The following is a 288,358-nucleotide window of genomic DNA, read 5'->3' as shown; positions in this document are numbered from 1 at the left end:
GTATTTTTAAAATACCTAATATAAGCATAAAAAATTAAGTATGTTCTAAAAATACATAATTTTTTAATTGTAAACTTTCACTTTATAAATAAAAATACACTTTAATTAAATCAATGGCTTTTTATGGATTGGGCAATTTCAATAAATAAAAGTTGTTTGCAAATTTCGTTTCCTATGTTTTTCGATAAACTGTATATGTTGGCATTTCACAGTTATAAAAGGCTGATATCATTTGAGTCTTTTGTTCCAAAATGTAAAGAAGGAATAATGTAAAATATTTATTTTTGTAAGTAATGGAGTTAGAGTTTACTATTTTTATTTTAAATATAAGGACCATTTTTATTACTTTTACATCTTGCTTTAATTTAATTCGGAATTTTTTGTAGTTTAAACTAAGATAAAACTATTTTCCTATCTTTATCTAAATCAATGCTTTTGTTAGAAATAAATTTAAATAGTTTTATAACTTAACAATTTGCGAAATATTTTCTGAGTTGAGGAAATTTGAATAAAAATATTAAACAATTTTTTATTACATTTAAAAATAGCTTAAAATAAAAAATAACCATGAAAAATTCTTTTCAAATTATTCTTAGATTTTTTCCAGCCAAATATCTTTTTGCTATTAATATATTCTTAGAATAAGAATTTATTTCAGACAATAAAATTCTAAATAATACAAACGTCTTTATTATAAGTAAAATTTATTTCTTCTTTTAAAAATGATCTATACATTTCAATTAAGAATAAATTAATTTCAATTAAATAAATATTTCTGGGTTTTTTTAAAATTTGATATATGAAAATCATTCGATAAAATATATCGTCTGTTTGAAAGCATGTGTTCGTTGTTTATTTGACAGAGCGAAAAGAATATTAGATTGTTAAAAATGAGTCATGTTTATGATACACTGTCTAATAATTATTCTTCCACTGGATAAATTTGTTTTTTTCCTACTGTATTTATTATTTTTTTCTGATATTTTTCTCTCTGAATAAATTTAATTTAATTGGAAATTAGTTTTGTTTCATTATAAGGTTTATACTAGAAATAAAATCTTTGCAGATCTTTGTGCAACTTCTATCATTTTCAAATGTGACTGAGCGTCTATAATATGTATTGACATACAGGATGTTAGGGTTTACCCGATGTCTCATCAGAAATTGGCGATGCTCCCTCAAATGCAACAGTCACTTAGGGCGTGCTTGTTTGAAGGGAATGATTCTCATGGCCACGGGCAAACTCGTTAAAATCAAATTAGCTTATCTACCCTGTATTTTATTGTGGATCATAAAAGAATGACTAAATGGAACCTTGGCTGGTTGTTCCAAAAATGATTCTCTTTTTCTGGATTGGCATCAGAGAACAGAGTTTTTTTAAATTGTGAAACTAATCTTTCATCAAATAGAGATACCTTTCAAAGAAAAAGAAAAACTCTCTTTATTAAAAATATGAAAATAAAAAAAAAACACCGATATATTTATTTAAATAAAGTTTAGATATGACGATCTGAATGCCTGACATTCTGAATATTTTTGCTGTAAGAACGAGATTTACTATTTTAAATTTTTATATTTCAAAATATTTTAGAAAAAGGAGCAAGAAAATGTTGTGTCTTCTAGTGTTTTTGTTATTTTTTAAAAAGAAATATGTTGAACCAAATTTAAGAAAATCTTGAAGAGGAAACGCAAATCGATTTTGTTTAAAAAAATTTCTGCATTCGCTAAGTAAACCACAAGAAATATCAAAGATTTCTTATAGAACATACGTTTATATCCTCGTGCAGACAACCATTATGGATACTGAATGGTTGGATGGGTATGGAAACTTTATTAAGGATCGAACACACAATACACACATTACGGATTTGCTTTTTACATGTCTAAGAAATACAAATAAAAAGAAGCCATTTCAATGACTGCTTCGAAACCAGTGGTTATACTGGATCGAAATATAAATCCAAGATTTGTGAAGTTATGAAAGAAAAGAAAAACGAGCCTTAACAACATGAAAAGACACAAGACATTTTTACTATAAAAATAGAATAGATTTAAAATTAAAAAAGATGGATATTGCTTCAAGTATTGAAACAAAGAAAAAATTTATTAAGGAAATAAAAAAATATCAATAATAATACTTAAATACAAAAAATGAAATTAATAATAATTGAAAAATATTTAGATAAAGAGAGAACGAAAACTACAATAAAAATTATTCACAATACACACAAAAACGAGTCACATTTAATTTAAACCCATTATAAAAAAAATTCTTTATTCAGAAATAATAATAGCAAAATAAAAGCTTTTCAATTCTTTGTTGAATATCTAAAATCCAGGAGAATCAAAAAGGATTAGGCATTGATATTCTGAGTTCGTGTTATTATTGGAGTCCAATTAAAAACACACAATAGAAACCTCAGATCGACTGAAGCTGTTGAATTTTTTACGTAATCCTTCTTTTGGAATGAACAAAGATTAAAACTATTGAAGAATTCACCATCATCTTTTGACAAGAACAAATGATTATTTATTGAAAAAGCATTTTGCTTTGGGAAATGGAATTTATTGTTTTTTTTAATAAGAATTATTATAAAAATAAGAGAGAATGAAAGAATATGAATTGTAGCAGTTGCAATACTCTATCTTCTCTTTTGGATAATAGATGGCGATGCCTCATTAGGTACGTATCCCATAGTGTATTGCGATTCTAATTATAATCAGATGTTGATGCTGTTCTGTTACGGTGCGCGTGTGAATCTCTTGTTTTGTCTTTTTGATTTGTGTTTGTTTTGTGTGAAATGTGATCATTAAAGAAATGTTCCTGAAAATAGGTGTCCTCTTGCTCCCACTGCATGGTTCATAATCACAGTGTTCAATAGAATATACCAACTTCGGGAAGTGCCATTTCATTTGTCAATAAAATAGTTCAAATAAAAAGAATCAATTCAAATAATAAAAATAATGAATTTTCAATACTGAGTAAGGTAGCAGGAGAAAATGACATGTCTCTCTTTATTAAGATAGAAAATTATTTTTCAACTCAACACCGGTATATACTGCCAAGCGCAAGCATTAACAAAATACATTTTCTTTTGATACACGGTTTGTGAAAAGAACATGTTAACGGAAATACAGTTCGAAGCGTACCTTAAATGTTATTGCCCTACGAAAATTTTTTCCACAAACAAAAATTTTTTTTAAAAAATGGAGCATAATTAATGATAAATAAAAATCCATGACAAAATTTTTTATTAAAAGTTTTTTTTATCATTAATAAATACGAAAACATTAATCCTACATGTGTATTCATTTCAACCTTATACTTTCATCAGTAAGATCTGCAGGAAATATAGTTTAAAAAATTTATTTTGCATTTCATATTTTAAGCAAAATTAATAATAAAAGGCTTAGTTAAAATGCCTATGTCAAAATTTACCCTCTTAAAACAATATTTATTGCTAATAATTGAATTATTAAAAATTAATGGGAGAAGATAAAAAGTAAGTAATACCGAAAGGCATCACTGGGTAATCTATACTACTAAACAAGATGAAAGTGTGTTTGGCATTCTACAGGCCATAGTGTTTAATTTACATCTGCCAGATTTGGAATATGTAACTTGGAGGTCAAAAATGTAGAGATTAAAAAAAAAAATTTTTAATTAATTAAAAATCAATTTTGGCGTTTTTCCTAGATAACTTCCGAAAATATTACAATACAAAAATACTGTTTACATTATCTTAAAATTCAAAAAATTATTTTTTCAATGAGACCAACTTAATCGTCTTACAAATATGTCCTAAATTTTATCAGTTATGAATTTTTTTGTTTGTTTAATTTTCAACAATAGATTGCATTGTTACCCTGGGATTCAAACCGTTTTCATTGTTTCCTCAAATAATATAATATCACTTGATTTTTTTTCTTTTATTGTTGAGAGCTAAAGAATAATAATATTGTTTAACATCTACATAATTTATAAGACAATAAAAGAGTAAAGTTACAAACTAGAGGAAATGAGATGATTAAAAGATAGATTTACATTTTTAAAGCGCTATGATGCTATGAGACTGGTCACTATAAGAAAAATTCATGCTCATTATAAACAGAATTTATGTAAGACAATTAAAACAACATGGTTTTAATGTCTAACAATTTTGTGGAATGATGGATATGAAGTTATATCTACAAGGTTTTAATAAAATTAAATCGTATCAATATTCCCTGAGAACCACCTGGCCGCTAAAAGAAGGATCCCTTCTATTACGATTAAAACTGAGTGAGTAATGAAAATTTAATTATTACTATCTTATAAAAGTGCCGATTTTAGATCATTCTTTAGATCCAGAATTTCCCAAAGACTGATTAACATAGTAAGATTATGAAAATATTGATATTCGAAACTTCATAATTATGTTCATATGTGATTGCAAACGATAGAAACTTTTTTAAAAATTTAAAATTGGGAATGTCAGGGATATTTCGCAGAATATGATTCTTTAGAACCAAAGGACTGTCTAAAATTTAGACTTCATAAGTATATTTAGTGGTAAAAAAAATATTATTATTTACGTCGTTTAAATCCATTTGAAAGTAAAACTAAAAACTGAATTTTATGTTGAACTAGAGAAATTTTTATTAAGTATTTTTTAAGATATTGCTAAAATAAATGAAAATTAATCTGTAGTGCACTTAAAATTTCAATACCTAACGCTTCTGCTTTCTGTAATCATATTTAAAAATAACCCAGTACTGTTTTAGTAAAAAAGTTTTTTATTAATTAAAGTTTAATCACTTCCACTTTAATTTGAAGCTCAAACTTTACGAAAGCTGACAGAAAATTAAAGAAATACATAGTATAATGAACAGAATAGCTTAAGTCTTTTATAATAGTACGAGTTATATGATTTTCAAAATTTGAAACTTAAAAATATTTTGCTGAAGTAACTATTACGTAAAATATTTAATTAAAAAATATATTACGTTAATATTAAGCAACTTACATAAAATATTTAATTGAAAATTTAAGCGAGCATTAATCTCAGCAAATCATTTAGCCGCCAAAAGTACTTAATACAGAATAAATAATAGTCCACCATCTCCCAAAACAATGCACTAGTCGCAACTGATTTTAACGACTGCATGTTATTTCAGCAGACGATAATAATTTTTAAATAAATATTTCTGCTAGAATAAACTGAAAAACTATTTTGAAACAATGTAACAAAAAGCATAATATTTAATATTTTATTTTGGCAAAATGCCAATTAATCTTTCTAATGAGCAGTTTATTTTAGGTATTATTATCTCTAATTAAATAGATCACACTATTATTTACTAATACCTAATACTTACTTACTATACTAATTAATAGCTTTATTTTTGTTCTTAGTCCCTTAAATCGCCCATATTTAAGATTTAATCAGATAATAATCTATATATATACAACGGTCTTTAAATGTCGTTTGCCCTTTTTTTGTTGTTGTCATAGCAACCCGTTAAATCATATTAACGTGTTTTGAAGCCAATTCTTTTTTACTCATCGTCATTCATCTTATTTGCTCTATTTAATGCTTCCTACTTCCGAAAATAAAAACACTGACATAGTATTTAAACTGGATTAAAGCAAGCAACTATTCATAACAAACTTCGCAAAACACAACGAAGGTTAATCCAGGCTTAAACCATCTCATTCATTCGTCCCAGAATTACGGCTCTGGAAAAAATCACACTAAACTAATGTGACACTGGAACATCCATTCAGCCATTTTATTTTTTTAATTTTTTCATCAAAACACTTAACTGTGACTGTTCCAGTGATCTTCACAGCCATGAAAACATTCTGTCCTTAACAAGCATGACGGTTCAATGGGCCGAACCCTAAATTTCGCCCCACAGGGCGGGGTGTCATGCCCTTTTTTTGATTTTGGTATGCTTTTTTATGGGCCTGCTTTGGGAAGCCTACCAGGAAGCTCGTCATGTTCTGATGAGGGATTGGGTATCATTTTTTTAGTGGAGTTGGCGTCGTTCGGGGAGATGAAGTCATTTATGGTAAATGGAAAAGTGATATCTGGAAAATTCTTCACTGTAACAAATTGGTGACATTTATTACGTTTGCATTTACGTAAAGTAAGCGGTTGTTGTGACAAGCTTATAGCGGATAGTGCATCACAAAACATAATTTTTCTTCTGTTTAAAAATAACTTTTCAAAAAAAAAAAAAAAAAAAAAACTTTCCTTTTCCAACATTATTGTTTTAAGAACACTGTTACTCTCAGAAAATTTTTTAATAATATTGCCATTCGCATTCAACACAAAGTTGTAAAAATAAAGATTTTATGATTTGTAGAGGTTACACTACTCCACTTCCATGCAACATTGTGTGATACAAGGAGAAAAATAATTGGTAATATCACATGAAAACCTACATTGTAATAAAATATTTAAATATTATATACAAAATATTTACAACTATTAAATTAAAAAAATAATATCTAACATTAAATGTACACATAATCTTGATAACGTGCCAGAAAAATAATTGTGTCATTTAAAATTTTGAATTTTCTGACTTTCCTTTTTCATTTCCATTTAATGAGATGTTTTGTTTTCCTTTGTTTGTCATTTTCGAAAATCATCTTCATCTTAGATAAACAAATAAGCTTGTTTCAGTCGATCATTGACGGAAACTTTGATGTTCTTTCCTTTAATTTGTACTGTACTTTGTCATTTCTAGCAATCACAACAAAATATTCTTTATAAGAAGACTTTAATGTTTTCTTGACTCGGTCCACCCTGACAAATATACAATGAACATGAATCTAAATTCTTATGGAAAAATAAAATCTGTTTTCTTGGCTATTTCTAATTTTATTAGGATTTAATTGTACTGCTTTTAAATAAAATGATATGCTATTAATTGTTATATAATGCTCAACATGTTCATTTAAAATAAAGAAACAGCCATTACAAACTATTTGTAATAAAGGTAATTTTGAATACTTGTAGAGGCTCTTTATAGATATTGATTAAGTATTAATGCAAATACCATAGATAAAAATTCTTCACACTTTAGTGCATCATAAAAAAAAACACTGAATTTTAATTACAATAAATGCGATTTTTTTTCTTAATTAAAAAAAATGAAAGATGGATTAAATTAAACAGAATGACGAATATTGAGCATTGTATTCTTAATAAAATCGAATAATTCTTCATACGAATTCATTAAGAAAATCAAATGCTTAAATAAGAATTAAATACAGAATTCTTTTCTAGGTATAATATTAAATAGGAACAAAAATCGTTCATTTTTTTAAAAATCCGTGTTTTACTTTTTTTTCTTATACTGATATATTTAAAAAGAAATAAAAAAAAGACAAGTAAGACAATTTTTTTTGTATAAGAATTTCTGCAAGACTTCTTAAGCAATGGCGAAAGAGTGGCTAAATATTTTTTACCACAAATCAACCGACACGGCACAAAAGTATTGCTGCAGAAAAGCGACTAAGCGGACATCTGCAATTGAGTAACAAAATCGTTTGCAACAATGGAACATTTTCGCGCTCAAATCCGCTTATAAAATAACCGTGTCGTGACAGAAAGCAAAAGGTCTCCCGCCTTCTCTGATGGATGTGGAAATTTCATTTTTATTGTTCGCCCAAAAAAGCCGAGTACGGTTTCTTTCTCACAACAATGGACCGCGTTCGAAATGAAATCCTTGGATTTGATGACCGTTATTTTTCGATTCACTTAAAAACGCTTAGGTTGCGAAACTGATTCTAAATCTTTGTGGCAATAAATTCAGAAATTTCCATTGTTAAGTAATTTTTATTGTTCTTAAAATGCTATCATATAAAAATCTCTTCATGCGCATGGTTAGAAACATGGTTAAATTGTTTTATATCTTGGCGTGCTTTCTATTTCATAAAACTTTAGACGTTTGAGGCACTGTTTCGTATTTATATTGATAAAAATTTTTTAATTCACAATTATTAGCTGATTTTAATTAAAATTTATATAAATATTCAAAATGAATTGAATTAAAAGAGATTATATTTTGGGAAATACTATCATTTGGAAATATAATACTATATTCCAGATTATATTTTGGAAATACTATCGTTTTTTAAAAACGAAATATTAAAATAATTTTAAAGCCTTTCTGCTATTAGAGTGCTGTTTTTAAAATCAATCATTTCCCGTTATTGTGTTTGTGCCACATATAATGCTTGGTTAATAATGAATGCACTGATATGTAATTGATGACCAACTGGTTCGCTGGGGATGTTGATATTTTTATTCTAGTGAAATCGTTTTGATATATTTTCATGTTCATGATACCATCGGACATTAAAGTCGTGTTATTTTAATTGTATTAAGCTTGTTCTCTTCTTTGTGCACATGAACCTTTTTTATAAAGATCAGTTCCACGACATCATAGTACAGTTAAAAACGAAGAAGGTTGCAGTTCATCTATTTTCTAAGTTTCACATCATTGCAATTTTATTCTTTTTTTTTTTAAATTCCTTCTATTAGTTCACATTCTCCCTATATATATTTATATATCTTGTTCAAATTTTCAATCGTTAGTAAAATAATTTTTATTTATTCACTCAAGTTCAAATACATTTTTTTAAACTTGCAGTGGATGACTCCTGATGTTAATACAGTTTTTTTTTCAAATATTAATTAATTAATTAAATTTGTCCAGTACTTTCTATTTGGTCGCCAAATCCATTGCCATGTAGCCAAATGGTCGCCAAGTTTGTAACCAAGCTCTGAGATTACTGACGCGACACCCGATCATAAATAATATAAGATATATATAAATAATATAAAAAAATAAGTAGGAATTCAATTTAAAGATTTTTTTCAATTAATATTGTAATTCTGTCATATGTATATACATATTTATATTAATTGTAATTATTTAATAAAAAGTAATTAAAATAAAAAAAATTTGTTGACCTAAGTAGGAATTGGCTTAAAATATTTTTTTATATATTACTTGTTTATCTTGTAAACTACACAAAATCATTCATCTTTAGTTTTCATCAATGGAAGAAAATCTGGGGATAAAATATTTGATGAAACAATGAAAGTGGTTTGAATTTCAAAGCAACAATGTAACCTGTTGTTGGAAATTAGGAACCAGAGGTGCACATACTCATCCGCCAAATTATATATACGTATGTACCAAACTGGTAGCTGTAGATTAAATAGTCTCGTCTGTTTTAGCACCAACACGCAAACATATATATTCATCTTTATTATTAGTAGGGATACAATCAACCGTTGTTTGTAGATAATGATGAAAATTCTTTACAGTTATTTAAAATTAGTTTTTTCATTTGTGGTCTGTCAGTATTATTTATTTTCTTATTTTTCATTTAGTAATTTTAAGAGTTCTTTTCTTGATAATTATGGAGTACTCTATTCATAAATAAATAAATAAATAAAGAATTTTCAGGACAACTTTAAACTTAACAAAATAATGAAGATAGTTTTATTTTGAGTTATCAGTTCTCTGATTTACCATCAAATTTAAAACAGAATATAATAAAATATAATATATAGAATTTCCCACAATAATGAGATTATACAGAAATGACTTTATCGTTACACAATAGACGAAAATGATTTTAGAAAGATGCAGTATTATAACAATTTTTTTTTTCTATATTGTTAGCCAAAATCAACATTATTGACAAATATGAAGTTTTTACATTTAAAGAAAACAGTAAAGTTGATCCCTCACTTTAAGTTGACTTTAAAATTACGTTTTTGAAAATCTTTATGTTATAGCAAACAGCTGATTGTTAAAGTAATAAAGTTGTTAAAGTAAAGTTGTTTAATCTTTTTAAACCCATTCATCACAAGAGGTGACGTAAAATTTTTATTGCAATTATCTATACTTATAATAAAGCCCAATGTGTGTGTGTGTGTGTGCATTGGAGCTCTATAGGTCAGACCGTTTGACCTACAGCTATCAAATTTGGCACTTGTATACCTAGTAGGCCGGAAATGTGCACCTCAAGCATTTTTTTTTTTTAATTTTTAATCAGAAGTTTAGTTACACTTAACTTCTCTTCTTACGTACTTAGTTCTACTTAAATATTAAGCTAAATTTTGGCTTTTTTTCGCAATAACTTCCGAAAATATTACAGCACAAAATTAATTTGTACCTCATATTGTAATTCAAAAAATAATCTTTTCAATTATACTAATGTTTTAACCTATAAATTAAATTTCTATTTTTAATGAATTTTTTAAAAATAATTTAATTATATTTTTCTACAATTTATTTCGCCCAAAATAAAATTTAACCTGCGCGAGCACGTTACTCGTCAATAGAAAAAAAAGATGTTGCCATCATATTAACAAAAATTCAAATTAAAAAATAAATCATCTATTATTGCAAATTAAACATATAAAAATGTAGTTTTTAGCACGTGTCTGCATGAAATGAAATAAATAAGAAATATAATATTATTTAAAAAATAAATGCAAGAAAGAGTTTTCTATGATCTTTTACATTATTTATATGATTAATTCAATAAATTTTTTTAGGAAAACATGGTTTAATATATGTTAGATATCCACTTTAATCAAGGCTTAATAGTTAATTTGTAAGCCATTAGTGATAGACATACATCTGTTAATAAATGGTCTAAATGTAATAAATAATTATTTTTTTATATAAACTGAGTCAATAAATGCTGCTGAAGTACGAATTTTAATTTTTTTACATAGATTCTTACATGCTCTGCGAATCACATTGAGCAAAATATTTTTGAGACACATATTTTAAATAAAAATAGTTGCATTATATTCAACAAAATCAGTCACTAAAGCTTATTATGAAATCACTGTTCTATAAAAATTGGCGATGTTAAACAACTTTATCAACTATTACTAGGATTGGTGGACCAAGGTTTCTCAAGTCTAATCGGCTTAAGATTATAAAAATTTTGGTAGTTCTAAAATTACAATATTCAAAAGTTAACGAAGTGATCAGATTTGATCGCATAAGATAGAAACGTTTATTTATTGATTTAAGAGTTGAAGTGTCAAGAATATTTAGCAAAATAGGATTTCTTAGGACCAAAGGACTGTGTAAAATTTACCTAAACTTTTTGATTGAAAAGTTTAGCGAACTTTAATACTGGATAACCTGGTGGTCACCAATGACGACTAGTCTTCGATAAATTTTCTTGATTATCATCAAATTCAATGAATTAATTTCTTTGAAATTTAATCCTAGCTGCTTAGTCATATGAAATGAATGACTAAGCAGCCAGAATATGCCAAAGCTGTTCTTATAAGAACGTTCTTATAAGCAGAAATAATAAAATGCAAGAATAATGTAAGAAATCTTATTAATAAATTAATTAATTGTAAATAAGTAAATTATTTATAAACAAGTAAATTCTCTTCTTTCCATTTATATGGTACAATGTAAGGCAAAGGAGCAAATATATATTAGATTGCATGCTTTGTTACGTTTTGCCATTTGAATCGATCAAATAATTGACATCAGTATTTACTACGTATTTTATTCAACTGTAAGAAATGCTAAATTCCAAACATGTTTGATAATTTATTTACACTGAATTCGACTGACATCTTTATTTTCACGCATTTGGCGACAAAATATAGTAAGAACTTCGACTTTCGATTATCGTTTGAAGTTAATTTTCCATTAATTAAAAAAAAACATATTCAAGTGCTACTTAATTTTTATTTTAGCACCTACTTTATAATTTTAAGCAGATACGACTTCACTTGTCAATATAAAAAACAATAATTCTTTGTCTGCTTTTGGAAGCTTTGTTAATTAACTATGACTATAATCCTAAATAAATTATCGCGAGTTTCCTGAGACTCTTTCTATGCATTTGTGGAGACTCCACTTGGCTTATAAAGAGAAAGGCTTAAGAAGAGAAAATTCTGGCGTAGAGAAGTAATCCAAAAATAAATGAATGCACGGAAGAATAACATTCCTTGACTGATGAATATTCTTTTCGGTCGAAAGCCATGAATATTAAACAGATATAAGCGCAAAAGGAAATGGAAAATGATGATTTAATGCCAAACGATATTGCTCCGGCTCTTGCTGGGAGAAATGAGTTTTAAAATAAATCCAGATGATAAATCAAGTTGCCAGATTCAAAATTAAGATAAAAAAAAGTATAGCATTTTGGAGCCAACACTCTTCTAAGCTAAGAAATTTTCAGAATTCGTGTTCTGATTGAGAAAATTTCAGTAAAATATAGAATGAAATCAACTCCAAACAACGTTTTCCGATAGTGTCATTTTTGCAAAGTAGTACTGCAAAAATGTACAAATGATAGATTTTCTCAGAAATGAATTACTGCATTGTTACAACTATTGAACAACTGATTTCTACTGGCCTCGATATTGGATGGAAATTAACGCACAATTAAGAGCGGTTTTCGATAATGAATTCAGAATGCATACATTGAGAGCACACTAATCGTATAATTATGTTCGATTAATCGCATGATGCTCTGAAATTTATTGCAAATTGATAATGTTAATTAATGGCAGATTTCCGGATAGGCAGACTAGACAGTTGTGTAAAGCTGAAAGACTTTAGAGAAGCTGGTAGATAGTTCGATTGAAAAAACGTTAGAGACTACTTACTGAATAATAAATTTATTTGAAATATGATTATTTTGAACTTCACTAAAATATTCAGCAGTTCATATACACAATGAACGTGTTGTGTTCGTGCGTCAACAAAAATAAAATGCAGACAAACTTACTATAAAACTAAATCTTAGTACATTATAGATAATATTATCAAATTTACATCAACTTATTTTCTTTCAAAATTCTAGCATCGTTTTTAATACAACAAATTAAAAGCTCCAAAAATATCACTGTTGCCAATCTGAATTTTACAACTATTTACAAAATAAAATTTATAATTATTAAAATAATCGTTAGCTACTTTTAAATAAAATATTTACGATTTATGTCGCAACAAACGGAACAGATGTTAAAACATTTTTCTTCAGAGAATAATGAACAATAAGTTGCATAAAGAACATTTAATTGAAAGTAAATACAACCAATAATTCTGGCGAGCCATCTAGTAACAAATAAAAAGTTTGCTTTAACACGAAAATCAAAAGAAATGATGATATTTTTTTAAAAAATAAATCAACAAACTCGTAAGTGAAGAAATCTATTGTTTATCAAATAAAACAATTTAAGTTACTTTAATAAAATTTTGTAACTGTAAGTAAATATTATTGAAAATGATTTTCATGCTAATATGTGCAGTCTCTCGACCGTTTTACAGATAACTCACGGAAATTCATAATTTTCACACCACAAAATTCTGTTAATAATCAATAAATTTAATAATAAATAAATATTAATAATAAATAAATATTAATAATAAATAAATACATAAATATTAATAATAAATAAATATTAATAATAAATAAATACATAAATATTAATAATAAATAAATATTTTCATATGTTTCGAATAAAATATTCTTTTTTTTTTTAAGTAAGCTTTCAAGTTATTGACATAAATTCTCTTAAATAAGCTAAATAATCTATTTTGGCATTCCTATAAATAACACCTTGGAAAAATAGACTGTAGGCTCTTCCTATTAATGTTTTGGTCAATTTTATCCTATTCTACTTGAATAATAATTTTTAATTTTTTTTGAAATAATTCTATGTTAACATTCGTTTAAAACAAATTCGTCCTATCACGAATTTGTGAGTTAAATATATATATCTTATTTAAAATTCTAAAATAAATTTCTTCTTTTTTCCATCAAAACGGAAAGTGACAATATTTATCGAAATAACGGAATAAATCATAATGCAACGGACAGTAATAATTTATTTTACAGACATTCATGCTGAGTAACGAATAAATCATTTAGCGTGTGATGCTGCAACAACGTATGAGTTAAAGAATAGAAATATATATATATATATATATATATATATATATATATATATATATATATATCTTTCTAAAAATATTTATAAAAAAATTCGCCTTCATTCTCAGATATTCTTTCCGTTTGTGACAAAATTTCCTTGTTAGAAACTTTTTTAAGATTTGAATCTGTAGATCAAACGATAGGAAATGAAAATAATCGAATCTGGGCTGTCAAGAAATCGTAAAAATGTCGTACAAAACGAACTATCAGGATATGATTATTAAAATGATTTCAAAAATCCATGAACGCGTGAAAATTTCACGCATTTGTCATGAAGAAATTCGAAATTCTGTGACTGTTGGCAAATTGTCACGAAATGTTTATCGTCGAGTGAGCGCGTATTTTTATTTTATTCTGCAATTGAAGCAGACGATTTTTATGAAAGAAAAGAAAAAAACTACTACTTGTTTTTCTTTGGGAATTGTTATTTTTCTTGTATTATGGTAATTGCAGGCAGTCACGAAATCCAACAAATGTTGAATTAAAGAGAACAGAAAGTCGTAAAAATGGTCATTATATTTGAAGTAAGGATGAGTACGTATAGAGTTTTGTTTGTTTCCTTCTTTTTTTTCTTATAAAGGATATTATTTTACTTGCGCAAACATAATGTTGTTTCATTTGAAAATGGAATAATTTTTCTTTTGTCAGACTTACTAGAAAAATCAACTAAATTTTTTAAGATTACTATTTCTATTTTACGTAACAAATTTTGTTAAACAGTATATGTAGTTACTTTTTTTACTTTCGCTTTTGTTCGTCTCGTCTTTTTAAAGAAAAATTATTTCAGTTCCCGAATTATGCTTTTAGTTTATTTTAAACTAGCCGCCTTTAGCGACCAGCCGGTTCGCCAATCTTAATGTTAGTTAAAATTTTAATAATTAAATATTTTATGCAATTCCAACTTTAATAGATTCTTCAGCAAAATATTTTAAAACTTCAAATTTTGATAGTCATATAATTCACTCATAATATTATAAAGGCCTTCAGTCATAACGTGATATGTATCTCTCTCATTTTCTATTACCCCTCATAGAATTTATGCTTTAAATTAAAGTGTAAAGGATTAATCTGCAATTAATATAATAATATTTTTTTACTGAAACAAAGCATTTTTTTTAATAATATGATTACTGATAATAGAGTCACTGAGCGTTTAAACTTTATGGGCACTAAAGAATATCTTTCTTAATTTATGTAATATCTCAAGAATTTGTCAACAAAATTTTCTCAGATTCATCATGAATGGTTCGATTCATTAACAATGTTTCATTTTAAATGCATCAAACACTAAGAAAATAAAATGAATCGTTTAAAATAATCGGTCGAAAACAGGTCTAAAAAAACTACTTAAAAAACGATGTACTTAAAACTATAAGCATATATAAAAAATATATATAACTAACATAAATACAATTTAATTACAAAAGCATGCAACTAACCTAAAAATAATTTAAATCATTGAAAACAGGTTAAAAAAAAACTACTTAAAAAACGACGTACTTAAAACTATAAGCATATATAAAAAATATATATAACTAACATAAATACAATTTAATTACAAAAGCATGCAACTAACCTAAAAATAATTTAAATCATTGTAAACAGGTTAAAAAAAACTACTTAAAAAACGATGTACTTAAAACTATAAGCATATACAAAAAATATATAACTAACATAAATACAATTTACTTACAAAAGCATACAACTAACCTAAAAGTAATTTAAATCGTCCGTTGATAATGGTTGCCATGCCAACAATCAGAACACAGTGCGCATGCGTGAATTTTCTTCGCCTTTTACGGTAACGCAAATGCGTGAATTTTTCTACGCCAGTTGGGGTAACGCTATGCAGATTAGACATTTTTAATTTCCTTTATTCTGTGTTATTTTAATTCAAAAGTACTTCAGAATGAATCTGAAACATGGATTAATTAACAATGTTTAATTTTAAATGCATAAAACATTAAGAAAATAAACAGAATCGTTTGAAATAATCCGTCGAAAAATCTTAACCCTAGCCTCATTACTGTTGGGAGAAAAAAAGAACTAAAGCCTAAATCATTTGGCGTTGGGGAAAATGGAAGATTATTTTGGCGGAAAAGTTGGCGGTGGGGAAAATGGAAGATTTTTTTGGCGGGAAAGTTAGTTTTTAATTAATAATTAAAATTCTAATTAAAATTTCAAAAAAAGGGACCCCAGGTGCACATTCCCGACCTCTAAGGTATACATGTACCAAATTTGGTAGCTTTATGTCAAATGACCTGGCCTGTAGAGCGCCAACACACACACACACACACACACACACATTGAGCTTTATTATAAGTACTAGCCGCCTTTGGCGACCAGCCGGTTCGCCAATCTTAATGTTCGTTAAAATTTTAATAATTAAATATTTTATGCAATTCCAACTTTAATAGATTCTTCAGCAAAATATTTCAAAACTTCAAATTTGGATAGTCATATAATTCACTCTCAATATTATAAAGGCCTTCAGTCATAACGTGATATGTATCTCTCTAATTTTCTGTTACCCCTCGTAGAATTTATGCTTTAAATTAAAGTGTAAATGATTCATCTGCAATTAATATAATAATATTTTTTACTGAAACAAAGAATTTTTTTTAATAGTATGATTACTGATAATAGAGTCACTGAGCGTTTAAACTTTATGGGCACTAAAGAATATCTTTCTTAATTTATGTAATATCTCAAGAATTTGTCAACAAAATTTTCGCAGATTCATCATGAACAGATCGATTAATGAACAATGTTTCATTTTAAATGCATTAAACACTAAGAAAATAAAATGAATCGTTTAAAATAATCGGTCTAAAACAGGTTTAAAAAAACTACTTAAAAAACGATGTACTTAAAACTATAAGCATATACAAAAAAATATATAACTAACATAAATACAATTTACTTACAAAAGCATGTAACTCACCTAAAAATAATTTAAATCGTCTGTTGAAAGTGGTTGTCATGACAACAATCAGAACAATGCGCATGCGTGAATTTTCTTCGGAAACTTCTTTTCCCTTTCCAGCTGTGTTGCCATAGAAACCGGCGCACAGCTGTTTACACGTTTATGTTTATCTATTCAGATTTTATAATATCTAATCAGAGTAACGGTGAATATCAGTGTGTTCGTGTTCGTCAATAAATGTTAATTTTTTTAATAACATGATTAACGAAAACAGAATCACTGAGCATTTAAACCTTATGGGAACTAAAAAATATCTTTCTTAATTTATGTAATATCTCAAGAATTTGTCGACCAACCGGTTCGCCAATCTTAATGCTCGTTAAAAATTTTATATTTAAATATTTTATGCAATTCCTACTTTAATAGCTTCTTCATCAAAATATTTTAAAACTTCAAATTTTAATAGTCATATAATTCACTCATAATATTATAAAGGCCTTCAGTCATAACGTAATATGTATCTCTCTCATTTTCTGTTAGCACCCGTAGAATTTATGTTTTAAATTAAAGTGGAAAGAATTAATCTGCAATTAATATAATAATATTTTTTACTGAAACAAAGAATTTTTTTATAATCTGATTAATGAAAATAGAGTCACTCAGCGTTTAAACTTTATGGGCACTAAAGAATATCCTTTTCAATTTACGTATTATCTCAAGAATCTGCCAACAAAATTTTCTCAGATTCATCATGAGCAGATCGATTCATAAACAATGTTTACTTTTAAATGCATCAAACACTAAGAAAATGAAACGAATCGTTTAAAATAGACGGTTTAAAACAGGTTTTAAAAAAACTACTTAAAAAACGATGCACTTAAAACTATAAGCATATACAAAAAATATATAACTAACATAAATACATTTTAATTACAGAAACATGCAACGAATCTAAAAAAAATTTAAATCCAGTCCGCATCGGTTGATAATAAATAATTCGTCAACACAATGCGGAATTCAGAACACAAAGCGCATGCGTGAATTTTCAACGCCAGTTACGTAACGCAAATACGTGATTTTTTTTCTACGCCAGTTGGGGTAACGCTATGCGGATTAGAAATTTTTAATTTTCTTTATTCTGTTTTATTTTTATTCAAAAGTTCTTCAGAATGAAACTGAAGGATCGATTAATTAACAATGTTTAATTTTAAATGCATCAAACATTAAGAAAATAAACAGAATCGTTTGAAATAATCCGCCGAAAAATACTAACCCTAGCCTCATTACTGTTGGGAAAAAAAAAAACCCGGGAGCCTTACTCATTTGGCGGTGGCGAAAATGGAAGATTTTTTTGGCGGAAAAGTTGGCGGTGGGGAAAATGGAAGATTTTTTTGGCGGGAAAGTTAGTTTTTAATTAATAATTAAAATTCTAATTAAAATTTCAAAAAAAGGGACCCCAGGTGCACATTCCCGACCTCTAAGGTATACATGTACCAAATTTGATAGCTGTATGTCAAATGACCTGGCCTGTAGAGCGCCAACACACACACACACACATTGAGCTTTATTATAAGTATATATAGATAGATATAGATATAGATAGAATTTTTTGGCAAGACTCTGAAACTAAATCTGTTTTTCTTTTAAGAACTATGAGTTATTTTAAAATAGGCAAAAATTGTTTGGCAACATACTTTGGAATTCCATTTTTACTTTTATTTATATTTTATATTTATCTCTTGTGTGTTCGCGTTTTATGGAATGGACCCAAAAAGCTTCCTAATAATATTGTAAGACAATATAAAATAAAAAAAAACCTCGGGTACTTCAGTATCAGATTTTAATATATAATTAAATTAGAGAAAAAAATTTAACAATGATTTAATTAGAAATCTGTATTGGATATATTATATAAATTTTTTTTTAAAAATCTGAAATAATAAGGTTTTAAACACGTTCATTTAACTTGCATAATGCTTATAAAAATGAAATTTCTTATGAGTTTTTTTTTTTTTATTCAGTTCCTGAAGTACTATAGTTCTAATATTTCGTGTGTTTTTGTATATTTCGATGATAAAACACAATTTTAATATTTTAATATCTTAAATAACAATTAATTTATAAAAATGTTATTCAATACGAGTGGGATCACTTAGTATTGAACTCGGTAAAATTAAATTAAAAATTACATGTTATTTATAAAGCTTTAAAATTATAAAAATTTTAAAAAATAAAAAGGTAAACAAATATTAAAACTAAAAAATATTTGAAAAAACTTTTTAGTACACTATTATTAGTGTGTTTTTAAAAACTTCTTTTATTTTATTTATTTACTTTGAATACATAACTTTCATGTCTAATTTATCATAATTACATTAGCTTTACCACACCGGCTTGAATCTGGACCGATCATGTAAAAATCTATCTACTTTTTTTCTCACTTTTTACCTGATTTATTCATAATAAATTAATCTCCTTAGTAAATCCATATATTTTCTAAGCACAACCACTTATTAAGTAATTCCATTATTATGCCATTACTCTATTCACCTGTTATTTCCGGAGGTTAAGAACCGTGAGTTCAAGGTCTCCACGACACTTCCCTGAAATCGGCAGTCCCATTGAATTAGTATTATTAATTTTTATTCACAATTTCTTGGTAAATAAAGTCAGTTCGAAATATTATAATTTTCTTTTGGCATTTTGGCAAAATTGTAAGAAATATTTTTTTATGTTTTCCTTTGTTGCGATTCTGTTGTTTGAATTTTCTTTTTGTAAGAGTAAATGCATCATTTCTTAGCTGCTCATGATCTTCAATTCTAAAATCAATATCCAAGCTAATCTAATTCCTATAAATCTTTTATGCAGGATTTTTTTTATAAAATATTAAAAAGAGATCGACACAACAGGTATTACCCCTCCGTCATCCCCAAACTAATTTTATCTGCAAATTATGCATGAAAATAATTAACTCGCGCCGTCATTCATTAACTCTTTAAATACTCTCTCAATTGCACACCTTAATGAAAATTAATGATTTATCTTTTTATCTCGAGAACAAAGGTGTGCTTTTTAGTAATAAAATATTAATTGACGTTTGATCAAATATTTACATGAAAAATGAAGAGAAAAGAAGAATGCTAGTGAAAGGTATACGTCATCTTAACAACCATTTAGTTGAATGTAAAAAGAATCAATAACTTCGTTGTGAAAATTAATTTTAGAACAAACAGTAAGTGACGTTCTATAAGTGGATTTTAAAATGCTTTTTAACTAACTTTGAACGGTTCATATCTGTAAAGCTGGAGTTTCTAACTGATTTTTTATTTAGTTCTCCGAAGGCTAGACTTTTAAAATTTTATACAGTTATTGGTTCCTAATAATAATGGGATATTTTAATTCTTTTGGAGTTCTTGGCTATCAATTAATATATTAATTTAACTCAAAATTGATTTCATACAGGTGGCGCCATCTAGTAATTCATTTTAAAAACGCTGAATTGTAAATTCCATTGTATATAGAACCATTAATTATGAAATATAAAGACTAAAAAGTGATAACTAAGAAAGATAATAAAGGGTTTAAAATAATTTTTTTTTTTATAAAAAGTAGGAAATGATATCTTTTTAACGAAAATCAAACAAAATTAAAGCTTACTTTTTTAATTTCAATGTAATCATAAGAATTCTTGTTTGTTCATTGAGTTAAAATATAACACACATGATCGAAACTCCAGTTTATATAGAGTAATTCTATCAGAAATCTCACACTTTTATAATTTTGTTTCCATAAAAAATATCCATTGATAAAAAAAAATATTAAAGTAATAAATCAAAAATATTATAAAAAGATAAGAATTAAATAACATTCTAAGAATCGGAATATTGCTAATTCGAACTAAACTTTTATTATTTATTGAATGAAATCCATTCCGAGGAACTGTGACTGTCCAAGGAGCACGGTAACTATAAATATAAAAAGATATATAGATAAAATTTAGTTCACGAGTCTTTAATATCTATAAAGCAAGATTCTTACCGCATTTTTAACTAAATTTCTTCTAAGGCATTCTCCGCACGTTGATCTGTCTTTTCGTGTGTATATAAAGTAGATGATTGAAAAACAAAACAATTTTGGCAAATAAAATTTGGTTCACTATTTTATACGTCTAATATCTAGATTCTAGATACGTCTATATCTAGAATTTTAACCAAATCTTTCACGTTTTTTAGAGGTAGCACGTCTTCCTCGTGATCTGGGCATTCCGGGTTCGATTCCCGGTTCGGGCATGGTTGTTCTTCATCTGTGTTCTATCTGTGAGGTGTGTGAATGTGCCCCCCTGTAAAAAGGGGTTGTGCAAGCGAATGTGTGAGTTTTATCTTCATATGAGCTAGAAGTCAGACCTCTGCCCTCGGGTGCTCAGGGGTCTTTACCCTCAGAAGCTACTGTACCCTCTTTCCGTGGTAACGCGGACACGACATCATCATCATCATCATCGCAAGAATATGAACGTGGCATTTTGTAAACGCAGTGATTTAAATAAATGGAATCTGATATGTCATATTTTGACTACAATTGCAGTGCTATCTTGAATTTTCGGTACAATCGATCGACCAAAATGTGTATTCGATTTCGGTTATGTCTTGGCCATATGCAAGTGACAAATCCTCCCCTCCTCCCCAAAAAATATATCCAAAGATTGCAGGCTAGATTACAATAAAGAACACTAGATTCGCGCCAAAGTTTGTTCTTTCGTAATTTGTTCCTCAATGGCATCCAGTTAATACACAAGTATCAGATTTCTTTATTATGCTATAAAGCACACATTTCATATGTAAAAATCTGAGCACTCGTGGCGTTCATGGCCTTGTCCAATATCCACAATTTTATGTGGAGGAAGGGGAAGAACAGATTTGTATTAATTAAAGAGAGTATGCGAAAAAATTTCGTGTTGATCGTCCCTACAGATTAAATTTAAAAATGGTGTATAAAAATCATTGTTATTAAATAATATTTTCTGGCAGCCTTATCAAGGAAATCCAAAGTATTGCATAAAATTATTTAGATAAAATTCTAATTAAAATTTCAAAAAAAAATTCTCTAAATTACCCATTACCATCTTTGAAAGTTTATTTGGGCCAAATTTGGCAGCTCTGCGCCAAACGGTCTGTTCTGCAGAGCGCCAACACACACACCACATGGTCTTCTTTATTATAAGTAAAGATAAATCAATGATTTTAATAAAGCATACTTACTGTGGTTTATGTCAATGCATACTAATTCCCATAGCGGTCTCTAAAATCAATATGCATCGGTGCAATTCCTAGGCTTCCTTTTATAATGAAATTTTTCTAACAAGAGAGAACAAAAGACATCACCACAACAGGTATCAGCACTTCGTTCCCCTCCTTCCCTCTGAATCAATCTTACCCGAAGATCATACATAAAAATAATTAACTCTCGCCGCCACTCATTAACTCGTTTAAATACTCCGTCAGTTGCACACCTTAATGAATATTAATGGATCCTCATCTCTTTTTATTTTGAGAGCAGAAATGTGCTTTTTAATAATGAAAGATTCATCGACGCCCGACCAAATATTTGCATGAGAAATGGTGTGAGAGGGATCAAGTTTTGGGTTCAAGTATTAGTCCGCTCTTTAGCAGACGATCATTTAAAAATGAATCGATACTTTTGTCGTTAAAGACTTTGATAATGCAGTTGGCAATGTAATGGATTTTTACATTCTGTTATACCAAATTACTTTTTGTATGAACAATCTGTATGAATTTGAATAAATTAGGCAATTTTGAGTTCGAAAAACACTCTTCTGGAATTACATTTTTAATCTATAACACGATTAATTAGAAAGAGAAACAATATGAGTGACTTTTGGTATGTTGGAAAAAAAAAGTTCATGTCTCTATCTCTGCTTATAATAAAGATGAATGAGCGTATTATCTGTGTTGACGCTCTATAAGCCAGACTGTTTGACCGACAGTTACCAAATTTCGCACAAATATACCTTGGAGTGTAGGAATGTGCACCTCTGAGTGGTTCTTTTAAACGTTTAATTAATCTTTCATTCCTGCCCATGCGTTTTTCAGTGGCTTCACTGGTATCAAACACATATAACTGACCATAAGCTGGTTTGTTATAACCACTGTATAAAGGAGAAATCATATGGTATATCTTACTAAGAATCCTATAGCAATATGGCCCTGTTCCATAATTTGAGGTAATTCCTTAATAAGGTTTAATTTGAGCTCCCAAAGAAGCAATAGCTAAAGCAGAATTATATTCTCTTACATGCTTCCGATAGTTTTTCCCTTCGATTGAATCATTGATCAGCAAGACTTTCAATATTTCCACGTGGATTCAACAGATGTGGACAATTTTTTTATCATTATAACATGTCGTGTATTTGCCACTTGAATTTACTTCTTTTTCCCAGTATTGTGCCTGGCAAAAAGAACAGAGTCCTGATATAGTCCCACAACTACGCTCCTGTAGTTCGGAAACTTCGTTATCCCTATTTCGTTCATTACAACTGGATCTTCTTATGAACGATTCTTGAGCATTTTCATTCGACCTGTCTTCTCTTTTTCGACGATTTCGTTTTAAAATCGATATGCCAGGACTTAAATCTGTGTACGAATGTGTAAAAAATTGTGCCTGATTTTTTTTGGCCGTTAATATGTTGTTTAAAAAGTTTTCAAATCCATGCAAGAATAGCGTTTGCTTGAAATCTTATTAAGCCGCGTGTTGATGCTCCCGGGCGAGGACGAAGTGTTGCCAAACGGCGAGTATATAGATGAAAATACAGATGTCAACAATCAGAACACACCGCGCATGCGTGAATTTTCTAAGCCAGTTGGGGTAACTCAAAATGTGTGAATTTTCTACGCCAGTTGGGGTAACGCAATGCAGATTAGAAATTTTTAATTTCCTTTATTCTTTTTTATTTTAATTCAAAAGTACTTCAGAATGAATCCGAAAGACAGATTAATTAACAGTTTAATTTTAAATACATCAAGCATTAAGAAAATAAACATAATCGTTTGAAATAATCGGTCGAGAATATGTTAAGCCTATCCTCGTTAGCGGCTTGGGAAATAGAAACTGAAGCCTTACTCATTTAGCGGTATCAATTGTTGCCAAACGGCGATTAACGAATTCGGCCTCATTTTGCGTCCACGTAAGTGTTTTATATATATAGATACTTCCCAGGAAATTCCCTGATTAATTAATATATACATTTGTGACATTGTTGTTATATATTGTGATTTTATTTAGTGCTTAGCTACTGTTATAATAATATTCGCTAATACTACAGTACATTATATAAATAACATTTTTACGTCCTAAAATTCCAGAAAATTGGAAGACGTTTTTTACTTTCTTCTTTCCATTTATAATTCTGTTTTAAAATCTGACTACTATGACGATAAAACATTTAAATTCACAAGTAAATGTTATAGTGCACCCAATGTGCTTTCTTTTATGATCAAGACAAAACATTCGAAAAGTAAACCTAAAAATCAGCTTTGTAGAAAAATGAAGCTTAAAATGTGAGCGATGTTAAATCAAAAGTTTCTCTTTAATTATAGTGGAAACTTTTTGGGGTAAAAAATATAAATAAAAGCAAAGAGTCATCAGTGCTTTACGACACGACTTACTTATGTCTAATTTACCGTTAAATATCTCTATAAAAAAGCTTTTGACGTTCGCAAGTAAACAAAGAGAGTTACCCGAAGAAAGGAACTAATCATTTATGAATGACACATCCCTCTTTGTTGCCATGACAACCGCGAAAGATCAAAAGATAACGACTCGGTTCGAGTAAAAGAAAACCGGGAAACTTCGGCAATTAAGTTAGAAGTCATTAATAGGGTTTTCTAGCGATTTTTTTTTCTCTAGCTTCTTAATGCAAGTGGAGAAAAACTATCGTGTCTTGAATCTTTTTTCTTTGGCCTTGGAAAAAAAAAAGAAAAAAAAAAAAAAGGAGAGAGGTGGGATTAGGAATGCCGACTTTACTGGAATCAAGAAAATTGATAGAGACTTTCAGTCGTCTGTCGTTTATATCAAGATAGTGGGGGGGAGATGACTTCAGTAAAAATAAAAGAAGATACTTCCTTTCCAATTCTTACTTAAATTCACTGAAAAGAAAGTCTTTGAACTGTATAGAGTTACCGGAATGAACGATCAATATAAAAATCGTCTGCACTTTTGGAACATATGACATCGCATTACTGTAGAAGCTAAATTTAGCTTCTTCAGAGTATTAATTTTACATCAGATACATCCTACCTACTAACTTTTAAAGGAATAGTTTCGAAAATTGACAATTTATGGTATTCTCATAAAATCGAATTCCACTTTTTCGGCCAGCCATGAAATAATTTGGAACATTTTACAGAATTTGGAATATTTATCGGGAACTAGAAGATCGTTTGTCAGGGGGGAAAAGTTTTGCAAAAGTGAAGAATGATGGGAAATCGATACTGACTTCTGGGGCGATTGCGTCGTTTTCTTTTTTTCGGGAGAAAATAGGTCTGTCAATTTGAGCTTTTGAATTTCTTTTTCTGTTGCTTTACGCACATAAAATTAACAAATAAATCTAATCTATTATCATTTGGTAAATGAAGCTTTTTAAAAGAAATCTTTTAAATTATAATCTTTTAAATTGAAATATTTGTTACTTCACACAACCATGTCCTGAAATTTAATTATACTCAGACATGTGTTTGCAGTTTACATGAAGAACGATAGTTAATATGTATTTCATCCATGATTAAAGTCTTTAATGAAAAGAGAATTAAATATGTTACTGTAATAATAAGGTTACTAATTATTTAAATTTGTTTCTTGTTTGTAAAAATGGAATTTTGTAATCATTTTTTTGCTCGTTTTCTTATAAGTTTCTCGTTTTCTTTCACTCCCCCTTAAATTCTAAAATTATGTTCAGTATTTGTGGTCCTCATGTCAATACAAAAGTTTAATATTTTTAGACCATAATTATGAATTAAAGGTTTATTTTCATTTTCTATTCCATACGAAACAACTGCCTAAAGGCCGGGATAGCCTGGTCGGGATAATGGTAGAGCGTTGGATTCGCGTTTCTTCGGTTGCGAGTCCGAACCCCGCGTGCTTGGTAGCTGACACGTGCATAAATCTGTCGTGGTCACAAAGTCCTCCATGTCGAGAGTAATACCACTGGGGGTACTGGATCAGGGGTGATCGTTCTCTGATTCAGGTTTAAATTACGATCTGTGAATGAAATGCGTGAAAGAAGTCCGCCCCATAAAAAGGGTTGTGACCTATGTGTAGCTAAGTCGTTCTCTTGGCCCTAGATGGCGCTACTATAAAAACAAAAGACGCTCCCGCACCGGCTTAAAATCGCTGCCTTCGTAACAGCGGGCTTGTCCACGGGAAGTGCCATAAGAAACAATAACAGCACAACTATCTAACAAAGTAGGTGAGAAATATTTCTAGAAGAATTCTTTAATAGTTATTGTATTGAGTTATTATACAGAAAAAGGATTAAACAGTAGAAAAAAATAAATATAATTTCCAAGAAATCATATTTTTATTAGTATGCAGTAAGTTTACAAAGAAAAGTATAGTATATAGTATAATTGGTTTAATACAATACTGAAAGAAATTTATCTTTTGTTAAAAGAAAAACATAATTTTAATATTAGTAAGTAGTATATTTTTTTAATAAAATTCTGGGAGAATAAAAATGTAAAAGAGTGAGGAGATAAAAACAATAAGACGAATAAATGAAACTACAATGAATCGAATAAAAAATACATGGATATTAAAATTAACATCTTTTGATAGTGATTAAAATTTTCCAATTGATCTGTTGTTGTTGTTGTTTCTTGTGGCACTTGCCACGGACACGCCCGCTGTTACGAAGACAGCGATTTAAGCCGGAGGGGGAGCGTCTCTTGTTTTTATAGTAGCTCCAACTAGGGCCAAGAGTACGACTTTTATTCTACTCACGCATCACTCATTCGCTTGCACAACCCCTTTGTACAGGAGGGCACATTCACGCATCTCACAGATAGAACAACCATGCCCAAACCGGGACTCGAACCCGGGACGCCCAGATCACGTGAAAGACGAGCTACACCTATGCCAGGACGCCGGCCTAAATGATCTAGAATATGTCTATAAATGCTGCATTCAGACAGCAACAACAACAAATTATTATTCCATGATCTTAAAAAGTAGAAATTGCAATAATTAAAAATTTATAGCAAAAATAATGGGTTACGTCTTTATAAATTAGAATGCTATTCGGAAATTGCGTTAAGAAACATATATGATGGAAATAAAATTGTTCTAAGCGTTGAGAGAGATAATCAAAGATATTTTTTTAAACTTTAATCTTTGCTTTTCTCTGAATGTTATTGAGTAAGTCATGAGCTAATATTTATCCTATCATTCGAAAAATAGTACAAGACCGCTTTAAAGTTCCCGCTTTGAAAAAGTTTCGGAAGAATCGTAAGATTATTCAGTTTTTTGTTTTTCTTTTCTGGATTTATTCCATGTTAAATTAATTTTTAGGGTTTTCATATAGTGTTTAATTTTGCATAACAAACATTAAAAATATGACTTCTATTGTCAACATTTTTATATCTAAAAATGTAATATTGTGCAAATGTGCATATATAAGTTAAAATCTAGTAGATTCTCTGTAGAAGTTTAACCAGATGTAAATACATTTTACTGGCTTTACTTAATGAATATTTAGTTACTTTTTCATGAAAAAGCAAAAAGTTTTATGAAATTGAACGCTTCTTCTTATATTCTTTAACGCAATCTTCTTATATTTATGACAAAGCAGAGTCCTCAATGATTTTCTATTCTCAGAGCATGGCATCCCCCCCCCCAGAAATCCTGCAGGAAAAGTGGGCAACTTCTCTGGATCATCCAAACAGGTGGCAGCAATTTGCCTCTGTAGGGCTTATCTGATGAACATGCATGAAAATCAAACGTTTTAACAAGGCAGTGTTAATAGATTCGGCACGCATGTGTGATTCTAAATGCTTCGGGAAAAAAACAACAATCAAAATCTGCTACAGTCAAACCTTTGGATTTACCCGATTCGGCAGATATTAAATATTGGAAGCAGGTGTTCACTAAGAAAGATCATTAAAACTTTCATTAGATTTCAAATTAAAACTGAATCAGATATTTAAAATTTTACCCAAACGTATTCAGCGTACAATATTGCACAAAAATATTTTTCTCATTCCCTTAAAATTTAAAAAATAAGTTTCTCAGTAAAGCAAGTTTTATTTTTGCAAATTGTTTTTAAATTTTAATTGAAATGATTGAGGAAAAACTGAAAATTTATTACCTTCAGTAGTTCAATTCAGTTCAATTATATTAACGTCCCGTTTCAAAGCGACACTTGGGCTATTTGGGACGGACCTAGTAATTTTGAGCCGCTGCTATACGACGAGGACGACACCTGATATGGCACCCCCTCTCCAAGCTTCCACACCACACCAGCAGGAAGACGTTTTGTTCTGACGGATTTTACATGCACCAGACCCGCTTACACGACGGTTCTTTGGTGGAACCTGGTCTCGAGCCTCAATCCCTTCTATCTGAAATCGTGACCTTATCACCAGCCGCCGTTAACTTCTAATTAATTGGATATGTAAATATCTTTTGCACTTTGAAAAGTTGATATTATTCTTTCTCTTTTCTTCAATAATAAGTGTGCGAAATTTGATTGATTCAATTCAAGGAAGGGAAGAGGTTGAACAAACTTAAATAACTACAATGGTTTTTATTAGTATTAAAATAAGTGTCTGCTCCAAATTGAAAAATATTGCAAACGATATTCAAAAATATCTTTGACGATTACAATATTTTCTCTTTGTATACTTTGTACATGAGAAAGTAAAATGACCAACAGATTTCCTTAAATGAACATCCTTGAAGTGTCCAACATGTCGAAATTACAAGAAGAGCACTTAATTCACTTATTCTAAGAATCGCCTTTCATTAAACAGTTATGAATTCTCGCAGATGGCGAACGCTCCACAAGTCTCCCTCGCAGTTTAACGAAGTACTTCTCCTTCATTTAAGCAGTCCATTCATCAACTCGAGTCCACTTTTCCGCGGGAGTTTCTGACATTTAAGTGCATAATAACTTTACGAATTATTTACATATTCAGGCAGAACGCATGAATTAAACATACCCTACTTTGCATTATGTACCTTCATTGTGACCGTCATTATGAAGATTAATCATTCTGCTACGGACACGAGATCTGTTGCTTTGCCAAAGCAGCCATTTAGAGCAGCTGTTGGTTATTTCGACGCCATTTTTTTTTTCTTATCCCCTTGTTCAAGTGATTACAAGTGCTAAATTATAATATCAAAATGTCAAATTTCTACAAAAATGAGACAAACTGATTGATTGAAATCATTCACTTTTCACTAAACTTTTTGACAGATTCCTTGCAATATGTCCTCAGTCAAGTCGATTGAAATGACGTTAATAGCCTATCTGTCGGGCAAAAAAATATGTAAAAAATACAAATTCGATCATTCATAAAATATTGGAATAATATTAATATTTTGTCATGTGCAATTGGTGAGGTTTCTATCGATTTAAGAAAGCTTCTACGTTAAAAAATCGATTAAAATTTTTGAATTTAATATTTGTAATGTTTGAACAATTTTCTATTTAAAACTGTTTGAATTTTATTTCTAAATCCAATTTTTGAAAAGTTATACTGACTTCTATATTTGCATTTATGTACAGTTTAATGCTATTTTGCAACCTTAAATGCAATTTTTCTAATTTTTAGTAAAATTTTCCTGCGAAACACCTCGTAAATTTAAATCTTATGCATATTTTTTTTGTTCAAACTTGGTCTAGCAATTTCTTAATGCGTTTTGCAATTTTTGAACTAGGGAGTAAATAATATATTTATTTAGAAATATTCTATAATTGTTTTAATGCTTCACAGGGAGAAGGGCCGCGGTAGCTTGGTGGTAAAGTTTCGGCTTTAGGTGTGAAGGTTTGGAGGGGAGGGGGTGCCAACTCAGGTGTCGTCCTTGTTATCTCACCACGATTCAAAATTATGAGGTCCGTCCCTAGTGTTGCTTTAAAACGGGACGTTAACATAACTAAACCAAACTAAACTTCATAAGGTGAAAAAAAAAATTGAAAATTTCTTATTTATCAGTCGTTTCTCAATATTTAAAGATTGGATAGAAATACAGCTTATTTCTTAGATAAGGAACAAATTAATAATCATTTTATAAAAGTCTAAACTAAGAGATTTTTGGTTTTAATTTCTTTTTATTCCAAAAAATCCTTTATTCCAATTTTTAAAAACTTTTGATATTTAACTGGTATATTTTTGGTTCCATAGATGTTTTTTTTTTTCAATCTTTTTAAGCAAATAATCAAAAATATAATTGTTTTAGAGCATTTTCCAAGCATTTGAATTGAACGTAATCACATATTCACATATTCACTTAATTACCACAGGTTTTAGAAAGACGGAGAATTTGGTGAAATGTACTTAATACTGTTAAATTATGACTCGTGAACATTATATGTAAGCATATTTCTGAAAAGTAGAAGGCGGGTTTGAAGACATAGAAGACGCTTTGGATTTTTTTAATTCTCTTTAATATCCATCCCGGGAAAACATAATTATTTACAAGTAGAGGCGCGGACAAGTCACGTCCGCCACAGCGTGACACAAAAGCAGAAGTAAAAAAGGGAAGGGGCGAAACAAATGATCACTTGTCTGGATCAAACAAAATATTAAGCAACGTATGGATCACTTTCACTTGATACGTATAACTGATTACGCAGTAATTTTTACACAGCTTCATACGTGGAATGGTATACGGAAACAAGAGAACACTTTCGAATGACCCCGACATGGGCCGAATTAGGCAAAAAATTTAGGAAATTAATTTAGAATAAATTAGATATTAAAATATCATTATATATATATATATATATTGCAAAGTTTCTAAAATAAATTAAATTTATATAATATGAAACATTAATCTATTGATTTTATTTAAAACAAGTTGAGACATAAACCTAAATCGACCAATTTATTTAAAAGAGGTGCTTCATATCATGCAATGTCTAAGGCTGCAACGTGCCTAAATCAGCCATTTCTTTGATAAATTGGGCTTCATTAGCCCATTTGATAAATTGGTCCTTGACTTCCCGATTGGTGTTTGACTTCCCGATCACGTGCATATGAACAAAATAATTTAAAAATATACAGAGCTAGATGGAATACGATATTTCAACATACTAGTAGATGAAAAAGAAAAAAACACATGGAGTATCAAATTTAATCTAAAATTTGCGAATAAATTTTTAACTTTATTTGGCGTAAAATATTACTACGATCAGATAAAAATTTATCAAGCCAATAATTGTGGTATTGAAAACATTGTGATTTGAAAACTACGGATTCTTTTCATCCCGTTACTTCGCCAAATAAATTTTTTGGCGCTCCAATTAATCACTTGGCGCCACTTAGTCATTCCTCTTTGTTTCACTGTCCAAACGTTCAACTGAATGCATGAGCCTTTGAACCCAACTTCCGGCAACAGTTTTGTTAATTGTGTAATAAAAGCTTGGTGTCAGTGACATAGGAGGGCATATTTTTTTTCTTGTAATTGTAATCACTGAATATTCTTTTTTCCTGCTTACACAGTGGTCGTTATGCTTTGGATGATTTGTTTGATATAAGCTCTCGAACGGAAGCTTTTTTTAATGGAAATGGACCAACTGTTTGCACATGGCCACGTGTTGCTATTTTATATTCGTGAGAAAAAAGTTTAAAGTGAGTTACATGTCATTTCTGATAGTGTTAAAGGAGTTAAGAGCAAACACAGGTGCATGGATTGGCAAAAATTTTATTTGTGTAGGTGAGAAAATGGTAAATTAAATGCCAGATGTTTTAAATAGAAAGTTCAGTTTTTATTTGAATAAATTTAGACATATTTAAATGCTCTGTTCGATCTGAGAGTTTGACACTATTACCACAATATAATTTTGCATTCTAAGTTCAAGAATACATTATATATACTTGCAAACGATTTTTAGTAACTTCAAAGCAATATCCTTTTATATACTGTACATGTATTGTTTAATGTACTATAAAGTAGGATTTGTACGTCTTTCAGAGGGATGATATAAAATGACGGGAAAATGGAAAGTTGTATAATCAACATTTTGATAAACAACGTTGATTATTATAAAATAATGCTTCTAACGTAAAATAATTTAAAAATTTTTTTAATTAGTATTAATGTCGACTGCATAGCTCAAAAAGCACCATAACTAAATGTCACATTTAAACATTTATCACAAAAGTGAAAAACCATACTTCCATTTATAATACATTTATTATTTTATGTGATTTATGTCTTGTTGTCCGAGAGTATTTAGTATAGCAAAATAAAATAAATTAAACTTGATGAATTTTTATTTTACGGTGTTTTGGCTCAGTTATATTAATGTCCTATTTTAAGGTATCAGTAGAGCTATTTTGGGAGTATCTTCGTAATTTTGAACCACTGTCAGACGACGAGGTCGACACCTGTGCAGGTACCCCTTCCAAAATTCCCCACCACATCAACGAAAGAATGTTTGATCCAATGGATTTAACGTGCACCAGACCTATTTACACGATAGTTCTTCAGTGGAATTGGGTGTCGAATCTGAAGCTCTCCGGTTCCGAAGTCGAGACCTTGCCAAGAGGCCACCGCGGCCTACATTAGTGTTTTGGTCAACAAATTAAGTTTGAAAAATTTTAGTAGAGTCAATTGCGGCTTTGAAAGAATGTGGAACACTTCTATATCATTTAAACTCGCATCATATAATGTTCTTTCTCTATTTATTTATCAATTATAAATAACTCTGAAGTCATGATATCAGTACTACATTTCACAGATGACTCGAAAGTGACCAGTGCACAAAACGACGTATAAGCGAGGCTTTCCGATTCTTGATTCGTATACATAAAGTATTTTATCATTATGAAGTTTATTAGACAAAGAAATGACATATAATTTGAGAGACGTATAATCGGACGGTGATTTACCGCAATTGTTGAACGGTAAAATATCTTTGGCACGTATTATGAATATTTCAATAGCCAGTGAAATATTTCGTTACTTTTCAATTATTTCGTTGAAAAATCAGTTTTTTTTCCAAAATATCAAATTTTTTAAAAAAATTTATTATCCTTAATTTCAAAACAGTGAATTTTGCTTCTAACATCATTTGCTTCTAACATTGAGGATATTATATTGATTTTTATATTTGCATAATGCACATCTTCATTTTCTTCAAAATCTAAATTTTGGGAAGAATTTTCTTACAAAAAGCCCCAAAAATTAAAATCTAATGCATATTTTTTGCCAAAAATTTGGTACAATAATTTCTCAGTAAAATGTGCAGTTCCTGAACTAGAGAAACATCAACATGTTAGCACCGAAATATTCTTTAGTTGCTTTCATCGTTAAAATGCAAAATGGAGAATGAAAAAAAAATGAAAAATGATATGTTATTTATCAGTTGAATCCCAATTCTCAAAATTTGGATAAAAATGCTTCTTATTGTTTAGTTTAGGAACCAAGTTATATTTTTCTTGAAATATTTTCAACTTTGAACTAGTCGTTTGATAAATTTCTGAACTGGAAATTTTTGGTTTCATATCTCTTTTTTAGTCAGTCTCACACAACCCCACACACATACATACAAATTTGAAAGAAATACGATTTTTAAGTAAATGTTGGCATTTAAATGCCATATTTTGACTTCATAGATATTTTTTTAGTTTATTTCAATAAAAAAATAACAATCTTACTGGATTTTTCAAAAAATTTATCCTATAAATAGTCATATACTTTAATTTTATTGATGATTTCTTCAGATTCCCTCCTTTTTTCTTTTTGACAATCCTCCCAAATGTATGCTTTAATCCAAATCGGCACAATTTTTTCATAGGTTCCGAAGTTTCAAAACGCATTAACTTTCTCGCATCACGTAATCATCATTGAAGCGCTGATCAACTCAAACTAGCCGAATGACCTTCATACACAATAATTAACAGTTCAACCCCTTACTAAAAATTGGCACATAAACATTCACAAGGCATCACCACCGGCCATGACCATAACAGCAAACTTAACACTCGAATGTCAAGAGCCTTTTACAGCAGCGTTTCTTACCGTCAAAAGGCACCCGTCCTTGATCTTGAAACTTTACCACCTCCATTCATCCCCAATTTGCATCCATCATCACATTACTACAGTAGTTAATATTCATTTCCTTCGTCTGGAGTGATGAATTGGGCTGTAGGAAGCGAAAAAATGGGTTCAACGTCTGAGTGGACGTCATGATCGTCATCATCATTCATCAGATGCAGTTCGTGCACCCCGCCAGACGTGATTTTGATCTGGAGCATCTGATTTCTTTTCACCTCCGAGCTTTCGCTCGGCCATTGATTTAACGCGATAAGTGGTTTGTCCACCCTATGATTTACATTTTTTAATTTCGATCCATCTTTTTCCAGAGGAAAGGGTCAATAGGATGTTCGGTCTGGCTGTCGAGAGAGAGTTGACGATTGAGACGGTTAAAATGACCAGATATTCGAGATAAGATTTGAGAATGGAACTGTGGTGTGTACCGTGAAGATCTTGGCTCCGGAATGAGGAGGTATCAAGTTTAAAATCTATTTTACTAGAGATCCGATTTGGATGTGAAGTTGATAAAAATGACATCTGATGTTGAGGATCACACCTCTTCTTACTGATGTGACGCGGAAGTTTGAAGAAGGGATTACCTCCTTATCTTAAAGTCATTTGACCACTATTCAGAATTACGGAAATCGTCTGAAAGTCTTCTTGGTGCTTTAAAATAAAACATCAATGAATTTAAACTTATTTATTGTTTTGGTACAATAAACATTATAGTTTTGTCAAGATTTTGATAAAAGAACTGATTCGCTTTTCACTTGCACAGAAATAATTAAAAAAATATTAAATAGACTGAATTTTAAAGCATTCTATTTCCTAACTTTTCTTATTTAGCCAATATGGTAATCCTGTTTTAACCCTTTGTAGGGCCGTGGGAAGTATGGTTTCCCACCAAATTTATCAATCTTTGTATGAAATTTTGTAGGTTGGCATAAGTTCTGATACATTTTTTTGGAAAGGAAGAAATTTAGATGCTTTAGTTCTTTATCTCAATCAAAATGATGTGTCTTGATTTGTTACTTAATTATTAATGAACCAAATGAATTAATGAATGAAATTAAATTTATCTAATAAGCTAATTAATTCCTTTTCTTATTCTAATTTCAAGCCTAAAAATACTTTAACATAATATGACTAGAAAAAAATGGCTTTTAAAGGGTTAATGAACCAGCGGGAATAGTCTCCCGAAAACTTTCCCGCATACTCTCCAATAAATGTGTTATTCCAATGAATGCTTTGAATGGTATTGGCGTAATATTAACATTTGGAGACATCCTTTTTTTACTGAATCTATCGTGTGATTCTTGGCGAATTTTTTTTGGCGATTAATCTTGGCAAGAGTTAAAAGTATCCGAAAAACGAATTAGGTTTTAAGACTCGTTTTTCCCAACCGATTGAATCCAAAATTTGAAACAGAACTACACTTGTAATAACAAAATCTCATAACAATTTTGATATATTTAAGCCATTGTGTTTTTTGAGCTATTTCGTTTACATTTTTTTGAAAGTATAAACCGATAGATTGTCAGTCTTGAATTTGGCTGAAAATTTTGTAGATGTATATGATATAGATGCGAAATCTATGTATTGAATTGTATCTATTTAGCTCTCTTCGTTTTGTAATCATGGCGTTAAATTATATTCGAATAGTCGGACAGACAGACTTCCTCTGAGTGGATTGTGCTCAAAACTTAATAGAATTCTATAAATTTGGTATAAAGTCCGTATACCAGTTTCCATCCGTACAGTTCAAAGCATCTGTTCTGTTATTAACCATCTAATAACCAACGTAACTCTTTGAGACTAGGTGAGTTAATAATTATTACACCTTTTAATTAGCTTTTTATGCATGACAAGATATAATTCAATCTACTTCGGAAAGTTGTTATTAATAGTAATATAGATTAATATTTAAAGTTCTCCATTTAGTTGACAGTGCTATTAAATGTATAAATAAATGAAAAAAAATTATATAAATCAAAACTCGTGTGTAAATTACTTGTGCTGTTGTGATTACGGTTGGGACATCGTGTGATGCAATGAATTTTTGTTGTTCATAATATATGCGTTGTTTTATTATGAACAAATGGATTATTTTATGATAAAAAATAGGTTATTTGATGTTTTATACTAATTTTAAAGCTGTGAAATAGAGAGAATATATATATGTTCAATTCTGTAAAACCATTGTGAATGGTTTCCGAAAAACTTTCTCGATTATTTTCTAATATATTTGTCATACCAGAAACCGTCTTACATGGCATTGGTGTACACTAGTTACCAAATATTAACTTTTGGCGTGAATTTAGCATTTTTACTGAATCTATCGTGTTCATCTTTAACGAGGTATTTTGGGATTAAGTCTTAGTATGCTTTTTATAGTTTCAAGTGTTTTAGACACGTTTTTCTCAAGCGATTGAAACAAAAATTTGACACAAAGCTGCACATTTAGTCATAAATCTCGTACATTTAAGTCATTGAGTTTTGTTTGCTTGTTTCTGAAAATACAGACCGATAGGCAGTCAACCGGTGACTGGATTTGACACAAAATTTGACAGTTTTTGCAATTATCATGATAATTTATATACGAGCAGCCGAACAAACGAACTATCTCTGAACAGATTTTTCTCAAAATTTGTTAGAAATCTACAAATTTGGTACTAAGACCGTATACCAAATTTCAACCGTCTAGCTGAAAGCGTTTTTGAGTTATCTTTATTACAGACAGACAGGCAGGCGGACGGGCATTTCCCAAAAATTTGTTTTTTGAAATCAAGGAGGTCTAAAACGTGGACTTTGTCAAATTCTCGATTCGAATTTTTTGGTGATTACTATATTTTCTCTATACAACGAATATGAGAAAGTAAAAAAGGATTTATTGAAATGTTTTTATTTTTCGAGTAATGTTTTATTTTAAACAATCGAAATAAATAATTTTTCACACTTGTTTTATAATAAAAAAAATTAGTGCAACAAGTGTTTTTACTTTCTTTAAAATCGTGTGCTTGGTGGAGTTAATTTCAGAAACTATATATATATAAATATATTTAATATAATAACAATTAATATAACATTTTTTAGACTGATCAACACTTGGATCCCGAAATGTTTGTAGATTGCAACACTTTGCCGCTGAAACACCTTGCCACTTCTCAATGTTTCTTTTCAACACTTGATTTTCGCCCTCCCACCATTTCCTTTCGTTTTTTTTTTTTTTTTTTTTTTTTTTTTATTTAACCTGCGAGCTCAATGTCCGCCCATAAAATGACAAAAACGCCCGATTTTGTCACTCCATCAGTTATATTCTTAAGGTACTTTTTTTCGAGTGTATTTCTTAAAAAAGAATGTTTTCTTTCTTTCATTTTTTTTTCATGAGTCACATTGGCTTCTTATGTGCTAAATATTTGTTTTTTAAAGAAACACTGTAGGCTGATTGCATATATTAAGAAAGTTACCAGACATTCTACATTAAAAAATTCCCCGGGTTTTCGTCTTACTTTTGAATTATTTATTCAGAATTGTGTCACTTTCTTTTTAATTTCTCATATGGGAAGTATGCAAACAGAAAAAAATATATATTGTCTCGAGTCCCGAAAAACGTACTTTGGTATTATATCTGCTTGTTTTTCTGCCTGTCTATGAGCGCAATAACTGAAAAGCATCTTGAACTAAATGGATGAAATTTGGTATATGGAATTTTAACCAAATTTGGATTTCTATCAAAGTTTGAAAAAATTGACCTCCGACGATCGACTCTTCAACCACCATATTAACAGCATTAATATGGTGATATCTAATTAGGGTTATCAAAAAAATACACAAAACGAAAGCTGTTTTGAATGATAATTTCACAAAAACAAAGTGAATTCTCATTGGTTAGCTGTGCAAAGAAAATGGAGAAATTAATTGTGAAATCGGTCTCATTGTTGAGGCTGGGAGCTGTGCCAAAGTTTTATTTTGATATATTTCTCAAAAATGCAGGCCGGAGACAGATGTCTGATGACGAATCAAGGTGGCAAGAGCTTTAAATGAAATAAAAATTGAGGAAATAGGTATAGTGATTGCGCCTTAGGAGCAAAGTCGAAATCTTTTTTTTTCTAATTGAGAATACACAGTGATGCAGTGTTTTTAAGATTTCTTTTGAAATTGGAAGATGGCGAGAGACAGGTAATCATAATTAATATATTTAAAGCCATGATATTTCGTAAGAAATAAAAGTTGTCGTAATCGGACCATTTGTTGGGTCTGGTGGTTTGGTCCTTTGATTTTCCTTTATTATAAATATAAACATTGAATATTCAAAATAAAAATCATTCTGTTAAGCTGAATGATGGTAATTTATTATCATAATTCTTTTGACTTTTGGTCATGCTAATATCAATGGATTGATATTGCCATTAGTGTGAGATATTAAGTAACAATATATCCTCAATTAGCTAGAATATGCAGAAATTTAATTTCTTGACATCAAATTGATATATTCCACCTTCTTTTATTTAATACCCTGAGAATTTTGGGTTAAAGTTTTAAAAAATCTGGCCTAGTTAAGAAAATAAATTGTTTTTTTTCGGTGATTAATAAATAATGCATGAAAAAGCAGTGGGGATTACAAAACATCTTTGATACGAATACTTTTATTAATCACGCCTGAGAACCATATTAGAAACAATTGAGAACATAATTAAAAAGCGTGTTTCAGATTAATTAGCTTAACCTCAAGTCCAGATACCTCTTTGTTAACTACGTGATTAATTATTTTACTATCTCTGTGTTGCTACATGATAAATTAAACTTAAGGTCGAATTCCCTTTGCGGTTAAGGAAAAAATTTTTGTTCCAGTGAAGCACGAAAAGTGCAACATATTTTTTTTTCATTGTTTGAAATTAGTTGTGATTTTTTCTGTTATAAATTACTGGAAAAATTATTTCGATATCTCAGACATTTTATTCCCTTCTTTTTCGGAAAAAATAAATCTCTGATAATTGGTCTAAAAAATTGGTTTTATTGTAGCAAAATACGATGCGTTACCGATTAATGATCTTAATCCATTCAAATATCAGAATAATGGTGTTCATTTTCTAAATCAATTGTTAGTCACGACTTTATAGGAATGGAATTAATTTGATTAGAGAGCCATGAAATAAAATAAATATTATATAATTATTTATAATTCGTAATGAACGCAATCCTTAATACACTAGGCCTCGTATTGTTATCAGCTTTTTAAAAAAATAAAAATACCAGAAAAGCATTTATGAAAAAGTAGGAAAAAAAGTAATCACTGAAGCGTATAAAATGATATGGCATGTCTTTGTCATAGTATTGCTCTGACATAAATAATAAATTATCGATTATTTGCGAATGCTAATTCCAAAATCTTGCTAAAAGCCTTAGTCATAAATTAACAAAAAAAGGTGTTTTCCCATAAAGAATTTAAACAAATTATTATTAGTATTATTTTATTTATTTATTTTATATCAAAAAGTTTGCCAACACATTAATAAGCACAGATCTATATTGTTTATTAAATTGTTCAAGGGCATTTTCATGTTGATTTGTATTTTTTTTCGGCCATTTTGAATGTAAAATGCAGAGCCCGAGAGTTTGCTATACAACTTCCCACATTTTCAGATCAAAGTTTTTGATTCTAATTATTCATTTTTTTTAATTTTTGTGTTTCCAATTTCTTTCTTATTAATTCGTTATTGTGCTAGGTAACCTTTTGGCATTCCATTTTTCTCTGCTCATATCTCTAGTATATTACACCAACAAATGACTGTAAACTATATTTCTACAAATCTTGCCCATAGCATTTCCTATCCACCCCTTTAAGAAGCGCTTGTTATTTCATTATCTAATCGATTTATCCAACATATGTTCGGGCCGCGGTGGCCTGGTGGTAAGAAGCGACCGAAGAACCGCCGTGTAAGGGGCTCTGTTGTACGATAAATCCGTCATGACCAAACGTCCTCCCGTTGGTGTGGTATGGTGTGGAGAGCGGGGTGCCAGCTCAGGTGTCGTCCTCGTCATCTAACTGCGGTTCAAAATTACGAGGTCCGTCCCAAAATAGCCCTAGTGTTGCTTCAAACGGGACGTTAATATAACCAAACTAAACCAAACCAACATATGTTCATAAACCCAGCATTTGCTGCAAAAGATAGAAAAATTAGAACAAAAAAAAATTCATTCCTTTTCATGTTAATACGTTAAACTATATACTTAGTTGTTATCAATTCGATAGTTGATTATTAAATCATCATAAACACATTTTTCGAATATTTAAGGATTATTCCTTAATGATTTATTAGTATTATTTAGCTGGATATGAAATTATTCATATCAACAGTAATTGATGATTAATAAAATAATCTTATCAATTTGAAAACATTTACCTATATACCAAGATTACATCAATGCTTAAAGTTTGCTGTTCAAGTAAATTCTATCCATCTTTTTATCCATTTCATTTTATCTTAAAAGCTTTAATTTTATCCGTTAAAATTTGAAGCAAATTTTATTCATCAGGCTCTTTGCGTTTTGAAGCAGTCAGGCTTCCCAGGAACGGATTTCGTTCAAAATTTGATAGAAATCTCAAAGTATGGAAGAAATCACAAAGACCACGCACCAAATTTCATTCGTTTGGCTATATAGCATCAATTATATCTATATAGCTCACATCATTTTGTAGTTATCGTGCTAACTTATATTCGGACAGCCGGGCGGACAGACTGTGGTGAAAGCTTATAAGCCAGTTAACAACTACACTGCACGAGCAATTGCCACTCACCCACACCCGCTCACCATAACGCTTGGCGCTACTCAAATGGGTACAGGCGCATTAGAATCAACAGCTAATACATCACCACTCAACAGCCATATCGTTCGTCTCACCCCCGACTCACTGGAGGGAGAGTCTGTGGTGAAAGCTTATAAGCCAGTTAACAACTACGCTGCACGAGCGATTGCTTTTGTATCATGGTCATGTTACTGGACTGCGAACCACAAAATCCCAGGTTCTATCCTCGCTCATCCCAATCCGCTACAAGGCTTTCTGTCAATGGATTTCGTTCAAAATTTGATAGATTCTACAAATTTGGCGTTAAGCCCAAACACCAAATTTCACCATCTAGCTCAAAACGTTTTCGAGTTCTCTTGCAAACAGACGGACAGCCAGACATAATTCCAAAATTTCTCGGAAAGGTCTAAAATGTGAAGATTCGTCTAAATCTCAAGTTCGAATTGTAATACTACTATCTCCATGTACGCGAGAAAGTAAAAATGCTTTAAATATCATTACGTTTCAAGAACGAGCATCTGCGGACAGTTCTTATTAGAGCAATTTGGAATTCGAATTTAACCTTTCATCACAGACTATTTTCCTGTCGACAAGCGTCCCTTTCCAATCAAATCGAAATCCATGAACAGAGGATAATAACGACAATTATCAAAAGGCCTCCAGGTGCGGAGTGTCTCACATCATTTATTTGGTTCAAGGGGAAATCAAGCATAATGACAAAGTTTCAGCGAATTAATCCTGTGTCTAATGAGGGGTTTGTGAAAAAAGACACGACTCCTTGAAACCTCATGACCCATTTAGAGGATACTTCGGCAAATTTTGATCAAGAAGACTCGAGCATAACTGCCAAAATAAGCCAGAAAAATGCATAAATAAATAAAAAAACATCTGTCATAAATTCATACACACAAAGTCTGAGTCATCTCAACTTAACCTTGGGCTTTATCGTCTGCGGAATAAAATAAAAAATAAATCTCTTTCATGTTTTTTTTTTTTTTTTCGCCGTGAAATTATTCTAAATAGAATTTGGAAACTTAGAAATGATTTATTTTGAGTCCAACTAGAACACACACGGCTAGTATTTTTATATCCTTCGAATGATCCGTTGCGAAATTACGTTGTCGTTGAAATGCAAGTAATTTGGGGGGAAATGTCACTGTGAATTCTCTCATGGTGAAAGGTCACGAGATTTTTTTTTTATAAATGTGTTTTACAGTTTTTTGATTATTATTTATAAGCTTTTGTTGCGACTTTCAGCCAGAGCAACAGCTTGAGAATAACCTTAGTCATTCGTGCTTTGTTGCGCACTTTGAGAACAGGAAGGGCAAATCCATTTGCATTGAATCAAAATTTATTTTATTTTATTTTATTTTCTCCCCAGAGAAATCGTGCATAAATTATCTGGGTTCTTCATTAAGCCTTTTCTGAATTGCTTTTCGTGATTCAGGCCTTTATCGTAAGCTTATTGTTTAACAAATTATGCAAGACACGGTGTTGAATTATTTTCAGTTTAATACTCACGAATGGGCTACTGGGTAATTTGAAAATCCTTTTAAACAAAGAAGAAACTTATTTCCGCGTCTAACTGGAATTTTTGTTTATTTAAGTTTTGATTAATGTAAATGATAATAAGTAAATTTTCACGGTTTTCTTGAAAAACAAGTTCGATTATCTTTTGTATTTTCTTATATTTTTGAATCGCCACGATTACTTTGAGTAAAGAGAGTGATATTACAATAATGTCTATAATTAGCAATTTAGAGAGAGAGAGAGAGAGGAATATAGCTTTATTTTAGTCACGTGATATATAGCAGATGGAAATTTAATAAAATGCTCTTAAAATAGCAATAACACAAGTTTAAGAAATAATTTGGGCAATACTTGTATAGTACACTTTCAAATGCTTCTGTGGAAGTTGAATGGGTAGAATATAATTTGGGACCTTGTGGTTCGCAGCCGAGTAACAAAACCACAAGACAAAAGTATTTACTCGTGTCCCGCAGCTGTTATCTGGCTTATAAGCTTCACCACAGTACTCTCCCTCCAGTAAATCGGAGGTGAGACGAACGATATGGCGATTGAGTGGTAATCTATTAGCTGTTGAGTCTAATGCGCCTGTACCCATTTGAGTAGCACCAAGCGTTATGGCGAGTGTGTGTGAGTGGTTGCTATTGCGTCAAGTGAGTCTGACGACTTTGAGTTGCTGTGGGTAGATGGCGCCACAACAGCTTTACAAAGGTTGAAGGTTGCGTTTTTTTAAATTTAATTTTTATTTATTTATTTATTTTTTCCTAAATCGTCCGAGGTCACCAATGTGGAATTCGACATTGGGTAGAGTAGAACCTGGTACCTTGTGGTTCGCAACAGAGTAACAAGACCTCAAGACAAAAGCAATCACTCGTGCCCTGTAGCTGTTATCTGGTTTATAAGCTTCGCCACACATCTAAAAGAAATTGAGCCGAGCAGACAAACAGAGTGACAAGAAAGGTAGTTAATAACTAGTGGGAGTTGTCTCTCCCAAACTTTCTCGAATGATCTCTAATAAAGGTGTTATCACACAGAACACCTGGCATGGCAATAGCATACAATAGTTACGAAATATTAATTTTTAGCACTAATTTAGCATTTTTGTTGAATCAATCGTATAATCCCTGACGAATTTTTTGGTTGTTAATCCTTGGTATGCCATTAATAGTATCCAAAATTCGAATGTGTGTTTTAGGCATGTTTTCCTCAACCGATTGAAACAAAGACGCAAAATCTATTGTTAAATTTGATATATTAAGCCATTGCGCCTTTGAATTATCGCGTTTACATGTTTCTGAAAGTACAGACCGAAAAACTGTTAATTCTTCCTTGGCTATGGCTCAAATTTGATAGGTCTCTATACAATATATGTTAAATCTGTATGCAAAACTTCATCTATCTAGCTCTCTTCGTTTTGTAGTTATCATTTTAACTTATAATCTAATAAGTGGACAGACTGATTCCTTTAGAACAGATTTTATTCAAAATTTAATAATAATCTGCAAATTTTGTATAAAGATCGTACACCAAATTTCATCCGTCTAGCTCAAAGCGTTTTTGAGTTATCTTTGTCACAGACAGACGGACGTTTTTCCAAAAATGTTCTTTTCGAACTCAGGGAAGGATAAAGCGTGGAGATTTGACAAAATCTAGTATGAATTTTTTGACGATTGCTATTTTTTTCTATACTACGTATAAGAGAAATTAATAAGAAAAATTAAAGTCAGAATATTACCAGATTTTGAAAATAGATAAATTGGACACAATAGCGCTGTGTTGTCGTGTAACTGTTCTCCATAAAGAAGTTCAGATATGCAACCAACAGAACAAATTCAAGACTAATAAAAGAGTACAATTTTAAAAGACAGAAATTAAATCCAAGCAGTTTATCTGAAATTAAATTTAATAAACATTCCTGATGAAACAACTCATCGATAAAGACTACTAGCATAAAATAAAAGTTGTCGAAATCGGTACTTTGCTAGATTTTTATTTCCATTGAGAATATACAGTAAAATAGTGCTTTTGTGGTTCCTCTCGAAAATGGCAGCTATCCACTACCAGCTATTAACGGCCTTTGTTAGATCCCGACGGATGGCATATTTAGGAAGTAGAATTTTTATATGAAACAAAAATTGGGCGAAAGCTGGCCAGTATGTGGAGAGTGGTTTATGGCTCTCTTCTTAAATCTCTACAATGCTGAATGTATTCTTGGAGGACATGGACACTATGGTTCTTAACCTAAGGACACCTGCTATTGTTGGAAACTATGTAGCATAATAATTTAAGTGTTTAATAAATGTGAAATTGTCTTTAAGAATATGGATGAGTGCATAAAAGATTATTTTAAATAGATCGATTTTCCGTTTTCAAAGGTAAAAATGAAATACATTTTAAATTTATTTATTTTTTAGCAGCAAAAGTGAAAAATTGATTCGTTGCTTATTAAATAAAAAGTAATTTAATAAACAAACTAATTTAGTTTATATTAACACGAAATAAATAAATAATTTACTTTGCGATAAAGATTTTAATTGTCTGAATCAAAACCATATTGGGAAAAAGTGGAAGTACACTTTCTTACCTTCCTACATACCTAGTGTATAGAAAGTATAGTAATTATAAAAAAATTCGAACTCGAGATTTTGACAAATCACCAAGTTTTAGACCTTCCTGAATTAAAAAAAAACACATTTTTGAAAAATGTCCGTCTGTCTGTCTGCGACAAAAATAATTAGAAATGCTTTGAACTAAATGGGTGAAATTTGGTATACCGTCTTTATACCAATATGCAGATTTCTATCAATGTTTGAGTAAAATCTGTTCAGAGGAGTTCCGTCTGTGTAGCAATTCGAACAATGAAGCGAAGAGAGCTAGATAGATAAGATTCGGTGCATGGGTTTAATATGTATAGTGTAAACACTTATCAAAACCACTTTGGGCCAAAACCAATAGATTAATTGTCTGTCGGTCTGAACTTTCAGAAATATGTAAACTCGTTAATTACAAAAAAAAGTAGTGACTTAAATATATGAAATTTGGTGCAGGATTCAGTGACTACAAGTGCAGTTTTGTGCCAAATCTTTATTTCATTCGATTGTAAGAAACATGCCTAAAGGACAAATTCGATTCTCGCATGCCATTTACATGCTAAAGATTAATGACCAAATTACTCACCCAGGATAATACAAGGATTCAGCAGAAATTCTAAATTCACACTATAAATTAATAAATATTTCGTAACTATTTACGCTAATGCTATGCAAAACGTTCTTTGGCATGGCAAGTTTATCAGAGATTAAAGAAGAATGTTTGGCGAGCCACTCCCGCTGATTAATACAGTTGGTTAGCCAACAAGCCTAAAACAACAATAAACTTTTTGTTCCTTAAAAAAATAATATTCAATTTAATTTTTTTTTTCAAAATAACACGGCATCTACGCAACAAAAATTTAAACCATTAAAACACGTGTCTTCTGTTTCCTGTACTGTCACGAGTTTCACACAGTCACGTGAGTCAAAGGTTTTTCAAAAATGTGACATGACAAAAGAAATCATAGCACAAACAAAAAATACTTTCAACACGCAACAGCTGAGCCCATCTTTGAAAAAAGAAAGAACTAATAGTTCCTTCCTCGTCCAACTGATGAGATAATATATTCTGTGTGTTTTAGAAATGCCAACTTAGCCAATCGGGAGGGCAATGACTTCGGCAAGCAGCAAAACGCTCATTACTTATTTCAATACGCATTGCGATGCTTTGATGTAATTCATCCAACGATTCCGAAATAGCGAGTGTTGGTTTGATTCATTTATACGGCTCTGTATCTCTTTCTAAGGTGGTCGCCCTGAATTTTTCTCGCACTCCCCGAAGCAAAGATTTTATAATAAATGCATAATAAATGCAATAAGACGTATAAAATTGTGAACCTTGTGCAAAGCTGTGAATGCCACATATTCTTATTTTCAGAATCTCATATGTGAGCCTTTCGTACTTCGTAGTAAAGTGAAGAAAACCTAGTATGTATTTGTGGACACATTTTTGCTGAATAACTGACACCAAAATTTGAAACAGAATTACAAATTTAATAACAGGATGTATACCAAATTTCATTTATCTAACTCGCTGCGCATTTTGAGCTATCGTGTTCCTATACACGCGAATGGAGGGCTTGACAGGCAGTCAGCCTTTGATGGATTGTGTAAAAAATTTGATATAAATATACATTTAAGATGCTGAAACAATATAACATTTTTTAATTTATCACGCTTTTTTTTGCAGTTACTTGACTCACTTCAGACACTAGACAGGCAGACAGACAAATTACATTTGAATAGATTTAACAAACATCTATATATTTGACGTTAAGACTACATAAGCCGGCAATCTATTTGAATAAATTTCCTTTAAAATTTAATAGACTACATTTAAACATTTGATGTTAGAGACCGCATACCAAATTTCATCAGCCTATTTAAATAGATTCCAGATTTCATTCAAATTTAATAGACACACATCTACACATTTGATGTGAGAGAACGCATACCAAATTTCATCAGTCTATTTAAATAGATTTCATTCAAAATTTAATAGACACACACCTACACATTTGATGTGAGAGACCGCATACCAAATTTCATCAGTCTATCTCAACACATTTCTGACTTATCATTTTCACAGACAGACGGACATAATTGTGATTTTTTTTTTTTTTTTTTTAAATTCCGTGAGGTTTGAAACGCAGAAAGATATTCCTCAAAATCTCGAGATCCTATGTTTTGATGGTTAAAATATATTATATGCGAGAAATGGAAAAAGAATTACTAGACCCTTTTTCGTCCAACAGATGAAATAGTGTACGAAATCTCTGTTTATGAAATCTTTGCTAACAAAAGGGCAATGACTTCAGCAAACAACAGATCTTTCATTATTTATTTCCGATTCTAATGACTCCGGATTTGTGCAATTTCCCCAATGGTCCCGAAGTTGCAGAAGTTGGCCTGTTTTATTTAAATGACATCTCTCTCTCTCTCTCAATTGGGAATGTCGAAACTTTATTACACACTTTCCTGGAATTCTGTCTGTTTTATGGTTGCAGTAACAAGGGATGCCATAACAGTTGTCTAAAAGACTCTATTTGCCAATCAGATTTTATTTTCCTAGTTATTTATTTTATTTCCAAAATGAAATTTCAGAGAAAATACTTGATTAAATCCAAAATTTGTAGTACATCTTCCATATTTGTGATAAAACCATGTATTAAATTTCATTTATTGAAATTATTTCGTTTATGAGTTATCATTTTCTGGTCATATGTACACGGATTGACTGACCAACTGATAGCAGCCCCTTCATTCATTTGGTCCCAGATATGATACATATTGCAGATCTGGTGATAAAACTATATGCTTGATTTTAACTTTCTAGCTCGCTGCGTTTTTGCTTTCTCGTATATGTCGTATAGAGAAAGGATAGAAATAGTCAAGAAATTCGAATTCGAGATTAAGGCAAATCTCCTCGTCTTAGAGCTCTCCCAGTTCGAAAAATTCATTTTTAGAAAAAGTTAGTCGGTCTGTTGTTTATCTATACAATGATAGTCAGATACAATAGTACCGAAATGTTTTGAGCTAGATGGATGAGATTTGGTATACGATATTAAACCAAATTAGTAGATTTCTATCAAATTTTTAACAAATTTCGTTAAGAAGAAGTCTGTTTGTCTGTTGTTCGAATGTAAGATAGCTACAAAAAGACAAAAAGCTACATAAATAAAATTTGGTACACAGATTTAACGTTTTTAGCATAGACACGTATCAAAGTTTGAGCTAAGTAAGCAAATTCGATCATAAACCAGGATACAATTGTCGGCGCTGCCGAGCTTTTTTTAATTCTTATTTCTCATCAGAAAAATTAATAAGGCAAAGACTGAACTTTTAGTAAATAAATGTAAACGAAAATAATTGGCATGACACCATATTTAAATTTTTTGACAACATTTAATTGACGTAGGACGAAACATAACATATATGAACACTATTACAAAATTTAGCATGAGAACATCATAGAACTCCGAACATCCATCTCCCTCCTCTCTCAGCACCGTCTTTCCCGCCGTCTTCCTTCTCCACACTCTTCCCTTCAGTTCGTTTTCTGGTTCTAATCATCCGCAGCGCCCTCACAACAATTTTTAAAAAAATAATTTCTGGAGAAGGACTGCCTTTCTGCAGCTCTAATGGAAAAGAAAGTAAAATTCGCTAAGGGTAGAAACTATCTATTCTTCATGTTTCAAAGTGCTTTGCGACTTTGTCGAAGAATCGGTATTTCATATTTTCTAAGCACCACTTTGAAAAGTTAGGTATGTTTTCAGAGGATATATGGTAGCATTATCTTATCAGCAATATGTATCCGAACTGTGAAGCGTTGCAGCTAGTGTTTCAGATGATTTCCTTTTCAAGGACCTACATGAAAGAAAATGAAATTTCAGTCGAATAGAGTGTCGGGTTGTCAGTGGTGAAATCTTTGATCCCGCAGTTGAAGAGAGTAACGAAAAAACAAACAGATATTGGTTCTAAAATAATTTGGAAAATTGTAAAGGTTGGGCAGTCATAGAAAAAAGTCGATTTTAGGATATGGTCACGAATTTGTAATATTGCTTCTCTGCGTGACTGGTCTCGTAGTAAAGAACAATTGATGAACGACAATTACGAAACATAGATCTTTGGCGTGTTTCGTTTCGTTTAGTTATATTAACGTCCCGTTTTAAAGCAACACTAGGGATATTTTGGGGCGGACCTTGTAATTTTGAATTGCGGTCAGATGACGAGGAAGACACCTGAGCTGGCACCCCCCTCTCGACACCATGTCACACCAGCAGGAGGGCTTTTGGCCAAAACGTTTAACGTGTACCAGAGCCGCTTACACAACGGTTCTTCGGTGGAATTAAGTCTCAAACCTGAAGCTCTCCGGCTCAGAACCCGAGACCTTACCACCAGGCCACCGCGGCCTATATCTTTGGCGTGAGTGTAACATTCTTCCTGAATCTATCGCGAGAGTATATTTTGAACACCATTTAGTTGTCCGATTGACATAAAATTCAACTCGAAAGTTGCTGTCATAAAATATAAAATTTTATTGATTTATATCATTGTGTTTATGTTATTGCTTTTTTATGCATGCGAGAGTACAAATCGGCAGACGATCAACCGTTTGATGTCAAACCTGTGTACCACATTTTATCTATCTAGCTCTTTGCATTTAGTAGTATCGAGTTAACTTATATTCGAATGGTCAAACGGGAATGAATGGATTTTGTTCAAAATTTGATAGAAATCTATAAAATTCGCCTTAAATTTATATACCAAATTTCATCTGATTAGCTCAGCTGAAAGCGTTTTTAAATTAACGTGTTCATAATAGACACAAAGATGAGCTGAAAGACAGGCATAATGGCAAAAATGAATTTTTGAATTCTTGGAGGTTTAAAATGTAGAGATTTCTCAAATTATCGTTTTCGAATTTTTTTTTAATGATTACAATACTTTATTTCGTATAAAAGAAAATAAAAATTAATACTCTGCCAGCATAATTGGTAAAATTTCTATATGTTTTACCAAGATTACTTAGTTGTTAGAATGCTTATAAGTGAGCTTCTACTCTTATAATATCGTGTACAAACATGAAAGTCACGCATTCCGGTATTCAAATCATTAGCATGTTTAAAAAGTATTGAAATGGGAAACTAAATGAACTGTCTTGTTAAAAGAGCGGCCTCGTAATGTTCAATGCTTAGGACTACAAAATGCCTAAATCCAACATTGAATCGAGATAAAATGTATTCTTCTTATTGGCTTGGTGAGTTCAAGAGGGTAAGAGGAGGCAGGTTCTGGCTCAGATGTTGCCCTCGTCTTCTGATCACAGTACGAAATTTCTAGGCCCATTCCAAAACAGTCCCGGCTATGTTTCAAAACTGGATATAAACATAATTAAAATTGAAAGTTAATAAGAATTACTTTGTATTGTCTAGTTTGTTGTATCCCTTAAAATCGAACACAAAGAAGGAACGCGAAAAAAGAATCACTGGCCATTTACTTTTAATACTCTCCATCACTTCATACTGCGAGAGTACAGTGGGAAAAAATATTAATTGGTGATAAATAGCAGGCGCTTGTTGATACAGAAAATTTCCTATGTACTTTAAAAAACTGCAACAAAATATTACTTTTCTGTTTAATCAACAGATTATTATTAGATTTGAAATTTTTCTTCAAAAAAAAAAATGTGCCAAAATTGAATGAAATAGAAAACATGTCTACGACTGTTTTACTTGTGGCAGGCATTCAGATCTTATGAAATTACTTTTTTTAGTCTTTCATGAACTATTTTACATGAATCATGTGACATTTCATGGGGAAATGTCGCAGATTCAGTTGTAACTTGCGCACAGAAAATGCATCACAAGGTAGCGAAATGAACTATTACGTGAGAATTGCTTGTGTCATCAAGGCAAGTCATATACGCAGTTGTTATATAATTATATAAAAGTTTAAATTTCCTTATGACTTGTATTAAAATATTTAATCGTTTTCGTTGGTTACTAGAAAGTTATTTTTTTATTAGTTCTGTATATTGTATGTTAAAAAATAAGCACTATTGCAACAGACATGTAATTTCTAATTCGATCTATTCTGCTAGCTGAGATAAAAATATTTTGTTTACTTATCATAATTATTTCTTTGAATTCACACTTTATGCTTTATAACTACAGTGACAAAACTAAATTTATATCTTTTAAAAGAACATATTAGGCTTATGTAATGGTTAAACAATGCATATCGAGTTTCCAAATAATTAAATTTTTTTAAAATCATATTATCATAAATGTAAAAAAAATAAGCAGTCTTCTTATATGAAGAAAACTGGACTATGAACACTTTTGATCCTTTTTTTTTTTTAGTTTGTTGAAAAACACTTTTGTTGGAGAATAAATCGTTTGGCGCCTTTTCAGTAAACAATTCAAGTAGAGAAATAAATCAAAAGTAGTTTCCACATTGAATCTGTCAAATAGATTGCCGAAAAAAAATGGAAAGATACTTTGACATTTCAATCTTACAGCATTGAATAGACATGTCATCTTTCTTTAAAAATTTTATTTGATAAAGCACGTTCCGATTTAAGAGGTGTGAAAAAAAATAACAAATTGTTCAAAACAACGTATTTTTCTTTTAAAATTATTTTTTTTCTTTTTATTTATTTATTTTTCATCTGAAATATGGCAAGTTTTTTTAATAACGCGTAAACATTCAGTATAAATATTTTTCTATTATGGATTGTTTTTGAAATAATTGAACTCGCTAAAATGCTTAATGGGGAAATCACATTTGAATAATTCAGTCACGTGATCACTTACGATCTTGTTGCCATAGTAATGTCAATAAAATGTCAAAAGAGTGAGAGAGAGAGAGAGAGAAAAGAATCCAGTACCGAAATCAAATGCATAAATGTATTTTAATAACTGATTCAAACGAACGACACTAATGGACACCCATTGAGGATATTTTTTTAACTGTCTGTCCATTAAAATAATGCTATTAGTCGTAAACAAATACGGTTGGTGCAATTATTCCCTAAAAATAAAAATATAAATTCGTTTACATGACTTTTTAATAATTAATGATACTTAGAAAAGAATTTATTTGCCAGAATATAACTCAATCAAAGTTTGCTATGCTAAAAAAAAAATATTTTTAAAGCATTCTTTTATTAATGTACTGAGAACTTGGAATCATGTTTTTGTAGAAAAAATACGGAGATAAAAAATAATAAGATCGTAGGATTAACCACATGTACTTAATTAGTTGTGATAATCTTTTTAATAACAAAAGATTTTAACAAAAGGAAAAAGACTTCATTACAGAACAAGAGTTATTTTGAAACAAAAACACCTAAGCGATTTTTTTTTCTTTGTAAAAAAACATATCAATGTAAGAATGGGAATTTTTTATTGAATCGTAATTCCTTGTGTTCACTTTAATGATAATACTTAGAATAAAAGTTCAAAAAAAATTTGTGTCGATGTTTGTTCTCTTATTATTTTTCGGATTATCACAAGAATTCACCTATCCGCTGTTGTCGCGTCTACTGATTCGCAGATAATCAGGAATTTACGCTATCATGCAACCCTGATATCAAGTGTTTCTCAAATTCACTACGATATAGAGGCTATTGCATGAAATCAAAAGTAATTATTATATTTGGACAATAATAAAATATTACACTGACATCGAAATACATACATTTGAGCAAAGTTTCAGAACTTTAGAATATAAACCAACATTAGGGATCTCGAAATTTTCTAGTTTATATTTTAATAAAGGTACTATCTACCTCCCTTCGTAATATATAGAAATGGTGAATCTTGGGTAAGGCAATGAGCAAAATGAATGTTCAGATTTTTATTTTCAGAGTCCTTTCACGTGAACATTTTGTGCCTCGTGATCTTGTAAGAATAAAGTGAGAATGTATTTATGAATTCTGGCAATTGCCAAATAAAAATATGATATAGAGATAAAATTCATTGACAGATTTGATTCAAAATTTGTTAAAATGTACACTTTAGATGTTAAAACTATACCGTTTCATTTAAATAATTAAGCTCATTTTATAATTGCGTTATGTTTACATACATGCGGTAACAATGCAGATTTGTTTTTAGTAATCTAATCTGGAAGACCAAACTTCGCTCGATTTTTTTGTGTGTGTGTGTGTTAAATTTTGTTTTTTCAAGAAAGATATCTATATAAACTTATAAAGTAAAACCGGATCTAAATATAAAATTTAATTTAAATCGTTTGAGCCTTTTCCGAGGTACACAAAATGATTTATATATATATGCAATGATATTTTAAAACTTAACTTAATCCTAACTAATTTCCTATATTTTTTGCCTAATTCAGCCCATGTAAAAGTCATTCTAAAATATTGTCTTATTTCCTGATCTCATTCCAGTTTTAGTTCAACTGAAGCTGTGTAAAAATGACTGCGCAATCAGTTCTACGTATCAAGTGAAAATGATCCCTCCGTTGCCCTTGGCAAAGGTCAACACGTGTATTGAATTGGCGCGTGGCCGGAAATCCGCGCTTTGACGGACGTGCCTTGTCCGCGTCTCTGCTTGTAAAAAATTATACTTTCCAGGAATGGATATTAAAATTAATTTAAAAATATAAATTGTCTCTTCAGTGTCTTCGAACCTGCATTCTGCTTCAATCAAAATAAGCTTACATATATATACACGAATTACTCGTTAAAATCCATGCACACAATTTGTAGTAAGGTTTTTTTATTTATAATATTTTTACAAATGTGTGAACTGTGATGGGAGACAATGAATGACAATTTTAGTCATTCCTTGACTCCAATTTGTTTAGACAAATTAGTCAAGATTATTAATTTACGCATTTAATTAATGGGACAATATCACATATAAACACATAAAAAATATCAGATAAACTTTTTCCACGCTTCGCAATTGCCTTCTCTCAGTCAAACTCCCTAAAGCCGCGGTGGCCTGGTGGTACGGTCTCGACTTCCGAGCCGTAGGGTTTCAGGTTCGAGACCCGATTCCACCAAAGAGGCGTCGTGGAAGGAGGTCTGTTGCACGTTAAATCAGGCAGGGCCAAACGTCCTTCCGCTGGTGTGGTGTGGCGAAGCGGGTGCCAGCTCAGGTCCTCTGACCGCGGTTCAAAATGAGGAGGTCCATTCCAAAGTAGCCCTAGTGTTGCTTTACAACGGGGACGTTAATATAACTAAGCTAAACTAAAGCTCTCATCTAACTTCCATTTTATCTCCATGCTGGAGACTAATTTTTTGCTAAGCTTTCAGAAGCGCCGTCTTACAGAATTATTATTATTTAAATTTTACAATTACTGTGTACTCGAACAGATAGGCAGACAGACTTCCTTCGAATGGATTTCTTTCAAAATTAGATGGTTACTTACAAATTTAGCGTAAAGACAACATATTAAATTATTTCTGTCTGTCTCAAAGCATTCATTTTCACATGAAGATAGGCGTCATTCCAAAAAGTGTGTTTTTCGAACTTGGGGGGGGGGGGTCCGAAACTTGAAGATACCTCAAAAACTCGGTTTCAAATTTTTTGAAGACTACAATGATTTCTTTAAGTATAACTCTATATACGAAAAAGTAAAAAAGTGAATAAAATATCGTTTAAAAAATCTAATCTTGACAAACATGGAATATATATTAACACATATACATATCAAACATACATTACATTAGCATAACATACGTTAGCAAACAAACATTACATTAGATAACATACATTAGCAAACAAACATTACATTAGATAACATACATTAGATAACATACATTAGCAAACAGACATTACCTTAGATAACATACATTAGCAAACAAACATTACATTAGATAACATACATTAGCAAACAGACATTACCTTAGATAACATACATTAGCAAACAGACATTACATTAGCAAACAGACATTAGCAAACAGACATTACATTAGATAACATACATTAGCAAACAGACATTACATTAGATAACATACATTAGCAAACAGACATTACATTAGATAACATACATTAGCAAACAGACATTAGCAAACAGACATTACATTAGATAACATACATTAGCAAACAAACATTACATTAGATAACATACATTAGATAACATACATTACATTAGATAACATACATTACATTAGATAACATACATTACATTAGATAACATACATTAGCAAACAAACATTACATTAGATAACATACATTAGCAAACAGACATTACATTAGATAACATACATTAGTAAACAGACATTACCTTAGATAACATACATTAGCAAACAGACATTACATTAGATAACATACATTAGCAAACAGACATTACATTAGATAACATACATTAGCAAACAGACATTACATTAGATAACATACATTAGCAAACAGACATTACATTAGATAACATACATTAGCAAACAGACATTACATTAGATAACATACATTAGCAAACAAACATTACATTAGATAACATACATTACATTAGATAACATACATTAACAAACAGACATTACATTAGATAACATACATTAGCAAACAAACATTACATTAGATAACATACATTAGCAAACAGACATTAACAAACAGACATTACATTAGATAACATACATTAGCAAACAGACATTACATTAGATAACATACATTAGCAAACAGACATTACATTAGATAACATACATTAGCAAACAGACATTACATTAGATAACATACATTAGCAAACAGACATTACATTAGCATATAAAAAGAATATTATCATCATTAATATTATAAGTATAGCACACTAAAGAAAGGGTTGAACGCTTACAAAAATGAACATTAATTTGATATATATTTTGTCTCTCTTTTGTTGTATAGAAGATATACAAGTATAGTTTAATTATAAAATTTAAATAAAAAAACCGAAATATTTACTTATAATATTGTTATGCGAGATACAATGTTTCATATAATATTGCCTTTCTTTGTGCATTGTTTTACAGTTTCCTTTCATTATGCAAATTTTCTAGAACAGACGAGTTCTTCTTTGCCATTAAATTAAATTAAGCTTTAGAAAAAAAAAAGCGAGCATTCAGATTCGTTTAGCTTGTTTATATCAAAAGAACTACGCTTTAAAATTTAAGCGGAATTCTGCTGCAGTCATTAAATATTCAAAGTAGAAAACGACAAAAAGAAGGAAAAAAAAACTATTATTAGAAGGCAGACGAGAATTTCACCAGTAACAACACATTTGAAGAAGTGCCAAGGGTTGAATGCTGGAAATGTGTTTTCTTTGCTCTTATTTTCCTCTGATGAAAGAGCATAGTAAATACATCTTCTTTGTAAAAGTGCCAACATGTCAATTTTCTTGGCACTGTAATTTTATGCAGAACATGCAGAGAGGAAACTTAAATTGCTTTTGAAATGGGTCGTCGCAGTTTCCGACTTTTAATTCAAAACATTTGGATAGGAGGCTATTTTTAACTGTGTTTTTGAAAGGTGATTTGCATGCTTTAGATTGATGAAGCGCTTAATGTCTTAGGATGCCACGTGATCATTTTCGAAAGTTTAGTAGGCGGATCGAAATTAACATTAAAGAATGGTAATTCTTAGAAAAATGGTCAGTTAATTTAATTGAAATGCATGATTTTGTTACTTCAATATATTTATCTTTTATGAAAAATTTGGAGATGTACTTGGTTCTGATCGGGAATAAGATCCTTTTATTTGAAATATTTTTAAAGTAAAAACTAACTTTTATTGTCTACTTTTAATTGAAAGGAGACAATTACCAGACTAACCCGGCATGAATAGTGTCATCGTGAGAAAGACCGTTGTAAGATCTGTGCTGAGCAGCTGCCGCGTAAATGACCTTAGAGCTTGGCGACCATTTGGCGACGAATTTGGCGAGTTTGGCGACTAAATGGATACTACTGGAAAGTTCGAGAACTTTCACGATCCATCCACTAAGACCCGAGATACAGCCAGGTACGCCCTGATTGGTCTGAAAATTCCAGCTTCGCCTCCCGGAACTATAAAAGACAGGCAATCTGAATCTGCGAAGAAGTTGTGTGGATCGTAAAAAGTTGTGTGTGTGTGAGAGGGGTCGGAGTCGCCGACACGTAGAGATTTTGAAGAGGATTAGACAGCAAGAAAGCTGCTGAACTATAGCAATTAAATGTGCTGCGTCATTACAATTGATTAGCGGTATTTGTTGTAGAAGAAAAATTTTTGTAACAATATATGCATATAATAATTTCGCGGATGCTCTACCATAAAAATAAACTTTTGGAATGAGTTTCAATTTATTTTAACCCAAGAGACATAATATATACATTGGAAACAGCGATAAGACGTATCTATTCACATCGTGATAAAAGAGTAAAAGAGACGGTCATTTTTCTCTTCTGCGATTTTATTATAAGATTTTGATAGTGATTGGAAAAAACACGTCTAAAACACAAATTCGATTTTTCTATATGTTGTTTGTGTTTTCTGAAACACATTTTTGACTTCAAAAAACTCGTTAAGAATCACGCGATAGATTCAGTAAAAATTCTAAATTCATGCTAAAGGTTAATATTTCGTAATTATTGTACGTCAGTGCCATGCAAGGCGTTCTCTGGCTGTAACACCTGTATTAGTGGGAGAAAATTTTGAGCAGACCACTCTGACTGGTTTTATGATAGATTGTCCCTTCAATTTTTTTTCTGCCCAGAAATGATTAAAAAATAGAATAGCAATTTTATAGTATAATGCGTGCGAATATTATAATATAAATTGCACATGAATGATATAGAAATAATTTTATATAAACATGCCTAAATTTGTAGAAAAAAACATTATAAGAAGTAAAAAAATATTATCTTTCCTTCGTAGAATTCTTATTAATTATTGCTTTTAAAATTAATTTATCAACTTTTGATTTCTCAAATCTATATATAGGATAAATTTCCGTCACTTGGAACTTCTCAGCTTTATAAGGCTAAAATTTTTAAAAAATCGATTATTTTTTTCTTATTAATAGATAATTCTTATTAATAGATTTTTCTTATAAAATTTAGTCTTATATAAATTTTATTTATGTTTTTTATCGTTTTCTCACTGTATGCAAGACATTGGTTTTATGGACAAAAAAATTTCAAAGAAAAAAAAACATTACATATATCTAAAAATTTATTCTTAATTTGATTTTCATAAAATTAAACAAAAAAAAGGACCATTACTTGCTTTTTTATAATTTAATCAACCCATCTGTTCGCCTATTAAAACACATGCTCGACAACTTCACAGCTGCTGATAGAACGATAAACAGCTACTTTTCTGAAAAATAAATAAATCTTTATAAAAATAAGAAGAATGTCTTTTGGGATAAAGAAAAATGGATGCCACGCATACACTCATAAACAACAATTTTGCTTATCATAACTAATATATGAAAATAAATTAGAAGCAGGCCTGCATGTCAGGGATTTTTCCAGGAAAGAAGCTTTACGGAAAAATCCTCTCTTCTGCAAAGAACTTTAAAATCACTGTCTGTTTGGGAGAAAATATGGGGTACTGTTTGTCATGCTTGTTAGCGACGTTGTTTGAATCGTTATTTCGGGCAATTTTATGGCCCTCATGACATGTTCTGCGTTATTGTAGCTTGTTAACAATTTGAATTTCGGTAATAAAATAAAGGCACGTCAGTCCATTTGGAAGGATTGTTCGTGATGTTGCAATAAAAAATCATGTTTGGTTTGCGATAATGAGAAACACGAGTTCTGAAAATGAAGAGAATAAATAAATGCGGAAATGCCACTGAAGATTTAAAATGTTACAGCACAAAAATGAACTATATATTACCTCAAAAGTATAAAAAAAAATATCTTTCAGGGGATACTATTTTTTGGGACAATATAGTTTTTTTAAAATTTCAATTTTTCATTTTGAAAATATTTTAACCGCATTTTATAATAATGAATTTAATTTTTGAAGTGAAATTTAATTGTTTTTTAGCTGATATTTTGTAACGACTTCTCTTTTTTTTTTTCCTTTTTCGTACACAGTAAAGAGAAAATATAGTAATAGTAAAAAAATTCGAATTCGAGAATTTAACGAGTCTCCACGTTTTAGACTTTCCCGAGTTAGAGAAACCCATTTTTGATATTATGTCCATCTGTCTATTTGTGACAAAGATAGCTTACACGTATACAAGCTTCGATCTATACGGATGAAATTTGGTATACGTTCGTTATACCAAATTTGTAGACGTCTATCAAATTTTGAGTAAAATCTGTTCGGAGGAAGTCCGTCTGTCTAGCTGTTCGAATGTAAGTTAACACAATAATTGCAAAACGAAGAAAGCTAGATGAATAAAATTCGGCGCACAGATTTAACATCTATAGTGTAGACACCGAGCAAATTTTCAGCCAAATCCAATTACGGTTCGACTGTCTTTCGGTCTGTACATTCATAAACTTGGAAACGCGATAATTCAGAAAGCAATGATTTAAATATATCAAATTTGGCGTGAGATTTTGGGACTACAAGTACAGTTTAGTGTCAAATGTTTGTTTCACTCGTTTGGGAAAAACGTATCTAAAACACAAATTCTATTTTCGGATGTTATTAACTGCATACCAAGGATTAATCGCCAAAAAACTCGCCAAGGATGACACGATAGATTCACTAAAAATGCTAAATTCATGCTAAAGGTTATGATTTCGTAACTATCGTACGCCAAGGCGTTCTTTGGCAAGACAAGTTTATTAGAGTAGGCTGGAAAGTTTTAGGTAGACCATTACAGCTGGTTTCCGTTATTGATGATCAAGATATGAGAATTCGGTTCAATTTTGTATTAGGATTAAATTTCAGAACAATGCAGGCTTTTAATAATATTTTTTAAAATTTTTTTGTATTTATATTTAAAATTTAACTTCAGAAAAATTTTCAGTGGTCAAACATTTTTAAAAGTGCGTCCATTTTTAAGCATCTGACGCACCTTCTTGTAATATGATTATGTATATAAAGATATAGATAGAAAATTGGGGGAATGCATAGCACAATGGAATGGTGTAATGTTTTTAAAATATTATTAGCTATACCTTCTATTAAAATTTGAGGTTTAAATATAATCTACTGACTACATCATGAAGACCATAGGTACACAAAATATATCATTGAACCATTAGTCCTTGTAAATCAACTGGTCACCAAAGGCGACAAGTAAATAAATGAAATGAAAGTTCCTTACACTCAGTTTATCATGTTACACTTCAAGTGCATTGCGTAAATTCTTTTTTTTTTCATGTCTTAATAATAATTTTAAAGTAATTTAACCCTAGATAAATCGATAACATCTCAATCTTCCTTTAAAAACAAGCCTTGAAGTGGCAAACAAACAACAAGCTCGTGTAAAATTATAGACCAGAAGTTTGTTTTTCCTGATGTAGGCCAATGTCCCGGCATAGACCTAAATAGAGCAAGCAGCACTTTCGTAGAGAGAAATAATTATCGAGTCTTCCTCTATCTATCTTCCAAGAATCGTGACCTTCTCTGACCTTTGTTGGAACTGATGATCAGTTTTTAGAGGTCAACTTTCTACTCTTATACTTATTCCTAAATGATGGATTATCAATATTGGGACTTTTTTGTACTGTTATGAGGTCAAACTTTAAGAGACAATTTTCCGTTGGAGAAATGGATCGCTTAACCTAAAACTTTTTTTTCTCAGTTATTGTTTGTTGATCAGACAGATTTATTAAATGTTTCAGTTGGTTTATGAACATCATTATTTATTATTTTGAGCCACATGTACCTTTTCGGAAATTTAGAGGGTCTTAAAAATTTTATTTAATAATATTGGTTGGATTGCTAAAGTTGTATTATTTCGGCAATGACATGAGATATAACTTGAAAAAATTATTTTTTTTCTTGGATCAGTTAAGGTAGATTAATGTCCCGTTTTCAAGCAAGGTCCCGTTTCCAGGTCAATGTCCATATTCTGAGATGGACCTTGTAATTTTGAGCTTTGGTCAGATGATGAGGACGACAACTTTGACCGACACTAATCCTCCTTTTCCACTCCAAGTGGCATTCGGGCCTGCTGGATTTGACATGCATCAGATCCTCTTACACAGCAGTTCATCGGTGGAAATCGTGTATCAAACCTTAAATTATTGTATCGAAACCAATATCTTATCACCAAGTCACTGCAACCCCTATCTCTTACCAGTTTTCTAATTTTTGCTCGAAATTAAAATATTTTCTTAAGCATTTTTGCATTTGAAATGTTGACTGAATTATTAACACAATGGTGTATTGACAACGGTATTTTAGAGGTGAGGGACGCGTTAGGATAGAACCTGGGACCTTTGGGTTAGCAGTCCAGTAACGATCCGATTATGCCAAAACAGCTGTTCGGGCAGAAGCGCTGTTACTGGCTTATATGCAATTTACCACAGTACTCTCCCTCCAGTGAGTCGAAGGGGAGACGAACGATTTGGATTTTGAGTGGTGATGTATTAAGTTATTTGGTAGCTGTTGTCTTAACGGGCCGGTACCCAGTTTGAATAGCGCCAAGCGTTATGGCGAGCGTGTGTGGGTGCTAATGCGCCAAGTGTGTCTGGCGACTTTGGGTTGCTGCGTCACGTGAGTCTGACGACTTTGCTGCGCCAAGTGAGCCTGGCGACTTTAGTTGCGGGTAGCTGGCGCCACAGCAGCTGTACGAAGGTTGAAGGTTCAGCATCCGAAGTCACCAATTTAGAGGTGAGGGATGCGTTAGGATAGAACCTGGGACCTTTGGGTTAGCAGTCCAGTAACGATCCGATTATGCCAAAACAGCTGTTCGGGCAGAAGCGCTGTTACTGGCTTATATGCAATTCACCACAATATACTGCAATAATAGTAATAATAATAATAACAAAAAACTAGCGGAAGTGGTTTCCCAAAACTTTCTTCTGTTTTCTTTAATAAAAGTTACTTCCATCTTCTATGGGCAAGACTACAAATGCCTTGCAGTGTATTTGAGAAGAGTAATTATGAAATACTGATGTTTGACATGAGTTTAGCATTTTTTTCCTGAAATCATCTCATGGTTTCCCTGAAACTTTCTCGGATACTGTCCAGCAAATTTTTAATTTCTCTTCCCATGCTTAAAATAGTGGACCTTGGGTAACGCCACGAATATCTTACAAGGCATGGGTGAATGATAGTTATGAAATATAGACCTTTGGCGTGAGTTGGCGTGATCTTAGGTGTGGCAACATTTATTGAATCTATGATGAGAATTGAGTATTTTGGACTTTTTTTAAACCGATTTAGACTAATATTTTTGTGCAAAATTTCGATTGCAGTCATAAAATGCCGAATTCCATTTATTTAAGTCGTTCCATTTATGAATTATTGTGTTTACATGCATGAGAAAGTGCAGTCAATAGACGGCTTAATTTGTTTCCGTCATCTTCCTGCGATTGTAATATTGGTGGGGAGGAAAATGTTGAACATGTGCTCCTTCTATGTTCCAAGTTTGTCAAAGAAAGACGGATCCTAAGACTGGCTCTCAAGCATATGAATATAAATTGGCCTACAGAGTTTCACCAACTTATTTCCACTAGAAGTGCTTTTCAAAATTTCTGTAAATTTATTGTTGACATCTGTAATCCTTCATGACCGTTAAATTTTCTTCTTTTTCTTTTTGTAATGTGTTACATACTTACTTCTGTAAGCCCCGTGTGATATTTTGTGGTGCAAGGGGGATTTATAACTGTTCAATAAAAAAAAATAGACGGCTTACTACTAGGTTAAATTACTTACTAGACTATTTACTACTAATCTATATTCTAGATACTATGTCAATGCACCAAATTTTGCCTACCTAGCTCTTTGAATTTTGCAGTTATTGAGTTCATTTGAAATTGAACAGACAGTCAGCTAGACTTCTTGTGAATGGATTTCGTTCAAAATTTGAAAGAAATCTACAAACCAAATGCAAGCATACAACAAATGTGAATGTCAAATTTCATCCTTTTGGCACAAAATTTCTTTTTGTTATCGGTTTCAAAGACAGACAAACAGACATAATGTTTTTTTTTTTTTTTTTTTGACGATCACAATACTTTCTATATATTTGGTAAACAAGAAAGTAAAAAAAAACTTTCAATAAACTTTCTTATGAAACATTTATATTCGACCCTACGTCCCATTTGGAAAGTGCTTCTAATAAAGCAGTTGATTTTATTGTTCTAACGAATGATTCAATGTAGAATTGAAATATTAAACCCTAAGTTCTTAAAAAGAAATGTGCAATTATTTTATCTGTATAGAAAATGTGCGATAAAAGTACGAAGTGAAGCTATTATCGAAGTGAAACTTTCGATAACGGCTAAATAAGTGAGGTCGTTAAGTCAAACGATCGTTGCAAGGGACTTCACGAATATAAATGTAATAATTATCTTTGCGTGAATAATCGTTATTAAGAGTGAAAATCACTCGCTCTTTCCCTCATTTCCCTCAAATCTGGAGTAATTATTTCGTCCAAATTATGGTTGTTAATTTATATCGATATGTCAGGCCGAAAACGTAGGGCAATCGATGAATATCATTGTAAGGAAAATCCAGGATTTAAAACCTTTCTCTATTTCCCCGTCGCTGTTGAAATAAAGTGATATGCAACTGCGATTTTTCAGCTCGAAATTCAGTATTATTTCTCAAGAGAATATAGGTAAAAAATAATTTTTAACCACCTAGAGAGGACAACCCAAAACTTTCTCGCCTACTCTCTAATACACTTGTCAGGACAGTGAACGCCTTATGTGCCATTAGCGAATAATAATTATAAAAAAATTAATTTTTAGAATAAATTCAGCATTTTTACTGTATCTGCTGATTCATCCTTGGTGAGTTATTTCGCGATGAATCCCTGGTATGTGGTTAAGAGTATCCAAAAATCGAATTCGTGTTTCAGGCACGTTTTTTTCAACCGATTGAAACAAAAATTTGACACAAAATTAATTGCACATGTAGTCACAAAATCCCATACCAAATTTGATATATTGAGGTCATAGCGTTTTTGAACTATCGCGTTTACATGTTTCTGAAAGCAAAGATCGACAGACAGTCAACTCGTAGTTAGATTTGTCTCAAGATTTGACAGGTGTTTAAACTATAGATGTTAAATCTGTGTACCAAATTTTATCTATCTAGCTCTCTTCATTTCGTAATTACCGTGTTGACTTATATTCGAACAGTTGAACAAATGACTTCCTCTGAGCAGATTTTATACAAAATTTTATAGAAATCTGCAAATTTGGTGTGAAGATCGTATTCCAAATTTCAACCATTTAGCTCAAAGCGTGTTAGAATTATTTTTATCACAGACAGATAGAAATACTACAGACGGACGGACATTACCCAGAGATGTTTTGTTCGAATTTTTTGGCTATTACAATAATTTCTCCATACTTCATTACGAGAAAATAAAAAACAACTTGAACTATAAATAGTCCTAAATCTTTAATTATTTTTAATAAAATTTTAAGCGTTTGGACTTAAATAAAAAAAAGAAACTATTCTCTCTCTTTTCAATTTTAGTTTCATAAAATAGGGAACATTTCATTGCTTTCAGAAATGTGCAGTGTACACAAGTTAAAAAAGTTAAAACTCCATAAACAGACTTTTGAAAATATAGCTAACTGAAATCTCTATGATAGAAAGATGCAGTGGTTGGTCTCTTCACTTTCTAATATGCAAAGTACACGAAGAGATAGGTATTGAAATCGTCAAAAGAAATTTTGAATTCGAGATTTTCAGAAAACTCTAAATCTCAGAACTCTCCTGGTCCATAATTCCAAAAACATATTTTTGGAATTATGTCTATTAATTAATACGATAGCTCAAAAACTCTTTGAGTTAGATAGATAAAATTTGGTACATAGTCTTTAAGCCAAATTTGTAGATTTCTATCAAATTTTGAACGAAATCCCTTAAGAGGAAATCTGTTTGTCCCTTAATTGTGTTATATTTTAGAACATTTTGGAATAACATCTTTTTTTGGATGAGTGATTTTTAATAAATGAAAACGATAGGCAATAAAAAGGCATGACATTTCGCCAAGTAATTATGGAATCGAAACAATAACCAAATAATAGTGAACGAGAAAACGCGAAGAAAAATAAATCAAGAGATTGAAGGCGAACCTTGGGTGGGAGGGAGATGCAAAAAGAACATCGCCAAACTTATACTGTGAGTTCAGTTCACCGCCAAATCGAAAGGAGAAATTTACAGTATTAGTTTTAAGTATTTGCTATAACATAATGAACGAATTTTGATACTTTCGTGAGTTATTCGGAGAACCACACATATTCTGTATTTCCTATTTGTTGATTCGTTTTCTGCAGTCTTTTTATTTTCTTTTATACGTAGTATAAAAAAAGTATAGTAATCAATATATATATATATATATATATATATATATATATATATATATATATATATATATATATATATATATATATATATATATATATATATATATATATATATATATATATATATATATATATATATATATATATATATATATATATATATATATATATATATATATATATATATCGTCGAGATTTTGGCGAATCTCCTCGTTTTAGATCTCCACGAGTTTGAAAAACACTTTTTTGGAAAATGTCTGACTGTTTGTTCGTGACGAAGGTAACTCAAAAACGCTTTGAGCTAGATGGATGAAATTTGGCATGTGGTCTTTACACCAAATTTGCTGATTTAGAAATCAATTTTTCACGATTGAGTAGACATTCTGTACGTTCGATAACGGTACTCTGTACTGAGTACAAAATATCAGGAAAATGAATATATAATGTTACGAATTTGTAATATTGCTTCCCTGCTCGGTTAGTTTCTGCCGGGTCAATGACCCTTGACCTTGGCGATAAAATTGATAGAAATAAGAATCTTGGAGATAGTTTTCTTAGGATTCGAGTTCTAAAGTTTGTTCTAGAGCATTCAATGTCCAGCAAGTAGTCAAGTCTAGAAAAGGAGTAAAATAGGAAATAATTCTTTCCCTTTCGAATACTGATCTCTAACGTTCTCTATCGCACAATTGCGATTGTTTAGTAGAGATTTGCTGCTGTTTAATGTTTATGAATTGGATGTGTTTAATACCGTGTATTTGAGTTTTTGTGAAGAATAAAGTATCATTATCCTTTACTGAGCATCTTAGACTTTTCAACTTACACCCCCTGTTGGATTTTCCCATAATAATATCTCTATGCATCTGAGCAAATAAACTACATATAATTTTGGTAGAACAGACAAATAAAAAATTTTTTATTTGTAATTAGCAAAATTTTATTCAAAAATACAGTGTATCCAATTAGACATTGATATCAACAAATCATCTTGCTTTTGTAAATTTTAATTAGCTATTGATTATTATAGTATCAGAGTAATCGTCGGGGTTAATCCATTCTTTGTATACATCCATGTAATGTATCTATGAATTACAGTGCATCTCAAAAATATCATTTGAGTCGGAAAAGCACTAATCCACTTAAAGATAAATGTTATTACCTTTTTGCCAATACTAGTAAAGAGGTAAATAACATCTTCAAGAAAAATTGGCCTTTTAAAATTATTACCCAGCGAGATCTCAGACTTAATTCCACACAAAGGCCAATGGATGAATGGATGGACATGAAATAAAAGAGGCAAACATAATTTCATTTTACGATGGACATTGAATAAGTGAAACACCATTCAACAACAGATCGTTGACCTTTCCAAAAACTCTGCACTGAAAAGATGAACACCAGCTAACGTCCTTAGTTAGCTAGCCTGAACCTTAAAAAAGTCAAAAGGTCCCTCTAATTTGCATAATCCATCATAACTGTCCCACAAAACAGATGAAGAAAGCGATGGGCCCAGAATGACCTTTAGATTCAATGTCAAGTTGAATGTTCCATCTACGGCAGGTGGCGCCTCTGAATCTCGCTGTCTCGCAGGTGCTCTTTTAGCTTCAGGTTGTAGGTTACCCGGAGATTTCGGTTTCTAAATTAGAAAGGCAGACGCCCATTTTCGATGTCAATAAACTGATAGCTAGTAAAATTGATAAGTGATTGTTTTAGTTGATTCTGAGGGGTTATTTCTATTAGACATAATGATAGTGTATATAGTTCCCAGCAAAACCATTTCATGGACTTAGATTGAATAGAAATATTAAATAATGCTTGAGGTGGAACGATTCCTCAATAGCAATAAGAAAGAACGCTTTTTTGTTTGTTTTTTGTTTGTTATATATTGCCTAAATGCTATTAAATGAAATTTGATATATTTGAAAAAAATATAAACCTAATTTATTTAAAAATAGATGGGATACTACCGGAGTGTATTTCAATTATGGTATGAGAAGTTGTCCATAATAGAGTAAGCATATTTTCAGGTCTCTGGTGGGTATAATAATGATGTGGAGTTGAATTAGCCCCACTCCAGTGACAAAGCATTCCTCTTACGTGAGGACTAAAAGACTACTGCAATTGATGCTAACATTAATTTCTTCATCATCATCTAAAAATGTATGCAAAAAAGTATTATACATACAACATTAATTGTTGCATGCAATATTTTTTATTAATTTATTAGAACATCATACAGTTTTAAAACTATTTGAAAGAAATAGCCATTTTTACAGCTTGAAAATCAAAATATTCTTTTGATATAAGAATGATCTATTTTACGCAAGTTTCTCGTAGAAAGTATAAAAATTGCATAAAAATTTGTTTTCAGCCTATATTTTTTTATTTTTTTACAATCCTGATTATGTTTTTAAAGTTACATAATTTCAATTTGGATGATTATTTTGTAATAAGATTACAATCTACAATGTTTATTTATGTGCCATATTAATAACAACAAATATTTCTTTCTTTCTTTATGATGGAAACAATTCTTCATATTCCACTCTTAATATGCTCCAATATACTATCAATTTTTTTCTGAACAAAAAGTTAAAAAAACACGCATCCAAAAATTCAAATAATAGATATTAACTACATAACACATTAAAGGCTTAAGCGAACCACATTTTAGAGTTTTATTTTCTTACTTACTCCTATATGAAGTATAGAGAAAGTATTGTAATAAAAAAAATTAGAATGCAAAATTTTGACAAATGTTCACTTTTTAGACCTCGATGAGTCTAAACACATTTTTGAAAAATGCCCGTCTATCTGTCTGTCTGTAGGGATTATGATCTTTCATATAGAGAAAAAAAATTGGAGAAATCTCACCAAAAATGTCGCCATAACTTGGACTGGAGGGCTATACTTTGACTTTTCTATTTATTTTAAATATTCACATATTAAGAATGTAATTTTTTAAAAATTTCTTTCAAGTTAATATTTTGAAAACTCTACTATTTACAATTATCTTTCTCACATTTTTAAAAGAATACAGTTTAAAAATTTCATTAATTATTTTTAGAAATCCTCCGATTTAATTGTCTGTCATTTTTAAACCTGCAATGTTTTAAAAAATCATGTGTGGGGTAAATATACTTACATGAAGAATCTGAAAACTGAATTCAGGTCTTTTTTTTCTGATAACTAATATTTATTTATATCCATGTTTATTGTTATCAAAATAAATATGGATATGTATGGAAATATGTTTAAGATTTACATTCATATATTTTATTAAAAACTACTCACCTTAGGAGTCCAGTTGGTTTATCGGGGATATTGGTTATATTTAATTTCAATTATATCATTTACGTATAGCTTCATGACAATGATTCTATTAAATTGCGGTTATTTTACATAAACATATGTTCATATAAACATATGTTCATTGTGTATATGGATCTTTTACAGTGCAAATAGTTTCATAATATTATAGCTGTATTAAAAACATAAATATGCGCTTCATTTATGTTCTAAATTCCACATTGTAGCTTCACTTTTTTTATTTGTCCTGTAAACTACACATATATTAAACTGTTTTTTAGCTTTCAACAATGAAAGAAAAACACACGAATTAAATACTCCTCGTTGAAGCAATGAAAATTTCAGAGCAACAACGTAATTTATAATTGGTGATCAGGGGAAAAAATATATTTTTGAAAAATTAACAAAATTCTGTAAAAATTTGCGCGATTGTTGAATTAGTATCATTAGTAAGACAATTTTTTAAAAATCTTAAAATAATTAAATTTCTTTCTTGTGTAATAATATTTTTTTAATTGTGTAGAGACGTCAAAATTTAAAATCCTAATTAAACTTTCACAAAACTTGCTCCGGAGTGCACACCCTTTAATCATGTATTAGACAATTTAGTAAAAATGAAACAGTAATACCTATAAAGCTCCGATACACGCAGATTTTCATATTTATTATTAATGGAATGAGTGCTTTCAGTCTCTTGACAGTAATTAATATTTATTCTTCAGTCAGTATGTTTTGAAACAGTTTAATGGAATATTAGAGTTAAAAAAGGACGCATCATATTTTAATGATGTTTAACAGTTTAGTTTTTTTTAATTTTCTTAGATATTATATTCTCACAAAGCACATCATTATTATTTAGTTCTTTTTTTTCCTAATAATTCTTACAAATTCTTTACATTATTATTAAGAGTTTTGTAATATGCAGTTTTTGAATCACGTGCCAGTGAAAGAAGAATGTCTGGACGAATGTTTTGGCTTTCCAAATAATTATCCCATTGATGATGTCATTTAATTATTATATTTATATTAGTTATTATATTGTCCTTATTTGAAGCTACACGAAAACTGTTTTTGGAAGAGCCTAGTGATCTTATCCCTGTCTTAAATTCCACATCACACCAACAGGAGTGTACTCGCCTACGCTAGATTTAATGTACACCAGTCCCTATGTACTGTGGATCTTCTGTGTAATTGAATTTCGGACCCAAGATTGTTGCCAGCCCTAATAAAATTGAATAATCTGTTTTTTGTTGTATCTTTTTTAGACGTTATAAATGATTTAATGAAATTCTCATATTGTTCATGCCTTACTCAGTGACTGCCAGTATCCTCTTTTTGAGAATAATGGCGAAGAATAAAGAAAAATAAGACGAATAAAAAGAGACATCGTCCAATTTTATAAAATTTTATGTAATATACAGAATTAATTTCCTTTAAACATTGCAAATGTGTTTCTTCTGGTTGTAGATTCAGAACCCGTTGACTTCCTTTTGTTAGAAAATGAAACCAGAACACTGAACAATTAACTAATTGTGAAAAACATTATATGAATCGTGGGAAACATTTTCTTGCAAAACTCGTTTTCTTGTTGTTGCTGTCTTGAAATATTTTCAGCTATTTTAGTAGTTCGAACTCGTCGCCCTCGTGGTCTAATGGATAAGGCATTGGTCTCCTAAACTTCTCGTTAAACGAAACACTTTTTTTTTTTTTCCATAGGTTTAATGTAAAATAGCATTATGCGTTCTATTTCGAAAAAATACTCGAACTAACTCAGAACAATGTTTTTATGTATGGGGCATGTGGTTTATTTTAAAAGAGAAAGTTATCGGAAGGCATTTAGTTTTGCCAGTGTTTCACAATTCGGCGCAAATGAAAGACAGCATTATAGTTAAAAGCGTTTATAACGTGCATAGCTAGTGACTTATTAGTATGATGCTTCTTGATTGACGAAGCAAATTTCTCATGCTTTCAGAACATTCCTCATTTTAATGGAAGGTGGATGTTAAATCGAGGCTATTATCTCTTCTGCTTACAAAATCTGCTCCACAATTTCTTGCTGTAATAAAGGATACAGGGTCGCAGCGGCGTGGTGGTAAGGTCTCGGCTAAGGGTTTCAGGCATGAGATCCAATTCCACCTAAGAAAGGGCGATTAAGCGGGTATGGTATTCGTTAAAATCCGTCAGGGGCAAACGTCTTGCTGGTGTGGTGTGGATGTTTGGAGAGGGGTTGTTAAGTCAGGTGTTGTCCTCGTCATCTGTCCATGATTCAATATGACGAGATCCGTCCCGAAATAGCCCTAATATTGCTTTAAAACGGGACATTAATATAACTGGACTGAACCGATAAAGAATGCAGATTGTCGCTGTGTGTGTATATATGCTCGTGTATTATCGGAATAAGTGTGCCTCATATCGTAATGTGAAGCTATGATCCTTATTTTTGTGTTCTTGATACTTTAAAATATGCTATACATTTTTTTAAAAAAGCAGAAAACAAGAGTTATATAGACTAACAATCGAGATACAAACTTCTGAATGCAATGAGATGTCTCCTCATGACTTCTTTTTCAAAAAATCGCAAATTAAAAGGTTTTAGTTTAATTTAATTTATTTATTTATTTCTCATTGTTCAAAATCATTCGTTGTGAAAAGTGTTCTTAAACGAGATTTGATTGCTTGATTGCATTTGCGTTTTTGGACGACTGCGTTTTTATGGATATGTATTGACAAACAGTCTATGCATCCTTCCTTCGTTCAAATTTAGATAAAATACCTGTAAATTTGGTGAAGATATCTTGTATAAAATCTTATGCTTGATCTATTTACTATTTTGAAGCAAATATGCACAATTCCAAAAATAGTATTTATTGGATTAAGGGAGATTTGAAATATAGAAATTCATTAAAGTCTCAAGGTCGAATTATTTGACAATTGCAAGATTTTTTCTTTGTATTCTTTGTAACACGAGAAAATGAAATTCTTTAAATTAAAAAGATGTTTTCGCACAAATAAGAAATAGTCTTGCCTTAAAACCGAAAAACTTTTCATAATATACATATTTAACAATGCTCTTAATAATAATATATGAAAAAAGTGATTTAAAGATTTACATCTAATATTACAAAATATATCGAAAGTTATAAATAATAATAAATTTGAAAAATTAAAAAATTCTGCACAAGCAGTGAAGGGGAAAAAAATGGTATTATTCTTTCTTATACATTAACATTGATCATGAAAATTAGAGCAAATAATTTTGCAATTTTGTTTCATTTCACAGAAATCGTTATCCTTTGTATGATTTATATCTGATAAATAGCCATTGAATTTCTTCCTAACAAAACAATTATTAACACTGTCGAGAGCATGTTGTTTTCTGTCACTCATATCGTTATCTGAACCGTGGGAAATAACACTCATCCTATTGATATTTATTTTCTGCTGCTGCTGATTAAAAATATTTTAAGCTATTTTTGTAGTTACCATGCGTCGCCCTCGTGGCCTAATGGATAAGGCATCGGTCTCCTAAACCGGGGATTGCGGGTTCGAGTCCCGCCGAGGGTACTGGTGATTTATTTTAATTATCAATTCAGCTTTTTCTCTAACTTACAACATAACAATAAGAAGTAACGCATGCATCTTAATGAGATTTAGAAAAGGCAAATCCGAAAAACACATTTGTGGAATAACGTCTGTCTGTACGTACGTGAGTATGATAGATAAATGCAGAACAGAAGTAGTTAATTTGATGAATATTGATATGAGATGGTAATGCTGATTATAAACCTATATCGTTTAAAACAGGTGGTAATTTATTTTTCTATTGCGAACTATAACTAAAAATATAACAGATAGATTAAATTCTAAATTAACCTCTTCGCCGTCCGTAACGCGTCTAGCGCGTTCAAGTGAAACTTCTGCAGGGCGACCGTAACGCGCTTCAAGCGTTCTTCTACATTTTAAAACTTTCAAAACGCTTTTAAATGTTTACTTGTTTGAGTTTTTATTTTTGTCTGTTCTAATGCGGGGAAAAACAGGGAAAACATAAATTTGCGCGGACAGGAGAGGATGGCGAAAGGATTAAATTTCGATGAAAATTATGTATATCGCATTACTTTCTGGAGAAAAATGTATTTTGTTAATTGTCATAATCTTAGATACTTATAAACTTTATATTCTAAGCATTAATTGAAAGATTCCTATGAAAAAGATAATAAATATTGTTATGAACCTGTGATGCTGCTTCCCAGCAAAGTTGTTTCCATAGGAGGTCCCAGAGCTTGGCGACAAACTTGGCGACCATTTGGCGACTTGACGACGAATTTGGAGACTTTGGCGCCAAAATAGATTATATCCGAAACATCGAGAATTTTCCCGATCCATCCAGTAAGAACCGAGTTACGCCTCGAACGTTCCTGATCGATTGAGAGGCTTCTAGCCCCGCCTCCTGAGACCTATAAAAGGAGCTGCAGCTGCCGGGGAGTCGTCGTGAACCAGAGAGTAGTCAGAATCGACGATAAAGAACTGGCCTACCAGAGAAAAGCGGAGCAGCGATGGAGTGAAGCTAGTGCTGAACTAAGCTGTGCGCCACTGTCTGCAGTAGAGTCTTGTTATATGCTGCGGTGTATGCTGTTGTTGCTGCACTTCTCGGCTGAAGATAATCGTCTTCTGTGCTGTATATAGTTGTCGTCTTTGTGCTGTCCTGTGTGTCTTCTGTAAATAAACGTCGTTGTTTTATTTTCTACTGCCGCCTGGTGATTTGAGCGTTCTTCACACCATATAACTTCCACTATCCAAACGAACCCCGGAAATTTCGTAACAATATATTTATTTACTCAGAGAAAATGGTTTCCACCAAACTTTATCGCATACTCTTCAATAAACATCCTATCTCAATCCCACATAAGATCGCAAATACCTTGCATGGCATTAGCGAACAATGGTTACGAAATATAGATCTTTGGTGTGAATCTATCAATATTACTGAATCTACCGAGATAATATATATTTTGAATATCTTTCTGTCAGCCAATTGACACAAAATTTCGAAATTCGAAAAAAATTCAAAACGAAATTACAATTGCAGCCACAATATATCGAATTTCATTGACTTATGTCATTGTGCTTATGAGTTATTGCTTTTACATGCATACGAAAGTATGGACTGACAAACGATCAATCATTTGATTTATTTGATTCAAAATTTGATATTTTAGATGCTAAACTTATGAGCCAAATTTTAACTACCAAACTCTTTGCGTTTTGCAGTTATTGAGTTCAACTGTATTCGAACAGCCAGATACACTGGTAATTCGTAATAACTGGATAATAAATTCGTAATAACTGAATATACTTTAATATTGTAAGCTATATTCTAACCTGAAACAATATAAAATTTTGCCTTTTTAACTCAAGTTAATGATGTATTTGAATCTTTTTTAGATTTTCCCCATCTTTAATTAAATACAGCAATTACTTTCCAGAAATCAGTTTTGGCAATAATTATTTGTGTTAAGTACATAAGAGTAATTAAGTTTTTTTTTGTATTCTTGTTCGTAATACGTTTAATATTTTTTCAGAATTATTGCGATTCTAGTTGGAAAATATGTTTAAAACTTTTTTTTCTTTTTAAATTGAATAAATATAGAAAAATTATGTATGCTGTAAAACTATTGTGATCACTGAAAAGATAATTTTTTAAGATGAAGTAAAAATTCTTTTTTTACTATAACATTTTCGAAATTTATCACGGAAAAATGGTGAAATTTTATGTATTCTCGTTCGTAATACATTTAATATTTTTTTTCAGAATTATTGCGATTTTTGTTGGAAAATATGTTTAAAACTTTTTTTTCTTTTTAAAATGAATAAATGTAGAAAACTTATGTATACAGTAAAACTATTGTTGTCACTGAAAAGATGCTTTTTTAAAATAAAGTAAAAATTATTTTTTTTACTATAACATTTTCGAAATTTATCACGGAAAAATGGTGAAATTTTATGTATTCTCGTTCGTAATACGTTTAATATTTTTTCAGAATTATTGCGATTCTTGTTGGAAAATATGTTTAAAACTTTTTTTTTCTTTTTAAATTGAATAAATATAGAAAAATTATGTATGCTGTAAAACTATTGTGATCACTGAAAAGATAATTTTTTAAGATGAAGTAAAAATTCATTTTTTACAATAATATTTTCGGAATTTATGACGGAAAAATGGCGAAATTTTATTTAATTGTTAATTCAAATTTCTAATTAAAAATTTAAAAAATATCTCCGAGTTGCACGTTTTATACCCAAAGTGCCAGGTTTGGTTGGTCTCAGGGGAACTAGACTCAAACAGGAGAGTGTCAATGCACGCACAAAAACACATAATCATTTTTATTATTAGTAAGGATGGCTTAAATACATCATTCCTTTACCTCTAATGAGCTCAGACGATTTCTGTCCCATTGGTTGCACCGCCAGTCCTGACACAGCCCGCAATTTAAGAATCTCTCTATGCCTTACATATTATCTTTCAAAAATTCCATTCAGCCCATGACGTTCAGACGGTCAACCAAACAGAATAAAAATCCAAATTAATGTTAAAAATATCTTGTCTGTACCCTCGGCGGGACTCGAACCCGCAATCCCCGGTTTAGGAGACCGATGCCTTATCCATTAGGCCACGAGGGCGACGGGAAGACAATTGTAAAAGAGCTAAAAATATTTTAAGTCTACAGCTGTGAGAATCGGAGCTCTGAAGGAAATCTGTTGTTTCCTGTTGTTGAGATAACGAATTAAGTGGCGCAGCAAATAAATTCCGGAGTTGAATATAAATTCGTTGGATGTTTATCTCTAGCAAATTACCTGTACTTAAAATTAGTTATTTTTGTGCAATGATATAGCACAGTAATTATTTCTTATAATTTTCCGGATATATTTCACTAAAAAAAATACTGTCAATTTTTAAACGAAATGTCTTTACTGGAAGTTTGTTTGTCTGTGTGTCCGAGCTCAAGTGAATACAATAATAGATAAAAAAACAAACTGATTGGATAAAAATTGGAGCACAGATTTAGAATTTAAACACACAATGGTATCAAATTTTGAAACATATCCATCCAGGGATCCGATAGCTAAAAAACAAAATTGTTTGGATTAAAGAAATTTAATGTAAGAACCTGTTACTAACACTGATTTTTTTTGTGCCAAATTTTGATTTCAATCTATCATAAAAAAAGCATCCAAAATACATTCTTGGTTTTGGTAACTGTACTTTGAAGTATATAACACATAACAAGGGAACTTAAAACACTTTATACTTACTTTTTTATATAACACTTTAAAAGGGAATAACCAAAATATTGAAAATACCCCTTTCGTCGATTTTTATTGTTTCTCCAAAGATTACTTTTTATTGCTATCAAGCTTTTTTAGGTCAAAATAATATAACTAACGATAAAAATGTTTTACAACAGTAATGCATTTTGATGTTTACTGTATATTTTTATTTATATTTTAAAATTTTGCTTCAAGGTTTTTTTAAATTTATTATTTTTATTTTTTATGAAATACTGAGTGTAATGAAAAAGAATTATATTTTATTGACAAAACATCATTGTTAAATAAACAATACGTGCAAAGTGGTTTTTACATAATCAGTTGCAATAGAAAGGAAAATTGACATTTGGAATGCTATTTTTTAGTTCAGTAAGTGTGTGAATGTTTCTTTTATTTATTCCGTATTTATACACCTAGAAATAATAATTTTTGATTCAGAAATCTATATTTGTTTTAGTAAAAATATTTAATATAAATAATTTAGTTTAATAAAATATGTACAACTGTCTTTCATACTCAGCATATATTCTTATACATATATTCAAAATTCAAACTCATATTCAGCATTTATTCAAATTTTATACTCAACATATATTCTTATACTTATATTCAAAATTCGTACTCATACTCAGCATATATTCTCATACATATATTCAAAATTCATACTCATACTCAGCATATATTCTCATACATATATTCAAAATTCAAACTCATATTCAGCATTTATTCAAATTTATACTCAGCATATATTCTCATACATATATTCAAAATTCAAACTCATATTCAGCATTTATTCGAGTTTTATACTCAGCATATATTCTTATACATATATTCAAAATTCATACTCATACTCAGCATATATTCAAAATTCATACTCATACTCAGTGTATATTCAAATTTCCTACTCATCATATATTCTCATACATATTTCAAAATTCATACTCATACTCAGCATATATTCAAAATTCATACTCATACTCAGTGTATATTCAAATTTCCTACTCATCATATATTCTCATACATATTTCAAAATTCATACTCATACTCAGCATATATTCTGATACATATATTCAAAATTCAAACTCATATTCAGCATTTATTCAAATTTTATACTCAACATATATCCTCATACATATATTCAAAATTCATACTCATACTCAGCATATATCCTCATACATATATTCAAAATTCATACTCATACTCAGCATATATTCTCATACATATATTCAAAATTCAAACTCATATTCAGCATTTATTCAAATTTATACTCAGCATATATTCTCATACATATATTCAAAATTCAAACTCATATTCAGCATTTATTCGAGTTTTATACTCAGCATATATTCTTATACATATATTCAAAATTCATACTCATACTCAGCATATATTCAAAATTCATACTCATACTCAGTGTATATTCAAATTTCCTACTCATCATATATTCTCATACATATTTCAAAATTCATACTCATACTCAGCATATATTCAAATTCCATACCCAGCATATATTCTCATACGTATATTCATATCATACATATATTTGAAAGAAAAGAAATGCTATATTTTCAATAGTGTCACTGTCAAATTCTTAGTTTCAATGCTCAAAAAACTTTAAAATGTCTACAACATTATTATAACTCTCTGACTTGAAAATTGGCAGCTGAGACAGCTCAAGCATTAAATAAAATGATACCCAAAGGATGTTTCAGTTAAACGGTTAATTAAAATGAGAATATGAATTGCACGAAGCAATTTTTAAAACTTGTCGAATAAATTATAGGCTATAAAGAAAGTTTTTAAAAAAGTATAGAAAGTTTAATTTTCCCACAAGTCAACAATTATTTTTGAAGAAGGATGTAAGATTTAATTGAATTTGCAAATGGCAAAGCAGAGGCAGATATTTAAAGGTATTTAAGATATCTATAATATATATGTTTTCATTCTATAGAATTAATAACAGTACAGAGAAAATGTTTTTTATTTTTAAAATATCTAAAATATATCTGTTTTCATTCTATAGAAAATAATAAAAGTACAGATAAAATATTTTTGTTTTTAAAATATCTATAATATGTAATTTTTTCATTTTATTGAAATAATAATAATACAGATAAAATATTTTAACAAAAAACATAATTCTTCATTAACAAAAGAACATCATGTATTAAATTAATTATTAAACGAAATCTTTTCTAAAATTTCCCTTATACTTCAAATTATTTTGAGAAAATTAACGAAAATCTGTTCAATAGTTTGATTTCTATAGCAAAAAATTATTTATGAATTTTGACTTTTATTTATAGATTATATAAAAATGTTTTTAACTTTTGTACGAGTCATTAATATTGTGGAAACATTAAATTAAATCATTTTGGAACAGCATTTGAAAGTCGTTCTAAGATACCAAAGAACATATGCTTTTTTTCTTTACGATAAAACTGAAAGGAAGAAAGTTCTGGAAAACGGGAACTAGAAATTCGGATAAATGTTTCCCATTTTTCATCTCCTGTCACAGTTCATAAAGGATTCGAGGGGAACTTAAATTTCCGGAAGAAATGCGAGCATCCTACTTGCAAAATTCCGAATAAAATGCTAAATCGATTCATTTCGCAGCGAACCAAACGATATTCCGGAGGCAGACGCGATCTTCTATCGATAAGTGAAGCGATCATGAATCGATATCAGTATGAAACGAGGTACTTTTCGTATATAGATTACTTTCCCGATGCCCATTTTTCACTTTTCTGCTTCTTCTTTTTTTTATATATTTGCTTTGGAAGGAAACCTTCCAAATTTGGGAAATGCTACTTTAATGGTACGTTGATTTATGGACCATGTAAAAGGAGAAAGAAACATACTTTATAGCAAAAGAAAAAAAAAACTTTTGAAATAAGGACATGTAAGAGTTTTATACGTTGTTTGCGATTAGAAGTGAAATAAGTCATTTTTTTTATTGTACTTAAGTTAATTATATCGGGGAATATTTGTATTTTTTTTACATTCTTTAATAGTCGGCTTGACCGACCAGCTGTTTTGTCGTGTTTATGGTTAGGTTTCGTTTCGATTAAATTACTTATACATAACTTTTATTTTGCACATGATTCCCTCGAAAATTGCATGATTTTTGATTCCTTGGGTACAGATTTATTTGAAAAATTCCTGTATTTGAAACGAATTTAATTTGCTGATGTATGGAATGGAATACAAAAGCATTGGATTTTGTGTGAGAATGCATTTATTTGCATGACATGATATACATATTAATTGGAATTGTAAAGCAGGATCTTTTATAAGTTATCACTCTTGTTATGAACAAGAACATACATTATTGTAGATGGAAGAGACTCTTTATAACTTTGTAGTGAATAGCTTATAAGCCAGTTAACAGCTACGCTGCCCGAGCAATTGCTTTTGTATCGTGGTCATGTTAATGGGCTACGAACCTCAAGGTCCCAGGTTCCATCCTCGCTCATCACAAACCACCATAGTGGTGACCCGTACGATGATCCTTCAACCTTCGTACAGCTGTTGTGGCGCCATCTACTCGCAACCAAAGTCGTTATACTGGACACAGCAACCCAAAGTCGTCAGATTCACTTGAAGCAGCAACTCAAAGTCGCCAGACTCACGTGACGCAGCAACAGCATCAGCAACCACTCACCCACACACGCTTGCCATAACGCTTGGCGCTACTCAAATGGGTACAGGCGCATTAGACTCAACAGCCATATCGTTCGTCTCACCTCCGACTCACTGGAGGGAGAGTCTGTAGTGAATAGCTTATAAGCCAGTTAACAGCTACGCTACCCGAGCAATTGCTTTTGTATCGTGGTCATGTTACTGGGCTGCGAACCGCAAGGTCCCAGGTTCTATCCTCGCTCATAGCAATCCGCCACAGCTTCATTATGACGTAGATGAAAATAATGGACGAGTTTCAGGAACATTTATTTAATTCCACATTTCACAAGACAAAAAAAAAAAAAAAACACGAACATGAACACGAAAAATACACAACATTTGCACCGAATACAATCTAATAATGATCCCCAAGAAGGATCATGGGAAATATATCTTGATGTTAATAAGGTTGTATCAAAAGAGAAGGTAGTAGAGTTATGTAACCGCTACATTACTAATTTTGTCTTAGTTTGAATGATGAATTGGACTGCGAACTTGGGCCATGCAGGTGCATGCCGAGTCTCAGTTGTCAAATATACGCAAGTGGTTAAGCATCAGATTGTAATAGATATTAAAGCCTTATTATTTAATAGTTTAACACTTGTTTCATCTTACAACATGGGTATTTCGGTCAGGGTGGAAAACCTTCGGTATAATATCCGTACATGGTTGGTTTTCGTTTCTAGGACTCCTTCAGTTTCTGCCTATGCCTCTATACCATTGTGATCTTGGTCACTCATCAGATTTGTACGTCAATTGATAGGGCATGTATAACCCTATGTGACGTTACACTTGGCTTGTTTATTTTGTCAATAAAAGTGTCAAACCTTAAAATACTATTAAACCGATCAAGTAATCTGTCATCTAATAATACGTATTGTTACGAATCTGTGATGCGGCTTCCCAGCTTAGTTGGCTCCATAGGAGGTCCCAGAGCTTGGCGACAAATTTGGCGACTTGGCGACGAATTTGGCGACTTTGGCACCAAAATAGATTATACCCGAAACATCGAGAATTTTCCCGATCCGTTCAGTAGGAACCAAGTTACGTCTCAAACGTTCCTGATTGGTTGAGAGGCTTCTAGCCCCACCTCCTGAGACCTATAAAAGGAAGCAGCCGCAGCTGCCGGGCAGTCGTGAACCATTGGTGTCGAAGAGTAGTCGGAAGCGAAAGAGTAGTCGTCGTGAACCAGATTGGAGAGTAGTCGGAATCGACGGTAAAGAACTGGTCTTCCAGAGATAAGTGAAGCAGCGACGGAGTGAAGCTAGTGCTGAACTAAGCTGTGTGCTACTGGCTGTAGTAGAGTCTGTTGTATGCTGCACGTCTCGGCTGAAGATAATCGTCTTCTGTGCTGTATATAGTTGTCGTCTTTGTGCTGTCCTGTGTGTCTTCGTGTAAATAAACGTCGTTGTTTTATTTTCTACTGCCGCCTGGTGATTGAGCGTTCTTCATACCATATAACTTCCACTATTCAAACGAGCCCGGGAAAATTCGTAACAGTATTCTTTCTCTATTATGTAATGTCCCTTTCTTTTTTCTAGTTACTATAAACTATAAACAGAGCCTATCTTTGCGCTTTCAATGATAAAAGAAAATCAAGCGATTAAATAGTTGATGTAACAATGGAAATGGCTTGTATTTCAATTCATAAATGATCTATATAGCTGGAAAAAAAATGAAGTAAAATACTTTTAGAAAGTTATTGGATTTCTAAAACAATTACATGATAAGCAAATTGGCATCACTAAGTATATATATTTTATAAAAATTGAATATGATGTAAAATTTATTTTTCAGCAATATTATTTTCAGAAGTTATCCCGATAAGAAACGGAGAGTTGCTTAATTTTTAATTATTTAAAATTTAGTTGAAATTTTAAACCAGCGGAAGTGGTTTTCCTAAATTTTTTCGCATATTCTCTAATAAAGCAGTTATTTTTCTCTTTCCACATAAAATTATGGTCCTTGGGTATGGCCACAAATACCTTGCACGGAAATAGCGAATAATAGCTACAAAATACAGATATTTTGCGTGAATTTAACACTTTTACTGAATTTATCGTGTGACATTTGGCGATTTTTTCGCAATAAATCCCTGTCATGTAGCGATGGACACCCGGAAAAACTAATTTGTGTTTTAGGCGCGCTATTTGCCAACCGATTGAAGCGAAAATTTGGTACAGAACTATTGCGAAATTTTCCGGGGTTCGTTTGGATAGTGGGAGTTGTATGGTGTAACGAACGCTCAATCAGCAGGCGGCAGTAGAAAATGAAACAACGACGTTTATTTACACGAAGACACACAGGACAGCACAAGGACGATTACTATATACAACACAGAAGACGATTATTTTCAGCCGAGACGTGCAGCATACAACAGCATACACAGCAGCATACAACAGTATACACAGCAGCTCTACTCCGTCGCTGCTCCGCTAGTCCCTGGAAGACGAGTTCTTCACCGTCGCCTCCGACTACTCTTCGACTCCACTGGTCCACGACTCAATTCACCGTCACTCCCCGGCAGCTTCAGCTTCTTTTATAGGTCTTAGGAGGCGGGGCTAGAGACCTCTCAACCAATCACTAACGTTCGAGGCATATCTCCATCGAGAAAATTCTCGATGTTTCGGCTATAATCTATTTTGGCGCCAAAGTCGCCAAATTCGTCGCCAAGGTCGCCAAGTCGCCAAATGGTCGCCAAGTTTGTCGCCAAGCTCTGGAATCTCCTAGGGAACCCACTATGCTGGGAAGCCGCATCAAGGATTTGTAACACTATATTTGTAATCACAAAAATCACATTCCAAATTTCATATATTTAAATCATTTCGTTTTTGAGCTATCGCGTTTACGTGCTTGTAAAAGTACAGATCCAAAAAAAGTCAATCCTTTGACGTATTTGGTTTCAAATTTGACTGGCATCTATATTTCGGATGTTAAATCTGTGTACCAAATTTTATCCATCTAAGAGTCTTTGTTTTGTAACTATCGTGTTAGCATGTAATCAGATATACGGACAGACGGACTAAAGGATTTCACTCTTAATTTGATAGAAATCAACAAATATGATCTAAAGACCTTTTACCAAATTTCATTAATTTACAGTGTTTTTAAATTGTCTTTGTCACAGACAGACAGATAAAATGTCAAAAATGTGTTTTTCCCAATTCGAGGTGGTTTAAAACGAGTAGATACGTCGAAGTTTTGAATTCGAATTTTTTAACTATAGCACTGCCTTATCTATATTTATTTTACGAGATAGTAAAAAAAGGAGATTCATTCTAGTCCTCCAAGGTATAATTTAACGCCCTAGTTTGCAAAGAGTCAGCGCATACTCCAACATTCTCTTTTATTATTAGTAGAGACAGAGATAAATATGGAGAGCCAATTATTTCTATCATAATAAACGTCAAAGCACAGCACAAATATAATTTTAATGCTTTTTTTAAATTTCCAAAAAGGAAATTGGATATGACGTAATGGAATACCTTAAAAAAACGCGTAGTTAAATTATGTGACTACTTTTTACTATAAAATCAAGTTGACTGGTTAGGGGTAGTATATGATTTATCACTTAAATAACCAGTAGTAATCTACTGAATATGTTTAATTTTTTAAAAATTAAATATGGGGATTTTTATGATTTATTGAGTTTTGAATGCAATTATACGGTACTTTTCTTGTCATAATGTCAAAACATAGTATTTTTTATGTGTGAATGATTAATAACAATTTTTATAGCAATAATTTATATTGCTATAAAATATTATACTCTCTTATACAAAAACATAAAATGTCATATTTTATTCTTTTTTATATTTTTTCCTTCTTTTTATTTTCACAAAGAACATAGTATAAAAAAAAGTTAGTTACAACCCAAGGCTCATGTTATTAAGTCTTCAAAAATAAATCCTACCTTTTAAAAAAGAAATTGAAAGATAATTTATTACTAGCCGCTTTAAGCGAATGGTTTACCAACCAGTCGTTTTGGTTTTCCTTTTTTTATGATCTCCCACCATTCGACCCGAGTCCAATTCCAAAATTAAAAAATTGAACAATTTAACCAGAAGAGATTTCACTAGTTGTGTTTATCTTTTGTTACAATCTGATTTTTTAAAGCTTGAATTGAAATTACAAAAGAAAAAAAATCTGATTTTTTTAGTCATTGATTAGAAAAAATCTGATTATATTTTTAGCATTAAGTCGATTTTAGAAAATGATTGAACAAAATCAAAAAAGCCTCTTTCATTTTCAAATTTCTATGAAAATGACTATGTTTAGATGTTTTCATTATAAAATAAAATAATTCATAACTAATTCTATAATTTTTTAACTCCTACTCTGCCGGATCCAAAGTGAAACCATGGCAGCCCCAAATGATTAACCACCCTCCCAATGTAGGTAATTCATTCACCCTGGTCATCTTTAAAATTCTCACTAATGAATTAAATTCAGGATATTTAATAATTAAAAAAATAAATCAATCTTAATTTAAATTTAAAATATAAAGAAGATTCGGATATGAAGTTTGAAACATCGTAAAATGATGTTTTTTCAGATCCGATGAGTCACCCCATATATTATTTTTGAAAATCTACAATTAATTATATAGCTGCGATATCTTCGTATAAAAAATTACTTAATAGGATCATAACGCGTATAGGTAAAAACAATGTATATAAAACGATGCAAAATATAGTACTTAAACACTTAAAAATATTTTTTAAAAAATTATTGGAAATGGAGAAACGAACATACAGTTGTTGTCACTCAAAAGCACATTTTTTTTTTTTTTTTTTTTGTGCTTTAAAATGGCGAAAAAATTATTTTTGTACAATGAGGTATTCTAAACCAGGAAGAGTGGTCTCTCGAAAACTTTCTCGCTTACTCTCTAATAAGTATACATCTGTATTATATACCGTATGTTATTTGCGGACGATAGTTACGAACGGGTCTACGAGAGCGCGATCTTTGGCGATCTTCGCCAAACGGGAAACGAAAAATTAACACAGAAATACAAATGTAGTCACAAAATAACACGCCAAATTTCATTTATTTAAGTCATCGCGTTTTTGAAATATCGCTTTGATATGCTTGGGATATGACAGACCGACAGACAATCAACTTTTTAACAGGTTTAGTTTCAAATATAATGCGATTTTGTGTTTTATATGTTAAATAAATGCACCAATTTTATCCGTCAGGCTTACTCCATTTTATAGTTATCGTATTAATTTAGGTTAGGACACTCGAAGAGACATCTGAAGAGACTCTGAAAGAATTTCATTCAAAATTTGACAAAAATCTGTAAATTTTGTTTAAAGTCTATACACCAAATTTCATTTCTATAGCTTAAGGCATTCCGGAATTATCGTATTTGCAGTCAGACCAACGGAAAAACAAACATAATTCAAAAATTATGTTTTTTAAATTCTTAGAGGTCCAAAAAATGGAATTTCGTCAAAATCACGCGTTGGAATTCTTGGACCATCACAATACTTTCTGTTTTCTTCATATATGAGAAACTAAAAATCATAACCTTTTGATTAATTTTTAATTAAAATTCAAATTAAAACTTTAGAAATCCATTTCAAAGCGAACACTTTCTATCCATCATGTAATTACAGACCAAATTTGATAGATATATGCCAACAATCTGTCTTATCTGTGTTTTCACTACAACACTTTATTATGTAACTAGCCGCCTTTGGCGACCAGCCGGTTCACCAGTATTACCGCTCGCTACAATTTTCAATTAAATATTTTAAGTAACTTGTCTCTTAATAGCTTCTCAAACAAAACATTTTTAATCTTCCAATTTTGAAAGTCATACCAAACTTATACTGTTGTTTAGATCGTTTCGTTCAATTTACTATATATATTTTGCTAATTTGTTGTCATTTCCGGTAAAACTTCAACTTTAATTTAAAGTGGAAATGATGAAATTGCAATTAATATAAAAATATTTTTTTTAATGAAACCAAGCGTTTTATTTTATTTATCATTTTTGTTGTTATTTATTTATTATTATTATTATTGAATATGAGTACTGCAAACAGAATCTTTCGGCATTTAAGTCTTATGTGAACTACAAAATATTTTTCATAATATATCTCAAAGAATAATTCAACAAAAAATTCTCAGATTCAGCATAAAATTCAGTTTTTAGCTTTGCTTTCAAAAGGATTGAAATGAAATCAATAATAATATTTAATTCCGGCCTATAAATATATTTCAAAAAATATGAAGTCTAAATTTTATGCAGTTAGGTATCATATTCTGAGAAATATTCTGGACACACCAAATTTTAAATAAATGAATGAATGTTTCTATTTTCCACGATTAACTAATACTGATTTATGAAGTTTTGAATGTTAAAAATTTAGAAAAACTCAACATTTTCATAATCTTAGGCCAATTAATATTGAGAAACCTGCGCGCTGATTGGCGTATTTTCTTTAAAACGATCGATGGAAAATCTAAAATTATCTTTTTTTTTTTTTAATAGTTATATTTGAATTTTTATAAATCATTCAGTTTAAGTGATTGATTTAGTTGATTGGAAATTAATTCTTTATTTAAAATATTAGTGCTTCAAGAACATTTTGTTAAACGTGATTTCCACAGCAGAAGCTTTATGTAAAATCAAAAATTCGTTATATATTAGAGTATTTATTGGATCAAGTTACATAAAATATAATCATTTTCCATTTAGACCATTTTAGAAGATCTGTGTCTATTACTAAAGGTTTACAAATTAGCTGTGTGGCCCTGATTTGAATTTCTATCCTGTTCATATTAAACAAAACTTGCCTTAAAATAAAACTGATTTATTGGATTAATAATATAGAGAGTGTAAAAGATCATAAAATAATTTTTCTTGAATTTATTTTTTAGAAAAAAATAATACTTCATATTTGTTTTATTTCCTACAGACACGTGACGAAAATCATATTTTTGCAGATTTCATTTCCAAAAAGATTTAATTTATTTTTAGTTGGAGCTTTAATCAATGTGATGACAACACTTTGAAAAAAGCTAATTTTTCCCCTTGAATGCGAAACGTGCTCGTGCAGCTTAAATTTTATTTTTATTTTGTATGAAAAAAATTGTTGAAAAATATAGTTAAAATATTTATTTATAAATTCATTAAAAATAAAAATTTAATTTTAAGGTTAAAACATTGGTATCATTTAAAATATAAATTTTTGATCTTTAACTTGATGTAAAAATCTTTTTTGTGCGGTAATATTTTCGGAAGTTATAGCAGAAACACGCTAAAATTTCGCTTATTTTTTAAATAAATAGAATTCTAATTAAAAATTCGAAAAAATAACCCCGAGGTGCACATTTCCGGCCTCCAAGGTATACACGTGCCAAATTTCGTAGCTGTAGGTTGAACGGTCTGGCCTGTAGAGCGCCAACACACACACACACACACACACACACACACACACACACACACACACACACACACACAACCACATTGAGCTTTATTATAAGTATAGATATAGATAACAGTTTTCATTAGAAAACCTTTTATTTAAAAGTAAACGCAGTGATAATTAACCGTCTCTTCTATCTGTATGTTAACCAGGAAAAGGCCAATGACCTAATCTATAAGTTTTGAACTTTAATCACATGTTGTTGTAAATTAACGAAAGCACTAAAAAAAGAATAGAAAATATTCCTTTTTCAAGTAAAATTAATGCTGGTTCGAATTTTAGATACTTCTGTGAGCCTTTATGAGAATTAAGTCTACTAAACAACATCTATTCAGTATGAAAATAGACTTTCTTCTTCGAGGTTTATTTTTATTTTTACTTCCTGACTTTATATTAGTTTCGATTTTGTTTTCTTTTTACTTATACAAGTTTGCATTTTGTTTTTTTTTAACCTTACTAATCCAAGAGAAAATATTTAGGTACAAAATGATGGTAGATGTTCATTGGTTTGTGTCATCATTTTAAACTAGAATAGTAATTAAGGTCATGTCTGTTTTTAATTTTTTCAAGCAGTTTCGTACTAAAATGATTTATTGTAAAAGTTGTTTGGAACTTAGGGTTCGAATAAAATGGGATTCTTTGATTTTTTTCTTTAACCATTCTATTTTAGAAATTTTCCTTTCATTAATGATGTCAGACTTTTCGGATTAACTGGTTAAGGTGTCTTTTAAAAGGTTATTTAAGATTTTAAAAATAGTAAAAGATATTTAAAAGGTTTTATTATTTTAAACAAATTTTAATGTTTCTTTAAAAATAACATTTTATGCTCAAACCTTTTTAAAATTTCAAGCTTAGAAAAACAAAATTTGAAGTAAAAGGATGTTAAAACAAATATCTATTTCAAATTAAAATATATTTTATTTTATGTTTATGTTTATGAAAACATCATCAAATTTTTATAGCAATTTATTTTTCTAGTAATTAATGAACATTTATTTATTCTATATTTTATGTTTATACGAGTTTTCAAAGTAAACAAATGTTGTCAAACCTAAATAGATAGCCAACCGGCGAAATTTGAATAAGAAATTAAAAATTTTTTAACATCGTTTAATGTTTCTTTTAATTCCAAAAGTTTTTTTCGCTAAAAGCCTTAATTTGTAGCAATCATTTCTGAGATTCTTATATCGAAATTTGACTATATTCTTTAAAATCATTATTTATTTTAAATATAACATTTAATAAATTGATCTGATATCCGTGATTGTTTTGAATTCAAAATGTTTCTCGCATTTGTATTGGTTCGGATAAAGAGTTGTATAGATTTTCCTATTTTTAAACAGTTTCATTTGTTGTGCCTTGGCATAGGAGTGGCACGTCTTTCGCGTGATCCTGGCGTCCCGGGTTCGAGTCTCGGCTTGGACATGGTTGATCCTCTTCTATGTTCTGTCAGTGAGGTGTGTGAATGTGCCCCTCTGTAAAAAGGGGTTGTGCAAGCGAATGTGATGCATGAAGTAGCTAAGTCGTACTCTTGATCCTAGTTTGTGTGACGGAAAAAACAAGAGACGCTCACTCGGCTTAAATCGCTGACAGATCTGTTAGCGGGCTTGTAAAGTGCCATAAGTCACAAAAACATCTTTAATGAACGTGTTTCATGCTTTAAATAGCCGCCTCCAGCGACCGATTGGCTTCCTGAGATTAATAGTTGCTGAAATATTAGTTTGCGATGTTTTTTCTTAATGGTATCTTCAGAAACTTTTGATGAACACATACCTCATATTACTATTTTAGAAGCCTTATACCATATTCTTATTCTATTATGAATTTTCCATATTTTCTGCGCTATCAAGGAAAACAACAACAACAGAGTTAAAAAAAACAGAAGTACTTAAAAAAATTTTCACCTTTGTTTAGTTTTGAAGTTAATAATCTTAACTGTAAATACAAAAAAAATTTCAAAAATTTTATTCAAAAATATCCTTATATTGAAACCTACGCAACATGGTAAAATAAGCCGAATTTTCATAATCATCAGCAGTGGGAAAAAAAGAGAAGATGAAAAATGTGTAACAATAATGAAAATGATTTGTATTTCTCTTAAACAATGAAATATAATGTTATAAAACAGGTTTTAAATATTTTTTTTAAAAAATTGATTAAAAATAAGAAAAAAAATTATATAGCAGAATACTAATATCATTTTTTTTTTTTTTTGAGTTTTAAGATGTAGTAAAAATCAGTTTTTGTGTTGCAATATTTTCAAAATCATCAGAAAAAAACCTCTAAAACTTCGAATAATTATTATAATTAAAATTCTAATCAAAGCTTTAAAAAAAATCGCGTTTTTTTTTGTAAAGACACCAATATAGATAAACATAAAAAGCAAAACTTTATCAAAATATATAATTTGATCCAAATAATTTGAGCAGTTTCCGGGATACACAAAATAAATAAGTTTGTGCATGTATATATAAGAATTGCTCATTTGAAATTATAAGATATAATAGTTTATACAAAATTAGTTTTTAGATTAAAAATGCTATATACGAAAAAATTTCTATTCCAAGCAACACTGGGGACATCAACAAATTAAATCTGAAATATAATAAAATGATAAAACGAGGAGTGAAATAAGGAAAACGAAAATTACTATAAGGAAAAACACAACGATATAACACCTAATAAAGTCATTATCAAAATAACAGTTATATTTTTCTTCCTGATGTAGCCAGCAGCTTTAGTCGGTCGATTGTCTTAATTTTAGTTGTTAAGCTGTATAATGAATGTATTGAAAACCGCGCACCAGCTGTGCTATTCCTTTAAAGCGGTTCCTGGTTCACACGCTGGCTTTGTGTTTTCCTTTTCGCCGAACTTGTCGGATTCTTAAAACTTTGACCTTCAAATTTACTTGGTTATTGTACCAGCAGAGGTCGTGTTGTTTCGCGTATTTGGGACTTTAGGTCGTTGTTTATTTTATCCTTCGAATTGTGAAATCTAATTTTCAAAAGATGGGAGGTTAAAGTTGTTTTTCCGTATTTAATTCGAAAAGAAGCTAATAAACCTAGCGTATGCTAAGGATTAAAATACTTTTATATTTAATATTTTACAGTAGAGGTTATTTTTGTAAAAAAAAATATAATGATACACAAAATTCTTTTATCGTCTGAATCGTTTTAAAGTTAGAATTTTAACTGAAGCAAACGATTTTTAAAAGACGCCAACAGCTGATTTTTTTCATTAATTATGAATGGTTGTAGCATAAATATTTTAAATTGTTTTCATAAATATTAAAGATTAAGGAAGTGAAAAAAACATAAAAAAAGTTTTAATGAACATTTTGAAATAAATGATTAAATCGTTATTTTTAATGAATAAAAATATGAAATTAAATAAAATAAATGTTTGTTCCTGATATAAATTATCAATTGTCTTCTTTAAAATTTTTCGTTTAGTGTTTTCCTGCTAATATGTTCAAGTAAATATTCTCTGACTGCATTCATTTTTTCAACAATAAAATAATATTCAAATTGTGCCTAAAATTAATTTTGAAAAATTTATTGAAATAACAGGAATAAATTATTACAAATAAAAAAAGTGTTAAAAACGTTTTTAGAAAATTAAACAGAGATATCAAAAAATGAAAGAAAAACACTTCAAAATCGCACCGTTGCCAGGCAACGAAATATTTATGAATTCCATTATTTAAAATTCGTTTGCATCTATTCAAATAATTGTTAAATTAAAAAGTTTAATAAAAATTGAAGTTAAATTGGAAGTAAATGAAACTGGAATCATTTAAGAGGAAACATTTTGAATTTTAAGCTGACATAAAAATATTTTCTTATGAGACAAATTTCGCCAAAGTCAATGCGAAACCAACGTGAATGGTTTCCTCCAAACTTTCTCACATATTCTCCAATAAAAATTAGCCCCCCCCCCTCCCGCATGAAATTGTGGAACTTGTGTAAGATCGCAAATGATTACCTTGTATGGCATTAGCGAATACTATTTATGAAATATTCATAGATCTTAAGGCATAAATCTAATTTTATTACTGAATCTATCATGCGATTATCTATTTTAGACATCTTTTTTTATGGCTGATTGTCGCTAAAATTTGACACAGGAACTACAAGCAATATCACGTATCGCATATTGTGCATCACATATCAAATTTCAATTATTTAAGATATTGTGTTTTTAAGTTAGTCATTTACATGCGTGCAAAAGTACAAACCTACAGGCAATCCACCCTTTGTTAGATATGAGTTGAAATTGCATAAAAATTTATATGCCTATATGTTTTAGATTCCAAACCTAAGAACTAAATTTCATCTATCTAGCTATTTACGTTTTGCAATAATTGAGTTCATTTGTATTTGAACAATCAGATAAGCAGACTTTCTTTGAATGGATTTCGTTAAAAATAATTTGACTGAAATCTACAATTTTTGTCGAAAGTCAACATATCAAATCTCATTTGTTTAGCTCAAAGTCGTTTTGAGTTATCGTGTAATAATAGACTGACAGACATAATGCCAAAAAGGTGTTTTTCGAGCTTACGGATACCCCGAAACATAAAAATTCATCAAAATCACAAATTTTTAATTTTTTGACGATTAGAACACTTTTATACGAGAAAGTAAAAAAAGACAATTTTTTAAAAAAGTTTTTTAAAATGAACTTGCTTAGTTTTTTGCACTTGGAAAAATTAATTTATAGTATCTCTTGTTTTAATTATAGATTTACATAATTTCATTGAATCTGACTCTGTTGTTTAGAAGCAGATGTAAAAATATCGTACATAACTAGAATGATTTTTTTTTAAAAATTAATGCGATATTTTTATCGTCTGCAGTTTTAACTGTATGTAAATATAAAGATTTTGCAAATGCACACAAACACACGAAAAACTATGCATTAATAATAAGTCACTATTTAAGAAATAGTACTTATTATCAAAGAGTTAGAAAATAATACGATTATGAGTAGAAAATAATAACTGGAATTCATAGTTCATTGAGATCACGTATCCAAACCGAATAACATATGTAATTTTATTTTACCTTTATATATTGTGAATAGTAAGAAGTGTTTTGGTTTCCTTTATCGACTGTCTCAAAATTATTTTTCTTCAGTTACATTGGAATGGAGAAATAAACTAACTAATTCCAGACAAACACATTAAGCAACGACGACTGTCTGCCTGAAATATTTTTTTACTTGCAAACAGTTTTTGTAAAAAAATGAAAGCTGTATTTAATCTTCTAGAGGTAACCAAATAATTATCCAAGATCTTCTATTTATGAAACTCAGAACCTACATATTTCTGATTTCTCTTTTTGTTTTATTTTCTATTGCTAGACAAATTTTAGGTCACATTAAAACAAATCATTAAGTAATGTCCTTTGTAAAAGAATGTGGTTTCTTAACTGAATCTCTAGCAATGAGTGTTTTTAATTAATTAAAGAAAGCTAAAATGGTGAACACTTTTAAGAAAATGAAGTAACCCTGAACAAACAGGAATACAATTTATTATAGCACTTGAATTTGGTATAGATTTTTTTTTTTTAATTTTAAAGTCTTTTGAAAACATTTAATGGAAAAGTAGTACTGAAACGAATTCTTCATTAAAATAATTAAAAATATTCTAATAAAGAAATTTGTAATTAAGTTCATTTCACATTTCTACAGAGAATTCTATGTATTGGATATAGTTAGGCAATAGGAAATCAACATCCCAAAATAAATAAATAAATAAATAAAACTATAATGATTGTTCTGAAATATTACAATCAAATTCTAATTGAGCTTTTTTGAAAATTAATTATACGCACTATCATATATAATCTCTTGCATATTAAATGGAAGTTGTATTAACCCTTTCGGGACGGAGGCCCCTATACGGGACGGAGCGAAAGGAATCATCCCACAGGACGGGGTTTGGCGTCGCTAAGCCTAACTTTCAAAGAAAAATAAATAAATAAAAATAAAGTTTAAGTCCTACATCTTGCGTTTTTTGCGTTTGCGTTTGCGTTACGTAGGTTGCGTTTGCGTACAAATTGCGTTTTTTTTGCCATAATAAATCGAAACCAAGTCTTTCCATAAAGTAATTGACCCAGGGACCCATCTAGTGGCGATTAAAAATTGTTCCAGTTTAAAATGCACAAATGCATCACCGTCCCATGAATTCGATTTCCAGAAATGCACGGGTGATACGCCCGACTGTGAGAGACGTTCAATGGTGATGCATATATGACACGCCCGTCGCGAAAGGGTTAATTATGAATAACAAATTCATAGAGTTGTCCTATAATCCGTACTAAATCTAAAATGTGCACTACAAGTACCCAGTCGATATTATTTTTTACTTTCTAGCGAACGAAAGCGAAAATATTGTAATTGCCAAAATGTTTCAAAGCCAAGTTTTGTCGAATCGCCACGCTGCAGATTTCCTTGAGTCCGCAAAACACTTTTCGCAGTCATGTCTGCTTGTCTGCCTGTGAACATGATGTCAGAAACGTTTTGAGCTAAATGGATGAAATTTAGTATTTGATCTTTGCACTAAATTTATAGACTTCTGTCAAATTTTTAATAAAACCCATTGACAGGAAATTTGTTTGCCTGTCCAAATGCAAATGATCATAATAACTATAAAACTTAAAGAGATAGATAGGTAAAACCTGGTGCACTTATTTAGCATGTAAAATGCAGATCATTATGAAGTTTTTACCGTATTAATCCCGGGATTGGCCGTCTGTTAATCTTATTTTTGTATGCATGTAAAAGCGATACGTCAACAACACAATGACTTAGATAAATGAAATTTTAAACACAATTTTAGTTTCCATCAGACGAAAAATGGGGCATCAAAAAAAGAATATTCTATTTTCCTTACTCTAACTAAGAAGCACAAGACACTCATACGCGCTACCTTGAAAATAAAAAATTGAGCACTCTTGGCATTCATGGCCTTGCCTACGTACCACAATTTAGGTGAGAGGAGGACAATGCTTTTGCAGCAGAATATGCTAGAACTTATCGGGAATTGATTAATGATAGCTGTAGAAACATATCACCCGAATTTTTAATCTGTCATCTTCTATTAGGTTTTAAAAAATTTTTCCGGCCGATTGTAACAAAAATTTGACACAGAGCTACCCTTGTTGCCACAAAAAACATACAAAATTTCATATATTTATCTTTTCATGTTTCTGAAAGTATAGATCGACAGATGTTCAACCTATGGTTGGATTTGGTTCAAAATTTAATATGTGTTGTAACATTCCCCGTTTCCCAGTACTGATAAGACATTGTGTTGTACTGATTCATTGTGTCGTCGCTGTTACTTACTAAACTCTTCGAGATAGCCAGATGGTGGATCTTTTCACCTGGGTGGTCTCGCATCTGTTCATTAGCGACTACAATGAAAGACCCCATATGGAATTCCTCGTCCCAGAGTACCTTCAAAGAGAAAGGGGTGTCCAAACATCTGAATGCTAGATGTTTCTCTTTGTGAAAGGACCTTCTCACGACCCACTGGCGCCGCTGAGAGAGCATATGGCTGAACCCGATTGGTCGAAGGAGAGCTCAAATGACCAATGTAAATTAAGAGGCGGAGATTGTCGCCGAAATAAAGTGCGGATATATTTTTAGAGAGGAGAGAAGAAACGAATTGCAGGAACTGTTGGACTACGCCCACGAGTTCAGTGTCTGAGAAACTACACCTGGAATGGTCGTGTTGACGAGATGAAGAACTGAGTTTCAAGAAAAACCTTCGATTTTGACTGTTGTATCTCCTACTACAGGTGTAAATAACTATTTATTTAACCAAGATTAGAACAAGTTGTTCTTTGTATATATAGGGTTGTAAAATAAAGAATTGTCTGGAAATTCTGCTTCATCATTTGATCAGTCTAGATCAGGACTTTACAGTGTTTACACTATAGATGTTAATTCTGTGTATCGAATTTTATCAAGCGAGTTCACTTCGTTTTGTTGTTATCACGCTAATTTTTATTTGGGCAGCCGGACAGATACTTCCTCTGAAATTTATAAATTTGATGCAAAGTCATATACCAAATTTCAGCCGTAAAGACTCAAAGCGTTTTTGATTTATATATGTCCCAGACAGACAAACCAAACTAAATTAATATCTTTTAATGAAATAATATTAATTGACAACAAACGACAAAAGTAACTGTACGTATCACTTAACTACACTTTATATTATCTAGAAAAATGAATTCACATTCTTTTTCCTCCAGCAAACTATACAGTGGATTTCAAATCAAAATTCCAATACATTACCACAATTCAGTTGTTTCGACGTGTTTTATAAATATCACATGAACACTAAATTAGCAATTAACATACTGAATTTTATCTTATTTTTTGTTTTGTTTTTTCTTGGTATGAAAAAAAGGACAACAAATGCGTTAAGCCTTCTTTTGTTATGATTTTATTGACATCCAAACAAAAAATGGTCCAGGATTTATTATTATTATTATTATTATTTCTATGAAAAGATTTAGGTCAGAAAATGTTCCATTAGATTGGAATGCTGTTAAAAGATATTTTGGAAATATGCCACAAGCTTTTTGAGGAATATTGTGAAATGGGAATGTTGAAAGATATTACTTCTTTCATGTAAAAAAAAAAAAAAAAAAAAAAAAAAAAACGTAAATATTTCTAAAAAAAATCCTCTATGAAGTTTTGATAGCTTGGGCAAAATTCCAGGAATCACTGATTAATATAAAAAAAATATTTTTGGTTTCCCATTTCCATAATTAGAATTGTTTGAGGACGAACCTATTTCTAAGAAATATCTTAGATAAAATGATGTATAAAATGCTTTATGATAAAATATGCTGAAAATCTTGACTTCTTTCTGGTCCAAAAGGAAGAATTACTTTCTTTGATTTTTCTTCAGAAAGAATTAATATTATACATTTTACCAAGCAGTGTTTTTTTTCCACAATTTATAATTAAAAACGTTGGCCGAATGAATTTTTAATATTGCGAAACATTTAAACATCTAGGCAGCTACCTAGAACTACTAGACTGCAAGGGGTCTACAAGTAAATCTATTAAAAATCTTTATTTTTCTATTTACCAAATAAATAAGTTTATAAAAAATGCGAATACTAGAAAATATTGCGAAACATTTAAACATCTAGGCAGCTACCTAGAACTACTAGACTGCAAGGGGTCTACAAGTAAATCTATTAAAAATCTTTATTTTTCTATTTACCAAATAAATAAGTTTATAAAAAATGCGAATACTAGAAAATATTGCGAAACATTTAAGCATCTAGGCAGCTACCTAGAACTACTAGACTGCAAGGGGTCTACAAGTAAATCTATTAAAAATCTTTATTTTTCTACTTACCAAATAAATAAGTTTATAAAAAAATGCGAATTCTAGAAATCATAAAATAAAATATTAGAATAATGTTAACACTTTATTATATATAATTGGACAGATTCCTATATGTTCCATCGCTTTCATTTAACTGTTAAATTATTTTTAAATCCGAATATCTGCTTCAATTATATTGTGTACAAATATGGATGCCAGGGAGAATGGAGTTATAATTTCTGTCTCTAGTAATAATAAAGATGAGTGCGCATTGTGTGCTCGATGGATCAAACTGCTGAACCCACAGATATCAAATTTGGCACATATATGCTTTGAAAGGTAGGAATATGCACTTTGGAAATATTTTTTTTTTGAAACTGTAATTTTCCTTAGTTAATAATTAAACGAAATTTTTGAATTTTTCAGCGATAGCTTATAAAAATATTGCAGCAGAAAATAATTTTTGTATCTTAAAAATTTAAAAAGTTGCCTATTTAATGACACCAATTTAATTACATGTTCTTCTACTACTAAAAACTAAGAAGAATTCTGTTTAATATCTTTGAAGTTTACATAGAAAATAGTATGTAAAAAAAATGTTATAAGCAAATAAAAACGTTAAATAACAGTACAGCGAATAATTTAATTTTTCAATAATACTGCAATGTCACGGTACTGGTTTCCATTAGAATGGTCTTCAGAATGATTCAAAACTTATCGTTCAAATTTCCTGGAGAAGTAGGAAATACCTCAGGAAATCGATTTCACATAGGATGGTATATCCACAAACTTCATTTGCAGGGACAAAATGGACAAGTGAAGTGAATATAAGGAAACTGTAAAATTAAGTGGTAACGAATGTGACCTTTATTCCAACAGAGTAAAGTACATTCGTTACCAGTTGGTGCTTTTTAAAATAAATTAAAAATTTATTTTAAAAAGCACCTACGAAGCAAAGCTTAAAAAATTATCGATTTTTTTTTTTTCAGTCGTTCAAAGTTATGAAGCTTCTTTAATAATTAAGAATATACTTCACCATAACTAGAAAAAATATTTTTGTTAGAAATACTCCAATTCGAGATTTCTCGACACACGAAATTAATAAAATTTTTGTGATTTTTCGTTTAAATTCAAAGATTCTCCATCCCACTTCTTCCTGGAATATAACCTGCTTACAGTGCCATCTAGGGGAACATCACGGAGAAATAAAGTGTAGCTTTTAATAAAAACTACAAAATTTTATCAATAATACATTTGAATACATTTATCAATAATCTTTTTCAAACTAAGATTAAATTTTCATCATGAATGTGAGCTTATAGCTCTACAGATGAAAAATAATCATAGCAAAAGTTTATAAATGTAATGGGTTTTTTTATTGATTTATGTATAAATTTCACTAAATTATTTCTCGATACAAAAGTAAAATTAAATTATTTCTCTAATTGTTTTTAATATTATAGGCAGATTTCATTGCAAATTATCAATAATTCTCTCTTTATTTCATATTTTAATATTAAAAGAGAAAAGGTACATTTTTTTAAAATGTAGAATTTAAGCATATGCTGCCATCTATATTACCTTACCGAAAAAATAATTTTATATAGGTAAAGGCATTTTATAGAAGAAATATAACTTGTGTTAATAAAATTACGAAACTTCAATATTTTTTTTTATATCTAAGGTTTTTCGACATTTAAGAGAAGAATATTCAAATAAATAACTTTAATCGCCATTTATACAGGCAAAATTTATGATTTTTAATGTTCTAATTTTTTCATTAATTATAATTTTTAATTCATGTTTATTGACAAAATAATATAGGATTTAATAAACATTAAAAGCGATTAAAAGTTTGAAAATTAGAAATGAATGAAACACAGTGCAGTTTATAATTTATATTTTAAATATCAGAGGTCAACTCAATTCAAAGCATAGTCTTCATTAAATTTCTTTAAAATTATGTTACAAACAAAAGTAAGATAACTGCTAAATGAAATTAAATTGCGGAAGACATTTTCTTAGTTCTGATTTATTTATTCAAATTTTTTAGAAAAATTATGGCATAATCAATAAAAATTCACATGAGAAACTTTTATAAATACATATTAAAAGATTAAAATATATCAAAATATCGAAAAATTAAAATTACCCTCAAACTTATTGCAATATCTCGAAAATAAATAATAATAATAATAGTAAAAACAAAAGAAAAAAAGTAAAAAAAAATTTAATGATAGCTCTTTGATTTTAAAATAGATTTTAATAGATGTTAATTGATTTGATAGATGAAATTAATTTATTTGGAATTATTTTCTTTGATTTTAATAGATGAAATATACCAGTTGAACATTATTTAGGAATTTGAAAATATATGTTAACTTCTTACAATAAATAAATAAAATAAAATAAAGTAACAAGGGTATGCATTCAATTTAGTCACGGAGGTGAAATGTAGCTATAAATAGACTACTCGATATGAAAAGAAGATATAATTATTTTATCGAATATTATTGTATAGATATATTTACTAATAATAAACGCGAAGAGATGTGCATATGTATATTTGTGTGTTGATGTTCTACAAGACAGATAATTTAATACAAAGATACCAAATTTGATAAATTACATTTTGCTCAGCGTAAATATGCAGCTCGAAGGATTTTTTTTCTTCTGAAATTTTAATTAATTAAAAAAGGCGAGATTTAGTCATTTTTACCACGATAACTCCCTAAAATATTGCTGCGTAAAATTGATTTTTATATCATTCATAAAATTGTCTTTTAATGATACCAGTTCAGTTCTAGTGCAGTATTGTCATGAAATTCGAAAAAATTTCCATTTTTTTTTCTTTTAATATGCAATTATAAGATTCTATTATTGCATTAAAATTGAAACTATTTTTATGGTAAATCAAATTATCAAACTTGTGGTTGAATGAAGATCATTATGATCCTGTGCAATGGAAGCAATAGAACGTATGTTTTCAGGAACATTTCTTTAATGATGACATTTCACACTAAACAAACACGAACACAAAGACAAGACATTAACGCGCACACACCTTATCAGAACAACATATCGTCTCATTATTTACAATCGCAATGCCCTATGGGATACGTACCCAATCGGGCATCGCCATCTATTATCCAAAAGATAGAGTAATGCAACTGCTACAAACTTACAATCGCATGAGATTCTTCCATTTGTGAAGACAGAAAGCTATGCTATGGTAAGAAAGAAAGATTCCGTATCTGGACTGTTTGTTTCCATGATATAAAAAAAAAGTGGAGTTACAGTACATATCATGAGACTCTACACCATTATGAAGGTTCATGTACTCAATATACGGAACAAGTGAAAGATTATTGAAATAATACAGTTTTAGTGCCAATCGCAAGCCGGTGGTAAAAAATGCTTTCTTTAGAAAACTATGAATATCGAGTTAGACATAAGAGATTTAACTGAGATTAAAAACACAGCGAATATTCCTGGAGAACCAGTTGGTTGCCAAAGACAGCTAGTCATGTAATAGGTAAGCACAGGGAATATCTGTTATTCAATAGTTGAAATATATATCTAGAAATTTAAAATCTATTATAAAGATTAATAAAATTTATGATCTAGAGTTATAGCCATTTCTTTACAAAATTTCGTCGAATCTCCATGTTTTAAACCTCTCTGAGTTCGAATAATATATTTTTAGAAAATAACCTGTCCGTCTATCTGTGGCAAAGATAACTCAAAAATATTGTGAGCTAGGCGAATGAAATTTGGTATAAGGTCTTTATACCAAATTTGTAGGTTTCTATCAAATTTTGAGCAAAATCTATTCGATGGAAGTCTGATGGTTCGGCAATTCGAACATAAATTAATACTATCAAAATTTGAGCCAAATCCAACAATAAGTCGACCGTTTGTCGATTTATATTTTCAGAAACATCGTAAACGCGATTACTCCAAATCGCAGTGACTTAACTATATCAAATTTGATATGCGATTTTGTGATTGCAATTGTAGTTATGTGTCAAATTTTAATTCCAATCGGTTGGGAAGAAACTCGTCTAAAACACAAATTCACCTTTATTAGAAAAGATGTTTTGAAAAGTTTTGGGATGATCATTCTCTTTGGCTATTCTTTTTTTATTGCTACGATTTTACAATGCAGCTTTCCTGCCATGCTGACCTTCCATATCTTCTTCCATTATCCAGCGCGTTGGTTTTCTTTCACCATTCAGCCATTGCTTCCGTAATAACATATAAACACTACAATTCAAAAACGCAATAATATAGATGAAATAGATCACTGAAATGAAATTTGCCTAATTATTGTGATCTTTAGACCCCGAAAGCTTGATGCTGTCCAAAATTAATACTTGATTCCCTGGCCTATTCTGCGAAACTAAATGCTAAACGTGCCATATAGGGATTGCAATATCGAACCAAAAGTTCAATACCGGTATTCGGTATTTTTTAGATCTAAATACCGGGATATCGGTTTCAATAAAGGTATTAGAAATTTTAGAAAAAGAAAGAAAACACAGGTGTTTCTTTGTTTTATTTGCCAGTTTTGTTAGAGAGTCTAAATATCACAAAAAATAACTTGTAATTTATAAATTATAACAGTATATAAAGAATCACAAAAAAGTAAAGGAACATCTTATTTATTTAAATCACAGAAAAGTATAAATATCACTATTCAGTCTATGGTACTATTACAAATTTTGAAAGTTTACAAAATCTTAAAAAGCATAATACATCCATTGTACTGTCATTAAGTCTGGAACATAATTTTGTGCAAAAATTAGCTGTCGAAAACTCTCTTTCGACATCTACGCTAGTTGGTGGTACTGTTAGCAATGCGCGATATATTTTTTCCAAGTATTTGCCTCTAAATCCTTCATCTTCAAATAAATCGATTTCTCGTCGGATGGTTTTGGATATAGCTGATTTTTGTATTGTATTTTGGTTTGTTCAATTTTTTTATTTTTTTATTGATCGCTAATTCTAATTTTTTTTTCAAAAGACAATTCCTTTTCGCATGCGCAAAAGCGCGGAGGGTTTTGCAATCCGTTGTCAAACAGTATTTTATCACTTCTCTTAATTGTACGATGCAACTTTGTGTTCACAGTCTAATTAATTTCGCCCGTTGAGACATAAAAACAAAAACGTATACTAGTTTGCTATGTTGGCGATCCCTGAACATATAGTGGAGACAATTTAAAAAATTTCTAGTAAATACAGAAAAAATGGTATTTAAACTTGTGAATACCGATATTACAAAACTGTACAAATGGCTCAAAATACCGGTATACCGGTTTTGCAATTCCTAGTGCCGTATCTTAGATACAATGAAATCGAGAGAAAAATATCCCTACTGGGTTTTAGTTTAATTTTTAATTTACTTCGTGTTCTCTACGAATGAAAGAAAACGACATGTGCGAACCAGTCGAAACCAATGATCATGTACCTTTCTTTAAAGTGACTATTTAAATTCACCGAAGTTTGCATTATTGGCCATAACTCTTAAACTTAAAAATAACTGAGTTTGTGTTTATTTTTGTTGTTATTTTATTTCATCGAATATTGTATAATTTCATTTTTAGGTTTCTTTCATCTCCTCAAGATGCAGTTTTCTCTATTTTGGTGCAATTTGCAATCCGTCTTGATGCTAATAGATTTAAAAAGTAGTTTGTTGCAAGTAGAGTTCCCATTCTCATTAAAAACTAGCCACTTTTGGCGATCAGCTGACTCTCCAAGTTTGATGAGTACTAAATGTATCACTTAAATATTCTATGTAGCTACTTAATGGTTTCCTCTTTAAAATATATTTAAACTTCAAATTTTGCTAGACATATAATACGTATTGCTTTTTTTTAAAATTGTTCTGTTCGTTGTGCGATGCTAATTTTCTATAATCATAACTAAAATTTGAACTTTGATCTGAGAAGGAAATGATTGAAGCTCAACTAATACAAAGATTTTCTTGCCGAGATTATTTAAAAATGGAAAAAAATTATAAAATTTAAAAATGGAAAATCATTAAAAAAATTTTTTCCATCATTGTTTATTTGTAAAGTTAAATCTGCATTGTAAGATTTTTTTTTTTTTGAGTAAAGTATTTTTAGAAACAAAATTCAAGAAGTTTTTTGAAAGCATGCTTTGAACAAAAATCTAACCGCCACGTAAAAATAAACCCTAATAAACTTTTCCCTGTTATCAATGAAAAACAAAATCTAGGATGAAATATTTGTTGTAACGATGAAAATAATTCGAGCTTCTTTACAACAGTGAAATGCATTGTTGTAAAAATAAACTTAAAACATTTTTAGAGATTAATTTAAAAAACAAGTAATATATATATAAAATTTTTAAAGTCAATTCCTACTTACGTCAACATTTTTTTTTATTTTAGTTACTTTTTATTAAATAATTACAATTAATATATATATATATATATATATATATATATGTATATACATATGACAGAATTACAATATTAAGTGTCAAAATAGAGCTTGGCGACAAACTTGGCGACCATTTGGCGGCATGGTCATGGTTTTGGGAACTTTGGCGACCAAATAGAATTTACTGGACAAATTTAGTTAGTTAATTAATATTTGAAAAAAAACTGTAATAAAATCAAGTGTCATCCACTGCAAGTTTAAAAAAATATATTTGAACTTGAGTGGATGAATAAAAAGTATTTTATGAACGATTGAAAATTTGAACAAGATATATATAGAGAGAGTATGAGCTAATAGTAGGAATTGAAAAAAACTATGCAAGAATTATATTAGCATCATTGAAAAAATAATTTTTAGAGTTTTAAGATAGTGTAAAATTTATCGATAACTATGGGAGGCCATCAAAATTTCGCGTTATTTTTAATTAATTAAAATTTTAATTGAAATTTTAAAAATTCTTTCTGAGGTGCACATTCGCATCGTCCAATATGCATCTGTGACCAATTGGTAACTATACCTCCTGCACACACGCACGCACGCACACATATATGCACATTTTTCTTTATTATTGGTAGAGATGAAATCTGTAAATAATAAAAGAAATTTTGTGCCGTATAATCTTTTATATAACAGTATTTTTTACTTTAGAAATATAGCCGTCCCCTTTTGTAATGATCATAGGGGTAACGACCAATCATTTGTGGCTTGGAGCGGATCTCTCGTATCTATGTATACACGACATTTGCCGGTTCTAATGATAAACAATTCGTTGTAGTGACCAATTTCGACGATCCGACGGGAAAGTTTAAAGCTGACAGTAAAGTCAAAGGAAAAATAAATGATCAAATATTAAATAACTTTTTAAGTTGTTGCTTCTATTAAACTAACCCTCTCTCACTCTGCAGTATTCCACTTCCTTTTATTCAGTAAGCTAACGTCTGTAATCAAAGAACATTCTCAGTTTCAAGATGAGTAAGCATCACGTGTTGGGCATTAAAAAAAAAAAAAAGGCACTCTTCTGAAACAACATGATTAATTTCCCGACATAAAAAAAAGAAAGAAGAAGGCAATCTTCTGAAACAACTCGATCAATTTCCCGGGCTAAATCAGTTGGGGTATGAGGGCATATTGAAAATTTTCAAACTATTTGCCATTTTTTTCTAGTCATATTATGTTAAAATATTTTTAGGCTTGAAATTAGAATAAGAAAAGGGATTCATTTAACTTATTTGATAAATCTCATTTAATTAATTAATTAATTTGTTTTATTAATAATTAAGTAACAAATCAAGACACATCATTTTGTCTGAGATAAAGAACTAAAGCATCTAAGTTTCTGTCTTTCTTGAAATTTGTCAGAACTGATGCCAACCTACATAATATCATACAAAGATTGATAAATTTCGTGGGAAGCATACGTCCCACGGCCCTAGAAAGCTTTAAAAGCTATGTGGGAAGGATGGGAATATGGAATACGCGTTGAAGGCGAAATTTATCGAAGTGACAGAAAACGACGAACTCATGAGTGGGACATTCTTTCGTCAGAGGACCGAAGGCTTTAAGATCATTCCAATATTATGCTGAATCTTTCGATGAACATTATTTATATGAGCAGGTTATCCAATAAAGGCTTGATAACTCAAAAAAATGTATTGATCTTTTAAAACTTTTTAAAAGAAAATTTAAAAAAATTAAATATGCATGGATTTTTTTTTCAATCCTGTTTATTGTGCCAATTTTTCTAATTAAAATGAATGATTAAAATAAATAATGCTGCGTGGTCTGTTTTTTTTTTTTTTGACGTCCTTACATTCTTATAAAGTAATTTTAAAGCAATTTTGGTAGTATTGCTCATTTGGATACCGCTACAATTGGAGTTTACTATATTACTAGTCTATTAAATAATGCGTTTGTTCACTTATGTGTTGGCGCTCTGCTTAGATTTAACTAAACATTTTCTTCTGGGTCAAAGCCTAATATTGTTAATTCGTGTTTAACAAATATGTGTAAAAGTTCCTGTGCTTACAATGATTCTTTGACCTCGGCAAAGGCTTCAATAATATTTGAGTAAAATAAAAAGAGTCAAAATTTCGAGGAGAGATCAGCAAAAATTAAAAGGATATAAATAGAAAATAAGGAATACAGAAACTGATCAGATATCAAAAAACAAAGTCGAGGAAGTTTTAGAGGTAAAAGAGAAAATAGAGTAAAGATTTACTTTTAATATTCAATGCAATTTTCTTCTGTAATTCAAAATAAATCAACGAATGAATAGTAAATTTAGCTAATACTGATTATAATATTAAACAATTTAATATTTTAAGGAAAATAATATTAATAAATAAGTAATTGCTACAAATAAATAATATAAAATAATTTGCATACATCAATTGTGCAATTACTTCAAAGTAAATGATAGAATTTTTTAAAAGTGATAAAAATTTTTATAGTCAGTTTTATTGAATACTTGATAACGTAGCTGCATGGCCAGACATTGTATAAGTAAATTGTCAAGCATTTAGGTTACAAAATATGGATGTATTAAACTTACAAAAACAATTCAGAAATAATTACAGATTTTAGTCTGGATTTCGAATCAAATAAAATAATTTCATATTATAGACGATATTTTAGCGTTATGTTTATATGACGGTATAGGGACCAGATAGAAATTCAAATTACAGAATAATTCAGTACTTAAAAGAGTTCGAATTAGTCAATTTCCAATTAAAGTGCTCTAAAATAAGGTTTTTACCTGTGTTCTCTAATTTAAAATGGCTCACAGACTGGAAAAAAGCGACATAGGATTCTGCTACAAATTCTTGTATATCTAGGAGGCATTTATCATTATATTTTAGTAAAATGATTGTTCTTCTAAATTCAATTCTACTTCTGCCATTTTGAAATCAATATGAAGTATTGTTTGTACGACATTTTTAAATATTTTATTTAATAGCATTTCCTACTCACGGTTGTTTTATTTATTTAGTTTCAGATGATCGCCTAACTAAAAATACAAAAAAAAAAAAAAAAAAAAAAAAACGTGCTACTTTTAATCTTATTATTATGACTGAATATCGTTAGCTTCCAAAATTGTATAGAATAAATCGAAATGTTTTAAAACTACTTTTGGTAGAATTAAATTATTGAATGAAAATTGATGCCAAATCTTGAGATAAAACCTAAAGAAATAAACTGTTCATGGTTTTTTTTTAATTTTTAATTTTTTATTTTTAAGGCAGATCTGTTTAAGAAGTAAAATAATAATAATAATAAGCTGATCTATATATTTTTCTTCTTATTGTATATTGGGAAAATTTTTTTTAGCCAATTTTAATATTTTTTTCTTTAAAAAACAATAAATAAATAAATCATTTGGAATTTTTCTTATTCCAAACCAAGCAATATTAATGTTTGATGAATATTGATAAACCTAAATTTATTTGCTTAAATATTTCATTGTTTTTTTTTTCTTACATTCATATATAAAATATTCTAATTTAAGCTAATTTATTTAAAAAAACAAAATAAATTTAGTATAACAATTAATTGAGTAAAATAAATCGACGCATGCTAGAATCAGCGAAACTATACAATATAGTTTCATCACAATCAACATCAATAGAATCTAATTTGTGAAAAATATTTTATAAATTTATTTTTGAATATGTTCTGCTAGATGGCAGCACATGTATGATACGTAGAGAAAACTCTCGTTAAGCCTAAAGCACTGTGATTGACAGTAGGATTGTAGTTAATATGATGCAGACGTAAACTTAAATCTGTGTTTACAAGTGCTCGTCAAGACGACTTTTTCTTGTACCAAGAAAGTTATGAAGCCTTAGACAATCTAATTAACCGTAAGTAGTGTTAAATTTTCTTTATTTGTATATCATAACTATTTTAAAATACACCTGGACAGTGTCCATTTAAACTGATAAACTAAAATGTCCTTAAAATTATATAATTCTCTGCAAGATGTATACTTTTCTAATAATTCGTTTTGATCTTGGGTGTTAATTTTGGATTTCTTTTGTAAATCTTCTAATTTGTTTAAGAAACGGTGTTCGTGAATTAACTCCCTTGGCATTGAATCAATGGTTGATGAATGTCACGTGACAGAAGTTTGTTGTGAAGATAACAAAACAAAAACAAAGAATAAATCACGTCTTTTTCGAAAGTTTTGTCTTGCATATTTCAATTCATTCGAAACATCGAGACGTTTACTATGATATAGTCTCCCGTTATTTTATTAGATTTTATTATTTAATTTTTATTGTACGTATGACTTTTTTTATTTAAAAAATATTTTCCTATTTTATGGTTGATTAAAGGAATTCGCCGAATTCTTATGCGAAAGTTTATAGAATTGCCGATTTTATAAAAGTAAAAAAACATATATTCGTTAATTCAATGCCTACTCATTTATTAAATTTTTAACAAAAATTCTTTATTCTGAATGTTATTTTGCGAAATAACTTTGTATTTATTAATACTAAAGGTCATTTTCAATATTTATTTCTTTTTCTGCCTGTTTAATTTAACAGCCGTTTCGATCGAATGTCGATTTAAAATCGTCACTACAGATGCTTAAAAAATAATTAACGGAATAATTTGAAGTAAGCTAGCTATATAGTAATTACAAGAATAATTAAGGAATGAAATAACTCAAGAAATATAAAAAAAAAATGTAAGAAACACAAATAATTTTAATTGAAATCAGAGCTTAGTAATTGAATATCAGCTCTTTAAGTAAGAAATTATTATTCTTTCTTATTCAAAATTTTTTAAAACATTGATGTACGTATCTACGTATTAATTAAAATATGCATTAATTAAAAAACTACTATGGAAAGATTTAAAAAAAATTCAGAATAACCAAAGGTTGGCGGTTTATTCTTAAAGATAAAATTTTATTTATTTATCATCTTTTAGAATCAGCATTTTATTGTATTTTTTTTGAAATTATCTTATTACAATATTATATAAACATATTAATATCTTGTAAACATTGTGAAAAATTGTATTTCAGCTCTAAACTTAACTTAAAAGTATTTGTCTTTTATTTCAATGTTTAAATAAGTAGGCTTATAATTTGTTATCTTTATAATTATAACAATTTTATATCATAAAGGGTTTTAAAATATTTTATTCCTACTATTTATCACAATCTTATTTCGCTTAGCACAATCAAATAAATATCCCTTGCGCTGTAAATTCGAAACAAAACTTTGAATATCAAAACTGAATTTAGTCTTATTTGCGCTGACAGTCACTGAAAGATTGTCCTTTTCTCAATTTCTAAAATCAGATTCTTTTATTTATTTTATATTAGATGTATATAAGAAGTTTTCAAGAAGTAAATATTATAACTAACCAAAATTTAAAAAATTAATTGTATGCCAACTTACACAGAACTGGTTAGTTTAAAATCTCTAGTGTTAAAAAGAAATTCTGATAATTAAGTTAAATTTATTAGTAATCTTAAATAAGATAGTTATGTAATAGTTTCTTAACATAACCTAAACATTTTAAAACGTTTGATGTATGAAAATCTTTGCAAAATTCTTCAGAGCTGTTCTTATTTCTTAGTCAACCAACCAACTGCGTAGATAAATAAAAAATAAAAAAAAAATGCACTTATCTAAAAGCATAAAAAAAATTATAAGAATTATATTCTGAAATTTAAATGATAGTTGATTATAATTTCAATAAATTCAAGGTTAAAAATATAGTTCTCATAAATCAAGTAAAAACACAGAATCAGATTAGCTTGGACATTATGAAAAACGAAAATCTCGACTTCCATCTAAACTTGAAGGGCTTCTAAGCACTTGCTTACGTTGCTCATTTTATAATCCAGCCTGAACAATGTAAATTCCTTATTATTTTAGAACACTGCCATGGGAAGGGTTATTTTCTTTCTCTTACCGAATATTTATTTTGATCTACGTTTAATTTACTATAATTATTTTTAAGCCTGGTTTGGTTTAATCCTAAAAATTATAAATTTAATTATAAACCTTAAAAAATGCTACCTTAAACAAATTCCGATTAATTAAATAATTTGGATAATACTGTATAGAATTTCTGCTATAAATATATATTGAAATCCTTATGTGAATATATTCCGTTTTGAAATATGAGAAACGTCTGAGGCATTTTTAATGTTCATCCCAGTTTTATTCTAAGAAAAATTACAAAATCAAATATTATTTGCTTTTTTTTTTAGTGTTCATTAACTTTAATGTAAATATTAGTTATTTTTTCGAATTTTAATATGTTTGACTTTTTTGAAAATTAATATATATATATGTAATGATAGTTTAAACTCTAATTTCAATTTAATAAATTTCCAAGGTTTTATCTTTATTTAGCCTATAGTAACTTCATTCTAAAATATTCTCTTATTTCGTGATCCAATTCCACTGTCTCTACTTAATTAATTCAAGAGAAGCTTGGTAAAATTACTGAATCGGCTAAAAGCCTAACTATCCCACACTCCACGTGAAGGACTAGAAAAATGTCCAATAAGCACATTCTTTTTTAAAAGATCCCTGTGTTTCCCCTGTCTTGTCCATGCGTGTAGCAAAAATCCCTACCGAAATCTTAATAATATATTAGTACTGTAAAGAAATATTTTCCCTATTAAACTCTCAGTTTATATAAGACCAGGGATAAAATGTTCAAGAGCTTTTCCCTCATTCCTTTCTGTATTGTGTGTGTTGCTCGTCGCTTCTGCTGTAAATACTGCGTGCTTCTCCAAGATGAAATAAAACGTCACGAAATCGAAAGTTTCTTCACCATATATATATATATATATATAAAATATTACTTTCTTGCATAAAATTTATACAAGGTATTAAGAAACAATACCTCAAGATTTTTACTCATCTTAAGTTTGCCGAAGGACAATAATATTTTTAAAGTTAAGTCTGTCTGTCTGCCCCTGAAGATGATAATTCAATCACGCTTTAAGCTAGGAAGATGAAAGTTAGCGTGCTGTTTTTATACCAAATTTGTAGATTTTTAAAAGTTTTCGGTGAAATCCATTCGTAGGAAGTTAGTCTGTCTGTCTGAATGCAAATCTTTATGATGACTATTACACGTTAAAAGATAGATGGATTAATTTTGTTTTCTCAGTTAAGTGATAATTCAGTTAAATTAAATAATTAATTAAATTTTGAGGCCAATTCATTGATGGGTTGGACATCTCTCTGTCTATGTATTCTCATGCATGTAAACGCGACAGCTGAAAAACGAAACGACATATGACTGTGACCGAGATTAAATTTTTGGAAACGCTCTAAAATAGTGATATTTTTGAATTTTTACATAAAAGAGTTTGAAAAAACATCTATGACAGCAAAATATATCTGTGAATTGGCAAATTTTTTTTAAAAAATTGGAAGAAAAAAAATGTAGGTTTTTTTTTTTTTGACTAAAAGAGGCATAAAATAAAAATCATTCAGTTTACAGGTTTATTAAATGATCTGCTTAAAATTTTGCAGATAGCTTAAGAAATATATTCTTTAGTTCCTGCTCTAACAAATAAGTCGTATTTCTATCCACTCTTTAAATATTAAGGATTAATTGATAAATAACATAAAAATTTCATTTTTTTTTTCATATTATGGAGCATTCTAACAATTGTAAAATGTTTATAAATGAATAGATTACTTTGTAATTCAGGAAATACAGAGCGTATTAAGTAATAAGTATATACCAAATTTAAATAAAAATATATGCATAAGATTTTAATTAATGCGGTTTTTTGTGAAGAAATTCTACTAAATAAGATTTGAAAGATTTGAATTTGTGAAAATAGCATTTAAAAATATAAACTAACATTAAAACGTACATGAATGGAATTATAAAAAAATCACTATAACTACAAAAAAAAAAAAAAATGAATTTCAAGATATACTTCAATCGGTTGTATAAAGAAAACCGCCCAAACTTGAAAAATGTTAAATAAAAAAAAAACATATTTTCGCAAAAAATCGACATTTAACATAGTCACTTACCTTTAATAAATAAGTGAAATTCGATATGGGGTTTTGTTTTTAAAAGTTTCTTGTAGTTGTGTGTCAAATTTTGGTGCCATTCATTTGGTGTATACTTGGGTTTTCTTAATTTTACTTACTACGAAATTACAAAATGCTAATATACTTAGCTCTGAAAATAAAAATCTGAGTACTCGAGGCGTTCATGGCTTTGTTCAAAGTGCCATGATTTTTATGCAGAGGGGAAGAGGGAGATACTCTTTTATTGGGGAGTATACGAGAAAATTTCGGAGGGATAAATTTTGCTTCTATTTTTTTATAAAAAGTATAAGTAAAAAGTATTTCCGTTATATTTATCGGAAGATCTGATGTCTACAATTTAATATCATGATCTGCAGATTTGACTAATAAAAGTTTGTTCAGAGCATTCTCGCCTCCGTTTGGCCAAAAATAACTCACACACACACGCACAAAAAAAAAAAAGAAAAAAAGAATTTTTTTGATGATGTTGATTGAACTTTCATCAGCTGCTATCATTACTTTTTGATGATTAACGGTTACATTTAAATGGAGGTAGCGATAGGATCGGGGAAAGTGTTTGAAAATAAATTGATTAGTTTCATGAGGCCTGATAGTAAAATTTGCGCATATTTTCTATCCAATAAAAAAAAAGGGGATAAAATCGAACACTTTTTTGAAGCATTTTTTTTTCCAATCCGCTAATAGAAATAAAGAAGAAAAACTGGTTTATTGGTATTTTCCGCCTTAGATAATGGCGTTACATTATTATCTTGTTCACTAATGGAACTTCTTTAAGATTTAAAAGATTCGGTTGTAAAATTATATAATATCCCGTATCGGTGAAACCAAATTCTGTATTCTTATTTTTCCTTGGAAAATATCTTTACTAATAAAGAAAGATAAATATATGTATGTTGGCGTTGATATGTGTCTGTACTTGTCTGTTTTCCTAATTTTCTGCTTATAAAGATATAGAATTTTATATAATATTTTTGAAATGCTTATCACAATGAATATAAAGGCATAAGAATTAAAAAAAATATTGAGTTATATATATCTATATCTATATATATATGTAATGATATTTTAACTCTAATTTCAATTTAATTAATTTTCAAGATTTTATCTTAATTTAGACCATAGTAACTTCATTCTAAAATATTCTCTTATTTCGTGATCCAATTCTACTGTCTCTACTTAATTCATTCAAGAGATGCTTTGTTAAATTGTTGAATCAGCTAAAATCTAACTTTCCCACACCGCGCGTGAAGAGATAACATACCGCTGATCAAGCAAATTCTGTTTTAAAATCTCCCTGTGTTTCCCCTACCTTTTCCACCCCTGTAATGAAAATCCCTATCGAAATCTCATAATACATTAGCACTCAAAATCATAGGTTATATAAGACCAGGGATAAAATGTCCAAGAGCTTTTTCCTCATTCCATTTCTGTGTCGTTCTCACACACACACACACACACACACACACACACACACACACACACACACACACACACACATATATATATACCAAAATTTGAAGTTTACAAATAATGTGCTGATGGATTAAAGTTACACGAAATATTTAATTTAAATTTTTAGCAACCATTAATCCAGGAAACCAGCTGGACCTCAAAGGTGTAGTGTTAAAATTTCTCCCAGTATGTGTTAAAATTTCTGAAACATAAACGCTTTAAATCATCGCTTCATTTTTCTTCATTAAGTAAGCAAAATTTAGCAGTTTTTAAAGATCTTTTGTTAAATCTATGATCAGGGTGCGATGTTTTCACCACAACAAAGTAGAAAATAGGAAGAATGGCCGTAGAACACATTCAGAATTTGTTTAGCTTTAGAAGGGGGTTTACCGAAATTTAGTTGAATTAGCAATTGTTTCAGTTGCGTGAATTTCAAAAGATACTGCAGCTTCATTTTGAATAGCTAAAATTACGGAAATTAGATACCGAGATACACGAGAAAACCAAAACACCATGCAGTCTCAAAATTTACGGTGAAAATGAAGTTTGAATACAAGTGATTAGAAAATAATTGCTTTTAAGAAAGTAGACAGTTTTAAGTTATTTCACGCACTCATCTTTTTTATAAGTATGTTTTAAAAAGAAGTTTGTTTCATTCAGATTTTGTAACGTTTTTTTTTAATTTTTTTTTTTAATTTTTATATTGAAATATCTATTTTAGATGAGAGAGAACCTTTTTTAGCATCTTTTAAAATGTATCTAAATTTTAATTTATGGTCCGAAACATTGTGCAGGATAATATCTTAGCTTTATTCGTTTTTCTTCTCTTCATCTGGCTTGATTGCATCAGCCGTTGTATTTTGTACGTGACAATTTTTACGTCACGTAGCTTGCATAAACAACGTCTGCTAAAAACATTATTTAAAACGCATTATTTATTTTATCGTTTGCGTTTTTATAATGCAATTTTTCTCAAGTTCTTAAATTGTTTGCAAATTGATACAGTTATTTCTAAATAATGCAGAATGTGAAATGCTTCCATAAATGTTGATTTTGCAGAAGTTTGTAATCAAATCTTGACTACAATATTTTTGAAATGTAAATTTACTTGTTTTTGTAATTAATGGTAAAAACCGATTCCACATCTTAATAGATTATTGAACATTTCATTACCGCATTGTTTATACCGGATGCGCCTTGTTTATAAATATTGTAACAACTAAATAAATGTAATAAAATTTGACTATTTATATTTTTGTTGAGTATAATTGAAACTTATCCATATATACTTGACGAAATGTTATTATTATCTTAATATTTCATAAAATATGGAGTCTACTATTTTTAACAAATTTATTTATTTGACAGTTTTCCTAACAACATTTTAAAATAGATTTACATGCATCAGTCCGTTGATCCTAAGCAACTGTTTAGACAGAGTAACTGTGGTGACAGGTTTTAATTAAGAGGTTTAATTTTAATTCCTTCAAAATGCATCAAAACTAAACCCACTGCGTGCCTTTGGTGCAAAAATGTAAAAAAACTACAGTTTTCACCCTGTTAATTAATAAAATTAGTTTGTCAAAAATTAGAAAAGCTCCAGCTCGCATACTTACGCTCAGACATTTCTTTTCATTATTGACATTGTCTCTTTTAAAACTACTGAAGCTTTCTAAAATGAAGAAAATAAAAAAAGTGTTTTCCCACGGAGTACGATCTATGAATTCACGCTTTACCAATTTTTTTGTCCGCTTATAATCTAGCAATAAATTCCCTCTTTTCCCATGCATATCATCATCAAAGGAAGAGTTGAGGTTTGCGTGCGATCCAAATGCCGATTCCATCCTCTCCCACGTAATACACCACATTTCGACATCTGTTACAAGTGCTTAGGATATCCGGTGGCAAATCGATCCCAGAATTCATTTATTTAACAGATGGGCCGACAGTTTAATTTCCCAAGAATTTCCACCCTTTTAAAAGTGTGGTACTGCAAAGATAATTAGTATAAAGAACAGTGTTGATTGATGCGTTCTTTCCCTTTTTGTTTTAATTTCAGGCGTTTTTAATTGGGAGGATAATTTTAGTTTTGTTTCGTTATGGCTTTCATTTTCTTGTAATATTTTAAATTAATTCTGAGTTCATTGTAATGGTCAAAATTGAACTTTTGTTTCCGTTTGTTATAAATGGATTCAGCAGATTTTGATATTTTGGGAAAGGAATTAAAAGAATATTTGATTTTAATGAAATATTTTCGATATTATTTTATATTGAGGGTTTAGATTAATTATTATGCAGGATTGTCGAAATGAACTTCCCCAAGTTAAAGTTCCTTAACGACATAAAAAGCCAATGTTTGCTGCTCATGAACACAAGATTTACTTTTTTGCAAAATAATTATTGCGAAATATTGCCGATTGATGCTGATGTAACATAAGTGAAGTCATTTGCAAATGCTCTATGTGTCTAGTATAAGCTTTCATAGATTTTTTCAGTTTGAAGTCATTTTATTTTCTATTAACGACAGCAAAAAAAATCCCATTTTTTTTTTTTTTTTTCCTTTTTCATTTCGTTATATATACGTCCTGCTTAGAAGCAACAAGCATTTTGAAATAGGTATAATACTTTTGCGCCATGGTCAGATGACGTGGACAATTCCTAAATCTGCGCCCCTTCTACAAACTTCAGCTCCACATCAAGGGGGGAGGATATTTGACTCTGTTGGATATGACGTGTATCACATTATTAACTTTACACTATGATTTTACACCCCCGCATTATTATTTTTGGCTCCTTCGGCAAAATCTTAAACTCTACGAAGGCACACATTTTGAAATCCAGAATTCTCATGAAAGTTGTTTCATTTTAGTACCGTAAAGAAAACAGGCAGTTGTGCATTAACTATAAATCATTGCGTTTTTGTGTTATTGTATTTATTATCGCATCTCATTCATGCAAAAGTGCAGATAGACGGACGGTCAACTCATGAATGAATTTAGTTACACACGTTACACGTTTACTTACACATATTTGGTCAAGTATCTTTTCAGTTAATGCTATGCCAAAAGTCATTCATTGTCATTTGTGATTCATTTTAAAATTGGACCATTTTCAATACATTTGAAATGTGGAAGCCTTTGTTGATTTGATAAGCTATGTTCATAGAATTTTCTTCGTTCAGTGTGGAACTCAAATTCAGAATTTCATAAAAAATTCCAGCTTTTGATGATGATTGAAAAATAAACTTAGAAAAATTATCTAGTCTCATGTGCGGAAATATGACGATCCAAAGCTGTAATGGCAATCATTTGGTCATCCTTAGCTTGATTTGGTGGACCGAAACGTTCGGTGAGTTGCTGTGAAAAAGCAGCGGAAAGCAATTTGGTAAACCAGTTTTGACATATGAATTATTATTGTTTTGAACACTATAAACGTCACGCATCTCTGTGTATTTGTTCACCTACAACTTTTATTTCATTGAAAAATGAAATATTTTACTTTTTCATACCCATAAATAATGTATGATGAAAATTCCGTTCCTATCTCTTCTTTTATCACTCGTGTTGAAAATTCATACAAACGATTTTTAATAATTATGGTTAACCTGTATTAAAAATAAGGTTAAAGTATTATATAAACAGCGGGAGTGATTTCTAAAAAACTTTATCGCATATTCTCTAATATTGGTGTTATCGCAGAGAACGACTTGCATGGCACTGGCGTACAGTAGTTACGAAATATTATTCTTTGTTAGCTTGAATTTGGCATTTTTTCTGAATGTATCTTGTACTCTGGCGATTAATCCCTGACATGCGGTTAATAGTATTCGAAAATCGAATTTGTGTTTCGGACGCGCTTTTCCCCTAAACGATTCAGAAAAAAAAAAAAAAAAAAGACAGAACTACAATTGCAGTCCCAAAATCACATATCAAATTGTATGCATTTAAGTCATTGCGTTTTGAGTTCTCGGTATTAAATGTTTCTGAAAGTACAGACAGACAAACGTTCAATTTTCTATTGCATTTGACTCGAAATTTGATAGGTGTCTAGACTGTAGGTGTTAATACTGTATATCGAATTTTATTTATATAGCTCTCTTCATTTTTTATTTATCTTGCTAAGTTATATTTGAATAGATGGGCAGACAGACTTCCTCTGGGAGAATTTTCTCAATATTTGATAGAAATATTCGATTTTTGTAGAAAGACCGTATATTAAATTTTATCCATCTAACTTAAAGCGTTTTTGAGCTATTTTTGTCACAGATAGACAGACGGACGTTTTCCAAAAAATATAATTTTCGACCTCATTGATGTCTAAAATGTGGAGATTCGTCAAAATCTAGTTCGAATATTTTGATGATTGCTATGCTTTCTCTATACTACATATACGAGAAAGTAGTAAAAATGCAATGCTTATTATAGAATTAAAAAAAATGCAGAAAGAAAATATTAACAATAATCTTTAATTTGTTTAGTGAATGGGGGACATAATGAATAAACAGTGAACAAAATAGTAAAAATTGCTTTTTATGTTTATGTTTATTCTCTCATCGATAAATCAGTCAATTTAAATACATATAAAAAAATTCTGTCTCTATAACTAGATGCCAAAACAGAAGTTGGAATTTCGCATCGAATAATGACGTTTACCAAAAAGGGTGGGCGTATTTTTAACTCCGCCCAACGTTTCAAATGGCGTTAATCGATTATATATGTTACCGTTAAAGTATATAATGCAGTTATTTCATAGAATACCTAGTTATTCCATGAAATAACTGATCGTGTCCGTTAAAGTGTGTAATATGTTATTAATTTGACATTTTAACTAGTTATTCTATGACATAACTAGGTATTCTATAAATTAACTAATGAGAGACAGTGAAAGTGTAAAATAAACAATTTATCTAAAATGAAATTAAACTAATGATAGACAATTAAAATGAAAAAGAAGCAATTTATCTAATTTATGCAGCGTATAAATGGTATTTATGGAAACGTACCATAAAATCATTTGTTACAACAAGGATTACTAAAATGACACTTGGAATTACAAAGAACATTATTTCTAAAACAAAAACATTTGTTGTTGACACACTGGGTTTTACACGAACATTTTTTAAATCCCTGAGCAGTACCTAAACTTTGAGCTGTAGCAACCACCGGAGCGATATTTCTGCATCCGGTACTTCTCGATTTTAATTAATTTTTGTTCGCAGACACTGAACTGGGATCGAGAATATAATTGTTTTATGCGGTCGTTTCTTGTGCCCAATTGGAAAAATCCTTCTTCGGTTATTTTTATGATGATAGCTAAAATAGATTTGGCATCACCTTTTCCTCTGTGAACTTCAGGCACTGGGATACGGACGGTAAACCCCACAGAGGTAAATGTATTTATTGTGCGAGATATATGATATACATTATTTTACACTTTAATGGGCTGCAGATCGTTATTCTATGAAATAACTAGTTAAACCATGAAATACAAGAGAGTTTTACACTTTAACGGACATGATCAGTTATTTCATGAAATATCTAGGTATTCTATAAAATAACGGATTTCATACTTTAACGGTAACATATACATTAATAAAGATATTTACTTGCGAAGGAAATTTCAAATAATCTGGATTGTTTAACTCGAAATCATGATGCGTTTTTATCAGTCAATATTTTTAACTGTGAACCATTTCGGAACATTTTATCTGTTTAGACATTCAAATTTCATTGAGAATTGTCGCGATATCAAATTTATATAGATAAGTTAACTTCTGGAATTTAATTAATCGGGGAGAAAAAATTCATGAATATCTTACTTGATATTTCGCCTTTTTTTCCTAATGTGAACTATTCATTTATGAATGTTATTCGAGATAGTCCGGAACAAACAGCCCTCATTCGGGTGTGCCCCGTCTCATCTGAATGTCTGATCGTATTATCAATGCCAATTAATATATTTAATGACGTTTTCCATCTCATCGATCCGCATTATCAGTAATGTCTGGACAGTAACGATCATTTCGATTACTTCCGATAATTGACAAGATTATACATTAGTGATAATTAATTTGAGTGATGAAGCATAGATGCGTGTTTTTAATTCTTAATGAAATAGCTATTAAAGGTGTGTATAAATTTTGGAAACTTTATATGTATTGAAAAGCGCTATTTAGCCTTTAAACACACTTCATAGACGGCTTACATTTAAGACTTTAAGGATTCTTCATCAAGTATTGCTTGTTGCCGGTGTATATATGTTACTTAGAAAAATCGATATTGGAAAATGTCGATATTTTCAACATTCCCTTAGTCGCTTAGAGTGTGTCCGAAATATTTGCTAAATATCATTTTTTCTAACTACAAAGGTATCACTCTGATATTTAGCATAATGATGAATATTTAATAAATATATGTACCATTATTTTATGTGAAGCAGAATGCAGTTTGAAGACAGTGAAGATACTTTTGATTTCGTGACGTCGTTTTATTTCCTTTTGAAGAAGCATGCATATGTACAAGCGGTGAGCACACTGAACGACACAGAATAGAAAAGAGGAAAATGCTCTTGGACATTTTATCCCTGGTCTTATATAACCTGCGAAATTGATAGGGAAAATATTTCTTTACAGTGCTAATATATTATTAAGATTCTGATAGGGATTTCTGACGCATGTCAATCACATGTAAGGGAAACACAGGGATCTTTTAAAAAAGAAGTGCTTACTGGACATTTTTTACCCCTTCACGCCGAGCGTGTGAAAGTGTCGGCGTTTAGCCGATTCAGCAGTTTTATAAAGCTTATCTTGAATTAATTAAGTAGAGAAAGTGGAATTGGATCACGAAATAAGAGAATATTTTTAGAATGAAGTTACTATGGGCTAAATTAAGATAAAACCTTAGAAATTAATTAAATTAAAATTAAAATTTATAATATCATTACATATATATACTAGCCGCCTTTGGCGACCAGCCGGTTCGCCAATCTTAGTGTTCGTTAAAATTTTAATAATTAAATATTTTATGCAATTCCAACTTCTTCAGCAAAATAGTTTATTCTTCAGCAAAATATTTTAAAACTTCAAATTTTGATAGTCATATAATTCACTCATAATATTATAAAGGCCTTCAGTCATAACGTGATATGTATCTCTCTAATTTTCTGTTACCCCTCGTAGAATTTATGCTTTAAATTAAAGTGTAAAGGATTAATCTGCAATTAATATAATAATATTTTTTTACTGAAACAAAGCATTTTTTTTTAATAATATGATTACTGATAATAGAGTCACTGAGCGTTTAAACTTTATGGGCACTAAAGAATATCTTTCTTAATTTATGTAATATCTCAAGAATTTGTCAACAAAATTTTCTCAGATTCATCATGAATGGATCGATTCATTAACAATGTTTCATTTTAAATGCATCAAACACTCAGAAAATAAAATGAATCGTTTAAAATAATCTGTCGAAAACAGGTTTAAAAAAACTACTTAAAAAACGATGTACTTAAAACTATAAGCATATATAAAAAATATATATAATTAACATAAATACAATTTAATTACAAAAGCATGCAACTAACCTAAAAATAATTTAAATCATTGTAAACAGGTTAAAAAAAACTACTTAAAAAACGATGTACTTAAAACTATAAGCATATACAAAAAATATATAACTAACATAAATACAATTTACTTACAAAAGCATACAACTAACCTAAAAGTAATTTAAATCGTCCGTTGATAATGGTTGCCATGCCAACGATCAGTACACAGTGCGCATGCGTGAATTTTCTTCGCCTTTTACGTAACGCAAATGCGTGAATTTTTCTACGCCAGTTGGGGTAACGCTATGAAGATTAGACATTTTTAATTTCCTTTATTCTGTGCTATTTTAATTCAAAAGTACTTCAGAATGAATCTGAAAGATTGATTCATTAACAATGTTTAATTTTAAATGCATTAAACATTAAGAAAATAAACAGAATCGTTTGAAATAATCCGCCGAAAAATCTTAACCCTAGCCTCATTACTGTTGGGAGAAAAAAAGAACTAAAGCCTAAATCATTTGGCGTTGGGGAAAATCGAAGATTTTTTTGGCGGAAAAGTTGGCGGTGGGGAAAATGGAAGATTTTTTTGGCGGGAAAGTTAGTTTTTAATTAATAATTGACTACCCCTAACATTTAGGGGGATGAAAAATATATGTTGGCCGATTCTCATAGATACCGGATAAGCACAAAAAATTTCATCAAAATCGGTCAAGCCGTTTCGGAGGAGTATGGCAACGAAAACTGTGACACGAGAATTTTATATATTAGATTTTTTGATATTTTAAGATGAAATGCAATTTTTGAAATTATACTTTATTTTTAAAATTTATTAAGATATATATCGAAATAGAAGAGAATTAAAATAACAGCACTTCAAAAAGCTGTTGAACCTTAATAAAAATTTTTAAATGAGAAAATAAAATAAAAGCAATAAAAAACTTTCGCAAAAATTACGTGATTAACATTATCTATTGAATAATTTAACCCTTTAAAGGGCCATTTTTTTCTAGTCATATTATGTTAAAATATTTTTAGGCTTGAAATGAGAATATGAAAAGGGCTTCATTTAGCTTATTAGATAAATTTAATTTGATTCATTCATTAATTTGGTTAGTTAATAATTAAGTAACAAATCAAGATACATCATTTTGTCTGAGATAAAAAACTGAAGCATCTAAGTGTCTGACTTACTAAAAAAATTTCTCAGAACTTATGCCAACCTACATAATTTCATACAAAGATTGATAAATTTGGTGGGAAGCATACTTCCCACGGCCCTAGAAAGAGTTAAGCTGCTGTGTTCATCTTTCTGGCTGCGTTTACTCATTTTGCCTGCTTTTCGACATGCACTGACATGGTTTGAATGTACAAAAATATAACGAAATATTTGGTCTTTCTATTCAATATGTGTCGATAATTACCGGAATATATTGACATTCTCTTGCTTAGATCTTGCACACTTGCGGTAATATATACACATTATTATTTCTTAACCGCTTTGCGTACAATGACTTACCTAACTCGTGAATCGAATTATGAAATTTTTAATGTTGTGATTTGTAATCGATTGTGTAATTAATTCAAAAGACACACACACACATCACTGGGACATATTTAAGGTGTTCCATTCAGGTGTCTTTATAGTTATTATAAAGATTGTAATAACAATAAATTTTCCAAATTATCATCTAGTTAAGTGGTTTATTAAATTCATAGGTGAGGGATTTCCTTTCCTAACTTGTCATTTTTATTTTTGCTATGTTTTTTTCACTTTTTGAAAAATCCGTTATGGATTTTTTTTCGTATATATAAAGATATTAAATGAGGCTATAGTTCTATTTTCGCATTCTTTTATTTAGCTTGACTTGTTTCGTGTTTTTTTATACTAGAACTACCAGAGATGGACATAGATATAGATTCTATCAGTGATTGACTAGTCATTTTGGTTCGTTCGGTATTTTTAGTGTTAAAAATAGAATTTTATAATTATTCTTTCGCTTGTTCTTGATGTACTCGAGTTTTGAAATTTTATGCTTATGGGTTTTCGACGACAATTCTCTATTTTAATCTTTTCAAAACTTACAAGTTTATCGATTAGTTATATTTGGATTCGTACCAGTAGCTCCTATCGGTAATGAATTTGAAAGATAACCGATTCCGCAGACTTCATAAGATTAATAATAATAAATTATAAGATAAAAATTCAAAAAGAGAAAATAATTGATATAATATATCAATTTCTAATACACACAATTTTCTTAAATTTATTTCAATTCTATTTATGACGATTCTTTCGTTAAAAGAATATTAATTTATGGACTATTGCTTTAGTTAAATAACTACAATTAAGTTTATTTTTTATTTTTTTAAAGATATTCGAAGAATATCTTTAATATCTTATTCGAAGAATATTATACGAGAATGCCTTACCTGAAAAGGCGTATTTTTTATATTAGAACTTTTATGATAACCTTGGAAATAACTATGAAAGATAACATTTATTTCACTTTGCATTTGTAATGGTATTATTATGAAAGTTCTTTTACAATAACACAGTTTTATATTGTTTGTCAACTTATTCTAAAACCTTCCGCGCTTTTGTGCATGCGTTAGGATGCGTTTAATTCGACAAAGTAGGGGTGAGAGGAAAGATGAAAGGAGATGCTTACTTTTAACATGAAAGTAAATTCCGGAAACACATTCTTCCGCGTCTCATCCCTTAATGAGATAGTGTCGTCGAAAACTGGTTGTCTCAAGATACTGAAACGAATTGTAATTTGCTTTCTTGATTTGTCAGATGGAATTTTGTTATCCTGTTTTATGATATTGTCGATGACAATAAATTACTTTTATATTTTTAGAATTTCATTAATAGTTAGTCGTAAATTTAATTAAATTTTGATTTCATAAGAGGGGCGCCATCTAGTTGTGACTTTTAGAATAAAATGGTTTCAAGATTCCATACTTATTAGAATCATGAATAATAAATTTAGAATTAAAATGAAAACATTAATTCAATTAAAAATATCCACTTTTTGGTTAATATTAGATTTTTTTTTATCATAAATGTCTTTCAACAGTCTTGTGATTATTTTTAAAAACACCTGACTGATCAGTGAGGAATTCAAGATTTTCTTCATACTACTAATTTGAAGTATTATTTTTACATATAATCCAACTTAAAATTCACATTATTTGGCGTATATTAAGAATTAGCCGCCTTAGGGGACCAGCTTGATCGCCAGGAATATTGAGTATTTAATTTAAGTCAAAATTCTATTGCATAGTTTTATGTTTTTATCAGCAAAGTATTTTTAAGTATCAAATTGTGATAGACGGCAAAACCGCCTTATTTTAACATCCTTACATTTGCTGTTTTATTTAGACATGAAATTTCTTAAGGGGGCCGAGTCCCATGTTATTATAGTGTCTTTAAGAATAAATCTGGTTAATCTATTTCTAATGACACTTTTTTTTTTTTTTTGCAATAGAGGAATTTTACTATCTTATTCGTCATATAAATTGACCAGGTAACAATTAAAAACGTTCTTTAATGGAATAAAGTTTTTGTTGCAACATTTCAAGAATTCAATTTCATTTTAATTTTATTGCAAAAATGAAATCTATTACTGAAAATTTTGCAAAAGATATTTTAAAAATATTGCCAAAAATTCGGGAAAGTTAGTTCGATAATTAAATTTATATAATTATAAACATAATTTATTTAAAAATTTAAAAAGGTGTTTAAATCAGTTTTATACAGTAAGTATTTTTAAGTGACAAAGTCTTGCTTAATTTTGAATTAATTAAAAATTTAAAAAAATCCCTACGAAAGACGCACTTGCGTCCTTCAAAGTGTAACTTTGCCAAATTTAAACGTTTTTAAGTCAAACGGTCTGTTCCTGTAGACACAGACAGACAGGTACTCTCCATTATTATTCGTAGAGATAACAATTAGAACAGTTGTTAGTTTTAAACTGTAATGCATAATAATCAGCAAGTGTGTGCACTCATAAGAATCAAGAATTTTTAAAATTTTCCTGCGAACTAGCTGGGAGACAGTTTAACTTGTATCAAACTTATTTCGTAATGATACTCATACTCTTTCAGAGTGAATGAAAATTGCTGGTGTTATAATTAGTGAGATTTCACAAGAAGATTTCAACACAAGGACAGTCTTTCTGCAATATCTGGAGCAAATATCTGCTAGTGAACTCAGACGAGGAAAATAAAAGGGTCGTTGAGCTTTCCTGTAAAACCGAAGGCCTCGGTGTTTGAGAACTGTTTAAGCTAGTTTCTTCTGTTTTCGTTATTGCACTGGTAACATATTGAATAACTTGAATATTATCCTACAGAATTACAACATTGTTGTCTGCGTTCTGCATTGCATTGTACAATGAATGGCGATTATTTATGTGTTGCAATATCTCCTTGTTTTCGTTATATTTCAAAATATTTTTTATACTGACAGTTTTAAGAATATTTAATTCAAAAAGATAAAAATAAATTTAAATTCGCAGTGTATTAAAAAATAGATAATTTTTTAATTAATTTTTTTTAAATTTTCAATTTATAATTGGTTTTTATAAATATTATGAGGTATCGAGATTGGTTTTATTGAAATTCTCTACTAGATGGCACCACGATTATGAAATCAAAATTTAAATTAATTAATTGATTCATTATTAATTAAGCTCTGAATGTATTAAAATCTTGTTGTGTCATCGACAACATACAATTGAAAAGAATTTCAAAATTCTTAGTATATCAGAGAGTGAAAAGACGACAAGAAAATTCTATTTTTACAAATTGAAACAAGTCAAGCTATATAAAAGAGTTTAAAAATTGAAAAATGTGAATTATAAGGAAATACAATTTTATTTACAAATTTATTATGTATAAAATAGAGTTACTTGAATTTGATTGGAAGAAGGACGTGAAATTTGTTCTAGTTTGAAAGCAACCAATTATGCTTTTAAGTCCAAACAATTCCGATTTTCGATTAAAAAAAAACTGGATCGAAAAAATGTTTGGATTTAGAATTTTATGTCTCAGATTGACATCATTTTTAACAATAAATGAATCACATTGAAATGTTAATGAATGTATTCAATATGGGGTATTTTGATGGTGGAATCATGGCGAAAACTATAGCAAATGTATTTACTTCTTTATATTTCCCTAATATTTTAATAGGGAATTATTGCATTTTTTCTGAATTCCTTTTATGTGCTAATCTCTTGACGTTCAGTGTTAAAATTATTGTTTGCAAAAAATTTCTCAACACATTTTTTATACGTCATTTTAATCGCTATTATTTGTCTTAATCCCTACATCAGCAATGTATTCTAAATTTTGATAGTTATATTTTGAAAAATTTTAGTTGTGTTTTGTAAAATTTTAGAAACCTTATACCTATTCTATTCATTATGCTTTTGTATCTACACTGCTCACTTTGTCATCTCACGAAGAATTTGAACTTCATTCTGAAATGGTAAATGGTGAAACTTCTATTAGCCTATTAACTTATATGCTGAATCGAAATTAATATGTTTCGTAGTTTTTGTAATATCTTATAGAATTTGGTTTTCGAATTCAGTAAAAGATTTAATGCGTTCATCTAAGAAAGTAAAATTTGAAACTTTAATATATATAATGTAACATTATTTGTTGTGAAGCATGATGCAGTTTGAAGACAGTGACGAGACTTTTTATCTTTTTAAATTCTTTTTAATCCATTGGGAAAGCATAATTATTTACAAGCAGAGACGCGGACATCGCACGTCCGCCACAACGCGTTGCAAAAGCAGAAGTGGGGAAGAAGGGGCGAACTAAATTATCCCTCGCCTTATATAACCTTAGATTTTGATAGGGAAAATATGCTAATGTATTAATAAGATTCTCATAGGGATTTCTGACGCATGTCACTCACCTGTAAGGGAAACAAACACAGGGATCTTTTAAAAAAGAATGTGCTTACTGGACATTTTTTACCCCTTCACGCCGAGCGTGTGAAAGTATCGGCGTTTAGCTGATTAAGCAATTTTATGAAGCTTCTCTTGAATTAATTAAGTAGAGAAAGTGGAATCGGATCAAGAAATAAGAGAATGAACTTACTATGGGCTAAATTAAGATAAAATCTTGGAAATTAATTAAATTGAAATTAAGTTTTAAAATATCATTACATATATATATATATATATATATATATATATATATATATATATATATATATAATTGAAATTACTGGAAAACTTTTTAAAAAGAAATGCTTTATGCTTAACTAAACTTTGAAAAAAAAAATCGACTCAGTATTCTTTTAAAAAAAAGTAGGGAAAAATTAACTTTATACCTTGGTTATTTGCAATGAAAAAAATCCATGAAATCCATTTCCATTATCCAATGTAATAATAATGAAAATAATTGTAATTTCTTTACAATAATGAAAAATATCACTGTAAAATATACTTAAAAATGGATTAAAATTTGGGAGAATATTCTTTGGCAACAAAATTTTTAGATGCTGTAAAAATCATTTTTGTACTTTAGTATTTTTCGAAGTTATTAAAAGTAAAAGCCAAAATTTCGCCTGATTTTTTAAAAAATTTATTATTGTGTTTTAAAAAAAACTACAAGACATTTATTCGCAACACAAATTAACAACAACAAAAATAAAAACATACCCGAAGTTATCATAATTAAATCGACTAAAAATCAGTCCTTTAAAATCAGTAATTCTGCTATTACGCTAACAAGCCATTGTTTTTTTTTTCTCTCATCAGAAACAATCCCGTCATTTTCCCGAGTACGAGTGACGTTTTTATAGCGCCATCCTTAGAATCATGATGATGCACCACCCTCCAAAGTATGTTCGTGCCAAATTTCGTAGCTGAAGTTCCAGCGGTCTGTTCCTTAGAGACTATCACAGACACACAAACATTCTCTCTATTACTTTCTCGTTTACAAAGCGAAAATATTATAACCGCTATGAAATTCGCCTTCAGGATTTTGATGAATCCAAATGTTGAAGACCTTTTTGACAGCGAAAAACACATTTTTGGGAATATGTCTGTCTGTGTATGAATGCGATATCATAAACATGTTAAGCTATTCAGAGGAGATTAAATATATGGTTTATGCACCAAATTTGTAGATTTCTATTTAATTTTGAATGCAATACATTCAGAGGAAGTTGTTTTGTCTGACCGAACGCATATGACTATAATAATTACAAGATATAGAAAGCTAGTTGGCTAAAATTTAGTTAACAAGTTTAGCATCTAAATTATAAATCCATATCAGATTCTAAATTAAATGCATCAACAGATTGATGATTTGTTGATCTGTACAACCGCATGCATTTAAGTGTGATTACGCAAAAGTGTAACATCTCCGAAAAATGAAATTTGGTATGTAATTTTGTTATCAAAATAGTAGTAGTAAGTAAAATTTTGTTTTCAATCTGTCGACAAAAGCAGCGTAACTAAGACATACCGGGTTTTCTTTCTTGTACTACGAAGCACAAAAAGCTCATGTGCGGCGCTCTGAAAATAAAAATCTGAATTGAATATTCGTGGCGTAAGCCTTTCCCAAGTTTCATAATGTTTATGCAACAAGAAGGGATACAACTTAATTAAGAGTATTCGAGAAATTATCAGGGGACCCATTGCTGCTGATTACAATAAGAAATAAAGGGTGTCCCAAAATTAACGCCAGATTTGAATTTGCCATCATTCGTGCAGTGAAGTGTTAGCAAACCTATTAAAAAACATTTGACAGCTGATAATTTAGGGTTGGTAAAAATGGAACGATGCACTAGAACAACGTGTTTTCATTGTTAAACAATATTTCAAAAGTAATGAAAGTCAGGCGGTCACAGTTCGAAAATTTGAGAATTGACTCCTTAAATCGTGTGATTTAACACCAATGGATTTCTTTTTATGGGGTTAATTGAAGTCAAAGGTTTCTGTCACTTCTGCATTGAAGGAGGAAATTCAACTCTTCATCAACGAAATTCAGCCACATTTATGCAAAATTTCGACAAAAGAGTGCGTATGTGCCAGCAAAGCCATGGAGGCCATTTGTCCTATGTGCTATTCCATATATAACCCTATCCTGTCTACTTAACGATTCAATAAAAATATAACAGTTTAAAAGGGAAAGTTGCGTATTTTTATTTAATTCAAATCTTGTGTTAACTCATTGTTCTGTCTTTCAAATGGTTTTTTAAAAATAGGGTTGCCAATATTTTCCAGCACGAATGGTGGTAAATTCAAATCTTGCGTTAATTTTGGGACACCCTTTAGATATTTATTTATTACATTTTGTTCAATATCCTTGCCACCCCCAATATCACCAATGAAAGTCCAGAAAAGCTTATCTTTTCAGCATTTAAGCTCTTTTTTTCGCAGTACTCTTCTAAATTCGTTGATTGTTGTCAATTTTGAGTTATAAAATATATAAACTCTTATTTCGAATGTTCGAACGATGAGAACCCTATCGGGAAGCAGATTTGTCTAGAATGATGGGAATTCAGTCGTCCTAACCGTGCTGCCATCGGAATTCCATTTGGATAGGCGGTTTTAAATCATTCATAATTCCATCAATGGGGATATTAATTCAGATAGTACAGACGCTGTAATTTATTTTGAATAATTTAAAATCCATACGCTCATTCATTCATATATTAACTGTCTTTTTTTGTTGTTGTTATTATTCAAAAAGCATATACTTTTTGGAGGCCGTCGTCGCACATTCCGTTAGAGGAAATTAAATTTAAACAGCTGGAATTTCATTCAGATAATTCTCACAGCATCACCAAGTTGTTAGGGTAACCTTGAGATCTACAACGAGCATTCATCCGACGGGCAGAGGGAGTTACGTAGTCTTCCGTTCTACTCCTTTTTTTTTAGCAACTCCTTACACGATGTGAATGGGAAAAATTAATATTCCGTGTGTGGCGGCATATAAAAATCTTCTCCTTTTAAAGACACCGAAGAGAGTTGCGGATGAGTGGCGCATTTTCCCACACCCCCTAGGAAAATGGTGCCTTTTTTTTTCTGTTAGCAATAGACAACAGAAAAAAAAAAGGCCCGTACTGATTACTGATTCCGTCGAAGTTTCGTTGTGAAGATACACGTGATCTTATGTTTTACATTCCCATTGATGCTGCTACGGCAGAAAAGTTTAAAGAAAAGAGCATCTTCATCATCGTCTTTTACATATTTACGTGCTCTTTCTGTAAAAACACTTACTTTATTTTGATTTTTTAAAAAAGCCATCAAGAGTATAAAGTAGTGGGCAATAAAATGTCCCTTCTGTTAAAATATAAACTTTCTCATGAAAATGAAGAATTCAAAGTGCATATACTTTTTGGAGGGTTTTGGGAGGGATGTCCTGCATTTTTGGTATAATGGAATGATCGCAGTGGCCTTATGGTTAAATTCTAGGCTTTGAGCCCGTCGGGTGCCTTCGAAATCCGATTCCACTTTATATCCGCTTGGTATGTGGCCCTGGTACATGTTAAACTTGGAATGTGGTAATTGAGTGTCAGTTTTTTCTTTTTGACCATGTACATAATTATGTGATCGTTCCAAAATAACTTTTGTGCTGCTTCAAAACGGGGTGTTAATACAACTACACTAAACTGAATTTAAAACCTGGGCTGCAGTAACAAGCTTTTGTCAGCTTCCTTTTTCAGACAGGGAAAAAATGTCCCCCCCCACCTTTTCTTTCAATGTAGATGTGTAAATAATATCGTTTGCTTTACCATAGATATTTTCTAAGGCACTGCAATATTTTATTCAAGTATGAGGGGGGAAATGATTGTAAAATTTTCCAACAACCCACCCTTCCCCTTCTCTCATATATATGATTATTTTATATGGTGGAGGCTTTTTGATTTGTAACTAGGCAGCTAGATATTATTTTGTTACGTGTGAGTGTTGCTTTCCTTAAACTGTAAATTTCACCGCACACGTATTGAAAGTTCAGCAGTCATAAAATCATTAGCTTTTTTGAACAAACAAACAAACAACAAACTTTTAAAAATATGACAAATATTTTATGCGTAATGGGGACTATTTATCCCGGTGTACCAGAACGAGTGACAATTTTTTCTTCGCATTGCACGAATTTACTTTGTATGAGATAGCATTACTGTTCTTTCTTGGATTCTAAAACCCTCAGAGCTTTTGAGCATGCATCAGGAAGAGTTTAATTCGTCAAAAAGGGGGTGAGAGGAAAGATAAAGGAGCGGATCTTTACATTTATTGTTTAACAACGGATTCTAAAACCTTCCGCGCTTTTGCGCATGCGTTAGGATGGGTTTAATTCGTCAAAATAAGGGTGAGTTTTAGTTTTTTTAGTTTTAATTATATTAACGCCCCGTTTGAAGCAACACTAGGGCTATTTTGGGACGGACCTCGTAAGTTTTGAATCGCGGTCAGATGACGAGGACGACACCTGAGCTGGCACCCCCCTTTCTACTCCACACCACGCCAGCGGGAGGACGTTTGGTCAGGACGGATTTAACGTGCAACAGACCCCCTTACACGACGGTTCTTCGGTGGAATCGGGTCTCGAACCTGCAACCCTCCGGTTCCGAAGCCGAGACCTTACCACCAGGCCACCGCTGCCCAAAATAAGGGTGAGAGGAGAGATGAAAGGAGGGGATGTTTACATTTAACAATAAAATAGACTTGGATTACTCGCAGCCTAAATTAAATTATTACGGTCAGAAACGACACGATATTCAGATACACGTGAAAAAAATTGAAGAAAAAAGTATCTTATAGGTCGAAAAGCAGGGTCAAAGAATGACGGAAGAATTCCGGAAATGCGCTCATCCTTCCACGTCTCTTCCCTTAATGAGATAGAATCGTCGCAAAGGGGTCGTCTCAGAATACTGAAACGAACAGTAGCAATAGGGTGAACTCAGATTATACGCGGAATTGGGAGGTGTAATAACCACTCATCTTTCTGCGTATCACCCCTTTGCTAAGTGCAAACATCGGAAAATGCTAATGCCGGGATCCTGAAATGAAGAGTATGCAAGAGTCTTTTATAAAAACAAATGTAGGATTGAGAATTATTTGTTTCTTTTTTATAAAAATAAATAAATCTTCTGAAAGCACAATGATCTGTAGAATACCAATAGAAATGAATTTGATATTCATAATAAAAAAAGTTTAATGTCCTCTAAAAGTACCATATTATCTATATCCAAGTTATATGGGGGGGGAAAAAAACTGCCATAGAATTAATGCGAGTGTTTTGTTTTAGGTTATTTTTTTATGTCTTCTCATTCCGTCACGTTTTGTGTTTAACTTCGTAATATAACGAAGGGAAGCGATCACAAATTTTAAACTTCTTCATTACTATGATTACTTCCTTAGATGGATGCTATTTTATAATTTTAATTATAAAATCATATGTCAAATTTCATTCATCTAAATCATTCCTTTTATGAATAACTTGCTCCCTTTTGTGGTCAACTGGTTTGTTGGGAATAATGGTTATGTTTAATTTCAATTCAATTTGTTTTGCATAGCTTTTATTTTGATCAGGATTACCTGAAAAAAAAAGTCTTCAATCAAATTGTGATGGATAAAAACCTTTTAAGAAAGTTCATCTTACACTTGTTCTGTTTATTATAGAACATTCTTAATAGAATAAACTCTATAATGGCAGTACGCTATTCAGATAACCCGTCTTTTAATTGTGCGTCATCTTTCATTATATTGTAAACTAGCCGCCTTTGGCGATCAGCCGGTTCGCCAATCTTAATGCTCGTTAAAATTTTAATAATTAAATATTTTATGTAGTTCTTACTTTAATAGTTTCTTCATAAAAATATTTTAAAACTTCAAATTTTGATAGTCATATAATTCACTCATAATATTATAAAGACCTTCAGTCATAACGTAATATGTATCTCTCTCATTTTCTGTTAGCTCCCGTAGAATTTATGCTTTAAATTAAAGTGGAAATGATTAATCTGCAATTAATATATTTTACTGAAACAAAGCATTTTTTTATAATATGATTACCGAAAACAGAGTCACTGAGCATTTAATCTTTATGGGCATTAATATATATCTTTCTTAATTTATGTAATATCTCAAAAATTTGTCAACAAAATTTTCTCAGATTCATCATGAGCAGATCGATTCATTAACAATGTTTAAATTTAAACATTGGTTCGAATCTCTCTGTAATAAAGAAGTAAATTTTTGAGAATTATACAGAAATAAATAAAATAAAATTTTTAAAAAAGGCCAAATTTCAGAGGGGGAAAAATTATACGATATGATTATGAATATTACATTTTTTTTGCATTCCTGATCGATGTAAAATTATTTTTATGCGAGATGAATATCGAAATGGAGATAATAACAGATTCAACAATGAAAGAGAATCAAGCAATTAAATATTCTATGCAAACAATTTGAATCTCATTGTAACAAGGAAGTATATTTGAGAATTATACGAATATATATATATATATATATATATATATATATATATATATATATATATATATATATATATATATATATATATATATATATATATATATATATATATATATATATATATATAAGTGCTGAATTTCAGAGAGAAAAAATTACACGTTAAATGATTATGAATCTGATTTTTTTACATTCCGGAATGGTGTAAATATATTTTTATACAATAATATTTCTCGGAATTATGGCTAAAGATACCAAAATCTAGCTTAATTTTTGATTAAAATTTCAAATAAATCGTGCATGTTTAATGCATGCATAAGGTGCATGTTTCCACCCTCCATGGCATATTTTTTTCTAGATCTCTAGTTCAAACAATCTCTCTTATAAAGCGTCGCCAACACATACACATATTCACACATTCACCTTTATTATTAGTAGATATTCTAAATGACTCAAATTCTGTAAAATCTTCGGAGTTTATAAATAGAAAGTTTTCTTTGGTAATTAAAAGATTTTGAACCGCTGTCGCAATATAGACCAGAAGAGCAAAAACAAAACAGTTGGGTTTCATTTACTTTTCACACTGGATCACGAAACAGCTTAGTGAAATAAAACCTTGAGACGTTTAAAAATAATCAGTACGTTGATGGACGGGTAAGTTGCTCCTAGATTACGTTGTCTGTCATTTCTTGGTTTTTTTTTTCGCGCCATTCAACTTGATGCGAATGGGAAAGTAAAATTAATATTCCTTATGTGGTGGCTGTACCAATGTCTTCTTCTTTTAAAAAAATACCCGAAGAGTTGACATAATTTCCCACACGCCCAGAAGAATTTTACTTTTTGGTTGGCAACGGAAGTCGTTAGACCGGCGAGGCCATTTTGCTTAAACGTCTCCTTAAATAATATCCGCAGCAACTGTGGAGAAGTAAATAAGCAATATAAGAAAGAAAAAAAACGGACTCGAATTTGCGGCTGAGGTTCGCGAAAACTCGTCCTCAGCAATAATTATCCATCCCGAATTACTTTCCCACGGTCTCGGACACACGGAGGAAAAGAGAAATTCCTTCTTTTCTATCTCCATCGAGTTTCCCTCTTTTTTCTTTTCTTTTCTTTTTTTTTCTTTTTTTTTTCCCGCGCCGGTGTTTTTACTTTTTTATTTTTCACTTTTTCGCACACCCTCTGTCCTTCGACATGGGAATATAGTTACAAGTGGTTTCTTCGCGCTTTGCTTTCGCTACTGGTGTTCTGTGTGTAAGCCGGATTTTTTTTTAACGTTCTTATTTATTTACTTATTTTTTTATTTGTTATCTGTGCGTTCAGTGGCTATCAGTGTTTGCAGGCTGTGAGCAAATCAAAAGCAAATAAAAATAAATAAATAATAGCGCTTTGTTTTGCATGTGATTGCAGATAATTTAGATTTCTGGGTGCGTCTGATTTGCTCTGAAAGTCACCCTTCCTCCCTCTACATGCCCCCCCCCTTTTTTTTAATTACGTAAGAAAATCGAATTTTCTTTCGAATCTTTTATTTTGCACAATCAAAATTGTTTTCCATTTGATTGCCTTAGTCCATAGATCAACTAAATATTTATGCGAATTCTGCTTTTTTTAAACTTCTTTTTTTGTTGACGTTTTATTAAAAAATAAATATATTTCTTTTAAAACATTATTCCTCTAGCTTAAACTTTTCATATATTTCTTAAACTCCCTAAAACTTTCTCATATATTTCTTATAATGAAAGGTGTTTTTAAGAAATAAGTAGGTTGAAAACATTAATTATTTCTTTTTTTTTTCCAAACTCTTTTGTATGCATATTATTCAAAAATAAAAGAAACTACTTCTTTTAAAACATAATTCAACTAACGGTAGTGTCTTCCCAAATCTTCCTCATATATTTCATAATAATCTCATGGCTCCTCACATACAAATTTTAGATTTCGTGGAAGAGGGTGAGCGCCATAAGTGCTCAAATTTTTATTTTCAGTGTCCCGCACATCGGTATTTTTGTAGTTCGTATAATAATGAAAGTACCTTTTTGTCGAATGACTGGAGCAAAAATTTGCAAAGAACTACAATTTCAATAAAAAGATTACATCCAGAGATAATTTCATTTATCCAAGTAGTTACGTTTTCGAGTTATCAAGTTTATGTTCATTCAAATGTACAGACAAGAAGACAGTGAAGCATTTCCAGGATATTTGAAATTTCATTATTATAAATGATTGCGCTTTTGACTTATCGTATTTACATCCACGTAGTACATGGGAATGCACAGAATCTATGTCTTGACTAATTTATTCATAATGTGATACGAATCTATATTTCAGATGCCTAAAAATTGTACCAAATTTTACTCATCTAGCTCATTTTCCTTTTTGGCTAGTCATCTTGTTCACTTACACTCTGGATAGACCGGTAAAGTTATGATTTGTTCAAAATTTGATGAAAGAGATGAATTTATTCATGATATAATTGTGTTCTAAATTTGATTTAAAAAATCTATAAATTTGGTAAAAAGACCACATATTAAATTTGAGTTATCTTTTCAGGAGAGAGACAAACAGATACAATTCGAAAATAATAATAATAATAATAATAATCGTTTTTTGGAGTAGGAAAGGTCTAAAACATGGAGATTCGTCAAAATTCCGAATTCGACTTTTTTAATTATTACATCATTAATTATTATATTTTTAATTATTTCCTGTATATAAAGTAAAAACAGATAAATCAACGCTGCTTAGTAACGAATTTTTCGATGTGGTCAAGCTGATTTGTGCACTTTTATTTTAAAAGGCTGCTAGAGATTTGGGGTTTCCTGTAAGCAGATAATTATGTGGCTCATTACTTTTCTTTTTTTCTTTCTTTATTGTTTCCCGCAACTTTAATCACTTTTTTCTAATTATGGTTGATTATTTTCGAAATTATTAATTTAGCTTTATAAACTTAAACCTTATAGTTATCACGTGACAAATATTTTAATGAATATTTTTTTGAATGTTGGTTATTATTGTTATTGATTCTTATCTAGTCCTATAAGTCAAAAAGAATATATTTGAAGCTATTTGATGCTATACGGAACTTAATGTGGAATATTTTTTTAAATATATTATTTATATACGAATTACAACAATTTGTTTGTAACTGTCGAATATATAATATTTTATCAAGAATAATTTTTTTAGAAATAATTTTTATTTCTATTTAGATGAATGATTTCACAACTAATAAATGAATGTATGAGTGTCTTTACCGAATCTAAAACAATTCAGTTAGAAATAAAAAAAAAAAAATGAAATCTACGATCGCAAATTTCAAGTTATCATGTGAGAACTATAATATTTTTTAAGTCATTATTTGTTTTAGTTCCTTTTAGTCATTAACCATTTTAAACCGGTTTGAAGCAATCACGAGACTTCTCTATCGGTCTCTATACAATTTCTTTAAACTTTCATTTTCAATTTTTCTAGCTGGCAAATAAAGTTTTTTGAGCTCGACCGATTTTGAGATGAAATAACAGCTATGATGTCATAGTTCTACGTCAACCTTTTAAAAGCACACCTGCTGTCAAAGAAGCATACGTAATAATAATAAAGAAATACTGGTAAAAACAAGTCAACCTTTTAAAAACGCATCTGCCTTCTCAAAGAAGCATACATAATAATAATGCAATACTGGTAAAAGCAGGTAACATTCATTTAAACACGGTTACTCAAAATCACAGTGACTTGATTAAATGAATAATATTTTAACTGTATCTGTAACTCTTTTGTAACTGTAACTGTAACTCTGTATTAAATCAGGGTTTCAAATGATTGATAAAAATTCTTTCAAATAGGGTATTCGATTTTCTTACTATTTGAAGATGTGTCCATCTGGACGGGTTGTAATCATGTTAACAATATATCAGGTCTAATTGTCGCAAATTAACTAACGAAAGGGTGCAATGGAATATATTATGTAAATTAGCAGATAGTTTAAGATATTAAAAAAATATATTTGCATTATACTGTAAATTCAAATGTATAGTAACATTTGAAAATTCCTTGCAATTTCATCTTTTCTACCCATAATATCCACGAACGCTCAAATCAAAAATAAGAACTGAAATTAAATTGTAGCAAATAGTTATTTACTAATAGAACAAAATACAATACTGAATGGAAAATTAAAAAAAAATTCTGCAAGAAAATATTAACGCTAACCTTTCATTTGACCCGTGAATGGAGAATATAATAGATAAGTATAAAATAATAAAATTGGCAGACCTCAGCTCATTGACTTTTGTTATTTATTCGTGTTTAAGTTTATTATCATGCCGATAAATCAGTCAATTTAAACATAAAACTGTCTCAGTTGCTAGAAGTTTGGGATTTAAAAATGATGCAGACCAAGAGGGTGGGGGGGGGTATTTTAACATCTTCTAAGCATTACAGATGGTGGTATGTGATCATATATAATAATACTACGAAGCACAAAATTCTTATGTTTGGAGTAAGCACGATCACGCCCAGAGTTTACAATTTTATACGAGTAAAGAAGAAATAACACCTTTATTAAAGAATATACGTGAGAAAATTCCTGGGATAGTATTTCCGTTGATTTCTTCATATGCTCTCCCAGGTGAGATTAGAAACATTTCCGCATTTCTTTCAAATTACCGCGTTTTAATTGCTTCATTACTTCATCCCGTCTTGAAACGTTCTTTTTCTGATCAACCCTTTTCTGAGCCTACTATTTACAATGAATTCTTTTGCCCAAACCACCTTAGCTCATCCCCTTTTGCGCTATCCCCACATAGCAGCAGCAGTAGCATCCTCACAAATCTGCGCAAAGACATGGCAACCCGTCCCGAAGAATCCTAATAACTTTCTTCCGACATTTTTCCTCTTTCTCCCAAAACTTCTCGCTTCTCTTAAAAATGCATCGCACACACGCGACTGCCGTAACAAATGGTGGAATAATAAAAGAGATAGGTATTAAGCACACACGGGGAACTGTCGGGGGAAAGTTGTGTGCAGCGTCCTGCTTATGATATAGTACCTCAGCAAACAACTTTCTTTATTCATTAATTAAGGAGGAAACTTTTTAAAGAAGGGCCAACTCGTGTAGCTTTATTATTAGCGTGTGCTTCACCTTTAAAAGAGATATTTTAGAGGCAGTTTACCTGATTTGTTGTGAGCGATTAGTGATTGATTAAGCCGGTCTAAGCCCTGTTCCCATCAAATTATTTTGCAGGGGAGTTGTGCAGTAATTAAAGGCGAACTTTTCTATCTTTTAAAATCAAAATTCCGTTTGTTTATACTTTGTTGCGATACGTCAGAAGGGGTTCAGTGTTGTATTGGGTACTAGCGAGATGTATGGTCTACAGGCTGAACATTAATCATTTTAAGTTTATGATCGGATTTGTTAGATAAGAGGTATGGTTAGTTGTTACCCAAGAAAGGAAAGATACAGATTGATGAAATTGTAGTCAGGACGGGATGAATATCTAGATAAAATAGGCAATTTCCTACTGGCATCGCGAATTTGAGCGAACTCGAAGTCTCCATATTTTTTTCTTCCAATATTTTCTGTGAAATTTGAATTATTAAAGTCATCGTGCACTTGAACTTGTTCAAATAAATTCATGTATCGTTCAAAGTATTGTTCTAAAAGCTTTTTCTGGTTGTCTTTTGAAAATTTTATATTATGTTCCTTTAAAATCTAATAAAATATATTGTTTTATAATTAAAAAAAACATGTCCAATTTTGTAATTGAATTGCAGTTAGATTGTGTTAAATACCTTTGTTATTTTTTTCACTTTTTTTTTCAAAATGTTTTTTAAATTCTAATTTAGATTTTTTTTTATAGACGAGATATTGAAACTAATTTTCTTAAAACTAGGTTGAAATTAATTGTTTTGCTATTTCAATGGGTCATCTGGTTTTGGAAGCTGGGGAGTGGTGATTTGCAGTGGTGAAAAGTCCCTCGAAGGTTTAATCCAACTTTGTCCCTAGTCTTTGTAGATATGTGTATAAACTCTTTTGCTAAATTTGTGAATGTCCGTCCTTTGTCTTCAATATATTTGTACAAATAAGATAGCTCAAAATTGTCAATTTAATTGAATAGAATTTGATATAGGTTTTAAAATTAAAATAATGAAATTCTTTTGTTCGTGATGGTTTGGTGGTAAAGTTTTGGCTTAATGATTTACTTCCAGGTGTGAAATTCAATTCCACCTGATATACGCAGTATATATAGCCCCGGTGAATGCTAACTCTGACGTTAAATGTCAAATGCTCCCTTTTGGTGTAATTTGGAATTCTGGAGGGGAGGAGTATCGATAGAGAAAATGTTGGGTATTCAAGCATCTATTTCTATAAAAGATGCTTGCTTATTACTCCCAGTGATCATATCATTAAAACCTAAATCAGAACTATATTCTTTTTAAAAATAATTCAATTTATTTAAATTATCAGAAACCTGTGAAGTATTAAATTCTTTAGTTTACAAAATATTGCTAGCATTTTGTTTAGGATTTTGTTGCTTAAAACTTATATAAATATAAAAATAAATTTTAGAATTATTTTTATTTTAAAGATACATGATTTTTTTCGTGATGTTATCAACATTTTTTTCCAATTATTTCATAGAGTACTGAAGGAAAAATGAAATCCCTCTTCTAATTAGAATTTAAATGCGGAAGAGGGGTTACTGTTTCTATCAGTCTCCAGTACCTCATATCTGACAAAGGTTCTAATATTAAATTTGAAATATGCCTTTTTAGAACTGACCATTTATTAGTTGAAGAGGAGAAAAATTGTAAATTTCTTGTCCGCATCTCCACTTATGACAAGTTTCCAACTGTATTTATAACGTTGATAGAAAAATTGTTCTAGGGTTGATGTCCAAAATTCTTTCTTGCGAACCGCTATTCTTTATCTCTCATGTTTGAACCAATGGCGTATTCTTAACCTCTTTAAATACTAATATTTCAATCATTTTCCATCAAAATCTTTGATAAAAATATTGTTATGTGGCTTCATCAGTCATTTCTGTTACAGAACAAAACGCTAAAAATCTTTCTTCAATACTCACTTTTGTAGTGAAAAATCTTTCTTGAATACTCACTTTTGTATATGCTCTTGTTGGCTGTCATCAGAGGTACAATTAAAGTAAAATAGAAAATTACTGTTAAAAATCTTTCTTCAATACTCACTTTTGTAGTGAAAAATCTTTCTTGAATACTCACTTTTGTATATGCTCTTGTTGGCTGTCATCAGAGGTACAATTAAAGTAAAATAGAAAATTACTGTTAAAAATCTTTCTTCAATACTCACTTTTGTAGTGAAAAATCTTTCTTGAATACTCACTTTTGTATATGCTCTTGTTGGCTGTCATCAGAGGTACAATTAAAGTAAAATAGAAAATTACTGTTAAAAATCTTTCTTCAATACTCACTTTTGTAGTGAAAAATCTTTCTTGAATACTCACTTTTGTATATGCTCTTGTTGGCTGTCATCAGAGGTACAATTAAAGTAAAATAGAAAATTACTGCTAAAAATCTTTCTTCAATACTCACTTTTGTATTTTCTGTGTTAAGATATATTATATAGATTGATATATGCTCTTGTTGGCTGTCATCAGAGGTACAATTAAAGTGAAATAGAAAACTACTTTGCCTTTTTGATTTTATTTAAAATAATGTTTTCTATATTATCCTCTTATAATGAAATTGTTTCATTTTTTAAAAATTTTATTTCGAAGGCAGTGTAGCGTATTTTTTTTTTTTTTTTGTATTTGAGTTCTGTTAATAATAATGGACATTATAGGGCCAAATCTTGCAGTAATTACTATAATTTCTTTCGAATAATTTGTTGCTGGAATCATAAATTTCATTTCGATAAAAGCTATTGGCATAAATAATTCTTTCAATAACATCACGCCAGTGTTTATTTTCTATTTTTAATAAATTTTGAAACTTTGAATCAACAGTTTTATCCTTTCGTATCTTTTTAAAAAATTGGACCAAAGATAAGCCGTTTGTCGATCGCGTCCACCCTCATATACATATCGGCACTGTCTTGTTTTCAAGTTTAGAAACATTCCAATAAGGCATCCAACAAGCATTCCCAACATTCATATAAGTACGGATATGGATTGTTTGTTTTAATGAGCATTAGAATTTCATCATTATCTTAGATATAAGAAAAAATTAAATTTAGTTTTTCAAAGGAAATATTTTAAACATTTTGGGGTTTCTAAAAAGGGTCCCGACACTTCTTTTTACTCGGCCCATACGATCTTGCACTTACAGGCGGCGTCGGCCTTCGTCGGCATCATCTGATCACATCTCAAATGGCGAGGTTCATCTTAAAGCAGCGCTACATGCGTCGAATGCATCGTCGTTTTGATTCATACGCTTAATCCAGTGTTTGGATCAAATGATTCATCAGTTGCAAACATTTCTGCTATAAGCTGTAATGAATGTTTGACCCATTTAAACTTGATAAAATATTTGATATGTTGAATGTGTCAGTTGATAGCGAAGGGAATTACAATTACTGCGGTCGCAAAGGTATTTTTGTGTTTAAATTTGTTGATTAAAAAAAAAAGGAAAAGCAATTATTTATCTGATTAACGGGAACAAAATGAACCATGTCGTGCATTAACCGTCCACACAAACAAATGTCCTGCTATGAATGTTCTAGATTTCTTTTGACCTGAGACCTGCGACCGTCTGAACATGCTTCAAAGCGAATGTTCGATATGATATTTGGTGCTTGTAGATGGAAATCCAGGCACACGATGCTTACAGGCTATCTAGCATCTAGTGTTAGAAAGTGTTTGCAGGATCATATAGCGCAGACTTTGACAGCCTTCATTCAATTGAGACGTTAATACAAACATCTAAATTAAATTGTAGAACTGAGTCAGTATTTAGCTCAACTCTATCAAAGATTTTCTGTACCCATGTATATATAAAAACTGTGCTTCAAAACTACAATGAAATAGAAAGACTAATATATGATGCATTATTTTAACATGAAATAAAGGATGTTTAGTCGATCTTTTTTTTATTTTATTTGTTATGAATGATTATTGATTAATTGAAATTAGTTAAAGCCTTGTTCCCATGATATTATTTTGCCCTGGACTTCTTATTTAAAACTGATCCGAATAATTGTTTGGAGGATTATTTACTACCTTTTAGAAATCGTTCGTGGTTTACTTTCTTGCGTTTGTGGTTTCGAAGATTGTTGCCAAAAAGACGGTTGCCAAAAACGGCAACCACAGTTGTGGTTGCGTATATCTGACTCCGCAGTTTTGTTGCGGTTGGAAGTTTACTGGCTATTGCTGTATGTTATTTTGCGTTTTTCAAGAAAACTAAGTCGAGAATTCCAAAAATTTCGTCGGAAGTATATTTTTGCCACATTCAGCGCAATATTTTGGAGATTTAAAGGAAATATCCCCCCCCCCCCAATTCGTTATGGATTTGTCAGATATGTATTTGTTGCGATTTTGTGTTAATCGTCGGCTTTCTAAACTGTATGTCGTAACACTTTTTTTTTATTTTCAAAAAAGGGAGGAAATTGATTTTTAACTGATATGTTTTTGCTTTCGTTGGTATTGTTTAATCTATTTTATGCAAAAAAGTATTTTATAGCATTTTTCAAAAAAATTCATCCCTAACCTACTCGCACATAAGTAACGTAGTCGCATATTTAAGAAAATAATTTATGTAACTGATACATCCGTGAGGTGAAAACAATCAATTTGCATTCAAATCTTTCTATCTGTAAATATGTATTGTTACAAAAAAAAATCTGAACGGCGAATGTATGACTAAAAATCTAACAAGTTCAATAACGGATAATGGTGCTTTATTCTACTCAAAACATAATTCACAAAAGAGAGACGAAGTGCACTCAAAACCGAAATTAACAACATAAGCACTTTCAGAAGTTAACAACACAAGCACTTGCAGAAATTAACAACGCACAAGCAGCAAACCATTATTAAAGGATCGCAACGGCACAAGGCTGATTAACGATCCAACTGGAGAATTCACTCAACTACTCGCTTTCGCTCAAGTCAGTTGCATGGTTATTCACACGGTTCGATTCTTATTTTTATATCTGGACATATTATGTCTTAAAACATACACCGGTAGTTGAGAGTTAATGGTGCTAATTCCAAGATTCTCGAATTTTCTGGGTCTTTCATTTTTTATAGCCAAGACCGGAAATCATTGATTGAGCATCCATTCAGCAGCCATCTATCTCTATATCTGTAAATCTTTTTAAAAAAGAGACTATACAGGGAGCAGTATATTACAAATTCATACCGATATTCAAACGCGATGACAAAAATACAATAATCGAGATGAATGAAATTTTGCTGATATTTTTATCAAATTATAGCCTATAATTTGTAGTCAAATTGTTGTCATCAAATCTGATTTTAGACAAATATAGGTATGCTGACTATCTTTGTGTAAGTGAACACAATGAATCAAAAGTTGCTGCGGGTTTGCAGGAAAGGAAATTTGATATGCTGCCCTACTAACAAGATTGTCCTTGTTCATCGAATTTGGAGTAACTGGAAGGTATACTAATCAAGAGTGCATTATTATAAGTCACAAAATATTTTTATATAAGACATAAATGCTTTATAATAAGACGAAACTAAGCATTAAGCATAGCATATTATGAAGTCTGCAATATAATTAAAAAGGGGACGTTCCCATTTTTATTTTATTTTTTATATTCTGTAAACATGACTCATTCCGTATAACAAATATAGAAAGTCACAACAATAGACTGTATCTGTGATTTTCACATAATCTGTACTTATGATTTGATAAATATAATGTGAATTTCACGAATAGAATGTATTTATTATATTTGTATAATATAAAAGGCAGACTATGTAAAATTCCAAATATTGTCTATATTTGTGATTCATTTCATTTGTGGCATTTGTCTATATTTGTGACTCATTATATTTGTGATACACTTTGTGTCTTTCGAAATATAATTTTTTCTTCAACAGTAACGTTTTATTTTTAATAGCTTATTAATAATTTTATTTCGTGTTTAAGTTCTTTATCTTAACTTTCAGAATGCGTTTTCCTTTCTTTTTCTATTGCACCTCATTATTTGTGTGCTATGAATAGCAACTGTGCCTTAAACATTTTTTTAACTGTTAAATTACTAAAAAAAACTGCAATATTTTATTAATAATTTGCTACAAAAAAGTGAAAGGAATGCTGTTGAAAAATGACATATCATCCAATTTATATCTTCATAAGAACCTCTGAAAAAATGTTTTTATTTTGTTAGATAAAAAAAGAGTGACAATACCGTGACGAATGCTTTCCAATGCGGCGAAAATACCCTTTTTTACGAGCAAAAGGGGGAAAAAATAGCAAACCTTAACGCCAAACTCATCTTGCACTGTATCTTTCATAATGCACGAAATCCGATAACAACAAGTGCAGCATTTTTTTTCTGTCTTACGTTTGTTTATTTTTTTTTTTCTTCCGTCTCTGCACTTACGCATTAATCGATAATCATGATGGAAGGGATGGTGGCGGGGTGCACCTACATTCGCAGCATGCAAGGTGGCCCACATCAGCCCCCTCCCAGAGGTGATGTGAGTTGGCAAAATCATTGATCGAACCCCACCAAGGACTTCACGCTAACCCCCTATCTCCAGCGGTAGCATGTGGTTGAAAACGGGGCATTTTCCCACGCACCTTTTCAGATTTCGGCGATGTCCAATGGCTGAAGTGGAAAGGCTAGGCTCTCAGCTGCCCATTTCATGGAACAACGTTCTCTCCTTCATCTTGGGCGAGTATGAAAAATGACTAACCACCGAGGTTTTGAGGTTTCGCCACCGCTATATATATATTCATGTGGAGGAAAAGAGTATAAAGGAAAAAGACCGAGAAAATAACATGGTTTTAAAGATTTACAGTGTTGTAAAAGTGAGATAGATCGTGTGGGTTTTTCTGTATGGTTGGTATTCGTTTTGGAATCGTTTACATTTTTCATGCGTTTGTATGTATGCCACATTTGTTCGGAATGTCAATATTTCAGGCATATAAAATTTGCAGAAATACAAATATACGCCTTTTATTCAATCTTAATGAAATATATGATACGAAGGAAAGGTCATTGTTAACTTTTTAAAGTTCAGAAGTTATTTAAAATATTTTAATCATAAATTAAGCAAGTTCTGGACGTTTTCCAATTGTAGCTTTTGAGAATATTACTTGACTTATTTTTTGATTAATCCAGTATCATGGAAAATATTGTTTTAACATTGTTATAACATTTTGTGTTTGGCAAAATAATAATAATAACAATAAAGAGAAAATATTAAAATTATATATACGTAGAGACATGTTAACTCTGGCTCGGAGAACAGGTCTCCACTAACCGGATTATACATCAAATCAAATATCTTTCACAGGCCCTAGGGGAAAGCCCGGTTAAGATGAATGCTTAGAGATGGCTCCTATTACAAGAATCACACACTCATTTAATATAAACGAATTTAATGAATTGGACGAACGGCCGGGCCGCTTTTTTACATTGATGAACGCTGTTACAGTACTGAATACAGTTTTAATTACGGGAATCAGATAGCTTCTTATTGGCTGTTGAGTGATGACGCGAGCGCCGCCAGGTTGACGCTCCGTACACCACACACGCACGCACGCACGCACACACACACACACACACACACACACACACACACACACACACACACACACACACACACACACACACACACACACACACACACACACACACACACACACACACACACACAGTATGGCGTCCTGGTTCGGGCACGGTTGTTCTTTATGCTGTGTTCTATCTGTGAAGTTTGCGAAAGAGCTCCCCTGTAAAAAGGGGTTGTGCAAGCGAATGTGTGTGAGTTTCATCTTCATATGAGCTAGAAGTCAAACTTGTGCCCTCGGGTGCTCAGGGGTCTTTACCCTCAGAAGCTACTGCACAAACTTGGCTTAAATCGCTGACCTCGTCAGCGGGCTTGTCTGTGACAAGTGTCATAAGTAACAACAACACACACACACTCATATATGATGTGTGTGTGTGTGTGTGTAATGTCTCTAAATATAATATAAATCTTAAATTAATTTCCTAGATTTCATCTTCATTTAACGCATATTAACTTCATTCTAACTTGATCTCTTATTTCCTGATCCATTTCTCACTTTTTTATTTAATTAATTCTGAATGCGCTCTGTAAAATTGGTGAATTCAGCAGTTTCTTACGCCCTTAGCGAAGGAATAAAAATCTCTAATGCTTACAACATTTTTTTAAAAAGGTACTTAACATTTTCTTTCCTAATTTGACACGTGTCAAAGAAATCCCTATAAAAATCTCATAGTAAAATGATTGAAGGGAAAAATTTTGGTCTCTTCTGCTCTTTTGTCGCGATGTAAACTGATACATTTTTCATGATCGCTTATTCTTTGTATATAAATAATGCCTCCCGTGGTGAAATAAAGCAAAGTTTTAAAATTTCAAATGGTACTTCTATTCGGCCACTCATCTTCTAAAATATTTTTACATATATATATAAATGTCAAACATTCTTTGAAAAAGCAAGCATAATTTAACGAATGAGTGCTAATTTTTATCAGTTATCAAGGTTTCCTTGTTTGGAACAATGCAACGTATCGACTAGGAATACAGAAATCAGGAAGAACCCGTTAAAAGTATTTTGAGTTTATATAACTTTTAAATGGAATTTGTCGATACAGCGGTTTGGTTCTGCGAAAAAATTCGAATCCTTCACAATATAATTGTTAAAGTGAATTTAGAATTCGAGGAATTAGAAAGTTATTTTTAGAATGTAGATAACTAGAAGTTATTATGTAGTTTTAAGTAGTTATAATGTTGTGCAGAAATGAAGATTCTGAGTTAGTAGATCTGGTAACGAATAATTTTGCTTAAATATTTTGCTGTGTTCGAAATATATATATAAATAAGTAATGAAATTATTAGCAGCTTTTGGAGACCGGTTTTTCTCTCGGCTTTCTTGCCTATTAATTTATTGATCTAGAATCTATTTACGTCAAATTCCGTCTTACAGTTTGATAAATCAAATATAAATGTAATGAAATCAGTCTAATATATATAACTTCGCGCGCAATTTAAAAAATGTAAATATTGTGAAATAAGACGAAGTGAAATTTTTGTTTCTGAGTTAATGCTAAAAAAAAAAGCAATTTCAACATTGGCCAAAAGCACGCGATTGAATGGCTTGATCGAATTATATAATTAGTTTAAATTTGAACAAAATAATAAATAATAAGATTATTTATCAAATTAAATTTTTTTAAAAAATAGAAGAGATTGTACGGACATAAAATTCATATTATAAGAAAGGCAATATTTAAAATTTTAAGGGGGAAAAAATAAAAATTGTGTTTATAAGGTAACATTTTTGAAAGACAATTAACATATTTTAATAAACTTCTGAAGTTGGAAAGCTAATGTGCTCGCAAAAATATATCTCATATCTTGGCAGTCATGTGTTCCAAATTTCTTGAAGGTGGGACAAAAACTATAGATTTACATAAAAGACATACAGACATTCATTTTTATAGATTGTAAAAAAAATTTGATATTGAAATTTTGATAAAGCTTTACATATCTGATGAAATCAATTTTGAAATTAAAATGTACAAATATATGAAGAGGTTAAAGATAAAACACTCCGACTAGTTTTCAACTCCGCCAGATTTCAGGAGTTTTATTTAGAATTTTATAAAGAAATTTAAAGATTTTGCGTATTAATTTGATCCAATATCCACAAAGAATGAAAAATTCATACTGATTAGTTTTCTTTTGGTACGAGTAAAGTGTTCTTGTGGCGTGTATTTCACATATATTCTATAGAAATTGTAAAGTAGCGATTGTAATATAATTGCTTAGCATGCTTCAGTTATGTTTCATATTACCTACCAATATAATTTAAACTTATAAACTAACATTTAGTTAGTCACAGACCTTTTTATTCGATATAAAATTTGAGGGGAATCCACGAATATCCCAAGTGACATTTTCATTAAAAGTAAATTTCGGTTGTTATCGAAATTAATAAAGAATCTTTGTTTCAGTGGTGTAGCCATAGGGAAGTGGTGGTGATGCGGGGAATACAGATGTCCTGATCGCCAATTCTTAGGAGTTGTCGTGGAGACCAATATATATATATATATAAAATCCTTTTATATCACAATTTTATGTAAAATTTGATGAGAGGGCAAAGAAAGTGTCACACCATAAGTGATTTTACAAATTGTAAGTTACTGATGGTCATAAATGTGGGCGAAAAAAAAAAAAATTCATTTTGTCTCAGGCGCCATGTACTCTATCTATGCTTTTCGTTCTGCTCATATGTTTTCATAAATCGATCTTTATTCATTCTTAAATAAAGTTATAAGAATTTACTTTTCTATACAACATTTTCTATATTGCGTCTGAGAAGCAAGATTTTTACGCTTACAATTCTGACATGATCAATTAGACATGATCTTAGTGTTAATGATATACATCGCCAGAAATTGTGCCCAAAAGAAAAGAAAAAAAAAAAAAAAAGGAGAGTTAATTTAGGGTTGTTATTTCATAGTAAGCGAGACTTATCTCTGCATGAACGTAGTTTGAGATTGTTTGAATCATTCTTATTCTGAGTTTTATTTTTTTCAATCAATGACAAAAAAAAACAAAAACAAAAAAAAACAAAACGCCAAATCTGTTGGGCATGTTGCTCAGAACATGGAGAAACGAATGAAATATATGCAAACACATTTTTTACATAATAGATATCATTAAGGGAAAAAGAAACGACTCGTAAATGGGGCCATTTATTACATTAAAACCCTTTATATGCTCCAATAAATTGACATTTTATTTTTTTTACCGCAATTATTCACATCTGTTGCACTCCTATACCAGTTATATTTCCTAATTGACATACATAACGACTATAATTATACCTATATAAAGGATTGAATTATATTTATATTAACGACTGTTCATCTTTCTTCTCTTTCGATTTATTTTGTGCATTTTTTTTTCCTTTATTTGTTTTGTACATTTTGGAAACACGAACACTCCGAGATTTTGTAGCCTTAATTCTCTAGTACTCTAAATAAGGATAATTTAAGTTTTATCATACGGAATATTTATATACATACTTTCATGTATATAGAAAAACCTGGAGTGAATTTTAATGTAGTATATGCCGCTTATTGTGATCTTGGTTAATGTTATGATTTGCTTTATATCATCAAAATCCTCTGGTCCTCCCACCGATGTGTACACAGAAATATGCTTTTAATATGATCACTGCCTCGTTTTTCTTTCTCCACTTGTAAGGAAACATATAGGAATTTGTAATTCTATAGAATGCCTGGATATTATGTGGAATTCTCAGAGAAAATATATAATTCTTGTGGTTTCATATTTTCCATAAAAACTGCCCTAGACATTAATTAAATCCCTAGACATTGTTTAGAATGATAACTTTTAATATATTGGCGGCAATATATCGAATAAAATTTTTCGATATCGAATAATATATCGAAATAATATAAAAATCGAATAATATTTTTCGATATGTTGCCTACGAAAAGAAATCCACAATCATATACAATTCTGATATTTCGAATAAAATACTTCAGAATTCCTTGAAGAACATTTTTTTACAGACGGTAAGAAGTCTGCATCCAAATGTAATTCTAATATATCGAATAAAAATCTTCAGAATTCCCAGAAGAAAATTTTTTATAAACGGTAAGAAGTTTACATCAAAATGTAATTCTGATATTTCGAATAAAAGTTTTCAGAATTCTTTAAGGAACATTTTTCATACATGGAAAGGGATCCATTTTCAGATACATTATTTCTTCCAATGTTTCTATAAAATTCTTTTAGAAACATTTTTCATACATGGAAAGTTATCCATATTCAGATACATTATTTCTTCCGATGTTTCGATAAAATTCTTTAGAATTCTTTAACGAACATTTTTCATACATGGAAAGGTATCCATATTCAGATACATTATTTCTTCTGATGTTTCGATAAAATTCCTCGGAATTCATTAAGGAAGATTTTTTGTTGCCCGAAAGAAATCGATATTCAAATGTAATTCTTATATGCAAAGATATTTATGATAATTTCATAATTAATTTTAATAATCTTGTTCTTTTATGGAAATGAACCACCTACATGTTCACAATCTACCGAATTAAAATGAAATGTACTGTGTACCGAAATAATTTCCTGTGAGAATTTCTTTTTCACTGTGGGAACATACCAAAGATCTTTCTGGTTAAGTTCTCCACTCTTTTCCTGCTGATGACTTCTCTCTCAGATTTTTGTCGCTGGCAAAAACAATGCATTGTGCGGAAAGAGAAGGGCATTAAATTGATTTGTGAGAATCGCTTCATCTGATGATGAAGGTTTCTGTAACCGTAATCGCATGGCTCATTTATCTCTCCCTGCCATCTCCCGAGTGTTAACCCATTCGTGACACTTGGGAGTTTCTCTGAGCGTATCGACTTGATGTGACTTTGCTACTCTAACGAATCATGGAAATCAATTCTGATGAAGACCGATTGATTCCTGCTGAGTTTGGAATCTTGAGTTATGATCGAGTCGTGACTCTTGAGTTTTGGCGTGTCTAAATTGATCGGGCAAATATATGGTGTGGATCCGTTATTGGCACGTTAGATTAGGGGGTAAGAATTATACATGGCTTTCGTTTGAGCTAATTCATGATTCAATATGTGAATTAGAATCTAAACCGAAAATTATTTCTATGGAATAATGGGGACTTTGGCTAATTCGAAGTTGACAGAATCACATTAAAAATGGGATGTTTTAAAAATTTGGTATAAAAAAAATAGATCTAAAAATGAGTACAACAAAAGAAAGCGACGGTATTTAAATGAAAAGTGGAAGTAAAGATTTATTTTTAATATTTGAGCGGGCTAAAGATACAGTGATGCAAGTTACTTAAGAAAAATAAACGAATGAAACTGTAACTAATTCACAAATTCAATTGATTGCAACACCTATGTTAAATTTGGATTTAATACAATACTTTTTACAATATGATAATTTTTAGAAAACATAAAAAAAAATTGACTTAAATTACTGTAAATTTAACGTTTAATTAATAGTTTTAAAAATAATACATAGTAAATAAATAATGCATAATTTCAATTAAGAAAGTCACTGTTGTAGATAAAAATTTTCATCTTAAAGTTATTAATTTTAATAAATAAGTATAAGCAATTGTTATATAACATTTTTAATGGAACAAATGTTACAAAATTTATATCTAATATGTTTTCATCTATAAATTTAACATATTCAAATTTTTTTAAAAAGAAGTGGGATCATTTTTGATTGAATACATTGTACAACAGGTATGAAGGTACAGGCTGTAAGGTATGAACGTATTTAACAAGCGAGAACAGTTTAGAAAAAAATACATTTTTTTACTATTTTTAGTTTTGTTTTAGGATAAAATAAATTCGAATTATGCAGATGACATTTTAACATCATACAAGGACAAGAGAAAAGTACGTCGAATTTCGAATGAATTAGAATGGAGAAAGATGAAATTACCCACGTTCCTTTACATTTAAAATCTTCAGCAATAACTATTAGCAAGTTTTTTTTTTTTTTTTTTCATGACGTAATGAATGATCATTCCTTTTCTTTATTATCAGTATTTACTCACATTGGTTTTATATTGTGAACGCTATGTGTGAACGGTTTGATATTGTGAACGCTATGTATGAACGGTTTGATATTGTGAACGCTAATTATGGACGGTTTGATATTGTGAACGCTATGTATGAACGGTTTGATATTGTGAACGCTATGTATGAACGGTTCGATATTGTGAACGCTATGTATGAACGGTTTGATATTGTGAACGCTATGTATGAACGGTTTGATATTGTGAACCCTGTCTCCTTAATAAAAATTATGATAATTGTCCTTATGTTAGATAAAAGTCTTTCTAACTATACGATCGTGTTGTCTGGTTAGTCTCAAGGCTAACCAGATAGGTTTGGCACTAGAGGCAAGCATATATTATAATCTCTATCTCTACTAATAATTAGGATGTATGTGTGTGTGTGTCTTTAATATGAAAGTTTACTTTCTTACTTTTCTTTTCGCCACAGAATATTCCCCAACTTGGAATTTCTAGGCTTCCCTGTCAGTTGAAAGATAAGATAAGGTAAGGTATGGTAAGATTTATTAAAAAGAAGGGGAAAAACGAAGAGTTAAAGTTTACGCACAATACACAAAATAACAACGCAACAATTATCCACAGTACAATAATGAGAAAAGAGAGTATTTGGTGGGGAGTATGAGTTCAAAAATTTTGATGAAGTTAATATTTCTTGGGGAAGAGTTTGATTAAAGAAGGGGGCAAAAATTTATACAGGGCTTGAATCTGGGAAGTTCAAATCTCTGGTTTTCTAATTTTGATTTTGAACATCTTGCTTGCCATAACATTCATCCACCAGACTCGTTCTTGGTCGCCTGCTTTGCATCTTGGTAAAGACTCATTCTTTAGATCTTGAGATTATGTGACACGCCAGTATTAATAAATTTTTAATTTTCTGTTGCTTATCAGTTATAGCTGGTTTATATTATAGTTTATATATATATAAAATCCATTTGTTTGTTTGAACTTCAGGTAATTCCATACTTCAGGATTCGAAGGGATTTAGCACACATTCTTGGAGACTTCAAAGATTAACTGCAATATTAAAAAAAAATTCTATGGCTTTCTAAAGGGGGTGAAGGAGTTGAAAGCATTTTACATCATCGTAAAATTTAAAATATGACATTAATATCATTACCGTATTATTTTTCTCTGATTTTTATTGAATTTTTTTCAATGCTAATTTTAAACATAATTTTTATCATTTTTTATGCAAAATAGAAAGCGTATTTCGCTGTTTAATCATATATTATTTGTGTGCTTTTGCCAGTGTTAATATTAAGTTACTTCCGACAAAAATTTTAATATGTGCTTGCTGTAATTTGCCATTAAACAGTCTCTGTTAAAGTTGTTGCAATTTCTATACCTATGTGGTGTAATTTTGCCTGTTTTAATATTTTAAACATTTGAATGCTTCCTGCTGACAATATCTTATATATCGCACACACACACACACACCTTATTTAACCCTTTAAAGGGATATTTTTTTCTAGTCATATTATGTTAAAATATTTTTAAGCTTAAAATTAGAATAAGAAAAGGGATTCATTTAGCTTATTAGATAAATTTAATTTGATTCATTAATTAATTTGGTTCATTAATGATTAAGTAACTAATCAAGACACATCATTTTATCTGAGATAAAGAACTGAAGCATCTAAGTTTCTGCTTACTAAAAAAATTTGTCATAACTGATGCCAACCTACATAATTTCATACAAGATTGATAAATTTGGTGGGAAGCATACTTCCCACGGCCTTAGAAAGGGTTAAGTACCTATGCGTTTCCATTCTACAACGAATACAATGCATTTTTCACTATTAAAATTATTTAATTCCATACATTACCCAAGTTTTTATTTGCTGGAATTCTCTTTTTAAAAATAGTTTAATTCGATCTCATGATAACCATATAAGCATTTAATTATTTTATTTTTTTAAATCTTGTTTTTCGACCTATCAAAATTAAATTCTATAGTTCGACAATTTCTAATTATAAAATTAAAGAATGGATAATTTTCTTCTATCGATTATTAATATTTCAATCACATTCAAGTAGTTCTGAAACTCTTTTTTTTTTTTTTTTTTTCACTCAAGTGACTTTAAAATTCGTTAAAAGTAAATTTCAAACTTAATACATAAAAAATAATTTCAACTTCTGTGTATTCATCTGCATTAGAACGCTTGTATTTTGTTATTTAGTAGACCAGTCTAAAAGCTATTTTTTTTAAAAAAAATTCTTATTGTTGATATGTTTAGAAAATTCATAACATCTATACATCTATTTTTAGATCGGGCCAAAAAAAAAAAAAAAAAATCGTTTTCTGCGAAATTTTTGAATATTTCTTTTAGAAAAATTTTTTCAGGTTTTCGATCCATGATTTTTCCCCCCTCTCTTTTTCTACTTTCTTTCTTAAAGTTTGATATCCATGAGAATTTGTTACTGTAGCGAATCGTCAGAATCAGTTTGCTAGTTAAGTTGACGGGAAGACCATTAGTAACATCTTGGTTCAGTGCAGACGATATGCATCATCACTCTTTGTCAAACATAATCAGTGTCATTCATTTTTGTCAATCTATTTTAACTCTCAGTCTTTAGAATCACGTGAGAAATTATGAAAAAGAATGAATGATTCATTTGTATTCTTCCATGTTCATATCGGAACAAGAATTCTCTTTCGTTATCTGATTACATCCTATCATGTTTATATGATTTTGCAAATAGCATGAATTATGTAATATTTTAGAACTAAAGAAATGTTTAAAGTCCATTTAAAGATAAATAAATTTATCGCAGACGATCTAAACATTGTGTATAAAAATAAAGTTTTGCCATTATCGTGGTTTAAAATAATAATAATATAAATAAAAACAGACGATGAAGGAATTGGAATAAAAATAAATTATGAAATAAGTAAGAAAATAAAGGAAGTTAACTCTTTTTAAATTAAAGAAATGTGAAATAAAAAATAAAAAAATTTCAAATATTTATGTACATTTTTTAATCGCTTGGTTTATTTAGTTTGTGAAATTAAACACAAAAGTATTTAACCATTTTATTTTCCAAATTTTGTTTTGATCAATCGTATGTTATTTATTTTATGACTGAATGTTATGAATAGATTTTAATCGTTTGGTCTTTTCTTATTAATTATTATTTTAGTCATTTAATTTAACCGAACTTTCAATTGTTCATACGGCAGGTCTTCATTTATGTGTTTATTCGACATTTTAATTAAAAATATTTTTAATAATATAATTTTACTTTTTATATTCATTGTAAAAAAAAGTTCCATTGCAGCTTGTTTACACCTGTCATTAGGCAATATAATTTTTAAAAATATATTTGGAATATAATTTCATTAATTTGCGCAAGCGCGTTGCCGTAAGTATTCATTAAAAATCCGTTCATTTAATATTTTGTATACTAGAAGTTTCTTCAGCTTAAATAAATTACTGACATTCGTAAGAATAATGTTATATGTACTCTTTTGTATAATCTGAATGGTTTTATTTGATTAAATTTATTTTAAAACTTTAAAATTTTTTTGATTGATTTAAACAATCTTGAACCACAGTGATTATTCTGAAATTATTCTTCATATTAATCAGCTATTTGCCTTCTGGGAATTATGAAAATAGGTGTAAGCTATGTTGTTTTTTCTTATTTTCTCTCATTTTTTTAATCTTTATGATAATTCTGTATTATAAAATATCTTATTATAATTCTGTATTATAAAATAATATGGTTAATTTTCTCTTTTGAATGTATATAATGTTTAACATTATTGTGTAAGTATATTAGGATATTTAGCTTTTACAGCAACTTATGTATATATATATTCTTGATATAGAGCAAGTTTTTTTATATTAATGATTCCGACTTTTAAGTTGCGAAGCATAGTAGGATTTTGGCATCATTAAAATTTTGCAATGCATTTTGTGCACCTTTTATTTTCCAGTACTTCCAAATTTGTCATCAAAAATAATTACAACTTTAATTAGTAAACTTTTCCGTTAAACTTATTTTTACTAGTTCATTTGTATATTTTATTTTTATAAATCGACATTTGTTGCAAATTTTTATTCCCTTTCTAACTGTAAAGGGTTTATAAATCATGTCTTTTATCGAATTCCTCAGTATGATTGAACACAACTATATGATCTTTAATTTAAAACGGTTCAATAATTAAATTTATCAAATAAATTACTTTTATAATTTTATTACAATTTTTATAATTTAATTACAACAAAGTGTTATTACAATAACACTCTCCCATGTTTAGTGAGCATTTGTTCGGTTGGCATATGCAAATTTTGTTTAAAAGTTTTATATAACTATGATAATAATGATAGTATAAATATGTAAGATGGGTTTAGATTTCGCGTTTTCAAAATTCTTTGTTTCAGTCCGGACCTCACTTGCTTATTTGTACTGTCATTTTTCTAATTTTGACTAAATTTTTGGTATTACATTCGTATTATTTTCTTTCTTTTATTTTAGCTCATCATAATCATAGTAAATTTATTTAATTGATGAATGAAAACATTGTGATGAAAAGTATTTTGGTGTCCTTTATTATTATAAAACTAATTGTTTATGGAATTAAAAAAATACTTTCACTAAAACTTTCTTCATGTTATACTATTTATTAACACTTAATCACGGCTGCGTAAGATATACTCGTATGCAAGAAAGTAAAAATATGTTTAATATTCAGCGATTACGAACGCGTGCATGAATTTAAAAAATTCTTATAACAATTTGTAATATAAAAAAATATTTTTATATGACATAATATAATATTATTGTCAGCAACTTTTAATTTTAATTAAAATGGAAATATTGTGGACACTAAGAATTTTTAAAAGCCGTTGAAAGCAAGGTATAAATAATTTTTAAGAAAGTAGAAAAAAATTATACACGAGTGGCAGCTGTTATTATTTAAAATAACAATAACATCTTGATTTACTAGGAATGGTAATATAAAAATAAAATTTTCTTCTTTATTTGGAAACATTTTTGATTAATAAAAATTAATTATTTGATTAATTGAACGAAGCATTCTTTATGCATAATAGTATTTGTGAGAAATATTTATTCATTTGATTGGATTTCTATAGTGTGCATATTATTTAGGAATTTCATTTTTATTTATATAGATTATTTCTATTAAAAAAATGTTTCTGTTGAAAAAAATGTTTTTTTTTCCCACTTCTTTTTAATTAAATTTATAAAATAATTTTGTTTATGTACTGAACAAACGAAAAATTATTAACAAATAAGTTTACAAATAAATACTAAATTTCTCTTTAATACCATTTTTTTTTCATATACACATTTGTTTAGAAAGTTAAATCTAATTATAAACTCTTAAGTAAATGTATAATATATTTTCATTGGAGATGAATTTAAAGCATTTAAATAATGGTGGCAGTTTGAATATATATAATATTTTCATGCAGTGCGATTGTCAACACATATTTAAAAAAAAATTCTTTTTAAAATATTGCCTCTTTTATATGGCCTCATAGTAATATGAAGGAAACAGAGAATTTGGAATAGGAAAAATGAGACTTCGTGTTAAGGAATATGGTTCAAAATTTCATGAAGATTTATAATTTTGAGGTATCGATAATGTTCCAAGCTTCATCCATCTGTCTAGCTGTTTCCGCTTTAACGTTTATCTGTTTTCAAACAGACAAATACTATACAGATGCAGTTAAACAATTATTTAATCGATACCATAAAGACTAAAGGTCCCCGACCGAATTAGTTAAAATCTCAGGTTCGCGTTCTTTGACAACCGCAAAATTGTTTTGCTTGTTGTTTACCTCACTTACAAGAGGTTAGAAATGCTCTAAATTTATAATTCAGCTTCTTTTCATATCGATTTGAATACTGAAAGAATTTAAGGTGATTTGAGTCTTTTAATTTTTATTTTCTCGTACAAAACATTGTAAATCGTCTAAAAATTCGAACTCGAGATTTTGGCAAATCTCACGTTTCAAATCTTTTCTGGATTTATGTCTTAAAAACATTCGAACACATTTTTGGATTTATGTTTATCTTTGAATACGATAGTTCAAACACGCCTGGAGCTCGATGGATGAAATTCGGTATATGGATTGTATACCAAATATGGATTTCTGACGAAATCCATTAACAGAAAGTCTGTCTGTCTGCCTGTCAGAGCACAAGAGAACATGATAACTACAAAACGTAAAGAGCTTAATTACTAAATTGATGCTGTAAAAATATATCAATAACGTTTGTAAATGATTTCTATTAGGTATATACATTTAATGAAGCGTTCTCTATGTTTTTTGGTCTTTGTAGAATTCGATTTATCTTTAGAATGAGTGTTAATTTCTTTTTACTTTTTGCTACCTATAGTGTTTTGCAATCATAGGCTTTATTAAAAATATTATGCTAAACAGACTTTAAAAGATCACGATATATTTTATAGTGTTTCAAAATTAAAATCATATTATTCCATATATTCGACGATATTTTTTTAACATTATTCCATATATTACACCATATTATTTTAACCGTATTATGACATATATTAGCCCATATTATTTTAACCGTATTATGACATATATTAGCCCATATTATTTTAACCGTATTATTCTATATATTTGTCCATAATATTTTATATTGTTTGACAACGGATTGTAAAACCCTCCGCGCTTTTGCGCATGCGTTAGGATGGGTTTAATTCGTCAAAATAGGGGTGAGAGGAAAGATGAAAGGAGGTGATGCTTACATTTAACAATAAAATAAACTCGGATTACTCGCAGACTGAATTAAAATAATACGGTCACAAACGACATAATATTCAGATACTCGTAAAAAAAATTGAACAAAAAAGTATTAATAATGGCGAAAATCAAGGTCAAAGAATAACGAAACAAGGTCAAAGAATCGTCGAAAAGTGGTTGCCTCAGAATACTGAATTGAACAGTATATTAGACCATATTATTCCATATATCAGATCATATTACATTATATAACGATAAACGAATTAATTATTTGTATAAAATTTAAGAATCATCTAAGTCTTTTCCAATGATTTTGATCTAATAACTTTCATCTTTCAGAAACAAACTAGTAATGCAGTATTTTTTGTTATATAATTAAAATTTGGATATCGGAAGTTTGTTGATCATCGATTTTTAAGAAAGGAAAAAAAAAAAAAAATGATTAATTTGTTTTGGAATTGAAAACATTAGAAACGGGAAAAGCTGGTTCAATCATTTGGAAGATAATTAACAGTATTTTGTTTTCTATCGCTATCCGTCATTAAAACACGAATTGTTCGTTTAATAGAACTTATATATAATTTCAAACAATTTTAATCATTTTTGTAATTTCTATTTCTCGATTTGGGATTGGTTGCTCGAATTCGTCTTCCTTTTCTGTAATAGAAAAGAAACAATAGATGCATTCTGATACCAGGAAAATGGTTCGATCAACAAACACTACGAATCAAAGCTGAGCAGCTTTGCGGAAAGATTCGCTTTGAATTATAGGTTAGAGAAAAAGAATATTGTTCGATTCCGAAAATAATTATTCGATATTTAGGGTATGAAATTGTTTGGAGTGGCTGAGTCTGTTATTAAACCTTTGTTTTTGTGTTCTTTCCAATGTTCGAAGTTCGATTTTGAATGTTTATTTATCATTATTTTTCTAAATTTTAGTATGTGCCTGTAAAATTACAGTGTATGTGTTGGTAAAATTGAGAAAAACTGTTTTTGAATTCGTTTTCTTGATGACATTGGATTTTAAAATCATTGCTATTAGATAGTTTGCTGAAATGTGTTCTTTAATTGAAGGGTTGGTGAGAATTTCGAATTCCTGAGAGAAATGAATATTGCTGCTTTATCGAGGAGAACAGGTACTTCTTTATTTTCAAACAATTTCACTTTTTTTTTTAACAATGAAAAGATATTAAAATGAACTTTGAAGTTTTAAAGTGACTTTTCGTTTCAAACCTCTTTTGTGTCCAAAAAAAGTTGTTTTGGTATAATTGTGTCTTTTTGTCCGTGAATACGATTAATAATAATAATAAAAAAAAATCGATTCTTTGAACCAAAATTGTACATATTTTAAAGTTTTTGAGAAAATCTGTCAGCGGGAAGTCTGCTTGTCTACCACTTATGTTTGAATGCAACGCCTCAAAAACACACGAACTGTATAAATGAAATTCGACAATTTTATAAGTTTATTATTATATTTTAAATATTTTTAATGAAAGAAATGAATATCAGCCAGTCTAATTTCGATTATTATCACCATGATAGAAGCTAGATGGGTGAATTTATTAATTTTGCATCAAAGATGTGGATTCTTGTCTATTCATTGTTTGATTATTTCTCTCTCTATATATATGTGTGTGTGTGTTTGTGCGTATTTGTGTGAACTTCTAATTGAAAGATACTAATGCATAAATAGAATTCAATGTGCCCTCACGACACCAAAATTATAGATGAATATTAAAATTTCGGATTCAATTGATAAAATGAATTTGGGCTCAGTTGATTAAGATAAAGCGCTTCATTTCTAATAACTACATGCGGAATTCGAGAAGGATTGGCTTTTTTACAAATTATCGTTTTTCATCGTTATCGCAACGACGTAAACATCGTAAATTATTGTTTATATATATATATATATATATATATATATATATATATATATATATATATATATATATATATAATATAATATAATATATATATATAATATAATATATATATATAATATATAATTTTCTCCACTTAGTATTGATTTTGGCTACAGAAATATTCTGTAAACCTAAATGTATTAACATATGAGCAGGAAAATAAAATAAGAAGCTCAAATGCTATGAAAAATAAACAAAATTAACAAGCAGAAGAAAATTAAAAGTAAAATGTTAATCAGATCAATCAAGATGACTTTAAGAATTGCTTTTGTTAAAAATATTTACAATCTGATAAATATTGCCTACCATTCTTTTTCTGTCCTTAAATTTTGAAATGATTCTTAAATAGTATGTAGTGATTTCATGGTGGACCGTCCTAAACAAGTTTAAGACAATAACAATTTAATTTTAACATTTTTTTAAAAACAATTTTAAGTTTTCCACGAAAATTTTCTTGACCTTTTCTTCCTTCAGATTCATTAGTATTATAACGCAAAACTTAAAGAAAATTTTATTCTTTTAATTGTAGTAAAATTCTTTAGCTATTTTACATATATATTTTTTAATCTTACCACAGCGTTTTCAGTTATGATGCTGCTCTCAAAATTTTTGAAATAAAATGAAACCGTAAAAATTTTTATCGATCGAAAATAGAATCACAAGCGAAAGAAAAAAAAAATTTTTTTTTGAGAAGCCATTGTTTTAATCGTTTGTAAATGCAATACTCATTTTGAAAATTCTGGTAATCATATAAAATTATATTACAAAAATTTTTTCTAGTGGTAAGGGATCGTTTTCCTCCCTCTTTTTGATCTGTGACTTCTTTAGTTTCAAATACATTTGACAGATAAGTATAATTACTTGCTGCTGCACTATACCTTAAGCTTACCTTTATTCGATTTCTAGTCTTAATATTTCACACCGGGAACTCTGTTATTTTTAATGCAATTGCTTCGATATGCACAGATTATATACTGGTTAGATATAACGCTTGATATTATTTTTGATATGTTGGCCTTATTGAAAATCGTCTTCTGCATTAATGGCGCATAGATATGGTAAAGAGGAAATATTGTTATTTTCAAATCTCTAATTCTTTATTGCTTTGCAAATAATTTCAGTGGCTCCATGTACATTCTTTGGTCTGTCTTTTTTAATGTATTGGCGAGTTTTGAGATATTTTTGATTAATATAAAATCAAATGTGCTGCTTACAGTGTTACATCTTGAGATAAATATGTTATAATAATTTTTAAAGCATGATGTCTAAGTGTTAATTTACTCGTTGAGGTCAGACAGGTGTCTTGTTTTACAGTTTATTCTGCCGAAGTTTTGCTATACATGGAAAGTTAATGGAACAACTTAGATTAGTTATTCTGTTAAATATGTGATTATATTTGATTATTTTATGACAAAACACATGTCTTACCTTTTTTTTTTTTTTTTTTTTTTTGCAAATTTTCGATGTGGGTGCCTGTTATTATTCTGAAAATATGCCATCTGCAAATCCGTTCTTGCTACATGTTTGTGAGAATGTTTATGTCGATCAAACCAAATGTAGTGCAATTATTAGTTTCTCTTTTCGAATTATTTTTGCGGTTTGGGGGGGGGATGTATTCCCAAAGGAATGTCTGTTTTGTATTTGTAAAGCAGAATGAGTTTAAAGCAGCAATTTGTTTTTCCAATCCTTTCAGACCCTTTTACAAGAACATAAAAAGAATATTAGCAACCGCGCATTGCTGCTCTTTTATTTATGGGTTTGAAATATCTAAGATTATCTATTGACAAACTTAGGATGCAACATTTAATCTACTATTGAACTTAACTTTGGAATGAATATTTGTTACATTATTCAGGTAGTAGCCGTCTTCGGTGACCAGCTGTTCGCCTTTCTTATTGGTGGCATTAATTTAGAAATGTCAACCAATTTTGATGAAGTTCGTCTTATCATTTCGAATGAAAATACTATTTTAAATCAGACTTGCTGAATGAACGTAGAACATTTTGATTAATTAGCCACGCAGAATGGCAAATTAATTGGTGAAATTTGTCCGGTAGTTGTGGCTGGGTGTCTGAATTAAAATTTTGCTTTGCTGTTTGCTTCGAAAATGAAGAACGAATAGGAGCAAGCGATCATTTATGCCATATCTAAACATCATGCATTTTTAGATGAAAAAAAAAAGTGATGAGATTGTTAAGGTGTTTGAGGTTGAAAGGTTCTGTCATTGTTTTTTTTTTCTCTCTTACTGATAAGAAACAATGACCTAACGCTTTTGAGATTTCACATAAAAATATTGAATGTGAATGACTGCCGAATGACTGACCGACGGCGTAAACTTTTATATGAAATAAAATTTGACGAAATCGAACCTGTAATTGGGGCCAACTGATTGGTTCTTTAGTTTTCCATTTTAATAATATAGCCCTCAAATAATAGCCCTCACTGCCCAACAAATTTATGTCTATCCTGTGTTGTGGTTCAGAATTCTCCATTCTAGTGTGGTATGGAAATCTGCAGTGGTTCAATCATGTTTCTTCTCGCAATGTTGTCTATTCGAATGTGTGAGATTTGTCCATAATAGATCTTGAGCAAGTTAAATATATTGGTATTTACATATTCTAAACATTTTCAAAATTGAACTATTAATTTCGTCGATGAATTCTGGATAATCTTAAGTTTATGTAATCTGATTATGCTTGGGTTTTAGTTCTTTCAGATCAGCTAGAGTCATGTGCAGTCGACCATAAGTTGCGTCGATGCTCCCCAAGAAAGAAAATGAAAAATGTTCGCACCGTCTCTCGCGTTTTCTCGTTTAACAGATTTTTTCTGTAATTGCTTTGAATTCTCTTTCATTTGATTTCAAGTTCCGTCACCAAACCAAACTCAACTCATTTGCGCCAAAAACAAAACGCTGATGCATGTGAAATTCAGAAAGATCCATCCCTTCCCCCCACCGTGAGAATATTCCAAAGAATATTCACACGAGAATTGAGTCTGTGAGAATTTTTAACCTCTCCTGTCATTAACTCTGCGCAGTTCTTGAGCGACTATAAATTAAATTTAATGGTCGAATTCGATTTGTTTTCCGTTTCAGTTTTAAACTTGTCTTCATTCCTTCGGTGAAAAAAGTTTTATTTTTGCTTCTTGATGCACTGTGGGAGTTTTCTCCTGATCTTTCCCGACACAGGTGTGCTTTTTCATCATTTTTTTATATTTTTATTTATCGTTTGGTTAGTTTTTTTTTTTTTTTTTTTTTAATTCGTTTTCTTTTTTCGAGGATTGGAGTCATCTTGCTCAAAGACTCGTTCATGCTTGAATTTGTATGTATTTCTTTTTGTTTTGCGCGCCACATCAACTAACTTATCTTTCAGATACCGCCATGTAGAAAGCGTAGTCAGGTCTGGAATTGATTTTGGAAAGTGCAGGTTGCAAGGACAGCTGATGAGTTCAGTGCGGTGTTTGCGTTCGTTTGGTACGAATATATTTTGATTGAAGTTGATTCTGGTTTTTGATTTTAAGTATCTTTTCACTATGCAGAACCATTGGGCCGATGTAAGTAAAAAAAAGTTTTTAATCATATTTCTTCATAATTAGTTTTAAAAAATCTGATGATTAAAAATAATAATTTAATATTTTCGCCTTTTCTTCATTTGAATTAATATCACACTTTGGAATCTATTTAATTATTCATCTGCGTGTTCCATAGTCATTCATATTTGTGCTACTACTATTTTTTTTTTTTTCGAATTGAGATAAATTATGACAATTAATTGACTTTTAATCAAAATTAATGCTAAAGCTTTTATTTAAAAAAAAATTAATTAATTAATTAGTGTTTTAATTATTTTAATTTAAAATGCAGTGATATTTAATTAATTAGGTCATATTTTAATACTATTATGTTGGTCATTCGATATTTTTATGTTATCTTATTATTTTCTATTTACTTAATGTTAAAATATCGCCTACAATTCAGATTTAATTTGGTTAATTTTAAATAAATATTAAGAACGAAGAAAAAAATGAAAACATATTTCTGTTGTATAAGATGATTTATGAATTGTTTCTTTAAATACTACGTTTTTTTTTTAATAATCGCTTGTCTGTTTTTTTTACGGGCATTGTATTCCCATTAAAAAATAATAAAAAAAATTCCACTTAAAATATTTTTTTTTAATATATTAGGTGTGAACTGCACTGTTAAATAAGAACGTTTATTGTACAAATGCGTTATTTAGAATGCAATATATCGTTTTATTACTACCATTATTTATATATTTAGATTAATATTTTTTAATTATTAAAATTACTTATCAATTTTTGGTTTAAGAAATGTTATTTTTCTCTACTGTATTAATTTATAGACACAGATTTTATAAGCTCCAATTTTTGAATTAATTGAATTTTATCGCAATCAAAACCAAATTCTATTGTATCGCATAACTTTACTCCCATTTTTATAAATTTATGTAGTTTTAATTTATTTATTAAAAATTTATTATTAATTGAAATTTAAAAAATTATTATTTATTTAAAATTGATTAAATTATTCATTTAAAAATATTATATAGAATATAGTTTGAAGAGTGCCAAAAAATATTAAATCTTCATTAAATAAATGGTTGAAAAAGTGCAGAATTTTGCTTCTTTTTTTCTCGAATAATTGCTTTTCGTTTTGTGTTTTTTATTCTTTTATTTTACGTTATTATTTGTAATCAAAAAAAAAAAAACAAAAAAAAACATGCGACTATGTAATTCATGTGTATATTGTAATCCGCTATTGCATTATTTATGAAATGAATTTTGTATTTCTTATGCATTTTTTTCGATTAAAGAGATAATATTATATAAAGCATTATAAAGCAATTATTATATAGCAATTGATAATAAAGCAATCTGATAAAAAAAAAATGAAAATACATCTGTAAAATTTCTTTTTGATCTGTAAGTTTTACACATATATATATTATTATTATATCATATTGTATAGGCTATATGTATACATCTGTATTATTTTTCTGGTTTTGTTGTATTCATATATATTTTAATCATATAACTCAAAAAGTTTCATATATATACATGATAATTGCATATTTTGTAATTATTATATTAATATAATAATTTTAATATATTTCTTTCTTGATCTCTTGCATTTTGGGCTTTTAAAATTAAATCAAGTGAATTGATTGTAATATAAAATATTGAAATTTGTCAAAATGACATCGATGAAATTATTTTGTCATCGGTAATTCGGAAGTTAAATTACTTGTCGTTACATTCGGTATATATTATTTTTTTATTGTGATATGTTTTCTTTTTATTAAAGGGAAACATATATTCACATAATTTTATTTGGAAAAAAATAATGTTTTTTGAAAAGCAAATTTAATATTTTAATCATTGACTTATTGCTATAATATAAAATTTAAATTAGGTAAATTATGTTAAATTTTCATATTTTATTCATAGCGGAAAAAGAATGTAGCTCTTACTTAGAATAAGATTTATACATTTTGTTTGTTGACATGAAATATCTTTAAGAGCCATTTATTATTTCTAATTGGTTCCATATTCTACTTAATGTGTTTCATATCATTTCAAGAAATCATCCGCAACATTCTCCGACTTTTGTATAAATTTTCATATAAACATTATGTTACTAGGCTATTTTCTAGTATTATAATTACTGAACCACCTTAGACGCATTATATTAATAATATTTATCTAATTATATCACACATTTTTTTAAAATTTTAATTTATATAATTTTTAGTATTTTTTAAAGCATAAGAAAATTAAAAAAGACAAAAAAAAAAAAAAAAAATGAATGGGATTGTGTGAGAAACCTTGCGTGAATATATTAATATTCAGACTAATTTTTGATATACCAATTTGAATGCTTTAGTTATTTTCAGTCTAATGGCGGTAATTATTATGTTTTTATAATCAACCGTTGAAAAGATTAAGCTAAAAGATTCAAAAGAAAATATCTTATGTTTAATGTTTATTTTGGTTATGGCTGTTTTTAAAGTAATTATTTTATTAAATTGAGTATTTAACCTATTTATAATACATATATGAAAAACGAAATCTCATGAAAAAATGAGAAGAAGGGTCTTTATTGTATTTGAAAAGTAAATGTATGAAAACTTATTTGGAAATATATATTTTTAAAATTGCGTTTTATTTAATATAAAAAAATTAAAAGCGGAATTAATCATCGTATTTTAATTTTCAAATTGCGCTGAAAAATATTTTACTAAAAAAACTAGCAATACAAAGAAAAATAAATGCATTTTCTAACAGAAGTAGGTTATCTTACAATTTAAATTCAATTATTTTTCAAAATTTTTCTCAAATTGGGATAAAATATAGTTTTGGCATCATAAAAAAGGAAGCTCAAACTATGAATGACACGACAGTTTTGATATAATTTTTTGCAAAAAAAATGCCATACATGTTCAAAATAAATGTAAAAAGTACACTCTTTGTTTAAATTTTTAATACAATGATATTTTCAATTGCTTTTAATAAAACAAATTTTTGCAAAACTGGATCGGTCCATTAAAATGGATATAATGCGACTGTTACAACATGAATCTGACCTATACTTGATTACAATATTAATTACAAAGAAACGGACTCATACATTGCATTAATTTTCATTTAATAATCATAAATTTTAATATTTGTTATTATGTAATGTTATCCAGTATTTTCTACAATATATAATACATATATTTTATTCTGTTGTTCATGTTTTATTTATTTATGCAATCGAATCATGTAAAGTTAAGATTTTTTTTTTTCAAATTATGAACTCGCAGAATTTGAGCATTTGTTTTTTTAGTTGCACTTTATATACATTTATTTCTTACTATTGTATTGCAAAATTAAAAAGAAAGCAAAAATCTTTGATTAAAAGGATAACCTACGTTTAAATTTGTTTGAAAAAACTAAAGTTAATTTATATGTTTGAGTGCGTGTTAGTGTTTTTAACAAAGAGAAAACTGTACGATTAAAGATTTTATAAAGCGATGAAATATGATATGGCAACAGTGGAATTATTGCAAATCATATTAATTTTCAAAAAAATTCTTGAAATTAATAGAAAAGATGCACAATTAAATTGGTATCACTATGTTCTTTTTTAATATTTTGCAATGACGTAAGAATTATTTCTGTACAAATAATATTTTCGAAACCTGTTGCGGAAAAAAAAGTTTGCTTAATTCGTAGTTAATAAATATCCCTTCGAGCGTTCCTCTCTTAAAATATTCCCACATTCTAACCCCTAAACATTACCAAATTTGATAGCATGCGGTCTACAAGTTTGTTTTGTAGAACACTTACAAGCTTACAAGCATACAGTAACTTTCTCCTTTGTTATTACCGGAAATTGAATTTTTATATTTACTATGGGTATTTGTTGCTGATATGTTAAGTATAATTATTTTATATGTTTTCATGTTTTTCTTAAGTTTGATATGTTATTATTATTATTATTACTTTTTCATGAACGTATACGTAAAAATAGATAGTTCATTAATCATCAAAATATTCGAATCATAATACCTGAATCCCTATTTAACATTCCAACCTCGAAATTTTGATGAATCTTTTTGTTTCTCACCCCTTTAAATTCGAGAAATACGTTTTTGGAATTATGTATTTTCATGTTTGTGAATACAGCAATAAGAAAAAATTGATAAAAGATGATGAAATAAGATAAGAATCTTTACATCTTAATTATAAATATGTTTCAAAATGCAGACGCAATTCATTATGGTGAAGTCTGTCCGTCATTCTGCTTGTGAGCACATTAAATCAACAGTAGAATGTACTAAATTGATTAAATTTGCGATATGATTTTTTTTTATTAAAATCAAATTTATATCAAATGTATCTAGCAGTGGATTGTCTTTAGATTTGTCTATTCATAATATGTGAACAATATTGCACGATATTGCTCAGATAAATGGAATTTGGCATGTGGTTTCGACATCACAATTGTAGATATGTTACCAAATTTTGAATACTGTCGGTGGAACGGAAGGAATCCAAAATTTATATCTAGCAGTGGATTGGCTTTTGATTTGTTTCATCATAATATGTGAACAATATTGCACGATATTGCTCAGATAAATGGAATTTGGCATGTGGTTTCGACATCACAATTGTAGATATGTTACCAAATTTTGAATACTGTCGGTGGAACGGAAGGAATCCAAAATTTATATCTAGCAGTGGATTGGCTTTTGATTTGTTTCATCATAATATGTGAACAATATTGCACGATATTGCTCAGATAAATGGAATTTGGCATGTGGTTTCGACATCACAATTGTAGATATGTTACCAAATTTTGAATACTGTCGGTGGAACGGAAGGAATCCAAAATTTATATCTAGCAGTGGATTGGCTTTTGATTTGTTTAATCATAATATGTGACCAATATTGCACGATATTGCTCAGATAAATGGAATTTGGCATGTGGTTTCGACATCACAATTGTAGATATGTTACCAAATTTTGAATACTGTCGGTGGAACGGAAGGAATCCAAAATTTATATCTAGCAGTGGATTGGCTTTTGATTTGTTTATTCATAATATGTGAACAATATTGCAAGATATTGCTCAGATAAATGGAATTTGGCATGTGGTTTCGACATAACAATTGTAGATATGCTACCAAATTTTGAATACTGTCGGTTTAACGGAAGGAATCCAAAATTTATATTTGATTCTCTTTACTATATGGTGAAGTCAAGCGTAAAACTCGTCATATTATGAAATTGTATGAGAAAATGGTAAGGAGAACATTCCCGGTGTTTATGCAGATTAAGATCATCGTGTATTCCTTCCTTCCTAGGTCCTCGCGACCTCTCACCCTGAGTATAGCCAAAATGACGGTTCGTACAATTCTAGCATTGAATTGTATCTTTTAAATTTATTCTGAATCAATTCGATAGAAATATGCTAATTAAATAAAATAAATATGAAAAGGCAATTATTTGTATAACCCTTTATGTGCTTATCTGGTAGTAAAGGAATAAAAATGTAGCCATAAATGATTTTGAATTGCAACTTTAGAACATAGTTTAACAATTTTTATCAAAACACGATTCAGTCTTTTACCTGTGAAGAATGCGTAATTCTAACTTCCGAGCGGCAGAGTTAAAAGGATGCGCGCTTTTTTCGGCAATATCTCATAACAATACCTAAGGTTAATCGCAGACGAAAACAATCCTAACGCTTTTTTATTATTATTCTCTGCTCATTTTCTCGCCTTCCTTCCTCCCCCAGTAATTTATTTCGACATCTGACCCTTTCTCTCATTTGAACCTTCCTAAACATCCCATCAAACATACACACACATACAATTCGAAATCACGTCCACAACCACTTTTCAAAAGTCGTCTGCTCTTTTGTACCTCTAATCTTCGAAAGCCTTTGTTTCGGATCGAACCCTTTCATCGATTACAGAGAAAGATTCGGTTTCTGACATGGTCTCATCCAGCCCCGATCGAGGTGGGAAGAGGGGTGGAAGGGGCAGCGGTGGATGAGAGCCAGTAGTATAATCGTCGGTTGTCCCCATCCTCAATTAACATGCAGTGTCCGTTCAGCGTTCCCAAGCCAATCGACAACGCGGAAGTCTTTGTAGAGGGCTGTGAAATGTTGTTTTTTATGAATGGGGTGTCATCCGATGGTCTGTGATGCCAAACGATATACATTTTTTCTTTCTTCCTTTTTTTTCTTGTTGCATCCCTTCTTACTCTTAGCTGCTAGCTGGCTGGAAGTTTTCTGATTGCAGTGGGAAATATGTTGTGTGTGATGCTTTAATTCGGAAGATATCTTCTGTAGTGGAATGGATTTCGTTCTGATTTATTTTTAGCCGGGTCCGTTCCGAGATCATTCGGTGTTCTCTTCTTCTGTTTAGTAGTAGGTTTACTTGCCATAGATTTCAGTTCATTTATTGTTCAATTGTTCGTTATTTATTCAAGCTTCAATCTTGATGTGTTACCTCGAATTGGAATAGTACGACATATTTTCTATATGAGTTCAAGTTCAAATTCAGGAATGGAACAAGGTAAGCTCGATCGTATTTAGATAATTTGCTGAAATTATTTTTCTTTTTATGTTGTCAATATGACTGTTTTTTTTTTGTTTTTTTTTTTGATAAATATAGAAAATCCATTTTTTAAAGATAAACATAGAATAAATAGTAAATTTGGAAAAGATGTACCGTTTATAAAATAATAATAATTTTTATAATAATATGAATAAAATATCTCTTAAAAATATAGCGAGCGCTTTGATGGTATATCTCAAAAACTAGGAAATTTCGACCCGCAAATAAACAACAGTTTTTACTGGCGTCTTTTTTTAATAAATATTTTTGGACAAAATTTATTTTTATAAATTTTATTTAAAAATATTAAGCATATTTATGAAGCATTTTGGGTTCTCTCTTGCAATAATTTGATTTACCTATATTTATGTTAAAAAAGGAATTAGTTTTCAAGCGGCTTGTTATAAATTTTTTTAATTTTTCTTTTGTTTTTGACTATATATCAACGTTTAATTAAGAGTTATCTTTACTTTTTGCAATACTAAACTAATGGAAATAATAATAGCTTTAAAATGAACGATTTGTTTTAAATTTACTGGGTTTTTTTTTTCTTTCTTTCTTTAGCAATGCTTTTCTTTTCATTCTTACTATCCGTTATTATAATACACTTGTTGGCAGCTTGTAGTAATTTCTATATGTTGTTGTATATTGTTTGTTGATGGGGGAAAAAGCTATAAAATAACCTGTATATTTTTTTAATAACTAATTGCTCATTTTTTCGTAAAAATGTTACGAGTAATATTAATGTTTCTTCTGTTTAAAGATATAAAAATTTATGTTACTTATACATTATTAATCTTCCAAAATATTTTATTATAAATTGGAAAGCATGGCAAATTAAAACAAAGAAAATGATCCATAAAATTCCTATAAATGCATCGGAAAAGCATCTTTTTCACTGACAGATTATCATGGGTATTTTTTAATTTCATGAGCAAAATGTTTACTATCGGTATTTTTGGAAACTATTATTTGTGAAAACGGTTTTTACTCTGTCTTCAAATTCCAAAAATGAAGTATGATGCTATTTTTCCTTTCGACCAATTATTTTTTCCTAATTATTGAAATATTTTTAATTATATCGACGAAAACAAGCACAAAAATAATTGTATTTAAAATATTTACTTACGTTTTATCTCTCATTAATTTAAATCATTTCCATTTTATAGTTCACGAGAAAAAATGTTTTTTCTAAATTTGTACTTGAAGAGATTCCGCTCAAAACAAAAGTGAAATTACTTTTGTTCTCTTTTATGAATAAAATGAAAAGATATATTTAAATTCATATTTATGCTGATTGCTTTTCTTTTATTTATTTAAAACCAATACTTAGTATTTCATGAGAAAAAGAAACCCTTTCTTTTTGACCAAATCTCTTTTCCCGAGAAATTGTCTCTAATAATAAAAAGTTAAATCTTTTTTTCCCCTTTTTGAAGTAAAATGATAGTATAGTTTAAATTCCTTTAACTCTCATGTAGTAGTGCAAGATTCTCATTGAATCAGCGGTACAATGCCACTTTGATTTTGCTACCCAAAATATTTTTAATTGTTGTCAATATAACATGCACACACAAAAAATTGCTTTTAATATTTTCAATGTGACGTGCTTTGAATAAATGCGATAGCTTAATATGTTTATAAAATTTCATGCCGGCTTCCTAGCATAGGGCAGCGCCCGTGATCTGAGCGTCCTGGGTTCGAGTCCCGGTTCGGGCATGGTTGTTCTTCATCTGTTCTATCTGTGAGATGTGTGAATGTGCCCCTCTGTAAAAAGAGGCTGTGCAAGCGAATGTGATGCGTGAGTAGCTAAGACGTACTGCTGGCCCTAGTTGGCGCTACTGAAAAACAAGAGACGCACCCTTGGCTTAAAATCGCTGGCTTCATCAGCGAGCTTGCCCATGGCAAGTGCCATTAGAAACAACAACAATAAAATTTCATTTGTTCTGAATGACGGCTCGGATATTAAAAGAAACATTATAAATATGGCGCTGTTTTGTTTATTTTCATTGCACAATGAAGAAATTCGAATTCAGGAGGTGATTGAAGAACATGATCCATATTAGCATATGATCGTTATATGCAATGCCATATTTATAAGGCAGGAAGCTGTCAGTTCTTTTATCATAGATTTTCTGAAAATACGATAAATTTGGTCTAGAGATGCTTACTTTTTGCGCAAGTAAAATTTAAAATTGTTCTTTAATTTGGTGTGATAAGATGTAGTTCTTCAAAATGTGTCGACGCATTTTATCGTTGAGTGCTAGATTGATAACATCGGTAGAGGCAACGTCGATTTTTATGTTTGTTTTGTAAAATGTTCGTTGCTTGAAAATATGTTCATGGACTGAACGTTTCGAAAAAGGTTCGTTGTCCGATATTCTTACTGCTTTCGAAAAAAATCACTGTTTTGAAAAAATTCTTGGAAGATTTTATCAAAAATTTGAATCAACTCTACAACTATGAAACTTTATCCAAATTATTTTACTTTTAATATTTTTTTTTTTTTCGAATACAAACAGAGAAAAATTTATTTTTTACAGTTGTTCCTCCCGATTTCTTAGTATTCGGACCGGACTAAAAACGTCAATCACAGTACTTCTCTGTATGTATGTAATTAATTGAATTAATGAATTTCCATTTAAAGTGGCTTATATATAAAGTTTGTTATAAAAAAACTTTAATTTTTCGTTAATTTGAATAGAAAAATATCTCAAATTTTTAATGTGTTTTCATTTATAGATTTTCTTTCAAAAAATCAAGAATGGAAATATTTTTTGTTAATAAATCAAACATTTGAAGTGTTTTTTTATTGACAAATCTATTTGGAGAAAAAAACTGATTTAATTTTTTTGTTCGAATTAGAGATTTATCTTGTCATGTCATTTGTTTAAAATTTTTTATTTTCTCTTATACGAAATTTTTACATACGAGAAAATGTTGTAATCTTCAAAAAATTCGAACTTGAAATTTTAACGAATCCCCATGTTTCAGATTTCCCTGAATCTCAATAACGCTTTGAGCCGGATGGATGAAATTTGGTTTATATAGTTAAAACCTAATTTTCAGAATTCTATCAAATTTTGAACGAAATTTATTCAGAGGAAATCTAGTTGTCTGAGTGCATGTTAATTATAAAACGCTAAGAGCTAGATAATTAAAATTTGCTATACAATTGTAGCATTTAGATGTAAATCCATTTGAAATTTGAAGGTAAATCCGTCATGGGTTTGACTGTTAGTCGGCTTGTACCTTGATTTGCATATAAACACGACAATTTGGATAATTGAAATTTGGTGTAAGATTTTGTGACTACAGTTATAGTTCTCTGTCAAATGTTGGTTTGTCCTTTGTCAAAAAAGATTTGCAATTTTGTGTGGAAGAAGGGGACCTACACTTTCAATAAAAAATATACGAAAAAGTTTAAACAGATATTTGTACTGAATTTTTTTTTTTTTTTCTTTCTTCGAATGATATTTTCCGAAACTATCACCGGCAGTGATCAACGTAAGGAATTCGTATAACCCCTATCGTAAATTGTAGATGGAAAAGATAATTTTAGAGTATTATTATTCATGTTAATTGAAAAAATTTGCTTTGACATCACGCAGATAAAATCATTAAAGATTATGCTTCATAAGTGGTAATTTAATGTAGAAATAGGCGGAAAAGTTGTGGGATCAACATTACCTAATCTATGGTATATGATTTTTGCATTCTGTTGTATAATATATGGAAAATACAGGAAAAAAAATATTGTAATCCCCCTAAAATATAATCTGTATCTTTTAATTAATCTCCTCTGTTAAGTCTCGCCGAGTCTAATAAACTCGTTTTTGTAATGAAGTCTGTGTATGCATTGCATATCGGCATCAGATTAAAGTTTCTAGACATCTTAAGGCAATTCAAGTTTTTGTTATCTACTTGCGTCTTTCACTGCCAAATATTTTTTATAATGTTTCATTTAATATCTATATTAGGAATTTTTTAACTAATAAATATTACGAGAAACCCTAATTTTATTGCATTTAAACATGGATCATGTTCAAGGTTGTTGGTTTCTATGTCTCACATATAACAAATGAAAAATTTTAAACAAAAGGATAAAAATTACCAAATATTTTCAGGGTGTTCTGAATATTCAAAGTTTATTCGAGATATTGACTCGCAGTCTGTTTAGTAAGCCAGTTACTATACAGACTGCACTGCAATGATCTGGAAACAAATTTGAAATGTACCGTTCCGAAATTGAAACGACACTTGATTTTAGTTTGAATGTATCGGAGGACATGGCCCCTGTAAATTAAATGGAAGCACAAAATTAGATTATTTTAAAAATATCCCCAATAAATAAATAAATATATCTCGAAGCCTTTGGGCCGTAAAGTTGTGGATCTCTTATGCTGTTGCTTACTTTATTTATTTGACTTTCCGACTTTGTGTAAATGAGCATATAAATTCAAACATTTTTTAAGCGAATGAAATTTATTATATGATATTTCTAAATTAAAATTAAAAAATGTATGTCATATTTTGGGCCATATACATAGATGGAATGAAGCACTTTTCAAATATTTTCTCTATTGTCATCATTATACGACGATGCTAAACAATACACTTGGCATTCGATGATTTTCTGTGCGCCTTTCTATCCACATCTGTGGAAAAGAATTAAATAATCTATTATTTTATTTATTTGATTGCACTTTTCCTATTGATAAACAATGAAATTTTTAATATTTTTATTGTCTGGATTAGAAGAAAAGTCTTGATATTTTTATTTTCTCTTATACTAAGTATAAAAAGAGAAAGTAATGTAATCGTCAGAAAATTAGAGTTTGAGTTTTCTATGAATTCCCAGACAAACCTTTGTGCGAAAACACTTTATTTTTTTAAAAAAAAATCTTGACTGACTGTCTGAGAACATGATAGTTCAAAAACGCTTTGAGCTAGACGGATAAAATTTGGTATGTAGTCTTTAAACCAAATTTTCAGATTTCTGTTAAATTTTGAACTAATTAATTTAGAGGATTTTTTTTTGGTATACTACGAATATATGTGAACCTAATAGCTTGATTAATAATATCTAATTCACAATTTTAGCATCTAACATAGAGATTGTATCAAATTTTGAATCAGTGCCTGTCTGTATATTCATGCATGTAAAAGCGATAATTGAAAAATGTAACAACAACGATTTAAATAAGTGAAATTTGGTAGATGATCTTGTTACTGAAATTGTAGTTGTATGTTAAATTTTTATTTTAGTCTGACGGGAAAAACAAAGCGTCCAAAGCGCGTATTTGGTTTTCTTCACCACGAAACACAAAATGCTCATGCATGAGACTGAACGTAACATTCACGGCTGTTCCCAAGATTTGCCAATTTTATCCGGGAGAAGGGGGAAATTAACATGTTTATTCAGGGGTACGCGAGAGATTTCCGGGATTTTCAGTTCTGCCGTGCCAATTTGCCATTAATACGTTAAGCTGTAGATTACTAAATATTACGGGAGATAGAAAAATAATACGTGAAATATCAGTCATTTCATAGTTACCTAAAAATACTTTGATTTTCTGTAGAATACGAGATTTCAAATGATATGATAATATGATATATGTGTTCTACAAGGCAAACTTGTGAACCACATGCTTTATGGATTTATGGTCGCATTTATGGATTAGAAAGCAGGAATGTTTTAAGGAAGGAATGCTCGAAGGGATATTTTTGAAATTTTTAAGAACTACGAACTAAGCAAACTGTTTTTTTTTTTCACGATAATTTTCAGAAATATTATTTGTTCAAAAATAATTCTTTTACTATTGTAAAATTAAAAAAAAAATAATGATATCAATTTAATTATTATGCATTTTGATTGTTGTGGATTATATGATAAATTCTGTCTCAAAATATTGAACTATGCAAACGCCACTTTCCCCTTCCCTTCTCCTACCAAAATGCCGTTTTTCATGTTAAATTTTCAAATGGGCTCTGTTTCGTAATCTGGTGTTTAATGAGTCTCTAAGTAGCTCTATAGAGTGTGTTGAAAAAAAAAAAAACTGTATGATTAATTTTGTTTTTTACACAACAATTTATTGCCATTATTAACAAACAATTGCTGGAATTATTTATTAAAATTATATAGAAAAAATATCTAGATACTCAAATAATAAATTTAAAGTAACAAACAAAAAATGTTATTCATGATCAGCAAAAAAAGTTTCCTCACATTATTTATATAGTTTATGAAAGATATTTTTCATGCTATTCAAGCTATGCGTTTGGCCTTTCTTTGGCGTTTATTACTTTTCTCAAACATTTTGATTGCCACCAATTTCTTTATTTCCTTTTCTTCTTATTGTTATTATTTTAGGCGTTAGGTTGCTCCAAATATAGCTAAATGACATTTTTATTTAAAATTCCTCTTAATGTCGTTTTTTTAAGCCCTTCGACCAACTTCTTCCATAAATATTCAATGAAGTTTCAATTGGGAGATTGAAGTGAACTTTGAAATTGCTGTTTTTCTTGATAGAGGCACCATTCTTGGCAAATCTTGGAGATGTGTTTAGGATCGTTGTCTGGCTGGAAAATTAATGTAATTCCAAGGGAAAACAACAGGAATTTTTCTGATTTGATTAAGATTTTTTTAGTTTAGAATTCCAAGAATCGTGTACTTATTTATATTCTTTTTTTATAAAAATATATTATTGAGATCAGCATCACTCATACACGCTACACCACGTTTATTGACGCCTCCACCATCATGTTTAATAGTTTCACATAAATTTTTTTGTTAGCGTCTGTTGATTTAGTTTTCTCCAGAATGCATTCGGCCATTTGACCCATGCCTATTTAATTTGATTCATCACTAAAAAGGACAGATTCCCTGAAAGATAAAGGCTTTCTTAATTGCCTCTTTGCAAAACTCGATCCGCTTTTCTCTGTTACAATTACTTATAAAAGGTTTCTTATTTGTCGCAAATTCATTGGAACTTGTATTTTTAATGGCATTTTTCATTATTTGAAATATTAAGTGAGAACCGATCTCTTAATTCTGACTTGAAAGTGAACTCATTGATAGATTATCTTGAACGCTTAACATTACTTTTTATACAAATGGTTTAATTGCGGAGATCTTCTGGATCGCTCACTATCCTCAAAAGTTTGAAACTTATGGTACTTTTCGATAAAAAAATAAAAAAAATATGAAGATTTCGATTTATGAACAATTTTATCTATTGCTCACTTTTTCATGTACGAAGAGGCAATCGTCAAACAATTGACGATTCATCACGTTTCACACATTCTTGAAACTGAAAAGCACATTTTTTGGAATTATGGCTTTCTACATGTGAATACGGTGTTTCAAAAACGCTTTGAGCTTGATAGATGAAATTTGACATATTGTCTTTACACCAGATTTATAGATATCAAATTTGGAACGAAACCTGTTGTGAGGATTTATTGTATGGACGTAGAGGAAGCCTCTACATTTAGTATAAGTAAGCCTCTATCTGAATATAAGAAAACACGATAACTGCAAAGTTAAAAGGTCTAGATGAATAAAATTTAGCACAGAGATTATCTGTAGTGTATGTATATATCAAATTTGGAACCAGATCCTTCGCAGAGTTGGCCGTCTTTCGTTCTGTTTATTTGCATGCATAGAAGCGTGATAATTTAAAACGCAATGTCTTAAATATTATGAAATTTGTTATGAGGCGTTTTTGTAGTTATGTCGGCTAAAAATGCATCCAAAATACATACTTAATTTTCTAGTATTTGTTTATTAACTTGTGTTTTTGTAATTTTCTGATACTTGTGTAGTTCCGAAAATTTAACTGCGGATCAGTTTCAAGATTAATTTTCATGTTTCCAACGGAAACATTTTTTACATAACGCTTTTCAGTATCTTTTAAATATTTCAGTTAAACCTCTTACTGTGTTTTTTAAGAACAGATATTTATTATAAATTGATTTTAAAGTCTCAAATTAAGTATGTATCAATAGCTACATTAGGTATGAAGCAAGGAGAAGAAATTATATTAATTTATTCATAACTATGACTTCCATACAAAAAATTTTTTTTTCTACTTACAGCATATACTTGGAGTTGCAAGAGATTCTTCGCAAAATAACAATCCTCAAATAATTAGATTGCAATTTTTTTTTTCTTTTCTGTGTGAAAAACAATTAAATTTAAAAAAAATTCTTGTAATAATAATTCAATAATATATAATATAATATAATGCGGTACTTTCCACTATTCGTTATTGCCATCATTCTGTAAAACCACTGAAATTGTTATCATTACAATTTAACATTTTAACTGTCTTCCCTGTTAAAATGTTAAATTGTAATGAAGGTGTCATAAGAGAGTGGTATTACCGCTTTAAAACTTTTAAGCTGAAATTAAATCATTCAAATAAATTGCAGCTTGACACAAAAATTACACATAATCTGCAAAAACCAAGTATTTTATGAATTCTCAATCAAAAAGGACTACGCATTTCTGAGTATTATTAATTAGATTTAAAAAAAAGCAAATCATTTAGGAAGGTGATTTTTTTTTATAGTCAAAGTTTAAAATAAATTATATATATTTAATATTGATTTTCTTTTCTATATTAACTCATTTTATCTTCTTTTTTTATCTTGATCCTGATTTGCTAATCTTGATGATTTATTAATGAATTAAAATAGCTATTAATATCGCAACTTTTCAATTAGAACTCTCCAAATTTTTTTTTTTTTTTTTTCTGAATTATTTGTTGTGCATTCATCAGTTTGAGAATAGTGCAAAAGCCAACTTTCACCAACTGATAATATGTCTCTTTTTTTTTTTTCATTATTTATTATTTTATCTGTGTAGAAAAATTTGGTCTTTGCTCCTGCGAACTCTAACTCTGATCTTCAAATTCGCGTGACCAGAGGTCAAGCGATTCGGCCACTGACGTCCAAATCTCGTGACCTCTTGAGAGAAATTCTCCACAGGGATGGCATCGCCCAAGCCTCTTTTTCTCATCTTTTTTTTTTTTTCCATCCCCTAATCCTTTAGCCTTGCCTTGTTCATCACCATCCACATGCGTGTTCTTCCTCGAGCTGATTCTTCTGGCCTTTTTCTTCTTCTTTTTTTCTTTTCCTCCCCCCCCCCTCTCTAAGCAATGGCGATTTGCTTTTGAGAATGGGCACGCTAGTTCTCTTCTACACCGCTTATTGTTACATGGGCGAAAGTGGAGTTTTATTGTTTGGTGAGGGTTTTTTTTTTTTTTTTTTTTTTAAAGAAACTGTTTTGAAGTAGGCAGAATGTTTTTTTAGAAATCCCCAGAGAACGTTTGTTCTTCTTTTTTTCTTTATTTTTAAATATAAAACGAAAAAAGCTTTGTTCTGATATTGGATGTAATAATAGTAATAATAAAAAAAACTTGCACTTTTTTTTTTTTTTTAGCCAATTTTATAGTTGTGTAGTGGCATTATGAACATGATCTGACGATTCAAAATTATCGGAATTCAGTTTGTTACTTCATCATTAATGACGTTTTTGTTTTTGTTATTTGAATATTTACCTTACATTACGCAATAATTATGTTCAACGGATAAATTTTCAGATTAATTTGATTAAAAGTTATAATGTTACCTTATTTGAGCTATTTTATACAAAGTTACGATTATATGCATTTTGGAATTCCTTTATGTTGTGTATTTTATGTTTGTCCTCATAAACCTAAGAAAATGTTATTATCAGTAGGAAAATAAATAAAGTTTGATTAATTTCGTTTTCGTAAACAGTTAAATTAACAGATTAAACAGATTAAAAAAATTAATTAAAAAACAGATTTAAAAAAAAAAGACCTTCATCCTGGCCTAGGGGTAGCACATCTTCCGCATAATCCGGGCGTCCTGGTTCGCGCATGGTTGTTCTTCATCTGTGTTCTATCTGTGAGGTGTGTGAATGAGCCTCCTTGTAAAAAGGGGCTGTGCAATCGAGTGTGTGGCATGAATGAAGTCCACCCCGTAAAAAGGGCTGTGACGCATGAGTAGCTAAGCCGTACTCTTGGCCCTAGATTTCGCTACTGAAAAACAAGAGACCTGCCATAAAAAAAAAAAAAAAAAAAAAAAAAAAAACGGGCGGGGTGTTGTGTCAATATAATTTTTGCTGCATTTTTGAAAATAAGAGTTAGGTGATTTGAAATTGGCATATCTTTTAGATTTCTATAAAATTTTGAATCTAAATCAATTGACAGATAGAATAACTTTTTGGAAATACGTATTCAGTTATTTTCACTTCACAACGTCATCGAAAGAGAAAGCCAGGATTACAAAATCGTATCATTCAAAATAATAATCTGTTGGTCCACATATGCATATATGGATGCATATATAAAATGCATATATAAAACTGAATACATATATAAAATACATATATACATATATAAAATATGCATACTGAAATGCATATATAAAACATAGTACTGCCCGTAATATTAAATTTTATAATGTATGTTTAAGATTTGCCTAATATGATTTTATAATACTTCTTTCTGAATTGATGATCATGGAAAATAAAGTTTTCCACACACATACACAGATTTCTGAAAAAAAATATCATCTAGGTTTCACTTATATTTAATGGAAATATTGTATTCATTTTTAAATATTGTATAATTTTTATCGACATTTCTTTTCACGTCTGAAATTTTACGTACACTTTTAGTTGACCAAATTCTCATTTGTCACAATACTTTTAAGACTCATCAAACAATATTTTTTTTAGACAAAAATGGTGTTTTTGCGAAAAAATAGTAAATATGATTTCACTTGTTATCAAAGAGTGTGAGCTCTGGAGTGGATAGTGGCATTTTTGTTAAATAGAAATGGAATCAAAAGGCGCATTTGAAATCTTAACTAAGGATTATGCTTAGTCAACAATAACTAAGAACATCATTTTGCATTTTACTTTTACATGTTTTACATTGTCTTAGTATATTTCTTTCACAGAGTCGCATGTCCAAAAATATCAGCGTAAACCAGCGGAAGTGGTCTTCTCGAAACCTTGAACCTCCCTCTAAACAAGGCCATGAACATCACGAATATTTAAATTTTTATTTTCAGTGTTGCACGTTAGAGTTTTATCCTTCGTCTGATAGCGAAAAAACCGAATATGCATTTTGGACAACATTTTACCAAAATTTGACACAGAACTACAATATTAATAACAAGATCACCTACCAAATTTCAATAATATCGTCCATTAAGTTTACATGCTTTCGCAAGTATAGAACGACAAACGAGCTACCTCCCGACGCTTTTGCTTCAGAATTTGATACAATTTTAAATGCTAAACTTGTTCGGATGTCATTTTTTCAAGTCGTTGTGTTTTTGAGTTTACGTGTTTACATTCATACGAAGACCGGGGTAACCTGGTTGGTAGGGCGTTGGACTCACAACCCTTAGGTTTTGAGTTCGAACTCCTCCGGCCTTAGACTTTCCGTGTGTGTGGTGGCTGGCGTACGTATAAATCTGTCGTGGTCACAAAGTCCTCCATGTCGAGAGTAATACCACTAGGGGTACTGGTTCAGAGGTGATCGTTCTTTGATTCAGGTCTAAATTACGATCTGAATGAATGAAGTCCGCCCCGTAAAAAGGGTTGTGATGCGTGAGTAGCTAAGTCGTACTCTTGAACCTAGATGGCGCTATTGAAAAAGCAAGAGACGCTCACTCGGCTTAAATCGGTGACAGATAACTTGTAAAGTGCCATAAGTCACAACACAACACATTTATACGAAATGCAGACTGACAGATGAAACTCCGTCATGAATTTGTTTCGAAATTCGATATGCATCTACACTTTAGATGTTAAATCTCTGTACCAAATTTTATCTATTTAATTCTTAATTATTGTATTTATTGTGTTCATTTGCATTCAAACAGCGAGACAGGCATATTACCTGTGATTTTGAACAAAATTTGTAAATCTATACTCTTAATGTAAAAATGTCGTTCCAGTTTCATACGTCCAGCTCTCACTGAGTTTTGAATGACCACGGTCACAGATAAAAAGGCAGGTATAGTTCGAAAAATGCGTTTTCCATTCGATAAAACACATTCCATTTTCCATAAATTCTCAGGCGCGAGGGCTCTAAAATGTGAATATTCGTCAAATTCCGGAGTTCGAATTATTTGATGATTTTAATACTTTCTCGTTGTCTCTTATATTTCATGTGAGTAAAAAATTAACATTTGCAAACTGTGAGTGGAGAAAGTATTATAATTGCTTGCGAAATATTTCTAGGAATAGCAGTCGTGAACGTTTTTATTCCCTAACTCATTGGTAAAAATATATTTTTTCAGATGTAATGCTTGAATATAATACTAGGTTTTTAAATTTCTTATCTAAAACCACAGAAAAGTGTCTTGTTAATTGATTATTATTTAATGAAATTAAGTAAAAGATCAAATAAAATTTATCTGATAATTAATTTTTTTTTTTCAAACCAATGCCAATCCCAAAAATATTTCAATATACTCTTGCTAGAAATAAAATAAATCTTTTAAAGGTTTTACCTTAAGGATCTTCAACGTTTTTTTGGAAAGATATTTTAACCATTGTTATGCAATGGCATGTCCGATTCGTGCATTAATGTAAAGCTATATTACGAAGAACACCCTCTGAAAAATCGAACATTAACCCTTTAAAAGGCCATTTTTTTTTCTAATCATATTATGTTAAAATATTTTTAGGCTAGAAATTAGAATAAGAAAAGGGATTCATTTAGCTTATTACATAAATTTCATTTGATTAATTAATTCATTTGATTAATTAATAATTAAGTAACAAATCAAGACACATCATTTTGTGTGAGATGAAGAACTGAAGCATCTAAGTTTCTGTCTTTCTAAAAAATTTTGTCAGAACGTATGCCAACCTACATAATTTCATACAAAGATTGATACATTTGGTGGGAAGCATACTTCCCACGGCCCTAGAAAGGGTTAACTCTTTTTGAGGCACATGATTTTAAATAAAATAAAAATCCTAGATGCACAGAATTTTTTTTATTTAAAAAAACAACAAACGAAATACAAACAAACAAGTAAATAATCATTTTCGATTATTTAACATAAAACATTACTCCAAATAAACAGAAAAATGACATTTTAATCAGTCCGTTTTTTACGGGATAGATATATAGAATCCAACCACTCCACAGATTCAAAATTAGTATAAAGTATCAAATAACATACTTTTTTTATTAGAAAACAATTTCTTCTTTCATAATAAAACCACACATACCGCTATGAATGGCGGAAACCTCATTGCATGACACAACGCCCCAACCTTTATAACAGCAGCATTTGTATGGATTTTTTTCACTTATTTACGCATTTATCGTTGGTGCATGACTTTATCAACTGAATGAAAAAACTTTAAAAATATTAAACTGTATGAATAATTTCAACTTTCCGAGATAGGTTAAAATATGTCTCAACACGCATAAAAAGCTAAGCAAAAAAGGGGATAGTTTTTAATACACCTAGCCCTAAAGAGTTAACAATATAAGCAATTACTGAATGATTTCCTTTAACTATTTATACTTTATTTATAAGTACCGTTTAAATTATGCTGATATCTTTGTAATGTGGCTACTTTTTAACCCTTTCTAGGGCCGTGGGCTTCCCACCAAATTTATCAATCTTTGTATGAAATTATGTAGGCTGGCATAAGTTCTGACAAATTTTTTTAGAAATACAGAAACTTAGATGCTTCAGTTCTTCATCTCACACAAAATGATGTGTCTTGATTTGTTACTTAATTATTAATTAATCAAATTAAATTTATCTAATTAGCTAAATGGATCCCTTTTCTTATTCTAATTTCAAGCCTAAAAATATTTTAACATAATATGACTAGAAAAAAATGGCCTTTTAAAGGGTTAAAGTATTCAAAAATCACGTAGAGCGTAATCCGATAGCAAGCAGTAGATATAAGCTAAAGACAAAAATTAATTATCTTTAATTATTAATTACATTAATTAAGTTATTTTAATTAATAAAAAAATATTTTTTCCTGGGGCTATGCTGCACTAAAATGTATCCAGTGATGCAGAAATAAAATTGCAAAATTCATGGTACAATAATATAATGGTATAAGGTATAATATAATATAAGGTATAATGAATTTATACCTTATATTGTATTATGACACTCGTGCATCGATTTACAAACTTTTTCATATTTAAATCTGTATTTTAATCAAAGTAGCAATTAATTTAAAAGGCAAAAACTTGATATTTTAAGCATCATACTTCTACAGATTTAAATATCTCAATGTCTTCCATTTATGATATACCACTTAATTATGATGTTAAATTAATTAAATCAAAGGGTTCATTAAAAAAGTTTAAAATTTTGATAATTCTTTCTCAGTTAATCGAATGCCTTCGGAATTTATTAACTTCAAAATCGAAGATAATTGAAAAATTATTTTTGACTTCATTGTCGATAGCGTGTCTTTTACGGACTTCGAATTATCCTTTCCCAAACTTATACGCTGAAATTAAGTAATTCAAAGACGCTGTAATTCGATCAAAATCATACATAATCCACAAATACCTCATGTATTCTATTTATTCTTCATTGAAATCAGCACGATAATATATTCCCGAAACGTTAAGGTGTCACCTTATTAAATTATGAAAAAAATCAAAGCAGTGAAAGAGTAAGGGATACGAAAATTTCAGATTTTCTTCAGTTAACTTAGTTGAAATCATGCAATATTGTGATGATATGGAACTTAAGAATTACTATTTATCGTGTAAGAATGTATTTATGGAAATTTAAAGCAAATTACATATCGGACTACTTTTTTTTAAAGCTACATTTCGGCTTTTTTTGTCAGCAGAGAAAAATAAATGACAGATTTGATGCTTCTACGATGATAACCCGTCATTGCTCTGCTTCAGTTTGCGTTGTGAAATTCTGACTATTGTACCTGCTCTCTTGCCTCATGGAGGAAGATTCCGTTACATATGTAATTAGTTACGAAACCGACCTCGGTCAAAGTGCAAATTCCTTGTTACTAATTGGTCTGAACAGTCGTTTCTATCGGATAGAAAGAAAAAGAAAAATACCTTCTTTGACATCACAAAAGTCTAATTACGGTATTTATTTTGAATAACTTCGAACCGGGATAGGAGAGTAATTGTTTCTTGAAGCAGCTATTTGTCATTAGGCAGTGACAATGCAAATTGACATTTAGGAGAACACTTACGTCATGTAGCAGTACTCGCTGTGAAATAGTCCCGAATGTGATATTAACATATTTAGCAGAAAGTTATTGCTCACATATACAATTTTAAATATTTACTTGCCGTCTTTGGCGACCAGCTGTTCACGCATCATATTAATAACATTGATTTAGTTGAGTCAATCAACTTTGATGAATTGCATCTTATCACAATAAAATAAAATTATGTTTTGAATAATACTTGGATAATAAACAGAGAATATTTTGATTGGTTAATGATGCTTGCAAAATGACGAAATATATTGGTAAATAAATTTGGCGAAACTTGGCAAATTGTCGACGCTAGGGGGTTCCGCCAAAGTTTTATTTTGCGTTATCTCTCGAAAATAGATGTCATTGGCGTTTAGGTGATCATTGATGACATATCTATCAAATGAAATTAAAATTGACGAAACATATTCTATGGTTGTAGCTGGGAGATTCTGTTCAAAATTTTTCCTTATGACGAATGTGAGGTGAAGTTGAGTTTTTGAGATTTGTGCCGAAACTGGAGTATGATGGGAACCAGGTGATCTTTCATGTTATAGTAACATATATTTTATATGAAATATAATGTTGTAAGCGAATTGATGCAATTAGACGAAATATTTTTCTCTTAGTCCAAAAAGAAGTAAATAAAAGTAATTCTTAATATGCATATTTTCCAGTTATTCGTTCATTTCAGCATTAAATAAAAATTGGTATCTAAAAAATTAAAAATATATAAATAATTATTTAATTATGACTGATAAATAACCTGTTTCACGCGCACTTGTAAAAACAGATTTAGAAAGTCATCATAAACAGGCTGTCGTCTTCTACATGTTGAGAAAGCGGTTGAAGTTCTTGACATGTTGAGAAAGCGGTTGAAGTTCTTGACATGTTGAGAAAGCGGTTGAAGTTCTTGGATCTACAACAATCACCTCTTTCAAGTATTTATTACATACGACCTACTTAGGTATTAAATGTCTTATATTGTTACCTACAGAATCGTGCGGACTCAGGTTTTAAAAGTGAATGCTTAAAAATAATATAAACACACATTTTTCATATCAGTAGTCACTGTAAAAAATAAGCAATTTCTTTAGCTTGAATAGAGATAAGTAATTTGAATTTTTATATTTTATTACATAATTTTCTATTAGAATGTATTATTATTAGTTTACATAAAGCAGGATGTTTGCCAATCATAAGATAATCTCAAATTTCGATATATGTCACGAAAAATTTGTCTTTCTTGCCACATGTGATTATTTTGAAATTCATACTTAGATAAGTAGAATGATATCGACTGTTTTAAACAACTTTTTGTCAAATTTGACGCTGAAGAATTAAATAAGCGATGCCGAGATCTATTTTCCAAATCAGCTTGAACCGTTTGAACTCATCTGAGAATTTTCCCCATCATCGGAGGCACAAAGGAAACATTGATCATTTTCTACAATTGCATATCACTTCAGAACTGAGAAACTTCTTGATTATAATATTCACCCTCGTATTTGAATTTATCTTAACTTTTTGAGAAGTATTTTTGTTAATATATTCTCTTATTGCCTGATCCCATTCCACTTTTTCTGTTTAATTTATTCAAGAAACGCTTTTTAAAATGCTTTAGTCAGTGGTTCCCACGTTTCGAGTGAAAGAATAAAAATTGCTGATCTAAACAAATTCTTTTTAAAAGATCCCCATGTCTCTCTTGCTTGTGATTACTCTATCAGAATTTTAATAGTATATTAGCACTGTGAAAAAAATATTTTCCCTATCAATATCTCATGTTATATAAGACTATGTATAATTTATTTCTGTCTTCTCTTGCTTAATCGGTTGCTGTGAGCGGACGGGCTTTGTCCGCGCCTCTTCTAAATAAATTATGCCTTCCTGGGATGGATTAAAGCGAAAATGCAAAGTGTCTTCACTGTCTTCGAACCTGTCTTCTAATTAAAAAATTATATATACATATTGCCCATGTTATCTTGTGAACAAAATAATTAGAGTAATTGCTTAGCATATGTTGTAAGAAATGTGAAAGTCTCGGATGATTTCGTAAATGAACCATCTAGCTCAAATAGGGTAAAAATGATGAGGGGTCGAAATTTTCATTTCGCTATACTTCCTTAATAATGAAGATAGAAAAGTAAATCCAATTTGCGAAATTAGCGCCTCATTAAGGCAAACAACTTTTATATTTAAAGATTTTTGATAACTGCAATATTTTAGAAGTTAGGGGCTAAAGAGTAAATTTCAAACCCTAATTTTGGGTTAAGGTTTATGAACGTAGCAAAGTAATTACAAATCGTGACATGGCGTTCGCTGTCCTTATCCAAGGTCTCCGTGGCCTTATTTAAGATCTATAATTTTATGCGAGGAGAGGATTAATTGAAAGGTATGCGAGAATGTTTTGGGGAGACCATTATTGTTGGTTTTTGTCTAAGGATTGAAAGGAATTTGAAAATAGTAACTTAAATGAAAAGGAATCTACCTTTGCCTTCCAGCTTGCCGAAAGGAAATTTTTTTTCAAAACTTTTAGTGACGAAGTAAAAAAAACTCTTTAGTATTATGAGGTGTCTTTGTTGTCTTCCGGTCCTCTTTTTTTATATCCTTTTTGAAATATGATTTTTTTTTATGTCTGATATGATAATAGAAGACTGGCAGTTGTACAAATGGCGATTGTTTCCAAGGCGTAGTTTAAATTCACTGCTATATTTCTCTAATATTTCGTGTGCAGTTTTAAACGTTAGTTGTGTCATCATTGGCTTTGATCGACTCAACATAGTTTAATGCATTTTTTTTATTTCATCACAAACCATCGTCTTCAGTTTAAAATTATGCACATATTTCACCATCCGTTATCTGCTGCTATATTGCGCGATACTCCTCAGAGGAACAAAACAATGTCTCGGAGAGCGGTTTCCATAATATTCATTGTTTGCTTTTATCTGATCTCTGTTAAATGCCAGATTTCGAATCGCCATTTTCTGGGCAGCCCATTATGCGATGTGTCATTCTACTCTATCGAAGTTATTAGGGAGCCGGAGCTTTCAAAAACAAAGAGAAGACAGATCTGTTCTCACGAGAATTTGTAACCTCGACCTTCTCAGCGCCGAGATCTCACGGGAGTCATTATTAATAGCAGACGACTTTACGGTATTGTCCCCTTCTTCTGCAAGGACATTGTTCGAACATTGGTCGTGCCATTTCTTTTTTTCGTTGTTGTTCTTTTTTCACGTATCGTCAATTATTTTTCGTTTGCTTTTTCTTCTGCGACGTGAAGTGAAGCGAGCTTTAGCGGGTTTTACGTTTCTGATGCTCTATTATTTATTTTATTTACTTGCTTGATTCTTGAGTTTTGCGTGCAGCGAATAAATAATTGGCAGAAACCAGTTGTCTCTAACCTTTCTTTCCCTTCCGTAAATGCGGCATTTTGGGAAGAAAGTGAGCGGAACTTTTTCTCGACTTTCCCTTGCTTGCACAAATTTCCCGCTTTTCTATTGTTCTTTTTGAGTCGCGGAGCGCAGAATTAAGCGCCTTTTGTTTTATTGTTTCGATTTTTTTTTTCTGTTAATAACTTAAATATTTTTTTCTTTGGTAAAGAATGTAAGTATTGCAATTGTTTTTAACAGAACAATTATTTTAAATTCATGCTTAGAGATATATTAGATATTAAAATTCCTCATTTTTATCTTCAATAAACTATTATTACGCATTGATAAAGGATTTTATTGCAAAAAAGAAATTGTCCTTTATACAATTTGGGCTCTTTATTTGTTTTTAACGGAAAATAACGCAACAGGAACTAAACAAATGCATAATGAACAAAAAAGAAAGAAAGAAGCGCACAGATGAAAACGAAAACATATGCAAATTCTAGATGCATCTAATAATTCAAATTTTATTGGTAGTACTATATGCAAAAAATAAAAGTTTAAACTATCCATCATAATTTTATTTCTAGCAGTCGCTTTTGAAGATTTCCTAAATTTTATCCGCTTTTTATAAGTATCTAAAATTGGTTTTCCCACACTTAAATATAGATAGCATGAAAAAGAACATCGAAACAGCATTAAAAAAAGAAAGACTGCAGAATAATAATCTTAGGATTCGCTTAAATCTGACGATATTTGAAACCACACCTGAATAATAAGTTGTACCAATTACCATTAAAGGCATAAAAATGAGGAAGATGAGACCTTGAATTTATTTCTTGATCTGACGTGGGAACGTGTTTAATCAAATACTTCGCATATCTAGGTGGTCCATTTCCTGTCTTTTTGACGTCTGTATAATTAATCAAGAGCTAGTGCAAATCATTAAAAGAAAAAAGGCACCTTTCCGTTTGCGCTCTTTTTCATTGAGGAGAAGATCTTGAATATGAAACGAAAAGCTGTGATTTTCTAAAGTCCTTTTAATAAAGAAGTTTTTCTTACCGATAAAGAATATACTTTAATTCAATTACAGAACGATTTTCTTTTTCAATAAATCCGATTCAAATATTGAAGTTAGAATATTTTATTTAAAAAAAAGTTCTTAGCTTCATGATTTGTATATTACACCTTTCTAGGAAATCTCAAAAAAAGATTTTTTTTTTTGAGTTCGCCCCTTTTTTTCCCCCCTTTCCGGTTTTGATTTTACTTTAATGAAAATATTAAAATAATATCGATAATAAAACATTTTTCATTTTTTACTTGAAGTTTCACCTTTTGAATTTAATTCGATAATTTAGTTATTGAAATACATTATTGCAGATGAAACCAAACAAATATTTATATAACTGCAAAATGTTTTGCAAATGTTCAAAGTCACATTCAGTCAATAATCACATTTCGAGTAACCTTGAGATAAAGAATCAATAGTATATATCGGAAGTTCTGTGACTCTTATTAATTTATATTAAAGTGGAATCCTGAAAATTATGAGAATCATTGAAATGCTGATTTGTATTGTTCAGACACTGCTGATAAAGCCGATTTATTAAATTAAAACTTTACCAAACATATGATTGTTGTTTCGACACTAACTTTCAATGACTGCTTCTGTTTATCAAATGTAGATGGTATTGAGTAAAAAACATTATATTACGGAAGGGAATCCACTGAAAATAAAATCTGGTGATTGTGGGGGAACTATACCATAATCTGGTCAAAATTCCATTAAAATCGGACTTCAATAAATTTATAATCGAATGCATTAGTACATAAACTCTGACAGAAAATTGAAATATATTTTAATGTGCTCTTAAGTTTATCTGCAATATTAGTAACCCAAATAAGCAAGCGAAATAGCTCTTTTGTTACTGATTTGTTAACTAATATTTCGTTTTATATTCCTACTACTTTGGTGATTTGGCATTTTTGTTAAAAGGCACATTAAAGTAGTTTTTCACTTGATAACAACATATTTATTATTTTTTAATTGCAAATCTTTAATGTGTTTTAATTATTATTTACGTAATAGTTATTAGAAATATGTGTTAAAATCTACTTTTTTAGTCGCAAGCAAGTCGCTAAAGTAGTAGTTTTACAACTCAACAGGACAGCCTTATCATTTCCGATAAGGCTGCCAGAAAAACTCCTCTGTTTGCTTCTTTGGGCTAACATGTGGTCACAAATTCGAGAAGTGCATGAAAATAAATTTGAAGCGAAATGTCCTACATTTTGAGATATTTCATTGTTTCTATCGAAGAAAAGAGAGAGAAAGAATTGAAAAACATCGCATGAAATTTGTATACGTCCAATTACATCCATTATTTCCTCCTCATGAATGAATATTTTTTTTAATATCTTTGATTGTACGTGAAAATGGCGAGCACTAAATAAATATACTATATAATGTTAATTCATTTAGTTGTATACACTTTAAATAAGTGTTTAAATATTTCTTCGTCCTATTTCTCTAGTTTATTTCTTTAAAGAAATAGTTATGGTAAAAAATGATTATATTAAGGATAGGCTGTATGAAAAAATTTCGTTTATACAGAGTGTCTATTTTAATCGTGGCTCAATAGCTAATTTCTGAACGGTCAGAGGCAAACGTTAAGTTACATTTGAAAAATGCTATAAATGGCCCAATCAATAGATTATATTTCGTATTGTTTCAGTCAATAAATATAAAGCTGTAAAATTTTTATAGATTCCCTGATTCTATTAGTCATATTTAGTGAAATGTTCCTGACAAATTAACATTTTCAACAAAAAAGTTTCACTTATCTGCAACCAATGCGACCGAGTAATGATGTCTTAGAATGCTACTGTTTTAGACGATTTTAGATGGCCACCTCTAGAAAGATCCGCTTATCGCGTTTCGGCGTTTGATCGAAGCAGCTGTTGATAAATTGAAAACAATGAATTTCAGAACTTCATAATCTATATATTTAAAACGCTAACGGGCGTGTTGAAATTGCTCTTATAACTTATTGTCGAATGGCAATGGTCAAATGTAAACAAACTATCATGGGAATTTCAAACTACTTCATTGAATGTTTTTACAGTTGCATTAAATTGCGGGTTTCGCTTAGCTAACTAATATAGCTACAAAATGTTATTAGAAACGTTCTGGGGAGGACTCGCCTTGTAGCCAAAAAGTCCAGTCAGTCAGAAGGAAGAGAATATACACGAAATAAACGTCACACAAAAAGTTAAATCGAGTGAAAAAAAATAATAATAAAGATTTAACCCTCACCAGATGGGTAATCGCTATGATTTGCTTATGGAAATTGATGTTTATATCTTTCAAAACAATTTTCCTAAGAAAATATTTTTTTATTATATTAAGACTCAAAAAAATTTATTTCTAATGATATCAGTTTCATTTCCATTCAATTTCCCCCTTAATTTTAATAATACTTTTTAATTTAATTTGATACTCATTCCGTAACAGTATTTTTAAATGTTTGGACGGAATCCATCGAAACATTAAATCGCATGCTTTTAGAATTTCCACATCGGATTTTATTTCGTAATGTGTACGCATTTTAATTTCCAGTGAACTGATTCAATTGAATTCATGCATTTTAATCATATCAAATGACAAAACATTTTTTTTAAGTGTTCCATATTAAACCTATAATAGCTTAAGAAGTCAATAATTTAGAGCTGGTCTCCAAAGGCTGTATTTTATGAATTTTGACAGCAGGAGAGTGAAATTCTTGTTATTTCGAATGTAAATACAACAATTTTGACAGCAGGAGAGTGAAATTCTTGTTATTTAGAATGTAAATACATCAAGTATATTTGACTGGATATCACTTATTAGATCAGTGGAGGGGGTGGGGGCTAAATAAAAATTTATCATACATTTTTTTTCAGATATACATTTATTAATGAGAACAATATTAATATATCATTCTTTATGCCATTTAAGACATTTTTACTTTTTCGTATACTAAGAAAAAGTATTATAATCATGAAAAAATTGGAACACGTAATTTTGACGTATCTTCATATTTCAGACTCTCCTTAATCCGAAAAACACTGTCTGTGTATGAAAATGATAATTCAAATGCTCCGAGATAGATTGATTAAATTTTATATAAGCCTTTTTCATTAAATATATAGATTTCTTTCAAATTTTGGACGAAATCCTTTCAGAGGACATTTATCTGTCCGAGTATAAGCGAACACGATATTTACAACCAATATTGAACCAAATCTCTCAAAGGATTGATCTCCTATTAGTCTGCACGTTTGCGTACATATTATCACGTAGGTTCTTTAGTGTGGAACTCAATGACACACACAAGAAGTAGAGCTAAACCAATTTATTAACTCAACTCTGAACTGAGAACACAATGATTGACAGATCTGCTTTTATACTAGCAGGGAAAGTTCCAGAATACTTTTCTAGAGACAGTAAGAAAAGTCCAGAACACTTGTCTGGTAAACTAAAGAAATGTCCAGAATCTTCTGCAACATGAAATAAAGGAAAACATAAAATCAAGGAATTAAATATTTACACAGACTGCGAATCGCATTGTCTTTAGCGGGATTCGAACTTACGATCTCTTGATTAAGAGACCAGTGCTATGACCATTCGGCCATGGAGGGTCGACTCTCTCTTTTCAATGCGGCAATATAAACACGATGACTCAAAACGCAATGATTGAAATAAATAAAATTTGGTACGTGATGTTATTTAAATTGTAATTCTGTAGCAAATTTCGGTTTTGATTGATCGAAATAAAGACATCCAATATGCAAACTCGACTTTTTAGTACTTATGTAATAACCGCATGGCAAAAATTATTGCCGAAGACCGCATTGTAATATCCTCTTTTAAAACTATTGTTCGCAATGGCATATGATTAATACACAAGCACTTTTACTGTACTACGTAACAACCAATTCTCTGAAAATAAATTTTGAGTTCTCGTGACGTATACACTGTCATAATTGTACCCAGAGAAAAGGGGAGGGTATAACGTCTTTATTAGAGAGTACGGATGATTCTCGCTCGTTTCAAAAGAAAGTGTTTTCCTTTTTCTAGCGATTTAGAAACTAGCTATTGGGCCGCGATTAGAATGGACACCCTGCGTATCATCACAATACATGATACTTTTGTTTGGCATAGTGTCAGTCGAATCTTCTATTTTTCCAATCATTGTTGGCTGGTGCTAATCCTCTTCACAGGTGAAAGTAAAAATGTGCTTTGCTGCTTCCATGGTGATGGAGTCAATAATAATAGTATGAAAAAAAAGTCCTTCTCTTCATTAAAAGGCGATTGTAGCGGTCTCTCCCCCGCTATTATTATTCAGTCGGTGTTCTTACAAAAACATCGAGAAGAGAGGGGGTGGGGAAGTGGTGGCTGAAATAATAGCCACGTGGAGAGGGGGGGAGATGTTTCGCACCTGGCACGTAGATCGATGGGTCTGAAATAAAATTTTGAGTCACCCCCTTCACGCAATGCGATGCGTTTTCGGTAGTTTAAACGGGTATAACTTTCATAAGGTTTGGGTGGGATTATTTTGTAGTTGGTGCTATACAGGGTTAAAAGTGATCTTGCAAGATTAAGGGGCTGTTGGACCTTTAACAGCTAAAACAAATCTCGAAAGTTGTTCAAATGCGACTCTCGCTACGTAAGAAAAAATTCTTGAACTAAATAGATTTTTTTTTTTTTTACCACGGTTTTATAAGACATTTAACTTTACAATTATGAATTTTTAAGTCAGTGAAATAATTTTCATTAAATAAAATATATGTGAAAAAAAAACTTGTTCCGTATAAATTGTCGAAGATAGAATTTGCTTGAGCGAAAAAAGCAACTTATATTAATAAATGTTCCACTAATTTACTCCCAAGAACATAACTAGATAATTATGCAAAGTAATAATTATTTTAATGGATTTGTTGAAGTTATTTTACTTTATATTGTTAAATGCATAATAATGCTTCAATTTTTCAAGATTTTCTTTATTACGTGTGTATAAGCATACCTGGAAAATTTCATATTGATACGTTGAACCATTTTTGTTTAGTTCTTTGCGCAAGTTCTGAAAATATAGTATTAAAAAAAAAACAACTTAAAAATGTTTTTGAGTGAAAAGTCAACAGTGACCTTCACATTTCTGACTATACCTTTTAAACTAATTAACCTACATACATGTGCAGTACCAATAAATGTTCAGAAAAGTTTCGACTATCAAATGAAATCATAAAAATATTTCAAAAAATTAAAATCCTATACCCCTTAAATAGAGGAATACCATGATTTATGAAAGGATGAATTGCTCATGTGTCACTGTATAAAACAAAGCTTTGGAAAAGATATGAAAATTATTTCAATTCAAAATTCTAATCTGGTATTATGTTTGTCGTGCTGTAGTGTTATGATTCGTAATTCTATAACTAGTAGATCGTGTTTCATTACTACATTAAATACTATCTTCTAGAAGTTACATCTTCATTACTTCTCGGGAGCTCCTTTTTTTTATTCCAACTTTTAAAGCCAAATATCTTTCCCAATTTTAATTTTTAACAGTTTTAAATAGCAAATCTTGATTGATTGAAATACCAACACATTTAATTTCAGATATCTTTCAAAAGAGTTGTCTTCAATTCATTGCATATTTAAAAAAATGCACAGGTAAAATTTAAAAGTAATTTTAAACAAAAGAGTAATAAATAAATAAACTACAATAAAACATTTCCAACAGGATCTAAAAATATTTAAATGCGAGATAGGATAATTTTATAAGTATAAAACATGATTTTTTAAAAAAATTATAGAATAATATAATTAAAACTGCAAGTAGTAATTAATTGGGATTATTTCTAGAATAATGTTCCAAAATTGAAACAATGCTTTATTTTAATTTGAATAAGTTTGATTGCGTGGCCTTTATAATTAAAATACATCGGTAGAATTCTCGAATGTTTGAAGCCCTCTTAAGTTATGGGTCCCTTAGGCATTTGTCTACTTTGTCTAATTAATAACTCGGTTCCATTTGGTTATGTGCTATCTTTTGTTTTTTTATAAGAACATCTATATCTTTGTAATATGTGCAAATGCTGTATATGTTGTAAACTTATAGTGGCCTCATTTTATTTGCAACAATTTCTTCATTTTCAGAATATTTCTATAAATTTGAGTTTGGAATTTGGAATCTTAAAAAATCACCCATCTACGTCATCACCGTTTTTAAAGGGCATAAGCTTTCATTCATTAATTTAAATAACCTTACCATGGTTATTGCAATTATTTGCATCACGCAGCACCATTTCATCCAACGAAAATATTAAATGCGTTTTTAACATATGAAAGTTTCAGCGACATTTTTAAAATTAAGTTTTTAAAAAATTATAGAATCGGAGAAAAGATATCTGACATGACTGAATAGATAATTTTTTGCATTTTAAGCTGTTAAAAAATGTATGTTTTCCTTTTATAATAGCTTCGAAGTGATCGTTAGAAAGCTTCAAAAATTTTAATATTGAACTTTTTTCTTTTATTCCTATCTAGAACATTTAATTTATTAGCATACATTTCATTTTTGGTCCACATATAATTAGTGAATTCTTATAGAAGTACTCTAGAAAGTTGAAAGTTGAGATTCTTGAGATCAGAATGTTCTGATTTCTTAATTTGCGAACATAAATCGTCTCATTTTAATTAGATATTAAAAGCTGCAGTGATTTACGAATGAAAAAATTTGGAAATAAAAAATCAGTATTGCTTTCCCAAAGAAACGTTTTTACAACCACTATCTTTATATCATTGATGCTTTACCGATAAAGTTCTTTCTTTTAGACTGAATTGAAAAGGATATATTCTTTTAATTAATAAAAAACAGTCATTTAAATGAAAATATTAATTAACATTTATTAGATATTACAGTAAATTCATATAATTTATAATACATAATAAATTCATATTATTTATTATCATTTTTAAATGTTTAAAAAAACACCATAGAAAAATTTAGTGATGTCTTAATTATTGCGTCTGTTCTAAAAGCGTCTAAAAATCTCATTTGATGTAATATGGAAATTTATAGAGCTGCTTGCTGTTTCAAGTGCCATCTCGGTTTAGCTCATGTTGACTAAATGTATTCCAAATGCTTCCGCATAGGCTCAAAATAGGGCATTAATCTAGAAAAACGAGTCAAAAAATTATTTTCGAACTTGGAAAGAAAAGAAAAGTATCTTGATTAATTTACAAAAAATTCTATTTCAAGTAATTTGGTTCTAAACATGTATATAATATTGTTAGACAGTTTGCACTGACTTTCATTTTATACTGATAGTTTTCAGTTAGCAATTCCAACATTATGGATTCACTAACTGAAAATTGTCCCTAATTTCATTTAATTTATTTTCAATATCGTGCTAGTTGCACATCTTTGCACAACAGACTAATTAGAATGGAACAGAAAATTTTGTAAAACTGCAGAATTAGAAATTTTTTTTTCCTTTTTTTTTTTTTTTTTTTTTTTTTTTTCTGTAGCATTTTTCAAAAACACGGAGATTTTTTTTAAAATGTTGTTCGGGCATTTGTTTTTTATTCCATAAATTTGTCCATATGCACTGTAACAATTAAATTAAAAAAAATAATTCCTTTAAATTAGGGAGAAGAAAAAAAATGCAATTAAAATTTTAAATAAATTAAAAAAATACTGGAAAATATAATAATTTGTATGTATCTAATTGCATAAACTTTTATCTATACTGGGTAATCGTATTAAGTTACATATTAAGAATGAAAAGTTAAACTTCCTTATAACAATGTTGTTTCCTTTTTTATCCATTTAATTATTTGCAAATAAAGTTTTAATTAAAAAAAACGAAGTATTAACATAGCAACAAAGCGTCGTTTCATACATTTTATCATGTGTTTACAAACTAGGATTTATGCATAACACGCATTTTCAATGTCGTTGGAAAGGAACGTCGAACTGAATTATAAACTTTCGCTATGACAGTTCACGAGCACCCTTTTTAGAATCACATGCAAGGAACCAGAAAAGCCCCGCGTGATATGATAGCAGTTAAAAGGCGGGGTCGAGAGAGGGGTCAGAACCCCCTGTGAGTGGCTATTGTTCTCACGTTCCTGTTGGCCGATGGCGGTTCCCACGGAAGCTTTAGCCTAAGGCCACATTTCATTCGATGAACGAAACAGTTAGTTACCGGTTCGAATTCTGCTCTGCCACTTCGTCAATCTTGTTTGCTTGTTTTTCATAATAAGACAACTAGTTTTCTTATACGAAAGGGAAAATTTCCGATCTTTTCGTTCCGACTGCATTCGTTTACTTTTCTACTAAATATCGATTAAGCCGTGCGTGTGACATCGTTATCGTTTGCGCCGGAATGTTATTTGATTAAAGTTTTGTGTGCTGGATATGGCGGGCAGTATAATAGGTTAGGTAAATTTTTAATGTGTGTAAATACTAAATTACGGAATTTATTGTGAGTTATGAATGAGATATATATGCAAGAGGTATGTATTTAGCTTTGCATCCATATTTATAGTTGTGTTACGTCCTATAAAAAGTTTTTGAAACTTTTATGATAGCGAACTTTTAACTTAATTAAGTAAACAATATTTAAATGTGTTCGAAATTTTAAAAGAATAGCCAATAAGTTTTCTTTGTATGATTTATATTTGTGTGTTCGTTTTATTTATTTAGAAAGTTATAGAATATTTTTATTGTTCCGATTTTCCACATAAAAAACATTCATTCATTCATTAATTTGATCGTTTATTCTCTGAACTATATATTTGTTTTAATAAATTATATTTCTTTCAAAATATTATTTTTATTGCCTACCAATCATTAAACACTATAAATTTAGAATAGTATTTTTTTTTAATTAAAACAGTTGATATTTTAATAAAAATATTTCATAGCATTTTATTTATTATTTTTATTTCTTAATGTGAATGCATTTTTAAAACAAGTGTATATTATTGTATATATTTAATTTTAAAAAAATTAAATTGTATTTTACTTGTTATTTAAAATGAACTTTAGTTATTTTGTATAGCAAATAAGTTTCTCTTTTCTTAGTTTGCAATTAATTGTATTTTTACAATTTTAATTTGTATTTCATAAATATATGCTCATTTTTTTCCCTACTTATTTTTGTCTCTGACATTATCTATATAATTATAAATTGAGTAACTAACTATGGAATTTTTTCCTAAATGAAAATATTAAAATTGTATGATGTATAAGTTCTTTTCCATTTCTAAGTTTGTGAATTATTATTTAAAAAGAGAGAAATCAAAAATATGTTATTAATGAATAACTCATATCTATAAAAAAAATATAAAATAAGACTTGGTAGAAAAATTTCTTATTTAAAATTTTTTGACAATGGATTCATATGACCTCAAATCAAAATTTTCGACATGGAGGATTGATTTGTATTGCTTATAAATAATTTCTCTTGATATATCTTTTTAGTACATAAAAAGTGGAAAATTTTATTGTGGTTAAATTTGAGATTTCTTACTGACAAAAGTTTACAACTGTAAATAAGAAATTTTTTTGTTTTAACTTGGGTCTAATATTCTCTTTTGATTAGTCGTGAAAAATTAGGGGAAAAAAATCGAAAATAATGATATAAAATTCATACCCAGAGTTATTTTAATTTTAATGTTATTCTGACTTCAAAAATGGTAGGAATTCAAATTGAACTTTGCCTAGTATATAAGGCTTCTTATTTTAAAAGCTTTTGAATTTTGCTGACTATTAAATTATATTATTTGATAATATTTTAGATGATGAATAACAAGATGAGAAATGTATAACATATGCTTTTCTTTCTTCTGTTCATTATTATTATCTGATAAGCATTTTTTTAAATGAAATGCTACAGATAGAGAAATGATAGAATCAAATAATATTTTATGCACAAAGAATTATTTAAATATTTTATTGTGTGGATTCTCTTAAGTCCTCCCTCTTACTTTTCAAAATAAGTTTTAGTGCTTTTATCCAATTATAATATGGATTTTGGCTATTTTTATATCTTATGAAAGCATTTTCTCTCTCAGCATATATATATATATATATATATATATAATTATTGCTCTGCATGCCTATTTTTATTATTTTATTACTCATTGTTTTAATTATTTTATTAATTAAAAATAAATCATCAGCAAGTTTGGCACAAATGTATCTGTTTTAAAATGTGTATTCTTATGAGTGTGTATAGAAGTATGCCCTTGTAATTCAGCAGAATTTTAAAAAATTGTAGTTCTGTTAGTGTAATAAACATCCTGTAATGTAAATTATTATTCAATGAGGAGAAAAAAAAAAGAATAACTATTATTAGATTTACCTCAGTAATGTTTACCACTTGTTGCACTGAATGAAGGAATGAGTAAAAGAGTTATTATTATTATCACAAGTTCCTCCATATCCAGTTATGGGATATCTGGTTTGAATCCAGTATTAATGCTATGCATTAAAATTATGGTATATTTAAAATTACTTTTTTAAAGTTAAGAAAAAAAACTTTTTTATTGTCTTTGAAAGATTTTTTTTTATAAATTTCATGCAGTTTTTTTTTTTCTTTTTATTTGTGTATTTTTAGAAACTCTATGATATCAAAATAGTTATGATAATATATTGTATCTTGTGTGTCTTTTTGAGCTACTTTGGCATTAGAGAAATGGAATGCAAATTATTTACCATTTTGTTTTTTGTGTTTATTGTTACTCTTATTTGTTAAAGTTTTAATTACTATTAAGTTTACAACTAAGTTTTTATCTGCTATTATTGTGAACTAAAACAATAAGTCATAATTTGTTTTTAAAAATTAATTATAAGTTACATGTAAAAATAAATGATTTTACAATTAAATTTCATTGTAAGCTGTAAATGAAAAAGTTAAGGATTCAAAACATTTACATATTCATACTTGACCAAGACTGTTCATAAACTTTAATAACTCAAAAAATTTATTCTATGTAGTTCATTTCCTAGTTTTTCTTTTGTTACGTTTTATAATGAATTAACACTGTTCTGGAATTCAATAATTAATTCTAAACTATTCTATTTATTAGTAATGGTATAAATCAATCTTTTACAATTAGATTTAAATTATCCTTATTCTACTTTTCCTTTCATTAGTTTAAAGATATGGAGGAATCAGCTTATTGAAATTTAATTGGTAGTTTGTGCTAATATTATTTATTAATTTTTTACTATAGGTAAACTATGGCTTTCCATCTGAAGCGAATTATCCATTGGGTGATGATCAAAGTTTTGTGACAGCCACTATGTCTTTGGCTCCATTTTCCGTCTCTTACAGTTCCACAAGCAGTACAGCTACACAAAATGCATCCTACACAACTACTAGTCAAGTAAGTTTTAATTTGTAATAATTATTTAATTAGTTTTAAAAAAGTTAATAATGTATTTTTGTTTTGTTTACTAATCTTAATAAAATAATGAGAAGCAAAATATTTTATTTTGTGGTATAAAATAAGAGAGAACTAGCACATCTCTGGTTCCTGACTATTTCTGAGAGTTTTGGAGCAAAATTTGCTTTTCTTCTTAAAACTACATCTGAATCCTATTTAGTGTATTATGATTTTGCATTTTGTAAAACTTGTCTTGATTGTATTTAAATGCGAAAGTACCGTATATTTGTTTCTATCTATACCTTATATTTGTTCCTAGAAAATAACTTTTATATTTTGAATATCAAATGGGATTTTTTGGTGACTCTTGCATCATAGACACATAATTTCAATGCAATAGTTATTCACATATAAAAAATCTTCAATGTTTTAAAAAAATTTCAAGAAATTATTCTGATTATTATATCTTCAAAGTCATATTCATATATGATATTTCTCTAAAAACAACAATGCATAAATGATACTGTATTATAACATATTTTTCTCTTCTTCTCATTTTTAGACAAATCTCCAGAATAGCAATCCTTTCACAGATCTTAATGTCAACAATAGGCCTCATCACCAACAACTGAGCCACTCTCAGTTGAATGAAGTTAATCGTAATGGTCTACAGAATTCACTTGCTCGTTCCCCAACCTGTCGTGACCGTCCATCTGAAAATGTCATTGATAGTCACCCTGTTGACCTGTCTAGTCCTAAGCCACAAAACAGATATGGACAAATGGGTTACTTGAATATACCACGAGATAATACTGGAGCATTTGCAGGTTATAATCGCCCAGGAACTAACTATGAAAATGAAATGGATACTGGTCGACCTGATTATGCTTCCGGGCGAGGTATGTTTATTCTTTTATTATTGGTATAAACAGTTGGGCCTTAAAGGATGGATTGTTTTGTGTATTTTCTGCCCATGTGACTCTTATTTTCATTTTGGTTTTCTTTTTCTAAATTTATTTTTGTTTCAAAACTTAACTAATTATTGTTGAAGTTAATTATATGTCATATAAAATTAAATGTTTTGGCCAAGAGCTACAAAATTAATGCTTTTTTTTTAACTTTATAATAATTAAATTGTATTCATTTTCAGTTAATTATCCCATTAATTATAAAAAGAGGCAAAAAGATAAAGAAAAGAGCAGTATTTTATTTTTAGAAGAATTTTTAGAGATGAAATTTCCAGTCAAACAAAGAACCTGTAGGTGACTTCAAATTAATTTTTTTTTTCTTCTGGTAAATATTAGAATTTTTCATTAGAAGTGTTTGTTGAATAATGTTTCTATCAACATGTTAAAATTTGAAAATCCATTTTCATATAGATCACCAGATATGTTTAAAATGTATGTATATCCTAGAAAGCATATTTTCATGGTATTCAGCAGACTTTTGTTGTAAGTGAACACAAAGTATGTCTACTAATGAAATATTTAAAATCAATCTGTGAAAAGGTGAAATACTGTTTATTTTGCAATGTGTATATCTATTATTTATTATTATTTTTTTTGCATGCATTATTTGTTTGATTCATGTTGACCTTGGCTATCCAAGAATTGTAAGACTTAAAGTGGGTTGATTGTTTCCTATTCTTTTGTGCATGTATACTTTTTCTATGAATCTAGTTCAAAACAAATATTCTGTTAAATTTCAAAGCAGCTAAATTCTATTTTACTATTTATTTTCATTGTCATTTTATTTTGCATTATTTCTCTTGCTCAATTGAAACCAAGTATTAAAATTAGTAATAATTTAAAATGTTTTGTTTCATCCTTTTTCAAAAGCAATAGAATATGCGTTGATAGACATTCCTATTTAAAAGTTATGCGAATACTTTGAGGCACAGAAATAATCTTATGTAATTTAAATATATATTTGTCTGAAAAAATCTGACAGTTTTATATTAGCTTTCATACATCAAGAACAAATGGGAGAAAAAAAAACCCTATTAAATTAAGTATCAGAGCTCGAAGCAAATTATTTTTGCCAAAATGAATCTAAAAGTCTGAACAGAGCAATCATTGATTTTAGGAGCTGGCAGTAAGAAGCATGCAAAGGGGCAGCAGTTACAACATCTGTGAAATTCCCATGGATTTTCCCCTCCCATTTTGTGGCTGTAAATACAGAACCTAATCCTCCCCCTCTCTCTGTGGGGAATGCATGCATGTGTACGTGAATAATCATACGGTCCAATCCAATGCAATGCCTTCCAGCCACATAGTGCCAGAGATTGATCTGTGAGAAATTCAGGTGGGTTCTACAGGTGTCTTCCCATAATTAATTGGAAACTCTTTGGAGATTGTATGTACCTTTCGAAAAGACCATGGGGTGGGTGTGTTCTGCCAGAGAGAGGAACTCTGCCACAGTCTCCCCCCTCCCTCCCTTCATATTGCCATAGAAGCTTTGCGATTGGCGAGCTGCCACCAGTCGATAAAGACCGAAACCTCTTGGAGCTGTAGCTTCTGGGCTTCGGCTTTCGAGGGAAAGCAGATCGTCTCCTGCTGTCGGCTGCAGTGGTTCTCTCTGGCTGCTGCTAGTCTTGGTTTCCATGGCTCAACACCTGGATTTTGCTTTTGATGATTGTGGCATTCCTTTTTTAGAGCCTGGCTACCATATTCCTTATGGTTATCCGGGTAAGAATTTTAATATCTCTTATTCAGACACGTGTTGTCTATTTTTATTATGGATAAAAAGAAAAGCTTCTACGATATAGTTAAATAGTGTGTGTCATATGTTGATTTTCCATGAAATTTGGTCAGATGGCCTGTCAGATGGCAAGAAATTGAGTTAGTGGGGAAAATTTTTTGGAAGACTTTGTGGTTGTTTTTAGCAGTGTATATATTTTGTAGCATTTGTTTGAATGGGGTTTTAGCTTAATACCAGAGCATAAAATAGGTTAAACTTTCTGAAATGTTTACTACTTATAGTATTATTTGATAGACAAAAAAATATATATATTGCTGGAATTTAAACTGAATATAATTGAATATTAAAAATTTGTGATTGTGTTCCTACAAATTAGAGATTAATTGTTTAATTCCTTTTTGCTGTCTTCCAGGTTTCAAAATCTATGTTGTTGCTAAGTTAAAATAAAAATTACAAAAATTGTTAATTTATCATATGCTTTTAAATTTTAAATGAGATTGATTTTATATTAAATCATTTTTTCAGTAGGGTATAAAACATCTGCAAAATAAACTTTTGTTAAATGTACTGCTGGCCTTTAAAATTGCAACATCATGAAGGAAAGCAAATACAAAAAATATATTTATTGTATGTAAGCAGCATAGCATAAAGACAAATTGATTAAATTTGTAAGCAGTTTGGGTGTTTAGAGGGGCATGAAATGAGTAGAAATCACCATCACTCCTAGCAACTAAAACAGCCTTTACACGGTTAGCCATGAAGTGAATTCAGGGTTGATGACAAGAAAGGGCAGCTGATTCGAATTTTTTGCCTTACTTCATCAACCATATTAGATGGAGAGGGATGGCGGGCCAGTCTCTCAGTAACTTATGACCAGATGTTTTCAGTTAGTAGCAGATCTGGAGACTGTGCAGGCCAGGGCAGCGATTTAATACCCTGTGTATCAAGGAAGGTCAGAACATAATGTATAACATGAGGTCTTGCATTAACTTGTTGGAAGATGGTATTTGGGAGGCCTGGGATATAGGACATAACCACTGGATGTAAGAAGTCGGAAATGTACCAATCTGCATCCAAATTATCTTCGATCTGAACTAGAGATGTACACGTTGTGTACCCAATGGTTGCCCACACCCTCGCACCAGGTGCAGGACTACTATGTCAATATCGAATGCAAACAGGTGACATGTGGTCTCCTCGGAGCTTCCAAACATGCATACAGCCATCAGAATACTGCATACAGAACTGGGACTTGTCTGAAAAGACAACATTGTGCCACTCCTGTATCCAGCTTTGTCGTTTGGCTCATGAGAGTCGTCTCTCTCTCCCTCTATGTTGTCTGCTTCTATCAAATTCCGATACTTGCTGGTAAGCATTACTTCTTCTTATTTGAATCATAATGATATTCTGAGCAAACTCCAACCTTACAAAATGCTTCCCAAATGAGAAATCCACTACACAATTTTTCTTTTATGCAGTGCTTCAGTCATCTAAATGCGATAAAATACTAAAGATTTTAATATCCCAACCAGTATTTTCCTTTCATGTGTTTTTGACATTCATCAGATCATTCCTTTTTGGTGTTACAATTTTAATGGCCAGCAGTGTACATATAACAACACTTCAATTTAAACTTTTAAGAAATGGTCAAGATAAATTGGATGAAATCAAATAAGTAGCTGGAGCACCTTACATGTTATGATAATATTTGTTATTTTATTATTTATATTTATTTTTGTGTCAGGCTTTATTTGTTTCTAATTTAATTATATATATTATTTTTAAATAGAAAATCATTTGTTTTTCTTTTTGGCTGTAAAGCAGTTTTTTCCAAGAGACATGGTCTTTATAGGAAAAGGGTTTTCTAAAAGAAAAAATCACATTAACATTGTATGTAGGAGGAAATCTGAAGAACTCAGTAGTTTGGCCTTGATTGTGCCTTGATTTTCTATGTCCAATTTTATTTTCAGTTTCCATACTTTCTTTTTCTTCCTTTCTATGCATGAGAATTAAGTTTTTACTTAAATTGAAAAAGTGTAGGAAAAGTTTTTCAGTTTTCATGAATATGTGCATAAGATAATATATAATGTAATAAGCTAAACCAAAGAGATAACAATTATACATAATGCCACCCTCTTCTGTAATTTAAAAATATGCTTATTCATTTAATTCCAAAGTATCTTTGCAACAAATTTTGGAATAATTAAATGGATTATAACTAGGATTACTGAAATCAAAAGTAATTTATACCAAAAAATACAAGGCTTTTTCACAACTTATATTTTTTCCAGCATTTTTCCAAGGATCATTTTAATATGTGATATACCAACACCATCAATTACAAATTTAAATAAATTTGTAAATAAAAAAAAATAGCAAAATGCATTGTTCTGTTATGTAATACTGTTATAGTGTTACTTTATTTTTTTAAAAAAAATCACATTAAAAAAAATTTTATTTTAAAAAATCAGATTTTACATTAAAAAATTCATTCTTTATAGCCTTGCAAAAAAAGAAAAGAAAAAAAAAGTGGGAAAAAAGTTTATAAGAACCTTTTATTTATGCAACTAACTTAAATTAAAATTAACTTTTTATTTGAAGATTACATTATTGCATCTCTTATAAAATATATAAGAGAAAGTGTTTTAAGAATGACAAAGTTCAGTAGTCATTAGAAAAATATTTTGTTACATCTTTCATCAAAAATACTCTGAATGCAGTGTGTAATGGGAAGGAGCTAAATGCTATAATTTTGATTTATAGAAATACAGTTCCTTTTATGATGTAAAAATATAAATAAAAAATTTCACTTTAATTCTGATTGGAAATTAAGTTTCTTCTGAAGAAATAATGATTAATTTATATATTTAAAAGTAGAAACAATGCTACTTTTAAATAAAATAAAAGCAAATCTTTCTTTTTTTTAAATTTTGATTATTTTTGTTTTCAGAGCAGTTTTCTTTGTTTTATCATGCCTTTAATCATTACTGCTTTCTTATGTTTTAAGAAATGTTTAAGACTGTATGTTTAAAGAAAAATACAAAGCAACCATCTCACTTTTTTTTTTTTTCATTCTCTTTCTCTATTATCTGATTTATTGGCTAAAGTATAATATGAAATTTATTACTTTATTTGAACTTACAATTAACAAGAAATCGCATTAGAGGGAAAAAAAATTCCAATTAACTTTGCAAGTCAAATTTTCTAAAAATTTAATATAAGCAATCTGATAGCAAAGCAAGTGAATTATCAAAAAGTTTTGATTTCATATTTAACATTAATAACATGATTAGAGCACTGAACTGACTATGGTTTTATCAATTATCCTATTTATTTTCATGATTTAGTTCTATATATCTTTTAATCATACATAATGTAACAAACATATAAACTTAAAAGTCACTAAAGTCAAAATTTTGACCTGCTTTTTAGTAAAAATGTTTTTTTACATCTGCAAAATTAATTGCATGTTTTTCATTGGATAATATATAAAAATGCTTTATATGTATATTAAAAAAAACTTAAGTAATTTATCTTCACTCTTTATTCTTTTGCTGTGGTGCAAATATTGTCATGTAATATCTGACCTCTAAACAGAAATAATTTATGAAAGAAATCTGAGTATATATGTGCTCGTAAGAAATCCACTTAGTGCTCAGCTGTGATATTGCCATCATAATCATTTTTAAATTAATAGTTATGTAATTTTATATATTGAAATGAAATCTTGTTATTAGGTTATATAAATCTTTCTATTTACAGACAAAAGATAAAGTAGTTATTAAATAATTTAAAGATGTTATTTGATTATTTATACCATTATTTTAATGCTTCTTTTATTATTAACTTTTTTTCAGTAATTGTTATTAACTTTTTTAAGGCAATTACTAAAATTTTTGAATTCCTTAAAAAGCCACCAGCACTTCTGAATAATTTGTGAACTCTTAAATTGCATTTAATGCAAAAAATACAAGATCAGAAATGTAATTTGTTATTATTTTCTTAATTTTATTATTTGAACATTTACTCAAAAGAAACTTCCTAAATATATTTTTAAGTATTCTTAAATATATTTTCAGACCATCAGCTTGCACATTAAATGGAAAGTAAAACTCCCTTACCACACAATAGATTTATTAGATAACTTTATTCTGAGAGTCATTTTATTAAAGAATGTTATCAATTTTTCAGCATTCAAGAGAAAATATGGGTCTTAGAGCAAAGCTCAATCATTTAGTTTTCCCTAATTAATTCTTTTAAATGTGAGTGGCTGATACTATCTTTTCTAGGACTCAAAATTACTAAGACTTTTCTAGGACTCATGCAACCTTTATCGATACTTTCAAAAAAAACAAAAACTTTTTGGCATCACAGTGCAATTTTTTAAATATTTTATTTTTTGTTACATTTTTTTCTTCTTAGATGTCCCTGTTTTAACATTTTTTGGTGTCTCTATGCTTATGTTTTAATGTTATGTTTATTTGATAATTACTTTTCAATACTAGATAATTTTATTTGCAAATAATACATAGATAATTTTATTTGCAACTAAAGAAATCATTAACTAATAATTATTGTTATTGCTTCAAGAAATTTAGTGCTTAGTAATTTTTTCATGATAAGTGTATTTAGAAAAATATGTATATATTATATAATTATTAAAATAAAATGTGAAAATAAATTGATCAGCTGTTAAAAGTCGGATGCCCTGATATTTATTGCCTGTGGTTTCAAAATGGCTATGCTGCATTTTGCAGCCATAAGCATTGCTGACAGTCAGATTGAATTTTGTAAGTTCTTCATTTGTAGTTAATCTGTGTTACATAGCAATGGAGTTTTTCAAAAAAATGTTTTATATTTGAACAAAAAGTATCTTGATTAATATATATAGTTTTTCATGAATGCTAGATAACATTCAACATTTTTAACATCTATTTCGGGACAAATGAACTTTTTTTATTGAGACATTCAGTTAAATATTTATTATTATATTATTTAGTTGCTCAAAATTTTTGTATATCAATTATTTAATTGTTGCTGTTAATGAGAAATTTATCATTCAAATATGCTTATTTCTAACCTACAAAAAAAAAAAAAAAAAAAAAAAAGGAATTTGTATAAAATGATTATATGTCACCTCTTTTCTTATTTTTTGTGGGAAATTTTGTGAGCATAAGCTTCCTTTGTTGCAAAATGATGAGATTTCATTTATATCAAATTGCTTTTAGTTTTTACTAGCAGAAATAAATTTAAAGTGAGTTTTTTTTAAAGTATTCAAACAACTAAAGTGAAGAAAATGGAACTGCAAATTCTGTTAAATTGTCTACAGTTAATAAAATAATCAGAAAAATGTTACCTATTCTCTTGTGAAGATATGTACAATATTTTGAAGAAATTCCATAAAAGAATTAATGTAATAATTATAGTATAAAATAGTCGGATCATTTCCATTTCTACACATTTAAAGATGAGTGAAAATGCTCTCCCGTAATATTTAATTTCAAAAAATAAGTTTTGGATAATTGGAGTACTTTATCAAAGTATTTTGCAAATTCTCAACTTTATTAATAAGTTTCACTTAAAATCAGAGACATCAAATCATTGAAAAAAGTAGATTATTTATTTAAAAGAAACTCATAAGAAAAAAATAGTATGATTTTAATTTCTAGCATTAGTGCATAAAGATTTGAGTGGTTATACTTATTGTTGATGAAATAATCAATAAATATTAAATTAGTTGAATAATTATTTAATTCCATAATTTTTTTTAAGACTGCAAAATAAAACAGTCAACTGAAGTTTTAAAATTTGTGTAATATTAATATAATGAATAAAAAGGTGAACTTGGAAATAACATGTTCCTCAAAGGCAGTACAGATACCTTACGCTATCTGCTATTTCTTTAAATGTTTCATTCCTATTATGGAACTAATATATCTCCCAACTTCTTAACTGTTATTTAGCTTTACTATCCTATTTACTTTTGTTACTTGATGTGTAATATTTAAATTTATTGCTTTTCTGGGAAGACAAAATATGAACTTTATGAATGACCAGCTTACTTTAATCCTTTTTTTTTTCCATTTTCATTGAAAAAATGAACGGCACTTTTTTTCTTTGACAGAAGTTTTTAGATATTGTTGAGGTTCCTATGGGGCATGTGTTTCATTTCTCTCAATACAATCTTCATTTGTGTAAAAAAAAAAAAAAAAAAAAAAAAAAAGGTCTGTTTGAAATTAATTGGAATTTTTTTTTTAACTTTGTAATATATAAGGCTAATTTGTAATTTTTAAATATATAGTCATTTAAATGAATTTAAGACAGTAAATTGAATCTTGTAATTTAACTTTATTTGTGCCCTCTAAAATGTTAAATTTTCTTCACCCTGTTTTTTATTAATATGTATAAATAATTTTTAGGTGTATCGTGAGAAGTTGCATTTGTTCTTTTGCATATTATTAAGTGCACTTCTTTTAAATTTTCAAAAAATTGTTCCTTTGTCTTGAAATTCTGTAAGTATATTATTGTACTAAGTAACTGCAGTTATTTGAAAAAAAGCTATAATATTTCTTATATTTTTAATATAGTAAAATACAGAACCTTATTTGTAGGAAACAAAAGAATAGGTTTGAGTATTAAAATAATTTTTTTTTTTGGGAAAAAAAAGGCTGGTATTTATTTTCTGTTTTAGATTTGAAAATTTTTCAGAAATTTAGAAATTAGATAATTTTTCTAATATTTATTAGAAAAGACTTTCCTAAGCTGGAAAAAATTATGGAAATCAGTTTTATTAAAAATTTTTGTGAATGTAAATATTGGAAATTACTGTAAAATACAAAAAAAAAAAAAAAATTACTTTGGTATTTGGTACTAAGGTATTTTAAAGTGTTTATTAATTTAATATGAAGCTAGGAACTTTAATACTATCACTTAAAATAAGTTTAATGTTTGTTTCATAAAAATACCTTAGGCTGTTGTTCTAAATATATGGAGGGATTATTATATTGAAGTTAATATTGTATTGTGAAATCAGAATTTTAATTTTTTAGGAGGGATTATTTGTCAGCATTATTTATGGTGTTAAACATTTTATAAAATTTGCCATTTTAAATTGTATTTTGTTGAATTGCTTAGTTTTGTTGATTTCAATTGTGTGACTATCATAAAAAGGATAAAAAAATTAGCCCATGTATTTTTATCTTTCCAAAAATTATTTAATTTTATAATAAATAAACATTTTAAAATCTTTCAGTTACTTAAAAAGCTTTTTAAAGATCAACAAATGATGTTTCTTTAAAGACAGGAATAAATTTTTAAGCTCATTAATCAGTTTGAACAGACATTTTCAATTGCAGTTAGGAAACATATTTTGGGTCCTTCCTTAAATTAGATTCTCCATCCTAAAATGACTCTGCAATGCTATCTTATTTTCTAAGCACAAAATTAACATTCATTAAAAAACATATCAAAAGCCCAAAAATTATGCTGGAGTCCATTCCCAAAAGTTTCATGCAACCAAATGCTCTCTTAACCTAATGCTCAGTATAATGGAGAGAGAAAATTTCTGCACTGGCAGCTGACTACTAGCACAGCTGTACGAAGAATTACTTTTCACAGGAATGTGCTGCGCCTGTTTTTGAAGCAGTCTGCAGATTAAAGCTGAGACTCACCAGGGAACGAAAGTGGATGCTTCCCTGCTGAAGCATGGGAATTTCCAGAGTAGCACCAGCTGCAGCAGCGCTGCGGCTCTCTCGCTTAATGGCAAGCACTCAGCTACATTGATCGGCCCTCTTCCCCATCGTTTCTCAGCAATGGGAAAATTCGCTGATGTACTTTTTGGAAATGCACTGCAGGCTCAGTTCCTTTGCTCGAAAACTAATGATGTTACAATTTGATCATTTAATGTCTTTAAAAGCTAAGCATGTGTGTAGTTCTTTTCTTTACTTTTTTTCCTTTCCTCCTTTCCCAATATTTTGCTGGAATTATGTTTTTTGTTTCTTTAGAGGAAAGAAAAAAACTTCCCTTCTCTTTATTTCATCTTGGATGAATACAGAAATTTGAAAGTAGTTATTATTTTTTGGATTAGGGAATTCAGTCCCCCCCCCCTCTTTATCTTGCATATGTTTTCGTAATATTCAGTAGATGCATTACGGTAAAATGTGAGTTCATTATTTTTGCTGATTCTGTTTTTTGTTTCGAATAGAATCGAAATCATTGTATCTTAAAATCAGTGTTTCATAGGATTGTATATTAATAGTGTCATAAATAATGGAATAAAATGCACCTCTTAGATTGATATGAAGCCTATTTCCTATTTCAGTTCTATATTTAATATAATTTTCTGAATCGTTTTTGTACTTTCAATTTTGTTGTCAGTTGAGAAACAAAATCTAAAAATTGATTCTTTTGATGTACTCAAAATAATCAGTTAATCTTTTTTTATATAAAATTAAGAGTTACAATGTAAAGGAAGAAACAGCATTAAATTAATTCACAATAGAAATTATTTTTACAGAATAACTTGAATATCCATTTGTTCATTTATGCTAGATGCAGAAATTTAAGTATAATCCTATTTGTAAAATTATTATAAACCGTTTTCCATTAACAAAAAAAAAAAAAAATCTTTGTTTCGAATTTTTGAAAAAGGAAAATGTTGAGTAGAATTAAGGGCTGTTATTAATTTTAATTATTAATTTTCAACAGCAAAAACAAAAAAAAATTGGTTTAGGTTAAATTAAATGTAAGGTTAAGATATTTGATTTATAATTGTGCTTGATAACAATCTTTTGATTAACATTTGAATTTGCCAATCATTCTGATAATTTTTCCTGTTCTAGTTATTGAAGTTTAGAATGTTTTTAGAAAATGAGTGTAAAACAAATAATAGCAAACCCTATTATTAAATATGGCTTATTTTCAATTGTTGTTAAAGAATGTGAATTTTAATTGCAGGAATTGTATCATTGGCTGTATTTGTTTAGTTGAAGATGTCAATTTTTATTTATTTTTTTCCACTGAAGTATCTTTTAATAAATTATATATTTGAAAAACAATAGTCAAATAGTAAGTGAGCTGCAGCTGTTTAAAATTTTCTGTAATATATGAGAGAATATGATCTCTTAATAATGGTTTGATATTATTTCATTGATTTCTAAATATAAATACTTATATCCCTATAAGTATACCTTACCAGACTCTCAAGCAAACATTTGCAATGAAAAGGAGCAGTTTTATGTGTGACAACTTAACTTTTTTAAAGATATCATTATTCCTTTAAATATTATTGAGCATTCTTTTCTTTTAGCATTGCTCAAATTATACATATATTTTTTAAACAATAAATTTTTTGTTTTTTATGCTAATGCTTTGCTTATTGTATTGTTTTTTACTTTGATGTTCCTTTTTCAGTAAATGGTGAGCAACCTCAGCAGCAGTCTCACCATCCCCTTGTAGCTCATGGTGCTCTTAGTCTTCCTTTACTTTCGCAGGGAAGAGGCCATGCACCTCCAAGTCCCATGGCAACCCCTTCTCCACCTGTTGATGACAGGCACAGAAGCAAGTAAGTTCCTCAAATTAAAAAAAACAAAACAATTCTTCTTTATATCGAAAATTTGTTGTTAAAATTAAATAACATTGTTTGCCTAGACAATTTGCTTGGCCAGAATTTTTAAATATTTCTCTCTTAGCTTTTATACTCCTTTTCTGGCAGAAAATACTTTTATATCCTGGTTTCTGACCAAGATATTTTCTGGTGAAACTAAATAGTTGAACTAATAATTTAAAAGGAGTTAAATGACAATTTAAAAAAAATTAACAATTTTCTTTAAATATTACAAGTTAAGGCAGCTATTTTAATCTTATCTGTTTGGATTCTAACTATCTGAACTGGAATCCAAATTAGTATTGCGTAAAAGTTTGTCCTACTCCAGTAATATACTACAATTCTGCTTGGAATCAAAATTATAGAAAAATGTTTGCAATTAGTGACAATTGTTCACACTTTCTTAATATGCAATGAGAAATATTGATTATTAGAAATATTTGCATGCATTGCATGTAATTATCACACAATTAACATTAATCTCTGGCTTTGAAAGTTCTTTTATGTGGTCTTCTTGGAGCATAACTGTTAAGATACCTTGCGTTTGATCAGTGTTTTAATTAATTAATCATGAGAGTATGTACTCTCCATGTTGCTATGTTTATTTTTTAGCTATTTATAATGGACTAATTTTTCAATTCCTGTGCATTGAATCAGAATAATGGTTAGCTTCTGAATTTAATTTTTTGTGTGTAATTCATGTTATGCAAATGACAAATATGATGTGTGCATTTAAAAGCATACTGAAATTTTTTTTATTAAAACTCTTCATTCATAGTTTTGTTGTAATGAAAAGGCCTTTTATATTGTGATTGCTTCAAAGATACAATTACACAGATTTATCTAAAAACATTAATTTCCATTTTGGCACTTGCAGTTTATTAATTTTTATTCAATTGTCTTGTTTTTTTTTAAATTAAAGTTTCGTTCTTTTAAAAATACTGATCAGTTATTTCCTTCTTTTAGGAGAAAGGATCAGAGGCTAACTAGGTAAGATATTTTCTAGTTGTATATATGTTATTGAGTAACAATTTGCATACTCTATTTTGAAGTTTGTATCAGGAGCAGGAGAGGGAACATTATTTTTAATTTAGTATAAAATCTACTGAAAAGGGAAAGTCTGTGTAAATTTTGGAATATTAAAGTTTAATCCTTTAAAGGGCCATTTTTTTTCTTGTGATAGTGTATTAAAATAATTTTAAAATTGTGATAGACTTAAGGAAATGAATTAATTTAATTTGATAATTATAAATTGATCAATTAATTTTGTTAATTAATAACTAAATAACAAATAATAGATACATAATTTTGTGTGAGATAAGAAACTGGAGCATCTAAGGTTTTGCTTTAATGAAAAATTTGTGAGAATATATGCCAGCCTATATAATTGCATACAAAGATTTATGAAGTTGATGGAAAGTATTCTTCCCATGGGCCTAGAAAGAGTTCATACAATTTAGCAAAATGTGATATTTTTATTGAATTTACTTTACATGAACACTGAGATACAGGTACATTCAAATATTCGTTGAAAATTAAAATGTATGCTGTATATATAGAAATCTATGAATTGATGCATGTAATAAAAAAATATAAAAAAATCTGCTTAATGGATTTATACAAATGTTTTGTGTGGATTCTTAAGTAAAAACCTGCCAACATCAGTCATAAAAAAAGAATAAAAGAAATAAAAATTTAAAATCCACTGTTGGCATTTTTTGAAATATCTTTATTATCATTTTAATATATGATTTATGTATGTAAGGAATTCTTTTCATCTGTGCATCTGAAAATCCATTTATTGGAACTTTCATTGTCTGAGATTGATCTTTCTTGCTACAAACATTAAATGCACCATTAACGCTGTAGATATAGCTTGGTTTTGTTTGTTTCACTTTCCAAATAAAGCAATTTACTATTTGCAATCTTAGTAAGACAAATTTATTTAAAACTTCAACGAAGAATGAAATGTAATCTTTCATTACTTAAATATAATCTTTCATTTACAACTCTGTGCTAACTATGATTCTCACAAATCCTAAAAAAACTATATTATCGAAGATGCAGTTTTTAGATTATTTTTCCTCTTTTTCTTTATTTTTTATTTATAAACATATATATATTCTGGTTCAAGATTAATTTTTATTGATTGTTTATTTAAATTCATCTCTGATTTATTATTGTACATTTATTTTTAATACCTTTAAAAGATGTCTGAGTATTAAAATTTGACCTGTAAAATATTTACATGCATATAAAAAAGATATAAAAATTTTAAAATTTTTTAGCAAATGAATGTGTAATTAATAATATAACCTATTTTTCTTTTTTGATTGTTCTATAAAATATATAATTTATTTATTTTGTCATAGGGAATGTATGAAAAAGTACCTTAGGGAACGAGGTGATATGGTGCTAGTAATATTACATGCAAAAGTTGCTCAAAAGTCTTATGGCAATGAAAAAAGGTAATTTTACTTATTGCATTCTTTTAAATTGTTATTTTATATATGTTCAGAGAAAAAGATTAATATATAACTAATTTTTGAATTTTTTTAGATTTTTTTGCCCACCACCTTGTATATATTTACTTGGAGATGGATGGAGGAAGAAGCAAGAACAAATGGTGCATGATGGCGAAAGTGAACAAGGCTCTCAGTTATGTGCTTTCATTGGAATTGGCAATTCAGATCAGGAAATGCAACAGTTGGACTTCAATGGCAAAGTGAGTGTAAGGAAGTATTATTATTATTATTTGTAGTTTAGATAATAAAATTCTTCTTTGTTACTTCCCATTTCTTTCTTTTTTATTTTATCAGAAATAAATATTACGTTTTTAATTTTGAAAATATGAACTTGCTATGTGATACATTTGTATTGTTGGTCTTGTAATATAAATGTTTTTGAGATTGTGCAAAAATGTTTTCATTTTACTAATTATTATATTTTAATAGTTATATCTGAGAAAGGGATTTTAAAAAAATTCAGTAACCCTTTTTTAAGGTCAAAGGCATTTACTACAAATTATAATTAATCTGTGGTAAAATGAACTGTCTACTTGTCATCTTATTAGAGAATCTTCTATTTCAGTTTTATGTAATTTCATTTTATCATTTGTCATAATATACTAAAAAAATTTCTTAGAATTTTGGCTTTTTTTTTTTTTTTTCAATATGGTATCTTATGAGCCTTAATAAATATAATACTCTTATTTATTCTACCCTAATCCTTATTTATTTCCTCCTTTCAATTTTAATATTCCTATTTTAAATTATGATACAGGTGTAAAATTTGGAAATTAAAAAAAAATGAATTATAAATAATACAAAGATCTGGTCATTTTTATAATCAAAACAATCATTATTCTTGTGTGGCATTAGATTTTGAAGCTATTAAAATAATGTCACTGTGCATTTAGAGCTTGTTTAACAGAGAGGTGATGGCTAGTGAGCTTATTGAGATGTATGGGCAGTTCTCTACCATAACAGTCAAAGCTTCGGCTAGTAGTTGGTTTAGATCTTTCAATGTCATAGGTAGTGCACATTATGGGGCACTTCTTTTAATAAATTGCCCTGTTTAGTTTTGCGTTTCAGTTTATTTTTAACATCGTAATAATTTATTGCAAATTTATAATTTTTATTTTATTAATTTTGTAAAAAATATGTTAATAAGTTTATTAACTTTTTTTTTTCTAGTCTGCCAACGTCCGCATCTGCACACAATATTATTAAAACAGACATCCACTTTTATTAGCATTCTAATAATTAATGAACATGATAAAATGTGTGGAATTGGGATCAGTTATACTTTTCATAATATTTTATCACTCAGAGTTTGTAATTTTAATACATGCATTTATTTGTTAAAAGTAAATAAAGTTTGGTATTAATAAAATAAAGTTTTTTAATTAACCTATTTAGTTCCCTCTTAGTCGAGAGATTTTAGGCAATCTGTCTAATCTGCATAAGTAGAAATTAATCATTGCTTCTGATTGAAATATATTAGAAAAAACATATGACTATTCTTAGCTTGATAGAAGAATTCTACTCAATTGAAGAAGAATTACAAATATAAAGAGATAATGAATTATTGATGAATACATTTTAACTACAGAGCTGCTTGTTTAGTAAGAACAGATTGACAAATGTGATTACTTTATGATGCATTAAAAAAAATTCTTTCAATAGCACCACTTTTATTTATTTTTTTAGTACTATTTTTATTCAGTATGCATGAAATTTGCAGTTTTTTTTTTTTTTTTTTCTCCTCCATACAATTATTTTCTTGCCCCAAGTATCTAATTTAAGAAAATTTACATGTATTAGTATGTAAATTTAAGACTTGGAAGTGACAAGATTTTTGTTGGCACTATAGAACTGCAAGAACAACAACTTTAAAGTATTATTGTGTAATATTAAAAATAGTGCTGAAAAGTTATATAAATGGAAGTTATATGTACAAAAATTGTGGCAGATAGAGGATATTTCCTAATATAAATTTATTATTGATTCTATATATTTTGTTAAATACTTAGCTGCTATTGTAAAAGAACTTTTCATCTAAATTATCTATTATCATCTTTTTTCCTAATGAAAACAATATTCTTTATAGAGCTATTGTGCTGCCAAAACTTTGTATATAAGCGATTCAGATAAAAGGAAGCATTTTATGTTATCTGTAAAGATGTTTTATGGCAATGGAGAAGATATAGGAGTATTTCATAGTAAAAGAATTAAAGTGATTTCCAAGCCTTCCAAAAAGAAGCAATCTATAAAAAATGCTGACTGTAAGTAGATTTTCATAATATTAGATGTAAACACTATATTTTATTTAAAATGCTCAGTTATTACTTTATATCTTAAAAAAAGTTTACAAATTAAAAGCAAACAAACAAACAACAACAACAACAAAAAAGACAAATGAATGATTTGCAAAGTTCCCCATTTTGTAGTAATTTTTTGTTTTGACAGTTAAAATTTGAATTACATATATTTTAATTATATACCTTATCAGTAACCATTTTGGAAGCTTACATTATTCTCATTTTTGATGTTCAGATTTCCTTTTAACCTTTTGATTACAGATTTTAACTTCAGGTGGATCATGTGTCTCATTACTAGTCAAAAGGTTAAAACAAAAAGCAATTATACTATGCATCTAAATGAGACAAGTTACTTATGTAAAATAAATTCTGCTTTCAAAAATAAGCAATTTTATTTACCCCCACCCCTTTATAAAACCTTTTTACTCCCGACTGTTTAGAATAAATAGTCTTACTATGATTAAAATATAAGAAAAGCATTTAAAATAAAAATAAAAGATAGTTTAGATTTTTCTCAACTGTAATCTCTTTATTATCCAATAGTTTAGCTGCCTGGATTCTGTTTATTCATTATTTGTGCAAAAAGAAAAACTGATAATAAAGACAATGAAAATCTATTCATTCATATTATTTATATTTCGGAAAGTGTTGGCTTTCTGAGTTAATACATTTGATGAATGGATCAAAAATCTGTTTAACATTTGCAACAAGATATTCAAATGCTTGCAACTAGAGGTAATTATTTCCATAAACATCTGATTACAGAATTAACACCTGAAAACATGTGTACACTATCAGTTTTAGCCACAAGTTGTAGCGATTTAAAACAATTTCTGAAAGGAATTTTTTTTTTAATGAAATTGTTAAATATATTTCTGCTGCTCTTGAAAAGCATGTTTGTAAAGATTATATTATCAGTGAATGTAAACATGCTATATCTTTTTGAATATTTATTTGACAAACATTCATATTTTATGAATTGAACTACATGTAAAAGGTTACTCTCTCTCTTTCCCTTCCAGTATTCACATATTTAAAAACCAGCCGTACTTGATTTACATATTTGTTAATGGGAACCACATTTCTTTGCACTGTTTAACCATATCTTTCATAATATGAGACTTTTTGCATTTCATCTGCCACTTACAGACATACTTAATGAACTCCCATCTTTTTCTTTTCTAAATATGATTGTGTATTAACTATTTGATCTAAGTGTATAGAAGACATTCGTATAGTTAAAACAATTTGATAATCTATGGTTTTATGCCAGAATATCCTATCTATATATTATCCAGAATATCTATCTATATATCTGAAATTTCAAAAAGATTTTTTAGTTTACACCATATATGCATACTCATGCATCTATTTGATGAGGAAAAAGAAATTTAATATTAATTTCAAAAATAACAGTTTAAAATCATCTAGATTCAAATCTCCTGAAATATTTTTTGATTCGAATAATCACAAATGCATTATTGAGGATTGACTTTACATTAGATTTTGGTACTGCTCTACAGTTGTCAGGAAAAAAGAATTTTTAGAATTCATACTATGTATTGCCAAGATTCATTAAGATATTAATATCTTTATTGAAGTGATTTAATTTAAACAATTTTGGCAAACTTAGTAATAAAATAAACCTTTTGTTTTAACATTTTCTGATCAAATGTTTTGCCTAAAAAATTGGCAGCATTTAATACATTTTTTCACTATTTATTTTGTTCACATTTGAAAGTAACCATATTTCTGAATAGCCATTTGACTAAATATAAAAAATAGAAATATTTTTCATATAAGATATATAGCTTGACTTCTAAGACACTGGGATATAGAAAATAAAATGTTGCTTTTGTTGGTTTTAGTATTCTCTTCATTAGAAGAAAGCAATTTCCTGCTATAAATTTATACAATGTGTGAATAATATCTTTTATGTACATTAGAGTTCAGATTTTCATTTTAATATGGCCTTAAACTTTGTGGAAAAGTGTTTTCTTACATTCTTCATTGTGTATTTTCCTTTGTAACTTTCTCTTTGACATGGCCAATGCATTTTTACCCATGTCTTTTGTATTCAGAGGTGCAGAATAGATCTTAAGCATACTTCTTGTTCTGCTCTGTCTTTTATAGTTGAACCATTAGTTATATTCTTTGAAGTATCTTTTAATAAGGGCCATCACTTTTGTTGGCAGCTTTATAGAGTATCCATGCATTTACCACTATCATGCCCATTTTACAATTGAAGAGTGTTCATTTTTTCCCCATGAATGTTAATGGCAAATGGTCTATTCTGCAAGTCATAGTGGTCTACCCCACCCATGTGTTTATTGCAAGAATTTGTCATATTCAGAATCTTCACATTAACCAAATTATAACAAATCTGTGTCTCCACAGGAGCCCAAATTAAATATCTAAAATGTAATGGTTTGGTTCAGCTAAATTGTCTCAAATTATTTCTACCATGGTGCATGATAGACATTCCCTTAATGTTTAGATTTGCCAAGAAGTATCTGAATTTTTTAAAATTATTATGAGTGTAGTAAACAAAGGTTTTAAAGAGAGGTCTTTGGTATTCTGGCTTACTGTCCTGTTCACAAATTGTAAGTGAAATTTCAGCATTTAGAAACAATTTCATTATAAGACAGTTTTCATCGGGGAAGTACCAAGGTCTTCACATTTGTTTAGAAGTCTTGATGACAGATGTTTAAATAATAACCAATCAGAAGCAAAATTCCTAGAAAAATGCATATTTCTTTAGTTTTATTCTTTGCATCTGTTGCACATTTCACAGTTTCTTTCACTATGGTAATTTACATTGGAATAATTATCCTGCATTAAAAAGCTCTGCTTTTGTTTTATTATAGTTCCCTCTGCTTGAACAACTCATTACTTGTTGAATAACTTTTGTTTTTCATTTTGCATATTTTGTTGATTTCATTTTATCTTAAGATGATTGATATTTTTTGTAGCTTTTTAGCTCCTTTTCATTTTTGAAATATCAGAGCTTGTGCTCATTTCAGGTTTAAAACTGTCTCCAATTCTAACTTTCAAAGTTCCTAGAGCATTGTTTACAATTATTTTGACAGTATTTACTTTTTTGTTATCCCATTAATCTCCATCAGTTGATTCATTGGAATCTGGTGGTATCACAACAATCTCATTGTTCTCAATAATATCACTGTCATTTGAATCTAAACTATGTAATAGTTTCCAGTGATTTCAGAAAACTTTGCTATTAAGGAAGAAATGGTTTATCAGTTGCATCATTAACACCCACTGTCCAGTTTAGAAGACAGATTGAAAATAATGTGCTACAACTTGCCTTAAAACAATAACATTTTAATCAACCATCAGAATGACAAAGAAAGAGTACTCTTAAATAAAAATGCCCAACTAAGTTTTTAAAATAAACTGAAAAAGAATTCTGCCATTACAAAGAAAATATAAAAACCACATTCACTAATTCTGGAAATAAACAAATTTTCCATATGAAGCTATCAGACAGATGAGATACATATAACTTGTAGTAGCAAAAGCTTATACATACATGTTCCAGCTGATAAAATATTCACAACAAATAAATACTAATTTCTGCATGCAATTTATTTTTCATGTATCCTTTAGAAGGGATAATTGGTTAATATAGGTTGATTTTTATTAAATTTCGTTTGCATAAGTTTATGTTAGTTCTTTAAAATTTCTGACTGTAATCAACATTTTTTTAATTGCCATATACTTAGTATGTTAAATAAAATTTCTGAATGGAATCAAGTTCCATGATGTGAAAGTGTCATTTAAAAAGTAGCTACCCATATCATGTATTTTTTTAATTAGTTAATATCTTTAATGATGCTGCAATTTCGTTTGTTTATTCCAGACTAAATAATAAACAGAATCTTTTTCCTGAACTTTCAACAGTGAAGAAAATTACTGATGAAACATGTTTGAATGGCTTTCATTTCATTCTGCAATGAGAATGCAAAAATGAGATTTATTGTAAAAAAATTATACAAAAAATAATATATTTAGAAAAATTGTCAAAATTCTTGAAATAATTCATACTAACCAAATTGAAATCTTTAAACCATTATTTTTTTTTAAATGGTCCAAAATTATTTTTGTATATTAGTATTTTCAGAAGTTGTGATGGGAAAACTGCCGAAATTTTGCTTTATTTTTAGTTAAATTTTGTAAAAATCATTCAGGCACACATCCACCCTTCAAAGTATATTTGTAGCCAATTGATTGTGTGGAACGAAATGATCTGACTTGTAGAGTGCCAACACATACATTACTGTATTATTTATAAACATTCATATTTGTAGATGGCTTTAATTAAGTGGTGCTAAAACTAATTTTGATTTTGCTTTGATATATTGTGTGTGTATATATAATATTTTTGTAAAAGAATAAAACTCGCATTTCTAGAATTTTAATGTAATTTGTGAATTCATTTTATTTTTTAGTATGTATAGCATCCGGATCAAGAATTGCACTGTTTAATCGATTACGTTCTCAAACTGTGAGCACTAGATATCTTCATGTGGAAAGTGGAAATTTCCATGCTAGTTCTACCCAGTGGGGAGCTTTTACTATTCATTTGTGTAAGTTATTTTAGTATAACATGAAAAAAGAAATACTAAATTTATTTTACCAATTTAGGAAGTACACTGCAGCATTTTGCATATGTATTAGATTTAGAAATATTTTAATGAGCAATTAAAAAATAATTGAACTTAGTCTAAATAGAATCTGTTGTTTACTAATGTGTATCATTTGATGATGAAATGTTTGTAGATAGTTTACTGTGTTTTGGTTTGATGGGAATGTTTTGTAGCCTAAAATTAAATTAATGTTGTGTGGTACTTCTTTATAATCAACATGATTGGGATACATTCTATACTTAAGGGTAATTTTCACATTGATTTTAAGTCCTTAATTGTATAGAATGATCTATGTGCTACTGCTCATTGCTTATATTTGAAGAAAGTGCTTCCTTGCATTTCATAGCTGAAGTTAGATGTGTTGCAAATGGGCTTTTAAAATTTTCTTTTGCAGAGGTTCAAAATAAATATTTATAAAGTAACATTTTTTTAATGATAATGAATATTTCATTCAGGATATATCTGTTTCATATTAAAATGATCATAATTTTGCTTATTTTTGTAATAGCAACTCTCTAGTAATTTCAAATAGGATTTTTTATGCTACATTGAATGTTTTAGTTAAGTGCTTTTATAGGCAAATGACTTTTTGTAGATTGATTTCTAAGCAAAGTTTAATTGATTGAAGGTCATGTGAGAATATAATAGTTTAATATTTTAAATTTTTATTTTCTGATTTAAAAGATGAAATTCTTTTTAGAAATGCATTCTTTAAATCTTATTAAAATAACTCTTAATTTGTTTTTTAGTGGACGATACAGAATCTGAATCTGAAGAATTTACTGTTCGTGATGGTTATATTCATTACGGTTCTACTATAAAATTAGTTTGTTCAGTGACTGGTATGGCTCTGCCAAGACTAGTAAGTATATTCTTTTTTTACTTCATCCCCACATCATTAAGAAAATCTTCATTGAAAGTTTTTCTTATTAATTCAGTATACTGATGCTTTATTTTAGATAACCATATATTTCTGCTTTAATTATTATTATTATTTTGTCTAATTGAAAAAAGCTACTTTTTTTTATTCATTTGATTTCTTCTCTTCCCTCCCCTTCTACCCTGAAGATAAAAACCTAAATTAAAAGATAAACATGTAAAGAAGTGAATGATTTATCATCATCTTCCACTATTAATTAATTTACAGTTGAGCAATAAATGCACACAGTTTAGGTTGTATTTTCTGTTAAAGCAGTTCAAGCCTTTCATTCATATAGTAAATTTGAACCAAATAACTAGGTTAATTTTTGAAATATTTTTATGGAGACATAAAAAAAAAAATACTTTTGGAACTAATTTATTTTTAAATTTTTATTTACTCATGAAGGCTTAGAATTTCTTTTAATGTCAGCAAGAATCACAGATAAATATGTTCATATAATCACTTAAGTTTTTTCAATCTTGTATGATATATATAATGCTTTTATTATGTTTTAGATTTTTATTCTTTTAGAATTAAAAATTAAAAGCCACTTTTTTATTTTTCTGTTCATTATATATTAGGTTTTCATGCTGTAAATAAATACCAACCAATCTATGCTTTTAATCCGATGCTTGATGTTAGCAAATAAATCCTTTATATAAATTATTTCATAAAGTGAAATTTTCAATTTTTTTGTATATGAAATGTTAATTAAAATTTAGAGTTAGAAATATTTGAAATTGCATTGAATGATTTCAATTCTTGTGAGTTAATACATTTTGAGACCAAAATTGTGGAAATTTTTCTGTTCTTTGATAGGTGATCTATTTTTAAATTTTTTATTTAAAGTACATTTTCTCTTTTTCAGTATTATTTAAGAACTTGTTTTCTTTTCTTCTAGATTATTCGTAAAGTAGATAAACAAACAGCCTTGTTGGATGCAGATGACCCTGTTTCCCAACTTCATAAATGTGCGTTTTATATGAAAGATACAGAAAGGATGTACCTTTGTTTATCACAAGAGCGAATTATTCAATTTCAAGTGAGTTATTAAATCCTCCACCTTATTTATTTCTTTTATAATACTACTTAAAATAATTAAATCAATGTTTACATCATTTTTTATGTAATTTTATCAACAATTATTGTACTGCTGAAAGTTAAAAATCTGTTTGTCAATTATTGAGATTAAATTTTATTCTTGCATAATGCAATGGTATACAAAAGCAAAATAAATAAATAAAAAAAAACTTTATTTTATTGTATTATTGTTATTTAAAAATGGCTTACATTAGCTCATTCCAATTTACTAATATTGTAAAGTTATTTTATATTATCAGGGTTCTAAATAAGTTTATAAAAAATAATTTTGAAATTGTGAAAATTAACTGCATGCATTTCAATCAGATTTTAAATTGCCATTTAGAAAAATCAACAATGAAAACTATCCACAATTTAAATTTGTGATTTCATTGGAATTTTCTTGATTCTTAAACCCTCTCCTGCCATTTACCTTTTCACTTATAAAATATGTATATTTACTAGCCTACTTTAGTTATTATCACTTAATGAAATATTCTTCACTTACAATGATAATATAACCAAAATATGATGCGTGTTCTTTTAAGACCTGGTTTATTTGTGCTGAAAAGTGTCGAGGAAGAATAATTGAAAACTGAAGAAGTTTTAATTTTGTACTCATTTGTCTAAACATTCTTCAAATAACTCATTTATTTTTGTGTGTATATAAAAAAACATGATTTAAAAATATATTTTGTGGAAAATGGAATCATTAAATCTTCTTTATTATCATTATTGTCATCAGGCATTGTTCTAAACGAGAGGATCTAATTTGATTTATCAGTAAAATTTAGGCTATGATGTGATTACCAGTTATGGATTTAATTTTTTTGTAAAAGACAGTAAGAATGCAATTGTGAGTGGTAAATGAGTTCAATAGATATTAACAAAGAATAACAAATATTGAAAACGACAAAAACTTTTGTTTTATGTGCTACATATTTGAACTGCCACAATTCATGAATTGTTAGTTACTCATATTTCTTTCAAGCAAAATACTGATATTTGAGAGTAGGAAACAAGCCTCATACCAAGCATGTGTTTCATTGAAGATGGCATACCCACACTCTATGTTGACTGAGACAGATTTTGCTTGCCTGAAGACCCTTACCTCATTATTATTATTGCATTTTTTTCAAACAGACAATATTTGCATTTACTTGCCTGAAAATATGTATCATTTCAGGAGAGTAAAAAACAAGGGAGGGGAGGAGATTACTTTTATAAATATATATAATTGTAGAAATTTTCCAACTTTTTTGACAGTTCTATTTTAATTTTGGCTTTATTTAAATAAATCCTACTGTATCATCTGTAAATTATCATACTGTACTTACTATTTCAGATCCTACTAGATACTATTTATATATAGTAGATCATATATTTTCTTTTTTCATAAATATTTATGCATGTCTTATATATATGTCCCTTATTAATGGACTTAAAAAAATTCCAGTCTTATTACATTTGAATGACTATTTCTTTTATAGCATGTTTTTTTTTATATAAATCAGTGTAATAAAAAATAATCTTAAGGGAATTCAATTTATTATAGACAGTAAAATGATATGCTTTCATAATTTCCATAAGTTTTTCATAAAAAAATAATCTTACATGTTTGTTACTTATATGAATGGTTATTTTTAGGATGTTTAGAATACAATAGCTATTAACAGAATATTTTGTTTTAGTATTAAATGTAACCAGGGGGGTATTTGTCAACTTAGAAATTAGAAGAACTGTTAAAATTTTATATAAAGAAGCTTAACATCTAAATGTAAGGGATGTAACATCTAAAGTGTAGATCCTTATCAAATTTTGAATTAGATTTCTTAAAAAGTAAAATATCTGTTGGTCTGTATTTTTTCATATTTATAAATGTGATAAGATGAAAATGTAATGAATTGGATAAATGGCAAGTGGTACATTTTGTAAGCATTGAAATTGTAGATTCATATCTAATTGTGAATCATGGCTGTCAATGGTTAAAGGTCTCTTGATCTGCATTTCACATGCATGTGATCTCGATCACACAAAATTGCACCACTCATATTAATGTGATATTGTTATTAAAATTATAGTTAATGTCTAAATTGATTTCATTTTGTTGAAGACATCAAATATGCATTTTTGTTTTCTTTACTATACTATGAAGCGCAAAACATTCGCATGCAGCTCTCGCAGATTTGCATGCAGAACTCATAATATTCACAATAATGTTTTTTTTTTTTTTTCAGGAGTAATATTATACTTTCTATTGTTTTAAATATCACCTGTACTAAATTTTAAGCTAACATTTCTGAAGAAAAAAAAATTAAGTTTACTATTTTTAGCTTAATCTGTTCAAAATCTGTTTAGAATGCTTCAACAATTCAAGTTGGCTCATATTTGTTAGATGAAGATTATTGTACATATTTTTATAGTTAGAGTGAAACATTTTGCATCTGTATTTGAGAATTCATTTGAAAAAATGAGTCTGAAATATTTAAAATTACTAATTTTTTTCTAGGCAACCCCTTGCCCTAAAGAACCAAATAAAGAAATGATAAATGATGGAGCATCCTGGACAATCATTAGCACAGACAAAGCAGAATACACATTTTATGAAGGAATGGGACCTGTAAGGACTACAGTAACTCCAGTGCCAGTTGTACATAGTCTTCATGTAAGTTCTATTGAGATTTGAACTATTAATCTGATTACAGAATTGGGTGTTTGCAATGTTATTAATAACCAAAAAAGAAAATAAAAATGTGTGTAAAATATTTGTAGGGCTCTAACTATATTTTTACGCTAAATTATTTCAAACAATTTGCTTTTTAATTACATTTCTGCATTGTATTTTTTTAAAATGAATTAAAATTCAGTAAATGTGTATTATTTAATTTTCAGTTATCATTGATATAAATATTTAATTGGATATGATACTTATGTTAATAGTTAACATTAATTTTTTTTTTTTTTAAATATTTGCATTCTTTTACTATGGCGTGCATATATTAAAGCTGTTTGTTTTCTCTAGTTGAATGGAGGGGGAGATGTAGCTATGTTAGAATTAAATGGAGAAAATTTTACTCCTAATTTGAAAGTATGGTTTGGAGAAGTTGAAGCAGAGACCATGTACAGGTACGCATGAAATAAAGCCATCTTATTCTTCATTAAATTTGATTATCTTTCTAGGTTATATAACTATTTAAAATTGATTTTATGTTTCTTTGTATTGTTTCCAAATAATGTGAAATATTTTATAAAATGTTATTAACTCTTATTTTATAATTGGCATAACATTTTTCTCAGAAAATTTTCATTTGACATTCATCTTCAGCTTTTTGAAATAGCATTTTATTTCTAAAAATGTTTTTTACTAGAAAATCTATTTAAAAATTAATTTCTTACATCTGTGGACAAAAATGTTTTAATGAATTTTTTTTAAATTTATTTTGATAGATGTCAAGAAAGCATGTTATGTGTAGTTCCTGACATTTCTGCCTTTCGTGAAGGATGGCAGTGGGTGAGGCAGCCAACACAAGTAATTAATCTTATCCTTTTTTTGATTATTATTATTATTTTGGCTTTCATTTAATATTATGTATATTTGTTGCATAGTAAATTAATTTTAATATATTTTATTTAAAGGAGAAAACAAATAATTTATTCAATCTTTTAAAAAATTATAATAATAATAATAAAACAAAAACTTCAACAACCAATCTTGTTAATAACTAATTGTGCTGTAACATGCATTGTAATTGAAAATACATCTTGTTAATTTTCATTTTGCTTGTGAGCAGCATCATTTATAAGATTTGCTGGATTTATTAATTACTATTACTCTATGTATGCTTTCTGTTTGAAACCAGTGTTCCTTAGGTAATTTGTTTCGGAATATAAGTTACTAAGCTAGTTCTTGAGCATGACTTCATGACTAAGACTTCATGTTTTTCATTTTGTACAATTTAATAATTTTTCCCTTTTGACCTATTATAATTGAATAATTTAAAATTTTGCTACTATAAATTACTATCCATAATTAATTTATAATGTTGAAATATATTCTAAATTAAATTAAACGGTTTAAAATTATAATTTGGTTATTGATAAGAGATTAAGAGGAAAGTTCGCTTAATGGTATTTAATTCAATAATAGCCAAGTCTTTAATAACAACTGTCATCTGACCGCAGGTCCCAAATGACAAGATCCGTCCCGAAAAAGCCCTATTATTGCTTTAAAAGCGGGGTGTTAATATAATTAAACAAATATTAACGTACTGAAGTTTATTCCAAATGTTAGTTGCAAGATATCTAGATTCAACTAAAAGCTTGAATTTACTGTTATTTTCTTTTCCCAAGAAGATATTTTATATTCTGTTAGAATTGTAAAGTAAATGAATTAAATATTATATAAATGCATGATTGTATAATTTCCGTGTTGAGCATTTTTTCCCTCTGAGTATTATTGCTAAGTTTGACTCTACTCTACAAATAAAAACTAATTTCAGTCTTTTTTTTTTTATTTTTTTATTTACACATATTTTGCTTCAATTTTGTTCAGCCTTAATGGCTATCTAGGGAAAAAAAAGTGCTTTTCGTTTAATGATATCTTTAATTACAAATACCTCTACATAATTAAAAAAATTTCCTTTTACAGGTGCCAGTATCCTTAGTTCGTAATGATGGTATTATTTATTCAACGGGTCTAACCTTTACCTATACTCCTGAACCTGGTCCTAGGACTCATTGTCCTGCTGTGGAAGAAGTTTTGAGGCCCCCCGATCTTCGAAGAGATGATCCCAGACATCCTTCACACATGTATTCCACTTCTGATCACCCCATGTAATTAAGCCAATCAAAGTCCTGTAGGAGCTGTGCTCCTGTATGTCTTGCAAAAATAAACTGTAGTATGCTGTGTTCATTCTGAACAAAAATTTATTCACTGTAGTTAAAAGGTCTGATCAAAGTATCTTTATACAGATCTCATATCATTTGGACAAACAGCTTTGATGCAAAATGTGAAGTTTTATTTTAAGGCATTTTTTTTTTCAGGTTTATTTCCCTTTATAACGACTGAAGAATCTTTGATTTTGTTTGAGTGTTAATTCTGTGGCTGTTTCTTGTATTTTTTTGTAGAGAGAATTCTTGTAGTGTCTCATTTATTTTTCATTGTCTCATTTATCACTCATTGTAGTGTCCATTATATTTTTCCTAACTTATTCTCAAGAGGTTTTATAAATTGGAAATAGATTTCCTTTTCTTCAAAAACTCTGTTTCATTAATAAATCGAGTCCAAGGTTGACTGATAGTTAGCATTGGAAAATGATACTATTTAATTTTGTGCAGCTCTGAGGCTTTAGATAGGATTTTAAATAATGAGCCCGTGATCAAGCATTTTCCTCATTTTTCTCGTAGTTCACTATAAATACTGTTCGCTGAATAGCACCTTTAAATTTTAGTAAGCTTGGTTCATGTATTATAGCTTTTGAACTGAATTTCTTTGAATGCAACTTTATTGGAAAATATAAATTTTTACTATTTGCTCATTTACTTTTTATTATGTATAACATAAAAAATGAAATTAGTTTACTATATTTGATTTTTTTTAAGGCTTTGAAATGGATATTATTCTTTAGAAAAGCCTTGGTAGAAAGGGGACTTTTAATTATTTGATGTTGAATAAACATCGATCATTACCTTATTTGTCTTTTATTATTCATTCTTTAGACTTTTTATTTGAAAAGTAAAATTATGGCATTATTGATCATAATTTGAATGGATTTGTTATAGCCAAATTTAGAGATTAGTCCTTATTTTAAAGTAGTGAATAAAAATAAAAATTCTTTAAAAAAAATTGAAAAATGAATGAGCATTGTACCTTAAGAGAATTTAAATGAAAGAACACATTATAAAGTTTGAATTTTCATGTGGGAAATTTTAATTCAATTTACGTAAAACGAATGTATGTTTTCTAAAATTTCTTGATGTGAAAATTCCTTTGTCTAGAATATAAGGAAATATATTTGAGGCTAATTTATTTATACAAAAACTGAAAGCTGCTGTATGTTGATAGAGTGGAGAATAGATTTAAATTGTTGTGAATGAGTCGATTTATTGTAGATGAGCAAATAGTATTAGTTGGATTTATTATTTATTTCAGTTTTTAAAGTATAAGAAATACATATACTCTCTTTTGCTTTTTAATACTTAATTTGTACTAATTTGCTTAGTTTAATCATAGTATAAAATTTTCTCTTTTATTTACTCTGTTCTTAAGAGCACAGTAACAAACACTTCTTTTAAAAATTGTGTTAACTTTTGATTTTTTTTTTAGGAATTGTATATAATTTGAAAGAATAAATCCTGCAAAATTTCGATACTGATTTTTTCCCCCCCTTTAATCATTCACTGTTTCAGAAATAAGCATATAATATGAGCATTGTAAAATCTATTCTTTTTTGGATTTTTCAAGTTTGTATAAAACACCTTAAAATTATTTGTTGAGAGATGAAAGAAATGAAAATTGGTCTACAAGGACCTGTATTATATTTAGTAGGAAATACTAATTATATTTTCATCACTATAAAAATAGACAAAAAGAACCCAATAATAATGAGAAATAAAAAGATCTTTTTAAAAAGGATTTAATTTATGATAATAAAAAAAAAAATCCTTCTGGCCCTGTATATACTATGAGGAATATGTGCATATTTTAAATGTACATAATTCCTTTTTTTTTATCAGTTTAATACTGTATGTTTCTTTTAAGGACTTTTTTTGGTGAAAAGTTTAGTAATATTATGTACGGATAGAAATAAATTAATTTTAGTATTTGTTTTAAATCTCTTTGTGTTTACAGAAGAAACATATCAATCTTTTAAAAACACCTTTCAATTAATTTTTCTAATAGTACGTGATTATTTCATCATTGTTTAGTTTTTAATTCTAGCTATCCCAAGAACAATCATTAGATCTGTTATTTTTAGTAAATGAATTTCATTTATAAAGCATTCCATTATTTTTCTGCTATTGTAGTTTTAAATTATTATCCTTTTTAAAATTTTTAGACATTTATAGATTTCTATGAAATTGATACATTGCATTTTTATATTAATTGCACTGAAAATATATATACTCTGTACATATTTAGCAATATATTATATTCTATCATTTATAAAATAATTCTCCATTGTTGTACATAAATCTTATTACATGACTTCATATGTAGACTTCAATGTTGTCAATTTTGTAAATATGTTATCTGTGATTCATTCAAATTTGTTGACTGAGTGAAGCTTTAAAAATTTGTACCTTTGTTGTTAATCCATTTTTATAATTTGTGGTGAAGAGGAAAGCAGCCTGCTGTTGAACTATTTGATGCTAATGAAGAAACAAATATTTGCGTTGTATTAATATATACCTTCAAAATGACTTACACTGTGGGTCCTGGCTATAAGTAGAAGCTGGTATTTATAATTTGGTCTCACAAAAATGATGAAAATAGTAAATGAAGTTAGAAAAATTTAAATTATGAATGAAATCTTTATAGCTGTTTATCTTGATTTTATTAAAATTCCATGTATAAACATATCCAGATATTATTATTATTTGTTAATCTCTAATGAATTATTTGGCCCCTATTTTGTTTTTCCATATATTTATATGTGGCTCAAGAATTAAATTGTTCAAAAATGCAGTCACAAACAGGGGGGAAAATAATAAACATTGTTTTGTAGATATACTGAAATTGTGAATGGAATACAAAATTATTATATTTGTTTTGTATAGAAATATAACTTTTCTTGTAAGATATTATTAAAAAATAAGATATTTTTAAAAAATTAAAATGACTCTGCAAGGGAAAAGGAGGAGTGAGTCTTTAGAAGAAAAATTCAGAAAAATGAGCTTAGTTCTTTCTGTTTATTCTAAGGTATAAAAAAATTAGCCATAAGTTAAAAAAAAAGTTTTTCCTGTCAATGCTTTAAAAGAATGTCTTATAAAATGTTAAATAACTTACCTCTGAAGTATTTCATTATACAAAGCTTGAAGCAAAGGCTATTTCATGTTTTTAACAGGATGTAATATTCATTTTAAAGTGAGCAGAGTAAGAAGATGTAATATAACTGGATATTCTTCTCTTCTTTGTTCAGTTATTTTCCTGTGGCATATAAAATAAGTTTTATTGATTAGTAATTTATGAAGGTGATGCCATAGCTAGTAATTTTATCTTGATTTAGCTTACATTCTGTTTTTGAGAGTAATTTTGGAAATGTTGTCTTTAATGGTTAAGCACATGCTTAATTCATGTCATTTTACCTAATCTGTCTCATTGATTTTAAAAACTAGCTCTGTTAATCAAAATCAAATGTTTAATCACAGTTAATTTACAAATATATTAAAAGATTGAATTAATTTTAAGTTGCAAAATTCTAACTTTGCTTTCATTTGATTCAAAGTCTTTAGCTAAGTTGGACTATAAAAACCAATTTGAATGATTTTCATTGTGTACTTGTTGATCTATACTGTTGACATATTAGTTTTGAAAACTCTACTTTAGGGATTTTAAACTTCATTAATTTTAATTATAGAATTTCATGTGTTTTTATTTGTTTGTTTAATATTCATGTATTTTGATATTTAGCTGAAATAAAAAAAAAATTAATTCATGATTTAATAAGAGAGCTTTTTAGTTTATGAAATCAAACTTTCTAGTGATAACGATTCCTTCAAGGCTGTTTTTCTTCTCCCTTAGAGTAGAACTGTAATTAAATATTGTACAGATAACTCATTACTGAAAATAAATATATTTTTTTCTTACAATGGTTGTTGCATCTTCTTTCATTTATTTATTATTTCAATTTCCATAATTTTCTAAAGCACCAAGAAATATTCTATAAAAATTTTAATAGAAAATTTATTATTGTTAGAGCATTATGCTAATGAAGGTTAAATCTGATTAAGAAATTGTGCTGATGTTTGTTTGGAAAAAAAATATGCTTTTTAATGTATTATTGTGATAATTTTTTTATAATGAAAATAAGCCTGGTTATGGAGCTCACCCAAAGAACATCAGTTGCATAACAGGATGCCACTGTATGCAGTTGATTTTATCTGACTCATTTATATCAGACATGAAACATTTCTGCAAATATACAAATTTCAATAATTTTTTTAATTGAATTTTATTATTTGTGAAATTGATTAATTTCCTTTTATGTGATGATTCTATAATATTTTTGATATTTCAAAAATTAAAAATATTCATTTTATAATTCAGTTAATATGCATTTTACTTCTCGGCGTTTATGTTTGATTTGGTTTATGAGATTCACCTTTTTTTCCCTTTTAACCCTGGATCATATCTGTCATATCATTTGCTTCATTGTCTTATCTTGCGAATAGGATGCTATTATCGAAAGAACAACTTTTTGGTATTTGTTACTGGTACTTCTGAAAATTTTTCATAGATCCTTGTATATTTTCTTTAGTACAATGAAATCAACATTTAAACTTTTATTCTCATTGTGCATATCTGGAGTTTCCAAACTCTTCAGCTGTTTACTGGAGATATTATATTGACTGATAAAATTTCTTTAAAATATGGTCCATATATTTGCTTTTAAGTTCCATTTAATTTACCATTAAATGCTTTTTCCTGATTTTGGGGAATTGGAGCAAAACTCATCAGGCGAAGTCTTAAACAGATTTAATTCTTGGTTAAGATATGCCCTAGTTATATCTGCATGTTATCAATTGCAGATGTATTTGCAACTATTTATAACATAATAATAGATACTTCTCATCAATTCAGTATAATGAAATAGCTATAGTTCTAAACATCTCAAATTTCTCTTGCACTTTTCATTCAAAAGTGAGTTCTGCAAAAAGCATCTTTTTCACTTCTGATGTTTGTTTTATTCGCTTTTTGTTTAGCTTGCACATTACAGCAGAAATGAGAAATAAAAATATTAATAACCGAGCAATAATACAATAATTGAAAACAGAATAATATAAATTTTCATCAGAAAAAAGAATGAAATAAATAAAATTAGATAATGCAATATTCAGTTTTGTCGCATCCTATAAAAGTTATTGAAATGTGGATATTGATCGTTGGGATTCTTGTTTTCTTAAATGTGAATAAAAGTCTGAAGTTTAAACCATTTTATCCTGTATAAGAACAGAATTCATCTTAATAATTTTGCTCATACTAAATCATGGTGAAATGATTTGAAAATAATGCTTATCTATGTCAAAATATTTTAAGAAATCCTGATTTCAAAAAATTTAACTTCAAAGTGAGAAATATCAGAGCAAATACTTTAATGATAAAATTTATTACAGGAAATATTTAAGCTACGAGCAATTATAATCATAATAACGAATATCATCAAGGTTCAATGTGTGTGTGTGTGTGTTAGAGCTCTGTGAAATATATGTATTTTTCATTTTAAATACTGAATTTTAATCCACAAAATATTAGTTTCATGTGTTTAAAATAAAATTCTGTTCAAATATTCCATTTATACTTGTATATATTATCACAGTATGGAACATAATTTAATTGAAGATTGATGCAGTATAATTTTCTCATATTATGATTATCACTGATCTATTTAAATTTATGAATTAGTTTTATTGTGCAAAAAATCTGAACAATTTTGAAAAAAAAAATGCATTTAGTAATTTTTTATGTTAGTACATTTGCGTATTTTTGAAATTTTACTTATGAAAATCCGTAGTAACTATGGAAATTTAATTTTAGAGAATTAAGCTGTGATGTTTATTATTATTAACTTTCTCTGACACAAAGTACAGAAAGAAAAATTGCCATAATTATTTAAAACAACAAACCGAAATTTTGATAAATATTCACGTTTTATTTCCTGTATAAAACAATAGCAACAAAAAAGACTTTTTTGAAATTATACCTATCTGTGAACACAATAGCTCAAAACGCAAAAAACTAGAATAAAGATTCCTAGTTCGTTGTTCTCCTACCTCTGCAAGTTCCCATCAAATAAATTAAAAGTACGTCGATATCATGTTGATATAAAAACATAAGGGAATAAAATGAAAAATATGTCGGAAAATTTTGTTTTTCCTAGTTCATGTGTCTGATTGTTTGCTGGGTAGCTGTGAAATAATGAATACCAAGAACTGAATATTAAAGCAATAAAAAATGTAACTTTTTTTTTTGTATGAACACAATCTTTGTGTCAAGAACATACTCTTATATTAACAGCAGATATCGCAATGAAGTTGACACAGATGCAACCTGATATTAAGCCTATTTTCATTAAAATATTTTAATCAAATAAATTTCTACTACTAATAAAGATGTGTATTGGCACCCTACAGGGCATAACTCTTTGGATCTAAAACTACCGAATTTAGAGGAGATATATTTTAGAAGCTAAAAATGTGCACATTGAAATGGTTTTTTTTAAAGATTTTAATTAGAGTTTTGATTAATGAGAATTTAAGCGAAACTTTGATGCTTTTCAGTGCCAAAAATACAATGATACAAAAATTAATTTAAAACCTTCTTAAAGTTGAAGCAGTTATCTTTATAATGATAAAAAAAATTAGCTGTTGAACACTTTTTCTTTTGTCTATGTTATATTAATTTTTAAAAATAGAAATGATATTGTTATAACGTAACTAAATTCATTTGTATTGTTACTGCAAATATTTCAGCTTAGATACTTTCCTCGTTTGTTGAGGATAAGGCTACGAAGACAAGGTTTATTTTTTCCATGCTGCATCAGTTTCTGTTTAAAGAAGCTTGTAATAAAATTTTGGTTGTACTTAAATTACGATTTAACTTCACAAATAAGAAATGACACATTTTTAAAGTGCGTTCATTTTTAAACAATGTTGCTCTTCCTTAAAACTGAATTAGCTGTATAAAAATATTTTATCCTTCTTACAGCTTAAAATTTGCTTTATTATTTTTATGATTCTACTTCCCTGACATTATTAATGAATATGTTTTGAATCATCATGAAAGTTATTGACGTTTAATCACTTCCATTTTAAATTAAAGCTCAAATTCTGGGCGAGGGCAGAAAATCAGGGGGACGTGTGGTACAATGAACAGAATAGTGTGAAGCTTTTAAAGTAGTAAGAATCAAATGTCTATCAAAATGTGAAAATATTTCGCCGGATAAGTCATTAAGAGCAAGTTACATAAATATTTAATAAAAAGTTTTACTAACTATTAGTTTCGGCGAACTTGCTGATCGCCAAAGGCAGCAAGTGTTTTATAAAAAGCAACTTCATAAAACAAACTCAGGATTGCATTTTTTTCCCACTTGAATAAACAATTATTTGTGAATTACTGCTTACAATATTAAGTAATATTAAGGTCTGTCAGTGGCATTTTCATTTATAAGAATGTGGAATTATCACTATTAATAAAATTATAATGAATAATTAAATCTTTACTGCTAATTAAGGAGATTGTATGTATATGTTTCCACTTCACAGGCCTCACTATTTGACTGAGTTATTAAATTTGACTCAAATATAGTTTAGAAAACTGAAATATACTCCACCTTAGAGTACTTCCTTAGGGAAGAGTTATACATTGGCCGGTGATGGCCCTTAGGACTCAACCATAGTTCTCGTCCGTGTTGCTGCCTCGGTGGTCCGATCACTCAGGTTTATCCGTATGCCTTTGGGTGGGTCGGAGCCTTAGAGCTTTTTTTTTTTTTAATTAATTGCAAGTTCAGATAGTTTTTTTTTCCAATACATCCAATACATTTTTGTCCATACATACGGCGTCTCTGGCATAGCAGTAGCTCGTCTTCTCCGTAATCTGGACGTTCTGGGTTCGAGTCCCGGTTCTGGCATGGTTGTTGCTGTGTTCTATCTGTGAGGTGTGTGAATGTGCCCCCCTGTAAAAAGGGGTTGTGCAAGTGAATGTGTGTGTTTCATCTTCATGTGAGCTAGAAGTCAGGCTTCTGAACTCGGGTGATCAGGGATCTTTACCCTCAGAAGCTACTGCACCCCCTTTCCGTGGTAACGCGGACACGACACCATCATCACATCTTCCGAAAGTCTTATTACACAAAAACTGTTTTAAATTTGAAAAAAAGAATCATTTTTTAATGATATTAATTTAGTTGAATAAAATGTATCAAATTAAAAAAAAAATACTTTTCATGCATAATTTTTAACATTAGTTTTTGTTTTTGAAATAAATTCACGTTGTTTTTAATGTTCCATCAAATATTTAATCGAGTTATTTTCTTCCATTGTTAAAATCAAAGTAGGTTTAATTATCTCCGCACATTACGTGAGGAGTCAGTAATTGAAATTACATTACTGCAAAAGAAAAGATGTAATTAGAAGATGATGACTCTGGCATTCTTTTTTTTGAGCGATACATTTTTAATGGCATTATGATATCATGAGACTTGACTTCAGATAGCTTGATGTACATAGTTAAGGCTATTAAAATAACTCGGCTTTAATATGTAGCGGATTGTGATGCGCGAGGATAGAACCTGCAACCTTCTGATTCGCAGCCGAGTAACAAGACCACAATACAAAAGCAATTTCCCGTGTAGCGTAGTTATTAACTGGCTTATAAGCTTTCACTACAGACTCTCCCTCCAGTGAGTCGGAGGTGAGACGAATGATATGGCTGGTGAGTGGTGATGTATCGAGGCTGTTGAGTTTAATGCGCCTTACCCCTTTTGATTTGGCGAGCGTGTGTGAGTGCTGCCGTTGCTGTTGCGCCAAGTGAGTCTGACGACTTTGGGTTGCTGTGGGTAGATGGCGCCACAACAACTGTACGAAGGTTGAAGGTTCATCGTCCGAGGTCACCAATGTGGCGATATGTTAGAAGCGGGAATAGAACCTGGGTCCTTGTGGTTCGCAGCCGAGTAACAAGACCACGATACAAAAGCAATTGCTCGTGTAGCGTAACTGTTAATTGGCTTATAAGCTTTCACTACAAATATCTGTTGCAAACTGATACTTAAAAATATTTGGTTACTGGAACCGTGAACATCACATGATGTATAAGAAATGGAATTGAAATTAAACATAACTAATATTCTTTATAAACCATTTGGTCTACAAAGACGGATAGTAAAAATTAAATCCAATGAAATGTTTCTTAAAGTTTGATTGACTCTTAAAGTAACATAAAATTTCGATGTATCTTCGAATAATAAAGAACGTACTGTTGGTAATGTTCAAGACAGATCGTTTGACTTGGAGTTACCAAATTTAGCAGAGATATACTTTGAAGAGTGTAAACATAATTCGGGGCAATTTTTAAAAAATTTTAATTGAATAAAAATTAAGTGAGATGTTGATGTTTCTTCGCGATGCGTTTCAAAAATATTTCCTTACAAAAATAATTTTTGTGCCATTTTAAAGTCAAATATATATATAGAGAGAGATATATAACTTTTTTTTTTAACGATGTCAATTTAGTTGCAGCAAAGTTCTTTAATTCATATTTAATAAAGTTTTAAACATATATTTAAATATATTTATAAATATATTTTCGTTCTTGTGAATGAAACCCGAATCATTTCTCATTATTCTGACAAATTTTTAATCGTGTAATTTTCTTCCAGTTTTGAAAGCTAAGAAAAAAGAATTGCATTTAATATATCTATGTAGATTATATGAGAAATAATAAAGGGAAATTATACAATACCGTCAAAATTAGAGAAGAGATGAAACAACACTTATTCTTTTAACAGCCTTATGATATCAGGGGACTCCATTAAAACATATGCACAAGGAGCAGAACAAACGAAAGCTATTAAAATAATACAGCTTTAATGTCAGTGAATTTAACATGAAATTATGTCTAAGCGCTTTTATTGAAATTAAATACAATCAAAATCCCCAGAGAACCAACTAGTCGTCAAATTCAACTAGTTTCTGATAACTTCTTAGTAGAAAGTGCTGATAAGAAGTGTTTTTTCTAGGTAAAAACTTCTCACCGTGAAGGAATAGTTGTGAGGGGGATGGTAGGATAGTAAGGGGTACTGAAAAGTAAAAAGACTAATTAAGGGGGTGAACACTTTATTATTATTAACTAAATGTATATTTTTATTACTAAAATTAAAGATGCCACAAAACAAGTCAAAGTGTGGCTTCTACGATGGTCTGTTTGTGCCTGTGTTTGATCGCTGTGAATGCTACAATTCAAAAGCGCTTCTGTTTTAGATATATTAATATGGTATGTGATCCATATACAACAACTGTAATAAAAAGGTTCACATTTTGGATCCAACGGACTAAAGGAAAAGGGGGGTATATGGAAATACATTCTCGGTTTTCTTCATTGATTAAGAAGTTAAGAAAAACTGTGTTGTGTACGGATACAAAAAAATCAAGGGCAGAATACGATATTTGATTTATTATAACATTAATTGCCATTAGTAATTTCTTCTTTTAACTATAAACTCACCTATAATGTATCATGCATTTCATTTAATATCTTTTATTTATTTTACCTATAAATAAAAGATATTAAATGAAATGCATGATACCATAGATTAAATTAAAATACACCATAAATTGAATTCAAAAATAAACAAGAACAAGATCTATTATTATATAGAACTACTAATAAGAATTAATTCAATCTTTACCAGAACCAAATTCCACTTCATAAAAAAAAATAACAAAAATAAAAGCAAACTTTTTTTTTTTTTCTTTTCTTGACACTTGACACTTCTCCACTCGCTCTTCTGCCATTTTTTCCCTTTAAATCATTTGTTTCCAGTGTTTTTTTTTTTTTTTTTTTTTTTTTTTTTTGTAGATATATACCAAGATGAAAGTCAGAAATTCTTTAGAATTGAGCTTCAAATAATTTTCATTTTTGCTAAATGCCAAATTTTGCACTGTTGCCATTTTCTGAAAGATTATAATAAACACAAAAGTAATGTAACAAAATTATAATAGAACGTACTTTTGCAATTATTCACTTGTAAGAATAGTTGAAGTAATCATAGCTTTGGAAATTTAAAAAAAAAATTATAAGATGCATTTTCATTTTTATTTTTCAGCACTTACTGTGTAAATAATCATTTTGGTTGCAATGAAAACCTTTTGAAATTTACAAATTATTATTTTTAATGAAAATGTAGCTCTTAATTTCAAAGTTTTCCTAATTATCGTTTGGCTTGAATACCATTTTCTACCTATTACTTGATATTTATTCATTAGAAAATGTAAATTATTTTAACGGTATTCATTTAGAATACAAATTAAGCAAAGGCAGGAGCTTATTTAAATTCATTAGATTCAGACATTCTCTTTCGTGTAGCAGAACGGGAAGTCGGAAGCAGATTTATTCGTTTGTTCTATTTGTTATTTATTTCTGAGTTGCGTGAGAGGGCAAATCATCCGTTTCCTTGAAGCCAACCTAACACCATAAAAATATTCTAAAGGTTAAGATGCAGAATGTGGGGCTTCCCTCTTGGAATTAAATAATAAAAAAAAGGGCTGCAAAAGGCGAATGCAGATTTTGATTGCACTACACTTTAGTGAGGATATCGAATATATTATTGAATAAGAAGCGATGCGAGAAAAAGTGCCAGGAAATCCTACAGAGGTTTGTTGAATTTCATACCGTTTGCAGTTTTCATTTTTTGAAGGAAACCTAGCGTGTGTGGCGATTTGTAAGGAATCTGGAAATTGAACATAGTCAACTTCTGTTTCCTTTCCCTTTATCACGTGATAATTCTTTTTTTTTCTTTCTTTTTTGTTATTATTATTCATTCCAATTTTTTTCCCTTTCGCTTCTGTTGGAGGTTAATCTAGAACTTGGCACTGAGACTTTTCCTATCCTTTGTGCCAGCTGAGATTAATTTTCGAACTGGTCCGCTCCTATACTGTGTTATCAGCAATCGATATACTTACTACAACCGCTGCCGTTAAGTGAAGCTCTTTTTTTTCCCCCTCCCTTTCCTTGCCGCTTTTTCTTTTTCTTTTTTATTATTATTTTTATTCTTTCTAGGAGTAAGCGTAAAAACTAAAGTTCCGCGTTTTGTTTTATCGGCCTTTTAACTTCGAATTCAAAAACCAAACGATTCTCTCTTTTTTTTTTAATTGAATTTTCTTTTATTATTATCTTTTATTGAGGACAGAATTGAAACAACAATTTAAGAAACCAAATTCTATGTGTAAAAAGATGCTTTTATTTTTATTTTGAGTGAGATATCCAATTCAAAATAAAATTTCCACTTTGTTTTATATAAATCTCCCCCTAAAAAAAAGCATGTGTGCGATGCATCGCATGAAAAGCACCATTCTTGGGAAGAGAGGACAGTTAAACACGCTCTTTTGTATTCTTTTTATTCTAAGCATATTCTGTGCTATATTTTCTACATATGAACTTTCAATTTTTCATTGCTTCTACACTCGTAATTATTGGAATGCTTGCTGATTTTGTCCCATAAGAGTTCTTTTGTATTCTTTTTATTCTAAGCATATTCTGTGCTATATTTTCTACATATGAACTTTCAATTTTTCATTGCTTCTACACTCGTAATTATTGGAATGCTTGCTGATTTTGTCCCATAAGAGTTCTTTTGTATTCTTTTTATTCTAAGCATATTCTGTGCTATATTTTCTACATATGAACTTTCAATTTTTCATTGCTTCTACACTCGTAATTATTGGAATGCTTGCTGATTTTGTCCCATAAGAGTTCTTTTGTATTCTTTTTATTCTAAGCATATTCTGTGCTATATTTTCTACATATGAACTTTCAATTTTTCATTGCTTCTACACTCGTAATTATTGGAATGCTTGCTGATTTTGTCCCATAAGAGTTCTTTTGTATTCTTTTTATTCTAAGCATATTCTGTGCTATATTTTCTACATATGAACTTTCAATTTTTCATTGCTTCTACACTCGTAATTATTGGAATGCTTGCTGATTTTGTCCCATAAGAGTTCTTTTGTATTCTTTTTATTCTAAGCATATTCTGTGCTATATTTTCTACATATGAACTTTCAATTTTTCATTGCTTCTACACTCGTAATTATTGGAATGCTTGCTGATTTTGTCCCATAAGAGTTCTTTTGTATTCTTTTTATTCTAAGCATATTCTGTGCTATATTTTCTACATATGAACTTTCAATTTTTCATTGCTTCTACACTCGTAATTATTGGAATGCTTGCTGATTTTGTCCCATAAGAGTTCTTTTGTATTCTTTTTATTCTAAGCATATTCTGTGCTATATTTTCTACATATGAACTTTCAATTTTTCATTGCTTCTACACTCGTAATTATTGGAATGCTTGCTGATTTTGTCCCATAAGAGTTCTTTTGTATTCTTTTTATTCTAAGCATATTCTGTGCTATATTTTCTACATATGAACTTTCAATTTTTCATTGCTTCTACACTCGTAATTATTGGAATGCTTGCTGATTTTGTCCCATAAGAGTTCTTTTGTATTCTTTTTATTCTAAGCATATTCTGTGCTATATTTTCTACATATGAACTTTCAATTTTTCATTGCTTCTACACTTGTAATTATTGGAATGCTTGCTGATTTTGTCCCATAAGAGTTCTTTTGTATTCAAGTTACGTGACTGCACCAATGACAGAGAGTAGCAGAGAAGGGGGGGGGGGCGCTGCCGAAGGGTCTTTTTTTGGGGGGGTGACAAAATTTCACAATAAATAATAATAATATATTGTAATCTGACCTTAAACTTAGAGATACAAACTGATATATCATGGTGAAAAAAAAAAGATACGGCCAGTGGAAAAACATTTATAAATTTTAAACTATTTGTTGTAGAGAATTAAATTTGTAAAACAATAAAAACACAAATAAATTCAATATCTGAAGTTATTTTGAATAATATTTCGTTTCAACTTATTGCAGTTTTACTCATGTTTTAACTTTTACACTGAAGGAAAATAGGAAAATAAAATAGGGCCAGTTATAAATTTGGTTCACAAAACAGTTAATTATACAGAAATTTGCTCTTTTTTAAATCTACCAATCATGACGTCATAGAAATCACAAGCCTTTCTAAAATTTGTTCCAATATTATTTTCCACGAATTTTCGATCGCATACTGTAACTCATATTTAGTGGCGTAACAATGACCACCTGCATAATTATCAGAAGACATTGCGCTCCCCCCCCATAGTGTCCGAGTCGGGGGTTTTTGATGGACAGTCTAATAATTATACTTCATTTGCGTGAAACCATAACTTTACAGATGACGACACATGGATAGAGGCATTATCTTGTTGAAAAATATAGTGGTCACTTGTAATGAGAAGAGTTTCGGGTAATAATTTTTCAGCAGGCATTTTTTTTATCTATCTCAGAGTTAGTTTTTAGATTAAAAAATTCTATCGGAATTCCATTTAGAGCAAATCCTCTCCAAATCATAACATTATTACCGCCGAATAAGCGTATAGAAAACACTGCTCGTTCACGATAGAAATCATGCCGATAATTTACCGCGAGATCTGTCTAAATTAAATTTCTTTTCATCTGAGAAAATTACTTCATTCTATTTATTTCTAAGGACAATATGCTGTTTTACCCATTCTATACGATTAATCTTTTGTAGTTTTGTTAGTGGAGATTCTTTTCTCATTTTGATATATTTCACATGTGAAGATTTTAAAAGTAGAAAGATAAGAATTGCAATTGTCTCAGTTCTACACAAACAAGACAATTGCAATCCCTTTTTAATTTGAATAGAAGACTGATGTTGAGAAAGGTTTAAATTAAGTATGGCTCTTTTTGATCGATTAGATAGAGAAGGTTTTCTATCAAATAGCTTATTTATAGGATAGTAGTTAGAATATCCCCCCCCCAAGAAGTTATTCGTAACATTTTTTGAGTATCTTAATCGTTGTGCAATTTCTCTGGAAGATAAACTACATCTTCTGATGTTAAGAATCTTACCTCGTTCTTCTTCATACAACTTTTTCCCCTCTTCTCATAACTGAGAAAATATTATGATTTCATTAAAAATGCTTTTAGCCAAAAACAGAAATAATGTTAACTAATAAGTATTTGTTGTAGAAATAAGAGAAATAAATTAATTCAATATAAAGAAAAAGAAAGAATATTTTTGTCAAAAGAGTAATACAAATTTTATAGTCAAAACATATGAGGAAAATAAACAATATCGTTTGCGTTATTAAAATTAATATGCGCAATTTAAAACTGTTTAATAAAACCTTTTGCTTTTTAAAACTGAATTCTAATAAACTAAAATCGTTTGGAAAAGCTATTTGTGCCATCTAATAACTGATTCAGAGTAAAAATAAATTCAGAATAGTGTAAAAAATTCAGTAGTCCTATTCTTATTTACAACTGTTACTCTATATAAGTATTTAAAAAAATGATTAAAATTTAAAGCATTAAATAAAATATTAAACTTTTACTAAAAAATAACATCTTTCTGATAGTTTTTTTTTTTTAAATTTTGGATACATGATATTATAAAATTTAGTAAATATTGGAAAATTATTGCAGACTCTTTTTTTTTCCAGCGCTGTAATATTAATATCGTCTGCTGCTTAATATTGATAACTTTGACGATACTGAAAAATGACCTGAACGTATAGGTAAAACTATATGATCTTTATTCATTCAGCAAGACCAGAAAGATATTCAATTCGATAAATATTAATTTAACCGAAGCGTCAACTTGGCCACAAAATGCCTAGATCTTGGGGTAAAAGAAAATCTGAGTCGACCAGTTTTAACGCTTCTTTCAGCCTTAAAGGCTTTTTTCTAATTATAATTGATCAGTTTTTAGTAATTAAAGTAGCTTTATGCACTTTGATAGAATTAATTTTTTTCTATAAATGCTTTATTTAAGTTTTTATTAAGTTTTAAGTAGTTTATGCTTTTCTTAATTCCTTTTTCATACTTTTAACTTCAGACTAGTTTCGGAGTACTTTTTGGAAAAAAAAATTATTAAATTTTGATAAATCAAGCATTTTGAATTGCAATAGAGGATTATTGAAATTTCAATGAGAATTTTATTAATTTTGAAATTATAAGCAATTTTTAGCTAAATTTTACTGAAAATTTGTATTTAAAAATTCTATAGCAAATCCTAACGAATGCATTCATTAATTTAGGACCAAATACAATTTACTTACTTAGTACAATCTAAAGGATTTCCAACAACTCTAAAAGTGTTGGAAATATCCCTAATTTTGTCAGAAAACTCAAAATTTTTGTAAAAAGATTATCAATTTTTTTCACTAAAAGATCTTTGAAATAAATAAATATATGATCCAAAAGATTAGATTTTAGTTCATAATGTAACTAGGAAAAATTCTACATTCTGGATAGATTTCAATATCTTAAAAATATTTTCCGAAATAATAAGTAATGAGAAATATAGAAAACACAGTTAAAGATTTTAAAACATTTCAAAAAAAAATATTGTTATGGATAACAATTGCATAAAAATTTTGTCTATAATTTTATTGCCTACTTCATCCTTTTTCTTTAAATATTCTTTTTCGTTTTAAAAGCAATGAGTGTGTTCTTTTTTTGCATATGTACTATCATACACTCTTATTTTGTTGGAAATAAGCAAAAATTGCTATGAGAATTTTTCTTTTCTAATTTCAAAGCTCTATAAATGCTTATTGTTCGTCAACGGATTCTGAAACGACTCCATTTCGACGATTCCATCCCATTAAGGGGTGAGACGCGGAACGACGAGCGCATTTCCGGTATTAACCTTTAACCTTGGATTTAGATACTTTTTTTTTTTTGCTCATTTTTTTTTTTTTCACCTGTGATGCGAGTGTTATTTTATTTATGACCGCATTTCATTTTAACTCAAAATTTCGTATTGATAAGGCTACTTCAAGTGATAAAAAAGCTTTCAGGAGTGGTACGAAGAAAATTTTACATAATATCTTTAAATATTGTGACCATGAAGCAGAAAACGGGGAATTAAACTATTGGCAAAAAAATTTAATAAATTACATCCGGAATCAAATGGAATATGGTATTTATGACAGCCAGTGGAATAAATATAATTAAGGCAAAATGCCTATCAATTAATTAATTACTTGCTCTGCTTTTTTTAACACTTAGATTACAAAAATTTCTGTTTTCAAAATATTAAGAAAGTAAGGTCGTGAAAATAAGGTCTCAAGGTTAATCTCATAGGCAATTATGCTCGTTTGAGAGCAATGCTAAACTGGTGAGCTTTCTTCCATAGCATATACTTCGTTCAATGTATTTTTGATTATTATAATTATCTTCAGTTTTAAGAGTGACAGTTAAAATTAGCAACAGTCACAGTCATTCATGCTATGTATACACCAGGAAAATTTTTATGAAAGTGAAAAATTTATTATAAACAATCACAGTTGATTTAATATTTAAATTGCAATTTATTATTGGATTTTGATAATAATAATACTTAAACGCTAAAGTTAAATTCTTCTAGAACACCAGATTATAGGATTCTACCAGAATATTCTTGTAAATCCCATCCATTTCCTTCGTACTTTCCAATGCCCAAGTTTTCGTCCAGAAGCCTTTATAGAAGCGCATTGAATAATAGTATCTAGAAATTTTTGTTGAACAATTCTTGAGATATTACATAAATTATGAAATATATTCTTTCATGCATATAAGAATTAAACGTTGATTTTCAGTAAGTATATTTTAAAAAATGCTTGCTTTCAGTAAAAAATGCTTTTTATATTAATTGTAGTTTAATAATTTCCGCTTTAATTTGAAGTAGAAATTTTACTGAGCTGAAAGAAAATTGGAGAGATACATAGTACATTATACCTTAAGGCCTTTATAATAGCATGAATGAATAATATGACTATCAAAATTTGAAGCTTAAAATTATTTTGATGAAGAAGCTTTTAAAAGACAAGTACATAAAATATTTAATTGAAAATTTTAATAAACATTAAAATTGGTGAACCGGCTGGTCTCCAAAGGTGACTAGTAAGAAAATTGCAGAATTTCATTATTGAAGAATGCGAAATAATCGTCCAAAGCACCTGTTTTTGTAGAAGCATCCAAACAATATTTGTTATTAAAAATCAGAAGTCTCTTCTCGATTTGCCCTTCCTTTTCTATGATTCAAAAACTGTTTTGTTTTCTAAATTGCTAAATTGCTACAATTTTAATTTAAAAAGCGATCTTAATGAGAGTCATTTTGGTCCTTTGTTTTTAAAAATTCTGATTTTTTTTATCAGTTCCTTTTTTTTTTCTATTTTATGTTTTACTATCGCATTAATTTCAATTTTCTCGCTGGCAGCATCTGGGAAGCGCGGTGCAACGCCTTCTGAATCATCACATGAAAACGCATCTATTATTTATCAGGCGTTCTATCTTCTGTGCCATTAGGCAGCATTTTTTTCCCATCCATTTTTTTTTACCTTTTGGTGCATACCCCCCACCCAGTTCGTAGCTTTTGTTCTTTGTGCACGTAACGGATGGTTGATTTTTAGGGTTGTTCCCTTCGTGGATGTTTCGTCATGCATTTCTTCCAACCCCTATCGAAAAATTGTCATAAGCGAACCACCATTAATCAATACCTTCTATGATATGGATATAGAAAAAATACGGAATATTTATCATCGATGCATAGTGTTTTATTGCATTTTAAAAGCATCCTTAAAAGATTATTTTTTGCCACCTCATATATTTTCTCTATCTTTATCTTTACTAATAATAAAGACGAATGTGCATGTTTCTGTTGACGCACCATAAGCCCAATCGTTTGATCTAACGCTATTATATAAAAATATATATTGGGAGATAGGAATATTTTACAAAGCGAATTTTTTGAAATTTTAATTATAATCTTAATTAATTAAAATAAGCAAACATCTTGCCATTTTCCCTCGATTATATTGGAAAATAATATAGACCCAAAATGATTTTTTATCATATTAAAATTCAAGAATAATCTTCTTAATTATGTTAGTATTTGTTTATTAATTAGCCACTTTCAGCAACCAGCTGGTTTAGCGGAGTTTAGTTTAGTATATTAACATCCCGTTGTAAAGCAACACTAGGGCTATTTTGGGACGGACCTCGTCATTTTGAACCGCGGTCAGAGGACGAGGACGACACCTGAGCTGGTACCACCTTCTCCACACCACACCAGCGGGAGGACGTTTGGCATGACAGATTTAACGTGCAACAGACCCCCTTACACGACGGTTCTTCGGTGGAATCGGGTCTCGAACCTGAAACCCTACGGCTCACAAGCCGAGACCTTACCACCAGGCCACCGCGGCCACTGTTTTAGCGGAGATATTGATTATATTTAATTTTAATTAAGTTGTTTAAATGTAACTTTATGCCCATGATTCTCTCAAATTGGCAGACACTTTATAGCCATGCTATTTTTATTGTTTTATATATATTCTTTTCATTGTGTACCTGAATCTTTCTATAGAGATCTGTTTCATAACATCATAGCACTGTTAAAAATGTAACGTGGTTCATTTATTTTCTGACTTTCGTGATCATTTTTGTATTTGTTTCGTAGACTACGTAGATATTGAACAAATTTTTGTTTCTTAGTTTTCAACAACGAAAAAAATCAAGTGATTCAATATTTGATGAAACCACGATAATATATTATTGGAAATTAGGTAAACGAATATTTAAAAAAATTGCCAAAATTCAGGAAAACATTACACAATTATCAAATTGCTATAATTTAAAAGAAATTTTTTTTAAAAACAATTTCAATTGGTGTAAATATTTTTTGTGGAATAATATCTTCAATGGTTATTGCGGGAAAACTCCAAAATTCAGCTTAATTTTTAACTAATGAAAACTCTAATTAAAATTTTGAAAAAATTATTTCGAGTTGCACATTCCTACTTTGAAGGTATATATATATATATATATATATATATATATATATATATATATATATATATATATATATATATATATATATATATATATATATATATATATATATATACCAAATTTGGAAGTTGTAGGTGAAACAGTCAGGCCTATGCAGCGCCAATACACACGCATTCATTTTATTTTAAGTAGAAACCTTGATTTGAATTTTTCTGTTTTTACAATTAAGGTTTAGTTTCAAAACATAGCAATAGAGAACTTTTTTTAGACTGCCTTCATTTTTAAATACTACTTTTTTCCTGTGATATAATTGATACGTATAGATATACATTTAGAAAATGTATACTACAGTGAATAGAATTGTGCAATTTCTAAAATTTTACAAGCTATAAATCCATTAAAATTTATGTTTTAAAACTGTTTTTCCAAGAAATCTGTTGAAACTAAGTTACAAAGAAATTATTCAAAATGTTGTGCGATTTTGATTTTATTCGATTCCTTCGAACCAACTGGTCGTCAAAAGCAGCTAGTATGAAAATTCAAAGAAAGAGAAAAAAAAATTATAATTTATTCCAAGAATTTAATGAATCTCCTCGTTCCCTATCTATTTTTGAAGCATCTCTTTCTATAAGCATTATAAGTCAGAAATGGAAGAAACTGTACTACTGAAATTTGTTATTTATTTATTTATTTTCTTTTAAATTTCTGTTAAATGAAAAATAATTTTTTTTTCTTTCTAAGACAAAATCTGTCCACAGGAAATCGTTTTTATTTGCTTTATATATATATATACAAACGCACAAGCTCCAAAATGCGTTAAACAAAATTTGGTTTACGTTTGGTATACTAGAATCGCCACTAGTCAAATTTTTGGTTCAAGCTGGCAACGGGTTGACTGTCTGTAAATCTATCTGTCCGCTCTTATTCTTCTAAATAATTGCAATAGCTCAAAAACTCAAACAAGCTAAATGTTTGACTTTTCTTGTTGTTGTTCCTTATAGCACTTGCCGTGGACAAGTCCGCTGTTATGAAGACAGCGATTTAAGCCGGTGGGGGAGCGTCTCTTGTTTTTTTAATAGCGCCATCTAGGGCCAAGAGTACGAGTCTACTACTTACGCATCACTCATTCGCTCGTGCAACCCCTTTTTACAGGAGGGCACATTCACATATCTCACAGATAGAACAAACAGATAAAGAACAACCATGCCCGAACCGGGACTCGAACCCGGGACGAACAGATCACGGGGAAGACGCGTTACCCCTATGCCAGGACGCCGATTTGAGTTTTCTTTACTTATATGGTAGACTTCCTTACTCTTCAAAGTACATATATGTAAATTTGATAGATCTATTTAAACGATCTAATCTGTAGAGCACGCACACATACACACACTCCCGCGCACGCATTTATCTCATTTAATATCGTAGATTAATTAGTTAGAAACAAAATTCTTATGTTTTCTTATTTTGCAAGGCTATTTTATCATAATAAAATCTTAACATTGTTTTGGAAATGTCCTATAATTATACCACATCAAGGGGTAAATAAAGTGACTAAAATTAAAAGATATTATATTTCTTTTAACCCTTTAAAGGGCCATTTTTTTCTAGCCCTATTATGTTAAAATATTTTTAGGCTTGAAATTAGAATAAGAAAAGGAATTCATTTAGCTTATTAGATAAATTTAATTTGATTCATTAATGAATTTGGTTAATTAATAATTAAGTATCAAATCAAGACACATCATTTTGTGTGAGATAAAGAACTAAAACATCTAAGTTTCTGTCTTTCTAAAAAAATGTGTCAGAACTTATGCTAACCTACATAATTTCATACAAAGATTGATAAATTTGGTGGGAAGCATACTTCCCACGGTCTTAGAAAGGGTTAAGCAAATAATTAAGTGCCAAAAGAGAATTCTATTCTTAGTTGTAGAACTCCCCATATCGGATTTTGTAAAAGAAAAATAATTCTCCTTATCAAGTAATCAAAAAAATATCACCGACCCCCCCCCCCCAAAAAAAAAATATCACTCCAAGGCATGGTTTTAATTTGCACATGCTGATTTGACAGCGTTTTTGAGATTGTAGAATTAGTCTAAGCGACCATGTCTAGAATGAGTCTCATAGAAACCATGTTAAATTAGTCTAAAACAGTGATATTCAAAATTTCATAACTCGGCCATTCTTAATTGTCGAGAAGTGGAATATTTTTTTAAATGATAGCATCAGAAAAGTTTTATTAAATATAAACAAAAACAATCAGATTTCGCAATTTGTTATATAAAAAATTAGATTTTGCAATTTTTTTGCATTTTATTTTTTAAACATAAATATAATATTATCAGTTTTGCATATCAGTTAAAGCATTTTTCTAGTTGGAAAAATATGCTTATCTCCAACAGTATTGAAATTTTCTTTTTGGGGCATGATTAGAATGGATATCCTGTACATATAAATAAAATCGCGCTTCATCGTGAAACTACTTACAATGATATATATATATATATATAAAAAAAAAAAAAATTGAGGATAAATATCCATTTTATAAAGCTATTTTTGAACAAAACTTATCAAATAAAATGCCGCATTTATGAGAAAAATATGTCATAAACTCGCTCAATTTTAAGATAACGTCCAGATTCCGAAAAATACCATTCAAAAGAAGAGAAACAGAAAGAGAAAAGATTTAAGTATGAAGGCGAATACTGTCGAACAAAAATTCAATAAACTCTTCACCTTGCGCTATAGCCGGCTACCATAAAGAAGCGGCCCCCTAATTTCGTCCGGCAACTCGATCTATAGATAGATAGAGATTGAACGATCGGCAAATGTACAAAGTAGCTATCGTATAGCGGTCAAACCATGGGGCATCGCCGGCTCCCACTTCCAGCGGATCGATTTCTTATTACACACAGCCCTCAGGTCAAAGCCCTCGAGGTTTTCTTCTTTTCTTTTCTTTCTTCTTATACTTTCATCTCGCTTTCCTTCATCTTCATGCTCCGGTATGTGAGGGAGACGTTCTTTTTCTCTGCGTCTGTCATTATTTTTTTCCTTCCCTCCCGTTCGTCGATTTCATCTACAGAAAAGTTGGTTATCGTTAGGGCTTTCGTGCTCCAAATAGCGTGCGTGAGATGTATTCTTTTGTTTAACAGAATGATTAGGTAGTCGATGGAAATAGTTCGGTAGTGTGTATAAAAAGAAAAAGGTGTTCGCATTTTTTTCTTTTTTTTTCCGTTATAATGATGCCCTGATGTAACCCAGAGCTGATTGCCATGGCATCTAAACCCTGAAGCCTGGTCTATATAAACCGTCAAGTTCAATCTCGGTGTGTTTAACTGGATTTTTATGCAAAAATTCTACATAAAAAGGGGTGGGCCTTGAGTTTTTTCCTTTTTAATTAAATTTGCCCTTAATGTAACCAGAAGCTGACTGTCATGGATTTTAAACCCTGAAACCTGGTCTATATAAACTGTCAGGTTCAATCTCGGGGCGTTTAACTGGATTTTTATGCGGAGATTCTACATAAAAAAGGGTGGGTCTTGGTTTTTTTCCCTTTTTAATTAAGCTTGCCCTTAATGTAACCAGGAGCTGACTGTCATGGCTTCTAAACCCTGAAACCTGGTCTATATAAACCGTCAAGTTCAATCTCGGGGCGTTTAACTGGATTTTTATGCGGAGATTCTACATAAAAAAGGGTGGGTCTTGGTTTTTTTCCCTTTTTAATTAAGCTTGCCCTTAATGTAACCAGGAGCTGACTGTCATGGCTTCTAAACCCTGAAACCTGGTCTATATAAACCGTCAAGTTCAATCTCGGGGCGTTTAACTGGATTTTTATGCGGAGATTCTACATAAAAAAGGGTGGGTCTTGGTTTTTTCCCCTTTTTAATTAAGCTTGCCCTTAATGTAACCAGGAGCTGACTGTCATGGCTTTTAAACCCTGAAACCTGGTCTATATAAACCGTCAAGTTCAGTCTCAATGCCTTTAACTGGATTTTCATACAGAGAATGTGCATAAAAAGGGAAGGCCATTGTTCCCACCACTCTTTCAATAAACTTTTCCTTTGATATAGCCAGGAATTGATTGACATGGCTTCTAAACTCTGAAAACTAGTTTATATAATCCGTAAAGTTTAGTCTTGGCATATTTATCTATATTTTCGAACAGAGATTCTGCGCAAAAGAGATTAGAGTTGTTTTTCGCTTTCCTTTCAGTTCAGAGACAACCTCTGATGTAACCAGGAATTGACTATCATTAGTTGGAAAACAAGTTGTTCATTAGAAAATAAGTTTAATTCCGTTTCATTAAACTTTATTTTCAGACTTATGTAGAGATCTAGGCATAAAATAACAATAGTATTGGTGTTTTATCTGCCTTCATTTTAAGGTGCCTCTAGCGTATTCAAGAATTGATTACGAAGATTTGGAAATCAAAAATTTGGTTTATGTCAAAGGGTTGTTACAAAATTTTTACAGAGTATCAAATGTGAATAAAAGAGAAATGACTTTTATTTTTAGAAGGTCTTTTTTTTAATTTAAATTTGTCATGTATGTAACCAGAAGTAAATTACCACGAAGTGAAGATCCAAAAATTACAAAGAACAATAAAAAGAGCCAAATTTCATCTTGACCTGATTAAATTCATCTTCGAGCTTTTATGAATATTATAAGCTAGTATACTTATTTTGCATAAACATTGGTATATTTTTCATCTGAAAATGATGATGTCCCTCTTAAAGTAACTCTCATATCTCTTCAATCCAACAAACATATAAAAAATGGACAAATGTTTAATTTAATAACAGAAAGACGCAGATGCGCATGTTTGCTAAAAGTAAAACATTTAATTCACGATCATTTATTCTATGCATTTGATTTTCATTAAAAAAAATAGAAAGATAGAGCAGTTGGTAGAGATATTTCGAGGTGTATGATATTTCGAGGTGTATAAAAATAAATGAATTAATCCTTTTATGAGTTTTGTTATTCTTTATTTTCCTAGAAGGCCCTCGATATAATTAGCGATAACTCTGTAGTTTAATGAATCTAGGTTCAAATCTGACAAAACTGCATCAATTATCATTGAGGGATGGGTAGAAAGTGTATGGATGACCAGGGCTCCAATCCTGAGAAGGTTTTTCGCGCACATATTCTTTATTTTTAAAGCGAGAGTTAAGAGGATGGCATAGAAGTGAGTATAAAATTAATAATTTATCCTTACATTGTTTACTATCGCTCTCCTTTATCAATAACTTGATTTAAGAAATTAATGCAAAATTAGCTTATATATTATTACCTTCGGAAAGCTTAAAATAGTTTAGATCTAAAATAAGGTAAACGTTGCCTATAGGAAAATTGGATATAATAGATAAATTATCACCTTCAGACAGTTTTAAAAAATTTAAATCTAGAATAAGACAAACGTTGCCTACAGGAAAATTGGATATAATAGATAAATTATCACCTTCAGACAGTTTAAAAAAATTTAGATCTAGAATAAGACAAACGTTGCCTATAGGAAAATTGGATATAATAGATAAATTATCACCTTCAGACAGTTTAAAAAAATTTAGATCTAGAATAAGACAAACGTTGCCTACAGGAAAATTGGATATAATAGATAAATTATCACCTTCAGACAGTTTAAAAAAATTTAGATCTAGAATAAGACAAACGTTGCCTATAGGAAAATTGGATATAATAGATAAATTATCACCTTCAGACAGTTTTAAAAAATTTAGATCTAGAATAAGACAAACGTTGCCTACAGGAAAATTGGATATAATAGATAAATTATCACCTTCAGACAGTTTAAAAAAATTTAGATCTAGAATAAGACAAACGTTGCCTATAGGAAAATTGGATATAACAGATAAATTTTCACCTTCAGACAGTTTTAAAAAATTTAGATCTAGAATAAGACAAACGTTGCCTATAAGAAAACTGGATATAAAAGATCAATTATCACATCAGACAGCTTTAAAAAAATTAGATCTAGAATAATACAAACATTGCCTATAGGAAAATTGGATATAATAGATAAATTATCACCTTCAGGCAGCTTTAAAAAATTTAGGTCTAGAATAATACAAACGTTTCCTATAGGAAAATTGGATATAATAGATAAATTATCACCTTCAGACAGCTTTAAAAAATTTAGATCTAGAATAATACAAACGTTTCCTATAGGAAAATTGGATATAATAGATAAATTATCACCTTCAGGCAGCTTTAAAAAATTTAGATTTAGAATAATAAAACGTTTCCTATAGGAAAATTGGATATAATAGATAAATTATCACCTTCAGACAGTTTTAAAAAATTTAGATCTAGAATAAGACAAACGTTGCCTACAGGAAAATTGGATATAATAGATAAATTATCACCTTCAGACAGTTTAAAAAAATTTAGATCTAGAATAAGACAAACGTTGCCTACAGGAAAATTGGATATAATAGATAAATTATCACCTTCAGACAGTTTAAAAAAATTTAGATCTAGAATAAGACAAACGTTGCCTATAGGAAAATTGGATATAATAGATAAATTATCACCTTCAGACAGTTTTAAAAAATTTAGATCTAGAATAAGACAAACGTTGCCTACAGGAAAATTGGATATAATAGATAAATTATCACCTTCAGACAGTTTAAAAAAATTTAGATCTAGAATAATACAAACGTTTCCTATAGGAAAATTGGATATAATAGATAAATTATCACCTTCAGACAGCTTTAAAAAATTTAGATTTAGAATAATACAAACGTTGCCTATAGGAAAATTGGATATAATAGATAAATTATCACCTTCAGACAGTTTTAAAAAATTTAGATCTAGAATAAGACAAACGTTGCCTACAGGAAAATTGGATATAATAGATAAATTGTCACCTTCAGACAGTTTAAAAAAATTTAGATCTAGAATAAGACAAACGTTGCCTATAGGAAAATTGGATATAATAGATAAATTTTCACTTTCAGACAGTTTTAAAAAATTTAGATCTAGAATAAGACAAACGTTGCCTATAAGAAAACTGGATATAAAAGATCAATTATCACATCAGACAGCTTTAAAAAAATTAGATCTAGAATAATACAAACATTGCCTATAGGAAAATTGGATATAATAGATAAATTATCACCTTCAGGCAGCTTTAAAAAATTTAGGTCTAGAATAATACAAACGTTTCCTATAGGAAAATTGGATATAATAGATAAATTATCACCTTCAGACAGCTTTAAAAAATTTAGATCTAGAATAATACAAACGTTTCCTATAGGAAAATTGGATATAATAGATAAATTATCACCTTCAGGCAGCTTTAAAAAATTTAGATTTAGAAAAATAAAACGTTTCCTATAGGAAAATTGGATATAATAGATAAATTATCACCTTCAGACAGTTTTAAAAAATTTAGATCTAGAATAAGACAAACGTTGCCTACAGGAAAATTGGATATAATAGATAAATTATCACCTTCAGACAGTTTAAAAAAATTTAGATCTAGAATAAGACAAACGTTGCCTACAGGAAAATTGGATATAATAGATAAATTATCACCTTCAGACAGTTTAAAAAAATTTAGATCTAGAATAAGACAAACGTTGCCTACAGGAAAATTGGATATAATAGATAAATTATCACCTTCAGACAGTTTAAAAAAATTTAGATCTAGAATAATATAAACGTTTCCTATAGGAAAATTGGATATAATAGATAAATTATCACCTTCAGACAGCTTTAAAAAATTTAGATTTAGAATAATACAAACGTTGCCTATAGGAAAATTGGATATAATAGATAAATTATCACCTTCAGACAGTTTTAAAAAATTTAGATCTAGAATAAGACAAACGTTGCCTACAGGAAAATTGGATATAATAGATAAATTGTCACCTTCAGACAGTTTAAAAAAATTTAGATCTAGAATAAGACAAACGTTGCCTATAGGAAAATTGGATATAATAGATAAGTTTTCACTTTCAGACAGTTTTAAAAAATTTAGATCTAGAATAAGACAAACGTTGCCTATAAGAAAACTGGATATAAAAGATCAATTATCACATCAGACAGCTTTAAAAAAATTAGATCTAGAATAATACAAACATTGCCTATAGGAAAATTGGATATAATAGATAAATTATCACCTTCAGGCAGCTTTAAAAAATTTAGGTCTAGAATAATACAAACGTTTCCTATAGGAAAATTGGATATAATAGATAAATTATCACCTTCAGACAGCTTTAAAAAATTTAGATCTAGAATAATACAAACGTTTCCTATAGGAAAATTGGATATAATAGATAAATTATCACCTTCAGGCAGCTTTAAAAAATTTAGATTTAGAATAATAAAACGTTTCCTATAGGAAAATTGGATATAATAGATAAATTATCACCTTCAGACAGTTTTAAAAAATTTAGATCTAGAATAAGACAAACGTTGCCTACAGGAAAATTGGATATAATAGATAAATTATCACCTTCAGACAGTTTAAAAAAATTTAGATCTAGAATAAGACAAACGTTGCCTATAGGAAAATTGGATATAATAGATAAATTATCACCTTCAGACAGTTTAAAAAAATTTAGATCTAGAATAAGACAAACGTTGCCTACAGGAAAATTGGATATAATAGATAAATTATCACCTTCAGACAGTTTAAAAAAATTTAGATCTAGAATAAGACAAACGTTGCCTATAGGAAAATTGGATATAATAGATAAATTATCACCTTCAGACAGTTTTAAAAAATTTAGATCTAGAATAAGACAAACGTTGCCTACAGGAAAATTGGATATAATAGATAAATTATCACCTTCAGACAGTTTAAAAAAATTTAGATCTAGAATAAGACAAACGTTGCCTATAGGAAAATTGGATATAACAGATAAATTTTCACCTTCAGACAGTTTTAAAAAATTTAGATCTAGAATAAGACAAACGTTGCCTATAAGAAAACTGGATATAAAAGATCAATTATCACATCAGACAGCTTTAAAAAAATTAGATCTAGAATAATACAAACATTGCCTATAGGAAAATTGGATATAATAGATAAATTATCACCTTCAGGCAGCTTTAAAAAATTTAGGTCTAGAATAATACAAACGTTTCCTATAGGAAAATTGGATATAATAGATAAATTATCACCTTCAGACAGCTTTAAAAAATTTAGATCTAGAATAATACAAACGTTTCCTATAGGAAAATTGGATATAATAGATAAATTATCACCTTCAGGCAGCGTTAAAAAATTTAGATTTAGAATAATAAAACGTTTCCTATAGGAAAATTGGATATAATAGATAAATTATCACCTTCAGACAGTTTTAAAAAATTTAGATCTAGAATAAGACAAACGTTGCCTACAGGAAAATTGGATATAATAGATAAATTATCACCTTCAGACAGTTTAAAAAAATTTAGATCTAGAATAAGACAAACGTTGCCTACAGGAAAATTGGATATAATAGATAAATTATCACCTTCAGACAGTTTAAAAAAATTTAGATCTAGAATAAGACAAACGTTGCCTATAGGAAAATTGGATATAATAGATAAATTATCACCTTCAGACAGTTTTAAAAAATTTAGATCTAGAATAAGACAAACGTTGCCTACAGGAAAATTGGATATAATAGATAAATTATCACCTTCAGACAGTTTAAAAAAATTTAGATCTAGAATAATACAAACGTTTCCTATAGGAAAATTGGATATAATAGATAAATTATCACCTTCAGACAGCTTTAAAAAATTTAGATTTAGAATAATACAAACGTTGCCTATAGGAAAATTGGATATAATAGATAAATTATCACCTTCAGACAGTTTTAAAAAATTTAGATCTAGAATAAGACAAACGTTGCCTACAGGAAAATTGGATATAATAGATAAATTGTCACCTTCAGACAGTTTAAAAAAATTTAGATCTAGAATAAGACAAACGTTGCCTATAGGAAAATTGGATATAATAGATAAATTATCACCTTCAGGCAGCTTTAAAAAATTTAGATTTAGAATAATAAAACGTTTCCTATAGGAAAATTGGATATAATAGATAAATTATCACCTTCAGACAGTTTTAAAAAATTTAGATCTAGAATAAGACAAACGTTGCCTACAGGAAAATTGGATATAATAGATAAATTATCACCTTCAGACAGTTTAAAAAAATTTAGATCTAGAATAAGACAAACGTTGCCTACAGGAAAATTGGATATAATAGATAAATTATCACCTTCAGACAGTTTAAAAAAATTTAGATCTAGAATAAGACAAACGTTGCCTACAGGAAAATTGGATATAATAGATAAATTATCACCTTCAGACAGTTTAAAAAAATTTAGATCTAGAATAATATAAACGTTTCCTATAGGAAAATTGGATATAATAGATAAATTATCACCTTCAGACAGCTTTAAAAAATTTAGATTTAGAATAATACAAACGTTGCCTATAGGAAAATTGGATATAATAGATAAATTATCACCTTCAGACAGTTTTAAAAAATTTAGATCTAGAATAAGACAAAAGTTGCCTACAGGAAAATTGGATATAATAGATAAATTGTCACCTTCAGACAGTTTAAAAAAATTTAGATCTAGAATAAGACAAACGTTGCCTATAGGAAAATTGGATATAATAGATAAGTTTTCACTTTCAGACAGTTTTAAAAAATTTAGATCTAGAATAAGACAAACGTTGCCTATAAGAAAACTGGATATAAAAGATCAATTATCACATCAGACAGCTTTAAAAAAATTAGATCTAGAATAATACAAACATTGCCTATAGGAAAATTGGATATAATAGATAAATTATCACCTTCAGGCAGCTTTAAAAAATTTAGGTCTAGAATAATACAAACGTTTCCTATAGGAAAATTGGATATAATAGATAAATTATCACCTTCAGACAGCTTTAAAAAATTTAGATCTAGAATAATACAAACGTTTCCTATAGGAAAATTGGATATAATAGATAAATTATCACCTTCAGGCAGCTTTAAAAAATTTAGATTTAGAATAATAAAACGTTTCCTATAGGAAAATTGGATATAATAGATAAATTATCACCTTCAGACAGTTTTAAAAAATTTAGATCTAGAATAAGACAAACGTTGCCTACAGGAAAATTGGATATAATAGATAAATTATCACCTTCAGACAGTTTAAAAAAATTTAGATCTAGAATAAGACAAACGTTGCCTACAGGAAAATTGGATATAATAGATAAATTATCACCTTCAGACAGTTTAAAAAAATTTAGATCTAGAATAAGACAAACGTTGCCTACAGGAAAATTGGATATAATAGATAAATTATCACCTTCAGACAGTTTAAAAAAATTTAGATCTAGAATAATATAAACGTTTCCTATAGGAAAATTGGATATAATAGATAAATTATCACCTTCAGACAGCTTTAAAAAATTTAGATTTAGAATAATACAAACGTTGCCTATAGGAAAATTGGATATAATAGATAAATTATCACCTTCAGACAGTTTTAAAAAATTTAGATCTAGAATAAGACAAACGTTGCCTACAGGAAAATTGGATATAATAGATAAATTGTCACCTTCAGACAGTTTAAAAAAATTTAGATCTAGAATAAGACAAACGTTGCCTATAGGAAAATTGGATATAATAGATAAGTTTTCACTTTCAGACAGTTTTAAAAAATTTAGATCTAGAATAAGACAAACGTTGCCTATAAGAAAACTGGATATAAAAGATCAATTATCACATCAGACAGCTTTAAAAAAATTAGATCTAGAATAATACAAACATTGCCTATAGGAAAATTGGATATAATAGATAAATTATCACCTTCAGGCAGCTTTAAAAAATTTAGGTCTAGAATAATACAAACGTTTCCTATAGGAAAATTGGATATAATAGATAAATTATCACCTTCAGACAGCTTTAAAAAATTTAGATCTAGAATAATACAAACGTTGCCTATAGGAAAATTGGATATAATAGATAAATTATCACCTTCAGGCAGCTTTAAAAAATTTAGGTCTAGAATAATAAAACGTTTCCTATAGGAAAATTGGATATAATAGATAAATTATCACCTTCAGACAGCTTTAAAAAATTTAGATCTAGAATAATACAAACGTTGCCTATAGGAAAATTGGATATAATAGATAAATTATCACCTTCAGGCAGCTTTAAAAAATTTAGGTCTAGAATAATAAAACGTTTCCTATAGGAAAATTGGATATAATAGATAAATTATCACCTTCAGACAGCTTTAAAAAATTTAGATTTAGAATAATACAAACGTTGCCTATAGGAAAATTGGATATAATAGATAAAACAGAACAGGACGGCAATAGACATATCATCAGCAGAGATATATTTACATGCTTGAAACAGCAAGAGAACTATTTTATGACGAATTCCATAATTCGTATTCTTGGCAAAATTACATGAGGACAATCATGTTTCCATGCTTCTATCTTCATTCCATGATCTCCGATGCAGTGTTCAGTGTGAACATTCCACATGCATGGTGATCCTCCAATGAGATCGAAATTTAAATCTAGAATTTTTCAGTGCAATAGGCGGCGTTTTACTACTAGATCACAACAATCCTGTTGCAGATATGTGGGATCAAATTAATTGTGAGAGTGAAAACGCAAACACCATAAATGCACGATCAAATCGTATGAGAAAGTCACGTTTTAAAAAAATTAGAAAGCATTTAAAAACAACGTATCCTTTGATGCATGAAGAGATAATCATATCTGAAATATATTGAAAAAATTGGAATTTTCATGCAAATTGGAATTCAAATTTTGATTAAACGTTTATACAAAATTACAAGACGGTCCTGGCATAGGGGTAGTGGGTTCGAGTCGCGGTTTGGGAATAATTGTTCTTCCGTTGTTCTATCTGTGAGATATGTGAATGTGCCCTCCTGTAAAAAAGGAGCTGGGTTCGAGTCCCGGTTTCGGAATGATTGTTCTTCCGTTGTTCCATCTGTGAGATATGTGAATGTGCCCTCCTGTAAAAAGGAGCTGGGTTCGAGTCCCGGTTTGGGAATGATTGTTCTTCCGTTGTTCTATCTGTGAGATGTGTAAATGTGCCCTCCCGTAAAAAGGAGTTGTGCAAGCGAATGAGTGATGCGTGAGTAGCAAAGTCGTACTCTTGGCCCTAGTTGGCGCTACTATAAAAGCAAGAGACACTCTCCCACCGGCTAAAAATCACTGTCTTCGTAACAGCGGGCTTGTCCATGGCAAGTGCCATAAGAAAACAACAAAATTACAAAATATTTTATGTATTTGAAAACTATTTTGATCCAGAGAATTCAGATATGTGATCGAAATTTGGTGTTGCTATTTGAAAAAAATTGAATTTGTGTAAATCTAAATATGATGACATCCCCTTACAAGGAGAAATATTTCATACACGTATAGATAAAGTATTTCTACAAAGGCAGACATATTTTAATGATACAAAATTAATTGCGGCGCATTTTTGTTCTTAAATTTTGACAATATTGTGATATTTAAAAAATATTTCTTGCTTAAATTTTATTGGTGCAGATGAAATTTAAACTGTTTCCATTTTTCATCAAATATTTAATTACGGAATTTTCTTTCAGAGTCCGAAAATTTAGGAAGAAAGATTTCCCTAATAATTTATGCAGTATATCGCAAAATTCAAACTGAATTTTGAAATAGTATACCCAGGTACTTACACAATGGCTTCATAAAACATGACTCTATTAGAAACACTTGTGCATATAATTATAGAATTGTTCTCCATTAGAAAGGTTCATCTTTACAATGAACAGAGCAAGTGTAAGGCAATATGTTTATGAACAAGACTAGCTTTAATGATGGGAGATTTAACTATATCTTGGACATTTAATTGAATTTAAATGTAACCAATAACATCAGGGATTTAGCTGTTCCCCAAGATAACTAATAAAGATAATAATGTATAACTAATAAAATGATACGGCTCTAATATCAGTCCCAGTTTGATTCTTAAGAATCCTCTTCTGTGGAAATGGTGAACATAAATTATCCAAAAGTAATTTAATTAATATTATACAAGCAATATTCCTAGTGACTCAGTTGATCGTTAAAGACGGCTAGTATTTAAGCAATTATGGAAATTAAAAATACTTGTATAAGTGCTGAAATCTGAAAAAAATTTCACTATTTGAATTACCATAGTAATTCTTTTGAATTTTCAGACTGAATAAAAGTTTGTTTGCTGCTTTAATGTACACCAAAGTTATCTCTGAAAGGCATTAAAATTATTAAATAAAAAAATTGTCAAAAGGGAGCATTGAATAAATTATCAATAGAGAAAACATTATTCAATTTTATAAATATCAAATGAGAACATGCAGTTACATAACAACATTAACATACATTATAAAGTATATTTTTCTGAGGAAATATTGAAAAGCTGAAGAGAGAATGCACCGATTTTTATGTATCTTATGTCTATTTTTGTACAATTCATAGAAGCCCCATTTCTTACTTATATAGATACCAAAGACCGATTATACTTTTCTTTAAATTTTAAACTTAACCGCTTACCTTCTTCGAGAGTTGATCGTTATGTCTTTCGCTATCGCCATCTAGTGTCATTAGATGTCTGAAGACATCCTATACTGGAATAAAACACCTATTAAATATATTTTACAATAATTTTTTTACTTCATTTTTGTTAAGAATTTTCTCCCCTTGAACCTATTGAAAAAGATCAAATTTTAAACACAAGAAGTTTGATAAATAAAATTTAAACCAGTGGGAGTAGTCTCTTTTAATCTATTCGCATATTCTCTAATAAAAATGAACTCCTTCCCATTTTCCGCAAAAAAATTGTGGAGTAAGGCCGCAACTGTCACGAGGGCTCAGATTTTTATTTTCTGCTCCCGCACATAAGTGTTTTATATATTACAATATATCCAAGAAAAACGAATGCATTTTCGACATTTTCTGTAGGTAAAAATTTGACATAGAATTATAATTTCAAGGATACAAAAGAGTATATACTAATTATTATTTCATTATTTGCCTAAAAATGGCAAAATAAAATGACATTCTATAAAATATCTAGGTATTCAACAGAATGCCGCCATTTCATACTTTGAAGGTAACATATATAAAAATAATTGATATATATGAATAGAATATAATTTTAAAACATGAATAATAGATAATCTTTTTATTTCAAATCGGCATTATATTTTCAAACGATTATTTTATTTTGTTTAATTTTAATTAGCCCTTAAGTAACACACAGAAATCCGTAAGACGTCTTATATTTAATACATCTACATAAAATTATATATTCTGTTCTAGATATTAACTTGGTTTGTATAAAAGCTCATCATGGTTGTTATGGAAATGAAAGAGCCGATTACCTGGCCAGAAAGGCATTAAGGAAAGATGTAATAGGCAAGTACTATAGTAAAGTGCCCTGACTTTAGCGTTAGACACAAATAAATAAATAGTCAATGCATCAAAAATTCGTTGGGGAAATTCGAATAAGGATATCAAAACAAAGGAATTTTCTCTCAAAGTTAAATTAAATAGCATAAAAGGAGATTAAAAAAAAAAAAAAAACTGGCCTTGTTTCAATTAAGACTTAGCAACTTACTTTGACAGTGTGGAACTTCAGAAGGAATTGTGGATCATATAATTAGACTGCTATACAAGGCATAATTTGAGAAGTGATGGCCTTTTGGCTGGCAACAACAAAATTTGAAAACTCTTATTCAGCATCTTGTTGTTAAAAAAAATGTCATGTATCGATTTCATTGCTCAACTTTTATACCAATTGAGTCGCTTTATTGCATTATTTTGTTTTTGTATAACTTTTTCTTGTGTATTGTAAAATTTTATGTGTAGTTATAATTGCAACTATTATTGCATCATAGTTATCGTTATTGCTGTATTGTTATCATTATTATTGTATTGTTAGAATATCGTTGATATTATTGTTGTATTGTTATCATTATTACTGTATTGTTAGAATATCGTCGATATTATTGTTGTATTGTTAGAGAATTGTTACTATTGTTGTTATATTTATTTAACTAAGTATTTTCAGGAAAGCGGGTGGCTTATTATGTTGGTTATGTTAATGTGGTTTGGTGACTATTGATCTTCTTGAAACACTGACACGTTTTCCCAGAGAGCTTTGAAATTTATATCAGTTTCCAATTTTCGATATCAACAAGTGTCACTTGAGTCTTTCTGCGAGATGGCTAGATTATGTTAATATGGTTTTGTGGCGATGTTATCTAGTATCCTTGTCTGGACTTTGACATGATTCGGATTTGATTGATTTATTTTTACATTTTAATACAATCCCTGGGAGCAGAATTTAACGTAACATCAACTGCTACTGGCGGCAATGCAGACAAGAAACCATGAAATTATTAATAAGTTATTCAGTAAGTGATTTCTTTTCCTAATTCAGATCCATTACCTCAGGTGTGATAAGTAGATTTCTTACCAACGGGATTAAAAATGGATTGTTCTATTGGTGGTTCAATAAATCAAATGATCATTTTTTCATTTTAGTTTATCTTCCAAGGAAGACCTTGAATATGAGTATGGGGAATTGAGAGTTCAGTTTTGCATTTCAGTGCAGTGCGTTAAAAGACTGGATACCTTCTTTCAGGAAAGCTTAAAGTACGGTTTTCAGATTCTTATCAAATTAGTAATACTCTGAAAGAAAAAAAAATGTATTGTTGTTGTTTCTTATGGCACTTGCCACGGACAAGCCCGCTGTTACGGAGACAGCGACTTTAAGTAGGTGGTGGAGCGTCTCTTGCTTTTTTTAAAGAAGTGCCATCTAGGGTCAAGAGAACGACTTCGCTACACACACATCACAACTTTTTTACTCGACGGACTTCATTCACGCATGCACAAATCGTAATTTAGACCTGAATCAGTGAACGATCACCCCTGATGCAGTACCCCCAGTGGTATTACTCTCGACATGGAGGACTTTGTGACCACGACAGATTTATACGCGCGTCAGCCACCAGGCATGCGGTGAATCTTCGGCCGGTAAGGTTCGAACTCGCAACCTAAGGGACGCGAATCCAACGCTCTACGAACCAGGCTATCCCGGCCTATAAAAGACAAACATTGTTCTTTGATTAACTAAAAAATAGAGACAATTTCCGATTTAAAGTTTCTTAGAAATATTGCTTAAGAAAAGATGTTGGAAAATCCTTGTAGCTTTAATTTGAAGATCAAATTTAATATATAAAACGTACAAGTTAGCTAGTATATATTAGCTTGTTCCATAGAATAAAAATATGAGTGGGTGAATGAAATATTCTAATTTGATCTCAAATATGGGAATGGGCATATTTTTTATTTTGATCCTTCGATTTTTCACATCCCGTAGAGACAGTAACTCTTTATAAGGAGACCAGTCTTTTAAACCAATCATTGAAATATTTTTTTTATTAATGCTTCATAAGTTGTTACTGATAGTTGTATCCCCATCTATATTAATCATAAATAGATACAACAGCATTTATCCAAGCGGCGTCTCCAGTAAGTGAGATTATCTTTCTCAAAGGCGATTTCCGTCTCACAAGAGTTTTTGACATATAGACAAAAATATCAAAATGTTCCTAAGAATAGCCACTTGATCCTCTTATAGAGGCAGAAGTTATCGTCTGTTCAGTTTCAATGAAATGTCATCCCTTTGCCTTCCTGATCTTGGAATTTTTATTAAATGGAAGGGAAAAAAGGAAAGGCAACATAAAGCATTTAAACTTAAAAATAACACCGGAAAACAAGTCGATATCTATTCTTTCTTTAAATCTCAGAGAGTAGTGAACTTTGCTCTCTACCGTAGTTGGAGTTGTGTGATTGGCGGTGATTACTCTCCATAGAGCAAATAGTTATTCCCATCATAAACACGGTATTCTGATTTCCAAACAAAGCACATTTTTCTGATTTGAGATTAGTGGTTTGAAATATAACAGAAAATCGTCCCAAAAATTGCCCGAGTCTTAAAATAGATGAGAAATACAACTGTGGTGAATAGCTTATAAGCCAGTTAACAGCTACTCGATCCGAGCAGTTGCCTTCGTATTATGGTCATGTTACTGGGCTGCTAACCACAAGGTCCCAGGTTCTACCCTCGCTCGTCACAATCTCCCACATAGATGACCTCGTACGATGTACCTTCAACATTCGTACGGTTGTTGTGGCGTCATTTACCCACAGCAAACAAAAGTCGTCAGACTCACTTGACGTAGCAACACAAAAAGGTCGCAGCAACCCACAGTCGTCAAACTCACTTGCATCAGCAACCACTCACACACATACGCTCGCCATAACGCTTGGCGCTACTCAAATGGGTACAGGCGCATTAGAATCAATACATAATATACATAACCACTCAAAAACCATATTGTTCGACTCATTGGAGGGAGAGTCGGTGGTGAATAGCTTATAAGCCAGTTAATTGCTACACTACCCGAGCAATTACTTTCGTATTTTGGTCATGTTACTGGGCTTGGAACCAGAAGGTCCCAGATTCTATCATCGCTCAATTCAATCCGTCACTAAACGAACAAAATCATCATCTAAGAAACGCTGACATCTTTCCCTTTTCTTAACAGTTACCGAACGAAACGATTTAATAATTGCTTTTTGAACTAGGATAAAAATAAACAGAAATAAAGTTACATTCAAAAAATTAAAAGGTACAAACAAAGAAAAATTATTTCGCTTTTTTTTTACTCTCCTTCTAAGTAACGTTCAGTTTAATTAGATTATTATCCTATTTTGGAGCAATATTAAAGCTATTTTGAGAGGAACTTCATAATTTTGAACTTCGGTTCAAATGTCTAGGATGATATCTAGCTGGTACCTTTCTTCTCTTTCAGACTTCGTTCAAGACAGCGGTGGCCTGGTGGCAAGGTTCCACCGATTCCACCGAAGAGCTGTCGTTTAAGCGGGGCTGGTGCACGTTAAATCCGCCAGACCAAACGACCGCCCGATGATGTGGGGCGGAAGTTTGATGAGGAGGGGCCAACTCAGGTGTCGTTCTCGTCGCCTGAGTGCGGTTCAAAACTAGAAGGTCCGTCCCAAAATAACCCTAGTGTTGCTTCAAAACGGGCCATTAATATAACTAAACTAGACATGACTTCTGTTCCACATCAACGGAATGTTTGGCTTAAGGTGTGATATTTAGCGTAAGATCAGGCAAGCATGTACGATGGATCCTTGGATGACCCGAGGTTCGATCTTGGAGCCCCCCGGTCCCTAAGCTACGACAACTAACAATTATGAAGGAAATTCGGCCTATAGATGTTTCAAAGTTTGCACTTGAGAGGAAGGAAGAATTCAGGATAATAGGCTTTGAAAAGACTATTTATAATTCCATATACTGTTAATCGATCAACTCATGAACAAACTATGAATGATGCAGTGGCATAGCGAAGTTTACTGGCGCCCAGGGCATGGTATATTTTTCACCCCCTTAGTATATTATATTTTAAAAAAAGGATAGAAAAACAGTGATATTTTGTTTCCATAAGTGATCCCTAAAACTAGCGTCTAGTATATCTATACCTCCCCCTCCCCTCCCGTCCTATCAATCGCTACACTATTGAAATAGTATTAGAAAAATACCTAAGTTATGAAAAAAACCGGCTCGAAACATGAACATAAAAATGTGAAATAACTAATAGAAAAATAACATGAAAGCATAAAAGAAAGAACAGAGAGAGAATTAAAGCTCTAGTCAAAAACATCGGAACATGATAATGTTCTAGATATGATTCGTTATCTTTATATTATTTTTGAAAAATAAAATGATGACATTTGAACAAAAAATGATTTTAGCGTCGTAATATCACACAAGTGCATAAACGTAGCAATATATATTAAAAAAATACTATCAGAAATTTATTAAAATTAGACGAAAAAAAAAACATTGAAATTAATGATAATTTTTTGTGCTATCAAGGGACTCATACATTATTTCTGTGTAACGATATACTTTGAAATTATAATTTTGCTACGTTAGCATTTTTTTTATCAAATTTTAAATAAAAACCTTGCAAAAAATTTTCTCGATTTCTACAAAAATTTGATTTTAGTGAGTGAGTATATACTATTCAAAAGGTAACTTTTATATGCATTGACCAAATATCAAATATCATATAAAAATCTTTCATATATATATATTATATTTTACTATAAATAATCTTAGAAATTAAAAAAAATAGTTGGTATTACATAATCACAAAACTGTTAAAGAAAACAGTATTCAGCTGCCTATCTTATAGTATGATCTTTTTATATAAATTATGGAAGGAAAAAAAAACTAGTTCGAAACATCCCATTTTTAGTAATTCAACTGTAAATACGGATTTTATTCAGGTATGGAAAGATTAGTTTATTTGTGATTATTTTCATTTTTTCCATTTTTTTGGCATAGCAAACGTTTCGGCAACTTAGTCATATTTTATCAGGCCAATTACGTACCATTTTTGAAACAAATATGTAGGTTATTTTCAACCTAATATGTAGGTTGATTTTTTAAACCTTTTCACTCGCATAAGAAACACTTATTTATATATTGTAAGCTAATCTCGGAATAAATCTAAAATTTTAAATATCCTTCGCTATTTTTATCCTTTTATTTGCATCAAATAACCAATAAAAAAAAATTAAGGAAGAAATTTTAATCGGGTAGAATTTTTTTCACCTAACAAAAAGAGAACATGAATAATTCTCCTTAAATTCTGAAAGATGGAGAATCTTATTTTCTTCTAATTTCTGAATTCCAAAAGGTGGAAAAATAGAAAATTGCTGCGATGATCCGGCTCTCTTTTTTTCCCCTCACGATATTTTTTAAATTATCGATTCCGGGGAACTCACTTATGCAGATGCGTTTTCCCACGTAGCTCTGGAGGTACGTGGGTGAATTCATGAATGGTATATAAACGCAGGCAGTTCGTACTACAACTGTGGGCGCGGCTCTACTACTACCATCACTACTACTACTAATCAAGCGAATGACGTCAGAAGCATCTCTGCATACTTCTTTGGCAGCCCGGATTGCGCTGAGGGGTTGCCGGAATTAAATGCGGAAACGGGTAAAGCCGCCAAGTTTGAATGATTGCCAGAGCTTGGCATTCATCTTACGTTTGATTGCAGGAGTTGAAATGTCAAGTGTGATGAACGATTACAGTTGCAGTTCTCAATCTTGTTAAGTCTTAGGGGCTCAACTTTTAGCATCAGTTTTAATCACAGCTCTCTTAAAACCACTTCTGCTCCATTTTGTCCCGATTTATTCAGGGTATAGTTTCGTGGCCAAAGATTTTGCTTTAAAAATAAAACTAGTAAAATATATTTTTATACATTATATGTTACAACATTTTTTTATGCTGGGTTGGTGGTTAAATTTTATCGAATTTAAAATCCGATTGCACCAAATATGCGCCGTGTTTATTACCCTTGCCATGAAATATAGTACAATACAAGTTGCAATATTGTATACAATCAATATAGTTCAACTGTATACAATCAATACAGTTGAAAATTCAGATTTATATTTCACTTCAAAAAAAAAGAGAAAGATAATTTTAGATCCGCTGCTTGCTTCGCCACTAAAAGAAAAGCTATTGTAATTATAAAAAATAAAAATAAAATAAGAGCTAGATAAAAATAAAGTGTTATAAATTACTTGGAATTTTGACGAATCACCATGTTTTAGATCTTTCTGAGCTCCCCCTCCCCCCAAAAAAATATTTTTAGAATCATGCTAGTCTGCCACTCTTTATGTGAACACGATAACGTTTTAAGCTAGACAGATAAAATTTGGCATACGGTATCTACATCAAATTTATGGATTTCTTTTATCGGTTTGTGAGTATAATTCATTAAAAAAAGATTTATTGCCTATCTTAGATTAATATCGAATAAACTTGATTGTTTTTTCCAATTTATTCTTAAATCCGTGGGTATGTTTTAGACTCTATATCATTTTGAAAAATTAAGTCAGCACAAATTTTTTTGTGTTTCATTATTGTTCATCATTATTTTTGCGTGATTCATTAGTGGTTTAGTATCGTGCAGATCACGATCTCATTGAACCAAACATGCGCATCTTTGTTGCTCATGTTTTAATGAATGTGCTACTATTCAGGCGAATTCTAAATATAATAAATTTCAAAAGTAACTAATGTAGTAAGATGGCTACCCGCATAACAAAAAGCAGGATAAATCGGAATTCTATAAATTCTCATTTCATTCACTTTTTCATATTTTCGAGTGTAAATCAGCTTTTAAAAAAATATTTGTGATACAATAAAATATATTTACAATACAATACAATATGTTTTAATATAATGAATTTGTCAAAAATTATTGATTTAAAAAGGAGTCCAAGAATAAAAATTTGGTATACATTTTAAGATGAATTTTATCAATTGGGTATTTTTTTAAAAACTGACGGTACTGAGGGATTTCTGTAGCTCGAACTATCAGCCGCAAAGCCACCAAATTTTGTCGGGGACTATTGACATGGAAAAAAGGAATCCAAGAAAAAAAAATTAGTTCGAAAAGTTGTCAATAGGGGAATGTGGCTCTTTCGATCTAAATTTTAAGTTTAACTGCACGATAAAATTTTAAAAAGCCACAGTAAACAGATAAATGAATAACAAAGAATTAATTTTTCTACAAATGTGTTAGATGCGAAAAAATAACTTCTGTAAATGGTTTCAAATTTTAAAAAAAAGAGGAAATTCTATTCGATTTCTTTTTTATTCTTTGTTTTTTGTTTTTATTCAGTAGTATCGCTTTCCGGGGAAGACATCAACTATTTTCAATATGACATCCATTTTCCAAGAAGTCGACAAGTAATACACGAGACGCATTTTACAAATTAACTGATACTTGAAATTATTTTCTATGCCCTGCTTCTTTTTTATAACTGAAAATACTTGCGTTGGTGTCGACTACGTAATCGGGATTTTGCATTTTGCAATTTCCCCCCGTATTTTTTGCAAAATTTTAGCTGTCTTACAGTGTAAGGCGCCACATTTTCTCCTATCGGCAAATTTTGAAACTAAATTTTGAGTACCGTCAGTTAAAAAAACAAAAACACCCTGTATAGTAATAATAAAGATGAATGCATGTTTTGCCTCTCTACAGGCCAAACCGTTTGACATACAGCTGCCAAATTCGGCACATGTATATTTCGGATGTCAGGAATGTAAAAATCGGAGCAATTTTTTTAGAAATTTTAATTGGAATTTTAACTAATTAAAAACATTAAATATTAACTATGAATTTTGGCATTTTCCCGCCGATAATTTCCGGATATACTGTCGCAAAAAAGTAAATTTTACACCATTTTAAATTTAAAAAGTATCTTTTTCATGATGCTTATTTAGTAGCAGTGCGAATTTTTGCAATTAAAAAATTTTTTTTGACTGATTTCCAACAATGAATTGCATTGTTATATTGAAAGTCAAATCGTTTTCAATGTTTCATCATATATTTAATAATGTGCTTTTTTTCCATTGTTGAAAATTAAAAAGGAAGAATTCTGCATTTTTATCTGTGTGCTTTATAAAACGAATAGAAAAGTGAAGTTACAAGATCGCGAAATTTAAAAGATAGACAAGTCGGTAATTTACATTTTAATAGCACTATGAAGCTGTGAGTATACATTCCATTAGAAAAATTCATATATGCAATTAACAGAAGTTAAGTAAAGCAATTAAAATAATGGCTTTAATGATGTCATAAAACTTATCTCTATTAGATAGGTTCATGTATACAATAAATAAAGCTTATGTAAAAGATAGTTAAAATAACACGACTTTAATGGCAGAATCATGGACATGAAGTTATATCCTCACGATTCAAAGAAAGTTAAATATAACCAATAATTAATATTCTCAGCAAATCAGGTGGGCATGAAAAATGATTACTTTTAAATAAAAGAAAGGCCACTTCTATTGCAGTTAAAAAGTGAGTGATGAAAATTTGAATATTACAATTTTATAAAAATGTGCGATTTTAGCTCACTCAATCGGCAGTTTGAAGGAAGATATGGCAATCAGTGCCCCGAGTTTTTTCAAGGCTGGATTATGAAAATGTTTACCATTCTAAAATTATAATGTTCAAAATTTCATAATTCGATCAGATTTGATCACAGAAAATAAAAGTCATTTTTTTTTCTAAAGTTTCAAGAATATTATACAGAATATGATTCTGCAGGACCAAAGGATTGCATAAAATTTAGATTTCACAGTTTTTTCAAAAATACTTATTGACCGAAACAAAATAAAATATTATCATTTACATCATTTAAACTCTTGTGAAAGAAAAATTAAGAACTGAATTTTATAATGAATAATGTTTTGAGATATAGCATAAATTATGAAAATTATTCGTAATATTACATAAGACTTCAATGCCGAACGTTTATGCTTTCTGTAATCATATTTCAAAGAACACACTCACGGCTTCAGCAAAAAAAATATTAATTTAAAATTTGAATTTTAAGAAAGATTATAGAAAATTAAAGACATACATAAAATAATGAACAGAAAAGTTTAAGGATTTATAATATTATGAGTTATTTGACTTTCAAAATTTGAGGTTTTAATTTTTTTTTTTTTTTTTTGCAGAAATCATTGAGTGACCCAGTTACATAAAATATTTAATTGAAAATTTTAGAGAGCATTTATCTCAGAGAACTAACCGATCGTCAAAGGCATGTAGTAGTGAATACTTTTAATTGTAGCTTGGCTTTTTTGGCTTGTTTGTATTTTTCTGGCACAAGAGCCATTCTTGGCTAAACTGCGCCAAATTTTAATTGTAGGAAACATAAAAACGTTTCTTCTGTGCGGTATGAATATAAACATGTTTTCAGTAATAATAATAGTTTACGTGTGTGTGTTCATGTGTTGATCGTCCATAATCAGACCGATCATTTGATCTGCAATTACAAAATTTGGCCCCTGTATAATTTGTAGGGTCCGAATGTGCACCTCGGAGCGATATTTATAAAATTTTATTTTTAATTTCATTAATTAAAAATGAGGCAATTTTTTGGCGTTTTCACGTAATAACTCTTAAAAAATGAATTCATTATCTTATACAATATTAAATTTTGTGATTTTGTTCAATTGATGAAAACCAAAAAAGAGGGTTCTACTTTAAGGCGAATAAAAAGTACTATAAGTACTTTTATAAAAGGTACTAAAGTACGCCTTATAAGTAGTATACTACTACTTATAAGGCGAATAAAAATTTGGAATTACATTAAGTGAAATTCAGAAGATAGATGGAACTTGCATTTGTATTTTTCATAGTATTATGATTCTATGTGTCTAGTCTTTATTATAAAGATTCGTGTATACAATAAATAGACAATTAAAATGACATTGCTTTAATGTTAGACAGTTTAGCAGAATCACGGACATGAATTATAAAAATTGATTTATCTGAAATCAAATATAACCATTACTGCCGACAAAGCAGCTGGTCGTCTAAGACGACTAGTAATTAATATAAGTCAAAATGGGTATCATTTTTTATTATCAAAAATTAAACCCAAATTTCACTCCTAATTTTGAGCATTTCTTGTGTCATTACGCTTAGTTGCGAATTTTTATTCAAGATTGTCGAAGAGTTAATATGGATCTCATGGTATTCAAGATATTTTTTTATGAAGTTTCAGCTTAAGTTATGAGTCACAGAAAAATTCCAGTTTCTCAATAGCCATTCATCATTTTTTTTTGCATCCCGAGCATTTCTATTTTATATTACCTTGGAAAAAGTTCTTATTCTGTTTCATGTGATCCTTTTGGAATTGCCATATCTTACAAAGATGAGATTCTTAAAATATTACCTTAATGACTATGTGACTTAATGACTATGTGAAGTCTATGTGACTTAATGACTATGTGAAGTCTATGTGACTTATAGTACGGTTTGAGATAGTATATGGATCCTATTGATAAAGAAACTCGCAAGAAATAAGTAATAAATTCTTGCTTACGCTAAATGAAGAGCTATAGGAAGCACGCACTTGAAGTCGTCAACCTATCCCGATCGGAAATATTAAAAGATTTCGATTATTATGTTAAGTACAACAAGAATAAGAAATAAATAAGGATTATAAAAGGGGTATTGTCTAAGATATTCATGTATAATAAAGAAAAATTAAGTATATTCTCTATTCTTCTCTTACGTATATTTCTATATGTAAAGAAAATTAAGTATATTCTCTATTCTTCTCTTACGTATATTTCTATATGTAAAGAAAATTAAGTATATATAGTAAAAACTTGTGAAACGATGGGCATAATGCGTTGAAGTCCAGGGAAAAAAATGTAGAAAAATAATGTATGTTTCAGTTTTCTATCATATAATAAACGTACCTTTTCTCAAATGGCTTTTTAAAGTCCATTTAAGCCCTTTAAATTCAAAACGACATCTTGTACAGATAGGGAAGTAACATTCTATATACAGTTAAATGACTAATGCTGAATTTATTGAGATGGGTTACAACACCTTTTGTGGAGAAATAAAGAAATTACAAAAAATAACTCAAAAGATAAAAGAGATTGAACTAAAAAAATATGTTAGAAAAATAAGCGTTATAACGTAATAAAAACACTGGAAAAAATGTCATGAAGTCATCTATAAAATTTGCAGAGATAATTGCGATTAAAATTTCAAACATTACAAGATTTAAAAAAAATGAAAAATGTATTTTACGGTATTAAAATACAGTTTTTTCCGGGTTAAGCAAGGAAAAGTGAAATTAAGCAACGAAGGAAATAAAACAAAAATAATTTTGAAAAAATCTGGGGAAAAAAACCGCACTTGTGGAGGGCAGGCATGTTTTCAGAATTTTTGCACATGTTTCTTCAGTATAAAATATGCATGATTTAGTATGCTTAGCACGAAAAAAGAAAATATCATAATAAACTGATTTATTTTCACTTTAGACTGCATGCAATATGAAAGGACACGCCTATTTCCCATGAGGAGACGTGATTATAATAACAAGAAAATTTAAAAAAAAAATTAAAACAACGGTTAGACATAGTTAATTATAGTTAATCAAAATTCTTTTTAGTAAATATTTTTTTATGATTTCTTCAGCCTTTTAAGAAATAAATGAATCTACTCAGTTAAATGCAAATTAATTGACTCACATTGATTCGGACATGGAAGTTCGATATATGTAAAAAAAAGTTATTAACCAGTTTTTGCTGAACCAATTTTTGTCACCGGCTGCAAAATAGTGATGCATTGGCAGTTGGCTTAATTTAATAAGCTAAGCTACAGCAATTGCAGAATCGCATTTTTCTCGACAAATTAGGTATATGCTACAAATCATATGTGATTTTGATACGTGGAGTTAAGCAAGTTGATCTAAATCAAATGTAGACTTTGATCATTGTCATTTTAAGTGTTCAGATTCGTAGATAATTGACCTTTCAAGCGTTGTAAGGCATATATCATTGTCTGTTCTAATGTTCTAAGACATAGATCACTACTTTTTCAAGTATTCTTTGGAATGCATGTTCTGTCACAGAATGCAGCAGTTAAATTTGCCATCTTTGATTTGTCGTCTTTGCAGAATAATGTGGTCTTTTAAGATAACTGGATTAACAACTTCACTTTCATAATCCAAGCATTTTATATGACCCCATAACAAAATAAATAAATAAAATAAAAAATAAAAATAAAAAAAATAAAAAAAAAATCACAGGGCTTGCGATCCGACGAGTGCAGTGAAAATGCATCTCTGATTATTCGCTGTTCAGCAAAATGTTTCGCAGTTTGCAACTATTTGCATAACATAAATGTGTGCCTTTTAAATAATCTTAGTTCAATTTACTATGCAAGTTTTACTATTCAAGGTATAAAATTAATATAATTAACTAATTCATTAAATTTAATTAACTAATTTGGCCAATTGCACTTTGCGCGACATATTGTAGTCAACTGCTGAATTTAAAATTAATATTTTTCATCAATCGAAATCTTGTGGCCAGAATAATATAAATTAAATTAGGTTATAATTGGTTAGATAGATTATTCAGAATAGAGTTTCAAACGCCTTGTCTTATTTTATGACCACATGTATTTTGCTTATACTCAGATATTATTCCAATAAAGTTATTAATCGTAATTCTGTAAATTTAATTATTTTTAAAGATTTTAAAATAATAATTTAAATTTTTTTTGCTCAAATGTTATCATCAATAAATCATTATTAGGAGCAGGAAAAATTGTTAATGGAACTTAAGGACAAAATCCACGCGTTGGTGTCGAATCTTGGAAAATGAAGTCTCGATTTACAAGTCAGTCTCCTTATCTGATTAGTGTACAAAATTAGAAAGGGATACCAAAAAAATGCCAGCTTGTAAATTTTTAATTTTTATGTTAGTCTTGCATGATATTACGTTATAATTATATATAAATAATAATATTAAAAATATAAAATAAAATTTAATATAAATATTAAATATAAGCAATAGCAAGGGTGATATTACTATACAATACTTATCGTTATCATAAAAAGATGGTAAATACAAAAATAATAAATAGAAAATTCTGATATTTATTTTTTATTTAGCCGTACGAGAGCTATTAAAATAATTAAGGAAAGTTTTTCAAATTTACATATGTGTATCGAAATAGACAGAGTAATGATAACTCTTTTTAGGAATAAAAAAATCCATCAATAATTTAAAAAATATATCTGATTTTTTACCCCGATCATATTGCATGTGATTGGCATTCATAAAGTTTTGATATCAAATTTGTTTGAATTCATCATCTGTATATTTTTACTAATTTTTTCCCCACGAAATAAAGTAGCCAAAATGTATAATTATGATGAATTATGATAATTATGCTTTGGGCTTTAAAATGATTGATATTATTTTATATACACTTCATCTAATCATTTATAAAAGGAAACCGTCTGCAACATTACAGATGTTTCCGAAGAATAGGCACATTCAATATAATAGAATTCAAGTTTTATTCAAAAAGAACATAAATTCAAATTCCTATAAGGAGAAATACTTTCCGTAGTGAAAAAAAAACAAAACAAAAAAAAAAACACCCACTCCACATGATTGCTGCAAAATACATGCATGATGTAGCGATAAAAAAGAACCATCCTCCTCTCTTTAAGAAAAGAGGGGCCATAACAGTCATTTATTCTTCTGCTACCTGTTATTTATGCCCCTTTTACCGTGACAAGAGTAACGCTTTTACCGATGGGCGTTCAGACCTCCTTTAAAACGCTTTACTGCTGTAATAGTGCATGCAAGGTGAAAACAGTGTTACGTAGGTAGGAAACCGAATAAGTTCTTAATGAATCACGATAGAAGAAAATAAGTACTACAAATTATTTCGAAGCTGGCTGGATCAGTAATGTTACTATTTCAATGGATTTCATACAAATATTCATTCTATATCTCACTGAAGTAGAAATTCATTATTTTCTACTGAAAATAGCGCAGTTATTGCACTGCCGTCTTTGGCGAACAGCTGATAAGAGGGAATTAATGATTACACCAGCCTGCAAAAAGAAAAAAAAAAAAAAAAAAAAAAAAAAAATTGTTTGTAAAATTTTAATTGATTTATATCAGCAATGATGATGTCATTCTAAAATGCAAACTAAATTTTATGTAACACGTAAGGATTTTTTACAAATGACGATGAAAAAATTAACAAAATGCAGTATAATGCAGACAGTTGCAACTGTAGTTACTATTAACTAAACACAATAATGCTGTTCATTTACAATATTATGATAACTTTTGTGTTTTTCTTGAAGTCAAGAAGCTTCTTTTTCGGGTTTTTTGTTTATGGTCCACATCACTGTCTCTTTTGAAAGACCAACAGTAATCGGCCATCATGTTAACATCCCACCGTCCTTGATATCTGCGTTCCATCTCCTTTATATCCTGGTGGAATCTTTCACCTTGCTCGTCACTCATTTTTCCTAAATTGTCTGGGAAGTATTCCAAATGTGAGTGAAGGAAGTGAATTTTAATGCTCATATTCCACCCCAAAAGATGATAAGTACGTAACAACTCAGTTACAAGTTCTTTGTAATTTTCTTTTCTCTCATTTCCCAAAAAACCTTCTACGACATCTTTAAATGAAACCCAAGCCTGCTTCTCTCTATTTGCCATACATTTTTCAAAATTGGAATCTTTAACTAATTTCTTTATTTGTGTTCCATCAAATACACCTTCTTTAATTTTAGCGCTAGACAATTTTCGGAACTTCGATATAAGATACTCAAAACATTTTCCACCTTTATCCAAAGCTTTTACAAACTGCTTTATGAGTCCCAATTTTATGTGAAGTGGGAGCAATAAAATATTTTGTGGTTCTATTAAATATTCATTTAAAATATTCTTCTTACCAGGAATCCATTCTTGTCTCTTTGGCCATATCTTTTTTATCCAATGACTTTCTCTGTCCCTGCTATCCCATTCACAAATAAAGCACGGAAATTTAGTAAATCCACTTTGTTGCCCGAGAAGCAGACCTATAACATTTAAGTCACCACATATTGTCCACTTGTGTTCAGTGTATTTTATTTTAGTGAGAAGCATCTCCATACTTTCATATGTTTCTTTCATGAAAATGGAATGTGCACCTGGAACTGATGCAAGTTTAGATTCGTTATGCAATAAAACTGCTTTTAGACTCCTCTTTGAGGAATCTATAAATAGTCTCCAATCATTCGGATTATAAGGAATATTATCTTCTAATTCATGTAACAAACCAGGTATGTCAGCACAATAAACCAAGAAGTTATCAGATTTGAAAAATGATAAAAAATTGCTTTTCTCGATTCCTGTACCAATTAAAAGCGCGTATGTGTCGTTAATAAATTTTTCTCTTTTAACCGAGAGCCTAATAATTCTGAATTTTCTTTAGTTAAACCTAAATCACGAATTAAGTCATTTAATTCGGCTTTATTAAATTTTTCAGGTACTTCATTTTTCACGGTGAAATCCAACTGCCATCAATGTTTTGAATTTTCAAATAAAAGTTTTTTTTAAATACAATTATAAGTATTTATTCAATATAAATGTATTATTTAATTTCAATGAAGTAAGAGGTTTTCAGAATTTATTTAAACAAATAAACATACATACTTTATTAATTTATCCTATCCAAATCACAAAAAATTTGTGTATTTTTACTTATTTAAAAAATTTACTTTTTAAAAAAACTGTACGTGATACGTAAAAACTGATATTATTTTTGAAATAAGCATGCGAAAATACATAAAAAACAACTATTACTTTTAAAACAAGAAATTGTTGCAGGCTGGTGTTATTAAAGTTTTCTATTAAATATTTATGTAACTTGCTCTTATAACTTTCCTGGTAAAGTATTTTTCAAATTTTGATAGACATTAGAAGCACTATGCAATTCTGATCACCGTCTTAAACATTTCTCTAATTTTCTGTTATCTTCCTTGAAGTTAGAATTCCAATTTGAAATGGAAGTGATTAAACTTTTACTAATATAAAAACTTTTCAAATGAAATCATATATTCTTTAAAAATATGAGCACAGAAAATAGGATCGTTCACCATCGAAGTCTATGTTTATTACAGAATATTTTTTTAAATATAATTTATGCAATAAGACAAAGGATTATTCAAAATTCATAAAATTTCTCTGATTTAAAAGGGAATTTCAGAAAATTTATTTTTTTAGTTTTATTTTCAATAAATGATATAAATAATGTATTATATTTCCTTTCAGTCAGTATATGAACTGTTGAAAAAATTATGATGTCTAGATTTTATACAATCTCTCGATTCTATGTTTATACTTTAACTTTTAAATACAAGAAAGTTGAAATTTGGGACCAAATCTTACAGAGTGAAGAAATTTTGAATATCATTATTTTAGAACGATCAACAGTTTAATTATTTTAGGCCAATGGCTTTGTGGAAAATTTACATATCTTCTTCGAGATGGTCGACAAACTATCATAAATTGTGCATTTTTATGAAACAAGTGATATCCAAATGTTCATAATTCGTTCATATTTAATCCCAAAAGAGTAGATGTTTTTAAAATTAAATCATTAGTGTCGCAAAAATATTTTATTAAATTTCTCTCACAGGACCGAGTGTAAAAAGTTAACATTCGTAATTCATCAGAACATTTATTAATTCAAACTGCATAAAATATAATTCTTCATTTCATTTATACAATTTTTCTTATTAGATAAATAAATTTAATACTAACGGTTTAAAGATTAGCTGTCGGGCCTGGATTGTAGTAGATATTCTGCAAATATAAACCATTTTTGACTTGTATAATGCATAATTATGTAAGGCAAATTGAATAAATAATGCAGATATCTCAAAGGCACGAGGAATTTTTTTTTTAGAAAATATTCTTTTCATATTTATTTCATTTGGTACAGATATGTGAAAAAAATTACACTTTTCTAGGTTTGTAGGGAGAATTAACTTAATTTTCTTAATTTGAGTTTTTGTTATCATGATGGCAGCACGTTGGCTTAAGGCTGCTTTGTCTCCTACACGCGCAACGTGCGCGTTCAAGTTGAATTTTTATTTTATAAAATAAATGTATTATTATTGGATAATATGTTAAATTTTTTTTGAAAAAAAAATCAAAAAAAAAAAAAAATTTTACGGCAAAAAAAAAAAAAATGATACTACTTAAAAGGTAACTTTTTGAAATGAATTTTTTTTTCATATTTGAAATGAATTTTGATGGTTTAGTTATATTAATGTCCCGTTTAAAGCAACATAGGGCTATTTTGGGACGGACCTCGTCATTTTGAACCGCGGTCAGATGACGAGGACGACACCTGAGCTGGCACCCCCTCTCCACACCACACCGGCGGGAGGACGTTTGGTCATGGCGGATTTAACGTGCAACAGACCCTCTTACACGACGGTTCTTCGGTGGAATCGGGTCACGAACCTGAAACCCTCCGCTTCCGAAGCCGAGACCTTACCATCAGGCCACCACGGCCCGAAATTAATTTTGAAATTTTCGCAGATTGCGTTTTGCTTTATTTTAAGTAAATAAAATTCGAATTAAAAGTTTTAAATTCGGTTTGAAGCGCTCATTCCCGTCGTCCAAAATATGTATGTGCCGAGTTTGTTAGCTCCAGGTCACACGAGTAAGAAAAACCAACACATAGACGCATTCATCTTTATTATAAGCAGAGATAAACAAGTGTATTAAGTCAGTTTCTAAACACACTTTTATTAATGTATTAAAATATCGAAATTATTTTTATTTCATTAGTTTCCGACTTTTTAGTGTCTAAAAAGTGGAAAGTACATCTAAAATTTAAACTCTATTGCCATTGATAAAAACAATAAGTTTAGTATTTATATATTTATATATATTTAAAAAAATATATTCTTAAACAATATTACAAATCAGCGTTATTTTTTTGTACTTTATGCATTCCACTTTTTTTGAACAAAGATGCCAATGCATACTTATAGAAATATCAGATTTCATATCAAACTCGAGAGCACATAGAACTTCCGGTCTGATATTTGCCAACTTAAATTTATAATTCATAAATACAAATATCATTGTATCGTGGAAATAACTTTTTTTCGAATTCACTAGCAGACGACACCATTCGTATGCTAGTGAAAAAAATGATGTTTCGTAAAATTTAATTAAATATTTCGATTAACTGCTAATTAAGATCTGAAAATAATAAATTAAAATAATGTCGTTGACAGTATAGAAGTGTAGAAAATTTTATATCTCCAGAGCATCAGAAATTGAATGAAAAATCGATAACAAATTTTCATCTTTATAAGCAGAAAATCAGGAACGATCTTCTTCCATGTTTTTGGGCCGCATATGGATCTCAAACAGATGGGTTACATCCAGAGTTGGTTCTCATTTAAACAAAAATATAGTCAATCAGACTTTTGACTAAGTGTTTGACTAGTATTTATGATTCGCAGGAGAATCCTTTAAGATTATCTAAATCCCTTTTTCCCGTAAATTGGTATATCCGTATTGGTATCCCGTATATTGGTATCGCTTACTTGATTTCATTATTTCAATTAAAGCTTCTCTGAATTGACTTTGAAACAAATTAACAGATTCTCAGACCCAAGATAATTATTAAGTCGCTGATCTCGAAGAATTAGAAAAAAATTCTTCTTCTTAGTAAAATATATTTTAAAAATGGTTTTAAAGGAATTTATTTATGATTGTCTTCTTAAAAATCCCTTAGAAAAAAAGCAGCCGCTTTTCGTATTAAAAAAATGACACAGTGACCTGAAAACCGAATTTTGAGACATAATTTCTCTAAAATGTAAGTGTAGGGTAATACTTGTGAAAATAAATGTGATTTGAGTTGTGTCTAATCTAAGATAAATAAGAAAATCTAAGGTAAATATGAATGGGAAATTTAAATAGTACGGGCCATTTAAACCTCTTTCTTATTTGATAAATTGGCAAAATTACAAAAATATATCTCAAATTAGCCTGGTGTGGCTTTTAAATGAGACATTAATCTATTTTAATTATTAATCAAAATTATGCCATATAATAAATATAATAAAACAAAAAAAATATTTATGTAAAAGTTATCGATTACATTTAATTAATTAGGATGAGTAAACAGCAAATTTTTCCTGAATTATCAAAAAATGTAGTGCAAAAAATGCGCAAAAGTTTTTAATCTATATATATAAAAGTGAAAATTTATAAAAAAAAATTGTAAAATATAGAAATCCAAACAATTAAAGATTTTCTTAGAATTTTGCTAAAAATATCCAGGTATAAGGAGCATTTAGCGAATGTTTTATAGCAATAATTTTATAGTTCATTTTTTACTAATACAGATTTATGTTTCCATATAGAAAATATGATTATATCTTTCGTTTCAGAATTCCTATTGAATTACAGCATATATATTTTAAATCGCCATACTTATGTGTATTGGAGTTGCCATCTCCTGTATTTGATTCTATTTTGCATAATTCTTTAAAAATTATGAACAAATACCGAAAAAAAATGTAATCTTCGATATATTTAAAATATTGTTTAATACAAATTGTTCCAGGAATCGTTTGTTCCATTTTTCATGAAGTTAAGAATCTTTTAGAGTAATTGATAATCTCATTTTAATTAAAAACTAAGTTACAAGAGATAAGAGAAATTTGCATTCAGAATTTATTCATGATATTGTAAAAAGCAAAATTATTTTACTCCAAATAACATTGGTAAGTTAGATCGCTGTCAACAGAATTTATTTAAACTTGCAATCTTAAAAAAACGACAAAGAAAGAGTGTAAAAGTTTAATTGAAGTTAATTCTGTGTTGGTATCATAGGAATTTAAAGTAAATCCCGCGTAGGAGTTTGCAAACAGAATTCAATCTTTTTTTCTGTCACTTTTTCCTGCCTCCGCCCCGATTCGTGGCCTATTTACATCTGTCACAGATTTCTCTCCCGCAAGGAGTTTTGGCATTTCGTTGCCTGTTTTCCGCATCTTTCCGTTTACTGCATTCGCATTGATTTTTAGCCTCTCACAAAAACGCTTCGGGAAGGATCTCATTTGCATGGAGTTATTTTTTTCTCCTAACATTAGTGAGAAATATTTCGGTTTTTTTTTTCTAACTTTCATATTTGTTTCCCTGTTTAGAATTAATAATGCAATTTTTTTTTTCCTTTTTGTTCAGCCCTATTTCTGATTGGCTTAATTTGATATATGCAAAGCTATCTCTCAAGAATATTAAGTATCTAATCAAGAAAAATATTAATTGAATGGTTCTATGTTTCTGTAAAAAAATTGCTGTCCTTTTCTAATTGAGGTAGAGATAAGGCAAATTTTATGAATTTAATAATAGTAGCATAACTACATTACTATTTAATACATTAATAGTACATGCGTTAATACATTACATACATTAATAGTAGCACAACTACATTATTTTTTGCATTCCGCTTTCATTCATTTCTGATTGATTTAATTAAATAGTTATAGATTTAATTAAATAGTAATTAAATAGTTAAAAACTATCATTAAAGATCATGTTAAACAGTTATTAAAGAATATTTCGCTCTTCCTAAGTTTTTTTTTTTTTTACATAAAGTTTAAATTATTACAAAATCTTTTACATGCGCACCATATAAAAGATTTGAATACAAAGTTTCAAAGACCTGTGAAACGTTTGGATTTCCTCAGCTCAAAACTAAATATTTTGAGCAAGCTTTAAAAACTTTATGTTTTAGTTTTATTTGGGACTCGTACTACAAAAATAACCTCAATATTCTAGAGCAAATGCAGAATTCTGACTGACTAACTACAATTGAAGATTATGTATAGCATTTCATTTAATAAATATATTTTTTGTTAAATTTTTCTGAAAAATATTTAAATATAAAGGAAAATTTTAATCGTTCTCATTGCTCTTCGAAACCCAAGCATTCTTCCTGGTAAACAGGAAATTAAGCAATATTTTTAACCATATTTCTATATTATTATTCTTATTTTAAAATGCATATATGTTCTATTTTTATACTACTTCTACATAGCAAGATTTATCTTGATCATTGATAATATATAGAAAAAATAAATTTCGAAAATTACATTTAATAATTTTTATTATTGGAATTTCTAACTCTTTTTTTTAAATTTTACGCAATAGTTGATGATTTTACAACTCGGGAGAGAGGATGTGTATTTTGTTTCCTCTTTTAGTATAGCTACAAACAAAATTCTTGTAATAGTTCTTTAATAGAAATTTACGTTTAAAGACTCTGTTAAATGATGATGGAATGGTACAACACTTTTAGTGAGTCATTAAATAATGATTTTTAAATAATATCGTTTTTACTTTTACTAACATTTCAGTTGAAAATATAATCTATGATCCGTTATCATAAATATTGCAGAATTTTGTAAAAAATTCTTGTTGAAGTTGAATACTGAAACATACTGAAACAACTCTTATGGAATCAATCAAAATATAATTAAATTTTTCGTTAAAGTGATCATTAAATGAAAATATTAAAACTGTGTATTATCATCGAGAGCACACAACATAACAAAATTTCAGCACTTTGACGCATCAAGAGGTGAGTTGAAAAAAAGGTTCTATAGTTACAAGAATAAAGTAAGTTAAATAAAAAAAAAGTATTTAAAAGGTATATATATATATATATATATATATACATACATACATACATATATATATATTGATAATATAGACATCTGTAACAAAGAATTTTCATCTTTTGAAACGATGGTCATTTTATGAAATATTAAAAAAATTATTTTATATGATCTGTTTATCAAGAGATATATGTCTATTGAATTATAAGAAGAATTTCAAAGGATTTAAGGAATTATTTGATTTTAATAATTACAAATTTAAATAGTGTTGAAATGGCTTTTCATACATGCGTCATTTTATTTTCAGAAATATATATATATATATATATATAAGAATATATATATATATATATATATATATAAGAATTTCCCAATGAAAAACTTTTTGAAAAATAAATATCAAATATCATTGCATTGCTTATTTTTGGTCGTATTTTTTATTTTGTTCTTTTATATATTTTATGATCAAGAGATGTAAATTTTAATAAACCGTTTATTCTGTTCCTGATTCTATCCAAAGATCATCAAGGTCAAATTGGATTTCTTAATTAATATTCTTTAAAAAGCTTAAAGAGCCCATTTACAATCTAAACTTTGCACATTAGGAACAAGTCGACTTCCACCCTAGGGGTTTGCTGGTTAACTTCCTCAAGGATCACTTCTCTTGACACTTGAAGTAATGTGGTTTACTTTACCAAAAGAAATTTAAAATTCAAGATTGCAAAAACTTCGCCAAATCGATATCCAACGACCCCTTCAGGTTCACCAGCACACTTCTCTAACCTCTATCCGCATTTGCTCCTCTCTCCGTATACTCCAGGTGGTTAGCCAATCAATCGCACCCTTCCCTCTCCTAAAGCGGTCGAGTCCACCCTTGACTCGTCCCTACCGTGCCGATATCGATCGGGTGAGAATCGGTCTGATCCACTTGACTAGAGGAGAGAGAAGGTCGGAGGGACCAGCAGCAAGCTCTCCTCGTGGGAAAAGCCGGCGTTACTGTCAGTTTTTGAGTTCAGTGTCCTACAGCGCGTGATTTCGATACGGAAGCCAGTAGTTCACTGTATTTGTGTGTTGTATTTATTACGTTCGGTTTTGTTTGTTCCAGTTTCTGTTTGTACTTTTTTTATATTGACTTCAGCATCGAGAGATGAGCTTGTGATGAAAGTCTGGTGATGATTTCGTTGATGAATTTATCGGATTGTTGTTGTGGATGAGTGCGGATA

The 288,358-nt window shown here is 29.5% G+C and overlaps 1 protein-coding gene and 2 non-coding genes across 8 annotated transcripts; 2 read left to right on the top strand and 1 right to left on the bottom strand.

Moving 5' to 3' along the window:
* Window positions 1–72,302: 72,302 nt before the first annotated feature.
* Trnar-ccu (transfer RNA arginine (anticodon CCU)) lies at window positions 72,303–72,375 on the top strand. The gene has a single exon. It is a non-coding gene; the product is annotated as a tRNA-Arg (tRNA).
* Window positions 72,376–75,416: 3,041 nt separating this feature from the next.
* On the bottom strand, window positions 75,417–75,489 carry Trnar-ccu (transfer RNA arginine (anticodon CCU)). Its single transcript has one exon. It is a non-coding gene; the product is annotated as a tRNA-Arg (tRNA).
* A 31,329-nt stretch (window positions 75,490–106,818) lies between these two features.
* On the top strand, window positions 106,819–233,876 carry LOC129975771 (recombining binding protein suppressor of hairless-like). 6 transcript variants are annotated; one of them, XM_056088982.1, is made up of 15 exons: window positions 106,819–106,948; window positions 201,152–201,304; window positions 201,867–202,203; window positions 213,416–213,566; window positions 214,575–214,598; window positions 215,981–216,076; window positions 216,168–216,339; window positions 218,220–218,394; window positions 222,900–223,037; window positions 223,847–223,959; window positions 224,921–225,061; window positions 227,609–227,764; window positions 228,122–228,225; window positions 228,547–228,628; window positions 229,748–233,876. In XM_056088982.1, exons 2-15 carry the CDS (start codon window positions 201,221–201,223, stop codon window positions 229,934–229,936), a joined length of 1,962 nt encoding a protein of 653 aa, XP_055944957.1. In that variant the 5' UTR covers window positions 106,819–106,948; window positions 201,152–201,220; the 3' UTR covers window positions 229,937–233,876. The 6 variants fall into 6 exon arrangements, with proteins under 6 accessions (XP_055944957.1, XP_055944954.1, XP_055944958.1 ...); XM_056088979.1 differs by lacking the exon at window positions 106,819–106,948 and adding an exon at window positions 163,533–163,636; XM_056088983.1 differs by lacking the exon at window positions 106,819–106,948 and adding an exon at window positions 169,911–170,175.
* Window positions 233,877–288,358: the final 54,482 nt, after the last annotated feature.

Source organism: Argiope bruennichi, chromosome 7, assembly GCF_947563725.1.
Source record: "Argiope bruennichi chromosome 7, qqArgBrue1.1, whole genome shotgun sequence".
NCBI classification, from domain to species: Eukaryota; Metazoa; Arthropoda; class Arachnida; order Araneae; family Araneidae; genus Argiope; species Argiope bruennichi.
This window is presented reverse-complemented; position numbering and strand designations above follow the sequence as displayed.

What these genes read in the sequence shown, in the direction of transcription:
- LOC129975771 (XM_056088978.1), top strand. Translation starts at nt 198,401, where the DNA reads ATGAATGAGATATATATGCAAGAG. An exon ending in TCTTATGGCAATGAAAAAAG is followed by an intron (nt 216,077 to 216,167) that starts GTAATTTTACTT and finishes GAATTTTTTTAG; the next exon opens with ATTTTTTTGCCCACCACCTT. An exon ending in ACTTCAATGGCAAAGTGAGT is followed by an intron (nt 216,340 to 218,219) that starts GTAAGGAAGTAT and finishes TATTCTTTATAG; the next exon opens with AGCTATTGTGCTGCCAAAAC.